General features: G+C 35.4%; 13 protein-coding genes and 4 long non-coding RNA genes across 43 annotated transcripts in view; 10 read left to right on the top strand and 7 right to left on the bottom strand.

Annotated features, from left to right (window-relative positions):
• Positions 1 to 5,807: 5,807 nt before the first annotated feature.
• Positions 5,808 to 28,686, bottom strand: LOC116175868 (KH domain-containing protein akap-1). The gene is made up of 7 exons (XM_031494218.1): positions 28,532 to 28,686; positions 14,753 to 15,570; positions 9,532 to 9,924; positions 9,304 to 9,481; positions 9,036 to 9,251; positions 8,847 to 8,986; positions 5,808 to 6,202 (listed from the first exon to the last, which is right to left on the bottom strand). Exons 2-7 carry the CDS (start codon positions 15,524 to 15,526, stop codon positions 6,116 to 6,118), a joined length of 1,788 nt encoding a protein of 595 aa, XP_031350078.1. The 5' UTR covers positions 15,527 to 15,570; positions 28,532 to 28,686; the 3' UTR covers positions 5,808 to 6,115.
• Positions 28,687 to 49,970: 21,284 nt separating this feature from the next.
• Positions 49,971 to 75,714, top strand: LOC116175865 (ecdysone-inducible protein E75). 5 transcript variants are annotated; one of them, XM_031494211.1, is made up of 5 exons: positions 49,971 to 50,408; positions 69,126 to 69,214; positions 71,152 to 71,296; positions 72,431 to 72,672; positions 73,058 to 75,714. In XM_031494211.1, exons 1-5 carry the CDS (start codon positions 50,195 to 50,197, stop codon positions 74,801 to 74,803), a joined length of 2,436 nt encoding a protein of 811 aa, XP_031350071.1. In that variant the 5' UTR covers positions 49,971 to 50,194; the 3' UTR covers positions 74,804 to 75,714. The 5 variants fall into 5 exon arrangements, with proteins under 5 accessions (XP_031350071.1, XP_031350072.1, XP_031350074.1 ...); XM_031494212.1 differs by lacking the exon at positions 49,971 to 50,408 and adding an exon at positions 57,975 to 58,128; XM_031494214.1 differs by lacking the exon at positions 49,971 to 50,408 and adding an exon at positions 64,616 to 64,673.
• A 12,019-nt stretch (positions 75,715 to 87,733) lies between these two features.
• On the top strand, positions 87,734 to 88,899 carry LOC116175869. Of its 4 annotated transcripts, none has more exons than XR_004146372.1 (4): positions 87,734 to 87,824; positions 87,951 to 88,018; positions 88,076 to 88,519; positions 88,591 to 88,899. It is a non-coding gene; the product is annotated as an uncharacterized LOC116175869 (long non-coding RNA). The 4 variants fall into 4 exon arrangements; XR_004146374.1 differs by having other exon boundaries at positions 87,762 to 87,901; XR_004146373.1 differs by lacking the exon at positions 87,734 to 87,824 and having other exon boundaries at positions 87,855 to 88,018; positions 88,076 to 88,236; positions 88,385 to 88,519.
• A 3,878-nt stretch (positions 88,900 to 92,777) lies between these two features.
• LOC116175870 lies at positions 92,778 to 102,828 on the top strand. The gene is made up of 2 exons (XR_004146375.1): positions 92,778 to 92,854; positions 102,730 to 102,828. It is a non-coding gene; the product is annotated as an uncharacterized LOC116175870 (long non-coding RNA).
• Positions 102,829 to 108,669: 5,841 nt separating this feature from the next.
• Positions 108,670 to 114,687, top strand: LOC116175867 (pre-rRNA 2'-O-ribose RNA methyltransferase FTSJ3). The gene is made up of 7 exons (XM_031494217.1): positions 108,670 to 109,105; positions 109,158 to 109,915; positions 109,966 to 110,208; positions 110,256 to 111,006; positions 113,942 to 114,123; positions 114,172 to 114,359; positions 114,410 to 114,687. The coding sequence occupies exons 1-7, from the start codon at positions 109,039 to 109,041 to the stop codon at positions 114,633 to 114,635; spliced, it is 2,415 nt and encodes an 804-aa protein (XP_031350077.1). The 5' UTR covers positions 108,670 to 109,038; the 3' UTR covers positions 114,636 to 114,687.
• Positions 114,688 to 122,921: 8,234 nt separating this feature from the next.
• On the bottom strand, positions 122,922 to 124,677 carry LOC116176914 (endoplasmic reticulum resident protein 44). The gene is made up of 4 exons (XM_031495752.1): positions 124,489 to 124,677; positions 124,256 to 124,331; positions 123,442 to 124,194; positions 122,922 to 123,382 (listed from the first exon to the last, which is right to left on the bottom strand). Exons 1-4 carry the CDS (start codon positions 124,543 to 124,545, stop codon positions 123,054 to 123,056), a joined length of 1,215 nt encoding a protein of 404 aa, XP_031351612.1. The 5' UTR covers positions 124,546 to 124,677; the 3' UTR covers positions 122,922 to 123,053.
• A 4,975-nt stretch (positions 124,678 to 129,652) lies between these two features.
• Positions 129,653 to 155,493, bottom strand: LOC116175421 (potassium voltage-gated channel subfamily H member 8). Of its 8 annotated transcripts, XM_031493534.1 has the most exons (18): positions 155,427 to 155,493; positions 155,031 to 155,364; positions 152,831 to 153,814; positions 152,427 to 152,779; positions 143,741 to 143,846; positions 138,722 to 138,955; positions 138,118 to 138,255; positions 136,930 to 137,111; positions 136,615 to 136,843; positions 136,105 to 136,262; positions 135,843 to 136,056; positions 134,411 to 134,590; positions 134,163 to 134,362; positions 133,859 to 134,108; positions 133,544 to 133,815; positions 133,333 to 133,493; positions 133,020 to 133,284; positions 129,653 to 131,195 (listed from the first exon to the last, which is right to left on the bottom strand). In XM_031493534.1, the coding sequence occupies exons 5-18, from the start codon at positions 143,814 to 143,816 to the stop codon at positions 130,620 to 130,622; spliced, it is 3,135 nt and encodes a 1,044-aa protein (XP_031349394.1). In that variant the 5' UTR covers positions 143,817 to 143,846; positions 152,427 to 152,779; positions 152,831 to 153,814; positions 155,031 to 155,364; positions 155,427 to 155,493; the 3' UTR covers positions 129,653 to 130,619. The 8 variants fall into 8 exon arrangements, with proteins under 8 accessions (XP_031349394.1, XP_031349391.1, XP_031349393.1 ...); XM_031493531.1 differs by lacking the exons at positions 152,427 to 152,779; positions 152,831 to 153,814 and having other exon boundaries at positions 143,741 to 143,844; XM_031493533.1 differs by lacking the exons at positions 152,427 to 152,779; positions 152,831 to 153,814 and having other exon boundaries at positions 136,930 to 137,060; positions 143,741 to 143,844.
• Positions 147,550 to 166,622, top strand: LOC116175424. Of its 2 annotated transcripts, none has more exons than XR_004146310.1 (3): positions 147,550 to 147,795; positions 165,610 to 165,697; positions 165,946 to 166,622. It is a non-coding gene; the product is annotated as an uncharacterized LOC116175424 (long non-coding RNA). The 2 variants fall into 2 exon arrangements; XR_004146311.1 differs by lacking the exon at positions 147,550 to 147,795 and adding an exon at positions 154,504 to 154,579.
• Positions 156,462 to 160,534, bottom strand: LOC116175423 (tetraspanin-33). The gene is made up of 5 exons (XM_031493541.1): positions 160,239 to 160,534; positions 159,981 to 160,184; positions 159,752 to 159,925; positions 159,106 to 159,285; positions 156,462 to 157,178 (listed from the first exon to the last, which is right to left on the bottom strand). The coding sequence occupies exons 1-5, from the start codon at positions 160,326 to 160,328 to the stop codon at positions 156,990 to 156,992; spliced, it is 837 nt and encodes a 278-aa protein (XP_031349401.1). The 5' UTR covers positions 160,329 to 160,534; the 3' UTR covers positions 156,462 to 156,989.
• Positions 161,328 to 163,150, top strand: LOC116175422. The gene is made up of 6 exons (XM_031493540.1): positions 161,328 to 161,564; positions 161,612 to 161,766; positions 162,165 to 162,293; positions 162,354 to 162,409; positions 162,459 to 162,666; positions 162,714 to 163,150. Exons 1-6 carry the CDS (start codon positions 161,483 to 161,485, stop codon positions 162,927 to 162,929), a joined length of 846 nt encoding a protein of 281 aa, XP_031349400.1. The 5' UTR covers positions 161,328 to 161,482; the 3' UTR covers positions 162,930 to 163,150.
• A 5,684-nt stretch (positions 166,623 to 172,306) lies between the features above and the next one.
• Positions 172,307 to 176,104, top strand: LOC116175746 (elongation factor Tu, mitochondrial). The gene is made up of 4 exons (XM_031494024.1): positions 172,307 to 172,543; positions 172,595 to 173,578; positions 173,627 to 173,828; positions 175,854 to 176,104. The coding sequence occupies exons 1-4, from the start codon at positions 172,507 to 172,509 to the stop codon at positions 176,044 to 176,046; spliced, it is 1,416 nt and encodes a 471-aa protein (XP_031349884.1). The 5' UTR covers positions 172,307 to 172,506; the 3' UTR covers positions 176,047 to 176,104.
• Positions 176,105 to 177,863: 1,759 nt separating this feature from the next.
• Positions 177,864 to 179,187, bottom strand: LOC116175749 (GTP-binding nuclear protein Ran). Its single transcript, XM_031494033.1, has 3 exons — positions 179,029 to 179,187; positions 178,374 to 178,819; positions 177,864 to 178,325 (listed from the first exon to the last, which is right to left on the bottom strand). Exons 2-3 carry the CDS (start codon positions 178,803 to 178,805, stop codon positions 178,110 to 178,112), a joined length of 648 nt encoding a protein of 215 aa, XP_031349893.1. The 5' UTR covers positions 178,806 to 178,819; positions 179,029 to 179,187; the 3' UTR covers positions 177,864 to 178,109.
• Positions 179,188 to 179,366: 179 nt separating this feature from the next.
• On the top strand, positions 179,367 to 192,780 carry LOC116175748 (syntaxin-1A). 7 transcript variants are annotated; one of them, XM_031494026.1, is made up of 10 exons: positions 179,367 to 179,536; positions 179,819 to 179,908; positions 179,964 to 180,063; positions 182,709 to 182,783; positions 182,844 to 183,026; positions 183,075 to 183,148; positions 183,234 to 183,371; positions 185,514 to 185,624; positions 190,533 to 190,616; positions 191,020 to 192,780. In XM_031494026.1, the coding sequence occupies exons 1-9, from the start codon at positions 179,504 to 179,506 to the stop codon at positions 190,608 to 190,610; spliced, it is 882 nt and encodes a 293-aa protein (XP_031349886.1). In that variant the 5' UTR covers positions 179,367 to 179,503; the 3' UTR covers positions 190,611 to 190,616; positions 191,020 to 192,780. The 7 variants fall into 7 exon arrangements, with proteins under 7 accessions (XP_031349886.1, XP_031349888.1, XP_031349890.1 ...); XM_031494028.1 differs by lacking the exons at positions 185,514 to 185,624; positions 190,533 to 190,616 and adding an exon at positions 185,953 to 186,063; XM_031494030.1 differs by lacking the exon at positions 190,533 to 190,616.
• Positions 192,781 to 220,244: 27,464 nt separating this feature from the next.
• The window catches only part of LOC116175745 (transcription factor Sp9), a 95,418-nt gene continuing 27,304 nt past the window's right edge, over positions 220,245 to 288,358 (top strand). The window contains exon 1 of the mRNA XM_031494023.1: positions 220,245 to 220,384. Within this exon, the coding sequence (XP_031349883.1) occupies positions 220,307 to 220,384 (78 nt within the window). The 5' untranslated portion in view covers positions 220,245 to 220,306. The remainder of the gene's footprint in view (positions 220,385 to 288,358) is intronic.
• On the bottom strand, positions 237,636 to 238,292 carry LOC116175751. The gene is made up of 2 exons (XR_004146347.1): positions 237,941 to 238,292; positions 237,636 to 237,884 (listed from the first exon to the last, which is right to left on the bottom strand). It is a non-coding gene; the product is annotated as an uncharacterized LOC116175751 (long non-coding RNA).
• On the top strand, positions 250,783 to 279,602 carry LOC116175750 (transcription factor IIIB 90 kDa subunit-like). The gene is made up of 4 exons (XM_031494034.1): positions 250,783 to 251,152; positions 251,199 to 251,423; positions 254,435 to 254,539; positions 279,341 to 279,602. The coding sequence occupies exons 1-4, from the start codon at positions 250,936 to 250,938 to the stop codon at positions 279,424 to 279,426; spliced, it is 633 nt and encodes a 210-aa protein (XP_031349894.1). The 5' UTR covers positions 250,783 to 250,935; the 3' UTR covers positions 279,427 to 279,602.
• On the bottom strand, positions 255,055 to 273,073 carry LOC116175744 (BTB/POZ domain-containing protein 6). 6 transcript variants are annotated; one of them, XM_031494019.1, is made up of 7 exons: positions 272,896 to 273,073; positions 263,969 to 264,248; positions 258,289 to 258,688; positions 258,020 to 258,236; positions 256,382 to 256,625; positions 256,260 to 256,318; positions 255,055 to 256,206 (listed from the first exon to the last, which is right to left on the bottom strand). In XM_031494019.1, the coding sequence occupies exons 2-7, from the start codon at positions 264,192 to 264,194 to the stop codon at positions 255,739 to 255,741; spliced, it is 1,614 nt and encodes a 537-aa protein (XP_031349879.1). In that variant the 5' UTR covers positions 264,195 to 264,248; positions 272,896 to 273,073; the 3' UTR covers positions 255,055 to 255,738. The 6 variants fall into 6 exon arrangements, with proteins under 6 accessions (XP_031349879.1, XP_031349876.1, XP_031349878.1 ...); XM_031494016.1 differs by having other exon boundaries at positions 256,260 to 256,625; XM_031494018.1 differs by having other exon boundaries at positions 256,260 to 256,625; positions 258,289 to 258,685.

The following is a 288,358-nucleotide window of genomic DNA, read 5'->3' as shown; positions in this document are numbered from 1 at the left end:
CTCTTGGCTCTAGTGAGCGTACTGACCATCCTACGTAAGTAGATGGATATTTTACGCTGATGCACATAAGCTGACTCCGAGCTTTTATAGAGCGCCATTCATATTATCTGTACGTCTCCTTGAATGAGGTAACTGCTCGCCTACATCATATTCAAAGAAGCGCACCCCTTTTGGTATTTGGCAGCTCTTATGTTATGACAGAGACTTCTTACTCTTGTGTTGAAATCTACTGTCATGTATTACAATAAGTTAGCCATGGTTTTATTCGCATCCTTTTTGAGGCGGCCATTTAAACCCTGTCGGTGAAATCTCGAGGGAACTAAAAAAGCGACGGTTGTGGCGCCACTTTAAGACCCTGGTGAGAAATCTCCGATTGAACATAAAAAGCGACGGTTGGCGCCATTTAAGACACCTGCGTGAAATCTCGCAGAACTAAAAGAGCCGGGGCGCCAATTTTTAAGCTCCTGGGTTGGAACTCGCACGAAAAAACTAGAAAATCGACGGTGGCGCCAATTTAAGCCCCCTGGGTTAAATCTCGATGAACTAAAGAAGCGACGGTGGCGCCATTTAAGCTACCTGCGTTGGAATGCTCGACAACTAAAAAAAAAGCGACGTTAGGCGCCATTATAAGCCCCTGGTTGAAATCTCGGATGAACTAAAGAGCGACCGGTGGCGCCCATTCTAACCCCTGGTGAAGAATCTCGACGAACTAAAAACCGACATGGCCGCCATTTAAGCTCCTGGTGGAATCTCGAGGAACTAAAAGAGCGGTGGCGCCATTTAAGCTCCTGGCTGGAATCCGGACGAACTAAAAATCGACGGTGCGCCATTTAAGCCCCTGGCTGATAATCTCGATACTAAAGAGGACCGGGTGGCGCCATTTAAGCTCCTGGCGTGGAATTCTCGGAACGAACTAAAAAGCGGACGGTGGCGCCATTTAAGCCCCTGGGGTTGAAAAATCCGAGAACTACCAGGAGCAGACGCTGGCCGCCATTTAAGGGCCTCGCTGGCGGATCTCGACGAACTAAAAAAAGCGACGGTGGCGCCATTTAAGACCCTGGTGAAATCTCGAGGAACTAAAGAGAGGACGGTGGCGCGCCATTTAAGCTCCTGGTGGAAATCTCGACGAACTAAAAATCGACCGGTGGGCGGCCATTTAAGCCCCTGGTAAAATCTCGATGAACTAAAACGAGCGACCGTGTTTTGGCCGCCATTAAGCACCTGGTGGAATCTCGAGGAACAAAAAGCGACGGTTGGCGCCATTTAAGCTCCTGGTGAAATTCTCGACGAACTTAAAAAAAGCGACGCGTGGCGCCATTTAAGACCCTGGTGAAAAATCTCCGAGACAAACTAAAGAAGACGGTGGCGCCATTTAATGCTCCTGGTGTGCGAATCTCGAACGAACTAAAAATCGACGTGGCGCCATTTAAGAACCCTGGTGAAAAATCTCGAGCGAACTAAAAAGGACCCCGGTGGCGCATTTAAGACGCCTGGTGAATTCCGCATGAACTAAAAGAGACGCTGCCCATTTAAGCTCACTGGTGGAATCTCGATAGAACTAAAAAAAAAGCGACGGTGGCGCCATTTAATTTAAGCTCCTGGTGGAATCTCGACGATACTAAATAGCGAACGGTGGCGCCATTTAAGGACCCTGGTGAAATCTCGAGGAAACTAGAAAGCCGACGGTTTGGCGCCATTTAAGACCACTCGCGCTGAAATCTCGAGGAACTAAAAAAGCGACGGTGGCGCCATTAAGGACCCTGGTGAAATTCTCGATGAACTAAAAAAGCGACGTGCGCCAAATTTAAGGACCCTGGTGAAACACGCAGGAAACTAAAAAGCGACGGTGGCGCCATTTAAGCTCCTGTGAATACCTCCGACGAAACTAAAAAAGCGACCTCGCCATTTTAAGTTCCTTGGTGAAATCTCGAGAACTAAAAGCCCGGGGACGTGCCCCCATTGAAGACCCTGAGGTGAAATCCCAGGAAACCTAAAAAGCAAACCCGTGCGCGCCCATATAAGACCGTGGTGAAAGCCCGAATGAAAACCCCTAAAAAAAAAGACGACGTGGCCGCCATTTAACACCTTGGTGGAAATCTCGAGGAACTAAAAAGCGACCGTGGCGCCATTTTTAAGCTCCTGTAGTTTTTTGGATCCAGAGTCTGCTGATTGTATCTTGAGGACAGAAGCGGCGGGTTTGGCTCACATCTTTAAGAAACCTGTGAACGATCCGAGGGAAATCCTTACAAGAGCGGCACTTTCGTGTACTCCACTCTCTACGACGGAAGTCGCGCCTGGATTGTACATGAATCCTCTTACGTGTAGTAATACAACTCGTATGAACTAAAATGCGCCGAAGCAAGGATGCTTGTAGCTCTTCATGGAGGTGTGCTCAATTTTTTAAAGAATCCTATCTCTACACCTTTTCTGTTTTTAGTTCATCGAGATTTCACCAGGGGCTTAAATGGCGCCACCGTCGCTTTTTAGTTCGTCGAGATTTCACCAGGGGCTTAAATGGCGCCACCGTCGCTTTTTAGTTCTTCGAGATTTCACCAGGGGCTTAAATGGCGCCACCGTCGCTTTTTAGTGCGTCGATTTTCCACCAGGAGCTTAAATGGCGCCACCGTCGCTTTTTAGTTCGTCGAGATTCCACCAGGAGCTTAAATGGCGCCACCGTCGCTTTTTAGTTCCTCGAGATTTCACCAGGGTCTTAAATGGCGCCACCGTCGCTTTTTAGTTCGTCGAGATTCCACCAGGAGCTTAAATGGCGCCACCGTCGCTCTTTAGTTCATCGAGATTTCACCAGGGGCTTAAATGGCGCCACCGTCGCTTTTTAGTTCGTCGAGATTCCACCAGGAGCTTAAATGGCGCCACCGTCGCTATTTAGTTCGTCGAGATTTTACCAGGGGCTTAAATGGCGCCACCGTCGATTTTTAGTTCGTCGAGATTTCACCAGGGTCTTAAATGGCGCCACCGTCGCTTTTTAGTTCATTGAGATTTCACAAGGGGCTTAAATGGCGCCACCGTCGCTTTTTAGTTCGTCGAGATTTCACCAGGGGCTTAAATGGCGCCGCCGTCGCTTTTTAATTCGTCGAGATTCCACCAGGAGCTTAAATGGCGCCACCGTCGCTTTTTAGTTCTTCGAGATTTCACCAGGGGCTTAAATGGCGCCACCGTCGCTTTTTAGTTCGTCGAGATTCCACCAGGAGCTTAAATGGCGCCACCGTCGCTTTTTAGTTCCTCGAGATTCCACCAGGAGCTTAAATGGCGCCACCGTCGCTTTTTAGTTCATCGAGATTTCACCAGGGGCTTAAATGGCGCCACCGTCGCTTTTTAGTTCGTCGAGATTCCACCAGGGGCTTAAATGGCGCCACCGTCGCTTTTTAGTTCGTCGAGATTCCACCAGGAGCTTAAATGGCGCCACCGTCGCTCTTTAGTTCATCGAGATTTCACCAGGGGCCTTAAATCGCGCCACCGTCGGTTTTTAGTTCATCGAAATTTCACCAGGGTCTTAAATGGCGCCACCGTCGGTTTTTAGTTCGTCGAGATTCCACCAGGAGCTTAAATGGCGCCACCGTCGCTTTTTAGTTCGTCGAGATTCCACCAGGAGCTTAAATGGCGCCACCGTCGCTCTTTAGTTCATCGAGATTTCACCAGGGTCTTAAATGGCGCCACCGTCGCTTTTTAGTTCATCGAGATTTCACCAGGGTCTTAAATGGCGCCACCGTCGCTTATTAGTTCGTCGAGATTCCACCAGGAGCTTAAATGGCGCCACCGTCGCTCTTTAGTTCATCGAGATTTTACCAGGGGCTTAAATGGCGCCACCGTCGATTTTTAGTTCGTCGAGATTCCACCAGGAGCTTAAATGGCGCCACCGTCTCTCTTTAGTTCATCGAGATTTCACCAGGGTCTTAAATGGCGCCACCGTCGCTTTTTAGTTCGTCAAGATTCCACCAGGAGCTTAAATGGCGCCACCGTCGCCTTTTAGTTCATCGAGATTCCACCAGGAGCTTAAATGGCGCCACCGTCGCTTTTTAGTTCCTCGAGATTTCACCAGGGTCTTAAATGGCGCCACCGTCGCTTTTTAGTTCCTCGAGATTTCACCAGGGTCTTAAATGGCGCCACCGTCGCTTTTTAGTTCGTCGAGATTCCACCAGGTGCTTAAATGGCGCCACCGTCGCTCTTTAGTTCATCGAGATTTTACCAGGGGCTTAAATGGCGCCAACGTCGATTTTTAGTTCGTCGAGATTCCACCAGGAGCTTAAATGGCGCCACCGTCTCTCTTTAGTTCCTCGAGATTTCACCAGGGTCTTAAATGGCGCCACCGTCGCTTTTTAGTCGTCGAGATTCAGGGCTTAAATGGCGCCACCGTCGCTTTAGTTCATCGAGATTTCACCAGGGGCTTAAATGGCGCCACCGTCGCTTTTTAGTTCGTCGAGATTCCACCAGGAGCTTAAATGGCGCCACCGTCGCTTTTTAGTTCCTCGAGATTTCACCAGGGTCTTAAATGGCGCCACCGTCGCTTTTTAGTTCATCGAGATTTCACCAGGGGCTTAAATGGCGCCACCGTCGCTCTTTAGTTCATCGAGATTTCACCAGGGGCTTAAATGGCGCCACCGTCGCTTTTTAGTTCGTCGAGATTCCACCAGGAGCTTAAATGGCGCCACCGTCGCTCTTTAGTTCATCGAGATTTCACCAGGGGCTTAAATGGCGCCACCGTCGATTTTTAGTTCGTCGAGATTCCACCAGGAGCTTAAATGGCGCCACCGTCGATTTTTAGTTCATCGAGATTCCACCAGGAGCTTAAATGGCGCCACCGTCGCTTTTTAGTTCCTCGAGATTTCACCAGGGTATTAAATGGCGCCACCGTCGCTTTTTAGTTCGTCGAGATTCCACCAGGAGCTTAAATGGCGCCACCGTCGCTTTTTAGTTCATCGAGATTCCACCAGGAGCCACCGTCTCTCTTTAGTTCATCGAGATTTCAACAGGGTCTTAAATGGCGCCACCGTCGCTTTTTAGTTCATCGAGATTCCACCAGGAGCTTAAATGGCGCCACCGTCTCTCTTTAGTTCATCGAGATTTCAACAGGGTCTTAAATGGCGCCACCGTCGCTTTTTAGTTCCTCGAGATTTCACCAGGGTCTTAAATGGCGCCACCGTCGCTTTTTAGTTCATCGAGATTTCACCAGGGTCTTAAATGGCGCCACCGTCGCTTTTTAGTTCCTCGAGATTTCACCAGGGTCTTAAATGGCGCCACTGTCGCTTTTTAGTTCATCGAGATTTCACCAGGGTCTTAAATGGCGCCACCGTCGTTTTTTAGTTCATCCGAGATTTCACCAGGGTCTTAAATGGCGCCACCGTCGCTTAAGACCCTAGTGAAATCTCGAACTAAAATGCGACGGTGGCGCCATTTAAGACCCTCGATTTTCGAGTTTTGGTTTAGATTTTACAGTTTGCAGTGGCACCATAAAAACTGAAATCTCACGAACTAGCACCATATTTCCTGGTGAAATCTCAAACCAAGAAAGAAAACATTGGGTATCTTCTGAGGGGTTTGCACAAATTGTAAAAATGAAACTTGAAAAATTTATATTTTACAAAAATGTATTTACAACAAAGCTACATTGGTTTTTTCAATACAGAACAACACTGCAAATTATAATACCTTTTTTTTACAGTTATAAACACTAACCAAAAACAAAACATAATATACACAAAATAACCAAATGCAAAAGTGATTCTTCAACATATATATTATTATATTCTAAAAATAAGTAATCTCAGTCACTTATATACAACCATAGTAGGTAAAATCAAGATGTCCCCTTCTTAAATGTAGACTTAAATTTACCGCTTCAAAAGTAATGGGTCAATTGAAGAAACCAGTCAACTAAAATAAATTATTCTCTTACATTTTAACAAAAAAAAAATTGGATACTCCACTAATAACTCGTAGCAAGATAAAAATTGTAATGATTTTATGTACACAAACCATGCAATTAACACACTCTCATTATCAAGGCAGTAAAATAAGTCTATACAACAATGAAATTTATATAGTCTTCATTTGGGAGCTGTAGATTCAGTCAGTTTTTTTATTTATCCAGTAGCGGGTGTTAAGACTGTTGCATTATATACGGTTCTGGAGACACCCATTCCGCATATCCTCTATTTACCAGTTCGCCATTTAAGAAAATAATTTGCTGAAACATAATTTATTATTAAATCAAGGCAAAACACATACTATATGCATATGCTCTTGTACACATCCGTAACACAAGCAAGCTCGACCGACCTTAATAGTTATTTACATACAGGGTGGCCATTTGAAAACGAAACAGAGCCTATTTTGGGGACCTCAAAACATTTACGAAAAAAATCCTCGGACCCGTCAATTTTTTATCGAAGGGGGGACCATTTTTTTGCTAGTTTCGCCCCCCGGGGGCAAAGCTATAACGGGGGTGACAAGTGCCCCCAAAATTTTAAATCGAATGGGGGGGGTCGAGTGATACCTTATTTTGAAGGTATTTTTATGTAGATTATAACTCTTAAGATTTAAATCAATTTTATTTTAAGTGCTTACAGCTAAACTCAATCAAGTAAATGTTGAAAATGTTGGCCTTCGACTTCCATACAATAATACAGGTTTTGTTCAAACCTTTCCCGTACTTTTGTAAAACTCCTGGGGTGATTTGACGACATTCATCAATTATTCTTTGTCGCAAGTTGTCTAACGATGTTGGCTGACTAGCATAAATTTTAGTTTTTAAATGCCCCCATAAAAAAAATCTAACGGACTTAAGTCCGGGGAACGAGGAGGCCATTCAATAGCTCCTCTTCTTCCAATCCATTCTTCTGGAAACGTTTGGTCCAAATATTGATGAACCCCTGCAGCATAGTGGGATGGCGCACCATCTTGCTGAAATACTAGACGATTTTCCAAGTACTCGTTGTTATTTTCTAGTATCTCCACTAATGCTGGATGAGTCGTATTTTCTAATAACTCCAGGTACATCTCTCCTGTTAGATTGCGAGGTAAATAGAAGGGGCCTAGGATATGGTTACCAAAAATGCCAGCCCAAACATTCAATTTTTCGGGATGTTGTGTATGCACCACACGAAATATTCTGGGATTTGAATCAGCCCAATAGAAAAAGGAACATTTATTTCAACTCTTTCAGGAAGTGGATAAACCATTATCACTGTTCAATGTACCGATTTTGCAACTAAATAACTTTAAAGTGCTATTTGTCACTACTATGATTTGACAACAATTGACAATCACTATTAAACTTCAAAATGTTAAAAATGTTAACGCTCTCAACAATAACCAAAATTTAACTAATTCATTTACATTTTTTTTCATAAGAAAATGTTGACAAGTTTTTATAACTTTTATTAGCCCCTGTATCGGCTAAGCAAATTAGTAGCGATTTAAAAGTTAAAGGTTATAATCCACATAAAAATACCTTCAAAATAAGGTATCACTCGACCCCCCATTCGATTTAAAATTTTGGGGGCGGTTGTCACCCCTGCTAGCGCTTTGCCCTTAGGGGGGCGAAACTAGCAAAAAAATGGTTCCCCCTTGAATCAAAAATTGACGGGTCCGAGGATTTTTTCGTAAATGTTTTGAGGTCCCCAAAATAGGCTCTGTTTCGTTTTCAAATGGCCACCCTGTATAGAGAGCCGGAGGTATAAGATTCCGCCCGTGGCCGAAGTTAGAGGCTAAGGTCGTAATCTTCCTCCGGTCCGAGGCATGTACAACGTTTTACGCACAACTGCAGAAAACCTACAAAATTTAATTAAACATGGTTAAAAACGATGAAAAAATATAGGTTACTTGTTTCTAAGGAAAAAACAAACATTGTAAAACAAAAATTTTCATAATTTCGGAATGGAAGTGAACGCTGAGCAAATTCCCTCCGAAACATTAGTGGAAGTTGATGAAGCTGTGTTGGGTTTGATCCCAAGCAAGTCTGAAGACCGATATGAAAAGGAGTTTTCATCTTGGGAATTCTGGATGAAGGAAAAATAGGTGACAGTTATCAATGAAACCGTCTTACTAGCCTATTTTAGCGAGAAGGTATGTTAAAATGATTTTTTATTATTTGTTATCCTCAGAGTTATCCTTTTTTATTAATTTTTAGTCGAAAACTTACCAGTGCAGTTCTTTGTGGGCTAAATCCATTGGTTATGAGTTCAAAAAAGCTAAGGTATTACCTAAAGAAAACGTGATCAAGTTTATGACGGAAGCTCCAGATGATACGTATTTATTAACAAAGGTAACATAAGGGCACAGTTTTCAGAGAACATCTGCTACGTTACTTGCCGACAGTGGACTCGATATTACGTCTATAAAAGAGGCATGGAGGATGGCGAAGCACATTCCTAGCGGAAGGCTATTTGGAAGATTCCGTTGATTCAAAAAATAAAATTTCGAGATCTCTACTGGGCGTGGAAGACAAAACGATGGACAAAGCTGGACCATCAACAGATTATTCAAGTTTAAATACTGTTCACATTTCGTCTTTTCCAGATTGCCCAATATCATTCAATAACTTGTCCAATTGTACATTTTATATCAATAAATTGACACAATAATGTTGTAATACAATAAATGTAGTTATTTTCTCCTAAGAGGTTTTCATGACAAATCTTAAAAATAAAATTGTAAGGAGACACATCATCGGTAGAGCAATAACAATTTAAAGTGTCCTTCATATTTTGAGAAACTATTATTAACACCCTGAATTATATGCATAAGGTACCTATTCGATAATGTGTAACAATCGATACAATGAAGTCTTCGAGACATCAAATTAGTTGGTAATCTTGAATGATATTTACCTGTGGTGGCACAGAGACATATATCAACACCAAAGGAGTCCCATCTTCAGTATATTCGGCAATTTGGGACAATATTATCGAACCCTTGGTAAGGCTAGCAACTAAACTAAAAGCTTCTTCCGCCCATTCTGCATCATCTCCTGCAACTCCAGAATGTAACACTTCTTTTGTGATATTAGCGACACTTACCCCCTGTCGGTTTTACATTTGCTAAGAAGCATTCGGCCGCTTGAAATGGTAGCATTAAAAAGTCCGCTCGAATTTGTCTGAGATCGGAGTTTTTAATCGTTGCGTAACCTCCGTAATCTAAAAATTTAATATACGACGCATCTGCATCATCATTCTTCGATATCACTAACGCTCTGTACCACGCGCCCAAAGAGTAAGCAGCACACACCGGATATTCTACGGTTTGATAACATTTTATAGGGTCAAAACATCTTGTATTTGTAACTACCTGGCAGAGGATTTGGCAACATCGGCGAATTTGCATCGGCATAACAAGCGTTCATGCAATTGCTTAAGATATTTAGATTAGGAAAACTCGGATGAGTTGGTTGTTGTAAAAATAGGTGATTCGGACTAACCATACAACTAACAATCGTGTCATTATTAATACCTTCTAACAGTTTTAGCTGTAAAATAATATGTGTATTTCAGTGAAAGATGCGAACGCTACACTTACACATAACTGTTCAGGTGCTAAAGATAAAGTAGGAACCGGAGGTTCAAATACAATTTTTTCTAAACTTAATTCTGGAAAACGTTTCAATGGGAATTTGTTTCTGATCATTTTTAGGGCATTTTCTATTTCAACTTGCATTCCTTCCATAACACAAATTTTTAACTGGTCGTTGTCCGGATGTTTTTTTATCACTATATGGGCATGAGCTTTGCTCATAATTTGATTTACGAACGTGCCATGGCGCCCTATTAGTTTCCCAACAAGATTTTGAGGAATTACGAACTGATAAATTGTAGGAAATACTGTATCGCTCGATACCGAGCCATCTCCGGCCGGCGTCCGCGATGGTGGCGTTGCAACTTCACTACATCCTTTACCGCTATCACTAGATCCCTACAAAATCATAGTATTAAAATACGATAATAAAAAATTTTGATTTAAAAATCACACAATTTCATGCCTGTAGATGAAAACATGGTAGTAGGTACATACCGCATTCTAATTGTGTCTTAATAGTCGACGTAAGTTTGCAGTAAAAATGGCATAGGTATAGAAAAAAAAATTATACAGTTTTGAAACAGTGGGTAGGAATTCCTTACAGACAAGTAAATACAGATGAAAAGAGTTCCCACCTCTCAGGGGAGCCTTCACCCCCTTTTTGTTCAAAAACCACCCTCCTAATACCACCTCACACTAGTGTTTTCAATTTTTCTCGAACTGCAACTCTGACTAGGCAATTGATAGAATCTATACGTTTTTTCCCTTTAACGAATCTTAAGCTCACAAATATGACGTTAATAAGAAAGCGCGTTATCATCAATGTTGCAAGCGCGTTTTGGAATGTGTCGATATCCAAGCACTTTCTGCCATAGACGATGCGGATTCTTTAATGGTCCAAACTGCCATTAAGAAAGCCCATAAAATTTCCACGGTAATTGTGGTAGGACCAGATGTTGATCTTCTTATTCTCAAAATTGCTCTTTCTCCTCTAGACAAAAATGTTTAAGAAAACATCAAGGCAAGGGCATCTAGTTCTCTCGATTTATAGAATTCGAAAATCCTTCATAACTGTAAAAATAATATACTTAGGTATTATTTGTTCACCCAATTAGTGAATGTGATACTAGTACAACATCGTACATCGTTGAACGCATTTAGATTCATTTCATTTAAACAATCTGTTGGTCAATCTAATCAAGACTACCACCAACATCAGCTGCTTTAGAACAGCATTCGTAAGAATGGGATTGGAAAACAATCAGTCAAATTTTGGTACAAATTTTTACAACAGATATACCAGCTCCTTCAATTGATATCGTCTAGTTTTAGAAAGGGTTGCGGAAAACGATGCAGTTGTGCTAAAGTGTTCGGTAACATGTTCCAGTTGTCATGGACAAGGATTTAATTCGGTGGTAGAGCAAGAATTACCTAAAGGGAAAACGCGTAGTGGTCTCTACGTTAAAGGTGGTGTAGCAAATGGGTCCAACACAAAAAACAAAACAGAAATTAAACATTTTTTTGTTTTTTGCATTACAGTAGTATTCTATCCATATTTGTGAGGTTTTTCTTATTTATTTTTATTTTATTTGAATTAGGGTACAATATAGGGATATTGGGAATATAGGGAAAAAAACTTATAGGACATAAAAGACACAAAATTTAATAAAGAATAATTTAGATACTATCCACTTTCTTCGTCAGGATAACAGTTTTCAAGAAAAATTGAAAACACCAGTGAGAGGTCACCCGAAGGAGTGGTTTTTGGACCAAAAGAGGATGAAGCGCCCTCCTGAGAGCGGGGAATTTTTTTGATATACAGGGTGTTTTTTTGGGAGCTTTAGTTAAAAGTTTCTGGGAAAGTAAAATAGGTAGGTTTTTGAAAATTTGTACTTAGGAGTTACTCTGAAGGCCGAATCGATGTAAAATATTTTCAAAATGGCCGCACTTCCGGAAACACCGGAAGTAGATAGTAACTTCGTTATTTTAAATGGCAACCCCTATTTTTTATTGCTTTTTTGGATTCTACGTGAAATTTCACTTCTTTTGATACCCATATGTCGATATCTACCATTTATGGTTTTTAAGTTATTTTGACTTTAAGAAAAAAAATGGCGGATGCAGATGGTACCTTGATAATTGATTACTTGCAAACGGTTGTAGTCATGGCAACCTATTTTTATCAGTGCATAGAGAATGAATAGGGCTTTCTTTTAGTGCACTTAAAAAAAAGTTAAGTTGCGTACGACCGCCCCTATGGATATCCAAATTTATGAAACTTCAAAGACTAAAAACTCAGTTTTTTTAAATGGAATGACCATGTTCTTACTATTCCATGAGATAGAGAATCGAAATGGGCATATTTTGACAATACATGTTCCTATAGCTATCTTTAACAGTTTCTGACTTATTCCCATTTTATTGAATTGACACTATTTTTTTAGGATTTTCTTTTTAGTAGTCGGCCATGATTCTATAACAATTGAATTTTAAACAAATCTAGTGACACTAATCCATCACCCACTGTTATAGGTTAACATAAGTTTTTCAAAAATCGAAAAATGACTCGCAGTGGTTTCACCTATTTTGGAATTTAATTGTTATTTATGGTGAAATGGGCAGAATCGCGGCGCGTGCTTTCCGTACATTCATTCGAAAACTAGAACGAAATTGTATGAATTTTTGAAATTTTGTACCCCTAATGCACTACAAACCGTTGAAGCACAAGTTATACAAAGCTCTACAAGAGAATATTTAAGAAAATGAATTGAATTGCAAATGCAAGATTAACAAAATAAATTCAATGCAAAATATAAAAAACTTTGTTGAAACATTTTTGGTATGGAATTGTTGCTAGAACAGATATCGCATTACCTCTCTTAATTTCCAGACTTATACGTTGTTTAAGAAATTCAGTTGAACGACTCTGTTTAGATTTTTCAAAAATTTTCTGTCCTATATCCTTATTAAATGAGTTATTTATTAAAGAATTATTTAGACTAGAACTAGAATCAGTGGTATTAAAGAATCCATTCCTTGATTTGTTTAAAATTCGATTGTTATAAAATCATGGCCAACTACTAAAAAGAAAATGCGAAAAAAAATGGCATCAATTCCGAGATCAATTCAATGAAATGGGAATAAATCAGAAACTGTTAAAGATAGCTATAGGAACATGTAATATCAAAATATGCCAATTTCGATTCTCTATCTCATGCAATATTAAGAACATGGTCATTCCATTTAAAAAAACTGAGTTTATAGACTTTGAAGTTTCTTAAATTTGGATCTCCATAGGTGCGGTTGTACGCAACTTAACTTTGTTTTAAGTACAGTAAAAGAAAGCCCTATTCATTCTCTATGCTGATAAAAATGGGTTGCCATGACTATAACCTTTTTCAAGTAATCAATTATCAAGGTACCATCTGCATCCGCCATTTTTTTTTCTTAAAGTCAAAATAACTTAAAAACCATAAATGGCAGATATCGACATATGGGTATCAAAAGAAGTGAAATTTCACGTAGAATCCAAAAATGCAATAAAAAATAGGGGTTGCCATTTAAAATAACGAAGTTACTATCTACTTCCGGTGTTTCCGGAAGTGCGGCCATTTTGAAAATATTTTACATCGATTCGGCCTTCAGAGTAACTCCTAAGTACAAATTTTCAAAATCCTACCTATTTTACTTTCCCAGAAACTTTTAACTAAAGCTCCCAAAAAAACACCCTGTATATTTACTTGTCTTTAAGGAGTCTGTATCCAAATTTTTAACACTTTATACATTTTTTCTCTCAAAAAATCTAATTTACGTCAACTATAAAAAACACAGTTTTTAGTTGAAAAGATAAGCTTTCAGTGAGTCTACAGCAAGTATGTCAAACTCATTTATCATCAAGGACCATTTTAAGGTTTCCACATATGGCTGCGGATCACATTATATCATATACACAATTAAGTATACAAAGTAATATAATAAATAAAACGAAAGAATACAAATAATCATTAGTATTCTACCCGCTTGAGAAAATGTACTGTGTATTTGGCAGCTATTTTTTTTTAAATAGGGACATGCTGTTTTCGCGACCCTGTGATATTTTTATTACCACAACCAGAATGAATCTACCTACCTTTTGTTTCAGAGATACAGGGTTAAAACAAAAGTTTGACTTTTGGGATGTTATTATATCTTACTGCTTACTACTTATGTACAATATTTACATTCCTTTTCCTGATTACATTGATGTATTGCAAACTACATTTTTTCCAAAATTTCCGTTTTCATCCTGTACCTCAGAAACCAACGTCGGTACATTGATTCTGCTTGTGGTATCAAAAGTATCACAGGGTCCCGAAAACCGCAACTCTATAAAAACAGCTGAGATACACTGCAGTCTCGACCAAAATAGGACACGCTGTACAATTAAATCTTATAATAAACAATGGGCCGCAGATTTTAATTAAGACGGTGGGCCGCGTGTGTGACATGCTTGGTCTACACTGCAGCAACTGCCGCAATTGGAAATGTCTACGTGACAATCTAAATAAGAGCATGTATAGTTGGTTCCCCAAGGGAAAAGTGAAATAAAAGAAAGTTTTGAATGTTAGTTCAGCAGCAGATGGTTGTGGCAATTTGCTATACACAGGCAACTATTACTTCAATATTGGTTTACATGACAATAAAAATGAATTCAAAAACCTACTTGAAAAAGTAGAAGAAAATTTCACATATCAAACAAAGTGAAAGAAAAAGATTACATTATATATTATTAAAATTATTAACAATGTTATTACATAAAAGGTTCCACTCAGCAAATCAATGGAAAAGTTAGGTAAACAGTCGCCAGTCGCAACATTTTCAATAAAACATTAAAACAGTTGCTTCAACAGGGAAGAGTGTGAAAACTTTTGGCAAAGGTCAAAGATAGTACCTAATGGGGATATACCAAAGTCGTGTGGTTTAAACCGTATTAGTTAAATAGCACACTGAAAAGGATTAAGGGTTAAAAACCACCAAAAAAGGCTGTAATCAAGAACATACGTACTGTACGTTCTATAAATCTGTCAAACGATTATTTCTTAATAAGGCGTTAAACTTTCTGCACAAACAATTGGCACCAAACTTGTCTCACATTTTTATTACAAATTATATCAGTATTGCTATTTGCTAGTTACTTCGATTGATTATTCAATCTGCATCAAAATAAAACTAAAAAATACGTTACCTCACTGTGACTGTCCGAAATGCAGCTCAATGACGGACTGGCCAACATAACATCCGCAGGGCTATGATTGGCAGAATCACGTTCACTACTTTGTTTATCAGTTTCTTGGTCTGCGTCTGCTCCACTAGTAGTGAATTTTTGGGTGACATTAGCTTCCACTTTAAGAGTATTAAACTTCTTCCTAAGAGTAGCGCCTACATCCTTTTGCGGCATCTTTCCCTTTTTATTTTTATTGAGCGGAGATTTTACGTTTTTATTTTCAATGGTTTCCATGGTTTTATTCGCATCCTTTTTGAGGTTTGTCGATTGTTTCTTTGGAGAAGCGGTGGCCATCAAATTCGTCGACCTTTCTGTACTCTCACTCTCTACGACGGAATTGGGTTGGTTGTCTTTTTTACTATTCAACCGTTCGACAGAAGGATTGCTTGTAGTCTTCATGGATTTAATTTTTTCAATTTCCAAATCTAAATCTTCATCCGATATCATAAGTTGACTAGATTTAGTAGACTTCAGTTCGGGAGGGAATACTATATCGATGGGAGAGGACTCTACACCCGAAATGGATCGTTTAAGGGTTTTGACAGAAGTGCACTCTACCTTTTCTACGTTTTCAACGGCAACTTGATTCTGTTCTTCTTGATTGACGAGTTCGGTAGACTTTTGAGGGTCACTTGTGGTTTCTGTTCTTTTCCTTTTGAACCATAAATAACTGAGCAAAATGGCAATTGGTAATGTAGTCCACACTAACAAGTGACGAGAATGAGACGGTGCCATATCTTGACAGATCCACGATTGAATATTTTACCAGAAATGTACGCCTGAAAATGAATACAATCAGTTACAATATGAAAGAGACATACGCTTGTTAAAAATATTGACAAATTTTACAAGTGGTACATACAAAACAAAGTAAAGAGAAAGATAACATAAAGATAACCCCTAATATTAATAAGATTGATAAAGATTGGCAATTAAAATTGCGTGTCAAGTTTTACGACTCAAAAACTTTTATATAAACTGTACTTTTTTGTTGAACCCGCCATCAATACAGAATGTATGGCAGCTACTTTCTTTGGTACATACGGTTCAAGTAAAGGGTGCGTAAGTGCGTAACTTCTAACATAAATAACAATTTGATCAAGGAAATAGAGAAAAGAGATAGTATATTATTCTGTTATACGGATCGCAAATTGTAGAATGGCAATGCCTTAGAGCAAAGTAGGTATATGATGTAATAAATCAAAATTTAGGTCAAATTGTAAAGCATGGCCTCAAAATGTCAAATGATATCGAAACGAATTTGCAATCATAACTAAAATCACTATTTTCACAAATTTGAAGATTTCTCGACCATTGTAAATAATCCACGGATTTCGGCTGATCGGCGCATCCGAGAGAAATGAAACTGGTTTGAAATTTCGCAATAAAAAAATCCAAGCAATTAATGGTTAAAAAGTTTATCGCAAATAAATAGGTAGGTACCTAACAGCGGGGAAAGTTTTAATTACCTAAAATATTTATAAATACCTTCGGAGTAAGAGTACATATATTGAGATTAATACAGGTTTTAGCATAGAATTTACAACAAATCGAATCTAAGTCACTTTTATAATAAATACTTGACTACAGTCAAACCGCCGACGTTACAGAAATTAGCTGAGCTATAACACCTCGGGATAGCTACATTGCACCCGTCCCTGTCCCTTATTAAACCAAGTAAAACATTCTAGTTTAAGATCTCAAGCAATGAAATATAATAAGAGTCTTTGAATTTTCGGCATTGGATTCGTATTATCATGGTGTGTTTTTATTCAACAGTAATATCCAAAGTGAATAAAAATAGCCGATTCAATTTTGACGTGTTGCTTAGAAGTACATTGAGTCAATTTGCCAATTAAGGAGACGAAGTACTTCTTCTTATAGTAAAACAATTTGACGAAAAACGACAAAATTTAATCAGGCTATTTTTTAGCACGCGGGATATTCGGCATGATAATGTCCCGGTTAATTATTCACGGCGGTTTCAACATTTGCGAAAGAATTTGCACCAAAACCGGACATCGTGCAAGAGATAAGTGCATTCGTAATTAGCGCATTAGGTAGACTTGTTGCCAGTGACAGTTTGGTATCTAAACAACAACAAGTTTGTGGTCGTCCAAGTATCTTGGATATTTGAAAGTAATAAAATCAGAAGCGATAAAATTTTGACACATTTTTAATCAAGAACTTGATTTTTAATCGGATAATTTTCATTTATAAATTGTTGCCTCCTGGAAAAAACTCTCGATCAAAAGCACATGGTAAAATCTCTCCAACTAAATCTGTCGCGATTTTATCACACTTTTGATGTCTAGTTTTTCCATTGCAACAAAACTTTCGTGTAAGAATAAAATTATATCCGATTAAAAATCAAGCTCTTGTGTATTTACCCCCGACAAATGGCACTACGTTCGCACTTCTAGATGCAATACGGGGTCTTAGGGACTTCAAAAATTCAGCTTTATAGCTGGAGCGATTTTATCTTATGCTTTTGATCGAGAATTTTTTCCAGCAAGCAACAAAATTTGCGTGAATTAAAAATAAAATTATCCTGATTTGAAACCAAGATCGAGTGGATTAAGGGAGATTAATAAAAGACACTAAATTTCACAACCACTATACAGGGTGGTGACTTGCGCCATTGTGTAAATAAAGTATTTAAACAATGACGGATTTCAATGTAAAATTCATAATATGCGATTATTGGCTCCCCAAATTATTTTAGAGCAAAAATGTATTAAGGTTTTTTGTAGAAAAAATTTTTTTACGTCAATCAACCGTATTAGTTTTCAATTTTTTTCATAATAAAGACGGAAAATTGGAAAAATAAAAACCGTATCTTAAAGTCACTAGATATAGAAAGTACCGCAATCATCCGCCATTTTTGGGCAAATTTGCTGCCAACTTAAAAAATTGACAAATAAAATCTGAATACCTGTCATTTTTTATAACCTAACTTCATAGTACTGTCATGTTTTATAAAAATATATACAGATATCTCCAAACAGGTGGAACAATTCTTAACATCAAAGTTACTAGAATCTGGTAACTTCCGCCATTTTTGGGCAAAAATCATACGTTCTCTCTCTAACACACGAGCCCAATGGATTGCGGTACTTTCTATATTTAGTGACTTTACCGTATCTTTTTCAATAATCTGTGATGCCATGGAATTTTATAAAACAAAACGTTAACCCTCTGTTATTATTGACATCGCACATTTATTACTTGTAATAGTAAATTCGTTTATTGTTAAATAAAATAAAAATGTATTCATTATCCCAGAAAATTGAAATGATGAAATGATTTTAAGCGCGAAATAGTGCCCTTCAAGTTAGCACTTTGTTTAGTGTAAAACGAGGTGTAAAATATCCAGAGTCAAACTACCATTACATGCTTGTTCGAAACAGAAATTTCACTGTACCCGAGAATGAGAAGTAAGGAACCATATCGTCGAAAAATGATCATTGACTAATATGTCAATGAAATGACATCCGCTTAATTATAAAATGCTTATAAGATTTGATTGACCTATCGAAATAAATGTTGCCGAATTCGGAATTCATGCAAACGGTAAGAAAATTTAAAAAAAACTTACATGACTAACGTGCCACTTCGTTCTAAGGGTTTTATGATAGACGCAGAAGTAACCCGTCTCATATCTACGACTATTGAGTAGGCGCATGACTTAGCTGTAACTTATTGCACCACAAATCGTAAGAGTTTCACATCTACTCCTTTATTGTTTTTAATGTTTATTAGCATTATTAGGATTTCATTTCGCTGCACAAATTGTTGAAAATGACGTTGCAGACCAATACCAAGTGAAATAATTACGGCGTGCGCGTTTTTACAATAGTTTCGATATCACTGAATAAATACGTCATCGATAAAGCATAATCAAGTATGTAAGATAAATAAATTGTCATGAGGTGAGATTGAAGTGTTGCGACATGATCTATAAGACTTGGAAATCCCATATTTTACTAAACACAGGGTTCTGAAAATTTAGCGCCTTCGCTGTTTCGAAAATTTAGCAATGCCGTACCGTAACTCCTATTTGCAACAATTTCTGAACAGTGTACGCCACCAAGCAATAGACCGACCATTTTCCTACTCGACACCTAGTCATGAATCGTACGAGAAATTTATGTTAGACGCACTCACTGCTTATTGTAGTGTATCGTAGAGATTTGTCTCATATTACGCCTGTAACAACAATTTAGATTGTCAGCGCCAGAAACGGCCTCTTCGAAAAGATTATAGTAATGCTAAGAAGGGAATGGCGTTGTTACTGGTTAAGTTTTTCACAAACACACCCTTTTTGGACAGCCGTTAGAGGAGATACTAAAAAAAACAAACAAAAACGTAGGTCCCTCTGCGATAATCATGACATCATATTACCATAATTATGACTGATAGTAAAGCGTTTCTCTTTCTTTATCAGTAGTTTTCACCCTAGTCCGACAGTTTTCCAAAACAAATTTTGCTTCTACCACTCTCTTGTAAAAGTTAACACTGTGGTACATACTTAATTATAAAAATGATTTATTCTACTCCATTTGCAAAGGCCATAAAAACAAATTACAGCGAGTAATTCAAAATTGAAGGTCGCCGATATCGGCGTAATTAACTAAAAATTACAATACCTACAAACAGAGAAGCGATAATATTAATTAAAAAGTAGGCGATTGTATACGATAATTTTAAAAAGAATAACAATCTGCTATAAAGTGGCAGGTATAACAACGCTTTTTTTTAATCGTCCGTACTTTTTATCGATAAAGTACAAGCTAAATAGCAAGTAATTCGAGTCTAATTTTTAGGTGCCACTGCTAAGTTTGAGATTCTACCAAGGAAACCTATTGGTTTACTAACCTAACTAATTAGTCGAATAAATACCAGATTTTTCAAACGATGGATTAAGATTAATCAATGATTAAAAATGTTTATTAATTAAATGCCACCTGCGATTAGAAGGTAAGATGCTTCCCATTCTGCAATTGTTAACCATCGATTAACTTTAATCATAGTTTGTGAAAACGACCATTAGATAAAGTAAGTACTTAACGAATAATTTAACAATAACGTTGAGGTAAATAATTTTCATCTATATAAATATGGGCATTGTTTAGCTCGTGCTACATATGTATACCTACTAGAATGAAAACATTGATTGGAAACCATAAACTAATTTCCTACAAAATGCTAAAAAAACAAGATTAATCTTTAAACATTTTAAAGTTAGAACAAACGGACTCGAAATCGTTCTATAAACTAAGTTCCCATTCCATTTCGAGTTCAGAATGGACTTCATGATACCAAATTTAAACATATTTCCCAACAATCTAAGGCAATTCAAAGAATCTGATCTAAAACATCTTGGTATATCTTTACTAGCATCTATTCGTTTTTTTGTTGAAATTGTCACTCGAAATTCTCTTCGCACCCTAAAATAATTTTACTAACATTGTACCTACTCCAATTCTTTACTTTAGGGAAAATGTCGGATGCTTGCGTAATGCGTAATTACATTTTTACGTAATCGCTGTAATATAATGACCCCGTGTCCTTCGAAGGTGGCGCGTCGCAAGAGCCAAAAGATCAATAAAGGGTTCTATCAAATTCAAGGACAGCCAAATACGCGGTAATAACTAATCCCCTTTATATTGAGACAAACGAAAAATCTAAATTACTTTGGAATTGAGGGTCAACCAGTGATCTTTAAAAAATAAACGTAACGTCGAATATTTATGCAAGTGGCATTTGTTTTTATTTATCAATTCGGCCGGATTTGGAAACTGAATTCACTGCTACTACTGTTCTGTGTTGTGTAAGTATCGAGTATCTAGTTGCACATTTTCCATTCGTAGACCAAAGGGGCCTAAGTAACGTGTTCGCGCTGCCATGATACTTTTAAACAATTTGTTTTCTAAACAAGCGAATCAGCACCTCTGTTTTGGGAAGTAGCGAAAGCTATCCCAACGAATCTTCAACCACACTTCAACTAAACTTTAAGTAATCGTCTAATCGCTTTAACGATTATTGTGTTTACGAAATAAATTTTATTCGTTTGAAATTATTACCCCACGAATAGATAACTTAAATAGTTATTTACGTAAAAGTCTGGAAAATGATACATTACTGGCGAGGAAATTCATTTTTATCACAAAGTTAAAAAACTCACTGAAATCTGGATAAACTTTCCGATCGAATTGACAGAACACAAATTAATTTTTTGACGGATATATGCTGATCGATGTAGCTGTTAAAACAATTGCTGCCACACCGTCAAACGCGCGATGTTTAAATAGTCGTTAAGTTTTCTCCAATTTTCCAATTTTCTGCGCGATTTTCATAGTTTTTCTTACCGTAAGAACCTTCTACACAGTATTAGAAAACTTTAAAAAAAAAGATGAACGAAATCGGTAAAGTCGTTCTCAAGTTATTGCGTGACCAGAAGAAACAGGGGTTCATTTTTATATATAGATTGTATTTAATTGTGTTAATAAAGTAATTTGTAGGTTGCCATTTAAAATTTTTTGCTTTTTTTAATATGACCAATAGTAACGGCTCCAGCATCAATGTTCCTTTCTTTTTATTCACCCTGTATATTCGTATTAAAGTGTATTACGTAGGCTTGACTAAAACTAGTCTTGTCCGAGGTCTTGTCGTAAACGTTTGTTAAGCACATTAGGAGTACCTACTCTATAAATAGGTAAGAAATATCAGGTCCACTATAGTCAAATCCGTTTCGCAGATCAAGTCGGATTCACGAGTCAACTGAGTTTCGGATTAGCAAGTCAAATCGGCTCTTAGGTCACTCGGCTGAATCGGGACTGCGAATGCCTTTCCAGATCTGCCAACGCGACTTACGTATCTGTTATCTCACTGTATAGAAAGCCCATGAACGATAAAAAAGACTCGACCATTCGCACATAAAAAACAGTAATTTTCATTCTTCAATTAAGTCATTATCAATTGCGTAAATAGATTATTCGACCTCGTCCGTAATAAATAAAACTTTACAATACAAGAAAAAAGTATAATAAACATTGCTTTTTTTTATATATTCATGGCATTTCCGTTGCAATTGTAATTTACACTTTGCTTCTTTCATAAAGCAAACGATCCAACGAAATGCAATTTGTCTCCCTCTCTAAACGAATTAGTTCCATGTCCGAGTAATTTTCAATGACTATGCACACTTTAACTAAGAGGTGTCAAGATCTTTAATAAAATGTTAATTAATAATTATAAACTTCTTAGATGCGGAAAACTATTTAGAACTATCAGATGAAGAATAATATTTGATGCAAACGTGCTTTACGTAAACCAGTTACAATTATATACATTCGAACATAGTTCATACATCAAAAATAGTTATTATTTTGTACAACTAGCTAACTAACTCTCGTTCAATTGACATGAGCGTTCTAGTTCAAAAACTCCACTTTCTTCTCAAGTTTTACACATAATTTTTTGTGAAACTTGTTTAGAAACAAATATACTTTGGTCTCTAAAAAAGGGCGAGGAAAATGTTTTTCCTCTCTAGTGAGGAAAGTAAAAAACGAGGTAAAAAAAATAATCAGCTTCGTAAAATTAAATGTAAATTTCGGAATTAAATTGCTTTATAATTCACACCAATTTGTCATTCATATAACATGATCAGGACCAATGAAATCCATTGGGTTTGGTACATTTTTGAAATAATAATCTATGATTTCCGCAACTCCCTGGTGCAAAAAGTTGATGGTCTTATTTTTTGGACAATATATATACGTAAATGTAACGTAAGCATTAATAAGTAAATGTTTAGGTACTACTTAACGTTCAATTTGTACGATATTATTTATTTTTTTCTTATAGCAATAAAGTGGCAATAACTTTTAGTGAGGCGAGCTGCCCTCGTAAAATAAAATTATGCCTACCTAATGAGAGAACTTATTACTCATATTAGGTATCTACCTATTTATTATTAGATTTATTCCCAACCGGATGTTAAATAACATTTACGATAATATGCTTTTTATGCGAATTACTTTGAATGTAAAATTATTAATCATTGGCATTTATTTATATAGTCACTTTCAAAATAAATTATGGTAAACGTTATATTTACATTTATAGCACGTGAATGTATCGGAAGAAAGGTAGATTAGCCACCTATGCTTTGTAGAATAAATCGACAGAAAGAAATATCATACGATCCTAAAAACTTATGATATCATATGATATAGTAGCCTACTGCGCAATGATAGCATTAATGGCTAGTATAACAAGGCAAACAACCCCATGAGATGTTGTTCCCGATATAGTTGAAGTAATTGTCAAATTCAAATCATGCTCATAATGAAACTTTCTCGGAATGAAAAGGTGTTCAAAAATAAACCGAAATGTCTTCCAAATAACGTCATCATCTCAGCATCTTGGTTAAAATTTCAAAGAAATATCTTCATAAATAAGAAAGTTGGCAGTTTGTGCATGTGCACATCCGATTTTTACCATATGCGATACGTTTGCCGAGTTTAAAATTTCAACAAAATATATTATTAATAAATTAGAAAGTTGATATTGTGCAGGCTGCGCATGCGCACATTAATCGGCAAGATTTTTCTGCCCTACGACTTTGTAATGCAAGATGATACAAAAATATGCTTACTTTACGAAATATGTATAAGTAAAAAACTGAAAAAAGGAACATTTTGGTGTTCTTGGACCCCCTCCAAGTTAGCACACCGTCCACAAGGTCGAAAACTTAGGATAGAAATCATGGTGTTCTTCTCAAAAGTTCCTGAATATTCGCAACGATAAACAAGGGAACTCGAGAGTGAACTTTTACAACAGTAATTCCTGGTGACCGAGTTCACCTTTTGTATCTAGATTTTGTAGGGGACATTTGTTTGTGTTTTAATTAGGTTTTTCCAATTAGTACTTGCAAACCAGGATGATCACTTGGACATTCTCATGCGAGACAGAAGTGATACTGAGTAGCTCCGAAAGTTGTCATTTTACCTTCACGAAGTGCGACTTAATAGCCATTTGCAACGTCAAAATTAAGTACCTATCACTTAATTAAAGTTAAAACCATAAGTTAAATGCCATAGCAACGATTGTCTTAATAATCGTTGCCTTAGATTTTAAGTTCGACTTAACTTTAAGCAAGGGTTAATTTTGATGGTGCAACTGGGCATTAGTGTCTTATTCAGGTGATTGGAGAAAAATAATTTTTCGCTTTGATCGATTAGCTCGAGATTATTGGAATTTTCTTGCCACCTGCACCTAGCTAGTCTGAAAATTGTTGCTTCGTAACTTTCGTTTAATCTTTAATGAAACATTAATTTTTGTAAATCGTTTGTAAAGAATTATTTTTGTAGTTTAGTAATTTAACGAGAAGTTCTCGTGGCGATACCATTCTATTTTAAAGTTGTTTATTGCTGATCAAGATTAGTCCTCGATAGACCAAAATTATGAAACACGCAATTTTAATTTTGGAATTACCGCGGCGAGGTTGGGTGCGACCTTGACGTCTAATTACACCTGTAGCATCCCGACAGGAAAATAAATTTTCGATTTTCGTTGCTAATGAAAATTATAGTCTTTAATTACACCAAAATGACATGACGGAATGAGAAAGGATAAGCTGAAAAAATAAAAAATCTTGTCAAATCCGAAAGGTTAGGTAATGCGATATGACCAAAATATTGATTGTGGTATATTTTCCTAGTTTTACTTTTTATTTTCCCAGTGCTTTATATATTTGAACTTGTTCCCAACAAAGGATCTAAAAAACAGCACAATATGCAGGTGACGTCTAATTGAAGTGAACAACTCCTCCCAAAAAAAAACGCTTTTTTTTCACACTTCCCGTAATCACGAAATGAAAGAAAGAACATTTTTGTTAAAACTTGCAATCACAGCAATTTAGTGATAAGCGCACGTGGCCAAATTCGTTGTGTAATTGATGTTTACTTGTTTGTTTACAAAAAAAAGTAACTACAAAGAATTTAGAAACCTTTACTCCAATTCTAGGGCTATTAGGCGAAGGTCGTACTTTTACTCACTTCTTAAAGTAAAATAATCGATCAATCTAAGACTAAAAAAATGTTATTAAGTGCAACAATTCACAAGACCTTGCTTTCGTCAACTTTCACGCGACATTTATTAATTAAATCGCTTCTGGTGTGGATTTTGTAAATTTTAATTCCGTTTGTATTTTACAACAAATACGCAAAAAACAATACCTCATTTAGAGCCACTTTTGCTTCGGTTAATTTTAACCACAACATAACGATGCTGGATACAATGGAAATTAACTACGGTTGTAACTTGGGCCCTTAGATCGTCATTTATTTACCTACGTAGCAGGTTTGAAATACCAGCTATCTATTTCTGATAATTTGTAATTATCAATATGTTGTGTTTTTTTGGTAAAAATACCACACATTCTCAAAACCACCTAATCTTAATTCTAATCTTATCAAACATTATTGACGAGTGTATATTTTACGTTTTACTTTTCGCTACCCTCAAAATCGTTACAAAAAATGTCCACTGTAGAGTTGAATAACCCTTAAGCGAACGGCAGGGTCCGTAATTGAGTTCGACATTCTTAAAAAACCTTTCTCGCGAAAATGATCGAAATCGATAGAATTGAATAATAAATACAATACGTACCATTGCGAAATTGATTAAAATCCGTTAAATTGCCGAAAAAATAACTTGACACAAACAAATTCACCGAATCGTTAAAAATAGTTCACAATATTGCAGTAAGGAAGGAGGAAAACATGCGAATGCGATATGTAGTAAGAGTAACCGGCTTGTTTCTCATATAATAATACCACGTGGCTATGGTGTTCACGCTGGCAATCGGCGATTTCTGAATTCGTCAGATATCGCGCGCAGGTCTGTACTAACTCAACTTCACGTGGCAATGTGTACCATACGGCGACATTTACGATCGAATCAACGTGTCAACCAAATTTTGGATTTAAAAAAAAGCATCGAGCCGATCCGTGAAACAAAGGTGAAAGATTGTCGGAAAAATGACGAAATTTAGTCATTTTAAATGTCAGGGATCACCGACGGGTCCGAAATGTCATCGGAATTCGATAACATTACATAAAATGGTACAAATCCCTATTACCCTAATAATGCACGTGTAAAACGGATAAGGTTAGCTTGCTTAGTGGATGGTGTTTATTGAAGCGGTCAAAAACTAGGAATAAGTAAATAATTGTTTCATCATGGGTACATAATTTGTAAGGTCAATCCGAATAATTCAAATAAAACATGAAGAAATACAAATAATTAATAAACTAGTGTTTGGAATTTGATACAATGAAAAACTAACTCGTATAATGGATCGAAATCATCGATTGATAAATGTTAACAATTGAACTTTGAGAAGACTACTCAGAATCGGTGTTACATACCATTACCGAGATCTCTTTATACCGGGTGAATACTTTCAAACCGACCATAGGGAATTGATATGGGAAAACAGTTTTTCGCAGCTTGTTGCTCCCCAAATTAACTTAGAGGGTTCATAATGGCATCACTGGAAAGAAGATCAAGTAGCCATGACCCGTAGATTTAAGCATCCGGAATTGTCAAATTGAAAAACTATCTGTCGAATTGTCGATATTGACGGAATGGAGGTCTGATTAAATTCCACGGAAAATAAATCTGCGGTAACTATTACCGCCGTAAACGTTTTTTTACAATAAACACTTTTTCCTCAATGGAATACATCGTAAGTTTTGTAGTAAGTACCAATTAAAATTATTGACAGTTATCGTACCTTGTTTTCATGACTACCGCGATTTTTTAAACCAAGTACACAGTTTGACTACCTAATTTCGCAAAATAATAATTAACCGTGCAACTAGACTTCTTTCCAATGGTGGCATTATGATTAATTTGAGGAGCAACAAGCTGCCAAAAACTGCTTTCCCATGTTAATTCCCTATGTTCGAAATACCCGTATTACTGAACAAATCTTTCCATAGAAATTTGAGAGTTTGGTTCGTTTTGTCAGCCAAGAGAATCTGTTCCGAGACCCAGGAATGAAAACGAGATTGAAATCAAAATCCTAATTTCCGTTCAAATATCATATTTACTGATGAGTGTAATATTACAAATGGTCATAATGAACACGTCTGATCCAATGAGAACCCTCATGAACATCAAGGGCGTCGACGGCTTACGAAAAAAAATGATTACCCTCGCGTAAAATTTGATAAAGACAACACATTCGTATACAGTAACCTCAGAACAATTGACGTTTCCATCAACCTACTTGTCAATTGAAATGTGTTTATATCATTCTTTTTGTTACTTATTGTTCCGTGCTCGGTTCCGTGTTTATTACATTGCTTTTGTTGTTCGAGTTTGCTCAAATAGTTTAATTGAAATCTAAGAAATAATTTAAAAATGGGATACACCTTAGCTGAAAGAAGTCCTACACATACTACAGAAATTTTTAAGAACAATTTGCATGGTTTTGATAATCATTTTATGCTTTTCGCCCACCTCACGTGTTAACTAACACCTGCTAAATTTAAAAAAAGCAGCTTTTTACGATTTCCGAGTGCCGAGATCTCAAACTCTCAGACTGAAGGACGAACGAACGGAATTCATTCATTTGGTGATTTTAAAAAAAAAGGCTTTTTAAATTTTATGACATCCAAAATTAAAAAATTTGTAATCCGTGACACACTTCTGCATGGCCAAGGAGAGGGGGCAGCAAGCTCTAAATCCGGTCGTGAGTAAGGAGGTTGAGTGAATTACTCAATGGTAAGTATGTATGTCTAATTGGGTAAACAAATGACAATAAGTAGATGCTCTGTTAACACAGAGGATTCCTGATCTAAGTTCATGCTTGGAAAAGCAAATTTTGGGAATTATATCAGGATGGTGTAGCAATCCCTGGTTTAAACACAAAAGGCATATAAAACATCTGAGCCACATTACTGTTGACCCTAACCGTGTTATGACATTATGTGTTCATGTGTACTGTTCTATCATATCAATTGGGCGATGAACTTTTAAGAATAAATAAAGCAAACCTACAACCATAATATTCAGTGAATTCTTGAGGGGTTGTAGCTTTTGTAGAGTGAATTCAGCTAAGAATATTATACGATCTGTAAACACTACATCAATCGCTAGTACTAATTACTATGCGATCAAAAATTGTGAAGTTACCTTTGGAATTTTTGTTTGTACTTCCAAACACAGACCATCACTTCCAAAGGCGACTCGACAATCGACATCAATCCTTTTTTGATCGCCCGATATAAATATGTATACTAGTACATAAGAGAATAATTTTATAAAAGTACATATTAGCAAATACACCCATGATAACCTCGCAGTTCACCAAATAATTTTCGAAACAGTTTGAGTATCATATTAGGAGCTGCAATAAGATAATAACGATTAAAGTTCGCACGGTTAGGTACCTACCTATTTAGACTAAACTCGCAAAGGAAATCTCAAACTAACCTTTAATATGGCATGATAATGAACATTTTGTGAGTACTCAGTAACAAGGAGTAGCTAAAAATCGCACGATAACAGAATGGGGTCCTCAGTTCAGAAAACTAAAATAAAATACAATTCCCACAAATTAACTAACATTACGAAAAAGCCGGATACATTTAACTATATAAATATAGGTACCTACTTACAGGAAATTATTTCAAGTAAAATTTTATCAGAAAGAAGACTTACCAATTTACTCTTTCGAACTATAAGGATAACAACTCCCAATCTCCAAACAAATAATTAAAAAACTTCAATGTTAATTTATTACAAGCAAACTTTTCCACGTGCTACAATGTTTTTAAGAAAGTACAACATGGCGGATCGGTTTGGAATATAAAATAAAACGCGTTTACGTTCGGTTCGGTTAAGGTCGCCAGTAAACGTCAAGTTACAAGGTCAAATCGCAATTACAGGAAGTCTACCTTACCTTGTTTGGCAATTTCGACTGGAAAACTATTTGCGCCATCTAACAACTTGTGGAAAAATTGCTAACAGAAATACTACCCATAAGCTGCGGTTCGTTAGTCTACCCGCCAACTAGATGGCGGAAGGATATATATATATATAAATACATTTTATGCTTTATGGCCACTACTAGCATTGTTTAAATAAAGTATTTAAACACTGCCACTACCTATCTATTTTTACTGTTTTATACCAAAAATGAGAAAAATGTTGAGTCGTTGACTCGTTGCTAATGATTTAACGGGTTTTAAATAAAAGATAATCGGAAGACTTTGACAATGTTTTGTGCGGAAAAGCATTCGCGCCGAAAAGTTCGCGAAAAATCGTTTTATGAGAATCCTATAGCCCTCATGGAAAATTCGCCCGTGTGTATTTCTGTGCCAAAATTCGTTATGACAAATTTGTCTCCAAAGTTGTCACCAGGCAAATTTACACCGTGAACAATTTCTCCGAAATATTCATGCCGGAAGGCCAAAACCAAAAAAATTTCCACTCCCTTAAGAACACTTATTTGAAATAATTACTATTCACTCAATTGTAGAACTCCATTTTGTTTCTTTGACAAAATCAGATTCCGAAACTTCACCCCTCAGTAAAACTGTTTAAACATTCGTTATTGCAGCACCCTCTCTCTACTGTTTGGCGGAATATTAAATGTTTACTGTGGACTTATGAACGACTAAACAATAATTAATTTTTAAGGTGGCTATTAAAATCAAAACCTACTTGATTGAAATGAAAAAAAACCATTAATTTTACTATAGGAATTTTTGTTTATACATCTTTGATAAAGGAATACAAAACTCTTGAATTACATTTTGAGTGTCTCGAAATGAGAAACTTTGATCACTTTTACCCATTTACCCTAGTTTCGTTTTTCTATAATAGAAAATACGATTGATAGCGAATTTCTTTTTGGACTATTATAGCAAAAGAGCGTTTTTTCTTGGAGGAGATTAGTAGGCGACAAGTTTTTTTAAGGATAAGTAGGTATATTTCGGTTCCGAAACATTTCAAGAGCGAATTTTCCGAGGCACATTTACCGGAGCAAAACTTAATCTTACGCTTACACAAAAAATAAGTAGGAAATCAACTGGATCAGCAATCCATTTCTGCATTTTCTTAATTAACTTTTTAGTTGCGTATTTTATCATAGGTACGCACTTCTAGTAATTTGTGTGGAGTCTGTTACCTTGTGTTATGAAATATAGCGCCTAGGCTAGGATTGCTAGGAGATACTTTTTTAGTGTCAAAAATTTCGAAAGTACAAATTTTTGCTTTTTCATTACTTCTAATTAAACCCTAGCCAAGGAGTTATTTTTTCATAAGATACCTAAGGATGGGATAGAGAAGTACGGTGTCGAAACGTCTATGGAAGCAACAACGTATATGCAGTGCATTCCTTATATTCTGCTCAAAAGAAAAATGCTTGTAGGTACATATTTAAAATGCAATTTCCACATGTGGAAAATAAACTCATACGCACGCAAGACCGCGATCAACATTTTATTGGTGTAATTCGCTTAAATAATATTACCTTGCAGACCACAGCTTCTTAAATATAAACTTACTTTAGTATTTTTGTTTAAACCCTGGTTTAAACAAATCAAAGTATCGCACGCCTTTCTAGTTTTTTAACAACATTGAAGTTATTTGAAAAAAAAATGTATCTATCTTTACTCGAGTAGAATTCCAAATATGTACAGTTCAAAAGTTTTTTTAGTACTGTTAAACTCAATTTTTTTCCATGAGTAACCTTATTTGCACAGATTGATTAGAACAACTTTCTATCTTTTAGGGAAGATTGTGCTTGAAATGGGGTGTGTGTGTGGGTGAAAGGGAAAGATTTCTTCTGCGATCTTATAATATTGAAACTATGAGGGTTGAAAAAAAGGCTATTTGGTGTTTCTTTGATTAGGCTCTGCAGCCTAAAAAAATAGATCATAAAAGACAATAGGCCGATTCAATTTAGCCTCAAAATACTGTATATTACTCACGGAAAAAACCGCCACCCTGTATAACGTGCACCGTTAACTAGACTGTCAGTGGATAAATACAAATACGCGAGGAAAATATTAATTGATCTTTTGTATGAACTTCTAGATTCGTGTTAACATGATGATGTTTTTATATATGTATTACTTTTACTAGAGTCGGTATTTAAACTTAGAATGAGATCAGTTATTTTAAAATGTCTATTAGTGGTGTAGGCATGCCCTCCATAGTTCATTCACTCGAAATTGAAAACAACGCAAGGTGACTTGCGTGCGCAACGCCATTTCTTCGTTTGCCTATTTATAATTTTCGTTTATTTTTTTTCCTCACTATAAAAGAAACTTAAATTTTCGTAGTCACTTTTAAAAATGTATAGTTTCTTAACCTCCTTATTTCCATCGTCCGTATCTAAATAACGCATTTAGTAAATTCGTGCCAAAAAGCACGCACATTTTAAGGCCCTTGACCCTCTACCCTTGAATGTTAACCTCAAAAACTAGAATTGCGCAACGGTATTTTGGGCGAGTGAGAGGAACAATTTGTCAATTTCATTAATGGGAATTGTTGCTAACAATAATGGGCATGCACATGTGTAAGACAATGAGAAGAAAATGATACACGTGCAATCTTTATTGCGGAAATGTTTTTGCAATGCTATACTTATAATAAAACGAACGCGTAGCGCGCACCGCACCGATCAATAAGCGACGTCTCGTTCAAGGTAGGGCGATGCCATGTACAACGCCACCCTCGACTCTCCTCCCAAGGTCAGCGCCCTGACCCGACGCTGCCGATTGACCTCGTTCCACACTCTACAGATGCGCACCGCCTTGTCTACGTGAATAGACCGAAAAGAATACGTTGCTATTTTCGCACAGCCATTAAGAATTAACCACTGTAAAGATAACGTGGTATTTGCACGAGAAATTAGCAATTATTAGTATTGGTATTGCCTCCATACCAAGAACCGGAATTTTGCAAAGCCTGCGTAGCATGCATTTGAAAATTCAGGATGGCTACCATTAAATAACATTTCCTAAATTTATGTTGCTCAATAACAGAGCCATAATGCCCATATAGTAGGAGGGGGATCTGCTCTTGAAAATTGGAAAATATAAACAAATCTTCATTATATGTTTAAATAACATAATTATTTCGGCCTTATCCGAATGTGACAGCCTTTTAATTTACTCCCGTGAAGGTAGTCGTGCAAAATATGAAGCGCGAAAATGAATGAATACAATATGTGTAGGAACCTAGTTCAACGCACCAAAATTAATTGTCATTGTACACGTCTTGCCGTTTTTGGAAAATACGATTCCAAAAAAATGACTACCAAGTTCACCCTATGCTTTACACAGTGCACTTTAAGTAAGAATCGCAGTATAGAATTTATTATAGATGAGTAAATTTACCTCTCTCCCATTATGCGTCGCTGCATTTTTGCATTCAACGTGAAATTTCAGTTCTTTTGATACCCACATGTCGATTTCTACAATTTGTGGTTTTTAAGTTACTTTGACTTTGAAAAAAATGACGGATGCAGGCGGGACTTACGGTTTGAAAATTGATTAGTTGAAAACGATTGTTGTTATGCCAACCCATTTATACCAGTGAACAGAGAAAGAATAGGACTTCTTTTTTAGTGTACCTACTTAAAAACAGTTAAGTTGCGTACGACCTATGGAGGTTCAAACTTAAAAAACTTCAAAGACTAAAAACTCAATTTTTGTAATGCTGCATGATAGAGAATCAAAATTAACATATTTTGATATTACATGTTCCTATAATAGCTATCTGACTGATTCCCATTTCATTCAATTGATGCCATTTTCTTTGGACTTTTTTTTAATAGTCTCCTATGATTTTATGTGAATTTTGTGAACAAAATGACCCATGTTTATTGAAAGGTCTTATATTGAATGTCAAGTTTTTAGTAGAAGCGGTTGTGCTTGTGTCCCTTTTGGAATTTTCAAAAGTCGGCGTCTAAGTAGCCATGGACTATGTTTTTCTTTTATCATAGTCCATGGCTACTTAGACTAAAAACTCGTGAAAACAGAATCTTTATAATTAATTTTTTCGCGTAAAAGAAGAGGTAGAATAATCGTTTCACACGATTTAGATGCCGAATTTATATCTCTATAACTTTTATTTGAAGTATTTTTGCGTAAAAAATTAGGAAACGTTTGCGCAAAGAAAAAGTCATTTCCCATGTTAAACGCCTATGTTCCACTTTTCGATTTACACCCTGTACTTTTCTTTTATATATGTAGATCATAAATGCAAAATAAAGCCAGGATGACAGGTGATAACAACATGCAATGAGGTACGTGGTGACCCAAACATTTTTGTTCGGTCGGGTGAGGGAATAGTAGATGTAGCGATACCGCAGCGTGGGAAAATTCCGGAGACCGGGGGAAAATATTTTGGCAATTGGCCCGGGGTAATTTTGACATTGACATTGGACCCATCAAAAATCAATCTTTGAACCCATATAAGATGGTGGGCCGCCATCTTGGACGCTGGACCCATATTGGATGTTCGACCCATTCTAGTTAGAGATTGAATTCAATAAGTAAAACGGTGTAAGAATTTCTGTGGCAGAGATGGGAATTTCCTGAGATCAATTTCGAACATTCTGCCGGCTACTCCGAATTAGGTTTTCCTGCAGTTTTCCCAATTCGTAAAGTAAATACCGGAGTTGTGATCTTCTGCTGGGGCACCTCTAAAAAGCTGCGGGTCACTCAGTCATTGGGCGCATGTTGAGGGCCCAGAACAAGAGAGGGATAATAAATAAATAAATAAATTACATATTACAGTACAAAATTTGACCCGGGCCAACTGCCGAAATATTTTCCCACGTTCCTCAGAATTTTTGCCAGGCCAAAATAGCCCTCCATCTATTAGTAATCACATCGAAACAAATTACAGTCCAAAATTTAGGAAAGGAATGGCTTCCCATATTCAAGTATTTTACGGAAATACATACATACCTCATTTTCTTTTTATTGAGCCACCCTGCAAATCGGTACCGGAAAGTTCACCAAATTCAGTTCACCGAACTCTTTTTGTCGAATTTATTGCAGTTTTATCCAAATATCAATTTCTCAAAAGGAAAATTCACCGAGCTTCAATTGATCGACCGAGATTTTCTGATAGGTTGGTAGATATTCATTAAAAGGTGTAATGTACGAACTTTCTTTTTAATATGCAATTATTTTCTATTTTGTAATGGCCCCGTAATTCTTAGTAACTAATTTCCTTTGTTAATTATGTAGGTATTCACCAACGTTAATCTCTCCTTACAAAAACGCCATTATTTCTCCGTAAATAATGTGGGTAATTAGCTATGGGTCTATTTTGATTAATCTACCCTATGAAATGCTCACTTCACAAAATCTAATATTATATTCTTCAAGAAAATTGTTATTACACAGTTTGGAAATTTGCAAATACGCTAAGAATATGGAACTGCAGTTTGTTGACAGTGGAAAAGGAAAAGAATTTTGTGAATGTGTTAATTTTAAAAAAAAGGAAGTGAAGGCAAAATTTGTTGAAAGTGGGAATATATCAAAAATTCAAGTAGCGATCACGAGCTATCATTATTGTGAATTTCACCTACTTATAATACTAATGTAATAACGGGCGATCAAAAATGAGTTGCTGTCGAGTCGCCTTTGGAAGTTCAAGTGAAGTACGATTTCCCATGTAAACAAAAATTCCAAAGGTAACCCGACAGCAACTCATTTTTGATCGCATAGTATAATATAAGGTATACGTATATTTACAGTAAAATTTTGATAACTGTTACGTTTATTTCAGTTGGTTAATAAATATTATTTCTCTTTTAATTTTTCATTACTGCATGACTACATCTCATGACAGTAATTCGGCGAATTATCTTCCGATCACCTGAAGTTCGGTGAATTTTTGTTTCGATGAGTCAACTCTTTCAGGAATTGTAATTCGGCAAAAAGATTTCGGTAAATTGAATTGGGTGAACTTCCCGTGACCCCTTGCATATACCGATCAGCAGATCGTAGCCCCGTAAAGTTTAAAGAAAATGCACGGTGGATTAAATTGAATGAAATTTGATATTCAGAGAAGAGAAAGTCAAAAAATATTTATTTAGTTATATACATAGTTGCTAACAGCAGCTATTGTTTTAAAACAAAAAAAGGTTTTCGCCGACTAGAAAAAGCGGTTTGAAAGACAACTTCATTTTGGAACGTAGACGTGATTCTTCCGGCCCACATTTCACAATCGCAGTTTATTGACGCAAATGCAACTGCGGTCAGTAAAGGTTTACGCAAAAGGTACTTAATATCACCGTTACTGTACTTACCATTAACGTGTACATTATATACAAGTAAATTAGCTTGGAAGAAACCATGCTGTACAACAAAAAGTACATTGACTTCAATGCAATGCGTTCAAGTTCAAGGTAAGTTTAGCAAATGCATCTTTCTGTTTATCTTTTCAATTGCAGTGAACCAACCAAGAAAGTCGTCAGTCCGTTGCCTGTTAAAACACAACTCGATAATAAGAAGTAAAACTAAAAGAAACGAGATGAGAACTCGACAAATGTAGGTACCTACGTATTTATAGAAAGGACAAATTTTTCTATTTTTAAATGAACATCACAGCATTTAGCCTTGGCCGTTAAAAACATTTATTTTTCTTCTCGCGTTTTTAATAAATAAATTGACAAGAATGTACAGTTTAAGTGCTAAAAATCAACGAACTTGTTTTTTTTCCTAATTAAAGAGATTTGTTGGGCGCCCTTGTGAGACGTTTGCAGAACTTGTTACGTCAAATATCAAGAGTAAAACAGGTGAATGCCCAACGGAATGTAAGTGGTAGCGAATTAAAGTAGCTTTTTCTAGCGCCTTCTTCGGCCATTGCCTTACCATCCTACGGGTCAAGGACATACAAGAATCTTGCACTGCACATTTGAAATTAGATCTGAATTGACAGGGTCAAATTAATCGTGTTACATTATTTGTGCGTTGACGTCACCGCCATTTTACGAACTACGATTTTGAAAAATTATAACTGTCCATGAAAAATGTTTCACTTGGTAGGTATAGGTAGGCCTATAATATGTAATTATAAACATGCGAACTCCTAATGCTTTTCCTAATGTCAACTATTGCCGACTTGGCTCGACAAGGGGATAGTTATTTGTGTAGGATTGATTAGGTTTGCCAAGAAAAAGATGCCAATGGAACTTTTAGAAGAAATTAAAAAAAACTTTTTGCGATCACGTTTGGCAATTAACAATATATGGTTCCTGCAACAGTCAAAATAAAGGGTTTCTGTTTTTTTTACTAAAAAAAAGTAAAATCCACTCACCGCGTATTTTTGGAACGGAATTGTTGTGTATTTTCCATTTGCCCATTATATGCCAATTATTGTACCTGTCATATGAGATATATAATTGACTTCCGAGTACGTAATGAGAGGGCATAATGGACTGTCATCTCATTATGCCCTCAGACGTCCTGTCAAATATATTGATGGAGGTATATTAATTATTAAGTATAAAAAAAGATGCTACTTGATTTGTACATCAGGGAACACTATACATAACACCAGAAATTACCAAAACCTAAAGTGATCATTTGATCAACAACTGTATCTTAAAATCACAAACTCAAGTTAACATTTTGTTTTTTTGGCTACGTAGGCTTACATACATATAAAGTCAGATGATATTTCCTAGGAATCTCTGATATTATCTGGTGTTCTTTCATTCTTTGATATTAGTCTATTTATATTTAGTGTAGGGCCTTCCATTCTCATCATTATCAAGTACTCAAAACTGAGAAGAATAAACTACCATAGTCATAGAATACCATCCAGTCGTTCAGTTTGTGTACGACAAATTCACGCCCATGAGAAATCAATTGATATTTTCCAATAGGGCATTGAAATTGCAAATGGCACTTTAAAGGATTTTCTATCGTTTATTCCGGACACCTACAAATACCTGTTTTCTATAATTTGAGCATTTTCTATCGCATCCAAAAAAAAAACTAATTTTACTAGTAATTGATCTGATATAATTGGAGCAGCCTTTGTGTATTATAGAAACTTTTGATTTTGATGACAAAATTTGTAATGACGTACATTAACAGTTAACAAGCATATTTAGAGCACGTTTATCTAGTTGATAACGATAACTTTAAATAGACAAGGCCAAGGTTATTCGGTTGTTTACTCTAAATACTCTGAACCGGCCGGATAAGGAAAAGTTCGGTTTAATAATTATAGTGCAAATAGTCCGGAGACAGGTTACAGAACTACAACTGTGATCGCCCCTAAAGATTGTAATTTTACATTCATGAAAATCGCCTTTCGTTCGATGTATTTTTAAACATGTTATCAACGTTCCTCTGTTTTTTTTTGTGAAGTTAAGTACATATATAATTATGTATTAATGTATTACTTCTTTCACTGTGCATTGAATAAAGTATTCGACCATTCATTGTTTTTATATACGGAGACGGACTCTAGAAAGCATTCACACTTCATTTTCTACATAAAAGCGAAAGTAGGTAAAGATCCCATAGTGAAAATAAAAGCGAAAGTGGTTAATGCCGCGCGTTAAGTAATTCTTTCTCTTTATATTATTATGTTCACGTGATCAAGTGATAATATCTTATATATGCAGTTGGCTTTGTTCACACTAATAACATAAAAACAAAGCAATTTGACCGCAAAAACGAATGTCATCATAACAAAAATTCGATTGTGATTGTGGCCGTTGTCACAGAACAAAAATTATTACCTACATGACTGTTTTTGTTTGATCGAGTTTATAAGACAATCCGTCTAGCTTCATTGGGAATTTTTGTATTAGTTTGTACATCAAAAAAAGTTAAACAAACAATCTGGAACCTACAAATAACTGAAAAAAGATGCATGTCTAACGTCACCGCAATCACTCTCTGTAGCCGCTCGTGTTTTTTGGTAACATTTACAGTTGACATCAAAGCATACGAACTTTTATTATCTACGACTCCACGTACATGCTAGAAAGACAAACTACAGCACAGCCAACTACAACAATTATTGAAAGCCCGTTACTTATTTTGATCCGTTAAATACAATGTAAAGTAATAGTACATTAGGTATATACGAAAGTAGAGAAATCTAGTACTATTGCCTGAGCAATAGTACGGGAAATCTTGGTGCTCAGGCAATAATAGACTTCTCTACCGTGGTATATACAGTGATATTCATTTAGACGTAGACATAGAGATTTATGTATATTGATTTTCCTTATGTCTACTTTCAAAAGACAAAAATCTCTTCTGAAGGGCGTCTAATTTTATGCATCCAAAATATCTTTTTAAAACAAATAAACATCTGGCTGTCTTATTAATTAGTGTGAATATTGTTGCTTTGACTTAACAGAAAATAAATCTCTTGCGCTCCTTAAACTGTTAAAAATTGCGTCTTTGGCTGTTGGTTGGCTTTGTGAACCTATTGCTTGCCTATTTTTGCTTAAATTGTTATGTCGATAGACGGGAATTACATTTGCCAATACCTCGAGTTCCATTCAAATTATAGGGACCCTCTTTGTTACAGACGAGTATCTATATCGCCATTCTACCCGTACTGTACCAATTAAGAAAATATCAACTTTTTCTTCAATTGAACGCACACGAACGAAAATAAAAATGCGGAAGTGAAAGCAACGATATTCAAATTAATTAACGTGACAGACAGATCCATATTTGTTTTAAGATGTTATTTCGGTTGCATACAATTAAGCGCCCTTCAGAAGAATTTTGTCATTTAAAAGTAGGCATAGGGAAAAAACAATACATGTAAATCCCTAAGTATATGCCTACTTAATAAATAGTGAAAAAACTAAATTGTCTAACACCTGTTTCTTGATTGGGGATCTAGGTATATTTATTCAGTAATCGGAAACCATAAGAAATACACAGTCGGTTAAATTAGAAAAAAGTTGCGTACTTTAGGGCTTAGTAAAATGATGTTTTAAAAATTGGAAAATTCCGATCAGTGCCGAAGATATTAAAAAAGACAGAAATTAACTATATTCGTTTTCATTTTTGAAATAATATCAAAAACAAATAACACCTCCTCATAGGCACTTTGAAGCTCTACAAGATGGTACCCACAGATTTTCACTGCTACGGTTCGTCTTTGAGAAATCATCATCAATTTTACATTTTTATCTGGACCGGAAAAAAGTACATACTGTACGAGTAGCATTTTTTAATACGAATACAATGATGTGGCACAATATGATTGTTTATTAGGTATGTCATTTAAAGAACCATCAAAGAATCATTTTGACATTTTGTCAACGCGTACTACGCCAAAATAATAAGCTTTCTGACTTAAATATTAAACTACCATGTGATGAAAAAGTTGCTGTCGAGTCACCTTTGGAATTTTTGTTTACATGGGAAGAACTTCCAAAGGCGACTTGACAGCAACTCATTTTTGTTCGCTCGTTATTTTGCCTTATTTTGCCTTTTCAATTAATTGGCGCGTAAGAAAATTGAACCGTGATTAATCGAAGTTTCAACATCTATGCGGAAATGCTTGTTAGTGAAGTTGCACTCGTATGTGATATATTTACATGTTATAAATTGTGTAGAAGTTAGTGACATATAATAATTAACTGTTATAAATTAATTGTAAATAAATAAATGAGGTAGGTACAACACTCCAGCGGTTCCCAACCTTTTGTGGCATATCGCCCCCTTATGGAGGTTGACTAACACCTAACGTCCATTTTTCATTTTCATTGTACCTATGTCTAATTTTAATTTTAGTAACGTGTGAACAGTAAATTATATAGTAGTTTTATTATTTTAAGTTCGTGAATGCAATTCCGCCACACTGGAACAAAATGGCTGGCGGACACTTTTATATGTTACAGCGGTTAAAGAAATCTACCTACATCTGATCGGCCGAACCGAAAGGGGTTTTATAATATACGTTGCGCTCACGGCTACTTATAACAATTGGGTTAATTTAAAAACCATTATCTAATGTAAAATTAGGGAAATAGCGTAGACAATTCTGGAAAGACGCAAAAACCCTCTAAAATCCATACCCAGAGTCTGTTAGGGGCTTTTTCCAAAGGTTAGGAACAACTTACAAAGGAATCGAATAATTCCCAATGCTCTTCTAAGCCCTTCTAAACCCTCGCTCGCCGGTTTTGGAAAGGAGACATTCTAGTAAAATGCCAAAAATTCTCGCTCGAGTTTTACACATAACACAAGCGATAATGCTTGACCTATTTAAAATTGCCTTAATTTTACAAATGTATGTCACACAAATTTACAGAATTGCACCAATGAAACTAAGTTTGTTGGATGAGCTCTAATGATTGTGATATATACAATTTGGACAATTTACACACATGCCTTGAACTCACATCTTATACACAAAAAAACTGTTTTCAAAAAAACTTAAAGTTTAAAAGTGGGCCGACAATAGCTAATTGTAGAACTAACGCGTGTACAGGCATATAATATAAATCTGAAGGAAATAGTTCAATGAACGACCGAATTCGCAGATGTTACGCGGTATGTTGTAAGTAATTGTCTCATAATATAGGTACCTTACGACAAAATTTATACACTTAAAGAACGACAGATGTTTTATAAATCCTTTTATTTTACTTATATTTAGGCACCTTGGCATAGTCTCATTACTAATTACTGATATTTTATTATTACTCCTGAAAAAGAAGGTAATCGGGCAATGTCCTGCACAACGTTCGACGACCTACAACTTCATAACACTTCTATTCGATTTCCATTTTCCATCCAACTCACAAACAAAATATACCTCCATACTCGTCTCGAGTATGGATCAATGCGACGGTAGAGGATTCCTAACCGAACCGACCGACGGCGGCGACGTCTGCCCCATTCCATGGAAATTTACCCCTATTACAGTTGCAGGTGTATTTACTGCAATTTTGTTTTCTATACGTCTCGGAAGTGTAAAATAATTTGGCGTTATGTGGAGTTACAGCCAGACGAATTCCTAACAAATTAAACAATTTTAATTTTGGTTTTATTGATCCGTACCTTTGTGGAATTCTCTACAGATACGATAGGTATACGTATTCGCTATGAAATTGCTAGTTACGGTGGCAGTCTTATTGCATAAACGCAAGAAGGATGATTTTACGAATCGAAAAAAGGTAGACTTAACTTGGAGGGTTGCTATAGGGATGCACCCGATATGGCTCGTCATGTCATGACCCCGACCTTATATAGAGAGAGTAGTGCAGGTGGTTGGCTTTTAACTTCTTCATTCGCGGGCGTGACCTGAAATATGACCGCGTATTAAACCCCATGATTCATATAATATATTTAGTATTCGAATGGACAGATGAGTTTACTACGTACTCGTTACTTTTAAAAAATACTTCAAAGTGCACTGTAACTAGCTAGTAATTAATTAATAATATTGGTTAATGACCTGAACTGGGGAGGGGGTGCAAAAATTAATGCATTTCTATTTTTTGCGCAGACAGGAGAGAGAAAATCACGAAGAAGGTGGGAGTCTAGACTGAAACGGCATTAGAGATGGTGTTCTTTTTAAAATTAGGACGCGTCGAAGTCACCCCATCAGTTACTGTAATGTTAGGGGACAATTGTCTGAGAGGGCTGGTAAACATCGGGAAATTTTAATTTTCCTTATCTCTCTCATGCTTGAAATACACTGGATGACTAAACTTTCAAATTCTAGACATTTGGATAACCATTACCTATTCATTACAAAGTTGACGATTGATGAAATGCGACAATCATTTTGACTTTATTGCAGTTTGGAAGGTAACACTATAATAAGCAATTGGAAAATTAGAACTAACCGCTAAAAGAACTCAAACTGAAATGCCACAAAAAAAAACAACCAGGTTTCGATAGTAAAGCTGTCATCATCAGCGAGCACAACAACTACAAGGCTTTTACTCTAAAAAGATCCACCAATTTTAATTTGATTTTGATTTAAAAAAAACAAAAATTGCAAAATACTTCCATTTATGATTGGGGTGAAGTATAATGGTTTTATTTTAGTGGAAGGTTTGCTTTGGTTTTAGCATTTACGCCCGCATCTCCAGCTAACAACCCTTCCTCTCTTCTTTAAATGAGGAAAACAATTTTTCATCGATAGTTTGAAATTAAATTAATTCCTATAAGGCAATCGTATTAATTGATTTACTTATGTGTCCTTTATTGCTATCTAACCTCCTTTTTCCTCTAACCTCATTTTCATCAAACCCCTTCCCGTTCTGTCTAGACGTTATTCAATCAGCAGTGGTAAAAACGTGGAAGCGAAATTTCCAACTTGCCAAGAGAGTAACTCGTAATTTAATTTACTGTGCGGTGCCTATTTTAATTGCATATTTTAGTTCACGTTATCAATTTATTGTGCGTTTGCGTATAACGCATACAGACCTATAAATTTTCTGCGGTTGCAGACGACGAAACTACTACACTTGGCCATTCACCCTAACACTCGGCCAAGGACGTCGCCCTCCGTGCTCCTGCGCCGCGGCGCTTACCATTTCCTTTCCCCAACAGAGCGACGCCAGCGTCTGCTGAAATAAAGGTCGCGTATAACTACGACAGAAAATTAACGTTAAAAAAAAGGCTAAAATTCTTGCTAATGTTATCAAATCGACTACAGACGTTTTAAATCCTTGTTTGCGACTGAAAATGAACTCATCGCAGTCGATAGGGCGCGTTCATTTTTAAATTTAATACAAATGGATTCTTGGAAAGAAATGAGGTTAAAAATTCAATGAATTCAGCGGTTACCGACCTTATGATATCACAAAATATTTACATTAGTCGTATCTACTTTTATCTCCCTTTATAAATAATGGGTTAGTGTGTTTTATGGCACAATATTCTGTCAACACCAACTGAAGATTGAAAAAAATATCAATGCACATAATAATTTCAGGGTCACTTGTTATATACCAGAATGGTTATTTTATTCATTCTACACCGAGATTTTCTATATGTGGTAACTTTCTCCTTCTTTTATATTTTAAATTGTTTATTACTATCTTTTAAGTAATAATCTGTTACGAAAACAAGGTCAAGATAACTTGGGATTTCAGCTGAAGGTCTTTTATTAGTTTAAACACATATACTTTAAATTGATGCCATACAATCACAAAATTCAAAACTGCCAATCCTAACATTTTTTTAAAATATGGGGATGATCATATCCAAAAATGACAAATGAACAATTATCCAACGAGGAAACCTGTAACATTCCGCCTTCAATGAGACGTACCGAAAGCTGTTAGGCCCAACGGAAGGCCGTAGGCGTAAATATGGACTCTTTTCTTTGAAAAAAATAATCTTCACAAAAATTTCATTCTGTTTTCACGCGAAGTATACAGTGAGTTTTTTTCGATTGTCAGTAGGCTAATTTTTCACCCCCCCCCCCTTCTGGTTACCTTTTATTTTTGGGAAAATTATAAATCCTAGCGCTGTTATTTCATTGAACTTTAACGTTTTCTATATAGCTAGATAATTACTTCATTTTGTGATACCTAAATTCATATAAAACGACATTTTGCAATGAAAATATGTAACTTCCTTTCCGTGTGAAAGTTTGTGGAACCGTTACAAATCAAAATTACGAATGACAGATGAAATTTCAGTCTACTAAAAGTTTAAAACTGAAGTAAAGAGAATAAAAAAAAAATCTTTTTGCTATAGTTTCCCACAACTTCATTACAATACTACAAAACGGGATTGAATATTTTCCTGAAGACGGCCATTTCGCTGTCTAAAAGCCCCCCCCCCCCCCCCATGAATGATTTCGTGAGGTGCTGTTTTTGAAAGTAAAACGTGCATAACTTTTACATACGACAACCAATTGGTCTCAGATTTTGCATACGCATGCCTTTAGTGGTGCCAAGTTAAACTGTAGGGGGGGGGGTAAACATATGTTCTACTTTCCCTTTGCGTACCTATCTGTCATCATGTTTACATATGTCAACTTAAACTTAAAACTTCTAAAGCACAGTTCGACTTCCATTTAAATGTTGGAAATCAGATACATAATTCAATCTGTAGATAACACAAAATTCTTAGATGACAATAGATGAAAATTTATCGTGGTCACTAATTCATGTCCAAAACTAGCAAAGGCCGTATACCAAATGAGGAGGATAAGAGACAGTATAGCAACAGCAATGGCGAAGATTGTATATTACTCTGCATTTGAAAGTATGCTTGCATATGGGTTAGAATTTTAGGGAAATAGTGTTCACGCTAACGCCGCGTTTAAGTTACAAAAACAAGCAATTAGAACTTTACTGTATATAGGCAAACGCGACACTTGATGCAGAAAAAGATTTAAATCGCTAAATATATTTTCCTTAACGAGCCTTTATGTCTATAAAATATCTATAATCATTTTCAAAAACAAACAATCCCTTAGGTCAAATACTCAATTAAGACTTCCAAGTTCCAAAAGTACACCTATCGCTTTTACAAAATTGTCCTTCCTATATAGGCATCAAAATCTTCAATCATCTGCCTGATTAAATAACAACTAAGCAATCATTAACCAAATTTAAACGCAGCCTGAAATTATGGTTAAAATCACAAGAATTTTACTCATTAAAAGCTTTCATGATACGAATCCTTAGTTCACATTTCCTCATCCATTCACAAATTCTAATTTTATGGCCATGGGTACAAATTAGCCTTTAATAATAATTAGTACCTACTAAATTTAATTCATATTCGGAACAAATGGAGATGGAAACATTATTAACGTATTTAAAATCTGTCTTGCATTCAAAAGCTATCAACTGCGAACCTTGTCGCAAATACCAACGGGCTATCAAATAAATAATTGTTCAAGTAATAATTGACTGTGGGTTTCTTTTTCTAGAATGAAAGGAGAGCCGTTGATAGGTTAACGTATAGTTTAATGTGAACTGTCAATAAATGTTTTTACAAAAATTCAACCGCAATACTGACTTATTTGTAAAAAAAACCGTAGAAATAGGAAAAAATGCAACAATGAAGTTAAAAAGAGAAAGATTGACAGTTGACTTCCTTTCCTTTTTCATACGCTTTTCGAATGTTGCCTTTGCGCTGGCCCCGTCCATAAACGATTGAGAACCAGATACCAAGGTTTCTTATTATTAATTTATTACTATTACTATTGTGTTACGCAATGTATACGCTTTTGTGACAGGTACAAGTACCAAACACATCAATGATCAGAACAAATTGTTGAACGGCCATATCAGAATTCTAAAAACTTGAAATGCACAGTTTTTGAGTACCTACGCGATTAGTTCATGCACATTGTAGATGAATTGATCGGCTAAAACAACAGAAATAGGTACGTTAAAGTTGTTGTGGCAATAAGGGCATTTTTCTACAGCCTTGATTTGATAGGTCAATTGGTGACTTTGTTTTTAGTAACTATAGATTGGTTGAGCAAGATATGAGTACATACAGAGAGAGATAGAGGGAGCAATGACCGGTTGTACCGTCTGACATTGAAACTGCCAGATTATTTTTTATTGCATACATATTTACAATACTCTCTATCTATAAATGTACGATTATTGTGTCAGTAGGTAAATATAAACCAAAGAACATTTACAGAAATAGGTACAAGTCATTTTCATAAAAATATCGAAAATTCAAAATATCTAATTTGAATAGGAGATGTGTTAAGTGTTTCATGGCCCTCTTTTATTTATTTGCAGTTAACGAACATCCTCAGTTACAACATTGAACTAAAAAAAAACAGTACATGGCATATCTTTTATCAATAAAAAGGTTAACTGGACCTTGTGCAAAATTCCAAACTGATAATTACTCAATAATCATGAGACCGATTCATTGTTATCTTAAGCAATGTCATTGAATATTCTGAAATTGCACGCATCTACAATGTCTCAACGCCCTTTGACTGTCCAACAGAATTATTTAATTCGAGGTACTGGAAGTGTCGGTTAATAAATTTAATCGATAGAGGAGTTGAATATTGTGGCTTAGTGCAAAAAGGTACCTACATTACAATATAATAAGCGCAGAAATTTGAAAAAGAAAATTGGGTTCATTCCAAATTCTTTATTAGCAAATACGGTTCACTAAAATGAATGTGGCAAAACAATTAGGAGCTTCAAATGGAATGTACTTCAGTTGAGAAAATGTATGGGACGTTACTTTTGTAGGTCAAATCAAGCGATGTGAAGCCCGGGCGAGAGCGAGAGTACTTGAGAGTTACTCAGGGTCAAGGTGAGATTTACATCCCTTCCATTTCGAAACCCACAGCGGCGTTCCTACGCATTTAATCATCCCACAAATATTGAACTTCTGCCTAATAAGCCAAATGTAGGCATAATAAGCTACAGGAGATTGTGAAACCTACGCCACGTTGTGCATTCTGTTGTCAGTTTTTATTCAAATTACTATAGGCGGATTACGAATAGTAAACTAATGCCGATTATATTTTTTGAATTGGGTCGCAAACATACTCACAATTGCGATGCTAAAATTTAAGAAACTTCATGATTTTAAATGTGAAACAATCTTTAGAGATTTCATAGAACAAACACAAGCATAAATCGAATTATAACGAACAGAATTGTCATTATTTTTTATCAAACCAAACTGAGCCTATGTAACACAGAGAGGAGTTGAGCTTTTAGCTGCTTCTATAATAAATTATTACTAAACCGTTTAAATTTTAACTTTTGCACTTAACAAACCAAATTGGTTCATTGGCACTAATTTAGGACTATTTTGACGTTTATTGTGTAGGGTGCAAATCAAAACGAGAATTTCGTTACAACTTCTTTATCTATCAAAATTTTAGTACCAAATTTCGGTCATTTTCAGAATCATTTCCATTAAAGAGCCACAAGCCCAAGTAATGTTTGTGTCATAATTGTCCCAGATTTTGTGCCATAATTTTGTACTCATTTTCTACTAATTTCTACTGCAAACATCAAAATTTGAACTATACTACATTTCAATGAATCATATTTTTGCCATATCTATTTGTCTTGTCATTTATCAATTTAGGAGCTCAGTTTTCGGTTGGAAGAGGGGAGGAGAAACTAAGCCTCCGCCCCACCCTTGCGCTTCCACGGAACTACATTTACCTTAATCTTATCTCTTTCTCCGTGTTCTCAAATACAGATTGGAAGATATGAATAAATGATTGAAATGAAAAACAAAACTTAATTGCAAATAATTGTATGATTTATCAAATTATTATTTAAAGATTTAAAATTGTTACCCACTAGATATAGGTATGGGGTGGTGCCTAGCGCGACGCAGCATGGGGATTTCAATGGTAATTTCTTTATAGTCAATTACTAGCTCCCCAAATTATTATAGAGCAAAAGTCTAAATACATTTTTTTAGAGAAAAAAATTCTGCATCTGTTCACACTATTACTTATAATTTTCCGTTTTTCAAAACCGTAGAAATCAACAAAATAAAAAGGTTAATTTTACAATAAATCAGATATGCCTTGGAATTACCTAAAAAAACAGCGATCACGTTTAATTACTTGCCTTTGACGTTTATTAAATTTAAAATTTATACTGGTTTACAAATTAGTTAAATAACAATTTCTGATTTATTTTTATTTTGTTTATGCCTTTATGTTTGAGTGGGCGGGATTTCAGCGAAGGCTGCTCTACCAACCCAAACCACTATACATTTACAAATATCAATGCCCGAACCAAGATTCGAACCACGGATCCGCAGGTATCGCAGTCCAGCTTCAACTGCGGGTACACTTACACGCAATATTTGTCAATTATGAGTTATGCCAATATTCCGCAACATAGGTACAAAAAATTACTAATTACTAATTATTAACCGGCAGTGCAAAGCAATTTCCAGCTTTATAGGAAAGTCGAAGGTGTCCGTCTGTCCGTGAACGTGAACACGATAAGTAACTGCCAAACACTTGAACTTATTCGGTTTAAACTTTGTACAGTTGAACTATACTGTGTGGCAAGTTAACGGCGCGACGTAGGGAACATGGGAAATTACATTTTCGGCAATGGGGTCATCCCGCCTTCATTTTTTATTTCTGATCCACAAAGTACATTAAAAATAAAAAGACCCGTGTGTCCTCAATTTTTATTTGCGAGTAAAATAAACCCAACATAAATTATTGAAAAGCTGTGTTTTTAGTCCGAATTTGAAACGCTTCAGACTAAATACGTCACAAACCTACAACCAATCACGAAGAAGTGAGCTGGCAACCTTACGCGAGGGTCTGACGTTTGTCACATTTGACGTTTTGAGAGGGATGTTTAACTGCATCTAGCACGAAAGTGACAAGTGCCTGTGACAGATGACGCAAGTTATAAATGCCATTCTCCTGCAATATTGCCAAGTCGTTATGTCATCTGAATGGTTCTAGGAGCTGATTGGTCGGGCTTATTACGTCACAGAGCCCGCCACAATCATATCGTTTTGAATAAACCTTTAAAACCGCACATGTTCATTATTTTTTTGCTAATCAGCCTCTATTTTTAAATAAACTTTTACTGTCCAAAAAAATGTTTTATGGTTTCACGTACACGCTTATTAAATTAGAACTGCGGAATTCAACTATACTGTAAACCCCCATTCCTGCTCCCCATTTCATCCTACAGGAAAAATGAAAACATCCTCGGATAGATAATTGAAATATCCCTCGGATGACAAAAAAGTAGGCAACTGTGATGTCTCGTGCAAGCCTAAAAATTAAATTAAAAATCCTAAAAATTGGTAAAAACTGGTTGGCCATGGAGTGACGTGTCTCACTTGCTAGGTACCTACTACAACAAATTGTTCCTTTGAGTATCATCTCACTTCAACCACGAAAGGGTGAAATAATTACACTATAAAGATTGGCCTGTCATAATCACGAACTCGCCGTGTTAAAACGATTTATAACTTTTATACTTTTAAAAAGGGCTTAAGGCACGCATTTTTTGTGACATCTAATGCCGATTTTAATTATCTATCCGAGGGTGGTTATATTTTTTCTTTAGGTTGCCACGCTATATATGCCAGATATAATACGGGTATTGAAAATGGGTCAAATCCAATGACCCCGTAGAGTCAAACCGAGATGCTTTTTTAGATCTGCTTTAGGGGTTTATTCCTTATGTAATGAAATATTCAAAAACTTCACCAAAATGTCGCGAAGTGACTTTGAATTACTTTCATAAAATTTGAAACTGGTAGGTACCTTAATTACCGAAAAACGTACCGTACTGCACAACAGACCCGTGTACCCCCCCCCCTCCCACTCCTCTATCAAATGACACAAACAGTACAAATTACTTCCATAGACCATAAGAAAAACCAAAGTTGATGATGGTTAAGTGAAGACGAAACGTCAAACGTAAAATTTAAAAGTAGATAGTTCCCGAAATCCCCATGGTGGCCCTCGAATTTGAATCAGCCTGTATAGATAGACACCCTCGTATATACCTATACAAGAAGCTGTGAAATTGTGACACCTGACACCCTGTAGGTTGGTTGAAGCGTTTGTGGACCTAATATGAGCTTTTATAGTTATAAATTATAAAATAAGCTAAAGACTTGGCTCCTTCCGTATTTACATCATATTTAGGAACACCCTGTAGGTATATGACATTACAGAAAATTTGCGTTTGTACTTAGAAATTAGTCTAATGAAAGAATGATTAGGTTTGCGTCCATAGGATTGATAGGATCGCATTAATTGAAAGGGAAACGAAGTGGAGTAAAGAAGCGCATTATTTATTGTATCGGCAAATTGACCTACTCGCGACGACTGTAAAAGGATTGTGATGGATGGAGGCAGGAATCTCGAATCTTTATTTACACTGTTTTAATCATTCCTGAATAGTTCATTCGGCGTGAAAACAGAGTTATAAATGCGACGTAAAGGGAGTGAGGACTGAAATCGATAAGCTGTCCGCGCTGCCCCGGGTTCAGAAGCCGATTTCAAGGACAAGGCCAACCGCGAGCACGGTGCGACGCAAGAGCCGAGCGCTCACATTCGCGCCAGCATTTGCTCGCATTACCTCACAGTCGCGTTCAGTGAAACATCCACATACGCAACGACGAATACTTACCCTTCTTCGGGGGTCGGTACTTTTAGTGCATGTGCCAGACAGACTAAAGGGCTCCAAGGGTGCAGCGCAAGCGCGCCATCCCTACACTTAACTGCATTTCAATTTCATTTCACTTTCATTCAACCCGCGAACGCATCACATACTGCATGGCAACCAATTTGACAGTTCTTTTATAAACATGAGACTTTGGGATTAACTTATTTTTGTACGAGTCGTTCAAAAGTGCAATATATCTAAAAAAAAAAGTGATAATGCAAACAACGACGCTGGTATTTAAAACGGAATTTTCCGACGTTAAGGAGTTTCGTGTTCCTAACACGACACCCCTTGTAACATCAACCTCGTTATCACCTGGTGCTTCGACGACCATGCGACCGCCCCCACCACCACCACCCCCAAAGCCAAAGACCGAAATCAAGGTCGAAAGAGTACACGAAGAACCGTCCAGCTCCATCCCAGATCTTGGTAAGTTGTTCTCATTTAATCGAATAGTAAATCACGTGATGTAAACAAATCCGAACTTATTTTTTCGTTCACGCTATTTTTATAATCCGTACTAATGGGAAACAGGTGCTTTATCTAATTCTACGAGCTATTTTACCAGTTTCAAGTTTGTCGCGTATTCACGAAGGAGTACGTGGAGAAATAAGGTGGATAACTGTTGGCAAGTCAAAATAAATAATCGGGCCTGACCTTCGCAATTAATTCTACATAAACCTCTTTAGTCCTTAACAGATAATTTTTATCTTACATAAAATGCCAACCTTTTTCAGGTACATATCTTCCGTCAAGGGTAGATAGGAAATATAATACTTGGCGCTGCAATACCGATCTCGATAATATATCCTGACATTTAATACCTTAAGTTGACTAAGTACGGTAACCGACACGCATTTTATTAATAATTCTATAATAACAGTTAAACCTGTTGGAGGAATTTTGAAATGAAACAGATTTTATACTTCCCGCAAATCATGCGTGTAGATTGCGTTGTCTACTCACTGTTGAGTACGATATTTATAAGCACCGCTTAACCCTGACCTATACTCCCTATGCGTAAAATTGCATAATAATATACCTACGAAGAGTGGACAGTAGGTACACTCGGATGATCGCGACAGGTGTGTCGATAAATTCGCCCTTTAATTCATAGATAACATTGAAAGTTGCAGCATTATCGACCGTGAAAAATATTTTCATTAAGGATAATTTCCTCTTTTTGTGAATAGGCGGCATACCTCGCATACACGTACTTGTCAATAAATGTAGACTAAAACCACAGTCCACAACCACACAAGGTCACCGTCTTGAAATTAACAATAACCCACAGGCTTTGCACGTAACAAGAGGGCAAAAACACCTTCGCTTCGCGAGCGATTAAAAAGGGCGAGGGTGAATTAAGTATTGAAATAGCTCGACAGCAGATGCTCGCCGGTTTTCTAAAAGAGGATTCCTCCCTTCTCATTTCGCACGCGTGCATATAATTTTTTTTTCGAAAGGCCCCGCATCGATTGTACTTTATGCACGCGGACCTTGAATCTTACCAGAGAAATTCGGGCGAGAGCACGAGCTAACCGCCCTCGCAAACCCGGGCCAAGGTTAACGGCACGCGTTCACCCCCCGATCCTATGGTAATAGCAGAAAGGTGAAATCATTCCTTCTTACTAAATCAACGAGATCTGTTTATTGTCGATCGGTTTTTCCCTTTACTTTAAAGGGCCTTTAAGTTGAGTCATCCGCCCCCTTTAATACGTGATTTCACCCTACACAGAAACCAATGCGTGTGTAATCTTGCTCGTTACGAACACCTCTTATGCTCTGTGAAGCTTACAGGTATCGAACTTTTATCTTTTACACTATCAAGTAATTAATAGAGTAAGTACAGAGATAGGTATAATGAAATAAAAGTTCAGGTAGAGACTATTGCAATAAAAATGGCGCGTTTTTGCTAGTTGGTAACTTTGTTCGCCCGTTTCAAAGACTAATTTTATTTTTACTAGAGATTTGTTATTGAAATTTGATAAAAGATACCTTATTATAATGAAATATCAACGTACCTATTACTTGTGTATAAAATTTTCCCATTCGGTCACCGCTCCGAGTAAATGTCGTGTGCGACTATTGTTGATCATGTCAATAAAGGGCAAAATTCGATCACTGATACTAAAATTGTTATTCCCGGTGTTCATCTAAATTTATTAACGAGCTCTTGATTTCTGTCCGTCCGTCTGTGTACATGATAACTCGCAACGGTTTCGAATTTTCAATTAAAATTAAAATTACAGCCACTTTTACATGGCACTTTTTTTCGGGTCATCAACATTACTTCATTTTATATCTTTGTTACACGACCATTTTTCCATTAGGGGCACTTTGTTCGCTTGCCCGTTCCCCAAAATTACTTTTTACTTTCATTCACTGCCGTCGAGATGTATAATATCTCCACGGCAGTGCTTCATCTGTCCAATCTTGGCCTGCTTTTCACTGAAGCAGCAGAACAGTCACTGTACATAGGTTTTATGTACCTACTTGATTTATACGAGGATTTAATTGTCATTTTATATTTATGAACCCGATGAGTCTTACCCAAGTAGTATAATACGACATCCATTTTCGATAATTGGATCCGTTTGATTTAAAACCCAGTAGATTATAACACACAAACTTTGATACTGTACATAGGTACTTACTTTTCGAAAATGTGATCATTTTGAAGTGTTTAGTAAATTATAAATAATATAAATGAAGTAGAGATTTTTTTACTGCCCTGTCTCGGAGGATTAACCTCCTTATTTTTGTACATTTTTATTTTTCTAGTTTGTCCCAACTAGTGTATTAAAATTTAAAGGGTTGGTAAACACCGGAAAATTTGGTTTTTTTCCCTTTTTTCTCAGGGTTAGGAATTGGCTTTTTTTTGGGAAAAAACTAGATGCGTCTATTCAGTAACATAACGGTATGTACTCGTGTTAGATGCAAAATGTGAGAGCATAATGTCTCTTTATTCTGCAGAATTGTTTCAGTAAAATGAACATTAGGAAGGATGGCCAGATATTAGTATAGGGAACTTCGATTACGTAACAAAAATTAAAAAATAGAAACGCCGTGTGAACTAATAAATTTGTACTATGGGGATTAAATTAATACAAGACTAATGAGTTCAGTAGCGTCCAGACGTCGAGGGCAAGTGTTGGCAGCGGATGAGTAGGGGATAGACAGAAGAGCAGGTCCCTGACCTCGTTAAGCTCCGCCCTTTACGCGGTGCGCGTGCATTCCTTCTGCATTTGCTACAACAGGGTGCGGTTTACCTCACCCCCTATGCGTCTAGCGCACTTGATCCCTTTTTATTTCACACCTTTAACGGATTTTCGTAAAAACTTTACAGTTTACACCTGTATCGGAATTAATCTAAATCTGCGGACAATGTATTCTTTGCGTTATATTTTTTCTACTCGAGGTAATTTTCCTTAAGTTAGAAGCGAGTAAATTGTGCTAAAAATACGATTACAAGTTTAAGGGCAAATTTCTGCTGTAGAAGAGTGCAGGGTGGTGAAAGTTGAGACCAGTGCAAGACGTCTGGATGCCTGCACTATTAGGGTGTTGTCATGGTGACTTCTGTTGGTTGAACCCTACATTGCATTCGCGTGCAATCGATATAAATGTGTAGGGGGTTGTTTTCATAAGGGGCGATCTTAAATTGGGGTGAAGAAAATGAGTCTTACGATTATTGTCTACCATATCGGTCATAAAGCCCGATCATTACTCTAAAAATGTTCATAATCTTGAATATGTTCATGTTATTTACACATTTTTTTCCCTGCGAATGTTAGTAGGTTACAGCAAAAGTTGATTTTGATTTGAACACGTGCATTGTTGGCATGGAAACATCCCGGGAATTTCTGGATGCACTACAAGTTCACGGACACGTATTCAAACGTTTACATCCATCTCCGTTATCTATGCATATTGTAGCAATTGAAATGACGCTTTTTTAATCTCAATCTTCCTGATTTAATAAAGGGCGACAAAACTTTCCAAAATCATAAAAGTCTCCCCAAGGTGATAGCCTTTCAAAGTAAATTGTCTATGTAACCGTAACGGATAAATAAGTTGGATGAAATGACTAAATGAGAGGAATTTACGTAGGTATTAAAATACCGAATAAGTTGCCCGTACAGTCATTAGCGGGAGGAAAAATTCTTACAGGGATCGCCATCTATCGCCGAAAATTGTAAGCAGAAAGCAGTCTGCGCGAATATATTATTTTGTTTTAATCGATAAAGCGCGCACTTGGCCTTCAAACATCCAGGAGGGTTGGCGCACGTGACAGCTGAGGGTTTTCACCCTGAGTTTCCCGGGCCTTCCGAGAACTTTCCTCAAAAGCAATTATTAGGCCAGTAACCCCCACGCGATAATAAAATTCTCCTACTCGAAATCATTATATTCGGTAAATTATTAGGAAAAAAATTCGTCATGCGAAAGTGTATACGTCATAGTTTTTACCTCAGAAGTTAGCAAGCAGTCCCAGTTTAAGTTAGTTGAACCGTTGCCGAAACTAGGCCGATGAAATCTACTTTATGTAAACAAGGATGGGATTATTGCATCGACATACGAAAGTGAGCGAGAGGCGAACGGTTAGGGAGATAAAAGTGACAGTGAAAAGAAATAATTTGTGTCAAATTAGAAACAAGTACCTTCGAATCATGCAAGCCGAGGGGTCGTCGACACCATTTCAATATTAAAACCAAATTGCTTTGATTTCTAAAGAGTAAGAGTTTTGTGAAATGGTAGACCGCCACTCGACACGCTTCTGAAACACTTTCATTTTTACAATGAAAAGTGAAAATAAATCTCACCGCACTAGAAGTTTATTATAAATTAATGCTAATGGGTTTACCGGTGAAATTGATTTCGCCATTAATGGAGCGTAACAATGCCAAAATGACCGAGATTATAGGGCGATCTTATCACTTTTCGCAAAGATTTTTGATGAAGATCCTAATAGCAAATGGTGCACAGTTCAGTGTTCGAAATGTATGTCAGCAGTTTGTTGTGTTATTTCATGTTACTTTTATTAAAAAAATGTTGCGACCTCAATTTTTGAGGTCAACCAGCTCCGGTCGTCGACCCGCCCATTACAATCAACCGTAATACCCTTTATCAAACGATAACGTTTTATCACTCTCAAGGTCTTGTGCTGGCAGTTATGTTAAGATTTGCTTTGTGGTTTGGTATAATGTTATGTACTCGTAACACATAAATCATTCTGCGTTCTCGGAAAGAACATTTCCAACCGCATCCTTTTTACTAGATACCTACATCCCAGGACCTGCTCAAAAGCCCTTGCGTCATTACTCGAATGTTAGGTTATCAACCTACAAAGATCTCGAAACTTATTTTAGACGGTCTTCAAATTTCTATTTGTATATCCTCGACTCTAATCGATAACTCATTTAGTGGATTATAAGGTTTATAGTCCAGGAAATAAATTCGTTGTGCCAAATTAATGAATTAGGATAAACTATACGTAATTTCCGTACACTATAAAGTACAATTGATTCGAATGCATTCGCTAACCCATTTACGCGCGCTACGTCCGTCATGTGTTTTAATAACAAATCTGTCATGTACATTTGAATTTGCTTAGTTAGCAACGCTCGGTTGTGTAAATAAGACCTTCAAAATTACTTAACCAATTTATACTATTTATTGCAAATAAAATTTTTTTTTTTCTAAATGGTAAGGTACAAAGACGCGGTTCTTTTCTTAGTTCAAACAAGGGCTCCGATTTTACAGTAACTTCCCCAACTGGTAAACAATGTATTAATGTCCCGAACCAATTGGTTTTTCTTTATTTGTCTTTTTGTTTAGGAAATAAATGGAAGATTCGAAATGTTTGTTTGAGAGCTACAACGTCCCGCAATCATATCCCAGTGGAGCGTTTAGGTTTTGGGATCCACTCTCTTCCCTACTTTGCAGAAAAAGTGTCAATGCGTTAATGACGTTTTTTACAGATAAGTTAACATGGGGACATTGAGTAATTTAAATATGAGATGGGGAGCAATTACTTATCAACAAAAAACCTTTTTCCCATGTTAATTCCCTGTGTTCGGTTTTGGAATATTCCACCCGGTATATGAAAATACCCATCATTACGTTCTATCCGAGGTTCTACTATTTGAGAAGTTGAGCGGGAAGGCTAAATTTACATAATCTTTCATTGATTCATTCAAAAAAGTAATGCGAACACAAAATTAACACTAACAGTATTTAAGTGGAATATCCCGAATTAATAGGTGGTTTTTATGAAATATTAATTTTTGATTGTATAGAGGCATTGTAAGTATACCTACGTCTAGGACTTTTGCATCTCTTTGTATATTTGGAAAAAAAAGTTTCGTCCTCTCTAGCTCTACTAACCCAGCATTAGCTTCTTTTTATCTGCGTATAACTTATTCTGTCCTTTCGAAAGTATTCGATGTCTCAGCAATGATACCCCTTAGAAAACTGCGTTTTTTATTTATGTAACACAGAGAAAAGTAGACGAAAAACTTCCTCGTCTATCTATAGCTATACGATACGCAAATGTTCCCCTTATTGTTTGTTAAAATAATTTCAATAAATTTTAAATTCTTATGGACGCCATATTGGATTTTTGTGTCACTTGATTTGATAGAGATAAAATTGCAAAACCATCGATGCCAAACACTTAGTAATTTTTCAATTTTTGCCTTTAAGTGAAGAATGCATTTCTTATAGCAATAATTCCATTCCATGGCTGATTGTGATTGAAACCAAATTCATTCGTTTATTGTCTCGCCTTATAGTCACCATCGACAAGGCCATGGAATTATTGTCACTTATAATTGCACAAGAGTTTGTATTTTACCGAGTAAATTTGAGTTGTTAAGGTAATGAAAATCTGTTGCCTAGCAATTAGACGAGAAAAACTGTCAACTAATAAAAATGCGACACCAAAGGTGGAGCATTTTTAGGTTGACAGTTTTTCGAGTTAAATTGCTAAAAGGAAACAGATTTGAGTTGCAACAACCCAAATTTACAAACCTCGAGTGTAATTCGGCAGGACAGTTTAACGAACAAGAAATTTACCAAACTAATCAATTATTGATAGACGTCTAACTAGTCATATGGGAAAGGATAATGCGATAATTGGTTCGAAAATGAATAAGTGAAAAAACCACTAGTGCATTTTGTCGCTGGAAACGTTGCAGGTAACTTTTGCCGCTGTCAAAGTGACAAATGCACTTGCGGCTTATGCGATTTTTTTATATAATTGTACAAGAGGTTTGTATTTTACCGAGTAAATTTGGGTTGTTAAGGAAATGAAAATCTGTTGCCTAGCAATTAGACGAGAAAAACTGTCAACTAATAAAAATGCGACACCGATCAAAAATGAGTTGCTGTCGAGTCGCCTTTGGAAGTTCAAGTGAAGTACGATTTCCCATGTAAGGAAAAATTCCAAAGGTGACTCGACAACAACTCATTTTTGATCGCATTGTACAAGGAGTATCTGTTATGTAACGAAATAAAAGCTTAAAATACACGTATCAATTTTAATTTTAATCGAGGTGTTAGACTCAGGTCGCGTGAATGGAATTACATACGTGATCAATTTGGTAGGTAATCGGTTCATAGGGAAAATACGCCAAATTTCCTGAAAATACTGAAAGCCTGCAGGTCGGTCGGTAGCGTCGACGTACATAATATAGCAATAAGGTAGCAGAGAGTGCGCTGACCGAAGGTGAATTAAGTTAGTGGGTCAGATTCAATAGCGCTTGCAGAACCACTCTCGCTCTTCAGTGTTGGCTGCGCGCGCGAGTCGCGGCGAAATAGGTATCTACTACCAGCAGTTACAAACAAACGCTGCTTGTTTAGTCTTCTCTTCGCGTGTCAAATTTCGATCATTAACGTAACAATTAAAAAATAAATTGAGAAGATCGTTCTCGCCGCAAACCTCATGATGTGTACGGCGTGTTTAATATCGTAATTGCATTGTGAGATTAGTGTTCCATTTGCATTTCCTCAACGATGACTGTTAACGATTATAAGGAAACTGCGTGTGCCACCGTTGGACAAGCTGAAGATATGGAAGTTGAAAATGATTCCGTTCTTCAAAAAGGACCCGCGCATCAGGATAACGAAAATCTTCTCGGTCAAGTACTTGCAGGTACCTATTAATAATATTTTTATTCGCTTTGGGGAATACGTGAAGGGGTGCAGTAGGTATCTCTACAAATTATATCCAACCGTAATTTTCACTTTTCAATGCTAAGACAATAAACTAGGACAATGAGTGCCTTTCGCGAGGCTAGTTCATTGCTCCTCGTCCTTCCTCTCAAGTTTGCTTCTTTGTTGAAATATAATTCCCTCTCACTTTTAATTCAACAAATAGCCCGAAGTTTAAAGATCCGTGTCAGCCAACATGGAATCTCTCCCCGAGGTACTAATAAAATAGGCAAAATGCTATTGGAACGAGTGGGATAGTAAACGAGGTCAAAGGGGTTCTGTATCGAGACTAGTTCGTTCACCTTTTTGCAGCAGCTATACCGTAAATCTGGGGCAAGATGAAATTAAATGGAAGAGGTTGAGTGCGAAAACAGCACATGTGCTACGTTTGCCCAATGAACGCCTCGCTTTCCCCACCAAAATACAAATCGACGAGGACGGGTTCAACGTTCTCGAGCTTTAAATGGGTTACCTGTCCCCCGCGTTCCTTGCGACATTTTCGATGCCCGCCGATTTCAAAATTATCAAACTGAGGCATTCTCCTAATTGTTTAATACTCAAAATGAGTCGACAAACGACAACAGCTTCATTTTGTGTTTATAACCTTCACCTAATAAGTTTTTATTTAGACGGGAGAACGTTCCTCCACCATTCTCATATTAAAATCGAAGTGATCCCCCGCTGAAGTTTTTAAGGTGACAATATTCGATGCGCTTGTCTTTTATACTGGATTCGTTACAATGACCTATCGCTGGGTAAAATTACCAAACAAAATTTATTTTTCAACTCCATTTAAAATTAATGATCGCGATACAAATAGCACAATCACTCGAAAGTTGACGTAAAAAAATCGAGCCAGCTCGATTTCTCATCTTGTGACGCCATAGGCTCGCACTATACTCGTTCATTTATTACGTAAGAAAGATAATTTAATGGTGTGCTCCTTTTTAAGCACAACAATAAAAGTAAAAGCTAACCACACGTATCATTTAGTACCATCAAGTATCGAGTGAAACTTCTTTAATTTTTTTTGTTTGGTACACTTTCTCTTGAAAGTAAAATAGCAGTTCTTTTTCGTCTCGGATAACTCGATAAAATTAAGATGTAAATCGCCAATAAAGTTACACGTAAATGTTTGATATTGGCAGGGTAGGTATCTGAAATTATAGTTTTACGGACGAGTGCCAATCATAATATCATAGGTACAATTAGAGCGAGATGACGCGTGAAAAGTCTATTCTGTCTGACCGTGGAAGAAGTGAAACAGGCATATAAGCTTACGATATTTTGTATGTCGACCTCAAAACCGAAAGGCAATGCCCTAGTCTCTTTAGAGGAACTTGTTGACCTCGATTTGAGCATTTGTGAGTCAAAATGGAATCGCCAAGAGACTACATTCGATGACCCCCAGAGTCGGTCAACGAACTAGTCTCGCAACGGGAGTCGAATGACCTGAATTTCTCTCTCTTCTCGAAGTTACTGAACGCTTTGAAGTTTAGAAAAATAACAGCGAACCCGAAATGAGGCTATCTCGCCTGTCCTACATATAGCGCAGTCAAGGTGAATGGCCGTTACGTGAACTATCTTCATCTTTGCACTCGGTCTTTTTTACGATTTCAATTTGGCTTTCCTAGCTGTAGTTCTTTTCCAATATATATTTCATTAATGAAGCTGAAAGTAAATTATCAGGTTTGTTCTTTTAATATAAATAAAAGTGAAAGCCGATGTGTGTTGTGTGTTGTGTGTGTGCGTGTGCTTCTCACCCAAGAAAGTGAATCTTTATTTTTTTACGTTAAACATCTTATTACCTAACGATCTTCAGTTTCCAAATAAAGCACGGAGCAACTTATTTCCCTCTCAACCAAGTATGTTCTGAAGCAAGTTCTCGACGACGAGATAAATATTTTTGAGTGGGGTTCATAATGAACAGCGTACTAAATATTCCATAAAAACGAAACAAAAAGCGCATTAAATGCAGCCCCTAAAATTAGTATTCGTTCCTCGTTCTATCTTTAAAAATAAAATGGCGCTTGAAATCGTGTGTGGGTTATTTGCAAACTTGGCGTTTGATTTCGATTGTTTTGGATAAAAATAAGATTATCTATATACAGGGTGGGATATCGATCTGGCAACAGGAAGCTTACGACTAGCCTATATAAAGACTGTGGGGTAAGGTACGCGGTAGGTTCTATCTGCAATATTGTAGAGAATTTGACGTACTTTGCATGTGTGTAAAGGAAAATGTGTGTTTCCATTTGTAAATATAGTAGAAAATTTCCAAGTTTGATATTTTATTACAATACAACCCTGAGTTTAATTCTAATCACATTATTTTAAACTGTAATGCGAAAGCTACATGCATGTAGAATACGTAAAAAAAGCACCAGCCGCCTTTGATAAATAGTTTTTGTGACCCAATCAAAACATAAGATCTTAGACCTCATGTTATGGCTTATTATGAGTTATGCCATTGAATAAAATGGTTATGCACTCATTTCGCACCTTATACACCTCGGCGCAAGCGCATCGGGATGTCCTTTTGCTGTTCGGACAATTATTGCATTAAATCTATAGGTACATCCTTATTTTGGTATATGATACATACCTACTGGGTGTCGACAAATCTATTAGACTAGCTATAATTTCCAGAGTATTAGATGTATCAAAATGAGATTTGGTACAGGTAAATGTTACGTGAAGAGGAGAGTTTTCTCATATTTTTCTCTTTCCGCTCACTCCCGGTTTCAACGAAAATTGTCCAGGTTTTGATTTTCTAAATGGAACACCCTGTATATTTTTACATTTTTGGATTTCAGAGACAATTCTAATTATAATGTGACCTTTTGAAAAGTTTTACGCCTACTTAATAACCATTTCCAGTGAAAGAGAAAAATATGTGAAAACTCTCAGATTCTTCACGTACCATTAATTACTTGTACCAAATCTTATTTTGATACACTTAATACTAATTATGGCTTGTCTAATAGATTCGTTGACACCCAGTATACAATTACTCTGTATAGCCATAGGTGTATAAATAGAATTCCTAATTCAGAGCAACAAAATTTACGTATCTGTATTAATTTTAAACATATGAAGTAATGACTAAGATAGTGAAATATCATTTTTTTTCCATGGATCTGTTGATTGTTTTCTTTTCAATCAATCACTTATGAAAACGTTATCACATGTTTCGCATTGCCACTAAGAGGGAGAGTCCTAATGTCCACGATATTTCATCAAGTATGATATATTTTGCAGCGCATTTCGGTAATAACAATAGCATTTTTGGATAAAGGATGAAGAGACCTTTCAAGCGATATATCACATTAAAAAAATTGGGGATTATATCGAAAAGGGGGTTGAAGGTAGAGAGATCACATTTTCACGGTGAAGAATGTGAAGTTGTTATTTAAATTTTACGTGTTTCGGGATTTTCTATAAATATGTACATTAACCAAAACAATGAATTTGTTCCATTTGGGTTTTCCACGGTGTATATTATGCTTTATGAATTGGACAAATTTCAAACGTTGATTGAAGTGCGTTTTTGCAATATAAAATTCGGATTGACGATTATCTCACATACGTAGTTGGTAAAATTATTATCATCACTGGTGGTGGATTGTATCGGTATCTAATTTTGTAGATTATGTTTTCGGTAACTATTTTCATCCCTGCGATGAGGATATCTTTGTAACCTTTTCATATGTAATACCTATGTAAAGCCGGAAATTTAAGAAGTGCGAGAGTTTCAACTTACTTATACGTGGTTTTTTATTATTGGGCCATGTACAGATATTCTACTCAACACACAGTCTTCCGTAGGAAACTAAAATTTATTGCAGGTTGCCTTTAATTTAATTAGAGGCAATTAATAAAAACAAATATCGTTTCGTTGGATTATCTAATTTGAACTTATAGTGACCTTTATTTTTTCCAAATGAATGACTTTTTTATGAATTACCTACAATAAGTTTTATAAGAGCTACTTGCAATTATTTACAATTGTTGAGCTCGAGCTTTAATCTTGAGCTGATTTAGAATGATTAGGAGTGGCCAGGAGGGGCTAAGTGTATTCAAATCATAAAATCCTTTTGTGTAATTCAATAATACTTACTACTGTGTGCTATCAAAAATGAGTTGCTGTCTAGTCACCTTTGGACCTCTTGTTTACATGGAAAATCGCATTTAACTTGAATTTCCAAAGGCGATTCGACAGTAACTCTTTTTTGATCGCCCGTTATTTCCTGTTAGAAAAGCTCCCAGTTATAGTTACCTATCACTGCAGCATTTTATTTTATGGCCGTTTGCACAGACAAATTTAAGCGGCGCTTAACTTAAGCGTTGCTTAAAATCCATGCCAACCATTGTCTCGATAATCGTTGTCATGGATTTTAAGCTAAGCTCCGCTTTAATTTGTCGGTGCAAACGGCCATTGGAGTCTTGATCTAAACGATGACTGTGTGCTCGTAAGATTGTCTAATTTCGAAGCCTACATCCTAAGTAAGTTTTCAATAATTGCATAGTTTTATTCGGCTTAGCAGAACCCGTTTACCCACCCTACGTAGTTTTCAGTTTGAAATCTCATCCAGTTGTTCCCCTGTCCGTAATTCGGCACTGAATATGCGCTTCTGAACGAAATTTTCTTGTGAAAATAAAAATGGTACCTAGTCAATTTTCCAGGATAAACCACTTCAAATTGTCTTGCGACACGATATAAACTACAACAACGATTAAATAACATTTGGTACAATACGATGTTTGGTCGAAAATCCATCGATATATGTTGTTAATGTTTTTAGCTAATCGTTATTTGGTTACAATCGCGTTCACAATCAATATAGGTTGTCGGGTACTAAGAAAATATTATCTTGCACGTGGTCATGGGGTTAAAATAAACGTTTCTTTACATCGTAAACTTGAGTAAGGAAATATGTACTCGATAGAAATAAATTTCCGGCGTTTAATTTTTCCTACATTTCTAGCATTTTTCACGAAAACTAAGGAACTGTCGTAAATAATAGACTGAAATTGCCCTCCTACGCAATCGAGTTCAACAACCGAAATAGGGGTGAAATTCCAAGTATCGCGGAGAGCTCGGTTGCTCGGTGGGTGAATCTGGAGCAGAGCGTAGGTGGCATACAATTTGCCCCGGCTTACAAAATCTAGGTAAGGCAAGAAGAGATTTTCCGACGTCCGCCTTGTACTTCTCGGTTATCGGAAAAAAAGAGCGAAAGACTGCAAGGTTTTAAAAAAGCTAATGGGGTGGTGAGAAGTTAGGTTGTTCACCTACCGTACCTCGAGGTCAAACAGATCTGGGTCACTTGCTTTGCATATAATAAAATTGTATTCGATATTTGATTACGCAATTGATGTGGCGTATTTATAGTTTCAGTTTTGTCGCGTTTCTCTCACACCGAGCTTTTGGTATTTCCCTTGGGGACTACGGGCAAGTGTAGGCGGCTTTTTCTTACAGGATTTTACGTCATTACGTCAAGCACGTTACTCGAATTAGTGGAACGTTCGGTACGGCCCTGGAGTTTGCGTAATGATGTAACTAATCGAGAGTGCGGCCCAGATCTTGCGGGTCGCCGACCGACAAAGCGGTCAAGACTCCCAACAATTCTCGGTCTTTTACAACATTCCTATCTTATCTTTTTTTATAATTTTATGTGCGCTGTTTGTTAGTACAATTATTTGCAATATACAAAAAACCGCAAATACGATTATGGCAATATAGGTCAGTCCACAATAAACGGCACGGAAAAACAAAAGGTAGAAGTCATAGTTTAAAACAAAAGAAAAAAAATTAAAGGTCGTCGATAGGCAAATCGCACGCACTTGCGGTTATGCTTTAAACGTTGACTACGCTCTCAAGGTCCTTAAAGCAATGCGCGCGTCCCACTTTTCTTCACCAATGGACCCATTCAATCTACAATTCTCAAATTCGTATCGAAAATTGTGGAAATTACGCACTCTTACTTTCGCGAAAAGTTAGCATTTTAATGAAAACGTTACTTCGAGCTTTATCGGTCAGGTTTAAAGGAAAACTAGATTGATTAAGAAAAACATGCTCTCGATATGTTTCAACATCGCGGTCGTTACCCCCATTAACAAACATACTGTTTTTTGTTGTATCTGATAATGTTTAGAAAGCTTAAAATCATGAGATAAAGTGCAGTATGAAGTAAATAAAAAAAATGATAGCAAAAATAAGCGGTTAGTTTTGGGTTGAACTTCGAAGAAGGCGACCGAACACGTGCATTGTGCGCTCAATTGATATCATTTAGTTTAATCTACAGGTGAAAAAGCGGCGTGTGCGCGCGTCGTGACGCCCACGTTCTGTTAACAACCCCGGACGCGGCCGCTGAACCCGTCAGTTTGGCACGTACTTTCAACCCTATTGGATATCATGTCATCGACTTACTGTGTATAAAATAATGAATCGATGTGAATTAGTGTATCACATGGAAAGTAATCCAGGTAATTAATAATGGTCGCGTTTTAATTGGTTTTTGTTTTTTTTTGGGGAACAAAATCCTAACGGCCCATATTAACGGGAAGCGATTGAAACTGACAAAACACGTGTACATTGACCCTGACAATATAGTTTATTTTTGCACAACAATATATTGCGTACGATCGCGACATCTATGTATTGAAATGTTAAACGAATTTACAGATTTCATGGAGAACGATGCGCGTATTTCACGTCTTGTTCATTCATAATTTAAAATAGTTTAGGGGCTGATCTCATTTTTAAGTTGTACACGGTGTTGTTGCCCTTGTTCGTCGGACGTTCTTAATTGTCCACGTGTAGATCACTAGCATATTATAATTATTGTATAGAAAAGGGAAAAACGGGTGACTGACCTACAAGGAGGGCGCTGGCCTGGCACTGCCACAATAATTTCTGCTGTTACGCGCGCGTGTTACGTAAGTGCGGCCCCTGTCGCAAGATCACCTATACCTACTACTTTATTTACTATATCAATCACTTGTGTCCTTTAGAAATTACTTCTTTTTCATAGCGTGTCATCGAAATTTGCTTTCTTTGACCTCAAAATTGTCAATTCACAACGTTTTTGTTCGTTTACTTTCGATATGTAAACAATATGGTGTAATAACCCTAATAGTAATGAAAATTGTGGTAACAATCCCCCGACCGGGAGGAATGATCTCCTGTGCAAATCTTAACGAGTTCATCCCAAAGAGTTCATCGTTCGCGAGGTCGTTGGTTGCATGGTGCACGCGAATGCGAACAATAACAACGATTGCAGATCTAGCCAGATCGCTACTGAGGTAAGGTAAAAGTAACGGTGTCCGAGTTCGACGCTCTTTTACTTGTAGGTATAGGCGCATGCCTGTTTAATTGAACTAAATTATAAATAAAGCAACTCGCCATTTGCATTTGGCGCCATCTATTTGAGAAAAAATTCATAATCGGTATACATATTCATGTAAAAACTAGACAGCAGCGAAAGGGTCACAAAAAAACAGGTGAAGTTTTTTTTATTTGAAGTTGATGAAGACGCTCTTCAAATTTCAGTATTTAAATCTGGGACAATAATAGTGATTTTTCTATTATGTACCTATACCTATTATAAAATATGTAGGTTGATTAACTCGAATGACCCTATCCTCTTCGCGGTTAACGAAACTAACTCGGATAAAATGTCGACTAGTAGTCTGGGTTGGCGAAAGTTTCAATAAGGAAACCACAAATAAAGTTTAGTGCGAAAAATCTTGCATAAATCAATGGTTGTTATCAATGAAACTTTATACCTATCGAATATTCGCCCGCTAGAAAAATGCGCGTTTAGACACAATTTCAAATTCCTTTGAATCTATACTTTTCTCTAAAGAATCACCCTTTAAGTCAGTCATGAACCTACTCAATTTTGACAACATTAGATACGGTAAATTATTATTGTTTTCTGTACCGATTGGGAGCAACATGTTTATTGACGATTGTGGATTTAGTTTCGTATAAACTATTTTCCATTTTTCAGTCTCAATTAGGTTTTGTATTTGTAACAGCTGACGATTGAATACCATCATAAAGTATCCATTAAATGCCGGATTCTTCCTGGGGACTAATTTACCCGGAGACAAGCGAATTTTGTAATAAAGATAGGTAGTAGAACTTTAAAATTGCATCGTTTGGGGGTGTAGGTTTCTTGAACGCGAATTTTTTTAACTAGTTCCTTGTAAGAATGGATTCCGACAGGTGCGATTTTTGTGACGAAATAGATACCTAAAGTTATACCACGACCCAAAATGTTGTGTACCGGTGGCTACAGGACAAGATAATGATACTGTATAGCCTCACGCATATTTTGGATGGTCTCGCTCTGTCATTTTCGGAATTGAAATACAATATTTATGGCAGTCTTGTAAAACCATTTGAAAGCAAGGCCGTAGTCAATGATCGGCACTTAACCGCCACGTACCCAAAGGCCTTTCGAAATAGCAACATCACTATCGTTACGGTAATTACGGGTCTTTGATCTCTTGAGTGTTAGTTTTCTAAAATTCTTAGAAGCGATAGCCTGAAACCGTACTCGATCGCAATTTTCCCAAATATTCTGAGTTTAATACATTCATGTCGGTCCTTTCACCTGTAGCACTGCCGATAACGCAAGCTCGGTCGATTACCTAAATAGTTGGATGCATTTTAGCTACGAATGTTAACAATTGTGGACAAAGAATTAAGGTTTACCGTGAAATCATTTACTTCCATCCACCATATCTAAAGTGACTAATTACGGTTTTACAGCGGTAGGCCAGTCACCTATTTCGTCTTCCTTCTTTTACCAAATACTAGAAATTTCTAAATCGTCGCAAAGTTCGATGGCCGGGCTTATGTCAATAACTCATTAACATTGATAATAGCGGAGGTCACGGAGAGGAGGAGGTGGTAGGTTCTTTCTTTAGTCGAAGAGCGTTACTCGTTGGATGAATGCATAGTAAACGCACTTATTATATTAACAAACGTAATCCGTTAGAAGTGTGTACACACCATCATTTTGTATGCGGTGCATATCGTCGTCGCACAGTCAACAACCTTTCCAAACCGGAAATGGAAATAATAATAGGAAAAAAAGTAAAATTTGCCACGGGCGGTTTCAATACCTACCATTAATGGGAAACAACATGTGGTGGCGCGTGCATCTCTCTGATTACAGCCCTTGTCCCTTGCGTAATTCAATGCTCGGAATAACTGTATAGAATGATTTTTTGCCACGCGCTGTCAGCTTTCATTTTCTTCCTGTAACCGAATATTTCGTCCTGTCACGGTGTTCTGGCCGGAAATCTTAAAATTCCGTATTAATTTTTAAATTGCGTAGGGAGAGCTGCAATAAAACACATTGTGTAATTGCACAATGTCTAACGGTGATTTTTTTTAAAACCGTAGGTCCGATCATAAACTAAATTTCCCGAAGAATGTACCTACGCATAGAATTGGTATTCTCTTTTCTCAAGTTCAATGTCAGTCAGTCGCATCTTTTTTCCTGGGTCGCCGACTGGCCATGGCCGTAGTAGCATTTCTTAATAATAGATTCACATGCAGCAAAAACTAACCCCTCTTACTGGTGACGCGCGAAATGTTCCGGTATAAACCGAGCGTGATGTGATGATACAGCAAAAGTTTGAGCGCGTTTCTGTACCACTGGGGTAAGTGACTTTATGTGACCTCAGATATATATATTGTATGTATTGGCGAATGTTCTCGAAAAATACCGAGTTGTTCGGTAGGTTACTGGCCCGAAGTGGCTTAAAAAATTTGTGTCGTCTTAGTTGAGCTTTGAAATTAAATAGCGATTACCGAATTAGGCTAGGGAAGTAACATCGGTCATTGTGAGCCGACTTTGTGTAAATGGTCATACACCTTTCAATTGTTTACATTTTCCTAGAGCTTCATAATAAATAAAGAAAGGGTCACGAACTTATTCCGTGTCGATCGATGTCAACACGATGATGAAGCAATTCACTAGATATTAATAGAACTGGTTCTCTATTTCAACATTTAAAGAAGAAGTTAACAGCCCAAACCAAATGAAACACACAAGTAGCGAAAGGGATTTTATTTACCTCAATTTCGATTAGTCGAGAGAGTGAGTGAGTGAGTGTGTGCGCAATCATTGCGGCCTTGGCCGCTACGCTGCACGCTTGTCTGTGTAATTCAGTCAAGGTTCGCGGACGTTGAACTTCCTTCCTCGACCGTGGAGTTGCCCCTCTACGTATTGCACGAGGTGGGGCTTGGTGCACGGAGACCAATCCTTAATTTCCACAAACAACCGGGATTGGCTTTACTTTGAGTATTGTAGTCAGTGACCTCCAACTTGAAAATCCGATGAACTCACAAGTTGGCAGCTTTTGATGCTAAAATATGAACCCAGACCCCCCACCCTTTACATAAGCTCTTGGCCGAGAATCGCGCGCTGCCCTTCAGGTAGTTGACGGTCTTATTTACTATACACTGAAGTCGTCGGTCCCAGTTGGTACCGGGACTTTCACTCTCGCTATTATAGTTAGTTCCTACGAAGCTAAAGTTGTTTGTGTCAGTGAAAGGTGTCTTATATTCTTCACGTGTCGTTTGCTTACGAGTGATGCAAACTTTTTACTTTTGTTGTTGTTAATGTGAATTTGTGTATTTGCGATGATTCTATCACCGGATAGCAGTGTACAGAATCTTGCCCAATTGCCAGAATCTACCACTCATTTCTGCGACATACCCGTCCACAAAGAACCGGCACTTAATTTAGGTAAACGTAAACATTGACTTTCTCTAGTATACCTACATACATATCGTTACATAATCAATATAGCAAAACGTCGAAGGAGAAAGTTTCCTTCCACTTTCTTTTCATAACGTGTGCGGTAATAATTTTTGGAGATTGCGTAAAAACTAATTTCTGTTTTTTCTTGCAGAATTTGACGGAACGACGGTGCTATGCCGGGTCTGCGGCGATAAGGCGTCCGGATTTCATTATGGTGTTCATTCCTGCGAAGGCTGCAAGGTAAGTTTTCGTTATACCCTTCAGTCAATTATTTGAAATTAATGGGCTCGTCGCAAGCGAAATCGAATCCCGCATCTCGCCCTTAGCCCACAAACTACCTGAGTTTATGGCGCAAAAAGTAGGTTGAAGGTCGGTTAACGTAATGTCAACGTCCGGTGCACGCGCTGTAAATGGCGTTGCGCGGGTGTCCTTTATGGAATAAAAATCTTGGCCAACTCGACTAAGCGATCGGCCTTCATAACCTTTCCAAAAAAAAACAAGATTCAAGGTTTTTATAAAAGTTCAAGTACAGTCTTTGTTCGGAGAAATACAACAGTCATGGGTTTCGCATCGTCAAAACCGCCCGCATTCGCACCTGCACGTCTCCCCTGACGTAAAGGTTTTGTTCGATAACAAAGAAGTATTGCAATCCTTTCCATTAAATTTTGGGGTCGGCAAAAAATTGCCTAGTGATTATTATTAAAATGGCAGATGGTAGAGGTAGAGGGTTGAGACTTGGAAAAATTACCTGACGCAATATACTTTCTGTTTACCTGCGCCTACGAAAAAAAATTAATGTCCGTGTTTTTGTTGTTGTACTTCACGCTCGTGGGTTTCCTCGCGAGATTAAAAAATTTCGTAGGGCAAATAATTTACCGGGCGAGTGCCATTGACCGCGCTCGGTGAACGACCGTTACTTTGCAGGCGCTAATGTCGTTCTTTCGGAATCCGGCAGTAGGTACTCATCTAACGGGTGTTGGCTACTCGTCTTTCTACGTAATGCACCTTCAATCAAATTGCACCATTCTAAAAAATTAGATCATAACGTTGACGGCAGATGGCGACGAAAAGTTATTATTAGGCGTAGTGCTTCCGTTTTTGTATTGATGTCGCTAGCTGCAAGGAAGCCTGGATGGACTTCGCGCAGTCCTTCAACTCCTAATGACCCACTTATATTTAGCGTTGCTCGCCGTTTTATTCCAGATCTTTTTTCCTTAATTGCGGGTACCCGATTCGTTATTTTTCGTAATTAGAAAGACATTGATTTGATCCGCATAGTAATCTGTAATACGAGGGATCTTAAATTACGGACGTTGAACCTATTTGCAAGGGTCCATGCGCACAGGACGTCACCGTTATCGTAACGATGCGAACCCCACCAAAGCGACCCAGATTTAGTACGTTCACCCAAAAGTATACTTCGCTCATCAAAAACAAAAGGGAAACATTTTTTTAAAATAAAGTCACTCCAGAAGAAATGTAAATGTTATCAACTCTTATGTGAAAAAATAAACCATCACAAAAATTCCCTACTTGCGTAATTCTTAATTGGGTACAAGAGTGCATTGACTTTGAGTTGTTGAGGTAGTACCGGGGTATTGTAATGACGTAAGTAGGATGGATGACGTACGTATTCGAGAAATTGGGTACAAAAAAAAGGTACATAGATAGATGTATTCTGGTAGTTCAATAAACTCGCGTGAATCATATACGTATTAGAATAGGAAAGTCATTGAACTTTGGGGGTATTTCCCGCGAGATTTTGAGAGCCGAGGCACTCCTCCTCAAAGACTGTAAGGTACCGTTCGTATTTGCATTGTCCATCGTTTCGAATTCGGGGAAGTTAAAGAGAGGAGTGTACTCTCACTTTCACGCAGTAAACTGGGCCCGTGAACAGGCATCTATGGGTTAACAACCGCGAACTAGGTCAGCAAGTTAACTGTGGCAAACTCGCAAGCCGCAAGCACTCAGTTTAATACTGGAAATTGTGATGTGAATACCATGCGCGTAAGACATCCGTCCGTAATTATTATTGTTCACTAAAGTTCTGTTGTGTAAAGGTGCTCGATTAATTTTTCAAAATGATGGCGGTGCTAACTCGCAACGAGTCCTTTAATGGGGATAACAGTTCGGGATGTGATAGTGACAATTGTATAACGTGCGATTGTTCTTCGCAGGGTTTCTTCAGGCGCAGCATTCAACAGAAAATTCAATACAGACCCTGCACCAAAAATCAACAATGCTCAATTCTTCGCATTAATCGGAATCGATGCCAGTACTGCAGACTGAAAAAGTGCATTGCAGTGGGAATGAGTCGAGATGGTAAGTAATTATTATTGTTATTTCGTTAGAGGTTAATGACACTAGTATATCATAACGGCCCGCTTACGAAAGTTCAATGAGGTGAATAACCCATTGACAATTTACTGGGTCAATTTAAGCTCGAGCGCGACATATTCGAAAGTTGTTCCCCGTTACCCAGCATCGCAATCGCAATACTTGCATAATGTCGGCGGCGCTTATAATCGGTGTTGAGGTCAGCCAGTGGAACTCCGGGATTTTAACCGTCGAAGTTGTGAAATTATAAAATTGGTGCTGTAACCTGGCGGCGTCGTCGCCTTGCACGGAAGGGTCATCGGAGCGCCGGCGTCGTGAACCCAAATCCCGGGCACGCGTGCTTGGGTCAACATCCTACGTAAAATCAACATAAATTCGGAAATCAATACCTACTACACCTCCACAACAAATAACTTGTAATTAAGCGCCGAATAGTTAGGCAGCACATAATACGTTTTCGAAAAAAAGTTTCCACCATAACACATTAGTATGTAATGTAGTAGTGATAAGATAGGATTAATTATTGGGAACCGACAGCCTTGGAGAACAACCCTTCGCGCGCGCGCTCAAGTTCAAGGGCGTAGGAGGGGAAGGTCTGGTGGGGAGCGCCGAGAGGGGATCGTGACCGTGGGCGCACGATGTGCTGCTCGTTCACGGCATCATTATACGTTAATACCGCCGTCGGGAATGCCAGCTTACGCGCTCCGTAGCCCGACAGTTCGTACACATGTGAAAGGTGAAAGTGTTATCTTAAGGTGTAATAATAACATGGGCGAAGAACTACCCATACTTAAAGGAATACTAAACGGTGTCGTCAACTATCACAATGCCCGTAGGTGTCTCAATTTTGTTCATTTATTTTTATTGTCGTGAAAAAAATCATCGCAAAATACTTTCTATTATATTTAATTCGGAACACTTTCAAACGTGTGAAAGCTGCTTCTCCCGCTATTGTTTAGATAAACTTTCTCCTTTTATTTTTTATCCCTTTGCGTGGACGAACGTATTTTTAATAACGGCCGGCAGATGTGTAGCAGCTGGCACGTGCCGTGCACCTGGTGGCCCTAAGGGCTGCCGACGTGCGTAAATATATCGCTAATAATTTTTTTTCCTTTGCAGCTGTGAGGTTCGGACGAGTACCAAAAAGAGAAAAGGCGCGGATCTTAGCGGCCATGCAGCAGAGTTCAAATTCGCGCTCGCTGGAGAAAGCCGTAGCCGCCGAACTGGAAGACGAGCAAAGGCTTTTATCGACAGTTGTGCGGGCACATCTCGATACTTGCGATTTCACAAGGGACAAGGTGGAGCCGATGTTGGCTCGTGCTCGAGAGCATCCCTCGTACACTGCGTGCCCTCCAACTTTGGTAAGTTTCCATTGTCTTAATAAAAAGAGAGTCAGTCAATGAACGGACTTTGTGTGAACCCCAAACAACAGATTTACGCACACCCAGACCGGGCGACCTTGCACGCAAAGAGCAAACGGAAACTTCCAAGGACTTTTATCATAGCGTCTTTGCCTATCAAGTTACATTGTGAAGGCTTCGCGATTTTGCTCTTTTGTTTCAAACATTCGTCATCAAACTAGGAAATGACCTACGACTACGCGCATACGATTTTGAACTTTCTGTTTTGCATTAGCAGTTTTGAGGAAAAAGCCTTCACATTCCTTTGGTAAACAAATCCTTGAATAGTGACCGTTGCTCAATCGTCTCGTTTCTCCCTATAATGTGTGTATTGTTTTTGTTACAGGCGTGCCCATTAAATCCAAACCCTCAACCGCTAACCGGCCAACAAGAACTTTTGCAAGATTTTTCGAAACGCTTTTCTCCCGCCATTCGGGGGGTTGTCGAATTCGCCAAGCGTATCCCAGGATTCTCCCTCCTCAGTCAAGACGATCAGGTTACTCTTCTGAAAGCGGGAGTTTTCGAAGTTCTTCTCGTACGTCTCGCGTGCATGTTTGACTCGCAAACGTCGAGTATGATTTGCTTAAATGGACAAGTGTTAAAACGGGAATCGATACACAATAGTTCTAACGCGAGGTTCCTTATGGACTCTATGTTTGATTTCGCGGATCGCATGAATTCGCTACGTTTGTCTGATGCCGAAATCGGTTTGTTTTGTTCGGTAGTGGTAATCGCGGCCGATCGTCCCGGTCTACGTAACACTGAACTGATCGAAAAAATGCATAATAAGTTAAAGGCGGCGTTGCAAATATTAGTTAAACAAAACCATCCCGGTCAGTCGGATGTTCTACACGAATTGATGAAGAAAGTACCAGATCTCCGCACCCTAAATACGCTGCATTCGGAAAAATTGTTGGCGTTTAAAATGACCGAACAACAACAACTGATGCAGCAGCAACAGCAAATGTGGACATCGGAAGAAGAAAGTAACAGCAAAAGTCCGGCCGCATCGTCGTGGTCATCGTCTTCTGACGTTGCCATGGAAGATGCCAAAAGTCCGTTGGGGTCCGTTTCCAGTACGGAATCGATGTGCTCGGGAGAGGTCGCATCAATGAACGACTATCACCATCCCGCGCCCCCGCACCACGTGAGTCCCAATGCTTCGAGCGCCCCCCTTTTGGCCGCAACGTTAGCGGGAGGCTTGTGCCCACAGAGGCATAGGGCAAATTCTGGTTCGACTTCTTCCGGAGACGACGAATTAACTGCAACTTCACATTTGATACATAATGGACTAACGATTACGCCAGTCTCTAGGCCGCAACCTCGCTTTAGGAAATTGGATTCGCCTAGCGATTCGGGCATCGAATCTGGCACGGAAAAGGTGGACAAAGCGAGCGCGCCCACGTCCGTGTGTTCGAGTCCTCGGTCGTCCATAGAAGATCATCACATTGTCGACGACATGCCCGTTCTCAAACGAGTGCTACAAGCACCACCCTTATATGACACAAACTCGTTAATGGACGAAGCGTATAAACCCCATAAGAAGTTCAGGGCGTTACGGAATAAAGATTCCGCGGAAGCGGAACCCGTAACGACTGTATCGCCTCAACCCCAACACAATCAAATACATTCTTCTTTATCCAGTACGCATTCTACTCTCGCAAAATCGTTAATGGAAGGCCCACGTATGACGGCAGAACAAATGAAACGCACCGACATAATTCACAATTACATAATGAGAGGCGACACAGTTACCACCGCTCCTCAGTCGTCATCTTCGCCGTCGTCCTGTCCCTTCAGCAAAAGTGGATCTCTATTACAGCCCGCTTGGGCGACTAGCGTCATAACGACAACGTCAAGGCAACCCTTCCTCCGCACCAGTACTCCACCTCCTCAACAAGATTACACGAGGGTATATTACCATCCACAGTCGCCGCATTCGACATCACCTGCGCCACCTCCGATCTCTACGACACCAAAAATAGTAGAGCTGCAGGTGGACATCGCGGATTCACAACAACCGCTAAACTTATCAAAAAAATCACCGTCCCCGTCGCCGCGGCCATTAAAAATAGTGACACTTGAAGTGTGAAGTTAGTACAAAGTGTAGTCCTAGTGTGGGGTTTTTTTTTAGACTGGAATGAAAGCGGCCCCTTCCAAACTGTAACCTGATGGTGCCACTTTAATCGTATTATAAACCAAATAATTTATTACATACTGAAAATCTATGTTTATGCGTGAAAAACCTATGTTTTAATGTCGTAGTTTGTAGTTGCGTTAGCGTAAATATATATTGTAAGTCGCGATTTTTTCCCATGTTCTCTCGTCTTACTTCCGCCATTACCAGCGGCGGCGGCGTCGTGTTCTTGTAAATAGCGGACCAACCCTTATAGCACTCGCCGCTTCCGCGCTTAGTTAAGGTTTTTCAACAATCATTAATTTAAATGGTTCCGTAATTGTAAAATAATGATGAAATTGGCATCATGCACCAATCCTATTGTAGATTTACGATTATAAATTAATATATATGTGATAAAATTTATTTGTAGAACAGTTTGTGTATAAATTTACGTTATATCTATCTCAGTTTGTAAAGAGATTCGTTATCATCTTCATTGTGCATGTTGGATCATCACCATTATTATCATTGTAGATAGTGAGTTGAGGTTGGGACAATGAGACTGAAGAGAGTATGCTAACTTACTCGTAATACGCAGCCAGTATCAACTTTTGGAGGTACAAACTAAAGAAAGTGCAACAGAGCGTGCTCTCTATTCAAAAGTTTCCTCACCTCGTCATCTCGGACGTGAAAGTTCTGTCGTCCCTCTGACGCTCTTGAAAATTTGTTCTCACTTAGTTAGTACCTAGAAAGTAACGCACGATCGATGTTCGATAATTAAATCTGAGTGCATCTATCGAGCGCAAAACAATCCATAGTAAAAATTTTGTAAAATTTGGAGTATGTTGAGGTTGTCAGAATAAATCATGTCTTGTAAAATTAAATCGTTTATTCTTTATCGCGAACCTTTGAACTTGTGTAAGCGGCCTTGGCGAAAAAAAGCGAATAACAAAATCAAGGTCGTCTTGTTTTAATGGACAGTTAGGAATAAACAGTCGAATGTTGCCTAGATCAGATAGGTCAAATCCAAGGTTTGCACTATTCAAGGTTTTTTTTATGGCCTGCATGTGCTTCGAAAAATTTGACCGCAGTGAATCACATTACATCCTCCGTTGTTGATTACTTTAAAGTATACGTAAATCGCAAAAACTTGCCCTTGAATAATAAAAATATTTGTGTAAAGCGGCATTACGTTTATAAAACGAAATTGTGGCATTGAAATATATTTACACATGATGATAGTCATTCTTATCTGAAAATATCTGGTTTATAACGGCGTATTCCGAAAATTCACTTCTCTAATAATTAGAAAAAGTGCGAATCGTATTTTACAGTGTCGAATGTTCTGTAGAAATTAACGGCTATTTAAATAGATTAGCAAATGACAGTATGGTAACACTCAAGGTCGAGTCCTATATATAATCATCGGCGGTTTCAAGGAACAAGGTCGACTAATCGGGAAACAAATAAGTCAACAATGATACACGCATTAACTTATTACGACTGACAAACAAAGCTATTAAAAGATTTCAAAACACGTAGCTACTACGTACATACAAATTGGAAGTGAGGGTGACTTTCGCCCGACTTAATTAAAACCTAAAATTCCATTGCGCTTAGGAAAGGGCCAAACAAATTTCGCAAAATTAAAAAGTACAATGTCAAGGTTTTATTGATTAGTAAGTAAGGAAGTTTTTATTGATTAATAAGTATTTCACCTCCGTCGGTTTTTAGAAATCAATTTCACGTGTCAGACGTTTGAATAATAACAAGGTCAAATTATAGTTATGTTTAAATAGGTATCTCCTAGCTCTGAATAGCCTCGATAGCAACTATAATAATCAAGGGCATTAAATCCTAGAAGTACTTATGGGTACGCAATTTCGATGCGAATTTTTTCTAAGGATCATCTAGTTGTTTTATTAGAAACGATTTAGAATGAGATTTTTAAATACACTGTTTACGACTCTCCATATTATGCGTTGTAGATTTCACGTAGGAATTGGGACTTTTCCAATTTTTATTATTTTTGATGTGGATATTGACAAAGTTTCAGGGTTAAACGTACATAATTCTGGTAAGGAATTTAGAAAAATACTAAAATGTATAAATCCCGGCGAGCAAGATTAAAAATAAATAAAATTTTGTTGTTTTCCAAGTATATAACTCTAAACTGCTTCAAAAAGTGTTCTGGTATAAATTTTATTTATAGTGTACACTGCCATGAGGAAACGGAGATTATAACGGTTAAAGCAATTGTTTCCTCCCTCCTCTTTCGTGGACCATGTAATACAGCAAGATGAGATTTCCATTGTGATAATCTACTGAGAAAGTAACTTTAATTAAAGCACTTAGGGGCGGTTTTTCATCATACCGGTAAATTTACGTGGAAGTTAATTTCCACGGAAACGGGTTTGAAACTTTAGTTTGACCCCCTTTTGAATACGCGCCCCTGGTCGAGAGTAAGGACTATATTATCAATCGATAAACGTCCCTGTTTTCTTAAAAGTTTGTGACGTTTATGAGTCATGAGAAATACGGTAACTTGGCGTATCAGTTACCCGAAAATATATCAATGAATATTGTGAAATTCCCAGTATCCTTAAGTGAACGTATGGGTATGACACTGGCAAATTTATTTTCATGATTCAAAGTTTGGATGATCTAATATCTAAATCACTTAAGTATTTCAAATGAAAATACCTACTAGGAGCATCCTAGTTACATTAGATACACGTTGAGTGAAGGAATCGAGTCACTCAACGGTTATACGTACTTACAGGGGTTTATTTTTATTACTATGTACTTAAATTTTCTGGGTCTCTATCTGTGGGTAAAAATATTGACGCGCAATTTTAATGAATTTTGAACGAAATGAGAATATTTCTCCCCGCTATTCGAAAATATGTGGATGTGAAAATTTTTAATCTTAAATAATCGGACCCATTCTAGTCTACAGTGGCCATATACAACAGTGGTTACCAAAGTGTAAAAATTAGTCGAGTATATTTCATGAAATAGAACAGTGTTTAAAAGTGGCAAAATCTGAATTTCCCATTTTCGCATAACCTTCACAACCTTATCTGCGGCGGTTTATTACAAACAATGACGTATAAATCGTTTACACGTGTAAAGACCTCCACCGAAATTTAAGCGTGCACGATAGGTACAGACGAAATTTTAATTACGCTTCACAATGTCCAGGGACGATTTATGTAAATATTGTTTAAACGGTAACACTTAAAGAAATAAGCTGTCAATTTAATGATCCCATAAAATCACTATTTACACGCCTTTCCTTCACGGAAATAAAAATTTGGTTTCGACATACGCGAAGGTCTTAACATCGTGCTATGTTTTTATCGATCAACAACAAGGAATTGAGAGCAATGTTGCTATAATAAATGGCAATTCCAACCCGAATCGTGGCACGAGTATTACAGAATTACGTATTTATTCGTGGCTTATTTTTGAAAAACTCGTTGAATAGGTATTATGAATAGAAGTAAAGTCATAACTTTATTCACAACCATTGAAAAAAAAACCTCGTTTATTCTAAATCAGTTCGTAATTCTAGTACCTAATACCGAGAAAAGAAAGAGCAGTTAATAAAATTAAATTATATCTGGGATAGTACCTATTGGATATACACGGTGTCCATTTTTCGAGTGTTACTATGGGGAAAATGTCTGATTTTCGTTTTTAATTTTTTTATGATAAACTAATCGTAGTACCCATTTCTAATTAACACATTATTCGGACACTTTGTAATGGATATTTCAAATATGACATCCGGTTTTTAATAACTTTCAAGATGACTGAGAAACACGTGGCAACTTTAGTTTTTCTTATGTGCGCCATTTTGAATTTTCACATTTCGAGATTACGTCTTTTTTTCTCTTTACAACGATAGTGGTTCAGTATCACATTTTTCCTTAAAATACAATTTTTAATTTTTTGAGAAGAGTGCTTTGGAAAAACAAAACGTTCTTTTGTTGTGAACAAAAGGTTGACTTATTTCATGTATTGTCATTTAGGTTTATGCTAGTTTTATTGCGAAAATGCCTTTTTCAAGTGCAGATCAAAGAGATGATGAAAATTTACTACACTTCTCATCGAAAGGCCCACATATGGCTGCTGCAACATACTTGCAGCGTTAAAGGTTGATTCTCACTATACGTAACGTTTCCATACCATATCCATTCCATAACCATTCCGTAAATTATTATACCTACGAAATTGACCTTTAAGTGATATGTGCGTAGACATTCATTCCCGCGCTAATACACATTCGCCTTCCATAGGTGAACGGAAAGGAGAATGTGTATTAGCGCGCGGCTAAATGTCTTACGCACATATCACAAGGTCAATTTCATAGGTATAATAATTTACGGAATGGTTATGGAAAGGATATGGTATGGAAACGTTATGTTAAGTGAGAATCAACCTTTATCCAGAGCGGCAACACCCTAGTTTGAGGTATTTTTCTTTGCTGCATAAAAACTTGGGCGAATATGGTTCTTTTAAAAGATGTAGACAGCAATATGGTGATAGACTCAATGAGTATGAGTAGGCAATTTTGCAAGCGGTAAAAATTTTACATAATTACAACTACTGATCCATTCATCATTTAATAATTGTTAATTAAGTGCAATAAAACAATCCATCTGTCTCCTAAAAAGAAGTTGCAGCCCAGCTGAATTTACAAAACATTGCCAGCCGACCTTGATGAACTTCGTCATAAAATTGTGAGCACTCTCAGGCACAAGAAGGGATGTGTCAAGAGCCATAGCAAATCTTAGGAAAAGAGTGGCACTGTGCGCAGAATTAGGAGGTGGGCAATTTGAACACATGTTGAGATGTATTATCTAATTTTAATTATAATTTTCTTGCAAAACGAAGGTTCAATTCTGTTCAGATGAAAATCGAATTTCTACTTCTCTGACAACGCTGCAACCAGACAGATGGATTAAACTGTCAAACTTTTGTTTACAACAAAAGAACGTTTTGTTTTTCCAAAGCACTCTTCTGAAAAAATTAAAAATTGTATTTTTAGGAAAAATGTGTTACTCAACCACCATGTGTGATACATCGTTGTAAAGAGAAAAAAAAGACGTTATCCCAAAATGTCAAAATTCAATATGGCGCCTATAAGAAAAACTAAAGTTGCCACGTGTTTCTCCGTCATCTTGAATGTTATTAAAAACAGAATGCCATATTTGAAATTTCCATTAAAAAGTGTCCGAATAATGTGTTAATTAGAAATGTCTACTACGATTAGTTTATCACAAAAAAATTAAAAACGAAAATCAGAAATTTTCGTTTTTTTGCGATATCTTCAAAACTATTGAAGATATTTCAAATTTCTTTTCAGATTCTTATTCAGCAACTTTGCTCCCATTTAACCAACTTTCTATCTCTTAAGAGAAGTGAGATCTCCATAGTGGCACTCGAAAAATGGACACCGTGTATAGAGACCGAGTTGAGAAATACAGAATTTTCTCATAGCGTTTTCCAAAGGTGTCTGCATATTTAACTTACGAGGATATCAGTCAATTTTTGGTATATTTACCATAATACAAAAGGAAAGACCCTAACGAAAGGAATACATTTCTACCAACTACAGCCGTTCTACCCGGCCCATTATCGCGAGCGGTAATAATACCTCATATCTCAAGAACAGAATGTTACCAAGGGCGAGTGGAATAGCTCTAAGCCGACACAAATATCTACTGGTGAGAGCAAAACCTCAAGAATAGGAATAGAGTATGGAAGAGAGTACGCAACGGCTGGAGGAGAAATAATACGGAGTGTCGGAAAAAGTCAAGGTCCATGCACTTCTGCGATTATGAACAATTTTGCGGAGAATTTCCCTAAGGACGGCCTTTACATTTTGATATCTAAAAATACCCCTTCTCTTCCTGTCTCCATTAATTATTTCGAGAAGCCTGTTTTAATATAAGTAAAACTTTCATAATTTATTACTGTGCTAATTTGCACAAGAGTTGTACAATTTATATTTAAATTAACTTTATTTTATTTTGTGATAATAATAATAATTTCATGCGAGGTTTAGACATTTTGTTAGACTTCAAACTTCAAAGCCGTTTTTTGTTTCCAAATCACTTTCTGAAAAAGCGAGTGTAAGAACCATATTTTTGGGTAGTCCTTAATAACGAAAAAGTAAAATGTCAACGCAACCCCTATTTGATAAATGTGGCAAACTGACTGGTCAAGTATGCGCGATTCTGCACATATGATGGGTGCAAGGGTCTTAAGGGATCGTGTTAAGGTAGTTGCGTACGCGCTCTAGTCACGATCGTATAAGGGATGCTAAGTAGAGCATCGGACGTATTAGTGAGTTTGGTGTAATAGCCCTTTAATGTGAGTGTCTCCCACGTGTAGGTGGTGAGTGTTTTGTGCAGGCCATCTTGCTGGTCGTGCTTTGTTGTTGGGCTATGGTAAAACCCCTGGCAGATATCTGGATATATTCCTAGGCTTTTAGAGTGCATTATGTGCATGTGCCTATGACGCGGTCCAGCGGGTGATCTACTCGCTCGAGTAGGTCATGGTGTCGACCCAATACGAAACATAAAGGCCTCATTGTTCACACAAACAGTTCGGGGGTGAGCTCGACCTGGATGTCGTTCCCAGGTAGGGCAATGAGTGACATAGATCTACGTTACTGATCTATTGGCCGAGGGTCCTAGTCAGAGGGCCAAGCCGGGATGTGTATCCTAAATAATACACGTGCGCGCGGCGTAAACCTTTCCCAAATAGGTATGAGCTCCATCTTAACCCTTCAGGAAGTCATTTCAAACGACGCATTCAACCCCAATCGCCAACCGGAGTGTTCGGAGATTCAGGGGAGCTTAGTTCCAGCTCGGGGTTAACGCCCCCCGGTGAGTTACTTAATTAATTGGCGAGGATCGCGGTTAAGCAGTCGCGATTTTTTTTACAAGACCCTCGAGCGCAAAAGACGACCAATCCTATCGAAGGGACGGTTCTAATGAAAGGTGAGTTTACGTATGATTTGTAATGCGCTCTGACCAACAATTAGCTCCTTCCCTTGTTAAAAATACCAACCCTTCCACGTCATTACATTTGTGTATTTCTCCTAATTTTATAATGTGGCACCTCCAGTGGCAACAGATGAAATTTTAATGTTGGCAGATAAGCAAAAAATGCTTTACTACACACACGTTTCCAAATGGGAAAGAACTCATAGAGCTCTTGCTACTAAGGAATTAGCCAAGCAAACGGTCACTTATCTGACCAATAATCAGTTCCCGACTCAACCTTACAAAATTATCTTTGCAAATGTTAATTATCTTATCAGTGCCGTCGTTTGTAAAGATCCGAATCAGGCTCGAACGAAAATATTCTTTCCACGTGGTGTTACGGCACGTGTAGACGACGAGAATGCTGTTGTTATTGCTCCTAATGTAACCTTGGTTGTTTTAAATAGGGTTCAGTGGCCCAATCACTCACAATTAACAAAACGACGATGGTCACTTTTAGTTTCATTATCTACTCTAATTCGTTCTATTAGCGTAAATTTCGTTGTCCTAACGACGGATTTATTTCAGATTTCGCATAGAACCGATCCGTGGCGACTATCGTTTATATGAGAACTATGGCCCTAGCGTATCAGAATCCTTGAACTTTGCTTTTTTAAAACAATACAAAATTATAAATACCCCACGCATGATTTTAAAAAGGAACGAGCGACATCGGTCATTCACCGCTCACGCTTGGAAAAAGAATCTGTTTTCTTGAAGTTCTCGTGAACAGCAATAAACCCATCCTACGCACATCGAGGGGAGGAGAGCAGACTAGAAAATAATTCGTTTTAGTTGGTCATTACAAAAATGTGCGTCAACGCAGCTTTCAGGTGATGAAAATTGATACATAAAGTTCAAAATAATAACCAAAAAACTTAATTAAATCGTCAAGTTATATTATGTCTGTTTTGGGTACCGTTCGCCAACAAAAACAATTTTCAATTATTAACCCTAAAATAAAAGAAATTGTTGGATATTTACACACTCGCGCGTAAAGGCAATTTTTTAAATATATTTAGAAATTTGATCAAATATCGCAAATCTTGACCAAGACCAGAGTTGGCAAGATATTATGTTTAAAAAATAAAAATAAGAATTTATTATCAAATCCGAGTCGGATAACTTTTAATAAAATGATAGTTAGCGTGTCAGCAAGCGTTCCGAGATGTCACATACAGAAGGTTGATAATTATTAAGCATTGTTTTATTTGCACTTACTGATTATGGAAATAATTAGCAGTTGGAATTCATACCCATTCTTCTTTAGGATATTTTAGTCAAGTTCAGACAATAAATGTTCAATTAATAATTCGAAGGTTGGATCATACTCGACAATAATTAGACCCAAATTCGTACTCAGCTTTCTTTATGTCTAGTGACGATCAGCATTCAAGGTCACTTACTCCCTTACGGACCTCAAAACATTTGTTAAAAAACAAACACATTTTAAAAGAGGATTTGTTTTGTACGAATAAGTAACGTGCGGTCGCTTAAAAACTGTAATAAAATCGGATTCTAATTTCCCGTCGAGCCATTTATGTCAACCACCCGCCTAAAATATGGGATTATGTGGCTGAGGCTAAATTTCAACTTGAAAACAATTTGAAAGAATGTAAAATTATGTGGAAGGTGCCCTTCTGTCACGACAGGTTTATAACATTGTAGTTTTTCAAATTACAGGTACCGATTGGTATTGTAGGAGTTTTTCTTTTAAACAAGAGCTAGGTATATTAATTGAATGAGAATCGGTTCAGTGTCCTTACAGTCAGGGTTGTGTTAAAATGTTCGAGGTCATCTCTTGGCGTCGCGTAACTAACAGTCCGATATGAAAAGAATGGGTAGGTATGTACTGTACTTTTAGTAGTTTTTGCTTTCTTCCTACGATGGTGATTTAATTGTACTCATATTTATTTTCAAAATTTCGTATTGGTGATGAGGGATGAGGGGACTTTCATGAGGTGTACAATTTAATTTTTTTTCTTACTGCACCAAGAAATTTTCAGTTTGTGCCATTTACTGCCACCGCACTGTACACAAACACACTGGAAGTCGAAAGACGCCGAGGAATTTAGGAATTTATAAGTTTAACAAAATGTTCCCCCGCAATTTCGTACACTCGATATTAATGGATATACAGGGCGATTCAAATTCGAGGGCCAACATGGGGATTTCGGGAACTGTAAAGGATAGATGGGTAGTTTAAATTTGGTAAAGTTGCGTCTTTTGATGCTTAACAAAATGCAGTTTTGAAACTTAAAAAATTCCAACTACTTTCGGAGATATCCGGTAAAAGCCGAAACCGTTTTTATTTTTTACTGAAGTTATTTAAAAAGATATTTCGAAATAAATGATACATTATTATGGCCACTTTTGTCCCTTTACAAGATGCTACTTTTAAATTTTAAGTTTGACGTTTCGTCTCCAGTCAACCGTCATCAACTTTGTTTTTTCTTCTGGAATTTTTTTTTACTTTTTGTGTCATTTGATGGAGAATTTTTTTCTGATTTCAAAAATGTAAACATCACTATCTTTTAATCATAAATAGCGCTATTAATTCGTAAAAACGCCACAAAGTTTTCTAGGCAAAAAAGAAAATATTTTAATAATTTAAAAAAATTGTGATGTTTATATTTTTTAACTCGCTTTTGAATTCTCTATCAAATGACACAAAAAGTAAAAATTACTTCCGTAAGAAAAAACAAAGTTGATGATGGTCAACCGGAGACGAAACGTCGGATTTAAAAAAAGTGGCCATAATAATTTATTTCGAAATATCTTTTTAAATCTTTTTAAATAACAGTAAAAAATAAAAACGATTTTGCAACATTTCGGTGTTTTCCAGATATCTCCGAAAATAGTGAGAATTTTTTAAGTTTCAAAACTGCATTTTATTAAGCATCAAAATACGCAACTTTGACAAATTTATACTACTTATCTATTTCTTACAGTTCCCGAGATCCCCATGATGGCCGTCGAATTTGAGTCAGCCTGTATAATAACGGGGAAACCCAGCGTTCATAATGTCAATGTGTAAACACATCGCCACGGTACGACGCAAGTGATTTGACGCATATGTCGATCGCGAAATAGCAGAGTGCGACATCAACGAAAAAAGAAGTTTTAAAAAGAAATCCTATAATATCATTTTAATCTAAACCGTCCGGGGACACACAGAGGCACATAAAAAAAGGTCATCCAAATCCGGGAGTTCAGTCACAATGCATGTGCAGAAGAATGTTATATAAATATAATGAAAATTAAAACATATATAACCATACTCTTGCGTTTTATTAAAACAATGCACACAAATAGGAATGCATCCGGCTAAACGAGTGCCGGCAAGTAGTAGGCCATAAATTCATGTAGATTTTATTTTGTTTATTGTATTCATGGAACCAATCAATAAAAATGGTTCCCAAAAAAATGGCAGAGCGTCGCAAAACCGCAAGTCTCTATCTTTAAAAACAGCTGAGATACACTGCAATCTGCGCGTATGATTTTATAATTATACAATTTTCTTAGTGTGGATTTTTATGATGCGACCCGCAGCATTCAATTGTTTTTATTTCAGAAAACAAATGAGTAACGAAAAACAATTGAATTTTTTTAAATGGCAGTACACCTTTTGATTAGGCTCATTTGATAAGAGATTTTTTTTTCTATTTTCGATGATATAACATGTTAATACCATTATTCAAGAAAATTTTTCAAAAAGACTTATTTATAATTACATCAACATACCATTAATCCAGATATCCTACATCAAAATAAAACAAATGAACGTGTGCGTTTCTTATTCCTTGAACAAAATTAGCAGTAAAATGGTTTTGGTTGGTGGAGAAGTAAGGAATTGAAATACGCCTATTTGGAGGTTTTGAGATCATTTTTTCTGATTTCTAAGATAGTTTACCTAGAAGCACCGACCACCCACACTTTTACACTATATCATCTTTACTTCCCCGAGAATTCCACACCACAAGAACGTGAAGGTAAATAACGGACAGTCAAAAATGAGTGGCGGTCAAGTCACCTTTGGAAGTTCAAGTTAAGTACGACTTCCCATGTAAACAAAAATTCCAAAGATGACTCGACGGCAACTCATTTTTGATCGCATGCGTTTGGCTCCGACCTTTTGAAACTGGTGAACATGCCTGATTTTATTACAAAATTTTGAATTGATCGCTAGCCGCTCTATTTCAACTTTAAAAATGCTTAGGTTACGAGATCGTAATATCTGTCCGTCCATGAGAATGTATGAGCACACAGCGAGATTGTCGCCAAAATTTAGTTTAAATTTTGTACATTGGAAGCTATGAGCATAATTTGATCCTTAGCCCATTAAACTGTGTAGATTTCATAATGCGAGTAATTTCTGTATGCGTCTTGCGATCTAGCTCCTCAACATAAAGACTGATGCCCTGTAAGATAATTGTGTTGGTCATACGTAACTATACAATTTAATTTCGGTGGCCGGTGTGGTAGGAGTTATTGCAAATCCAACAAAAGTAACTGGATTTTCGACATCTCGTGCAACTCTTATTAATAACTCATAAAAAAATTTACTGCCAATTCGTTTAATCTACCAATGAAATGATTGCCATTCTTATGCAACGCTTCTATTTAATGACAAAACAGTAACGCAACTGCATGTCGTTTAATAACATTTTAATCGCTGTTTAAAATCGGAAGCGAATTTAATTAAATGTTACGATACACTATCGTACAGGTAGTTGGCTGTAATCTTTTATGAAGTATCAAAGGGTGTTGGAACGTATAGGTATATGCATGCGAAATATTTATAGGTGGCGATGGCCTTCCCTACATGCATACTACCAAAAAAACCTTACGCCTACGTAAGACTGTAGACGACTTGTTATTCCTTAAAAATCTTTTACATTTACTGCCAACCATGATATTATGTATTTTTCGTACCTATAGGGTAAATTAAGTAGGTCAAGGTTTTACGTTTGCAACCCCATCTTCCACCGAGTGAGTTTTAACCTACCTACTGATAAGACTTGTGCGTGCAGTTGAACGAGGAAAAGCGATCATGATGTTTATACAGTTTGGCACAATTACACATCGCATACTAGACCTAATACAAAGACCTTCACCTAAAAAAACGAATTGTATGTCGAATTTGAGTTTTAGTTTAAGTGTGAAGCTAGAAATGTGTTGAGATTATGCAAATAATCGACCTTCCCATGTACAATCAGAAAATCTGTTATTTTAAATAAGGTCGTCGAAATAGAATTGAACGAATGGCGCGGACTTGGGGAAATGCAACAGCGTCGCATCGTGGACAAAGGTGAAGGGGACTCAAGAGGTAATTTTTTCTCCTGCCAAATTGTAATTTAACTTTGACTTTCGTACGTGGAAAGCACTTCCGCCTATTACTTAAATTTAATCTAATTTATTATACTCATAATAGAAAAGACGATTGAAATCGGAAAGAAAGAAGAAAATTGTCTGCAAAATCCACGTGAAGCCAAGGTACGGACTTTGCTGCACGTGGCTCTTAGTGCGCAATTTATTATTGGATATCAGTTTTCTCAATCATTTAGGACGTATTTTGCGGAACGTTCCCGAATATCAAATGAAATGTGCCGGCACTATTAACTACCGCTTATTTGCTTGTTAGTGTGTTTTATTAAAACCCAAACAAAAGCGTAATCACTCCGTTAAACACGGGATTTATAAATTTGCCGAAGGTTAAAGTTCAAGTTTAAACAAATTGTAAAATGGAGCGTCAGCGGACGTAGTCCTGGAAACAGCTCCCACCCTCTGACGTTAATGTGACGCACAGCGTCCCGACGCTACAACGTGACCTTGCCTCGAGGAAAACAGTCAATAGCATGTGACATTGACAATCAATTCGTTAATCATTTTTGCTTCAACAATGGCAAAACGTGCGCGATTTCATTTTGTAGGTAATCATCTTGTAATTAACGAAATGCGCAATTTGTTAATGTTATTGCATAATACGCGCAATTTAGTAGTGCAATATGTAGGTGTAGGTACCTCTGCAATTCTCAATTTTTGTTTTGCCGTTACAGAATCTTGAAAACGTGGTGTACCTACCAGGGAAAAACTTATTTTCTTTGTCCAGAACAAAGTATGAAAGGTATTCATTCTGTGCATAGGATTTTGCTAGATATTATGAAACCAATGCCAATTTTAGATTTGCAAAATATTCGTAGCTCCAGGTTACCGCAGAGAAAATAGCCTAATTCAAAATATATTGCTTGTTGTTCCTCTACACTTTTGTTGTTTGTTTGTATCCAAATTGGAAGTTTACATGCAGCTCTTGGGCCGAACTTGTCCACAGCTTCGACCTATAAGGTATGTACGTTAGCCAAATAACGCCATGTTCCTAATAACGCCAGACGTCCTCTTTTGGAAAACCACGTAAGCAATACAAAAAATTGCCAGTGTGGCATTGTAGGTTCATACCCAAGAAGACTGTCAGCCATTAAAACCTTCTTTATAGATGAAACAAGTGTCACCACATGAGATGCATGATTTTGGCGGCAATAACCACCATTCGTCATTGCATCTTTGATGCAAGATATTTGATGTTCAAACACTCTAATAATTAGATTTGTTCATACCCGCGTGGTGTTTGGTAAGTTTATGTTATATCTAGTTAATAGTTCCAATTAAAACAAAAACATTTTTGTAAAATCAGTAATGCAGATTTTAGGTTAAGTGCGCCTAATAACGCCAACAATCTTCTACTGGCGTGATTAGGAGCCAATCTGCAATTAAAGAGTGTTCTTGGTCTTCCAACCAAGTAAATCGGAAGAAAAAGAGAAAACCTGCAGCTAAGGAGAGTTTGGTATTGTTTTGTTTGCCAAAAAGGCCGGATCTGCGATATGCGCCTTTGTGTCTTTTGCAACCGTTAAGTACACGAGGAATGTGTAGGATTACCCAAAAAAGACAAATTTTCATATGTTTGTATTGATTTTGAACGTTAGTTAAATTTCAATAAATGTTTACCCTATATATTTTGTCCTCTTTTAAGAAATATCGCAGTTGGCGTTATTAGGAACAGGATGTTCTTATAATAACGCCAACTGCAGCTTGCTGGATAAAATGAAATTTTTTTAGTTTAAAAACTCAAAAAATAATTCCTCACAATTAATTTTGTTCTAATATGTTGGCAAGTATTAATTACCAAGATACAGAATATTTTGGAAAATATTTACAAAGCTGTGGTAGGTCGAACCTTAGTATGGCGTTATTTGGGTCACATACCTTACTCCAATTTGGGATAAAATTAATCCACTTCATCTTGCACTAGAAATAGTCTACAAAGTCCATAGACCAGCTAAGCGAATTACCAAATTAACCAACTTCAATTTCAAAAAAGCAGATTTTCTTAAAATGTACGTCCTTTTTCCTGATATTAATTGGAAGGAGTCTCTTATCCTGAAGTAGATCAGTCTTTATGCAAAACCAATTGTTGCCCCTCTGCTAATGGTTGCAACTCTCCACGAATTTTTAAGTGGGGCAAGGAGTCAAATGACCAAAAATGTATCTGTCTATGTGGTTGCAGAACTTCTAATGGGTATATGTTTCAATAGAAGGAGCCAATGTGGTAGGTCTTGGCGGGATGCCGATATTTGTCGAAATATGTCATTCATCAATAAATAATTTTTGCGATTTATATACAAATGCAGTTGAAACTCATATGAAATTGAGTACTATTATAAACTCCATTTTGTGACGTTCGCCATATTGGATTTAAAATGGCGACATTTAATTGTTTGTGCATCGCCACGAATAAAAGTTCCTTCTAATCGGTTGAGATTTAACAGGTTTTTACAAAAAAATGAATGCCAGCTGTCAACTAATATTAATTTCGACTTGAATATCGTTTGAATCTACTTTTTAGGGGAATTTTTTGAAAGAAAAAAATTCCCCTGATGTGTGTTTTGTCCGTCTGTCTGTCTGTTCCCCGTCTAATTCGAGAACGAAAAGAGATGGCAATGTCAAACCTTCGCCAATCGATTTCTACGAGTTCAAGGCTCAATGCTATTGAATATGAACCGGATCAAAAGTCTGGTTTCCGAATACGAGCCGAGTGGCAAAAAACTCCCCTACTGAAAATAGTATGCGATTCTTTGTATCTTGTCGCCTTACTAGGCATGGCTAAACATGATTTTGATAATTGGATTTATTGCCGAATTTTTGATAACATAATGGCTAATTCGTATATCATTAGATGAGAAGAAAAATCTAAAAAAAACCTTATTCCCATGTCAATTTCCCATTAAAACTGATGTGCGATTTAATATGTTAGGGATTTTGCATCATTCAATCGGGTTGGAAAAAATGACTATGAAAACATTTACACAACATAGTAGGTAAGTAAAAATCACTTGTATATATGTATATCGAGTAAGACGGAAGTCTGCAGTTTGCAGTGGCGTAACCAGGAATATTGGTTTGGGAGAGGCTGAGGTGCGAACGTTGTAGATGTAGAAGGCGGTGAATTGTTAAAGGGATTCACGATAGCGGCCCTCTTTCATGTCCACGAGAGCTAAAGCCCCAATAACCCCTCTCTCCTCCCGGCTGCTCCCCTGACAATTTGACATAAAAACTGAGCAACTCATGCTGTTGTTATTAGGGATATATGAGTAAGAAAATATGTTTTGAGGTACCCTGTTACTGCAGGAGTCCTCCCCCCTCTCAAATCGGCAACCTATCGATTTTGAAAAACGTTTGCAATGACAAAAGTTATTATCAATAGAAAAATTGTCCTTAAAACTTGAAGGCGTTATAAGAAATTCAGGCAATAGGAATTGGATTTGTTTAAATGTCTCCTATCACGCAGTCGATAAACTACATATTTTCCGAGTGTGTATATTTTGAAATCGTAGGAGAAATAGGTAATCAGACTCGTGCGCTATATTTTGTTGTTTTAATGATTGGAAAAAATTCCGTTGGTCCCTACAAACAGATTGGGTTTAAAAATAAGTTTATTATTATATATTGTACTGCCAAGGACTTGCGATAAATAATAATATTCCCGGTTACAGTTCAACTAATTTAATATTTTCCTTTGTGAATGATATTCCATCTTTTACTAATCAGGTAGGCATATAATTGTTATTCCTAAGTGATATCGCCCCTAATTTTATTCTAGAATTTATAGTTAACCAAAAGCTAAGTTGTAGTGTAGTTAGGCCGTTTGAACCGAAAAATTTAAGCGAAACTTAGCTTAAGTGCAGCTTAAAAGCTATGGTAACGATTATTGAGACAATGCTTGCCATGGATTTTAAGCTCCGCTTAAATTTGTCGGTGCAAAGGGCCATTAGTGTACTACAATAAAGATGTCGTACTTAATCATATTGTTTTGTAACGTCGCATTAACCTTGGCAGTTTTAAATTAAATACACAAATAATAGGTAAACATTTTTAAACAGTTTCATTAGGTGCAACCTTGGCGTTCCCCGAGTTAACCCACAATAACAAGTTGGCTAGGAAATATCACTCGCTTCACATATTAAAGGGAAAACCTAACACTTATTTCCACCTTTTTCATTTACATTCGTTCATCCGAAATGCAACCTTCGAATGCGCCGTTTTAATCCATGACTTCCGTATTCATCTTTCGCTAAAACACTCATAGTCGAAGAAAATCGCCGCGCTATACAGAGTGGCCCAACGAGAAGTATACAGAGGGCTTTTAGGGTATTAAATTTAGAAATTTCGAAAAATCCTCGAACACGTCAATTTTGTATTCGAGGGGGACAACTTTTGTAATACAAATCACGAACCCAAGTCTTCACCCCTCCACGTAGGGAGCTTAACCCCTAAAATTTTAAATGGAATCCTATGGCAAATGGCACATTATTTGAAAGCCAATTTAGTCGTGATTACTAATCTGCTTTGCTTTTTAATTGATTCGTTTCGGAGAACTGACAGGTTCACTTAAGTTTAACAAACAAATTGAAGCGTCAAAATTTTAATACAAGGTGACTTAGATCGCATTTGTTTTGGTTTTTTTAGAAAAAACCATTTCAAATGCGAATTATCTCCGAAACGAATCAATAGAATTTAAAAAGCAAAGCAGATTAGTAATCACGACTAAATTGGCTTTCAAATAATGTGCCATTTGCCATAGGATTCCATTTAAAATTTTAGGGGTTAAGCTCCCTACGTAGAGGGGGTTCATGATTTGTATTCCAAAAGTTATCCCCCTCGAATACAAAATTTATTTTTTTACACGTTTGACATTTTAAAGGATGATAGTTGTAAACAGTTCCAAATTAGACCTATCCTAAATTTTTACGGTTATTCGATTAATTTTCATTAGCACGTTGCTATTCTTGAAGCTTAAAAGTTATTTGATCATGCGGTTCGTTTAAATGAGAAACAAAGAATTGAAGTCCTGCAAGAATAGCTACGTACTAATGAAAATTAATCGTATAAAACGACAGAAATCTGACATTCGACAGCTAGGTCTAACGTGGAACTGTTTACGACTGTCATGTTTTAAAATGTCAAATGTTGACATTTTTTTGTGTCCCACTTTATACTAAAAAAATAAGAACACGACAGGATAAACGACGCTTTTTGCGTTACTTTTGAGACGCACTGTATGTATTACTGACAGGAAAACTTGTACCTATAGTGTTATGATCAGTGTCCGAATAACGCGGGTGACTATTTATGTTGAAAAATAGGATGATGTATCACTGAAAAGTAAAAAGGTTTTCCTCGTTTTAGTTTATTGCCCTAAATTGTGAATCAAGACGAAGATCTTTTGTGCAGGAAGAATGTGTCCTTTGGAGTTTTACCGTGCTCTAATTGTTTATTTTGTTTTCCTAAACCCCACCATGTAAAGTTGCGTGCGATTATTTGACGCAGTAAGTGTGATATTTCCATGAAGCAAATGGAAAAAGTAGGTAGCTCTAAACGGCACAATAAGTCTTACACTATGTCAGTATATGTGAGTAATTATTTAATTAATGTTGGCCTAAGAATTCATTACAAATGTACTAGGAACATGAAAAAAATATTCGTTTTCCTTGCAATGCCAAAATAAAAATAAATTATTCTTGGAACAATTGCTTCGTGACGTAACATTTGCGTTTCCTGGTATTAACATCGGAAATCGCGCGAATTTTTGCTAAAATTAAATGTACACGAAATTCAAGTGCAGTTGTTCTAGAGTGTTTCGTGAATTTTTAGATAATTTAACCTACTACTAATCTATTTATTATTTGTAGCTATATTTTAGCGATTGATTTAGATTTTCCGTCACCGTTTATCATAACAAACCTCATCACCCTGTCGTTTTCCCGGGCTCTGCGAAAATCCCGCTCGTGGACGGTCAAGGACAACCGAATTATATAGAAACGGGAAGGGTAGAATGCGCGCAAAGGGCGAGTGTGGGAGTACACCTACTCTACTTCTCAGAAGGTACTACGCAGACTTGTTCCGTTTTAATAAGAGACGGTTTATTTATTAGGGGATAAAATTATGAATAGTGGAGTACAACCTACGTGCCGTTCTACGGCAATCACGAATCTTGTATATAAAGCTCTTATCTCGTTGCAAAATTCCCCGATAAATTTCAATGTCAGTCCCACCATTATCAGTATAGATTATTCTCGGAAATCAAGTGTCGCAGTTACCTACCTTATTCGTCACAAATGCTTAATGACTGATAATGGAGTCTTAGGTGTAAGGTGTAATAATTCGCCAAGGTTACAATTACCATTTTAGTGACGCCCTTCCCTATAAATATATTCAATCCCTACTTATATTTAGTTACATGCAATGTTGGAATGAAAGGGAAAAATGAAAATCGTCCTTAACTGAAGCTTTTGGCAAAACAGGTTGGCGTATCGAAAATTAAACAGGGCTGATTTTGTTTCAGAACGCATCGCCCCAAAGCAATAAGGAGCTGACACGAATTGTTAATGAAAATGGCTTTTAGGTGTCTTATAGGTCATCTTATAATGCAGTTTCTAGTTTTTTATCTTCCCGTATCGTACCATTCTGTGGGAACTTCGACCTGAATATCTGACAGTAGGAGAGATCCTCTCGGTTATATTCTCCTCTGGGATAACCCAATTTTTACATTTTTATAAAAATCGAAAATGCTAAAACTTCAGGACGATGTTCGTTAAATTTAAAACGAAGAGGAAATAAGTATAAATTTAGTTACATGACTAGAGTATGGTTCAGGCCGTCCATTTTTAAAGAGTTCTTTAAGATATCAAAATTTTGAAAATATTTAGGAAGATTTATTTCGGGATTGTTTTACATTCATTTCTCAACAAAACATCCACGGATAACTAGATCTTGCTGAATCGTCATGATGTCTATGATGGAAATGCATTCAAATGAATTTCTGTTTTGTCCCCTATCTCATTCCATAAAAATCCAGGATGGGTGTCCATAACAAATACGAAAGTACAATGCGATCAAATATGAGTTGCTATCGAGTCACCTTTGGAATTTTTGTTTACATGGGAATTCATATTTAACTTGAACTTCCAAACGCGACTCGACAGCAACTCATTTTTGATCGCCCGTTAGTAGCATAGTGTAGTAGTAGCATGTAGCTTCTACATCTAGCGTGCTATGGAAATATTGATTACAGATTCAGATTTTCCTACAAAAAGTGCCCGTAAAAGGTGCTAATCGGAACCGTCCATTTTCGATCGTTAAAACTAATGTATAAAAATGAAAACGATATTTGACAATTTTAATAATTGTTTAGTCACAAAAATGGGCAACTTTGCCCCCATTTAACCTATACACTATATCTCTCACCGTTACGGAGGAAGACGATCGAAATTGAGAGCCATTGGATATTACAAAATTGCCGATGATTAATAAACGCCCATTTAAACTGTCCGGCGTTTTACGAATAATTCGCCCCGTTAACGCGTATTTCAATTGCAATGTTCGGGCCTATGACGAGCTGCGTAAAGCCGTACTCCACAAATGGATAGTTACCGGGCGTAGGTGTAGAATGGCTATTTATATCAAAATTGGAAATATGGATGAAGAAACCGCGTCTTACCATTAACCACGATAAACATTAAAACAAAGTAGCTATCGCAATTGGCAACTTGGAATAAAACAATTATTATTTGTAAGACCTTGAATCTTAATTTTATTATCTAACGCGATTATTTTTCAAGGTGCTTTCGAATGAAGGGTAAATATATGTTAATTTAGCACCCGTAAGTATGAGATACACGGATCTATGTTTTATGTAACCTGGGTGCCGCTTAAAAATACTTTGGCTCTCGGCATCCATGGCCAAGGCTATCTATCTAATTTAAATCTCTCGTTGTACATTTAATAATGAGGGCACATTTATTTGGCAAGTGAAATAACATCTATACACAAATTATTGCTCCTAACCTCTGTAAAAATAGAAAGAGGGCGTGTGTTAGAAGAGCGGAAATTGCAATCAAGGAATGGGTGACATCATGGTGCGTACACTTATGAACCCCATCATAATTTTTAAAATTGCAAGGGTATAACCTTGTTTTAATTAAAGCCGACCTTCTGACCAAAAATTTGACTTTAATGCAATGTAGGTACATATTTTATTACTTTATTTTCTTATTTAGATATCGTTCCTTGGGGTAATAAGGCAGTAACATAATCGTAATTGCCCACAGCCCAGATACAAGATCCTTTCAGTTTCACACGTTTAGTCAATTTTATATGACCTCCAATTGTACGGAAGTATTTGCAATTGAATTGCGGTATAAATTAGGGATCAAGGTCGTAACTAACTATCTGTACAATTGATTTAATAAGATCTTAGGTCACCCAATCCCTTGTCGCTTATACGCTTATCTGTTAGTACTGCTCGCGATTAATCACTCTAAAGACCAAGTTTATCTAATTAAAAGCTGATTTTGCAAATTACGCCCGTCATTATTAGGCAACGCATACATTATTGGATAATAAAACGCGTACAGCGCCCTTTTGACATTTCCCAATCCTTACCTACTTCGAAAGTACAACATTGTCAACTTGTGTAATAAGTCAATGAAAAGTTGGAAATTAAGAAATACGCTATTTTTCAAGGGTACTAATTATAACCGCTATAAATATTTTTACAGTTAGTTATTTCTGCCGGCGCCAAATTGTGTATTGTCTCTTTTTGCTTCATCAGAAGTCAAGCAGTAAACAGTGACAGGAGAACGATTACTCTTGTTGTTGACCTTGTCGGTTATAAGCAATAGAATTCCGTTACTTACGCTTGGGCAAGGTCATGTTTACCGTCGCCGCGCCGTCGCACGTCGCGCGGTAGTGTTTAACTTAAATAGCTTTATCTAAAGTATGGCCGCAAGTGAGACAATTATATTGTACCACGGTTGTGTTACAAAAATCTTGGGACCTTGACTAAATACCATTGCTTAGATATGAATCGGTTAAATTTAATAACGAAATGACAAACTATTGGAGGCGCTTACTCTTAACATTTTTGTTCTAATACTTTTTCCTTATAAAACCTCATGTCTATTATGAATTGGGACAATCACAAAAATTACCTTCTTAAAGGTGCGTATTCATATCTAAAATTTAAAAAAAAGCACTGTGGTCTGTGCCCATCTGTATATTGGTCTTGCAAAATATCTCTGTTTAGATCCACGAATTCACTTATTCCACTTATTCGGAAAAATGTGAATAAACCACTAAAACAGTTATAGTTAATGGAAACTACTAATTTTGATCACAGAAGGTTACATTTGTAATTACCTGATCATTCAAATATGTAGGTAAGTATTTATAATCAAGCACAATATCAAGTAAAAGTGAATTTTCCTAAATTCTGTGTATGTAAATCAGTGGCGGATTTACAAATTTGCCCCCAGTAGGCTATGCCATCTTTGCCCCCAGTAGGCTATGCCATCTTTGCCGTCCCTACTAAATGACTGAAATTCGATACCCTAGTTCTCAATCACATTAATTACATTTATTCTGACAATGAAATTGCAATTTTATGATTTGTGCTCTATCCTGTTCAGTACATCAGCTTTTTCTCGGAGTATTGTGAACTATAGGGGATCGTTTTGTCATTTTCTAGATTATTTTTACAACTCACGATTTAGTGAAAATTACCCTATACTTAAATAGTTTTTGGGAAACTTTTGAGCTAAAAAACCTCTATGTACTAATTATAAATTACAAATATACTATTGCAACGCTAGGTATTGGAATATTAAAAAAAAAATAGTTTTAAGGCTTCGATACCAGTTTCTGTAACTGTTTAGAAGTCTGAAATAAATTATTATAATATACAAAAGAATATTTTACAGAGCATTTAGTAATTTTTCATGGTACAAGCGTTCGAACTTCGAGTATTCACTATACTATAACAGTGGCTATTACGATTACCGTTTTTTGGACATGTCAAAATTTCATCAAATATCGACGCTTTAGATCATTTTAAGCTACTTTCAAAGAATAATTTTTTTCCCATCTGTATGTATGTAACGGGCGAATAAAAATGAGTTGCTGTCGAGTCGCCTTTGGAAGTTCCAAGTTAAATACGATTTTCCATGTAAACAAAAATTTCAAAGGTGACTCGACAGCAGCTCAGTTTTGATCGCATAGTACGTAAGTTGGCAATTCTCCGCGATAACGGCTCGACGGATTTATCGTTAAAATTTTGGGAGCGTACCTTGAAATTGTCAAAAATGTTTTTTAAATGTCTGGTTTATGCTAAGAAGCTGCTCTCTGTCAAGAATTTGGCTGCACCTGACTTTCATTTTTATTATGGGGATCTCGCGTAAACCGTATAAGAGATAAACAGTCGCTTACCTAAGTGGGCAAATTTATGCAGAATTTTATGCTGATTAAATTTTCCGTTTTAAAGTTTAACAAACATTAACAAACCTTAGTGATTTTTTATCATCTTTCTAATATAACATTTTTAGGACTTGTGGGTTTCGAGTAAATCACATCGTTTCTTATGGACGCCATATTGAATTTTTACGTTACTCGATAGAGAAAAAAACTACAAAATCAGCGAAACCAAATACTTAGTATTTCAATCGAAAATTAATCTTGAATTTTATTTCCATTATACAATGTGTATTTCTTATAGCAATAATTCCATGGCTTGTTTGAAATAATTTAACACTTTTCCTTTGTTGTCTTGCATTACCATCAACACGGCCATGGAATTATTGCCAAAAGAAATACTTTGTAAACTTCAATGCAAAAATTCAAGAGTAATTTCCAATTGAAATACTAAAGTATTATTTGATATCGCCCGCCGATTTTGTAATCTTTTTCTCTACTAGAGTGTAAGAATCCAATATATACCTACTTATATCCATGAGAAATAAGAAAGTTGATGGAATTTATTCAAAACCTACAAGTCATAAAAATTTTATTTTAGCACCATCAGAAAGACGACAAAATAGTTATTTGTGTACCAAGGCTGTGAAATGATTGGCGTAAGCGTAAGGCGTAAGTAAGTTTTTATAGGCTCGATTTTAGGTTTGCAATTCATTAATGGTTCTCCTAAGGATCGTCTTTTGTTTTTGAGATATGACGTAAGCGATGATTTTTTTAATTATAATGAATTTGGAAAGACTATAAAATTATAAGACCAAATACACTGAAAAAGCGTGATATTGTATTTTGAAATATTCGAGATCTTGTTCGAGATGGCTTTTAAATTCGCTCTTTTTCAGTCAAAGTCAAATATCGCACAACTTAATTACGGAAAAATCATATAATAAAAACAGACAAACAAGCTGATGAAGAAGTGTCATCATTTTAACCGCAATTGATACATGGTTACTTGATTTTTTTTTAATTAAAACTTGGAAGTTTGCTTTTGGTTCTATACCTTTAAAAGCAATTACCTATCTCGAATATTTTAAAATATAGTGTCATACTTTTTTTTAGCGTATTTGGTCTTAAAATTTCATGCTCTTCCTAAATTGAGCATAAAAAATAGGATTATACCAATAAAAAAAATAGCTTACGTCATATCTCTAAAACAAAAGACGGTAAAATATGGATAAAAATTTTCGCTAATTGATAGCTGCTATGGTCTATGTTTGCCCGTTACTCATCATTTACAGTTGTGTTACGCGGCAAATAGGTTTTTGAAACATTTTTTAGTCATTAGCCAGTATGATTTATATTAGAAAAAACCGTTTTTTTTCAAGAACGTATAAAACTCATCTCGAAAAACTGAAATTTATTTGGCTTAGTTTCCGAGATCACACCTTAAAAAGCTCTGTACACTCTGTAATCTGTATAGGTAACGCCGAGTGTTAACAGTGATAATAGCCATTGATATAAGACATTATAGCAGAGATCGATAGATTCAATTACTGGACACCAACGAAATGAAAGTTATACCTACACTTTAGACATTGTGTAATGGTGGAATTTATCAACGCGTTCGATAATATACACGACATTCTAGGCGAGTGTTTGTTATTGCTTAAAAATAAAAACGCGTAAACCTATTATAATGAGTTCCGCATTAGTTATGTAAATTTAGGGACAGCGGTACGGAGGTGGATAAATAGACAACCTCCACAAGATGCACTTGAGTTCACAATCCATAGAGCATGTAGGTAATTGCAAATCCAGGTCATGACTACACGGGTCAAGGTAAAAACTATCCGATTATTGCGGTCGGCTGTGTATTCAAGGCTTTTGCTTCCATTTATTACTTATGCCGGCAAATTCGATATTTCTCTTCAATTTTCATAAAGTAGATAATATTAATGCATTATTATATGGCCGGTCGCATCAATTCGCAACAGAGAAAGAGAAAGTGAGTAAAAGAATGTAACCTACAAACACAATTGAGAAAAAGTTTCAATGTAAAAAGTGAAAGCATTTTTAAACAACAAAAGTTAATGATGTGGAAGTTGGCCTTTGTTCTGAACAATCGTAGAAATTTAGCGATTGCGATGATATTTACGGACGGGTATTGACCTAAAAATTTGGATTTAGTGAAAAGCGGTTTAGACGCACAACGTTATCGCCGATGTGTTTTTCTTATCTGTTGTATGGAATTGATAGCCAATTCAATCCAACCTGCAGCGACTGGGACCTATATACGTAGGTACGCGTAGGGGATTTTTGTAGAAGTTCCTGTTAAAAATTCACATATAAGTATAATTGATATCAGTGATTACTTTTAGAGTGCTAAAAATCACGGTAATCGTTGTGGCAATGACCAACTGACAAATTCTTTTTGTGGGAATATATTCACATTTTTCCAACAATCAATGAAAACGTTATTAAATCAAGGACTATTGAACGTCACATAAAAAAACTTTTTAAATATAAATAAATTCAATGACATTTCCGTGTAGGGAATGTAACGTAAATTGACGTCAAAAATATTATCAATTGTAAATTAGATGAGGGCAACCACTGTAATCCTGCTGGTTGAAGGAAGAAGAAGCAAAAGAGATTACGTTGAAGAGGCACGCATAAACTAATTCGAGAAGTCGAAGTAGGTAGGTCACTGTTATATTATATAAAGAAGACAAGTTCTGCTATTCTTAGCTGCGACCGTACTTTCACTTCCCGACCCGATCGTATGGACAAGCAGGTCTAACGTAAGTTTAGTTTAGATCAAATGGTTTCAAGCGAAGTCCACTTGCGCTTTGGAAATTATTAACAAGTGCTTCCGCCGAATCAATTTGCTACCTATTTGACGAGAGCTACGGAAAAAAAAACAGTCCAATCAAGCTTTAGTCCTCGTTGATATCCGGGTACGAAGGGCAAATTCGAGTCGAGGGCAAATTGTTTAAGATTGAACTATATTTACATAACAGGGACGAACCAAGGTTTATTTTTCATCAAGGACGATTTAATGAAGTGTAATTGCAAATTAAACACAAATTACTAGAATGTTCATTTGTTCGCTCGACATTTTTTGAAAAATATTTATGTGATTTGAAAGTGAGATTGAATAAAGGAGAAAATGAGACTAAAAACAAATTCTCGTTCCACTGTACTCCTACTCCACTTTTTAGTGACAAAAGGTATCATACCTACTTTCACTAAATATACAACTTTCATTACTTTTCTTCCTAACCTCATATTATTAGCTTAGAAAGAGGTCACGAAGGTTGAAATGGATTTCTCTTCGATTATTAGTAAGTACTTTTTTAGAAATAGTCTTTGGAATAAAATCGTTAATAGGTTACAGAGATTTGCAAAAGGAAATCGCGAGTTTTAAGGTCGAAGTTGCAAGACAAGGTGAATTCACTTTCCCAAACCAGGAAGCTTAACGATACGTTTTCAATATATGAAAGATCTTGACATTTCTCAAATAACACCTACGGTATCCATTAATTTTATTTAAAGCGAATGGAGACAAGGAGCCTCCACTGATATCTGATTTCCATTCCGGAAAGATGCTTCTATTTGTTCCCATTAACTTCTACAATTAAAAATTAACGTGTCCCAGATCGAATGGGATTTCATGGGTCACATTTTTCTTCTTAAAAATTAAAAATTTGAAAATTCTCGTCCGGTTGACAGTTATTTAAAATTTTCGCATTTTGATATGATAACATTCTTTTTCTGAAACTACTTTAGAAACAACTACTTTCGCTTTAAAAAGGGCGAAGAAAATGTCATATTTCTCTCTAGCGAGGAAAGTAAAAAACAATGGCTGATTTGGTGCATTAATAATCTTAATGATGACATTGTATCTAGATTGCTGTGTGTCAAACCCATACGATAATTTTTCAATTTTGATTGTAGTTTCAGAAAAAATTATGTGTAAAACTTGAGAAGAAAGTGTTTTTCAACTCTCGTTCAATTGACAATGTGTCAAACTTTGAACTCGAGTTGAAAATCTCCAATTTCTTCTCTATACACAAATATCTATTAAGCAATTATTGGTCATATTACCTACATCGTTCAAAAGAGACTAAACAAATTTCTTTAACTTTGAGTTACGCCCCAGTTACTGAAAGGGCTAGAAACAAACGACTGACGGCATCGATTTCTACGTTAAAAAGTTCCAGCAAATTGAAGGAATCGATCTCTCGGGAAAAACAAAAGACGGCAGCTTGCTTATTTCTGAACACGGCAATGGAATAACCAGGAAAAGAGAGGTCACGAGTACCTAAACAGTTTTCGTTTATCTGCGCTAATAAGAAAGTTACCCATTTAATCCCATTGAAATTGAATCACTGTACACAACAAATTTTGCGGAATTCTCCTCGGAATTCTCTCCATTTTCGTTGCCCGGCCAAGAATTGCGGCGGATTTTTTTTCGAATTTTCAAAAACTAATTTCAGATTTTCACGATAAAAAATCTCCAAATACCAAATTTCGTCGAAATCAGAATTTTTTCGTACCCCCCATTCAGGGGTGCACATTTTCGTGGTAGCAATTATGAACACATTTTCTTAAAATCGGAAAGGGAATACCCCAAAACCTATTCATTATTCAAAGATGTGCCGCATGCTACAACATCAAGAGAAAGACACCTTAATGTACTTTGGTGCAGCCGAGATTAAAGTTTCGTTACAAGTAAAGCGGCAAAGTCTGTGATCATTTGTGCCGCATCCAGTCTTACTTGTTGAGAAAAAATTAAAGAAGAAATGAAAATTTCACCACTTTTATGGGGGTGGCTCCTAAACGAGATACGTTAGACGCTACTGCTTGTTTTGAGCCCCTCTGCCTCCCAATATTTTTTTACATAATTATGTACTTCTCAGTCGAATGACATTACGAATTTTTTTATAAATCCGAAATGTTATTGTAAAATTATGCTCTTGCGGTCTAAAATGTTTTATTGAGAGTTGTCGATTAATTTTAATTACGGAAACTTTTTTTTAGGCAACGGATTGGTGTGGGTGCCAACTTTTCTAATATGTTATATGTATCAGAAAAGACCACTTCAGCTTCATCAACGCCCTAAATAATCAAGCGGCGCATTAAAATAAAATAATAAAGCAACGATTGAAGAATCCTTTTGGAAATGCGCAGTAGTATGCAGGTCGCCTGATGTGTAATTCGTAAAGTACCTACATAAATATAAACCTTTAAAAAGCAACGACCTTGGGAACGACCTTTACCTACCGTATTGATCGATCTAACAAAAGAGCAATATGTAAATATGCTAGCAATTATTTGTGTGGGGTATAAATACGCGCCCGTTCAAAAATAAACTTTTATTAAAATATCTACTTCAGCTCATTTCATTTTTACAGGCATCGCCATATACCTACCAATAAATATGTACATTTTAATCACCTACCTATGTATAGGTATATCGCGCGTGTGAAGAAGGTTACTACTCGCACCAGTTTTAATACGCAATTGGGAAAACGTACTAAAATATTGATGGAAAATCAAGTGCGACGCGGAACGTTTGTTAAGGTCAAGGTTGTTGGCAGCTATCGATTAGGGCGGTGTCTTAAATAGTCCCCAATGCCAAGGTCGACACTGGTCACGGTTAACGTGGCCTGGGGTCCGCTATTATAATCCTCATGGCAGGTATTGTAAATAATTATACGAACAAAATGAATTTATTATAAATCAAGGTTGGTATGATATGATATTAACATGTCATTGTGATATCATTTGTTTATCAAAACCTTTTGCGTTGTAAAGTCGGCGATAAAAATATAATTTAATTGAAGGTTGGTTGCTATACCACCATTGATTAAGGAGCAAACTTAATGAGACGATTGAGCCCTATTAAACAAAATTCGCCAATAATTTATGATTGCTTTGTTTTGCTCAGTATATGCGCCTTTCATTGTTTTTGGCGACTACTATCTAAATTTCTTTCAAATGTTAGGTACGCAAATTGTATTTTGTAATAAACGACTAGAAGTAGAGACGTCCTCGACCTTGCAGCCTGCCTGGTGCAGCTGCATCGATTCGCACAAGAGGTGACCCATATGACCTAATTGAGAAAAGATCTACTCAATAGGGAATAGACACATTACTTGCTAGATGATAACTAGAAATTCAGTTCGTTAACGAACAAAAATCAAACACGATGCAACAGGTTCGATGCGGTAGGCCGGTATTAATTTTAGGGTTTTGTTTATTGCCCTAAAAAGTAGTTGTACTTTTACTAGCCCTCCTATTTATAGTAACGCGGTAAAAATTGCAACGCTACTACAGTGATGTAATAACTGAACTCGTGAACTAAATAGACTAAATTTATGTAGATAATGATAAGAGGGACATGTTTATGAAGTACATACCTATTGAGTAACATTGTCCAACTGATTTTAAATTTATGCTACAGGGAAGTACATAGGTATTGCCAAACGCTAATGTCAGGGTTATTGTAAATATGAGCAAAGTTAGAATTATGTAAAATGGCCAACTTAAATCAAGGTTCTGTGACAACCTTATAATTTTTTGCCGGACGACCTTGATGAATTTTGCGACCACAAATATATAATTGTAGACAAAAAGATGAGCGAGGTGCCGAGTTACGTATGTGATATTTTTACCTACCCACCTACGACCTTTATGTAACCTTTGTATCGTAGATCTATATATTTAACGCCAAAGTAGCGGTGTTTGGAAAATTCATTTCCATCGCGATAATGCCGCGGTTACTAACGGAACATAAAATATACCTATACTCGCGGTTGGTACATATTTCTTGATAGTAGATACGTATGTACGTCGGTAGAACACTTTTTTTAGATATAAAATCGGGTCAACTTGCACAGTTCCAAAATGTTCAAGGTCGCAGTCTGGAGTTACCCTGAACATTTTTCCACTGAATTTGAAATAAAATGAACACGCTTTCCTTTGTATCATACAAGGCCAAGTTCAAGGTTGATATGAAAAACTGTGGTTTGGCGATACGCAATAACTTTCAGATACCGACAATGCTCTTTGCAAAATAGTCAGGAATTACGTGACCATTAACCACTAATCTCATTCCCGAAATTCAAAAAGCTATCGTGCTTTTATCATAGGACATTAAAATAATTTTATTCTCGAGGACTCCATCGAATCACTCTTGAGCTTCGACAAACCAAATTGCTCGCTACGTTTGCAAAAGTATAATTAGTAAGTATATAGGCACAGGGTGGTGACTTGCGCAACGCATCATAGGAATTTCAATGTAAAATTTATAACATGCGATTATTGGCTCCCCAAAAATGTAGAAAAAAATCTTTTACGCCAATCGTATTAAATTTCAATTTTTTTATATAAAGACGGAAAATTGGAAAAATAAAACCCGCATCTTTTTCAATAATCTGCGGTGCCATTGAATTTTCTAAAACAAAAAGATATCCAGTTATCAATTAGCAGCAGTTCGAAATGGATTTTATGATGGACTTGGTTTTGCAGTTAATGGTGACTTATTCGCAAATTTATTGTAAATTGTTATATTAGGACACCGTTTTTAGTAATTTGGTCTTTCTTTATGTTATGAATTGGTTCTTCTAAATATAATACTTTTTGATAGAATTTGATTTGTTTTATAGCGGACATTCCATGGCATGACGGATATTGGCGTAGTTTTTGTATTATAAAATTCCATGGCATCGCAGATTATTGAAAAAGATGGGGGTTTTATTTTTCCAATTTTCCGTCTTTATTATGCAAAAAATTGAAAACTAATACGGTTGATTGACGTAAAAAATTTTTTTCTACAAAAAACCTTAATACATTTTTGCTCTAAAGTAAGCCAACAATCGCATGTTATGAATTTTAAATTGAAATCCCTATGATGCGTTACGCAAGTCACCACCCTGTATATGAAAACACCCTTTTATCTATGATAATTGATATAGGAACAATTTGAGTCACATTACACAATTTCGAAAATCCGGTCTTACGCAACAATCACACGTCTCTTAAAAACGCTAAAGAAGATACATTTTTATCACCCGCACGTTAATAAGGGAGATATTGCATTGGGGTAAAAAATGACGCCCCACTTTTTTCACGAGAATACGCGTTTTGAATCAAACATTTGGATAATGTCGATCGGCTAAACGGCTAAATTGATTTAAATCAAATTTGGTACACAAATTCTTTGACTCAAGAGGGCAGAATCGCAGGTGTGTAGGTGGTATCTGTGCTAGCCACAGCAAATTTTTTAATTAATTAATCGAGACTGCAGTGTATCTCAGCTGTTTTTAAAGATAAAGACTTGCGGTTTTCGCGGCCATTTGCCACTTTTTCGTGAAACGTATGGTACGACAAACAGAACCAATCTAGCTAAGTTTGTTTCTAACATACAGGGTGAAAACGAAAAGTTTTTGAGGTTGGTATTTAGTAAATGTAACATCCTGTATATCTTAGCGTAAATTGCTTTTCATTCTTTTTCCTGATTAAGTACATTGATGTATCACAGCCTATACTTTTTTTTTAATGTTAGCGATGAAAATCAATACAAACCTTACTTTTTACTTTTTTAAATAGTAGGTCATGGATTCAGGGAGATTAGATTTTGTTTGTTTACCTATTTTGTGCATTGTAACTAAGGCAGCCGATGCCAATCAATAAACATGGCCGAAGGTAGAAACACATAATTTCAAAATTTTGAAAAATGGCGACAAAAAATATAGGACGATACGTCAAAGTAATCACGAAAAAGAATGCAAAAAATTGACGTTAAAATACAGGGTGTTGCATTTAAAAAATACCAAGTTTGGGTCGAATCTCAGAAACGATTGTCCCATTTTTTAATATCACTGGATTCTACGTAAAAATACCTAAAATAGGCAGTTTTTACCTTTTCTCTATCTTACATGGGTAGTCAAATATGACAAAAAGTCAAGCTTTCGTTTTTACCCTATATCTCAGATTTCAGAAACGGAGTTATTGGATTGATTCTGATGTTTGGGGTATTAAGCTTCACAAATAAAGTGGTACAGGGTCGCGAAAACCGCAAGTCTCTTATCTTTAAAAACATCTGAAATACACTGCAGTATCAAACAAAATAGGTCACACGGTATGTTTTCTTGGGCGCGTACTAATGATTTTATGATTATTTGTATTTTTTCGTTTTTTTCTATTATTATGTAATAAAAATTTTTTTTCTTATGTGAACTTTTTTATGATGTGGCTCGAAGCTATGAGTGGAAATCTTAAAATGGCCTTTGATGATAGATGAGTTTGACATTCCTGCTCTACAGCGATATGCTGTGATAAAGAATAGGTGAAGACGAATGTGAACTTGGTGTTTTCGCCCGCAATTTGACTGACCTAACTTTTGTGGTAGGTAATCTTTTAATATTGCATTTTATAATCAAAGGTGCTAATTAAATTGGTGCAAAGCAAAGAGGAGGTAATTAAACCAAAAAAACGAGTTGTTGAAAGTAAATCAGGAACTTATTGATGAACTTAGATCTAAAATACGCTTTTGGAAAGTTTCAAAGACTTGCCTAAAATAAGAAAGGGAGATGGTGATCAACCAAAAAAAAAACTTGGTACTGCGGTAGTGCCCAGTACAAATATTAAACCATTGAATGAACGCGCAAGTAAAAGAAAAGTTCAAGACCAGCAAGATGATACGGTATCAAATTTCGAGGTCAATAAACAAAATTTAATTTCAAATCAACAAAGCAAGGCTATAGATTTGCATTTTGAGAAGCTTAAATTAAGAGGAAACTATCCTCAATCATATTTGGATGCAGCGAAAAATAAAGTCAAATTCCACATAAAATTCCCAAAAAGCGTGGGCGTTCGTGGGACGAATTTATTCGGTAAATAAGTGTCGAGACAATGATTATATTCACAAATTGTAACCATGAAATTTATTCGGTCAGTAAAGTTAAAAAAACCGGGCGTTAGTATCGCGGCATGGAATAAATGGCTGTAGGCAACCAATATTACACCCGACAAAATAGAGCTGTTTTTACAATTGACTGTTACCACCCCGATACCATATCGTCTTTGCTATACAACTTTTCGTTGACATGTGTCGCTAATCAGAAAAATAAAGAAAAATTTGAAAACAACTGAGATATCACCGACAAACTGAAAACGTAAAATTTCATTTTCTTTTTTCCTAGCTTGAACGGAATGGACGGTTCCTATTGGTGCATTCAATGGAGATTTTTTTTCGGAGAATCTGAATCTTGTTATCAAAAACATGCTAGATGTAGAAGCTACATGCTACTCTACTTTATTTCTTATCGACGCGACGTCACATTAGAAAAGAAATCATTTGAATGCATCGTAGATCTTTTGTTGTGAAATGAATGTAAAACATATGATTTTGAAATTTTCCTTTTAAATTCATTATAGAGTGGGACAAATCCAATATGGCTGCTTCACATTTTCAGTTTTTCGGTGATATCTCCGTTATCGTTAAAATTTCAAATGCGTTTTTTAGTCATAAAAAGAGACAACTTTGCCTCCATTCAACCAAAACTGTATTTCTCATCGCGAGTCACGAATATGAACCATCCTGTACATAAGGAATTATCATTTGTTTAGTACACATAGGGATTATTACTCTTACGAGACTCGGAGCTGGTAAACATTTTGAGTTCCCTATCGTTTATTAAAAAAAATGTTAATTTCCAATATTATTCTTGGTTTGAGTACTTTCAGAGCGAGTGATTGTTTAGAATGTTAGATATACCTTAATTCAAGTACTACTGTTCACCTGCTAGTAGACTATTAAGAGTGTAAATTACATAGTGCAGAAGTAATTTAAGTTTTGGAAAGGTGATCTGATGACTTTTAACACTTAATTAATTTTGTTAAATATTTCACAAGATTTTTTTGTTTCCTAGTTTTCTACTTTTAGTTGTTTTCAAAAGCGGCCCGGGATATTATTGGAAGGTACGACACTGTCGCCTGTAATAAAGTGCCACTCTGGGCCCCCGCTACGCTCCGCCACTGGATGAGATACGTCAAAAGTACACGAGCGATTTGTTTCATTAAAATAATTTGGACATTATTTACGTCTGCAATGAATATTTCTACATTTGCTATTTTTATTCCAATGATCACGTGACCAGCACCGAAACGGAAAATCGACCCAACCTCTTGAATGCGTCCAAAACTGTCCACGATCACGTGTACTCTATTGCTGTTCTATTCTATTATAAATCACATTATAACATAACCTAACATTATATTTCACGTTTTCCATCCTCATCATAAATAAAACACCTTATTTATGCATCTTTATTATTTGTAAAGATGGGTAAAAAAACGAAGATTGGTAAAAATCGCAAAGATAAATTTTATCACTTGGCGAAGGAAACAGGTAAATTAATAAATAAAATAATAATTAATTTGCACATCGTCCCCTTTTTTAGGATTTCGATCTCGTGCTGCCTTTAAATTAATTCAATTGAACAGGAAATTTGGTTTTTTACAAAAATCCAGAGTATGCGTCGATTTGTGTGCGGCACCCGGAGGATGGATGCAAGTGGCGCAGCAAAACATGCCAGTTTCGAGTATAATTATCGGCGTGGACTTGTACCCGATTAAACCCGTTCCTGGTTGCATAAGTCTCATTGAGGACATAACGACGGAAAAATGTAGACTGAATTTAGCAAAAGAATTACAAAATTGGAAGGCAGATATTGTTCTAAACGATGGTTCTCCAAACTTGGGCAAAAATTGGTTACACGACGCTTACCAACAGTCTTGTCTCACTTTAAGTGCGGTCAAATTGGCGACACAATTTCTGCGGCCTGGAGGATGGTTCGTCACCAAATTGTTTAGATCGAAAGATTACAATTCGATAATGTGGGTTTTTAAGCAGTTATTTAAGAGGGTCCGAGCGACAAAACCACAAGCGTCACGTCTAGAGTCGGCCGAAATATTCGTCGTATGCGAATATTATCTCGCTCCCGATAAAATTGATTCTCGTTTCTTTGATATTAAACATGTCTTTGAGGAACTCGAAAATGAAACTAAACGGGAATTGAACGTTTTCCATCCGGAAAAAAAGAAAAAGGTGCGTGCCGAGGGATATCCTGCAAATGACTATACCCTGTACCACAAAGTGTCTGTTCGAGATTTTATCTTAAATCCAAACGGGTTAGAAGTGTTGCAAACTATGACTGAGGTAGGTTGTGACAATTAATACAATAACGTACTTTAAAATTGTTCATTTAGATCGTCGTAGATGACAAAGAGATTGCAAACCATGAGAAAACTACAAATGAGATCGTCGAGTGCTGCAAAGATATTAAAGTACTAGGACGTAAAGACTTGAAACGTTTGTTGACTTGGTGGAAAGAACTTCACGAGGAGTTTACTAAAGTAAAAAATGAGGATGAAGTAAAACCTTTAATAAAAGACGAATCGCATGAAGTTGACGAACTGGACGAAATTGATAGACAGCTCGCAGACATACAGGTTGGTGTGTTTATTTGTTTCGCAATGTTAAAATGTTACTCTTACAGTGTGAAGAACGGAAAGAACTCAAACGTAAAAGAAAGAAGGTTTTGAAAGAACGTCAAAAATTAAATGAACGTTTAAATTTAAAAATGGTCCATAAAGGCGATGACGGGCCAGTTTTAGAAGGGGACGATACCTTTTCGTTAAAGCAAATAACAAGCGATCAACAAATGTCGACCATTGTTGATCAAAATCCTGATATTATCATTGAGGCAGATCAGGAAGTTGATAAACCCTTAAAGAGATATACAAAATATACAAAGGATCAGGGTCACCTTTCCAGTAAAACATTTAATTATACAGAGTCCGAGTCTGAATTAGAGATGGAGTCGGACGAGGAATACGAAGACGATAACAACGTAGATGGATTAGGTTTAGAGCAGTCGGATGAGGACGATCAATCTAATGACGAAATTGAAGATGATGAAGCGCATCCACTAATAACCGACTTAGATGAAAATACAAAAGAAGTAAAACGCGCACAGAAAGCTCAATTGTGGTTTAAAAGAGATGTGTTTAAAGATCTTATTAACGACGAAGAGGAAGATGCCGATTTGGATCTGATGGTTAAAAGATTTAAAAAGGAAGGGGTAGCAGTTGTAGGTGAAACTGATGAAGACCACACAAAGAAAAATATTAAAGTAGATACTGCATATGACAGTGATGATACTTCCGATAGTTCCAGTGACTACGATGTCGAAAAAGAAATGGAGCAAAGTGAGAAGAAAAATGTGCATAATGGTACTTCGCATTCAGGTAAATCCCTAAGCTTGATTGATGCTCGATTTTATTCTGAATTCAACACATTTGTAATTTCCTCCGTTCTGTCAATTTTTCTCTAAAAATTGAGATATGCAAAGGTCTGTTCAAAAATTCGTATCCTTTAAACCGTTCAAGGCAAGTGGGTGCTTTTTTTATAATCGAATTCTTAAAGTCTTGAGTGACGTCATTTTAGAGTAGGAATTCTGGAAAATTACACAGGAACCATTTTGTCCTCTTAAATGGATTTGTTTAATATATTCATGCAATAACAACACAGTCTCCAGGGCTGCTACGATTTTTCAAAAATGTCACAAACTTCATTTTTTGAAAGACATTTTGTTATTAGGTGTGGTAGGCTTTGGAAGCAATTGTTTCATTTGAAATGCCATTTGAATCAAATGTTTTAAAACAGTGTTATCTTAGTCAGGTCATGAACCCTCAACAAAAATTCTTAGCAAAAGTTGATTGAGGGGATTTGTAGCCTTATAAATTTAGAAAGATGCAACTTATGACAACAAAAACTTTTTTGTATCGAGGAATAAAATGTTCCCAAATCAGCAGATATCCATAATAAAAAAAATCTTTTTTCTATTTCGATGTGGAAACAATACAGAAACCGTACTTGATTGGCCCAGTTTGCGTGCGTTTCTAGACAGAAATGATGCTGAAAGAAATAGAAACGTATTATTTTTTTTATTTTGTTGGATTGGTACCCCTCGCTTTTCTGCCGTCAACGGTATCCGTCAAAACAAAACTAAACATAACCTGTAAAGTGTAAATAACGTACGAGGAACTTGACCGATTGTATTAATTCCGATTAATTTTGAATATATACTCCAAAGGGTAGAACTTTTTTTATTTTTACTTAGCGTAGTAAAATATGCCGCCAGTACATTCTTGCTTACTTTTTGAACTCCCTTCTCGGCCAGCCAGTTTTCAAAAATTTTGTACTCCTCGTACTTTACTTTCGATTTTACAGGCAGTAAATTTAACGTCGCTTCATTGGCAATCTCTTGGATCTCTGGTGGGGTACAAGAGACGTGTTTGTCATCCGTATTCATCATAATCATAACTGCCGCAAAATGGAATTATGACCAAATAATTAAAAGTTTGAAGTTTGAAAATACAGGAATCAGGTTAGCCAACGTGAAAATAAATGAACTGTGTCTATTACCAACCTACACTGAATGATAGTTTAAAATTACCTAACAACGCCTAAAGGCAATATTTATAATTTGTATAATTTATTATATAAAATAAAGTCGAAATAGAAAAAATAGTATAAAGCACACGTGTCATTTGTCTACTTGTCGCACTCGGCTTTTGCCGCATTCGCCGCTACGCGGCTTATGCGGCAAACTACCTCGTGCGACAATCTTCGTCAAATGACACTTGTACTTTAATATACTATTTTAATCTAAGAAATTTTCTTTTCGTCATTCTCAGGAAATATGTACCTATATTTCAAATTGAACGCGTTGCATGTTCAAGTGTTTTGTCATTGTTCTATTATTCTCACCATAAAGCTAAACAAATCAAAAACAACACAGTACGGATAATGATCCATAAAGAAAATTGGCCAAATATTTAATTCGAATGATATTTCAAATGAAAACCAAAGCCTACCACATATAATGAAAAAATAAGAATATTTCTTTCAAAAAATGGCAAAAACTACCGCGTGCAGGCCTTAAAATACAAATCTACGTTCATTTCTGGCATCAGAAATAGTAGTTGCAATTTGACAAATCGCAGCACCCTTGAAAACTTTTTCAAGACGTTCAGCGGTCACTCAAAAAATTCCTTTGACTTTAAAGATTCTAACGAATGGACTACCCGGTTACGTGAATTATCCTGTATAAAAAGTTTTTTTATACTGCTACATCCAAAAAAGTTACTGTAAGATGTAATGGAAACTAGTAGTTGCTATTAAAAAAAATACGCCCCCCTTGACCATGCAAGGGTACAAGTTAGATTGGTAGCAAATGTCCTATTTTGGTTTTGATCTTTAACTATCTTCATGGTTGAGTGTCAAAAGTTTAAAAGAACCATAACGGCTTGTAAAATTTTTTTTAAATTTTTTTCGCATACACTGGCCAAAATGGCTTAAAAAACTCTACAAGCAAGTTTATTACAATTTTTTAGTGAGTTCCTTTGTTGAGAAGTTTTGAATTGAAAAGTTAAACTATTTATTTTATTTTTTTAAATATGCATTTTTCTCTAAAAGTGAGCATCAGAGTCAAAAATGTTAATTACAAAAAAGCTGTGTTTTGATGAGATCTATAAAAAAAAGCTTCTACTCTTTTTGCGTCAGGTTCAAAATAAAGGCGCTAGAGGGCATTTTCTGGATGTTATACTTAAAGTCCTAGATTACTAAAGTAACGCGAATAGCAGCCATTTTGGCTCAGTTTGGGAACCGCGAAATTTGAAATTGAACAATAGTTGGAAAGTATGTCTTTTGCAGTCGCTCTTCGATTGTGCGGATACTTTTGGATAGGGCAAGTTTTGTGAGCATATCAAGCCTTTAACGTCACAAGAAAAATATAGTTGCACTTATTGGCAAACCCTTTAAGTAGTATTAAATAATAACTGTTAGACTACCTTGTCTCATTATGTAATTTTATTAGATTAGTAGATTTGATTTATTTATTTATTATGCCTCTCTTGTTCTGGGCCCTCAATATATTTGTAGATAAATTTAACAGGGGTGATCCCCACCCCCTGTTATGAATCACTGCAAATTTTATTTGTAATATTTTTACATTTTACATTTACATTATTAGATGAAAAAGTAATTGCCCTCTATGAAAAAATTGACATTTGCAAATAATGAGATTCTTACTTTTCGTTCTCTGAATATAACCCTTTTGAAATTACTGTTACATCTGTTACCAACCCTATCACTAATTAAATCTTCTTTTTTTAAAAGTGAAGCAAAAATTATCTGAAGAGGAGCTAGCCCTTGGTACAATGATGATTAATAGTGCAAAAACCAAAAGGGATCTTACTGATGCCGCATGGAATCGCTATACCTTTAATGATAAAAATTTACCCGACTGGTTTGTGGAAGATGAAAAACGACACATGCAGAGACCCTTGCCAGTACCTAAGGTGATAATACTAATGCGAACTACCAGGTTTTTTATTAATACATTATAGGAGTTGGTAGACGAATACAAGAATAAGTTGCAAGAAATCAATACTAGGCCAATTAAGAAGGTTATTGAAGCAAAGGCTCGAAAGAAGAAGCGTGCGCTTAAAAAAATGGAAAGGGCTAAGAAGAAAATGGAAGTTCTCATGGAAAACGCAGACATTGGTGACAAAGAGAAAGCGAGACAATTGGCTCAGTACTATTGCACGCGCTATGTGATAAACATGCTTACATATTTTTTTGTAGGTTATATAAAAAGGCGAAGAGTACACCAAAGAAGGAAGTAAAATACGTAGTTTCGAAGAAATACATGGCCGCAAAGAAACCAAGAAGACCTGCCGGTATTAAAGGTCCCTACAAAATTGTCGACCCTCGTATGAAGAAAGACACAAGGGGTATAATGCGAAAGAAAAGCAAAGAAAAAAAAGGACCTAAAGGAAAGGGAAACAAACCGAGAGGGAAAGGTAAATAAAAATTAATTATTCTGACTGTAATGCAAAAAATAAATTTATTATTTTTGGTTACGTGGTTATTGAGTACTGACCTAAGTATTTGTTAATATTGTTAAGTTTTTGCATGACCAGCTAGTGATCGTTCTTCTACTCTGAGACGGTTCCACAGAATATGCAAGTACAAGGTATCTCAAAGAGATTCGTTTAAAATTTTGTCGATAGTTAACTCAACTAACTGTATTTAGAACGTTTGTTAGAAATGGAAAATCAGTAATGATTTTATTATGACCTAACATAACAATTTTGTGTGTTTCACAATCATGTTTTCGTTTGCACAGTTACTTTAAGTTACGGGGACTAACGGTATTCATTTCTACGATTTTGTTTTGGTTTCAAAAATAAAGGAAAGTAAACTGATGGAATTCGCCATTTTTCAGTTTTTCTCTCTAGAGAAAAAACAAAAGACGATAGCTTATTTCTGGTAATGCTAATGGAATAAGCATGAAAAAAGAGTCATGTCATTCAGCTTAAGAACGGAAGAATGACCAAGACTTCTGGATAGTCCAGTTTGCTTAGCAAATCCGTTTACTGTACAAAACATGCTGAAACTTTTTGTAAAAGTCGAAATTCTGTTAGCCGAGGGCATGCGTGATAGGAGCCTTTCTTGAAAGTGAAATAACTTTCAACTTTTCGATTCGCGATTCGAATCGAAAGAGAAACATTTCACTTTCAGAGCTAAGATTGAACATATTATGTTTCGTGTCATTTGATGTTAATTCTAATTTGTGTTGATGGAGGGTAAAAGCAGATTATTGAGTGAAATATTTTCTCGTGAAATCTTACCAATAATTGTTGGTGCTGAAATTAATTAATTAAGCAAGTTATAAAAGGCGTCAACAACCTATATCTTTTTAGGTTGGTACCAGTAAAATTGAAGTAAAACTACAACATATAAAGAACATCTGCCACTTCAAAGTTTTCGACTTTCATGAAATAACTTTCAGCATGTGCATGTAAAACGGGCTTTAATGTTAATATGAAGGACACTGATAGATATTGCAAAAAAGACCATTCCAAGCATCTACAGTCAATCTTACGTTAATAAATTGAAAGACTGAGCTACATGAAGGTTACCTAAAATAACCTACATTTTATTCGTTATTTGCACTATTCACTCCCCCCTCTTATAACCGCTAAAGACACATAATAAAGTACACCATGCATAAAAGTAAAAATCCTACCTTGGTGCCCTTCAGGAATCTGTAACAAACAGGAAAATTTCGTAAAAAATATGATAAAAATGTCACATTAATTAAAATATTTTATGTTTAATCTCAAAATACATAGGGACTAGTTGAACATAGACAGGGTCTTTCTGATTAACATGATAACATTTAAGGGGGCTTCTTCTTTTGGGTCCATTTTAAGAAAAAAAAATTTCCATGAACGTATGTCTTAACTTTTGAAATACAGGGTGTTAAAGTTTTAAGAAAAAAATGCGAAAACTTACCCTTTGGGCTTGTTAATTCAGTCTCTCCTAGGAAGATCCATAACAAATGTAGAGAGGTGTTGAAGACTGCTCCCCGACCTTCTTGTATCCATTGCCATGAACTGAAAATTGAAATATAATCAAATAAAATCAAGTGTTGATTAAATGTGTATACTGTAGAAGTCAAAATATTGATATTTTTTTTAAATAAACTTGCGTGCGTACGTATAGTCTCCTTGCAAGCGGTTGCGAATATTATCGCCACTATAGCGAATTTTCTTACCATCTATTTTACGGTAGAATTAAAATATATAATTTTACCCTTTTTTGGGAGTACCCTGTATACATTCAAACAACTCATAGTAAGTCATTCTCTTCTACGCCACTGATCGCAGCTGGTAATTTATTGATTTTGTTATCGATTTTTGACAACATGCGCGCAGTTTAAATTGTTAATCAAGTAAGTACCACAGCTTGATAGTAAGTAAGCTGTGTAAGTACTTACTGTAGTTTGGGTGATGATGGTAGCGCAAAAATTACAGACAAGGCCGAAAGAATTGAGAGAAAAATCGAAAGGATTGTGATACAAAAGTGTCGTGAGAGTCTCCAGCAAATTTCCCACGACATATACAGTACCTGATGGGTATCACTACCAAAAAAACAAACCACAGCCTGCCAGCTTAGTACCTACCCCCCAAGGAATTTTTTGTCAATGTCCTACAATTTAATTAACAGGTGAAGTAAAGTAAATGTGCTTTTGGAGTATCAACTCTTATCATCAGATAAATTGAATTTTCGAATGGAATCGTAGCACATTCTACGACAAAGCTGTGATCGTTTCAACGTGTTAAACGGTGATGAGAATCATCCCTTTCATCTACAACAGGTAATTATGTAGGTCAATAACGAGGTCAACAATAAACATCTACCTCTCGATCTACGTCATATCCCAAAAGTGCACGACTTGGTTGATTTGATTAAGCGTAACCTGATTATAAATCCATAGAAAGTTGTGCATAGATCGATCGGCCACCCGCAAGCATCTCGGTAAGCTGCTCGGCAAATCCCCGTGTACAAAGCAAGCTGTTCACACGCATCTGAGCACAACTCAGAACAAGCTCACAACCAAACATGGCAGATGTAGATGTTATTGCAGCTGTTCTCTTCGGTTTGACATACCTACTTTTATTGGAAAAAACAACAACGACGAATTGAAAAGAGACGATGAAGAGCTCGGAGAAGGTGGTGGACGATAAAAATTTATAGAAATCGCACCAAGCCTGTCAACGCATGTAAACAGGTACACGAGCGCAAACAGATTCATCCTTTGAACTGTGTCGAAAAACCGACACTAGTCCGGATCGGTGACGAGCACAGGCAAGCAGAGGCGAGCAACCCATTTACATGCTCGTGCCCGTTGAATGTCGCTTTGAACGGAAGCGTGTAAACGTAGCATAATGACTGTTTGTACTGACAAATTTAAGTAGGTCTTAAAATCCATGGCAACGATTATTGCGACGATGGTTTTAAGTAAATTTGTCACTACAAAATGGCCATGAAAGATTTAAAAACTTACCCCAAGTCAATGTATCCATGGAATGTTAGGCGTCCTGAACGAAAAAGAGGCCACGCAATGGAAAAATGCGACTTCAGTTTCTACTTCCACTAAATTTGTTTAAATAACAAGTTATACACAGCTCCGAAGCGAACGATGTGCTTTTCCGAGGTCGGTTTATAACTTTTAAGAGTTGATTTTTAATATATCGCAAACAATTCGTAATTTGAAAAACCGAATGCAAGGAACATCGAAACAACACGCAATCGCGAGTTCAAATTCAAAGGGGACGCCATCTTGATTCAAATCTTTAAACGGTTAAAAACACCGATTTATTTAACGATCGACCGAAACTAGCGACGTGCCACAATTTTCCGCGTGCTTAATTTTACTTTTGCGGGATTTATTTTATTACAACCGTTCATAATTTCAAAGAAAACGTAGAAAAACTAGGTAGGTACGCGTGTACACCGCGCAAGCGACTGCAACGAACTACCAGGTCACGTGATGATAAGACATATGACGTCATGGCACGTGACCGATTTCAAAACGCGTTCACAGTGGTCTGGCTTATTATTTCGCTTAATTTAGGAAAATTTTATTGAATAGAACTCGTTCCAATAGCCGTGATTTTTTCGAGTCCTAGCGCCGAAAATTGCCAACTCGAAATACATGCCTCGTATAAAAACAAGTTTTGAACATAAGAGAGACCGACCTATTCGAGTGCCTTTTGGAAATATGATGGTGTATCTTTAGGGAATATCAGTTCTTCTTTACAGGCCAGAACATATTTTATCAATTCATACCAAGTCACACTTAGGGTACGGTCCAAAATTTACTCCAGTTACTGTTTTTACCGAAAGTAATTTTGAGGCGGTTATAAAATTGCTGACATTTACTGCGAATGCTTCTTTAAAATCTTGCAACAATCAATACGCATGCATGAGATTTACTGCAAAATGCTCATGTTGCTTCTACCAATTTGGTGGTAACAGCTGAGTAAAGGTTGTAATAAACATAAACAATGCGATTGACACTGTGAATCAGAATATAAATGCACTACATTTTTTAAATAATGCTGCATCCTGACTAAGGGAACTTTCCTTCTACGCAAATTTGTTACTGCAATAAACTCCTGCTTTCTAATATATTTTGGATAACGTTATGCAGAACAATAAATTCATTAATGGCCCCCATTTCCGAATAACAGTAAACAAAATTTCACACCTCAATAGTATAATCATTCATGGGCTGTTTATAAAGTAAACAAACAAATGCGAGGTTAGAATTTGCTCATGATCCTGATGTTGAGCTAAAGATTGGTTAAAAATAAAATTTTACTGTAAGCATTTGTAGTAAAATATAATTTTAAACCGAGTTACTTCAATTGCAATGCTCCAAATGCACGTAAATTGTAGAGTAGAGTAAATTTTCGACCGTACCCTTAATCTGATTCTTGAGTTTACTTTGAAAACAATCACCTGTTGAAATGCAAGTGATAAGGAAATCAAGAGAGATTGTGGAAGAAGTGCCGCAATGGCTGAACGAATTGGGATGCGAATCCTGGTACCCGATAAGGGCCCTCCCTGTGCCTGTCGCATTTTGTAAAATGTTTACAACGAGAGTGCCTTTTTACTTGGTTTGCTTATGACTAGCTATCCTTGTTCGTAAAGATGGCAGGTGTCAGAGAAGAGATGTCAACAACGAGGGTATTTACAGTGAAGATCGGTTCCCAATCCTTGGCAGCAAGCCAAATGGAAGTGGTAAAGTTGGTAAGGTTCGTTTTAATTTGAAATTTACGATTTGAAATTGGAATTGTGTAGGTGGCCTTGCTACGGGTAAAGGTTTCGTCAAACTGATGCAGTGGAACTGTTTGTACAGCTAAGAAACGTAGGTCTAGCGCACAGAATGAAGTTTAACGAAGTAACGCAGAATTGACACTCTTCCCGGAAGTACCAGGATATACAATTAAATCGTCATAATCGTAGTATGAATGTTCTGCAAGTCAGTGATCATTTCTCGGCATTAAATGTTGAATTGAACGCAGCTAACATAACCTACTTCAACGGGTTAATATGAAGGGTAGCAAAATAACAAGAGCCCTATCGTGCCTGATAAATAAATCGGAAACTAAATATACCGCAGCAAGTTGTTTTATTATAAACCGTCGATACAAGTCGCAAGCAGGTGCTTACGTTCACCAGACGAAGCGCTACCCAAAGACAGCTAAATACTCTAGCAAGGTTTTTCTCACGAGTTGCTGTGTCGAGGTGTAAATACCACCGTAAGTCGACTCACAGTGATGTGTAGACCTCGACAGTGCTATCAAACACCCGTCTTTAGGTAGCGCTAATGAAGCACTTCGTCTGGTGAACGTAAGCATTATCGTAACCGTTACCACGAACCTTTTAAAGGTCTACAAACTTACCCCACATCAACATATCAATGAAATCTTAGGCGTCTTGATTCCAAACACGAAAAAGATACACAAAACGTTAAGTTTTAAACCCAAACAAACGAATTTAAAATAGAACGCCATCTTCTTGTTCTCCCGATAACATTTAACACGACATCGAAAAGACCGATTTGCGAACACTTCCCCGCCGGTTTTTGTTACTTTAAGCGTTGAATTTAACAACAAAATCAAAATTTACTTGCTCGCGTCCCGAGATCCTACACGCAAACGCCGATTTAAATTCGTACGAAAAGGAGAAGGGACGCTATAACTTTTTGTAGCTTGATATTACGTTTAAACACCGATTTACGTATGATGAACCGAAACGAACTATGTGCCAGAATTGTTCCCGTCTTTTATTTGACTTTTTTTAAGTTTATTTTAATATCGCACTTCGTAAATTAGCAGCCAACCGAAAAAATACAACACGCTTGGAACGACAGCAACGACATGTTGGTCACGTGACGAAGATAGTGATCATGACGTCACAGCTGCAAGACTCGCTCCGATTCGCCCGTTTCAAAAAATGGTCCATTCAAATGCATCCGGTTTTCTGTTTACTAGTTATTCTCGGAATTCTAAAACGATGGCAAATTTACTTCCCAAGATCTAAAAACTGTTGTTATGCAAAACTTTTTCACACAGAAATGGCGAAAGTAACTTCTCTGCTTGGTATACATACATCCATCATATACGTAGGCGAATGTCCGTGTCATTTAATCCAAAACGTAAACAAAGCAATTTCATGGAACCAAAATACGACCCAAACAAACGAAAGTTGTCCTAAATCGTGAAATGTGGAACTTTCCCATATTCCCGTGACACCCGGGCGTAAGGAACCCCCCACCCCCCCGAAACAAATTCAGTACATCAATCGTTAGATTTTTGTGCACTTTTGTGACTCCCGGTACTGCGTTCTTGTTTAAAAATATTGAGCCCTAAGGGCACCCATGACAATTTATTATAAAAGACCATCAAACCTTCCTTTCCCTACCCGTACCCCCACAGACTTGCGGTGTTATGGTTCGTGGTCCTTGAAATGAAAATTCAGCGTTCCTTTCCCTACACCTAGCATAACATTTTCGTACACTAGTGATGAGAAGATTCGTTGCTCTCGTTTGGGATAAAATTATTAATAAATAAATCTACGATCTCCCCAATATTTGAATGAGGAGGAATGGGAAGATCGTGGATTTATTACTTAATAATAATCATAAGATGTTCGTGCGCTGTGACTCCCAGTCCTACGTTCTTGAGGCTCTCCCTCAAAACGTGCTGCGTTAAAAAGTTGAATTTCCCTTTTGTAATGCGAGTATTTTGTGGAGAAAAGGTCAGGGGAAAGCGACGTAAGTTCTGGAAAAAGCAGTCATGGTGCTTCCAATAACTTAGAGCGAAAAGCTCGGTATCGTTGGTCCCGACCACAACAACTTTCCTCAGTTTTTAGCGATACCTGACTAGCTGTCTGTCAACCTCCTAGTGGTGCCCCCTCTGGTAACGATCTCAACGCTCCTAACGGAACTCTGATGAGATTGCCGAATGACAGTATGGCGAACCAAATCCAAGTCAGGGTGGAAGAGCTGACGCCGAGAGGACTGCCTGGCCAAGGGGGAACTTGGTCATTGGACAGTGAATTCTGGGAACCGGGCGCATCCCTCTCTCCCCGAAGACTCCTAATTCTTGGGTAACGAAAGTCTCAGGGGAGACAAGTGAAGTAAACCATGCTGTGGAGGGTCCACCCCACAAGTACATCTTTGTGGAGCCCTTTGTAAGCAGTTCAAAAAACAGGTATAGGTAATAATAAGTAGTGTAATTTCAGCACGATAATTATTATGTCAGTGGCATTTGCAATGACGCAGGGGTAAAACGTAGGAATCTGGATCCTTTTCTTGAAAGCAATGGAAAAAAGTTATAGAGAAGACAGTATATCCATTATTTGGGAACAGGCATAGAAAAGAGTGAATCCTAAAAATGTGTTTACTTAAACTGTGTTATTTTAAGTCGCAAAAGGGACACCACATCAAAAGGTGCCAGATCAATTTCAGACTTTGCAATTTTGTTATACGAATTTTAATGAATACAGCATTGGTACCATTGAAAACGATTTTCAGGTCAGTTTAATTGTAGCTCACATGATTCTTTTTGTTTTCTTTCTTGCAATTTTTTCCCCACGTCCACGCTACGCAGTCGTGTACCACAGGACAAGTTTTAGTACCCGATACAGACAAAGGAGTTGTGCGAAATTGCTTCCCTCATCACAGCATCCTGCATTTCATGTCAGGACAAATTAGGTGGAGTCGTGGAATACCTTTTCAAAAGTTCTTTCATCCATCCCAATGTAGTTAAATCGAGATTCCCATTGCAATTAAATTCAAAATTTCTAAAACTATAAATTCCAGGGCTTCTAGATTTTTTTCTCTAGGTACATGTTACTTATAAGCACCTTATCTGTATCTAGATACCTACACTGAAACAAATGTATCTTAAATTTAAAACTTCGATTCTTTAATGGCCATATGCACCCACCAATTTAAGCTGAGTTTAACTTAAAATCTATGACAGTCATGAATTTTAAGTCACACTTCAGCTTACATTTCTCAATGCAAACGGCTATAAGTTGCCATTTGTTGGTAACTAATTACCAGATAAAACTTGTTTAAATCATGCAGATCCCTTTCAAATTATGAATCATCTGACCCTTCTGCACAAGGTTAAAGTTGCAAGAATTATTTCTACATAAATCGATATGAAAATTGACCAGTTTTTAGATTTTTGTCAGTTCTGGGTATGTAATATAAAAGTAAACAAAGTAATTTGATTACAGCCTTTGGGCTGGGAATTTATTTTTTAAAATCACTCGAGTGGAGACACCACACTATAAAGAAAGATGTTTGTGCTTATACTAAACTTAAATTAATTAACAACTTTTCATTAAAATCACTTTACAGCTCTTCTTTAAGCAACGTGTATCTATTTTTAGAGGGTGCTAGCTTTTTGAAACTACTTTCAAGTGGTACGGCGGGCTTGGTTACTTTTTCAGTGGACTCCGGATCGGGTCCGTTGTGGTACTCTCTGTGTAATTTGCCTGAATACAAGTCTGCGATAAACTGCTTTAATTTTCCAGGAGTTTCTATGTCTTGGTAGTTTGGAAATAGGTACATATGTTTAAAACTATCGATGGCAATTAAGGGTAAATCGCTTTCTCCTTTTCCAAGGTGATGTAGTGGATGTGCGAATTTGATTCCATCTGCCGTTAGATAATTGATCGATGCTAGAATAAAATCGTACGTTGAGTGCGTGTATACAAATTTTTAATTAGTAACTACTTACATTTTTCGTTCAATAACTGGGTTTGCACGATCTCATTGAAACGTTTAATACTGTCTTTGTCATTTGGATGGTGAAATAATATGAGAAATGGTAATCCTTCCTCGGTTAACTCCTCCGCATTCTCAAAAGTTATTTCACGAACTAATGGAAGACACCTTTCAGAACACCATGCGTATAATTCACTAAAGTTCGTCATCTGTCCCATGTATGTTTCGTCCAAATCATTTGTTCTCTCGACATCGGGCCGATATACAATTATAGGTTGCTGCGGAGGATGCATTTGTTGCGATACCTCTCCAAATCCGACGTGAAATTGGCAGTCTTCTTTAAGGTTGGTTGCTACTTTCCGAAATGTATCGTACTCGACTCTTTCTTTTACATCAAAATATCCGATGATTATTCGTTTATTTTTGTCCAAATTAACCAAGTCCGTCAGACTTTTAAACTCAATTATGGGATCTTCTAATTGAGTTTTCATGTAAGTTACAAAAGCATCCGTGGATCTTTGGCCTCGGTATTCTCGTTTTGCGACTTGCCCATTTCTGACGATCTTCAATGTCGGATATTTAGTTATGTGAAATTGTGACGCTACGTCCGTCTCTTTATCGCAATCCACTTTTGCCAAAACTACCTTACCCGCTTGCGGAAATAACGATTTAATCTGATCGGCCGTCTCATCAAACGTAGGCATTAGAATGTTACTAAACCTACACCATTCTGCATAAAAGTTGATGAACACTAACTCGTTACTCGCTAAAACATAATAAGACGTTACGCTAATACGTACGGTACACATATTTAGTATGCAATTAACCTAAAGTTGATGCCAGAGTTTGCTGAGTTATTTGCACTGCTCCGCTATCAGTTGGATTGTAAATAACATGGGAGACCTAAAAAGTAGGTTTTCAAGTAACGTATGTAATAATTATTTAGATAGATAGATAGATCTACGTACCCATAAAGGATACAATATTTATACTAGACCGATTTAATTAAACTTTGCAAATGAGTACGTGGATCATAATGAATGGAGTTTTCATAACTTACCCAAATGTATAGTAAAAATATGTACCTAACGTTAACGGCTACTCTAAAACTATCCATACCTATCAATAAATTATAATTAACTATTTACAATAATAATTTGCGTGAATCTGTTCCGGTTCAACGCAACTCGATATCCATCAGTCATTTAATCACAAGTTGTTGGCTGACGGCTGTCATTTTATAAGAACCAGCAAATTTTTCGACGAAAAACGTTACATCGAATTCGTATACCTACATATACCTACCCGCGTGACATCTGTATTCATTTTCATTAATTTATTGTACAGACGAAAAAGATTAGATTAGAACGGTATTTTATTTCTTACTGCTGACAGGCCCCTTTATTGCTTTTGCTTTTTTAATTAGTCAACGAACAACTTTGAATAATAGGTATATTTATGGCCAAAAAACCAATTTCAACAAAAAATTCAAAGGGCTGTAACTTTTGATGATTATGGATTCTACAGGCCACATTCTATAAGAAAATATTTTTTTCCGGGCAAAAAAGGCAGTTATTTACCTTCCTTTTTTTACCAAAAATCGACTGCACCAAAGTTTCTCGGGAAAAAACTTTTTCTTATTAATTTGGGTGCGTAGAATCCAAAACGATTCGTACTTTTTCGATTAGACGTCTCCATCAAAAGTTATGGGCAAAAAAAATTCCTGTTTTTAAAATTCTTATTTTCGTCATTTCGTGAAAGGCAGGACGCAGGTACCTCACCTCAGTAGCAGTACTAAGTACCTGATACCTATTTGTTATTTTGGGCATCAATGTAGCGAATTGCCGATCGATGCCGAATAGCCAAATCATTGACTGCCAACACTGATCACTCACTACTGAATAGTGAATACTACAGAATATTTAGCTTTAGTGACTTTAGACTTTAACCAAAACCAAAATTGCTCTCTATATACGGTATACCTATATATTATTGCCTTTATTTTAAAGTGGACGGAGCGGATAGCGGAGTATTACCTAAATACCTAATAGCTATGATGATAACTCAATTCTTCTGGGGGAGGGGGGAATATATCCCCTTCATCCCCCCCCGTAATACGCCACTGAGTCCCACTGATTCGTAGGTACTCTAAAAGTATTTCTGGGTTACCTCGTTTTGTCCCTCTTACATATTTCCAGGTCTCTATTATTTACGGCTTTTCCCAGATCCATCCCTCAGCACTCTCTTGTTTTGGTTAATTTCCATTGTCGTTAGCCTTCTCAGTTGGGTCATTTTCAATTTTTATTCTAGGGCCTCTTAATTTGTTTTTATTCTCTAGCATTTCCATCTTATCTTTCCATGTACCCCGTTTTACTATGTTGTCTTCTCGTTCCCTTCCTACTTCCTTTAATGAGGATTTTATTTTTAATTTCCATTCGATAAAATTTCCTACTTCTAGTATAATAAAAAAAGATACAGTGACAAAAAGAGAATTCTGACATTATGAGAAAGCAAAGAGGATGGAAGAATAAGTGTTGAAACAAAGGTATCTATCAAGAAGTAAAACAAAATCAGATAGCCAATAAAATGCTAGTGGCCACATAAGGAATGGGGGACGAAAAGTAAATCCTAAATGAGCGGAAAATCTACTTTCAAGAGGTTCTAAATGGAAAAGGAAAAGAACACAGAGGCGAAAACTTAGAAACAACAGACCCACGCAGGTTCCATACCAGTTTTTTCTATTTCTTCACATAGGAATCACTGAAACATAAAAACCGGCGCATGATTATGGTATTTTTTAAAAAAAAAACGAAACAATCTATAAAACATTACTGTATATTTACTTCCTTTTCTCTTAACAGTAGTGTTATTTAATTAAAAATACAAATATATTTCATTTTAGTTAAAAAACTTCATGTAGAATTTACAAGATAAGTAGTTATGAAGATGGAATATGTACAACATCGTTCTTTACAAAGAATATGAAATGCGAAAAGAGCCATCTATCGGGCAGCTACGTAAGGCGATGTTTATGCCCTTTGAATTATGATTAATTGATTTACTCTCACATCCAAATACATATACTACTCTCGCCGGGAAAGATTGCCGGTCACAGCACACCTTGTGTCGATCTACAATCTATGTTTTTCTTAAGATGAGAGCGACTTCCGAAATAGAATCGTGCCAATGTTGAACGAAAAGTCTTTTTGTTCAACATTGACACGACACTATCCCGGAAGTCGCTCACATCTTTAGAAAAATATAGATTGTAGATCGGGATCAAGTGTTCTGTGACCGGCAATCTTTCCTGGCGAGAGGTTTAAGTAAAAATATGTCACAGGTATCTGTTTAAGAAATACATAATACTATGCGATCAAAAATGAGTTGCTGTCGAGTCGCCTTTGGAATTTTTCATTACACGGGAAATCGTACTTAGCTTGAACTTCCAAAGGCGACTCGACAGCAACTCATTTTTGATCGCCCGTTAAATTTACTACAGTGAACAAAAAATAGCTCCGATGGATTGTGTATAGGTATTGCCTACTTATATAAAGATGTAGAATAAACGGAAATGCACCTGCAGATTGTTATAAACGAATAACAGGGTAGGTAGGTACTTGCACTAATTTTGGAAGTTGTAAAATTTTAATTTTGGTATCTGATGATTAACTAGGTGTGGCAGGTTATTTTTGGTGAGTCACTAACGTAAGGTTTTTACGAACGTGCTTGCATCCAGTCATCCTAAACCTGATAGGTACTGAAGACATCTTTTTTTACACATAAAATACTTACAATGTAATACTTATTGCAATTACAAGCAATTAGTGCAAGTACAATTATTAGTATACTCTAATCTTAATACAATTGGGTTTACCTATAGCGCTGTTTAAATACTTTTATTTAAAATTTTAAACAATGCTAGTTACAAAAATGGAACCTGCATTTGATAAAAATGCGTACAAATGCTTAAACCACATATTGTTGTATAAAACTTTAACATTCCGTCATCCATTACTTATCTAAACATCACTTTGATTGTTTTAATCGTATATTTACATTCAGGAAAATGAAAATTACAGGCACTACTTTTACAGATCATTATGATCACAGTGATATGCCTCGGTACTTAGGCCGATTGTGCAAAATTGATTGAATTGTACTTAACTGAACTTAAGTTAAACCAACATGGCACAATCGTACTTTATAAGGAAAGCAAAAAATCGCTGTTCGCCTACAACTACCGAATAAATTACCTTCCAGATAATCCGACTCAAATTGATCTAAAATACCAAACGGCAAGCTGTGCAAATTAGAAAAGAATGAATAGCGCACCACATTTAAAAAAAAGGAAGTGGTGTCTGAAGTCGTAGGGTGTAGTTAAACTGGAAATATTTCAGATGAATAAACCTTATATATACGACTTCTTAGAAACTTATTTGTATCTCATATATAAAAAATTATCTCTGCTCATCGTTGGACAACATGTATATCAATTGCATATATCATATTTAAATTCGAACTCCCATCCATCAGGTTTACCGCAATTGACCCTAAGTGACTTTTATCCATGGACGTGAGAAAACCCCATAATTTTGTTAACCGGAACAGGTTTAGTGCCATTTTCCCCCCTCCATGAATAAGATTCTATTTTAGTATGTAATTAAAATGTTGATTGTCAGTTCACAAACCCGCCCATCTGTGGAAAATTTAAAGAACTTTAGATTCTAGTGATAAAAAAAGTAATTTACTAGCTTACCATGAAAAACCAACTAAAAATAATACTGGGCGCCGGGGGAAGAGGGACGATGGTACTGTTAACGGGAAAAGATGGCATTATTGTGGGGATACTAAAAATAATTCGCCTTTGTGCATACAGGGTGATTCCTATAGTACCTGCCACCGTTTGGGAGCGTGTAGGTGGTGCGTAGGGGAGTATTTTGATATAGGACATTTGGGGTCGGAAATCTAAAATAAGGGTGCCAGAGCCAAATTTACCTTCTGGAATTTCGCGCCTGTAGGTAGGCAACCCAACCGGCCGGCGGTGCACACGGAGCGATCTCAGGCGGCGATGTGTGGCTGACACTTGTCAGAATTTTGTTTAATTTAAACCCACGAAATCCCGTCTGCAACGACGCGTATCAAGTGAATAAACACTATGGCACGTTTTACTAACACGGAATACGCGGACATGCACTTCATGTACGGATTGGCAAATAGTAACGCACGAGCTGCACGACGAGCGTACGCTGAGCGGTATCCAAACCGTCAGTTACCCTGCAGACAGGTCTTTCAAGAAGTTCACTTCCGACTGTGCGAGACAGGGTAATTGCAGGTAAGCTGACGGAGGCTTAACTTTACACACAGATTCGTGATGCACATCGATACTTGGGTCATTTAAGCACCCATTTCGAAAAGTTTGTTTGTTTACACCGATCTCCTCCTATTTCGCAGCCCACTAGCGCCCGTGATCGCGATCGCCCGTTGGTAAATGCCTTACCATTTGCCAATCCGTACATGAAGTGCATGTCCGCGTATTCCGTGTTAGTAAAACGTGCCATAGAGTTTATTCACTTGATACGCGTCGTTGCAGACGGGATTTCGTGGGTTTAAACAAAATTCTGATCAAGTGTCAGCCACACATCGCCGCCTGAGATCGCTCCGTGTGCATCGCCGGCCGGTTGGGTTGCCTACCTACAGGCGCGAAATTCCAGAAGTTAAATTTGGCTCTGGCACCCTTATTTTAGATTTCCGACCCCAAGTGTCCTATATCAAAATACTCCCCTACGCACCACCTACACGCTCCCAAACGGTGGCAGGTACTATAGGAATCACCCTGTATATGCATGCAGTATGTATATGCAAATTTCATAGATACCTACTAGCATAATATACTATATTATGGTACTAGCCTACTACAATGCGATCAAAAATGAGTTGCTGTCGAGTTACCTTTGGAATTTTTGTTTACATGGGAAATCATACTTAAATTGAACTTCCAAATAAGGCGACTAGACAGCAACTCATTTTTGATCGCCCGTTATTATATTTCAACTTGAAGGTTTTTTTCCTTAACGTGTTTGTTTTGAAGTATGTATGTATGTTGATAATTATACTTCTTATTTATTTTATATTTAAGTTCTCATAATTTATAGATACCTATATTTTCTATTTTTATTGAAAAGCCAGCGTAGGTACTTGTTAATAAGTACACGTTACAAGGTTCATTTTTGTTTACTACAAGATAGGGAAAAAATAAACAATACAAGTACCTATTCGAAAAAAATTATACATATTTAGAAGTATATTTTTCACTTTGTGATATGAATCAAACTGTAGGTATCCATTACAAAAATCTGTTTCTAAAGACGTAATCTTTGTTGTTCCCGCAGTTCTATTATTTTAAGATTTAAAGGTAATGATATGTCCAGATTTGTAATTTTTATCTTTACAAAAATCTACATACACTGATGTGTGAGAAAAAACAAAGAAATTTGTTCCGTACAACCATTCCTTCTTATATCCGATAAAAACGGTAAATTGTTTTACAAAGGATGGATTTTGAAACGGTCTTTACGCCATAACCAATTAAGCCCGCATAGCAGAGTATAGATATCTAATCTTATGTGTAAACAAAAGTTATCGGCATTAAAAATACTTGATTTGTTTATATTTTTCAAAGCAATTGCCTAGATCTGTAAGAAAAGGCAAAAATAAGCGAGATTTATTTTCTCTCACCAGCCTAAACCCGCCCTACAGTCTTCAAGTCGCACCATTTTATTGTTAAAATTCATAAACTGTTTATACATAATTAATCGATTTTTTAACATGATATGTTGGTATCGACAAATTATAAAGATCTTTAAAAATAAGTTCAGTTTTACAGAAATTATATGCGTGAATTCGGTCCTTCCGTCCGTTTGAGAATTTGAAATCTCAATATTGATATCACGAACAGTCTCTTTGTTACATTCCGAGACGGCCCATCCCCCAGATTAATTATCTAATTCACCGTTTGAAAAATAATGAACATATTCTTCTTACAATATACCTACCTACTATATATAATAATAATGCAACATTTACCTAATTAGAATTTTGTACCTATGATTAAACAAAAAGCTATACTCGGCGATAGATAATTGTTAGAATTTATTGAAATATTGACAATATTTTTTGATTTATTTACTTCGTTTACGAATTATTGTATTGCCGTAATTTTGAAACGTCGTCCACATTGGATTTTAATGGCGAATATGTATTGGTTGCATTCCAGAAAAAAGGGCAAGTTTTCTGAATTTTAACATTATTTATCACACCTACGCTTTTATCATCAGCCTTAGTACTTTTATCACCCGTACTTTCATTCCATACTTTCTTAAACATATCATTCGGAAACGTGTGACTTTTCTTAATGTTAGTTTTACATAGTAAAGCGTAACCTACCTTATCCGGATCTAAACCTAACATTACCAGTACTTTATATGGATTGTCAGTTATATACTGATACAGTAAAGTATCGGTATCGGTTTGGGTTGTCGCGTCGAAAAACGACGCGATATCTTGATGATGAGGCGACCTGCGTATTATCGGATCCTCCCAACAAAACATTTCAGGAGGATGGGATGAACTTCGTGCCAATGTTCCATTGGAATTGGTTTCGTTATGGGGAAATCTTGTAATATTTGGATTTGAGTGGGCGGGATAACATTTAAATGTTTCCGATGTCGGTGTTGTCATTTCTTGAAGTGCTTGAATAGCGTTCCGTACCTAAACATTAGGATATTCATGCGTTACTAGTTTTTAATGCAATCGTGTCATTAAATTAACTAAGCACTACAAATTTCTAGGAACGTTATCTTTGAATAATTTTATCATTGAACTAATGTCTTGGAGGCCGAAGCCCCATTGTGATTCGACATTTAGCAAAGTTATGAAATCTAACATACCCGTGTGGCCATTGTTACACAGAAAAGACCTAGCATGTTCAATGTTTCGTTTTTAAAATTTGCTTTTGCGCGATACCATCTTTCCATATATTCTGACATCGCACGGCATTCTAGATTTTCTAAGTTTTGTACATATTGAATCACGAATTTGTCCATTTTTTCGGTACACCACCCGTATGCATAGGTATCTATATAGTTATGTTGTTGTACAGCTAATCGATTGTTTTTTTCAAATATATTAAAACAACATAGGCCTTGCATTTGAAAAACAAAAGTTGCATCGATTTCCGGTTTAATAGGAAGTGAAACCGGAAGTTCCAATGTGCAATCGGATACTGGCACATATAAAATTATATTAGCCAAATGTCTCATATGCCGCCAAATAACAGAGATATTGAGGTGACCAAAAAACAAGGCGACAGGAAAGCCACATAGTAGCATAATTTCACATTTATTGGCAGCTTCACTTCTTATTCGCTACTACTCTAGTACTACTCTAACGATGTGTCTACACGGTGTCCATTTTTCGAGTGCCACGGGATCTCGCTTACCTGAAGAGATAGAGAGTTGGTTAAATGGGGGCAAAGTTGCGAATTTTCGTGCTGAATAATAATCTGAAAAGAAATTAAAAATATCTTTAGTAGTTTTGAAAATATCGCAAAAAAACGTTATTCAGACACTTTAATTTTTCGGGAAGAGTGCTTTGGAAAAACAAAACGTTCTTTTATCGTGAACAAAAGTATGACAGTTTGATCCATCTGTCTGGTTAGAGCGTTGACAGGGAACTAGTTGAGTTGAGATTTTCATCTGAATATAATTGAACCTTCGTTTTGCAAGAAAATTATAATTCAAATTAGAACAAAATACCTACATAAGAATAAATAATATTTTCCCAATAAAACTAGCACAAACGTAAATGACACTAATTGAAATAAGTCAACCTTTTGTTCACAACAAAAGAACGTTTTGTTTTTCCAAAGCACTCTTCGCAGAAAATTAAAATTGTAATTTTAGGAAAAATGTGTTACTGAACCACCATGTGTGATATATCGTTGTAAAGAGAAAAAAAGACGTAATCTCAAAATGTCAAAATCGAAAACGGCGCCCATAAGAAAAATTAAAGTTGCCACCTGTTTCTCCGTCATCTTAAAAGTTATTGAAAACGGGATGCCATATTCGAAATCTCCATTAAAAAGTGTCTTAATAATGTGTTAATTAGAAATGTTTAAAACGATTAGTTTACTATGAAAAAATTAAAAACGAAAATCAGAAATTTTCTTTTTTTTGCGATATTTTCAAAACTATTGAAGATATTTTAAATTTATTTTCAGATTATTATTCAACACGAAAATTCGCAACTTTGCCCTCATTTAACCAAATGTTTATCTCTTAAGATAAGCGAGATCCCCATAGTGGCACTCGAAAAATGGACACCTGTATACTCTAACGATGTGTCTATAATATAAAAAAAACTCCTTTTATTCACTCCTAAACTATTAAACGTGTATAGGTATTAGTTAAAGACGATCAAGTATGTTATACTTGAAGCATCTCGTGACGGATGAGATGAATTTTATCCCGTGCAAAATATACAGTAATACCGAGCGGTAAGAAGTAGTTCCTTCAACAATGGTTTCGTGCATACCTCAGCGCTTAAAGCAGCAACATCTTGGTGCAAGGATATCACTTGGTTATCTAATCTCTCCACACTACTGCGTGTATTTTCTACATCGCTTCGTAATTCGCAGTTAAGCCCCTCCAAAGAATCGGATGTGATGCTACTGTTATGATTAGAAACAACTACACTCCTTTGTCTTTCTACTCTTTCTCTTAAAAACGCAAGGTGATTTGTTGCAACGCCTCCCATTCGTGGACGGTTTTTTATTGTGTTTTCATGATATTCTTGCAACCTGTTATCACAAAAAGTAAGATCGATAGTTGACCGATTTACCTACTACCTCAAGTTTAATTTGCCATGGCGAGGACTACTGTTGATCATATGTAAAGGAGAACGATTTGGAGACAAGGGAGAGGTTTCACTATCTTCGTGCATATTTTCATCATCTTCACTTATGGATGGTAACGTTAACGATGGGACGCCGTTAACGTCCGACTCTTGCTAAAAAAAACCGAGAAAAATATAGACCGATTTTCTAAGGCACTTCTTACCTCGGCTTCGTATCCTTCTCTTACATTAAAGGTGAGATCATGTTGGATGTCATTAGCAAATTCCTGCTGATACTCAGGATACAAACGTAACACTTCAATAAGGCCAGGCGTGTGTACGCATTTTAAATCACAATAGGTAAGAGCGCGAACATCGCTGCTAGATTTTATTATACAATCACTAGGAACCGAAGCACCACCGACATTTGCTCCAGGATTATTTGTACAAAATTGTAACTGAATACTGATATCACTTCCCACCAGATCTCCTTTTCCTAAAGTTACTGCTTAGTTTAAATGACATCAAATCGCACTCACCTAAAATTGCAACGACCATGTTGTTTTGAACAACCTCCATCGATCCATTGCAAATATAGTATATATAGTTAAGTGCGTCTCCTCGATGTATTAAATATTCCCCCGGCGCGCAAAAGTTCGTTCTGATATGAAGCGAAAGAAGTTTTAAACAGCCCTGAGAAGCACCCTCAAATATCGGGAGTTGCAATATTTCCCTGTGGAGATGCATAGACACGTCGCCGCGTAGTTCTTCAGGAAATTCCCTTAACGTCTACAATCAAACGGTATTATAGTTACCTTTAGATATACCTACACTCTTTCGTACATCTTGTATATCAATTCCATGGTTTAAAGACCACATTGTTTGAAAGTAATCTTGAATGCGTTGCTTTAATTCCTTTGGAATTTGGTGCAATGTTAAAAAGTCCTTTAAATCCCTCCATTTCGTTTGGTACAGTGAACGTCGCGAATACATTCGTTGTATTATAGCCGTCACATTCCCAAAAACTACCGCATGCATGAGCGCTAAATATAAAAATGTTACCATTGAACGGTCCAATTTTTTGCTAGTACCTCCAATCAGCATCGTGCATATGCTGAAAATTTTTTCGTTCGTTGTATTCGCACTAACATTACCAAAACCGACGCTGGTTAAACTTGAACATGTGAAATAAAGAGCGGTAACATAGGAATCAGCGTGGGAGACGTTTTCCACCGAGATTTTTAGTTTTTCGGCCAAATTGTGGATCCAACCTAAAAAATATGTATTTAAACATTTAATCTTTCTAGTTAGAAGTATGGGATTTAAGGATTGGGGCCAGAGTTTTAACTCGAGAACGAAAAGAGACACCTATGTCAAATCTTCGCCAATCGATTTCTACGGGGACCCAGTCAACTCGCCAAGGGCGACTCGCCACCGGACCACTCGCCACCGACCGACTCGCCAACGGGACAACTGCCCAACGCGACAACTCGCCAACGGGACAACTCGCCAATGCGACAACTCGCCAACGGACGACTCGCCACTGCGACGACTCGCCACTGCCACAACTCGCCAACGAAATATTTTTCCCTGTTTAATATGTCATACAAATGCATCCCACAAATGCAATAGTCAATTTCCCTAATTTTGTAAACAAAGTTTATCGAAAAATTGTAGTCAATATTTGAATGAAGACTCAACCGACTATATCTGTTTCTATTACTGCCATTTGATATAACGATGTCTTCTGCAAATTATTATTTGAACAGAAAATTTGACAATCACATCGTTATTTGAACGACACATTAAACAGGGAAAATATTTCGTTGGCGAAATGTCGCAGTGGCGAGTCGTCCGTTGGCGAGTTGTCGCATTGGCGAGTTGTCGCATTGGCGAGTTGCCGCGTTGGCGAGTTGTCCCGTTGGCGAGTCAGTCGGTGGCGAGTCGCCCTTGGCGAGTTGACGCGTACCGATTTCCACGAGTTCAAGGATCAGTGCTATTGAACATAAACCGAAATCGAGTTGATAGGCAAAAAAATTCAATGAGTAAGGCTCACAATCGATCACTTATGAACAATATTTTTTGATGACGTTTGTGGCGACGCGCCGGTTGCACATCCGGCAGCAAACTAAAGCGTGATGCACCCTCATTGGTCAAAACGGCCAACCCATGCGAGCGAAGCGTTCCTGACCGCAAGTCTTTAAAAGCGGAGCTCCGAACTCTACAAAGGGCAAAGGCATTTCCTGTTTGGGTGGTGCTTCAAGAAACAACCAGCTCTCCGCCTGCAGAAGCTGTTCGCCCTACCGGCTTCGCGTCGGGCCATGCTCCACCAACCAGAAGCTACGCATCCGCGCTCACTCCGACGACAGCGCCGGCCGCGTGCACTTTGGGTACCATTTTATACATAATATATGTCGCCTGATAAAACGTTATTCCACCAAAAGTTGTTAATGAAAAACTATTTACAGAATAGAGGATGTACACTACTTAGGCTATGCGTTTGAAAAAAAAACACAGTCTTACCCAAATCCCAATTGTTGTCATTTCTTTCTTTCTCTTTGTCGGCGATAACATACCATAAGCACGCTAACCAATGTGCAACTAACGTAAATGACAACATCAATAAAGTTAAAATCATTGCACTATACTGCGAATACCTATCCATCTTTTGCAACAAGCGAGCTAATCGCAATAATCTTGTTAACTTTATCAAATGCGTATGCGACGGCCCGCTCTTCTGTAATAAAAAAAAGGCTAACGTAAATAAAGCGTAAACGATGTATACCTCTCCGCCGTAGAGTGCGTACAGGAGATCGAATGGAAGCGCCGCAAATAAATCAACGATGAACCAGGTTCGCAAGTAATTAAGGGAAATCGCCTTCCAGTTTGATACAACTTCGCCTTTACTACTTACAAAAGTTGTTCGAAAATTTAAAAGTATGTCTGCAAACACAATTTTAATTATTGTTACAGGCCGTGTGTGTATATAAGCATTTGATGGGTGAACTAGCATAGCAGTACTCGTATGTGTCATTATAAACGTGCAAAATTTGAAGAGCTTTTTGAGTTGAAATTAAGTACATTCGGAGCAAGTTGTGTTGTAATAAAATCTATTCTCCACATCAATCTCCTAAAACTTATTCACGTCATAATCGTTACGCACCTCTACTCTATTTATGAACAACTTCTCTTTTTTTTATTGATCCAAGCCCTGCCACAGATATTATAAAGTACTTATAGGAATCCTTTTTTGTTATAAGTCTAGTACTGACTACAGATATAAATAGCATCTTACCTAAGAAAAATAATCCTTCAACCACGACATCCATAATGACCGAAGGTCTTCCAGAATTAACGAAACTTGCGTTATAGGGCACGACGACGGCAACATAAAAAGTTGCCATTAAAATTAACCAATCCCAGCAGGTTTTAAACGTTCCATAATGCGATAAAATAAACCTACTTTTTTTCGCAGATGTCGTTTTATATTCGGGAAGTGGAGCGGCGGTCGAACTCAGGAGATTCTGAAGTACATATTGAGAAAAGTTATAGAATAAAATATTCAAGCCGTTTGTTTGGGCGAGTAAAGATAAAGAAAGGACTTACTTACGTTATTAAGCTTAAGTTTGGTTTTAATTTTGTCTTGCTTGTAATGACCAGATAACTGATACAGAACGGCTCGAGATCTTCTTCGTCCATAATTTGAAGGAGGTGCTTCCGGATCCAAATCCCCATTTGCGTCTGCAAGGAGGCAAGAGTCAGCACCACGGAATCGTGCTCCAAGTACAGCAGCTGCACATAATTTCATAACTCGCGCACCAATTTTATTTAAAAGTACTATATATAATAACAAAGCAAATTAAAACTTTAATAAACACTATAAGTAGAAAGTCTGAAACTGTCCTTCGCATGTGTCGATAAATTTGAAATAATAAAAATCGTTTCCGAACTGTTTTTTTTTTTGGAAACTTTGTAGTGATACCAAATTTGTAGAAGATTTGCATAAAATAAGAATAATAACTTTTGTGTACGTGATACAAGGAGTGAAAACGTGTGATACATATAACGGGCTATCAAAAAAAGATTGACGTCGAGTCGCCTTTGGAAGTTCAAGTCAAATATGATTTCCTAAGTAAACAAAAATTCCAAAGGTGACTCGACAGCTTTTATTATGTTTTTTCTGTGATTTTTGGTGTCTGTTTCACAATTGTTTTGATATATTTAGACGTCAGGGCCACGCGACTTACGCACGGTGGGATGCGGCGCGGTTTTTTCGCTCACTTGAGTGAAGCTCGGCGCGGCGTATGAAACGAATGTGAGCGAAAAAGGCGATTCGCCGCGCCGCGTTTGTAAGTGCGCGTGGGCCTTAATACGTACTCAGAGCAAGTCATGCAATTTCTGTAGCACTGGAGATAATAATGTTGCAGTTTTAAATGAACACTGCAGGGAAGAATGCATGAAAAACACAAACAATAGCAGTATTAATCTGTCTTATAGATATCGACACCCATATACTGAATCTTTAACATTTTTAGTTGTATAACATCATTTAGATCGATTTATAGTGTAGGGAATAATAGTATCCAGAGTTTCCCTTAGGTAGGTACCATAAATATTAATAAAATTATTAAACATTGTACTTTGTATAACAATAACATATTCATATTGTTGCATCTTTAGTGTTTTGTGAATATAATTGGCGCTGATAATCAAATGAGATATAGATGTAAAGTTAAACATTAATGTAGAAAATAATGGAATCTACTATGAAAAAATAAGCTAATGGACTACATCGTACCGCTATCGTAAAGTTCGCTCTCGGATAATTCTGCCATTTTTGTATGAGTGATGTCTTTATGGGATGCCAAATATAACACCACTTCTCTCTTCTCATTTTTGATGGGGACAACGTCAAGCAAACACCAGAATGGAGTACCTACATCAAAAATTTATGCTTTAATTCTAGATAGGGATGGCGCATTGACAACAATCAAAGGTGAGTTTCTCAAAAAACCTTGGGACGTCTTTCGACTCATTTTATCCAATAACAATATACAAAACAGAAAAATGTTCTCTTCGCGAAGAGTTTTCACTATATAAAATATATGGCCCGCTCGAGCCCAAAATTGGCATGTCCGAATGATGTTTTCTCTGATTTATTTTCAATGCGCCAATCTGTATTGTAAGCACTTATTGACTATTGTAATGAGTAGCAATGGCCTGCGGCATCTGAAAAAGCATGAATTGACAGAAGGTTAAAATAATAGGTACCTAACTAAAAATATACGCTCCCGCCTTGGGCCCTAAGTACCTAAAAGTCCTTTCAATGTATGAAATATATTGTTGCAGTAAGCGCATACGCAAATTAAACGTTACTAAATATGAAATACCTACCCACTTACCATTTCGTTTATAAAATATAACTTCCAATTTTAGTTCATTTTTTGATTCTAAAGCTAGGTCTATTTGGGACTTGTGCTCTTCTTTTGTCTCCGGTCCGTGTAAAAACTTGCACGCGCATCCTTTTTGCATAATCTGAGCCCTCGTAAATCCAGTAAGTTCGCAAAATCCATCGGAACAATACACAATCGGATATAGTGTCGGTACTTGCGCATTACCAAGAACAAAGTTGCTATCTGAAGAGAGAAAAAAATTATAATAGCCTACCTAGATGTATTTGTTTCTAGGTATGAGAAATGGTAAACATCCACAACAAAAACAATAAAATAGTCCTAAAAAGGGCAACTTTCTGTCTTGTGTTTTAGAGTTTGTAGACAAAGGGGAACAGATCGTTGTAAATAATATTAAGTAAGTATTCAAATTATCTATGCTGATAATTCAAGGATGGCATAAATGGACAGCGTATTCTTTTATCAAAAGAGAAAAAAGAAGGAGAAAATGAAATGGTTATAAAATATGTAGTGCAACATATGTATATGTCAAACACAGGGTCAAAAATTGTTATTGATGGCAAAGCAATAAATCAAGGCTTGTATGCCAACCAATCCATTTCTGTTAATCATGACGAATTATAATGTAGGCCCATGTCTAAAATAGATGTTACATTTTTCCTGTACCCGTCGCCCCATAATTTTATCTGGATTCTTAGATTAAAAAGGCGCTACTTATCGATATTAGATAGAGCGTTTACTTTTATTTTACGAAAGTGTTTGCAATTTCCACGTTATAATTACATTAATTTGTAAAAAATTATGCGGGCACGAGATGATGAGTAATTTTAACATTTTAGTAAAGTTGCGATGTTCTAATTTCATTACAGTAACGAAGTAAATTCGTCATGGAAAGTAATTATGCCCATACCAACGGCGTTAAATGGAAATAAAAATTGAATCCTTATCATAACATTTTATCTGTCACTTACGCTAGGGGTGACCCTAGGAACAGTCTATTCGACAGCCACCGAGGTAATTTAAAAAGGATCTCGTATCATTAAAAAATAATAATTTTCAACTGTTTGTCTATACTACATTCTTTACAAGACGAGAAATCTGAGCGCAGTTAGGTGTAAATACTACCCATAGTTCGTAGTCTTTACTTAGCATAGTAACATGAAAGTCAAAATATTCTTTTAGTAGTTGAAGGCGAAATTTTTGCGATCAATAACTTCATTTTAAGCTAAAGTGATGGGTAACAAATTGTAATGTATTATTTACTCTTGCTTTTCGCCTAATGTGGCATAGGTCGGAAACGCGGACCTGAAATTTGTCGGCATTGGCGCATGATCGTCAGGAAACACATGGTAAGCTCGACGTGAGTAGGTACAACATCGAGAGATTCTCTAATTGGAATGGTCCAGAACATCGATTTTCTATACGCGGCAATTCATAGGTAATGCTTTCTAGAATTATAATTCGATTCGGATTAGAGTTGTCTTCGTGCGCAATAAACACTTTTGAATGCTGATGTCTTAGCTCAAGCTGATGATAAACGCTCAATAAGCACCCGCACTCGGAAAGTCATCACAAAACATTTATTCGTAGATAATGTGCAAGCACCGATGGTCGATGAGTAAGTACTTCGTTCGCCCTTACATTTTACCAACACGACTAAATGCTCATATCTATAAAGGGCGGTCCAACAGACAGTTGTTTTTTCAAGTGCCTTCATAATAACGAACGCACGGTCATTTGTCCGAACAGTTTTTTTTATTAGAAAAGTACATGCATGGGGTTTTTCGGAATACAATTTCATTCTTGCGTTTCGAACTCGGTGGTCAAAAGAGCGATTGTTTCGCGACTGGTGTGCAACCTTACTTATTAATTAGCAGTTTAAAAATCTAGTACGTCGTGTATCGAAATTCGTAAGAAAAACAGTTGACAGTTTTAGAAAAAGATGATTTTTTGATTTAAAAAAAATCGGGTCCTCCTCCAAACGTGCGTCAGCCCACTCCGAGAACTTTATGCGCCTCGAACGGTCAGTTGGCTTGATCTCTTGAATTGGACTTTTTAGGCCTTCAATGCAAAATGAGAGTGGTGCGACAAAGGTGGGCACGATGGCGAATCGAGGTGCCCGAATTGCCGGACGCATACCTACTAGAATATCATGGTTTACAATCCATCATCCATCCACTTTCACGCACTTTCTTCAGCTACTTGATTAGAACTTATCAAGAAGGCACATTACGTTGACCGTGTTTTGTTTTAATTTTCGCACTGTAGGTATACCTATCAGCAATCTCTTGTAAAGTTGCCATTATTTTCGTTTTTGTTTTGTTTTATCTTTCAATGTGCGTTATTTTTCCATCTTACAATTGCACATTTTTCATGAATTATTACCTACAGTTACCGTTAAAAAAATGTAGCTCTGAATTTATGTCGTAATTGGTGTACAGGTGGTTGGAGTAAATTGCTGGATGTGTTTCCTGACATAGGAAAATGCTTATTGTGGCCTCAACAAGTCAACGCACCCCAGGCATTACCTACAATTTAAGGGGCTCAGAACGGTTTATGTGATTATTCGCTCTCATATTGTACCACGTAGTGTACTTATTACATATAGAACTTGAGCTAGTATTGATTTTATCATGGTTACCTGCTGGAAATACTCTACAAAGTTTGTCAGAATTGGACCAACATTGGAATAGCAGTTCAGGATTTTCGGGGAAAGAACCCTATTGAGCCCTATTGAGTTTGAAATCGATCCGTCAAACCTTGACCAGACATAGTTGTTGGGAGTTGAACTTCTTGTTATGTGTTTATTTAGTTTTAAAATTACAGGCTCGTTTGCTATAAATAAAATATTGGAAGGGTGAAAAATTTTTCTACCTATACTATATTCCAAAAGTTTTATTCAAAATTAAATTTAACTTTTGCATGTGGAGGAGTATAGTATTAGCTGAGTGTTGTATCGTTTTACCTTTAAACAAACGAATTTATTCATTTTTGAATGCATAGTACTTATTTATATGCTCTTGTAATCACGAATCTGTGTCCCTGCGTCTTGATTTGTATAGATTTTTCACACTTGCTATATGTTGCAGTGTTCGAGCATACTTACATCTTGTAGGTTTTTTTCGAAATTGATTCACAAATCAATGACACGACTACAATTATACGTATTCGGACATTCGAGCGATTTGTTTAGCAGATTCTGTAAAATGGTTTTATCGTGTTTTTTCAGTTACTGGAATTTTACTCATTTGCTCTGAATTGCATTACCGAATACGGACATTTGTGTGAAATTTTAAATTCTCTAGCTAAATTACGAACATATGTGATTGGATTTTCATCTACGTACACTTCATTTCCTCAATCAAAACATGGCAAGTTATTTTATGAAAGTGAAATGACCAGTAACAATACTATGCGATCAAAAATGAGTTGCTGTCTAGTGACCTTTGGAATTTTTCATTTTTGTTTACAGTTTACATGGGAAATCGTATTGTGAACTTTCAAAGGTGACTCGACAGTAACTCATTTTTGATCGCCCATTACAACTATCAACATGACATTTTTTTGTGTTGTGAATTGCGCCTGTAATTAATGGAATTGGCTTATCAGGAATAAATGCCGCACACGTCCATTTCTTCTCTTTTATATTAATCTTAATTTTATAACTAATGCAGATAAGGACATTTATTGAAAAACAATTGAAAAATTTCAAATTCAAATTTTTGTTGTATGGCGTTCACGATTGTTTTAAACACGCAGTAGGCTAAGTCTTTTTGTTCTTGGTTTTGCTTCAAGTGCTGTCATTTGACATTATATTTTTAAATGGTTCATTATCTAAACAATCCAAATTTACTCGTCAAAATACAAACCTCTTGTGCTATTATAAGTGACAAATTACACTACTGCCTACTACAATGTCAAATTTTCATAGATAATCCAAATTTGAAACAAACGTGAACGGTATATAAAGTAGGTAAGGTTGGTTGCATATTTTAAGGGGCATTTAACGTGTAAATTTTAGAATTATTTTAAAATTTACACGTTAAATTTAACGGCATTTAACGTGTAAATTTTAGAATTATTTTAAAATTTACACGTTAAATGCCCCTTAAAATATGCAACCAACCTTACCTACTTTAGTTTATTTATACCGTTCACGTTTGTTTCAATTATTCAATGTTTCAATTATTGAAGTACAGGAGATTTGTATGTTCAGAATTGTATCAGTAAATCTTCAAGAAAAGGTTGACGGGCTTTACTTGCGTAAAACAGATCGCATTTCCACTGTATCAGCGTTGAAAAAAAGTGACGTTTTATACAGATGTACCTGTACACTCCTTAAACTTAGTAGCCGAATGAACTCCGCCAAACGCGTTCACTGTTGTAGGTAGCGTTATTAAATCTTAATTAATTAAGTGTCAAAGTTCATAACCGAAGATGTTCATTAAAGTTGCTATTAAGTTTGGTAGTGAAGCGTGGAATTATTCTACGATTTTCCCTAATTTGTAAATCCTTCATAAGTCCATTCATTCACATTTAAATTATATTATATTAGACACCCAAAATTTGAAATATGGGAAGCGTGCAGAGAAACGCCGAGCTATCATCGATTCATCAAAAACGTAACGTTCTCAATCAATTAATAATTATACATGGAAGCCCATATTATAATTATTACAATAAATCTACATCTTTAAAACTTTAAACTCAGTACACTGATAAGACGGATCGTGTATAGACAGTACACTCAAAAGCAAATATTATTAGCGGTAGATTCGATGGCTGATTTGTACAATGTACATTTTTAATGCTGACTACTTGATTTAATGGCCGATCCCCAATTTTAAAAGTAATGTAATATTGAACTGCGGAATTTTTTTTTAAAATTGAGAATTAGCACTACTTAGAGACAAATCGATGTGTCAATTAGCTCTAATTTACTGATAAATTGCCCTTCTATGATTTCTCCCAACCACTTACTTGTAAACTGACTTTTAACTTAGAACTTACGTGTTCCATCAAATCGAGTCGCAATCGTATCCAAGAATGTGTTTTGGGGCGCTAGAAGCCCCCTTCGAGCAGGCATGAGGCTTATGTCAAGGCGGAATCCACTTCTATAAAAAAAAGTTTAATTAACTTGTGATTTTTGAGATGCTTCACTTCAGAAAACAACTATCAACAAATCGCCAAAGTAAATAAATTTATGTAAGCTTTGTTTTAGCCGCTAGGTATATTATCAACATATTAATTTCACTGCCACATGAATTACTTAGTCCTAATTTTCTTGTTTAAGTCCTTCCCTCAGTACACATATCCTTTTTGTTTTTTTAGGTGTAGGTACCTAAACATTGTTGAATACATTATAATATTCACAAAGTAATATTAATTACTTTTTGGTAATAAACTAATAAAATTTCTGAGGATTTAGTAAAATTTCCCATCTGTATTCTTTTACTCTCCCCTTGTTGGTTTGTTACGACCCTATAGAAAGGGGATAGGTTCGCAAAAATTGTAATTTTTTCTAAATCATCGCATATTTCGATTTGTTTTACTTTTTCTAATACCTGAGTTTGTTATTTACGTAACGATTTGTTATCGCAATAAATCAATATGATAATATGAATACGCATACATTCATGTGATCTATAACGAAAGTTATAGGTATCTGAATGTATATATTAGACTGGCGCTTTTGTTTATTCAATACAATTTATTGCTATACAATTTGCAGTTATTTTCAGACGGGTGTGAGAAGAGAGTAGGTACAACATATACACAAATTTTTAGTTTATTATGATTTGCCGAAAATTTACGACTGCATAGTGTATAGGTGTAAAGGTCGTCTATTTCACCCTTCAATCGCTTAGGTCACAACTTTCTAATTCATTTTCAATTTAGTCGGTCAGTAGGCGCCCCGATTTGTCTTCAGCAAGCATCTAATATAGTAAGCGCGCAACAGGTAAAACGTACCCGATTATTGAATGATACGTGATGTCACTTACAAAGATATTAAACATAATAATCAGCATGATGTTCAGCTAAATCTCCCTCGTGCATTATTAATCACCAAGCCAAATGTGCTTCAATTTTTAATCACAACCACCTGTTAGTCGATAGTTCCGCACCACAACTCGCTACGTTACTTCATTAATTTTTTTCAGTTCTTCCGTTGCAGAAATAAATTAGTAACACCCTCGGAGACATGTTCCGGAAACGAACACAAATATTGTGTATAAACAACGTCGCGATCTATTATCAACCGTTCAAGTTATCACGACAAGTGAGGCTGGAAGTACCCGGGAATGCGTCCCGAGGGATGCGCTTGCGCTGGCGTTAGACGTGCCCTCATTCCCGGTTTCGCTGCAATGCAATCCTACAAGTTAGATAAAAAAAATGCTCCATAAATCTTACTAGCAGGCATTGAACCGATTTTCAGATTCACGATTGTAGAGAGAAAGGTTATTAATTATAATCTTACCTGAGGCAGAGTTCGCCAAACGATCCCGTCGCTTCTAATTGTTTCTTTGTAAACCAACAAATAGATCGTATAAGAGAGTGATACAGTTTTTCACTCAAATTATTGCAGCACGGCGTGCAAGAATACGACCCTTGCAGCTTCGACGAGGGTGCCCGTGTTTCGTATAGGGGTGCGATTATGCTGATCACAACTCCTCATTTTATGGTCTATTAACTTCCATGATTTCTAATCGTTTCAAAAGAGAAACGTTAAGTATCTAACTTTGTATTCAATTTAATAAAAACTAATAACAAAATTACAGAATTTATGTAAAAACCAAGCTTCTTATTCAACGTCGAAACGTAACAAAAGACAAAGACTGGCATTTTACAACTTGTCCCGTATAGGGTACCGAACTACCGACTGACTAGTGAGTACTGACACCACGATACACTCACATCGTGATTGACACCCACAGACCATGAAGAACAACCTACCACCGTCAGCTATCAGAGCTGTTGATGACCTTCTTTTTTGTATAGGTGCGCAGATGTGACTCATGCTGTTGTTTACTTGCAGTCGGTCAAGCTACAGTGGTCCACGCCTCCTTGGTAGGTACATGCCGCCCTATACCTAATACAGTACAAATTGGTATACAAATCATAATATTGTATCTATAAAGACCTTCATGTTATCAAGAAACACGATGCCCTGCGATTGAGAGGATCCTGGCAAGTCTTCGACCGCAAACCTATCATGGGCCAAGACATACGTGATCACGTATGGGCCACTATACTTTGCCAATCACTTTTTGATCTGACCCTCATTGCTGGTTATTTTCTTGATCACCCAACTTAAATGGCTCACCGACCAAAGTTTACCTCAATGTTTGCTTCCTCTCGAATCGTATCAAGATCAGCACGTTTAGCAGCTTTTACCGCTTTTCGTTATTTAGAACTGCATTTGCAACACCCACTGGAACGTACCCAAAAGAAGTAGTTCATGTGGGGATTTCATTGTAGCTGAATTCCTCGTGGAATTCGGACCCCATTGACACATGTTCGTCCCCCATGTACTCATTCTCCGTAGCATGCTAGTTGAGTAAGTAGGTATCGTGCTATCCTTTTCGTGTTGCCGTTCCGTTTACACATGTTTAAACGTTCTTGAAATCGTTTACGAGTACCCACCCCTTGTTCTTGACAATACTTTCGTAAATTGCACTGATGCTTTTAAAAAGACACATTTCGTGAAAGCGTGACTCACTACAATCAAATGCTGATTTCGTAAAGAGGCCCAAATGGTCGACATGTAACGTATCGAACGGCTCTTCAACTTTCTCAAATAAGTGAATTAATCCTGGACGTTTTCCGCCTGGTTCCTTTTTATAAAGGCATCGATAAACAACATTGGATGTACCTATTTTTCAAATACCGTCGCAACTCAGAAAACCGACAAAGTTTGGAAATTGCTGCCAAGAATTTTTCCACAGATCATCATCATGAAAATGCACAAGTCTGCATTTCAAAAAAAAGTTTAAAAAAATGTCCTAAACCTACAAATAACCTGATATGAAATCCGGTCGGCGTTGTGGGCATTCGGCGATGTGTCCCTGTTGTAGATACGTTTCGTTCCCGGATCGGAGTCGATTTTCTGTTCGGCACCAAAGCTTCGCGTGTTCAATATGCTAATTACTTAAATTGTTTCAATTTTGAGAATGTGTTGAGAGACAATTCGTTTTCGTGACGGAAATTAACGTGTGTGATTCGCAGTGTACGTGAGATGTGGAGTAGAGTAATATACGGTTTATTCATTAAATAAACAAAGCTATGGCTTAATAAAATTGGTAAAATATGTTCTGGCCTGTAAAGAAAGTTCGCCATCATATACCCAAAATCCACTCAAGTACGGTCCCTTATGTACAAAACACTCTTTTTATACGGAGCATGTATTTTCCCATTTTCGGGAAAATCATGGCTATTGGAACGAGTTCTATTCGTTAGAATTTTCCTATAATATTCACCTATATTAAGCGAAATGCATAGGTAACAAAAATAATGTCACATTTTAATGCGAGTGGACCATGTTTTGCAATCGTCACGTGCCATGACGTCATATGTCTTATCATCACGTGACCTAGTAGTGTCGTTGCAGTCGCTTGCGCGGTGTACACGCGTACCTACCGAGTTTTTCTACGTTTTCTTTGAAATTATGAACGGTTGTAATAAAATAAATCCCGCAAAAGTAAAATTAAGCACGCGGAAAATTGTGGCACGTCGCTAGTTTCGGTCGATCGTTAAATAAATCGGTGTTTTTAACCGTTTAAAGATTTGAATCAAGATGGCGTCCCCTTTGAATTTGAACTCGCGATTGCGTGTTGTTTCGGTGCACGGCCCGTGGTGTCGGCGTTACTTGCATTCAGTTTTTCAAATTACGAATTGTTTGCGATATCAAAAATCAACTCTTAAAGTTATAAACCGACTTCGGAAAGCATATCACTCGTTTCGGTGCGATGCATAATTTGTTATTTAAACATTATTAAACGAAAGTGGCGTGGTGCTTCTTTTTTGTTTTGGATCAAGGCAAGATTTCATGGATATATTGATTTTGGGTAAGTTTATAAAGCTTTTAAAGTTCCATCGTAGTTGTTACAAATAGCGTTAACTTTGAATATCTACCTGCCGAAATACCATCAGTTGATGCTTGATGATTTGAAAGTGTTGAGTATATTTAGTTTTCATTTCGGTACATCCGATTAATCGAAGTAATTATATCCGATTGTAAATAAGCTGAAGGTACATAAAGGTATAACGTAATTTGCACACAACACGATCGGGCATATCTATTTCGCTAACATCTACACTAATCGGATGGAATTTGATGGTACAAAGACACAAACTGCGAGCCAGTCAGTTACAGATTTGAAATTTCAATTCCTACAAGGTACTGGCTTTACTATACTTTCATTGGGTTGGGTCCCGAGCAATATGCAACACAGCCAAACTGTATTTTCGTTGTTCATGTGATTCTCGGTACCACAAGCGCACCCTTTACAAATTTTCTCCTAAAAATGAAGATCAAGACAGGAAATAATCAAGTAAAAATATCTGACTATAAAGTACAAATGTCATGTAACAATAATTTTTGCAAGAAAGACAGTGGCCAGGTTGCTTCGATAATATTTCCACTTCATGTCTCAATCTGCTTGTAATCATCTTTGAATTTTTCTCCCAAATCATTGCTGTACCTATTTGTTGCACCTCCGTCATTGGTATTTGATAAAATCATTGAATGATTCCGAAGTCAAAAGTGCTATCAACAAGTGGTTGAATTGCCGCAAATAAATAATAAACAAAACAATTGGGTTAGAAGCAAATGATCAGTAATCACCTGATCATATCGCGGTTCTTTTAATCATAGACGTTCTCCTTTTATTTATGATTTTGTTGGTCATCAGTGGCGTACGTGATTCTAGTAGAAAAATCTTTGACGCACACGCGATGTGCCAGTTGGACTATTCAAAGTATACAAAAATACCAGTTTCTTTAAGCTAAACCACAGCGAGTTCTTAGACTTGCAGATGTGTTGCACATTGACTCCCTCCATTGACTCCAGTTTCTTGTATCGCCTTTGGCATATTCTAGGAATTCCTCCAGGAATTCAGAGCCATGTACCTACTTGAAATGTTGATAACAACAAAATTCATCTTGATGGCATTAACAATTAACGTATACCTACTACACGACTACACCTACTTACAACAATGGTAATCAAATCAGGTACCTAAGCTAAATTTAAATTATCTTCAATTACTTATAACGTTTGAAGGTTATGTTTATTGCATATTTTGATGCTTAACAAAATGCAGTTTTGAAACTGAACAAAATCCGACTACTTTCGGAGATATCTCGAAAAAACTGAAATTTTGCAAAATCATTTTTATTTTTACCATTTTTATGGCCACTTTTCCCCTCTTCCTTTGCTAGGTATTCCTTAGGGCTGAACGTTTTTAGAGAGGATAGAGGATGTAACACCAGGGAATCTAGGGGGTTTGGAATACCCTCCAGTCATCTCCAGCGTACGAAAACGTTATGATAGATATGTAGAAAATCGAGTATGAAAAGGAATTCTGAATCTTTCCAGTATTCCATATCTCCCAGACCCCCCCGGTTCTACATTCTCCCCCAAAATATTTGGTGCTTTTAGCAGATATACTGAGGCTACTATTACTTTAGCTTTACCCTGTATGTCACAACTTAACTGTACAGTCAGATATCACGAGCACACAGGTGCACCAGCAGAAGAGCTTTAAGGTGACTATAGGAACACAAATTCTTAAGTACATGTTCTAGGTTTTTCTTGTCGTATATCAAAATAACGGTTTTGTGCCGCCAAGACCAGAAACCTTTGATTTAACAACCCAAGGTTCTTGAATGAGGGCAATGTCCTGCTTTACAGTGAAGTGTCTGCCTAAGGTCTATGGCTAGGATCAGACTCCATATTCACAAACTCCTCAAAATTTGAAGTAAGCTCGGGTGAACTGGCCACAAATTGCCTCAACTGTGATGCTTAACCGTAGCTTCTTGCATTTGCCCCTGTAGCAGCTGCTAGTGCTGTTGTGGTGATTGTACTTCAGGTTCGGAAGGTTTTTTTTTGGAGCTGTGGAAGCACCTCCATGGCTTGAGAAGTAATGGAACGATTTTTTGAGGGTATTATTTGCGCTCGAGATATAACTGCCCTGCTCCCTTTTTTGGGCTTCTCGCTTTGAACTTGCCAGCGCTCCTGAGGGTACCGTTTGATTTTTCAGCTTCGTTTGGATTATACCCAGCAGCCTATGAGTTTTTTGAACCGCTTACAAAGGGCTCTACAAAGATTTACTTGTGGGGTGGGCCCTTCACAGCATTGTTTAGTTCACTTGTCTCCCCTGAGGCTTTGTTATCCAAGAATTAGGAGTCTTCAGGGAGAGAGGGATGTGGTAACACTGTCTAAACTAGTGGTCTTCGTCAGAGGCCAATAAGGCCCTCTCGATGTCGGACAATCCTTGGTCAGTAATGGTTGGAGGTAGCGAGTCCTCCGTTACAGCTAGAGTGGTTTTTATATTAAGTCCAATACAACGCTCCCACGAGTATTAGGCTTTTCCACGGTCCCTGGCAGCTTCCCCTTGCAATCAGAAGGCTACTTGAAATTGAGAGGCGCCCAGTACCCAGAATTCACTGTCCAATGACCAAGTTCCCCCTTGGCCAGGTAGTCCTCTCGGCGTCAGCTCTTCCACCCTGACTTGGATTTGGTTCGCCATACTGTCATTCGGTAATCTCATCAGAGTTCCGTTAGGAGCATTGAGATCGTTACCAGGGGGGGCACCACTAGGAGGTTGACAGACGGCTAGTCAGGTATCGCTAAAAACTGAGGAAAGTTTTCGTGGTCGAGACCAACGATATCGTGCTTTTTGCTCTAAGTTACTGGAAGCATCATGACTGCTTCTTCCAGAACTTACGTCACTTTCCCCTGACCTTTACCCCCCAAAATACTCGCATTACAAAAGGAAAATTCAACTTTTTAAGGGAGCACGTTTTGAGGGAGAGCCTCAAGGACGTAGCACTGGGAGTCACAGCGCACGAACATCTTATGATTATTATTAAGTAATTAATCCACGATCTTCCCATTCATAAAAATATTGGGGAGATCGTAGATTTATTTATTAATAATTTTATCCCAAACGAGAGCAACGAATCTTCTCATCAAAATATCCATGAAAATATCTTATGGTAATTGTAGGAACAGTGAGCCATCCCCTCTAACGTACGAAAATGTTATGCTAGGTGTAGGGAAAGGAACGCTGAATTTTCATTTCCTGGGTAGGTATCCCAGACACCCCCCCCTTCTGCATTCTCCCCCAAAATATTTAACGGTTTTAGCACTTACACCGTAACGTTTAAGAAAGGACCACGAGCCATAACACCGCAAGTCTGTGGGGGTATGGGTAGGGAAAGGTCTTTTATATTAAAGTGTCATGGGTGCCCTTAGGACTGAATGTTTTTAAACAAGAACGCAGTACCGGGAGTCACAAAAATGCACAAAAATCTAACGATTGATGTACTGAATTTGTTTCAGGAGGGTGGGGGGTTCCTTACGCCCGGGTGTCACGGGAATATGGGAAAGTTCCACATTTCACGATTTAGGACAACTTTCGTTTGTTTGGGTCGTATTTTGGTTCCATGAAATTGCTTTGTTTACGTTTTGGATTAAATGACACGGACATTCGCCTACGTATATGATGGATGTATGTATACCAAGCAGAGAAGTTACTTTCGCCATTTCCGTGTGAAAACGTTTTGCATAGCAACCGTTTTTAGATCTTGGGAAGTAAATTTGCCATCGTTTTAGAATTCCGAGAATTACTAGTAAACAGAAAGCCGGATGCATTTGATTGGACCATTTTTTGAAACGGGCGAATCGTAGCGAGTCTTGCAGCTGTGACGTCATGATCACTATCTTCGTCACGTGATCAACTATGTCGCTGCTGTCGTTCCAAGCGTGTTGTATTTTTTCGGTTTGCTGCTAATTTACGAAGTGCGATATTAAAATAAACTTAAAAAAGGTCAAATAAAAGACGGGAACAATTCTGGAACATAGTTCGTTTCGGTTCATCATACGTAAATCGGTGTTTAAACGTAATATTAAACTACAAAAAGTTATAGCGTCCCTTCTCCTTTTCGTACGAATTTAAATCGGCGTTTGCGTGTAGGATCTCGAGACGCGAGCACGTAAATTTTGATTTTGTTGTTAAATTCAACGCTTAAAGTAACAAAAACCGGCGGGGAAGTGTTCGCAAATCGGTCTTTTCGATGTCGTGTTAAATGTTATCGGGAGAACAAGAAGATGGCGTTCTATTTTAAATTCGTTTGTTTGGGTTTAAAACTTAACGTTTTGTGTATCTTTTTCGTGTTTGGAATCAAGACGCCTAAGATTTCATTGATATGTTGATGTGGGGTAAGTTTGTAGACCTTTAAAAGGTTCGTGGTAACGGTTACGATAATGCTTACGTTCACCAGACGAAGTGCTTCATTAGCGCTACCTAAAGACGGGTGTTTGATAGCACTGTCGAGGTCTACACATCACTGTGAGTCGACTTACGGTGGTATTTACACCTCGACACAGCAACTCGTGAGAAAAACCTTGCTAGAGTATTTAGCTGTCTTTGGGTAGCGCTTCGTCTGGTGAACGTAAGCACCTGCTTGCGACTTGTATCGACGGTTTATAATAAAACAACTTGCTGCGGTATATTTAGTTTCCGATTTATTTATCAGGCACGATAGGGCTCTTGTTATTTTGCTACCCTTCATATTAACCCGTTGAAGTAGGTTATGTTAGCTGCGTTCAATTCAACATTTAATGCCGAGAAATGATCACTGACTTGCAGAACATTCATACTACGATTATGACGATTTAATTGTATATCCTGGTACTTCCGGGAAGAGTGTCAATTCTGCGTTACTTCGTTAAACTTCATTCTGTGCGCTAGACCTACGTTTCTTAGCTGTACAAACAGTTCCACTGCATCAGTTTGACGAAACCTTTACCCGTAGCAAGGCCACCTACACAATTCCAATTTCAAATCGTAAATTTCAAATTAAAACGAACCTTACCAACTTTACCACTTCCATTTGGCTTGCTGCCAAGGATTGGGAACCGATCTTCACTGTAAATACCCTCGTTGTTGACATCTCTTCTCTGACACCTGCCATCTTTACGAACAAGGATAGCTAGTCATAAGCAAACCAAGTAAAAAGGCACTCTCGTTGTAAACATTTTACAAAATGCGACAGGCACAGGGAGGGCCCTTATCGGGTACCAGGATTCGCATCCCAATTCGTTCAGCCATTGCGGCACTTCTTCCACAATCTCTCTTGATTTCCTTATCACTTGCATTTCAACAGGTGATTGTTTTCAAAGTAAACTCAAGAATCAGATTAAGGGTACGGTCGAAAATTTACTCTACTCTACAATTTACGTGCATTTGGAGCATTGCAATTGAAGTAACTCGGTTTAAAATTATATTTTACTACAAATGCTTACAGTAAAATTTTATTTTTAACCAATCTTTAGCTCAACATCAGGATCATGAGCAAATTCTAACCTCGCATTTGTTTGTTTACTTTATAAACAGCCCATGAATGATTATACTATTGAGGTGTGAAATTTTGTTTACTGTTATTCCGAAATGGGGGCCATTAATGAATTTATTGTTCTGCATAACGTTATCCAAAATATATTAGAAAGCAGTAGCTCCGATGATGAAGAGTTTATTGCAGTAACAAATTTGCGTAGAAGGAAAGTTCCCTTAGTCATGGATGCAGCATTATTTAGTGTCAGTCGCATTGTTTATGTTTACTACAACCTTTACTCAGTTTACTCAGCTTTTACCACCAAATTGGTAGAAGCAACATGAGCATTTTGCAGTAAATCTCATGCATGCGTATTGATTGTTGCAAGATTTTAAAGAAGCATTCGCAGTAAATGTCAGCAATTTTATAACCGCCACAAAATTACTTTCGGTAAAAACAGTAACTGGAGTAAATTTTGGACCGTACCCTAAGTGTGACTTATTAATTGATAAAATATGTTCTGGGCTGTAAAGAAGAAGATATTATGATACTGATATTGCCTAAAGATATGCCATTATATTTCCAAAAGGCACTCGAATAGGTTGGTCTCTCTTATGTTCAAAACTTGTTTTTATACGAGGCATGTATTTCGAGTTGGCAATTTTCGGCGCTAGGACTCGAAAAAATCACGGCTATTGGAACGAGTTCTATTCAATAAAATTTTCCTAAATTAAGCGAAATAATAAGCCAGACCACTGTGAACGCGTTTTGAAATCGGTCACGTGCCATGACGTCATGTCTTATCATCACGTGACCTGGTAGTTCGTTGCAGTCGCTTGCGCGGTGTACACGCGTACCTACCTAGTTTTTCTACGTTTTCTTTGAAATTATGAACGGTTGTAATAAAATAAATCCCGCAAAAGTAAAATTAAGCACGCGGAAAATTGTGGCACGTCGCTAGTTTCGGTCGATCGTTAAATAAATCGGTGTTTTTAACCGTTTAAAGATTTGAATCAAGATGGCGTCCCCTTTGAATTTGAACTCGCGATTGCGTGTTGTTTCGATGTTCCTTGCATTCGGTTTTTCAAATTACGAATTGTTTGCGATATATTAAAAATCAACTCTTAAAAGTTATAAACCGACCTCGGAAAAGCACATCGTTCGTTTCGGAGCTTATAAGTTGTTAGTTAAACAAATTTAGTGGAAGTAGAAACTGAAGTCGCATTTTTCAATTGCGTGGCCTCTTTTTCGATCAAGACGCCTAACATTCCATGGATACATTGACTTGGGGTAAGTTTTTAAATCTTTCATGGCCATTTTGTAGTGACAAATTTAAGCGGAGCTTAGCTTAAAACCATCGTCGCAATAATCGTTGCCATGGATTTTAAGTCCTACTTAAATTTGTCAGTACAAACAGTCATTACAGTTGCATCATGCTTGTTATATCGTATCGATAGGGTTAGTTTCGAAATGCTACGTAGGTACCATTGGGCTTATTAGTATTATGATGCCTTATGACACGTTTAAAACGATTGATTGATTTATTTACGTTTCATTTTCGTATGCATGCATGATAGGTACAACATAGGGTGGCCGATCGATCTATGCACAACTTTCTATGGATTTATAATCAGGTTACCCTTCGCTTAATCAAATCAATCAAGTCGTGCACTTTTGGGATATGAGGTAGATCGAGAGGTAGATGTTTATTATTGACCTCGTTATTGACCTACATAATTACCTGTTGTAGATGAAAGGGATGATTCTCATCGCCGTTTAAGACGTTGAAACGATCACAGCTTTGTCGTAGAATGTGCTGCGATTCCATTCGAATCCAATTTATCCGATGATAAGAGTTGATACTCCAAAAGCACATTTACTTTACTTCGCCTGTTACTTAAATTGTAGGACAAATTCCTTGGCGGGGGGGTAGGTACTAGGCAGGCTCGTGGTTTGTCTTTTTGGTAGTGATACCCATCAGGTACTGTATAGGTCGTGGGAAATTTGCTGGAGACTCTCACGACACTTTTGTATCCCAATCTTTTCGATTTTTCTCTCAATTCTTTCGGCCTTGTCTGTAATTTTTCCGCTGCCATCATCACCGTTTGTTACAATTCAAACTACAGTAAGTACTTACTTGATTAACAATTTAAACCGGTGCGCGCATGTTGTCAAAAATCGATAATAAAATCAATAAACCAGCTGCGATCAGTGGCGTAGAAGAGACTTACTATGAGTTGTGAATGTATACAGGGTACTCCCCAAAAAGGGTAAAATTATTTTAATTCTACCAGGATTTGCATCCCAATTCCTTCAGTCATTGTGGCACTTCTTCCACAATCTCTCTTGATTTCCTTATCACTTGCATTTCAACAGGTGATTGTTTTCAAAGTAGGTAAACTCATGCATCAAAAATCAGATTAATGGTATAAACAATGAACTGTATGTTAGACTTGCAGATGTGTTGCATATTGACTCCCTCGAACTGCGCAAACACAAGCGCGCTAAAATTTGAATTTGCGTACAACTGTGTAAAGATGTAAATAATTACACATAACCTGCAAACGTTATAATTGAACCTAAACTAAGTGTTTCAGAGTTAGAGTTGATTTTGTGGCTTAATTTAAATATTTTTGTTTTCCTACATTTGATTCAAGGAGCAGAATTGTCTGGGCGTAAGTGGAAGTATGGCACATAGAGCATCTTTACGTATTAAGAAACATCACTGTTCATTTGTTTTTAATAATGTAATACCAAATCAACTGTATCTCTTCGACAAAGTACATAAAAAAAATCATAGTTAAACTTTGTGGTGCAACTTACCTTAAATTTTATACTTACCCTTGCAAACAGACTAAAGAGCTCTCCCAAAACAAAGGTTCTCAATTCAAAATGATAAGATATAATGTGATGTTCTTTAAAAAAAAGGTACAACATTTTGAAATTTATATGCTACTTACTTAATTACCACACTGTATGTAAAATGTTAGATTAGGACACAAAAAGTCATTTTACACCTTACATTGCAAATAAAGTCATACAAATGCTCTCAATTATTATATGACAATTATAGTAGGTAAGGCCGGTTTCAGCTCACTTTTCATCTTGATTCAAGGTCATTCGATTCGGTTCTGTTTGTTTTAGTGGCCACGAAACAACATAATGAGGCAAATAAATTATTGGGTGTTTATTATTGAATATTACCACAGGAAAATTAATTGTTCCATGAAATAATTTACACAAAATTTATACAAAGTCAATGGGAATAAAAAAAAGATGCGGCACAAAATTGACATTTAAAATAATATCGACGAGTATATTTACAATCATAACGGTACTATTAATCATTATTTTATTTTCCATTCATGGATTCCTGCAGTCACATACTGTGCGAGATCAAAGCGTCAGAAATGTAGGGTCTCAATATGAAGTTCCATAGTGAACCGCAGAGTGGAGAACGCGAAACAATTTCTGGCTTTGAACCCCCACAATTACATTCACGTTAGACCCATCCACTCATTATTCTATGTTAGTACAAAACTTTATATAAAAGAAGTTTTTCGGTACAAATAGTTATATAGTAATATATAACATACAGACTAAAGTATTATTATACCATCGAGAATATGCTGGCAAACATACATATAATTAATAAATCTCACAAATGCACTGTAGATCCTATTCTCTTAAAAATCATATTTCAACTAACCCATCTTGATTTTTGCAAATCTATTTGTCCTTCTAGGGTTTTAGCTAGGTATATTACAAACAGCTGAGACAGGGCAATACCTAAAGCGACCCCGGCGATAAAATAAAGGTTGCGTTCAGTCCAAGATCTAACAATTTCGATACAGCCGGACGTCCATACTTTCTTACTCGCTTCTGCAACCTTAAAAAAAAATTAATTCTTCTGGACACAATATTCGGGGCAGTTTAAACCCCCCAACTTTTGACAGGAGGGAGTAGAATATATCGAAGAAAGGGTGCAAAGGTAATATTTTTTTCATACTCCACCTGCCACCCTTAATAATCCCTCCAGGCAAAAGTTAGCGGGTTTGAATCAGCAAGCTAAATCCAATCAAATCACAGTATGTTAAAAATATCCATGCATCTGGAGCTAATCAGGGGCAACTACTAACTTTTTATACTCGAGCATAACTATAATGATTACCAAATTTTTTTGTTTACCATTACTACTGGTTTTACTTGCTTTGACAGATACTGTATATTATACAGTCTGTTTTAACAAGATTTCAATTTAAGTTGGCACTATTGCTAACTTTCTTACTTGTAGAGTTAGGGAGAGAGTTAAATTACTACTGAATCCAAATCTGTCAATGAAGAAAACAAACCAAAATCGCATATTTCAGATAACAAAAATGTGACCTTTTAATATGGAACGCTCTGTATATTATTACATCATATGACAGCTTATTAAATTCTCTACAAAAGTTTTTAATGCGCTAGAGCCAAAATACTTTAAACAACCAGATTTTTCAATTACTTTCATTTTGATCTAGTTATCCATGAAAATGGTAAAAACCTCGGTAAAAACACACAATAACTAGTATTTAAAACCATAACCGGAACTAGGACTTATTGTATGTAGTAGGTTGTTAACAAAACAAGAATAACAGGTGACATTAAGTAATACCTCGAGTAATACATAACTTATAAGTTACAATGGTCCATATGAATAAAAAGTAGCTCAAGCATAAGGCTTGCACAATTCAAAGTAAATACTCGAAAGTGCCCCTCCACACTGGGCTGCTCAGTAGCGCTGCACTGCCTCCCGTCCCGCAGCGCTGCTAAGTCGCCAAGTGTGAAGGAGCTCTTACGAGTATAAGCATGTGCTCCCTTTTATTCATATGGGCCATTACCTACCCATGTTAAAGGTGTTCAAAAATATTTCCATTTTCTTCCGTGTAGGGCACATGCCACGCATATTTTCTAGGATATAAAACCTAAACAGCACTATGTAATAAATTTTAAAGTTAGTTGTCATATACTTTACAACAAACAAGGTTATTTTGCCAATCTTCATGGATAACTAGATCGAAATGAAAATAATTGAAAAAATCGTGATTATGTGAAGTATTTTGGCTACGGTGCAAGAACTCTTGTAGAGAATTTAATAAAATGCCATATGATGTAATAATATGTAGTGTTCCATATAAAAAAATTACATTTTCGTTATTATCTGGAAAACACGATCTTGTTTTGTTTTTTTAAATTACAGATTTGGTTTCAGTACATAAAAATTTTAGTAATTTAACCGTCTTTCTAACTTTGCAACTAAGAAAGTTAGATCCAAGTAATTGTAATAAAGAATTTTTTTGAAAAATGTTCTGTAAGGGGACTAATGTCAAGGAAGAGAGAAAAAAATCTCTATCATATGATCCTAATGAGAGGGTACATCGCTATTAAAAAAATTCAATTGTTTTTCGTTACTCATGGGCGTCCTGTATTATTAGTTTCCAGTTGTCCATCTTAAGTTCGTTGAAAAAAATTAGTTTACCGAAAACTAATGTTTATTGTCTTAACCAAGCTACTAAATGGAATAACAATATTAGCTAAATTAACCGATTGTCATTTCTCTCTGATGTCTTTTGTTTAAAATAATATGGCATTCCAACTAACAACACACATTTTATTTTCTTTGTGCCCAGATTTATTACCAAAACAAGTTTTACACTACATATTTGGCAATTGAATGTGGAATTTTTTGGGATTAAAAAATTATCTAGAATCATTGAAATTTTTAAAATACTGTGATTCATTTGGGCTTCACATGCATTGCGCACGATATAACTTACAGAAAGCGTTTGAACTCCATATCCACACATAATGTTAACAAGTCCCGAACTAATACTGGTTGCATTCATGCAACAAGAGTACGGAACACCGCATCTTTCACCGCTTGGCGATGAACAATTGAAGTACTCATTTTTGGCCCAATCTTTATATCCTTCCGAGCTGAGACCACAGCAACGAAACTAAAATAACATCTCATTAGAACCACACTATAATATGATACACAATCAATCTGTATTAGACGATCATAATGATGGACACTGTTTAGATATTAAGTTTTCAACATTTTGAAGATAGTTTAAAACACGATAAAGAAACGGTTATATGGATTTGTAGAAGTTAACATTTAGAACGGTCAGAGAAAAAATTTTGTTTTATACAAGGGACTTAATAGTTACTTATTTTTGTGATTATCTTTCTCAAAACAATGGCATTCAATTTTTATATTCATTTTAAAACAACTGAATTGATTAAATTGCTTGGAAAAAGGGAATGAGGAAGTATAACTGAAGCTATAACCGAAGGGTTGATCGTGATAAAACTTCTTGTTTATTGTACTTAAACAAAATTATGACTGGGAAAGGTGTACCCATCGTTATGTTGTACATTTAAGTAGTATATTGGAAGACGAGCAAATGAGTATCTTACCTCCTGTTGAGCAAAATCTACAAAATTTTGTAAATCAGGATCATCTCGATATGTGTGAATTATTTTGTCTGTAAAATTTTCTTCTAACATGGACTGCATTGTATGAGGAAAAACAAAGCCGATAATGGCAACAGCCATTTCTAATAAAAAGAAGATGAGCAAACATAAGGAATACTAAAAACAGAGAAATTATTAAACAAAATTGTACACCTACTTCCTATAAACTTACAAACTTCAGGAGACATGTGTTTTCACGAAGGGCACCTACACATCCCGCAAAGCTAACAACAAAGACTACGCCTCCCATCATTACCATTACCAGCGAGATATTTAAAATAACATCGTAAATATTTTCTAGCTTTACCCATCCTGTTAACTGCCACTTATCAACAAAGGCGTACAAGCCAATTCCTATTAATAATCCTCCAAATAACTAAAAACAACAGAACGAAGATTACGCACATCTAACTTAACGCACTCTATCTACCCAAAAAATAAAGTTGAGAATAAAAATTAGATACTTCACACAGGAGCTGACATAGCTAAAATTACTATGATGTGGACGACGGCGATGCATTGCTCCTCCAGTCCTTCCTTAATGCTTAATCACCATTTAATTAATACACCTACATTTACATGAAATCACGAAATTTGTCAACAGTCTCTTTGTGTAACTTTAAGGGAGTTGTAATAGGGAACAATAGAGTTTGTAATAACCATAATAAACAAAAGTATGACGCACTGAAACAAATGACACAATTAAACGACTAAAACCAGTAACCACCCTTTGTCTATGAGGTAACCACAGACCATCAGAGGTAACTGGTGAATATGACAGACGTCATGTAAAGACAACAAACACAAACATCACACAGGATATACAGGGTAATTCACTAAAACCGTCTGAGCAACCATTTGAGCAACACGACACAAATTCAATGAATATAGCACAATTGAGGCACAGCTAGTGTAGACAAAAAAATGAGTTTATTTTTGGGCTAATGGGTCAAATGAATGGCTAAGTGAACGGACCGTTTGGATCTTTTCCTACAGATTCATAGCTCACCCGACTGCCAGCCTACATATATGTGACCCGTTGTCCCGGATAACCAGAAAAGCGTCTGTAAAAATGCGACGTGGCAATAGATTTAAAAAATATTGCAACACATGAAGTGAGATGTCCTTTATTTTTACCAAATGAGGGCGTACACATTTTTGAGTTTCGATTACAACCTGATGAGACGTCGGATTGAATATTGATGTTTATTTTATGAATTCTAGAAGAACACTGAACATTTGCAGTTTTTAACAGCGAAACCATTGAATGGCTAACCCAATAAAATTAGCAGACGTCCCGTTCTGGGACAAAAAAATGGTCAGGTTATTATTAGTATTATGCAACAATTTCGCCATCTGTCATCAGTAAATTGTAAACCCTGTTTTGGAACTAAGTCACTTTATCCAACTCGCCCCCTGGACTCTACCCAAAGTATTAATGGTCGGTGGAAAAACAAAAGATGATAGGCTGTAACAGTGTAACACCACTTTGCTTTTTGTAACGCTTACAGTATGGGAAACACCTCCGTGTCTACCGTAACTAACCATGATTAAAGTCGAGATTTCCAGAATCCACAATCTTTAATCACAATCAGTGACTTGAGGGTCTGTGCAGCAGTGAATCATATGAATAGATTAAGAAGAGACCCTTTGAAAAAGATTGTGTAATTTAACATGATTCATGGAGCTGTTTTGTTTGTACTTACTTTGTGCATTAATTCCAAAGATGGTTTAGGGCTCAAGTCCCCTATCTTGGGTAACTAAGCAATAGTTTCGATTGGTTTATATCTCTTTTGCTGCTAGGGGTCCCATTCTCAGAACCAAATGAAAAGTGGAATGGGAAATGGTTTCCTTATTCTCCTATGGACGATGGTAACAATGTTATCCCGTCTAATATTGAAATGACTCAGAAACATATTCAAATGGGAGTTATTTCTGATGACTGTGATAATGGTAAAGTACGTAACGAGGTGGTAACTTGGTAATTAGGTTGTACTAGGGTAGTGCCAAAAACTTCCTGGTTCGACATAGATCGCAGCCAACCAAAATCCCAGTCTTATTAGCCTTGGAAAAACAAAACATGAAATTTATGTCAATTAGTATAATTTACCATATTTAATTTAATTGTTTGTGCCATTCTTTTCGTAGTCAGGCCGTGAATACTTGCCACTGCTCTTGTATCGTCAGCACACGAATTTATAGATTTGAGCTTGAGTTAAAACCACTGACCATTTTTTACGTAACTTTATTGCTTTCCCTTGGCAAATTTATTAAAATAAATTAATTATTACACTTAAACCAAGTTCATTTAATTCTGCACAATTGAAATAAAATAGAATCAACAAATATTTTGTAGGACAATATCACAGTAGACTGGAACGACTCTCCGATTAACTATACTTGTTTCGACAAGAAGTCTTTATACCTTCCCAACATAGACGTACAACCAATAGAAGTTGCGTACAACATACCTAAGGAATATGCTGTATGTTACATAGCATTACTGTACCTAATGAAAACATATTTATCTGTTTCGTTATTTTAGGCCATGCACGAATGTATGAACACCACCATTAAGTACAATTACCCAATACCCACCTTGTATGTACTATCATCACATCAGTCGATAGATTACAATGGGATTTTTTAGCGGACCACACAGGCCACTGTGGCCAAAGTACGGCGAATATTTATTTGTTCCCGTACAAAGATGGTTACATAATTTAGAACATGGCGCGATTGTAATGTTATATCATCCGTGTGCTAATGTTTGTGAGACCGAATATTTGAAAGAAATCGTGAAGAACTGTTTATATAGACACATTATCACTCCATACACATTGTTGACTATGGATCGTGTAAGTACTCTTGTACGATGTGTACTTTATACTTACATTTTTCCTAGCCTCTAGCTTTGTTAGCATGGGGCCATTCACTAGAAATGTCTAAAGTTGATACTGCTACAGTTATAAATTTTATCAGAAGAAGGGCTCTTCAGGGACCCGAAAGAATTTCGAGAGATGGTGATTATGATCACAAATTGGTAAATCCCGCCAAGGTAGTGTCAGACCAGGAAGACAGTGATCTGTGTATTGGTATACGAAGCAAAGAATGGTTTTAGTGTATTGCGACTGAGCTACGATAAAAAAATTTATACTGTTAAGGATTATTATTTAAGCTTTTCTTTTAAATTTCGGCAGAAACATTTCTTTTTATTCCAGTTAGACGCTTGGTTGTATGTTATTATATAGCAAAATTTGTTTGTAAATGAGATTTTAATTGATACTGCCTGTTCAAGCTGTATAAGTTGTAACTCAAAATAAATAATCCCGATGATTTTGATACTTTAGTTTAATATTTAAAGCCAAGAATGTCACAGGATAAAAATTGTATTTAGGGCGCCACTTAATTTGAAAAAGAAACTAAAAAAAAACAAGTTCAAGTAATTAAAATTTCATTACTGTATAGTACTACATGTTCAGGTGTTATTTTAAACTCGACTCACGTAACAATTTCCCAGCAAATCTTGATATTATTTTACATTTTCAATTTCATTCCGCAACGAATTAAAAAAATGAAGACTCCGTATGTAAATATACAGTGGAAGAATCACTTAATGTCTATTCTATTCTTTCTTTTCTTCTCGTTTAGACCATTCACATTCTGTAATGGGGGGACTTACATATACCACCTGTTTTAGAGGAAGAGCCTTATTTTTTTAGCCACACTGCCCTGGGTATTTAGATACTGCTTTTAAAATATTTTCAGGACCTTTCTTTACACGAAGTATTTCAAAATGGCGACTTTAACTTTTTTTTAAAAATTGGAATGCCATCATTTTTTTATTGTAGTATTTTATTTGTTTTGAAAATTCTAAATCAAATTCGCTATCAAAAAGTAAACGAACATTTTAATTAATTCCTAGTTAAAAAATTGATGTATCACAACTTATATTTTTTTAAATGAATCACAAATTAAAACCTTATTTCTTACGGTTTTTAAATAGTAGGCCATGGATTCACGGAGATTTTGTTTTTTATTGTATTCATGGCAGTCACTAGCAATCAATAAAAATGGCTGCAGGCTGATGGTAGAAACATGTCATTTCAAAATTTTGAAAATATGATTTAATAATTAATACATCTCTAATTGTGTACAAAAAATAGGTTGTGCTACATCAATGTAATTTGGAAAACAAATATAAAACAATTGGCTATATAGTGTTGCATTTAAAAAGTAGCAAGTACTAAGTAGTAACACTATCCTGTGTCAAATCACAGAAACAGTTGGGCAAACAATTTTTTTACTACCCCACTGGATTCTAGGTCAAAATATCTGATAAAGAATGGGTTTTTATCTTTTCTACCTTAAATCAAGGTTTTCGCGAGACGAAGGCGCTGAACGTGGGGTAAAGGCCCTGGGATTTTCCAAGACCATTACTCCGGAATTTCCTAAAGTCATGGTCCCGGGATTTCCCAAGCCAGGACCTTGGACTTTGACCTCGGTTTTTCTCCTAGGTCGTCGGGGTGTTTGATTTGGGAGTAAATTTAATGTTTTAATTTAGAATTCATCCTTTAAACCCTGAAACTGAATTCAGAAATTTAACGTTCAGTTTGAAGTTTAATTTTTGGTAGTTTTAGAAAATTTCGTGAATGAGTTTTCTACGCTTGATAGGAATTTAGATCCTCTCCAATGGTTTGTAGGTCACCTGTTCGGAGATTTCTGTAGGCTATCGTCGAGCTCTGAAAAGGGCGTGGAAGTGCTTTACTGGTTTAAGATAATCCAAGTTCATGGATGTGCTACTATAATGATCTCGTAAAGTCTTTATCAATTTGCTAATGATCTCCAGACACTTTTTCAAACCCATGGAAAGCACTTGAAAGAGTCTGTCCGTAAAACGCTAGAAACCCATCTGAGTGATTTTTAGCTGAAATAACGCTTAAGCCTAATTTACATTTGGCAAGTTTACTGCCGGAAAGTACTTTCCGCCAGTAAACTTGCCAAATGTAAATTAGAGGCTTTAGTTCGGGTTTTCGCTAATTAATTTATAATTGTGTTACGCGGCAAAACCAAGTTTTGAAACATTTTTAAAACAGCGTTTTCATAAAGCTTTTTACGCTTCTACCATCAGAGTTCTATAGACCCTTTCAAGGACTATGTTCACAAAAAAATTTGAAAAGGTTTCACATTTCACAAAAGGGAATAGGTATATTAGCGATAAAAAATGAGTGACCGTCGAGTCACCCTTGGAATTTTTGTTTACATATATGGGAAATCGAACTTTAACTCGAAATTCCAAAGGCCACTCGACAGTCACTCATTTTTGACATTTGTCGCAAACATGCAAGCCTGTTTCTAAGCCAATTTTCCGAGAGGCAACGCTAACAAACTATAACAGATGCTTCTGTTAGGGGGCGCTATAACATATCTCACATTGTAAACCTTACATGTGCGCATGCGCAGTGCCAACTTCCTTACTTATGAAGATATTTCTTTGTAATTTTAACCATAGATCCCTCTGTTAAAGAAAACCATATCGCATAAAACTACAAATGTCATTAGCAAAGGCAAACAGAACACACACAGTAAAAATCAAATGCGCAAACTGCACAATGTTAACTTTCTTTTACTTGTGAAGATTTTTACCACAGACGCTTCTAGTAAAAACAAGCATATCGCATATAGCATAAATTAACTGTGAATAAATTGTTTATTTTAATTCAAAACTATGGGAACATTTTAATCTATTAGCTAGTACCTAAACGATTGTTACTTTTATTTAAATGTATTTCTTTTTTCAGTTCTTCAAGGAGATTGGAGTGTGAGTGTTCCAGCCCTACTTTGGATTAATGGTTCTTCGTAGGAGAGATTGATTTATAAGGCTAAACGGTAAGTTTGTGTTCATAGACCGATTTCTTTCGGAAAACGATTAAACAATAGTGCCGATCTTTTATATATAACCGTGAATAGACGCTTCACTTTGTCTTGGCCATTCTAAGGTCAATAATTAAAATTTTAATCCTTTGCATTTACTGTGGTAGACCACAGACGTATTAACTGGCCCTCAAGATTCTAATTTTAAATAAATATATTTGTCAATTTCACCTTTTTTAACGTAAACTTTCTTTTTGTTACAGATCCAAGAAGGGCAGCCTTACCAAGGTAGGATTTTTCCTTTTTTGCATGTTGTATTGCATGTTATATTATGTGTCTTTAGCTGTGAACAGTGGGGGGGGATTACAACCAAAAGGATTATGTAGCTAACCTTCGTGTTTATAGTACAATACAAGTTGCAACAATCTCTTCAGTCTTTCAGCTGGGTAATGTAAGGTTGACCAACGATTCTTTAAGTATCTTTCGCAGTATCCTTTAGTTTCTCTTCATATTGAGGAGTATGTCTATGAATTCACAGTCATACTAGCTTTGTGAAAAAAATTGAGTTTATTTGCGAAGCAGACTACAAAGAAGTATTGTATAGTCATTTCTTGCGTTTCCAATCTGAGTAAACTGTTGCACCTTGATTTATTATTACACGAAGATTAGCTCAGAGTAAGGTAAGTGCGTGTTTGTTATCAATTAGTAATTCAGCCTTATACGGAGAATACATCGCACCAGGAAAGAATGTCGGTCACAGCACACCTGATGTTGGTCTACAATCGTATGGTTTACTATGAAAAATATTAGTTTCATAGTTTATTTTTCATAGTAAAAACCATACGATTGTAGACCGGTATCTCGTGTTCTGTGGCCGGAATTGTTTCCTGGTGAGACTATACAGAGTGGCCCAACGAGAAGGATACAGAAGGGGTGAAGACTTGGGTTCGTGATTTGTATTCCAAAAGTTGTCCCCCTCGAATACAAAATTGACGTGTTCGAGGATTTTTCGAGATTTCTAAATTTAATACCCTAAAAGCCCTCTGTATACTTTTCGTTGGGCTACTCTGTATTTAAAATTGCCCTATGTACATTTCTTAAATCACCAGATTTTGGTATCAATTCAACGCTTGTTGTTTCTTTGCTTATTTTATTGTAATATTGCACTCAAAATGACAAACTTAAAATTTCCATTATTTGTTAAAAGCTATTACTTATTTAAGCTGCCTCTAAATCATGTAATTTTGATCGTTTTAAATGATGCATAGAGTATTCTCTTAAAATCATATTTTCATATAATTGTTCGTAAGGAGCCGGTTGGCCTAACAGGCCTACTTACTAATCTCGTTGATTTTTACAGCGCGAGCTGCATCACCGACGAGGATTACATCACCCGCCCCCATGCGATGGACGAAAGCTTCAACCGAATGCTACTCATCTCGTCTTTGCTGTATCTTCATCATGGACGGAGATAGGGGAGGATTTAAGGGAGCTAAGCACCCCCAAAAAGATTAGCCCTATACCCAAGTAAACGGGTTGATTCAAATTCCAGGGCCACCATGGGGATCTCGGGGACTGTAAGAGATAGGTAGGTAGTTTAAGTTTGGCAAAGTTGCGTATTTTGATGCTTCACAAAATGCAGTTTTGAAACTGAAAAAATTCCACTTTCGGAGATATCTGGAAAAAAGCTAAATTTTGCACAATATAGTATTTATTTTTTACTGAAGTTATTTAAAAAAATTTTTCAAAATAAATGACACATTATTATGGCCAGTTCTTTCCCTCTACAAAAGATGCTACTTTTAAGTTTGACGTTTCGTCTCCAGTCAACCATCATCAACTTTCTTTTTACTTTTTATGGTATTTGATTTCTGATTTCAAAAATGTAAACATCACTATCTTTTAATCAGAAATAGCGCTATTAATTCGTAAAAACGCAAGAAACTACGTACGTACACTAACAAAGACAAACGTTTCTAGGCAAAAAAGAAGATATTTTAACAAATTTGTGATATTTTCTTCCGCATATCTCCGAAAGTAGTCGGAATTTTTTCAGTTTCAATTATGGTAAGCATCAAAATGCGCAACTTTGCCAAATTTAAACTACCTACCTATATCTTACAGTTCCCGATGGTGGCTCTCAATTTGAATCAGCCTGTATAACTCAAACATTCAGACAAAAGTACATTACAAAGCAAAGATAGCTATATTTTTCGGTTCTTTCTACAAATACTGCAACATTTTATTAATGTACTGCTGTCTGAACCACCTGGTCGCCCACTATGATCTACCCAAAATACAAAATACGGAAATGTGAGGCAGAGTTTTAGGTAGTACCTTACTCTCCCCTCAGCCCTAATTTCAAAAATAAGTATAACGTTAACAAAGGTAAAAAATTAATCATCATTATCAGAGAATCAAGGAACATTTTTGGCACTTATTAATTTTAATTTAAACTGGACATAATGTTTAAAAGGCCTCTAAATTCATTTAGCCCTCCCGGTTTTAGCTCCCCTAATAATGATCCATAACTTCGTCCATGACAATCATATAGGCGGTTCAGTACAAGGTGAGTATTCAATAGCATACCTATTATCGGAAAATCCCCACCAGATCTTAGTACATACCGTATTGTAAAGATCAAAAGAAGTAATTTTTGACCATATACCGTGAGGGTGCGGGTTTTCCAAAAAGTAGTTTTAAATTCTAATGATTTATTCAATACAAAAATTACGAGTTTTCGGTAATATATGCGTATATTCCTTTCAGTTGGGGAAGATGGAATTGGAGCAGAGTTACTTCAAGCAGCCCAGGGACGGACCTAGACAAAAAAATTGGGGGGGGGGGGGGCGGGGGGCAGCCATGACATTTTGCCAACTCAACTGTAAAAATTTCCAACTCAAACGGGTAGTATCTATTAAGTATTAAGTATCAGTCGTGTCAGCAGTATGCACTGGGAAGTGTTCTGTGTTATTTGAGCTCTTATCAGATTCCTTTAAAAAATTAACATTCCTGTCCAGTATATCTAATTCTTATTCTAAATAGATACAAGCATATTTTTAGCTTCCTAGAAAGCAGTTCTGTCAAGAATTTTTCACCTGGTTTTTTGTAAAACCTTTTCGTTGTCATTCCTCATTCCTTCAATAGTCGATTTATTACATTTACGATTTACCTACTTTCCCGGCATTCGCCAACTGGTAATGAAAATTATCAACTCTTGTCAAAATTGCCAACTAGTTAAGTATTGGAGGGACAGCCTACCCCCCCCCCCCATTGCTCACCCATAGGTCCGTCGCTGAAGCAGCCTGCGGTCCAGAAGTCCCGATTCTTGCGATGGAGAGATTGAACGAAATATATAAGCTATAGAAGGTAAATTTTTATTTTTTTTTTAATTGGAGCGTGTACAGGGCGTCCATTATGTATGGAATATGGTATATATCTCTGTAAATAACGACTGTAAGTACCTATACAACATTTTTCTATAAAATTGTTCATTATTTTATTATCCGCAATAAAGCAGTATTCATTTGTTTTTATTTCAGAAACCAAATGAGTAACGGAAAACAATTGAATTTTTTTAAATAGTAAATCCAACAACGGAAGCCTGCCTTATTACAGGAAACAACTTTTATATAGAAATATTTTGTATACACTAGTTATTTATCGAGATATATATTATATTCCACACATAATGCGGTCACCCTGTATAACCTCGAAAGGTTCTAATCTGCTTTCAGTTTCACAAATTTTTTTGTCACCTTTTTAACGCAGATTTGTTTTTCATTGCAGATTCCAGAAGGGCAGTCTTATAAAGGTAGGATTTTTTCTTTTCTATGCATGTTTTTTTCAGCAGTGGGGGCAAAGTGAAGTGCATAGTGTAACTAATAAGAAGATCGCGATTTATTTTAACCGTCGTACTGTAGGTCGCGCCAATCAGTTTGCTTGATACTAATCCAGTATGACTACGAATTCGTAGCCATACGTACCGGTTGTAAAAAGCGAACAGATTTCTTCTGCGAATCGGACTGTAGAGATGCAAATGTATTGGGGCATTTTTTGATTTCCAAGGCGAGCTACACAAAGATCAGCTTAAGTGGTTTTTCAGAAAAATGGGCGTGTTCGTTCTATAATAAAAATTTCTTCATCAAAACTCCTGTCTGCAGTTCAATCGATAAGCAAATCAACTTAAGAAACGATTCGGTCTCATCTGAGAATTTTTTTGCAAGTCGGAAATGGCTATGGATTTCGAATTGGTGTCTTAATCTCACTTTTTATTGGCTTTAGTGTCTTTCTCCCAATTCACCATTGCACTACTTCTCGACTTCTCGTTCTTTCCACTTTGTTAAAACTAAAATGCTATTAACTGGTTAAAATGATCACATTGAATTTAACGAGTAGGTAAGGTTGAAGTTGGTATAAATAATGAACTATATGAATAAACGATTTTTTTCTCAACAGTGGCGTACCTGTTTCAGTGCAATTGGATACGTTCCTCAGGGTCTTCACGTTACTTTTTATGCGTAGGTAGGTACTTGGATTCAGCACTCTGTTCTCCAAGATCTTATAAAATTTGGAGTTGTTACATTCTATTCCAATTTCGTTCTATTATTATTCCTTTCCGACACCTCGTTTTCTTGATATTCGTCTTTTGATGACTTCACCGATCGATTTCTGCTTTCAATTTTGCTAAATTGCATCTCTATCGGCTATCCTCTCTCACTTCCGCTTTGTTTCTACTGTCTGATGAAAAAACAGTATAATTATAAAGACCATTAATCATTATGACTTAACTGCAGACATTGTGCTCAATGTAATTTTAATTCCATTGACTAAAGTAATAAATTCTTGCATTCGGGAATCAATTTTACATTGACAAATTATCAAAAGTTATTCTTTTATACAAAAAAGGAAATAGAGATGAAGTGAACAATATTTTTGAAAAATTATTTAAAAAACAAATCATAGATTGACAGGGATTAATATGATTTTTAATAAACACGTTTATTTATGATGTTTTCTATTGCGGCTATCGATTTCGACCAGTGGTCATCTTCAGGTGATATACTGGTCGAAATCGATAGCCACAATAGAAAAAATCATATATAAACGTGTTTATTAAAAATCTTATTAATCGCTGTCATTATACAACACGTTTCACAGATGGAACAATACATCCTACGAATAAATCATAGATTATTTTGAAACAACTAATCTATTTTCTAATACTGCAACAACTTACAGATTATGTTTTGGATGCTTGCTGGCAAAGCTATCAAAGTATAATCACAGATAAACGGAGCTTTAAGCTTTATCTGTGGTATAATTTTGTAAACAAATCAATTGTTTTATTAGAGTCGTACCTAAGTAATCGCACACAATATGTTTATTTTAATCATTCTGAATCTAATCTTAAAGAAATTAATACGGGAGTGCCGCAAGGTTCGGTACTTGTCCCTGTAGTATTTTTGATATATTTTAATATTACAAATGTTAGTTATGAGAAAGAATTAATTTTGTATGTATGCAGATGGTGCTACCTTTTTAAGTAGATGTAAGAATCTTTGTGATTACACAACCACTTTACTTGATAATATTAAACGCTAAACGACAACAAATTGAACATAAATACAGAAAAATGTACCTTCCGCTTAAAAGAAATAAATCATTATTTCAATAACCCAACCAGCATACATTTTTTAGGAGTCCTATATTGACTCAAAACTGAATTGGAATGATCACTACTGTAATTGTAATACAATCGCTTCTCTGTTATAAATCTTTAAAGCACGCGCAACGAGTTTAATAAAAACTACTTCACCCCTTTCCACCCTCTGCCCCCAGGGTTATTCTCTTAAAAATTTTAAATAACAAGTGGTCTTTCGAAGTCCTTTATTTCGACGTTTGATTTTTTTAAATCCGTCGTTTTGTTTTCGAGAAAATGAGAAAAATCTTTATTTATTTAATCGACCTATTTTAATTTGTTTAGATAGAAAACAAAAACAAACGAAAGTATCACTTATTTGTTGCTATATGGGAAAGAAAGAATTTAATTTGCTGTCAGTTACATTTGTAGCAATCTTGGGGTAGTGAAAATGGTTCGGCTAGTGGGTAAACCATTTTGGAAGTAAAATTAGAATCAATAAATTAATTTTCACTATCCCAAGATTGTTACCGAGGTAACTGCCAGCAAATTAAATTCTTTCTTTCCCATATAGCAACAAATAAGTGATACTTTCGTTTGTTTTTGTTTTCTATCTGACCAAATAAAGATAGGTCGATTAAATAAATTAAGTAACGATTTTTCTAATTTTCTCGAAAACGAATCGACTGATTTTAAAATATCAAACAAGCTATTATTCGATACCACTTGCCATTTAAATTTTTTAAGGGAATGACCCTTAGTAGCAGAGGCTGAAAGGGGGCGAACAAATTGTAAAATATTTTTACATGTCATTTTAAGGACAAGAGAGGTATTGCCTTAATATTAATGCCATTCTCTTTTTTCTTTTACATAATAAATTGCAAAATCAAATATTAAGTATGCAATATTTTAATTTACATAAGTTAGTGTCGGCTAAAGAGAGAAAAACCAGTGCCATGTAGTAAAAAAAAAGGTTTATGGCCAAAAGTGTTATTTTGTCTCTGCCCACCTCCTAGTGGCGCTACTGGAAAACCGTACACGTAAAGGTTAGGTTATATCATCATAACCTAAAATTCTAACTCTCGGCGAGTGGAAATTTGCATCGCATTTCTCTATTTATTATTCTTTGAACGGAAAAGTACATACGTGGGCCATAAGAAGAGAAGCGCTTGTAACATACATCATGGCGTTTTTATTTTATGGAAAACTTTCCAATATCTGTAAGATCTTTTATGGTTCCCTACTCCGAAGTTAGGTAATTTTGTTTGTAGCTTTGTTGAAAACATTTAGTTATCTTTCCAACACGGAATTGATCTTAAATGGGAAACGATCGGGGATATTGCAATTTGCCGCACTAACAAACACTGGAAAGCGTTTTTATGCAACCGAAAAAAAGGTATATCAAAGGACAAAACCTCACTGTAACGTTGGAACTATTGGACATGTTGATCATGGTAAAACGACACTTACGGCTGCCATCACCAAAGTTCTTTCTGATCAGAAATTGGCAGAAGCGAAAAAATATTCGGATATCGACAATGCGCCTGAGGAAAAAGCGAGAGGCATTACAATCAATGTTGCGCACGTCGAATATCAAACTTCGGCACGGCATTATGGCCACACAGACTGTCCCGGTCACGCGGATTACATTAAAAATATGATAACCGGAGCTGCTCAGATGGACGGTGCCATCTTAGTAGTGGCGGCTACGGATGGAGTAATGCCTCAAACACGAGAACATTTATTATTAGCGAAACAGATCGGTGTCAATCACATAGTAGTTTTTATAAACAAAGTAGACGCAGCTGACGCCGAAATGGTTGAATTGGTAGAAATGGAAATAAGGGAATTAATGTCCGAAATGGGATTTGATGGTGATAATGTACCCGTTATTAGCGGCTCTGCACTTTATGCATTAGATGGAAAAGAACCGGAGGTGGGCTCAAAAGCGATTTTAAAATTACTAGACGAAGTCGATAAATATATACCCACACCGACACGTGAGTTGGACAAACCATTCCTGTTGCCAGTCGAGCATGTGTACTCCATTCCCGGCAGAGGTACAGTTGTTACTGGCCGATTAGAACGTGGTGTCGTAAAAAAAGGGGCAGATTGTGAATTCGTGGGTTACAGTAAAACATTTAAAAGCACCATTTCCGGAATTGAAATGTTTCACCAGATTCTCGAGGAGGCTCAAGCCGGAGATCAATTGGGTGCGTTGGTAAGGGGGGTAAAACGTGATGATGTTCGTAGAGGTAATTAACGTATTTATGAGTAAGCGCAAGACGAAAATAGCATTTTAGGTATGGTAATGTGCAAACCTGGTTCTGTTAAAAGCAATGATCATGTTGAGGCGCAAGTGTACATCCTTAATAAAGAAGAGGGTGGTCGTTCTAAACCGTTTACATCATTCATTCAATTACAAATGTTCTGTCGAACGTGGGATTGCTCTTGCCAAGTATTCATTCCTGATAAAGAAATGGTAATGCCAGGTGAAGATTCAAAGTAAGTTTTGCCAATAAAGAGATCGGAGAGTGACTATACACCACTGATGACTTGGTAAATGTCGGCTTAAATCCTGCTCACGGTTTTGATCTTGCCTAAGTAGCCAATAGTGCTGAAGAGTATTTATTTCTCAAACATAATTGAAAAGAGAAACTTTAAAGCAAAAAAATCATTCATTTGTTTGTTTTCTTTTCGTATTTTACATCTGAATGTTTCTTGGTTATGTGATTGAAGAATATGCAGAATACACTTCTTTATAATTGAAGCTACAAAGATGGGTAAATAATTATATACAGCATTTTTTCTCATGAAATTTATGGCCAGTCTGCAAACTGAATTTACGCATGATAAAAAATATAACTGAACAATACTCACTTCTTCTAAATCTACATTCTAATTACAGACCAGACCAGACTTTTTTTTACACAAATCTAGAGACAAAAGCATTAGAATAAACTCACTTTCAGAGTTCGCGGTTATTATTTTATTCTGTTACGACACTATTGCAACGATAAGAACCCTTTCTTTTTCTATTCTTTAGGCACCATCAGTTTTACTACTTTTTAGTCGCGTGAATTCTTTTTTGTCATGTATCTCACATGTAACCGAGAACTTTATCTCTTTATTAAATTTCTTCAGGCACCCCGAAATTTCTCTTCTGCAATCCGCATTACTCTTTCCATAATGTAGAAAACGCTAATTAATTATTAATAACTTTCTATGGCTACTACAAACATCCGTTACTTAAGGGTGGCTGTAGTAGAGATTTTCATTTTTTATTTTGAATATGTAATAATATACAAGATGTTCCATTTAAAAAAGGTTCTTTAAGGTCACTTTCCGATCACTCCATACGTATAGAAATATGCACAATGTCCCACAATGAGTGAGATTGCACGAGTTATTCCTATATTACTAAAGGTGAAGGTTTGGTTAAATTAGCTAAATTTTGTCGATTTATGAACTGATTAGAAAAAAATTTTTAATTTCGGTTCGATTAGAAGTAAATATTTGGCTTTGGCATTTTAATTTATTTCAATATTTTAAGTTCCCAACAATGCAGGTTCAAATTTGTGGCTCACTATTGAGAACTCTGTAACTGTGAAAGATACAGTGTATGTTAAATGGAGGCAAAGTTGCCATTTCTGTGACTAAAAAAAATATGAAATGAACGGTTCCTGTGAGCACCTTCTATGAGCCCGTTTTTCGGAGAATCTGAATTTGTTATCAGCATTTTCATAGCACGCTAGATGTAGCAGCTACAGGATAAAAAAAATAATGACGTATCATTCCATACTTTTACATAAATTTCCAAGAAAAACTTCAAAATCAAATGTTTTACATTCATCCATGGGTAGCTAGATTAAATTTTGAAATTTTTCTTGTAAATTTATGTAAAAGTATGGAGTGTGTCATGTCATTATTTTTCTTTTTTTGTTCTTTATCTCATTCCGTAAAAACCAATATGACACCCATAAGAAATAAGAAAGTAGTAGCCTGTAGCGTTTATCTAGTGTGTTATGGAAATGCTTATAGTAGATTTATCAATACTCCTAAAAAAAAGTGCTCATAGAAGGTGCTGTCGGGAACCGTCCATTTCTGACCATTTTAGTTAAACTAGGGCAAATGAAAACAAAATTTGGCATTTTCAGTTTTTCGGTGATATCTAAGTTATTTGCAGATTTTTTCAAATCCCTTTTATTAGTCAAAGAAAGGGACAACTTCACCCCATTTAACGTCACTGTATCTCTTACCGTTGTGGAGATCTCAATAGTAAGCCAAAAATTTGAACCACCCTGTACAGTACTCTCACACCAGCATTGACTACTCAAGATTCACAAAAAAGCATATAAAAGTTAGTGTCCTGCATTATTTGTGCACATTTTAACACTAAATAGCTGCTTTTATCCCATATAATAATCTTTATGCCTAGAAATCCGAACTCTATTCGGTAAAAAAGTTAACTCGTGCAGTTCTACTCCATCTGGGACACCGTATAAAGACTTTCTATGAATAATTTTGCAGATTAATATTGAAAATGATTCGACCAATGGTTCTTGAACAGGGACAAAGGTTTACTTTAAGAGATGGATCGTTAACATTAGGTACAGGAGTCGTCACAAACGTTTTACCGCAACTTTCTGAGCAAGAAAGACAAACAATTACGGAAGGAAAGAAAGCACGTGAAAAACGAATGGCAACTCAAAATACGAAATAATTTTTAAGGTTGTAGTTGTCGTACTATGCTTGCATGTAATAAATACATACATAAATTCCGCTTAACTTTCTTATATACAATTACCTTTGTTTTTATGCCATATTAGTTTCCAAGATTTACTTCTCAATGTTCAGCAACTAGCAAGATGATGGAATTTACGGCTGCGCAAAGTCAATAATCAAACTAAACAAGTACTATACCTACTCTGTGTCAAAGATAAGAATGTCTATCATGGGGATCTCAGAAACCATAGATGGCTCTATAGGGTCCGTAAAAAAGTACATACTGTATTGAGTAGCATTTTTTATTACTAATACGATGTATCGCACACAAAAAAATAACAGTTGGAAACTGTTGATTTCAACAGGATGGTGCACCCGCTCACAAACGCCCTAATTGTCTGAGAATACCTATCGAACAAATTTTCTGGAAAATGAAAAATTTTTTCAATAGATATCCTTACATGATTAGGGCGTTGCGCACAGGTGCACCATTCTGTTGAAAGAAACGGTTTCCAAATTTTGTTTTTTTTTGTGTGCCGTGTCACACCTTGAAACGTTTTTTTTGAAAATATCTCAACGATGCCTTGTAGAAAAAGTGATGAGAAAATTTTCTTGATTTCTTTGTATCTGTTTTGTAACATCAGTAAAAAATAGAGACGCAAATTTCGGTTGTTTTGGCATATCTTCGGAAGTAATCGGAATTTTCTAGTTTTTCTTTAAGCATGATAAATAAAGAAATCTTTAATTGCGCATTTTGACCGTCGTATCTTCTGTGGTTTGCAAGACCCCCATGATAGACATCTTCGAGGACATCTTTATCTGGGACACAGTGTATATAAGTTTGAATTCAGAGTTTATACAGAGTTACAAGGGTCTCAAACAAAACAAATAACGTTGCCTACCTGAATTATCTATTTTTAATTATGTAAATTTATCATTAAATGACTTTCATAATTTAACCGCATTTTGAAATGTTTCCGAAACAGAGATATGGCGAAAATACCCGTATTCACAAATTTAAATTGCAATATTTATATTCATCCAAGTTGGCTTTCAAACAAAAGAACACACAACAAGCGATAATTAAAATTAACACTCGATATAAGTTTTGAAACTATGAGCAACAAATAAATTATTCAAATTTTAAATCAATAAATTAAATAATAAAATAGAACTAATGTTCAAACTGTCTGCCATCACTTCCGATACAAAGCCGAAGTCCTTGCCGGGTCGTTTATTGCGTGTCTTTTGTTTGAAAGCCAAGTTGGATGTAAGATCTAACATTGCTATTTAAATTTGTGTATTTTCGCCATATCTCTGCCTGGAAAACAGACATCAACGTGCGGTTTTTACTGAAATTTTCACTTTTTAATTTTATTTGATAATATATAATAATTATATCGTTCCATTTGAAATTTCCAAGAAAACCTGGAAAGTGTAGGTTAATGTGCAAACAAAAATTCCAAAGGTGACTTGACAGCAACTCATTTTTGATCGCATAGTACAGTTCAGCGGAACTAGTACTCGTGCTACACCAGTGAAAATGTTCAAGTGCATCTGATGTCCAGAAATTTCACTTACGCCAGACTCACCATAATGGGTGTATGACGAGAATAAGTTTGGGTGGTAGAGGGGATCGATCAGATAGTGCTTCATTTGCACTTGTTTTCATCACAGCAGAATGAAACCACGCTACTTTTGATACTGTATTGGCCTGTATCCACAACCATTTAAAATAACACCCTGTACACACATAAGCAAAAAACTGTCACAATGGGCAGTTATTTTTACTTAAAAAACGCCAATCCTTAATTATAGTTATTTATTGAATTGCAACATAAACGGATCAATACATAAATTTCAAAACGGCCAAAGTCATATAAAAGTGAAAAATTGAGGAATTCCATTTAATAAGCTGACACAACTTATGATTTAATAAAGAGAATTTCTAAATAAGTTACACGAACGTAAGATTACGGTCTGAAAATGGTTTATCCTAAAAATGGCACAAAACAATGTGTGAAACCAAAAAAGGAACCATATTATAATAGAGTACAAAGTCTATAAATCATCATCATCTTCTGGTAAAGCAGTTTCTTGAGCTTCTTTAAGATCTTTTTCGATTTGTTGTTGCCAAGTGGGATCCATTTGGACTTCTGGCGGTACCAATGCGACCATAGCTACAAATTCCAGATTGGGATCGCCTATTAGCTTACGGGCCAGCCACAAGAACGGTTTTTCAAAATTATAATTACTCTTTGCCGATACATCGTAATACTAAAAAGAGAAATTAATTTAAAGATTCTAAACGTCAATAATACGTACTTGTAAATTTTTTTTTCTGTGGAATACGATGCTTTTTGCCTTAACCTTTCTATCTTTAATATCAACCTTGTTGCCACATAAAACTATTGGAATATTTTCACAGACTCTAACAAGATCACGATGCCAGTTGGGTACATTTTTGTACGTAACACGTGAAGTAACATCAAACATAATAATTGCGCATTGACCCTGAATGTAGTAACCATCGCGAAGACCGCCAAATTTTTCTTGTCCCGCCGTATCCCACACGTTGAAACGAATTGGTCCTCGGTTCGTATGGAACACTAAGGGATGAACCTCCACTCCCAAGGTGGCAACGTATTTCTTCTCGAACTCGCCGGTTAAATGTCGTTTCACGAATGTTGTTTTTCCTGTACCTCCGTCTCCCACTAGTACACATTTGAATGTGGGCATATCGGGTTCTTGTGTCATTTTATTATAAATACCTAAAAATGAGAAAATGTTTAAAAACCCGTTATAAACTACAAGCACGTTTCTTTAAATTTTAATTTGTAGGCGGACTGACGCTAAACGAAATCGTATCAAAGGATTTTCGTATTCGGGAACGCACTTTAATATAATTTATTCGAGTTAGTACGCTGTATGGAACAAAACTGTAAACAATGAAAGGAAATAAATAAAAAAATGCGCTTACCTTACGATTAAAAATACTGAAAAAACACAGATGGATGCGATATTCTTCGATGACACCTTTTACGTTGCGAAGTCGTTAGAGCTCACAATGGCGTTCCTTGCTGCTAAAGGGCATGATTCATACACTTAATTGAAAATTTACTTTCGATTCCAAATGAAGTCAAATTTCCTTAAAATTGACTAAATAAATTAGAATCAAAGTGATTTTCTGCAAGTACCACGAATTTAGCTATCAGATAACGGAGAAATAAATGATTTTATTAAAAAATTATTTATGACGTCACAGAAAACGTTGACGTAAATTGAACATGCGCAACAAGCGGAAGGCACTGCGGAGCACCAGTTGGAAAGATGTATCGATTTTTGCGGTTGTAGTTTTCGTTCCTTAGGTTTAGTGGCGATCCACGTAAATCCTTTTGAATGGGATTACTATTAAAATTTAATTTTTTGGAGGTCCGTTATTGTAGCTGTTGAAAATGACCAAGGATAGATTAGCGGCTCTAGTCGCGGTAAGGAATTTTTTGGAAAATTGTATCCCGTAGAAAATATTATCACACTTCACTTTAATTGTGCACCTTCCCGTTTAAATTAATTTGCGTCGATTCTTCATTTTAAAAGTGCGAAATTCGTATTAGATTTGTGTAGGAGTTTTAAGATTTTTTGAACAGAAGATTAGGTTAGGTAAGTTTAATAAGTCATTCAATTGCCCCACCCCTTTTATATCTGTCAAAGTACCTAATTCTGAATGATAATAATCTAACGATATTAATTGCCATTGCATTTGGTGTTAGGCTCAAAGTGACGATGATGATGTGGGACCTGACGATGTATCCGTCAACGTGGAAGGTCGAGATGGCTTTATGGATGCATTTTTTGCCGAGGTAAATTGAAATACCTATATCGTATTGTTCTGATTTAAATATTCGTGGTCTACAGGTGGAAGAAATTCGTGAGATGATAGATAAAATTCAAGCAAATGTGGAGGAAGTTAAGAAAAAACATAGTGCAATTTTATCTGCACCTCAAAGTGATGAAAGTAAGTTCCTTATAGAGATATTACTATCATTACCATAATCATAATCACATAAACTAGGCAATGCAGATCGCAGACACATAGTTCTTTCATTGAATTTATAATTTTATTATCAGAAGTGTAGGTGTAAGTATATGGCAAAAATTGTGATGGTTTTCATAAGGTTACATTGTAAAACGTAGATGTCTCTACCATCAAGCTACTAGTCAATATTTTACCTTTTACTACATGCAATTTTTTTCCATACAGAATTTTAAAAACTTTCCGTAATTCATTTGGCACACAAAATACATAAATATTCTCCATTTTATGACCTACATTCCTTAATGACAGATATTAAATTACATATGAACATGAAGCAGAAAACTATGTACGGATCCCTGATGAATGCAATAATACAGTTATTAAACAAATAAAATGTTAAATTAAAAACATAATTGGGAATTCGAATTTTGTTTTCTCAATCTTTTGTACATTCAAAAACTTTGTGGTTGTTGTAAGAATGGTTTTTTTTTCAAAAGAAAACGTAGCTATATATAATCTTGGTTTGGCACTTGTATGTTTAATTCGCGGCAGCCTGATTATTATTTTTTGTTTTTTTACAGTTCGTATAAAAATTTTTTTTTTAAGTATAAAAATTTATTGCTAAGTTAAGTGATAAATACATAATACTTTCATCATCTACAACTACACGTTTCTATAACAATAAACGTTCAATAAATTTACTTCTATGATAGAAGGCTTTAGGTATAACACCTTAAGATATAAAGATAAGATAGTAAAGATATGAAGATAAGATAGTAAAGATATGAAGGATGAAGGAAAATACTTTTTTTAAGTTTATTTCTAAACAACACAAAAACATTTACATCAAAAGTTATTATTATAAAATATGAAGGAATCTGGCAATAAAATGTGAATTTTTTCTGTTGGTATTATGCCATGTTTTTAAAAGACATACCTTCCTCTCATTCTCTCTAATATTTCTCTTCTTTGTTTGAAGTACTACATGGGAAATTTAAGGCAATTTTTAAAAAATTTCATATGCGTTTTTTTAGTTACAAAAAGGGGCAACTATGCCCCAATTTAACCTACACTGTATCTCTCGTTACGTAGATCCCAATGGTAAGCCACGAATTTGAACCACTCTGTACATACAGAAGGGGCTAATTTAAGGCAGTGCTAGAAATGTTGGGAAAATGAAGGGAAATGGTGGCCATTTTTAGACAATAAAGGAAATCTTTGTCCTCTAAAATAAGTAGTCGTCAATAAAATAGTTGGGAAATATGTAGGAAATGGACGAAATTAGAGGCAATTCGGGGGAAATTTTGGGGAAATAGGAGGACATTTAAAAAGAATGAGGAAATTCTGGGAAAATATTAGAGAATTTTGATGAAATTCTGAGGATATCTAGAGGAAATTTTAAGGAAATAGAAGGCAGGTGTGTTCTGTGTGTTTTCTTTTTTTGTGTTCATTGAAGTCTCATGGCGACACATTGATATTCTAGTGTGCATGTCTGGTTCAGGAAACTTGTGTGTGTCTTTAGGGCAACAGCATTTGTTATGATTTTTTGATTCAGTTACAAAACATTGATATGGTGCACTCTCATAATTTTTGCCATCTTTGCAAATTTAATTTTTTGTGAATTACTGCCACTCACAATGATTTGTAGTTTTAGTAATTTCAATGAAACAAAACACTAGTGTTCTGTAAAAACAAAACAATTCTGTTGCGGATTAAAACAAACCACACTTTATTCTACATACAAAACGGTTTTAAAAATTCAAAGAATTATCTTCATAAATATGAAAGTTGCCATCACGCGCTACACACTACGGAGTGACTGCATAATGCTTTTTAGAGGTGCCCCTACAAAAGGTCTTAACATCTGTGAGATTGCACAATCAGTTTTGCCAGTGTTGCCTATGCTCCTCTATTTTGGTATTTTTCGATGAATTTTTTTAATGTAATTTGTCGAGTTTTCTGTTTTTTGATTATTTTATTTGCTGAGGTTTTTTTGCGTTTTAAGTCTGTTTTTGTGTACGGCCAAAATTTAAAAAGAATTTATACAAATCTTACAAAATCTACAGCTTTTAATTATAAAATGAGTAGGCTAAATACACCTGAAAAGAATGAATGCTACCAAGATAGAATTGGTTAATGTTCTTATGTTATCCTGACTACTTAGAAATGTAGGCATATAAACATGAAAAATAATCCTTTGGATCATCTATGCCTTACAAATTTGTTTAATTTATTCAAAGAATTAAAAGACTGTATTACCACATATTGGAAAAAGATTTATCTTCTAATATCTGTCAAATGAATCGCCTTTCCCAAATTTAGACGCGTCAATTTTAATAAATGTAGATGTTACAAGTGCGTAAGTGTTGAGTAGGAGTGCAAGTTAGTACATTGAAAAAAAAGTATTTGAGGACTGAGTACTAAGTACTATAAAAGTACTTGAGTACTTGTACACAGTACAGATGTAGTAAATAATGTAGTTTTAAAATTTATGTCCAATCTAGAAGAACATACTCGACAGTTTTTCCTGTTGCATTAATCTCCACATTCGTTTCTCCTTCATAACATAGCTTTATAATTTTATTCAGAATTGTGCACGTTAATAGGCAACTGACTTTTTTTAGAAACTAAACAAGAGCTGGAAGATCTTATGGCCGATATAAAAAAAACTGCCAATAAAGTCCGTGCCAAGTTAAAAGGTAGGTACATAACAAGAAAATTGGAATAATTATGGGCAATATAATATTGATTTTTTTTAGTAATAGAACAAAGCATAGAACAAGAAGAACAGACTAATAAATCATCCGCGGATCTGCGAATAAGAAAGACTCAACACTCGACTTTATCCCGAAAATTTGTAGAAGTTATGACTGAATACAATCGAACACAAACGGATTATCGGGAACGTTGTAAAGGAAGGATACAAAGGCAATTGGAAATAAGTATGGCGGCGTAGTTTTATTTAAGTATTTTACAATTAATTGTTACAGCTGGTAGGCAAACTACAAATGAGGAACTTGAAGAGATGTTGGAGCAAGGGAATCCTGCAGTTTTTACTCAAGGGGTTAGTTATTATATTTAGTTACAAATATGTGTTAAAGAATTGTTTTTCATCATCTTAATTTTAATTTAACGCTAACCTGTTTTAGATAATTATGGAAACGCAACAAGCGAAGCAGACATTAGCGGATATAGAAGCACGACATGCTGATATAATCAAATTAGAAAATTCTATTAGGGAACTTCACGATATGTTTATGGATATGGCAATGCTAGTTGAAAATCAGGTATTATTACATGCAATTTATTTCAACAGCAACCGCATAAACTGTTCACTAGTTAAAAATATATTGGCAGTTATCGTGCAACTGTTTTGCATTAAGAGTATAGGAGTGGAAAATCTATGTCAGTTGTGAAAAAAAATTCACTGTAATCAATATTCTTGTTCGGAGAAGAGCCCTTTTTGGGTAGAAGTTTGGGAAAATTTTTTATAAAATCTAAAATCGCCAGTGATACACTGTTTTATCTCTATTATGGGGATCTCGGAAACCATAGATCGTCAAATTACTGAAAAGTTTCGTTTCGTTTCAGAGAAATCATCAACTTTATTTTTCTATATAGCTTATTAAAAAAGTACATACTGCATTGAATGAATTCAACAGGATGGTGCACCCGCGCACAATGCTGTAATCATGCCAGAATACCCATCTGATAACTTTTTCATTTCGAGGAAGTTTATCCAATAGGTATTCTCGCACTAGTGCACAATCCTGTTGAAACCAACAGTTTCCAACTTTTGTTTTTTTATGTGTGACGTATATTGTTGGATTCATAATAAAAAATACTCAATACAACTTTTCCCTAATTTGACTATCGTCATATCTGCTATGGTTTCGGAGATCACCATGATGGACATCTTTATCTTGGACACAAGTGAATTTTAAAAATGAATCATTTTGGAAATGTTTCTTTGGGTTCACTAATTTTTGGTCTATTTCCATGGAAATTAACTGTCTAATATTTTTAGTATGTGAACAATATTGATTTTTATGCAAATGTAGAATGTCATGTATAAATTCAAGTGTTCTTTATAACTGTAAACTAAAATACTAAATAAAATTAATCGGAACTCATACTAAAACTAATTTCTCTTTCTCTTCAAATGATATAATTATGAACGTATTTAAATTAAAACCATAAATTCATGCGTGCTCACTTACGAATTTTTAGAATGTATGTCTAACCATGCATATTTACTCTATAGGAAAGGGCCAGTGTCCCATACAGTGTGAAATAACAAGTTTTTAAAACTGGACCATCTGTTGGAAAATTATTATGGCATTTGAATTTTTATAAATGGGTTTATTTAACCACTACACAAACAATTAAGAAAATTGAGAGTACATAAATGAACCCGTTTATACAATTGTTTTATCAATCTGGATTAATACAATACAACAAAATTAATTGGCGCATTTTCTTTAATAGTTACGATAATAGTTGTAAGCAGAACCCTACTATAACTGCGAGCCATCGCCTGCAATTGCTGACATTACAAAAGGAGGATAAACAAACAAGCATTTAGTTATTTATTTTTTATATTTATTCAATTTTCTCATTTTAATTATAATGTAATACCTATCCGATTCTACTTTGCTATAATTATTTAGTAAAATATGAGACATTATAGTTGATATTAACACCTCACAAAGCGTCTTCTTGCAAACAAAACACGTTTTACAAAGTAACTCATTGTGCATTATTCATCGTTGTAACTTTGTAAAAGAAGTGCTGCGTTTATGAAAGATTACAACTTCGAATTATGCCCAAATAAATTTTCAGAGAATTATTTAAATAATTATAGCTAAATAGAATCGGATAGGTGTTACTTTACAAATAAGAAAATTGAATAAATTTAAAAAATAAATAACTAAATGCTTGTGTGTTTATATACCTGCACACATATAAGACTACAGAAAGTAATCGGTGGCTTTCGTGACGTCAGCAACCGCAGACAACGGCTCGTAAATATAGAAGGTGCTGTTGTAAGGCATTAAGTGAAGCCTATTTGGAAAGTCGTTTAGGGGGAAATCTGTCTCTCTTGTGTATACACTTGAATTTTTATGTGCTAATTCTACTTTACTAATTATACAGGCAAATTGTACGTGCGCAATGGGATCTTTATTGTGTTTTATTTATTTACGGATATGATAGCGAATTGCCCAGCAGGATGCTTTATTTGATTCTTAAGCATCTGTTGCCATTAACATCAATAACTTGGGATAAATAGTCATAATACGGTTTAAGATGCATGTTACATGTAGTTTAATAATAACATTAGAATGATCATCCTGTATGTGCCTTTAAGCTTCTGCTCACGTTCTTTTCACTGTCTTAACAAATAATTCCATTCCTGCTGGGACACATAGGGTGAAATGATAGATCGCATTGAGTACCATGTAGAACACGCAGTGGATTATGTTCAAACAGCTACGCAAGATACAAAAAAAGCTTTGAAGTATCAAAGTAAAGCCAGACGGGTGAGTTGTTCCATAAACTATATTTATAGCACAGTGTTTTTCTTGCTTTTAATTTTGTTTTGTTTCTTTTTCCTACAAAATGTATCCGTTTACCCTTTATCCCTATTGTTTGCTTATACGCAATACCTTTTGCATTTTTGGCACTATTTAACATACTAATTTATAATCTAACTCTATGTGCCTTTTGTCACTTTTTACACTAACTGTTTAATGTTGTACGTTGTACATATATATCGCTACCTGCATTGGTGTTTGGTATACCTTGGCATTTTCCGTTATTTACCACCCTTATCATCCATTCCTTCTGTCCCGTCCCAACTTACCTTAGGGAGAAATGGTAGATCGTGTAGAATATCATGTTTCACAAACAACCACTGCGGTGCAAGCGGGGCGAGTGGAAATGAAAAAAGCGCAAGCATACCAAAGTAAAGCTCGTCAGGTAGGTTTTGTAGGCATCCATTCTTAACCGTATCATCCTTTAAATCTTTATCACTTCCGATAATGCCATTACTTTACCCACATTTTTGTTTAGGTAACTATATTTATAATTTATCCATTGATGATGTACATCTCAATACATGCAGTTGTTTAGTATGCTATAGGCAACGAAACCTAATATGTGTTTCCTTTTTGCATGGCAAGTTGTGGCAAACACACTATACAGAAAAATAATATTTAGCAAAGCCAATACATTTCAGAAGAAATTTTATCATCAATGAATAGTACATTTTAAAGTCTAGGTAAGAAAAAAACGGAGATAGCGGCAGAGATTATAGGAAAAGAAAATAGGAACATAAGAATAATTTGACAAAAGCGTATTTATTTTTAATAACTCGAAAGACAAAATGTTTGTGGAGAGCGAAGTGGTAAATTTTGAATTGAAATTAATAAAAATTTCATTTCTAATAATTCTATTATATTTCATAACTGAATAGATCCTTTTTTTCATCCATATTATACAGGACTACACATACAAAAGGTATAATAAATGCTTGATTCAACACAAAAACAAAAAATTGAGTACATAAATTTCCTTGATGTAAATTGACAATACACTCATTTTAGCGAGTGGGTTCTTTAAGAAAATTTATAACTACTTGTATCACAATAGTTCAATCTCGGTTTAGTTAACTAAATGAGACAATTTTATTGGTTAAAATTAAAAAATTATCCCAATCAGATTTCTTAATGATCAGTGAACTTAATTGACGTTGAACTATTGTATAACCAACTTTTAGTCTCAACTTTTGTATCAATTCACTATGGACATTATAAAATTTATGAATATCAATTGTGATGTCAAACTCTAAATAAAGTTTTGACTATTTATTGATGAGTATCTCTGTATATTTTCATACAATGTTTTACTTTAAGCACATTTTAAAGGACTTTCTTGCAATTCAGAAAATGTAAATGAAAGGAGACAAAGGTACACTAGCAGTTTTCCAAGAGAAATTGTTGAACATTATTCAAATTTCCTCTTTCTGTGTTTGGCACTCCCATTTCAGTTTTTTTTTACTTGTAAAGAAAACAACATGTTTGGGATACATGAAATCATATAGGTTATAGAACACATTTATTATTGTTGGTGACTGGTTGATAATCGGTTCTAGTCCTGAAATCGCTGGTCCGTCCAAATGTTCAAGTGCAGTATGGGCTCTTTTTGACCAATTGTTTCTTTTATTGTGTTTTCATTTACAAATAACATCTTCATTGTAAAAGTCTGTTCCAAATGAAATTCTTATTGGGTTTGTAAAACTGTTTTTTGACAAATTCACTAAATACATTATTTCTGTGGGTAATATCTTTACTTCTGTGTACACCTTTTTTACGCTTTCATCATTTTGGAAATGCAGGTCACCTAAGTCCTTTTTTTTTCAAAAAAGGTGGTAATTAGGATAGTACATTGTTTATCTTGTTACATTCCCACGTTGGGGATGCGCGATATCGTAATAATATTATTCTTTAATAACGGAAATGTGCCCAGTGTGATTCTGCTTCTAACTGTAAATCCCATATAAAAAAACATTTGATCACACAGAGACTTCTAAAGATTTCAAATGAGCCCAGTGTGATTACTTAACCAATAATGAATTCTATTTAAAAAGACGTCTACTAGTATACAAGACTTCCAAGGATTTTAAATGTGTCCAGTGTGATTATACGAGAGTTTTAAAACTTTATATCGCGAGCAAAATCCCGATATAAAACACACTTAAAAAGTATTATTTTATTTGTTTACTAATGATAACGTAGTTCGCCCACCCGCGCGATATATCTTCTTTTAATTGTATCATTCTTTTATTTTACCAAAGGTCTTGTACGTACTGTCAAATTACTCATATTATTTCTGTTTTAGTTGGGCAAGTATGCACTGTATCCCCATACTGCCCAATTTTACGCTTGGACAGAGTATAGTAGCCAAATCCTTTTCATTAATTTAAATTCAAATTTACCACTTGTTCGAATGGAAGTATATTGAGATTTATGCAATTAGGCCTCAAGGATGTAGTTGTACCTTGAACAGTATTTTCTAACCAGTCAGATTTGCCTTCCAGTAATATACCCAATATGAACTTTAGTAGGTCGGAGAGGAAGGAGCAATTTGGGCAGTGAAGAAAAAAAATCACTACCAAGGTGATGGCAACTACTTATAAATATTATCTTGGACTACCTATATTTGGGAAAAAGGACACAAGGAGAACAAGAATTACGCGTTGTTGTATTGAACCTAAATTCATATCAAACGTAAGGTATAGGATATATTAATTCTTTTTTTTGTCAATGCCAAACTGAGACGTGATAAATGGAGTTCAAAAGTACAATTTTTCATTGACTTCTTGACAACTATCTCCTAAAATTATCATATCCACTTGTAAAATGTAAATAAATTGTAAGATTATTACTATTTATTATTTGCACTCGCTTGGAAATAAATTAAAGTTACAAATTTTTTTTAAATGAGCATTTTTTACTTTGGAAGTATTTATTGCACACATCAATTTGAGTTTATTTATGGTCGTTTGTGTTTTACAATTTGTAATTTAATAGAAATGGCAACGTAGTGTACATGCAAACTCCTTGTGTTCAGTCTTCTAAGTGTACATACATATTGTTCTCTTGCGGCAATATGGACAGTTTTTAATCAATCACAATAATATATACAGCACATGATGCTGGTAGTGCTCAATTTGCATGATATTTAATTTTATTTAGCTTTCTCCGTGCATGTTTCAGTAAAGGTTAAAACAACTTTAAGGTTTTCGATATCCTGTGTGTTGTGTTTGTGTAATGCAACAGTGTCATGTGCTTACATTAATATTACATTTTGTTGTGTAAATGTTTTATTTATTTATTTTGATACTTCGAATTTACTATGTTTATTAACTTGCCTTTTTTATTTTTGTTTTCAGAAAAAGATATTGATTATTATCTGCCTCATAGTAGCAATCGTCATTTTAGTTATTATTTTGGGCTTCGCCTTAGGTTAATTGAAGACAAAAGTAAAATGAGTGTTCATAGCAAATAATTCAAAGATGTATTTAGCTAAAATGATTGCCCATTTACAATCGCATGTAAAAAGTGTGCGCAGCAGTTACATGTTAATTTTTATATGCCAGAATTGTATCTAAATTTTTTATTTAATTAGAATATGATACTCTCGGTATGGTTACTACAAGTGAAAGAAAGTGTGATACATGTCAAACGATAAAATTATATAATGATGTAATAAAGAATCGTATAGAAGAAATGATAGAACGTTGACGGTATAAATTGTAATAATCCACGCTACTCTCTCTTAATTGTATAACAAAACATATTTTGTATTCTGAAAGATTTTGATGGTACTCATAAAAATGTACCCAGCTATTATTGCATATAATGTAAAAAAAAAAGTTTACAAATTTAGGACCACGATTTAATTATTGGAATCGAAGCAAAAGTAAATCCTTATGTTGTAACTTTTATTGTTACAAATATGTTTAATAGCTACTTACTCCATCTGTAAGTACATCTTTTTTGTGTGGTTAATGATATCATGTTAGTATGAAAAGGGGTGGTTGGAATGACCATAGTTGGTGTGAGTCGATTCTTAATGGGTTAGAAGTTACAAGTTATTGGATTTTCTTTCATCCATGTTTAGAGGGATTACAATGTGTCTTTTCATCGCCAAAACCATTGCTTTAAAAAAAACTTTCATAATAAATTACAAGCGCCTGTAACTTCAAAAACATTTGGAAAATCTAAATTTAGTTCTAACGGAAAGTCCCTAAGTTTTATTGGCATTGATGTATTATTAAAAACAACGTGCGATTGCATTCATTCAAGTGTGTAAATATAAAACAATCGAATTGATTGGCACTATCCCAGTTCACTCATTAGACATGACTGATATTTGTAACTACACTGTCTCTTTTTTGGAGTTTTGTAAATGTTCTGCTAGTCCACAGATATAAATATTGATGGGTTAGTTTATATAAAAACGTTGTAATCAAAGAAGTTTTGTTATACATTTTGATCAACATTTTTTGAATTTGGTAAATTTGAATTAGGTATTATTTTTATTTAACTTGCTTTATTTGTTTAGTTTATAAACCATTATTTTATATATTTTGTTAAAAATTAACACCATTACATGCCAAAGACATAGGTCAGAAGTGCATAATAAAATGTGAAATGGCAGTCAGGCAGGCTAAGTGTCGTTTAGTATTATATAATTCATTGGTTCTTAATGTTATACTGTAAGTGATATTTATAATGTTATTAAATTGTTATTTTTCTATCATTTTATTTTTTTTTGTTACTTATTTATCCTTGAATTAAGAAGTGACAAATGGCCTTAGAAGATGAGTTGACAGTAGTCATATCATGTGAATTTTCTGTTTTAACCATTTCTTTCATCTACAGAAGAAAATAATGATATTAATCTGCGTTTCCATTCTGATCGTCATACTCATCAGCACAGTCGCAGGATACTTAGTCTAAGTTTAGGTATGAATAGTGTACATTAGTATAAATGATTTGGTTTCAGAAAATAATACAATCCTTTAAATTTGAAAGTGTGAAATTTTATTGAGTAAAAGTTACTGTCATTATTATATGTTTAGCTGGCATCGTAATTTTAACACCGCTTTCAACTAACATTGTACAGTAACTGTTTGCTCTATCCACGTTGCAATCTGTATAGATATGAGAAATTGTTTTTAATTAAATCGTACAGCTTATATTCTCTTATAACGTTATAACAATTTTACACCGTCTTGTTAATTACCTACTTTACAATTGATTAATTTCTGAAACCGTATCTACAATATGAACGGGCAAGGTCTCTTACTTTACTTGAAGTATAGTTTATATAGTAATTTTCTCGTATTATAAAATATTTTTTCTTTAGGTACAAACACAGCAGAAGTTCAGCAGGCCGAATTTGATTGTCGCTTTTTTTACTTCAACAGTAATCACCTAAATAGTCTTTCGATATTTATTTAAAAATCTACGCAGTTTCGTATTATTTTTCATAGTATGTAGATGGTATAGCTGAATTGACAAAATATAGCTTTATTTACATAATGTAGCAATAATGTAATGGAGTTGGGTTCCGAAATGTGTGATATATATATATTGTTATCTTTTATTTATTTATTCAATGTGTGTCATATATTAAAACATAAATACTAGTGTACAATTATTAGCTACAGTAACATTAGGATAGGATTTCATCGATTATTTATATTCTTCAAACTATCTTGGTGTATTTTATAATGGTCTGTTTATTTTTTATGCGTAAGATTGCAATATGTACTTAGTTACCAGAGTGAACAAATACATATAACGAACGTAATTAAATTAGTTTAAAGTAGAACATAACAGTAGCAGAAATATAGGCAATAATTAGTATCATTTTTGATGGAGAGGTGCACAATCAGTAGGTTTCATATGATTTTTCTGTATGTACGTATCTTCGGTATCTATTTTCCTTATACGCGAGAGTCATAAAATTTAGATTTGTTTACTAAAACGATAAATTGTCTATAAAGTAAATATTTTACTAATGCCTACCTGTCTTCCGTTCAGTGTATTAATAACTGTGCGTAAAACAAATTATTATTTCTTAATATTTTGTTAACGATTACGTAGGCTTTCTAAGATCTCATAAAGTGAGTATAAATATAAAAGTCTTTCGTCATAAATATATTTTAAGTATGTCTGTAGATAATTTTGTACTGTACTTGAATGTAGATTAGTTCCAGTAAACTGATGTCTGGATTACTGCACCGATAACTTTCAAATAACTTATACATGTCAATTCAATTTGAACCATTAATTATAATGTGTACCTAATTATACTTCTTGCATCACCGAATGCTGATGTAACAAAGTGAGATTTACTGTTATAATGTAGTTAAATTTTGTAATTACAAAAATATTGAAGTTGTAGAAAATTAGGCTGTTATACTTAGTGGTGTTACACATTGTGGTCAAAATTGTTACTTCTCGATGATCTTTTAGGTATAATCGTTACAAAATATAAATTACCGAATATTGGAACATGTACGCCATTTGTTAAATTGAAATAATATAATTTGGTACGACATGAATAAAGAAGGTCATCGCGTAACTAATTCTTGACCATAATTACAGTTGTAAATGTTGTTTCAAACTAGGAATAAGTAATCTAATTGAATAATTGTACACTAACAAAAATGGTACCGACCATTAGTTCACTTTGTAATCCTCAATGTTGGTCATATTTTACTAATATTGTGTATTACAAAATTTCCTCACTCATATGTTGTGAAGACCTTGTTAGCTAGCTGCACCCCTGTGTCATGTTTGCCCCCTCCTTATATGTAAAAATTTAAATGTTCACCAACTCTGTAAGATTATATTTCTAATCATTAGGCCTCTTGTAAATACAATGTGTAATCAAACCTCTTCATACCTAGGTGTGCATCGAGATGTTAGACAATAATTCAGTAATACTTATATAAAATTTTATTTGTAAACTTGAATTCCAAAAAACTAATTCCTTTCGAGCGAACATAAGCAATCTTACAGAGTTTGTATTTATTGTAAATTAGAAAACTCCTGAAAACAAATTCTATATAGTGTACATTTGAAACCGGAAGGTGAAATATAAACCTCTTGCCAGAACCTTCTTTTCTTTAACTCGATAAAGTGAATTAATTGAAGGTGTATCCATTGAATAAGCACTTGCTTTTTCAATGGTGTATCTTAATTTTATATGCGATGCGATTTTTTTTGGTTTAATAAGTATGAATGCGCCAAGGTGGATGAAAGAGAATTTTCTTGAAAGATACACCGCATTGTTGAACTTTCTTTTCAAAGAAATTTTAAATGTAGCACCAGGAATAGGACAATATCTGTCGGTTGAGTGTCTGTCTATATTCTTATTTATTTCCTGCAGAATTGATTGGAACCAAATTTGGTAAACATATTCTTAGACGTGCAAAACTGTAAAAGTAAATTGTGCGAGTTTACAAGATCTTTATGACGACATCGATTTGAAAACAGTCGAACCAAAACTGTAGAAAAAAAATCACCACGTCAGTATAAACGCTCGGGGATGACGGCGATGACGCCAAGATTTCGCCAAGACGCCAACCCCGTTGCCCCAATTACGGTTCCTTTACAAAATACAAATCTACCCAACTCAACACATCACATACTTGTTCATTGAAACAAAAATATTCTATGTACCCACAGTATACAAATCGTTATGAGTTCGTGTATAAATCACCAACAGATTTTATGAACATTCTGAAATCGGTTTCATATTGTTTTAACTTGAGATATAAGTTACAAATTGACAGTTAGTGTATTTCATACGGGAAAACACTGCGTCGTCTGAACTTGGCTTTAAATTAAGTAGATACTCGACAGTCGACAAATTGTAATAGAACAGAAAGTTACAGTAATGCTTGTAACAATAATGAAGTTTAAATCTTGTTGATCGTAATCGATTACAAAGTTTGTGATTTGCCAAACTTTCTATTTATTGAATAGAATGGTAATTTTGTCGCCACTGCGAGTGATTGTGCGTCCAGCAGGTGCTTCCATCTCGTGATAGTCAATTAAACTATGACGATGACGTACCTTCTTGTAGAGGGCAGCATAATATTCAAATTAAGGGTGCAATTAACTGGGCGGGCTTTATGGATGCATGGCCGCTTTAACAGAGGAGGGCGGCAAAATAAGTAAAAATAAAAAACCAAAATTACAGTGTAATATTATTTACGTTTGCGGTGGGGTTACAAAGAGGGGATTAGCAAGGTGGCGTTTGATGAATTAAAGTCAGTTTCAATCAAATCATAAATATATCTACTAGTTTCTATAAGCACAGAAAACTGCGTTTTCACGTTTTTGAAATTTGTCGAATTATAACATACGGCGTAGGTACGTGTGTGTGGTGTGATAGTGGGCGAATGTTTGGTTAAAAAGAATGTTTTCCTATACTAGTGGTGTGTGAGACTGAAAAACTGGAGGAACGGCCTGACCGGGATAAGGGGCATGGATCCCCTGACATTTCTGTAAGTCGTGATACGGCCGGTATCATTAATCATTAGCTTTGAGGATCTTTAAATTTATTTGTTATTATACACATCGTCATTTAGGTATCTATATTCTGCATAGGTACTTCGGCACCAAAAAATATACTCGTACATTTCCTACATTTGGAACCCCTGGTCGATTTTTCAAGTTTCAATTAAATCTGCCTGAAGGATAATCTTCTATACCTACCTATGAATGCATTTGACTCCATGTAAATTAACTGTCCGATAAAAGACCGGATCTTGAGGTGCGTATTCCTACACCAATTTACCTATTCATGGTAGGTAAATCGTCATATAGGCACCTACACTTTTCGCAAAAAGCGCGCGACAAATTTTGTATAGGTAAGACGTAGATGGTTTATGCAATTCCCTTCGGTCATATACTTAGGTCCATAGGAAACGACATTCAACGAATTAATTTTAGATTTCAATATTTACTAAGTATACCGACACTCGTACTATAATAGTACGTTAGTACCTATACCATGTAGGTAAACGTTTGTATGGTGGGTACCGATATACTTGTTTATGTAGGTACATCGAATTAGAAGGTTTTATGTCTACCGGGCGCGACGCGGCATGGATTTATAATGCTATAACTCCGTAATTGTTCAAACATTTGCTTTACTAATTTAGACGTATATATGCAGTGTGGGGAAAAAAGTTATAAACACATGGTTTTCACTAACTGGAAAAATCCGAAAATAATAATTAGGTATACCTAAGTTTTCTCCAAATGTCAGTCTTGCCGGCGCGAAAAAATATTGCGGCGTCATAACGCATAGGTATACGTAATAATTGGTCATTATCGTGCGATTTGAGTAACCGCATTAAGTAGAATGTCTCTCTAACGGTTGTTTTTAATATTTTGGATCCCCAGCACCAATTGTAAATTATTTTCCTACATTACACACAATTTATTATTTTCATTTATTGCACATAGGCATAAGTACATATTATTTTCTTACATTGGTAAGGTATATACTATATAAGTATGCGATCAACAATGAGTTGCTGTCAAGTCACCCTTGGAATTTTTGTTTACATGGGAAAGTACCTACGATTTCCCATGTAAACAAAAATTCCAAAGGTCACTTGATAGCAACTCATCTTTGATTGCCCGGCGTTTAGGTACTTATATAGGTACCGATACCTTACATACGTAACATTCTAATTTAGGTAACTACCTTTGGCATAATTTCCCTATACAATTAACACCACAATTCATGCAGATGCAATTGTGATTTTTACCAATCCGACTAATCTGGTAGAATAATCGCGCTTTTTTGTACAGCGAATATGCTTGCTTAGACATATGAAATGAAATTATTCTTCTTTGTTGTGTTATAATCCATGCATACATACCTAGGTACTTCTGACACATGTGTGCAAAAAATAAGTATTCTACCAGGTGTTATCGAGACATACAAACTGCTTTAAGCATGCAAAGCACTTAGGTTAATGTAGCTTGACTACCTTATTTATCAAAAAAAATCATCGAAGGATAACGGAAGTTTGGTAACAATATACTTATTTAAAAAACCTAAATAAAGTTAAATATAGCCTAGATATAAAGTCACGAGTCAGATCTGTCGAACCATTAACTTTAACAAGTCAATGCTAGAACCCACAATCTTTTTGAACCGACGTTTTCGATATTCATACGAGGTTGATAAAAAAAAATTATACCTAATCATCGCATTTGCTATAATATGTAAAACCAGAAATGATTGGACTGACGTTTTTAGTCATCACCCACCAAAACGTTATATTCCTGTACCAATTCTGTCAAAATTAGGCATACGGGGGTGAACTTGTCTGGTTTACACAGTATACCACAAGGCGAAGGTGATTCTTAATCCTACACCTATCCCTATGTGTGACTGTTTCTTTCAACTTTATTGTTGGTAACAAATTGCGCTCTCGGAACACAAATTTCAGTTACGTAGTAAAAAATTGAATAAATTTTAACCTTTAAACAAATAATAATAATATACAGGGTGGTGACTTGCGTAACGCATCATAGGAATGTCAATGTAAAATTCATAACATGCGATTATTGGCTCCCCAAATTATTTTAGAGCAAAAATGTATTAGTTTTTTGTAGAAAAATTTTTTTTACGCCAATGAAGCGTATTAGTATTCAATTTTTTTCATATAAAGACGGAAAATTGGAAAAAATAAAACCCGCATCTTTTTCAATAATCTGCGATGCCATGGAATTTTCTAAAACAAAAAGATATCCAGTTATCAATTAGCAGCAGCTCGAAATGGATTTTATGATCGACTTGGTTACTGTATTGCAGTTAATGATGACTTATTCGAACATTTATTGCAAATTGTTATATATTAGGAAACCGTTTTTAGTAATTTGGTCTTTCTTTATGTTGAATTCGCTGTTCTAAATATACTTTTTGATAGAATTTGATTTGTTTTATAGCAGACATTCCATGGCATGACGGATATGGGCGTAGTTTTTGTATTATAAAATTCCATGGCACCACAGATTATTGAAAAAGATGGGGGTTTTATTTTTTCAATTTTCCGTCTTTATTATGCAAAAAATTGAAAACTAATACGGTCGATTGACGTAAAACATTTTTTTCTACAAAAAACCTTAATACATTTTTGCTCTAAAATAATTTGGGGAGCCAATAAACGCATGCTATGAATTTTACATTGAAATCCCTATGATGCGTTACGCAAGTCACCACCCTGTATATAGTTCTTTTATTATTGGAGATAGGGAAAAAGTGTAAGAAGCAAAAACACTCTGCTTTTAATTTGAAATAAAGCTACATATTCAAAAAACAAGTGATGTACCTAAAACAAAAGAGCATCGGAAAACAATTTTTTTTAAATATGGAACGGTTTCTTTTGTTTGCAATATTCGTAAACAGCTTGAAATTTTCTTTACATTGATATCAAATGTGTTATAATAACCTTATAAATTAAAGCTACGCAGTAATGTGAACAAATCGCAGTAGCTGTCAAAATCAAAATCAACAGGAAGCGAAGAAAACAAATGAAAAGCAGTTACAGAAATATACTATTTGCACTTGCATCCTAATGTATTAATATTACATCGAATAACAACCCTTAACATTTTTTTATCATTTGTGTAATTATTATTTTGTCGCATTGTGATTCTTATAAGTTATATTGTTCACTAAACTAGTTTTGTGACAGCATTGACAAGTGAAAAACTCTCTTTTGTTTTTGTTTAAATTTCCACAGTTACTGCGATTGGTTTTAAAAGCATTAATACTGTAGCTTTAATTTCTAAGGTGAATAAAACCCATTTGATATCATTATAGAGAATTTCAAGCACTTTAAGAATATTGCAGGAAAAAGTATTAAAGAAAAATATTTTGTTTCCTGACGCTCTTTTGTTTTTTTTTAATCTACAGCTATTTATCAGAATTTAAAAGTAAGAGTATTTTTGTTTTTTACACTTTTTTCCTATCTTCAATAATTGGACACGCAAAATCAATAACGCACAAAAAATCGAACAAAAATGAAGGTATAGTACCTATACTTGGTGTGGTTTTGTATATGACCAAACAATCCCTGCGTGAAAATATTGTGAATGAATGGGTTTGATATTGATTATATGAATGAAGTGCCCACACAAATTATGTGATTTTTTTTCAAAGAAATGTAACGCGTAATCTTTAACGTGATTATTGTCGTTGAACAAAAGCGCACATAACGTCTGTCGCTTGCCATTGAATTTAATACGAAAGTTTAGGGGCAATTTGATTATAGCAGTTACGTTTGATTAAATTTTGTTAGGGTAACCAAAAGACCGAGGGAATAGCAGTAAATCTCCCACACTTAAACATCAGAGCACTGATTAGTTTTTCATTAAGTATTCATTGAGAATGATTAAATTCCATATGCGATTCTTAAACCTCATCCCCTGTGTCCTAGCGTCCTTTTGCGCTAATAATATGGTAAAATAAGTACATATGTTCTATCGTAATCGTTCTAGCTTTTCTATATTCAAAGGCCTCAAGTAAACGCATTGAGTCACTGCCAGAGATATTCATTATGAATATTGTCAAATTCAATTTACTTATCATGAAGGATATGCTTTTGTTAAGGCCATACTCGTAGATGTTATCAATTATGCATCCACTATTTATAAATGGTAAAATGTCCACAAATGAGGAAAACTGCTGTTGGTGAATTCAATGTTCTGGAAAATGGTTTAAGGAATGTATACCTTACAGAATTTCTCATTATATCTTTAACTCACAACACAAAAAAATTGAGGTAATAGTTTAAAGTATTTATCTGTACCGTTTAAAAATGTAATAACAGTAGTTCTTATTTCAGAAAACAAAACCCTCAGTATTTTTATAGAATTGGGTCATATTTATCTTCAAATTCTTAAATCTAAAAGACTTTGGATTGATTTATATTAATTACAGAGTCTAACTTCTAACATACTGATAACTATATACATTTTTCTAATTAGAAAAAGAATAAGGAATTTATTGGTGCAAAAAAAAACATTCCATTTGAAAAACAAACTTTGGTACTGTATCTCAAAAAGTAAGCAAGCTATGGAAAATATGAAAATGCCTTCCTAGTAAGAGATTTTTTTCATACTTAGTTATAAAGCAATTTTTATTGCATTTTTGGACATTTGCGCTATTGCCACGTTCGCACGAGTCATACGTTGCAATTAAAATCGTCGATCTATGCAGCTTTGAAAAGCCAATACTCTCTGCTCTGCTTTTGCTTATTGTAGAGCGCGAATAAGTTTTTATTAACTTTTCGAGTAGCGCCCCCAGAAGTGACGGCGCCCTACCTTTACGCCGCCACTGATTGTATAACATTAGTTTAATTCATCCTTAATGACTTCTTGCACTATTAACGGATAACACATAGTTGGCTATGCAACAGACCTTTCAGAATGAAACAATTTAGTTTCTTATATTATTATACATAGCGATAAAAAATGAGTGACCGTCGAGTCACCTTTGGAATTTTTGTTTACATGGGAAATCGTACTTAACTTGAAATTCCAAAGGCGACTCGACGGTCACTCATTTTTGTTCGCCCGATACGTACACTACGTATAGGTCTAGGTATAGATGGCATTACATAACTTCATTCTTTTGGATACCTACCCCTTATAAAGGTCATTAGAAATGAAAATAATAATAATCAATTGGCGAAGGAAATACACATACGCAGTTGGTGTTATTTAAATCGGCATTCTTTCATCAGTCAGTATCACTTATAGGCAGGATAGGTACCTATATTTAAAATTGAAATACAACTCATTTTGTTTATCCACCTTTTCATTGGACATGGGACAAAAGACATATTACTTACGCTAAACAAGTGAGAGAAGTAGCTAATATGCAGAAAAAGTTCTTTGTTTCAGATGCTTCATACTTAGAGCATGACTATTTCATCTTTATATGCATGCAAAGTCATCCATAATCTGATCCAACGCCCAGCTATCAATAACTTTAGTAATCCGCCCACCAAGCTTTCATTTGTCTTTTGATATCAAGCTCCATTGTGTTTCTGTTTATTAAAAAATTCTCCCCTCGATTTGATGTTTGCGTGCTTTATCTGTGTAAAATTCATTCTAATTCTTAAATTGCGCTTGTGGTAATAGATGGGATAGATGCGGATATAACCCACACGTCGATAAACACGCCAGAGGAGGTATCTTTTATTATTCGGAAAAAAATTATACGCAACCCCTGACTAATTAGACGGCAATATGCATAATGTACCTACCTACATGCGGGCCAACGCACCGATGGACAAATCAATTTAGGAATAATTTTGATGGTCATATATGAACGCATGCAGGACATAATCCCGAAGTCTTATAATAAGGAGTAGGTATATAGGTATAATCACAATAATCAATTGGGGTATGTACACAGTTTATATAGCGTTTATATCAAAAATTGATTAGTCAAATGATTGATGGATCGACCTGCGAAGAAAAGAGAGAAGCCTTTCTGATCACAGTAATTTTCCCATCACTTGAACTGTTTAGTTTGCACAAAGTGACGGCGCTATCTCGATAATCTGTACGACGAATACCTACCTATTATTATTAATATTTATCGCTGTGCCACATTTTACCGTTTTTAATTAGGTACGTACCTAATTTTTTGCCCTGTTTTAATCGTGCATCAAATAATTCAATCACTATCCGCGAAAAATGCGCAACAATAATTACATGTGTGTAGGTACCTATTCCTTGTAATTCCTATAAGAAAAGGTATCTACTGTATAACATTTATAACTACAAATATTAAATAATTATCATCTATCTGCTTACAATAGGTACAATAACAACGAAAGCATTTATTTAGGTATCTTATAACAATACACTTATAAACACGGTAGACCCAGAAATTGAAAACGCGTGCTGCCTTGTCGTAGGTTTCGGTTCAGATTACATTATGTCAACGACTGTTGACCACAATAGAGCTGATCGAATTGAGTGTTCATTAGATCGTTATGACGATGGTATACTTTCGCATCACAAGTCACTTTGGGTTCCCGTACGTATACAAATCGAATGGCAAATGTTACCTATGATGACGCTTTGGGCCGTCTCCATCACCAACAGGGAAGTGCTTCAGCTAGTGTAGTCTTAAGGTGCTTTGTTACGAAAATCCCGACCGCAGGCTCAAAATGCAGAGCCAACCGAAACTCGATTTTTGAATAATTAACATTAAAATGAGAGGGTTTAGTGTCTTGACGTCTACAATTATTATAATCTCCTATTTATTCTTTCACATTTATTTCGCGTTGTCCTGAGTTTTGAAAGATTCAAAAATGCGCGCGTTCCTGATTTTCGTAAGAAAACAGTCCATTAGCTTATAAAGTAATTAATAGATTAACATGAATGTTATTTTTCCTCTCTTTTATACAACTGGAATCACTTCGTATTTATACTAAAGATACACGTATAACCTACATCATGCCTGCATCTTCTATAACAAGAAGTTAGCCATGCCATCCCTCCTGATCTGGAAACACCCCCATATCACAGCGTTTAAATTCAAAGGTGGCACTCAAAGGTACATGTGATAGAAAAGAAATAGAAGATGGTATCATACCATATAATCAGAGTAAGAAACAAAGCTGCAGCTATACCAAGACGCGATGTGTGCAATGCTTAAGATTTCTTATCACCTTAAAATGTGTATAAGAGGACAATGTCGAAAAAAGACACAAACAGTTTAATATTTTAATGAAAAAGTAATTTATCTTGTATTTTATATCCGTTCATAATACTAATTGTAAGGCGTTGTTAATAATAAATCTGAAGAAACTCGAATGTGGATAAGTAACAATTAAATAACCAATTAATATTTTCCCACAGACTAAGTTGCCCGAACCACCTTTTTAATAACAGAGGTCGGTTAAGACAATGTATTTCTATTTTATTTAGATTACCTATATTGCAGGTAATTCCATCTTTTCTAATTAAGGGACGAGCGAAGATGAATTTAGGTATACCCATATTAGCTAGGGACTCGCCGGCGGCCCGGCGCCTCACCGCTACCGATTTGCCTCAACGTCCACAACCAATCGATTTCACACATTGTCTAGATTTTATAAACGTCTTAAGTTAATACCTCTTAAGTTTATAAACTGCCTATTCGCAAAAAATTGGTACCGTATATGATTTTATTTGTATACTTATACCTACATCTTTTATTCAGATATAATTTGATTTTGATTTATTTACCAATATTTTCTTACAATATACCAACGGATTCATTTTTAGCGCATTTCCACAAAAATAAAAAAAAATGCGCTATTGTGGCCACTTTGTCCGTCCGTCCGTCCGCTCGTTTTGCGACGCTACTAGTTCTTTATCTTAAGAGATATTGTTCTACTTTTTCCGCTATTTGGTTCGTTATGGTTTCGAGTCTTGTACCAAGGAAGGAATTTTTTCTGTGCCGCTTACAAAAAAAGTTATTGTAAAAAAAACAAAAAACCGTTTCTTACATGTTCCATAATTTTACACTTTTGCCGTTTATTAACGATCCTAGATATCGTTTATAATTTTGCATTGCTATCTGTCGTCTGCCTGTTGGTCTGTCCGTCTGTTGCTTTGTCTGTCTGTCCATCTATCTGTCCGTGTGAACGATAACTTTGTTTAGAAATGTTCGATCGCTTTTACATCTCCGTTAGTTATGAACTGAATTGCATGAAATTCGATATGGGCATAGCTTTAGCCATATAATACGCAATGCCAAAAGTTGAATCGAATCGATTCAAAATTCACAGTGCCCTTTTCGCATCTCGACCATTTATAAACCGAATTGCAAACTTTTTTTACTTATAAAAGTATTTGAATGAAATTTGATACATAGGCACTTGGAATAAAGGAAAATCAAACGCCAATTTCAAAATTTGGTTTTGCGCATGCGCAGTGGCAACTTTTTTATTTATGGAAGAATTTAAACGAAATTTGATACAGAAGCACTTCGAATAAAGGAAAATCAAACGCCAATTTCAAAATTTGGTTTTGCGCATGCGCAGTGCCAACTTTTTTATTTATGGAAAAATTTTAACGAAATTTGATACAGAAGCACTTCGAATAAAGGAAAATCAAACGCCAATTTCAAAATTTGGTTTTGCGCATGCGCAGTGCCAACTTTTTATTTATGGAAGAATTTAAATGAAATTTGATACATAGGCACTTGGAATAAAGGAAAATCTAGCGCCAGTTTCAAAATTTTATTTTGCGCATGCGCAGTGCCAACTTTTTTATCTATGGAAGCATTTAAGTGAAATTTGATACTTAGGCGCTTGGAACAAAGGAAAATCTAATATTAGTTTCTAAATTTAGGTTTGCGCATGCGCAGTTCCAACTTTCTTATTTAGAAAAGCATTGAAATAAAATTCTTGTCATAAACTGAAATTGAAGTAGCACGTCAAAAATGGATTGCCCATGTGCAACGTTATCTTTCATATTTGTGGCCGGATTTTTACGATTTTAACAATGGGAAATGAATGCAAGTGGAAATGCGCTTTATGTAAATCGTTTACGATTACTTTTTAACTTGTATTCTTTGTGCTACACGGGTTTACTGAATACAGGCTGTTTAACGACAACCATTACCTAAAGGTATTCAGGCTCTCATTGATAATTTAAATCTGAAAATTTGCATACCAACATCGTTTTTTATGATCTATCGAAAGAAAGTAGGTATTGTTATGATCGTTGCACTTCCGGTTTTAGGGGAAGCGAATAACAACTTTCATATTTTAAGTAGAACACCCTGTATTTTATTGATATTGATTATGGGCATTTTATAGAAGGGCAAGAGATATAAATTCGGTTAAATGGGAGACATATTGCGCATTAAAAGGTCTAAGAAGATAGCGATTAGAAATCCAAATTGTTGTAAAATTGTATTTCTCATTATTTTATCAAAAATTCGGCAATATATCCAATTAGGAAAATCATGTTAAGCCATGGAAATTTCCTAAAAAATTGAAATAGGTTTTCACACAGACGGAATGGGACGCTCATTAAAATGCACGGAAAGCAAATATCGCGTACTAGAGTAAATATTACCACTGTAAAAGTTGTTTATTATAAATACTTTTTCCTGAGTGAACCGCATTTTACAAAAAAATTAATGCCAGTTATCATAAACTGATATTGATTTGGACGTTTGAATCTGCTTTTTGTCTTACTAGTCATTGCTTAACGTGATTTTGGTAAGTGGATTTATTGCCGAATTTTTATTGAAATATTGAGAAATACACCTGAAAATGAACTAATTCGTATATCATTAGACGAGGAAAAAAATCTTCTTTCGATTGGTGTCAGTATAAACATTAACATGGGGAGCAACTATCTACAAAAAACCATTTTCCCATGTTAATTCCCTATGTTCGGTTTGGGAATATTCCCCCGGTATAGTGGTTCAGTTTCACATTTTTCCTAAAACATTTCCTAGAGTGCTTTGGAAAAACAAAACGTTCTTTTATTGTGAACTAATTTCAAGTAGTTTCATTCACGGTTTTTCTAGTTGTATTGCGCAAATATATTATTAAATTTAATATATTATTTTCTTCTAATTTTAATTATAATTTTCTTGCAAAACGAAGGTTTAATTATGTGCAGATGAAAACTGAATTTTCTCAACACAACTATAGTTCCCTACCAACGATGCAACCATCAGACAGACGGATCAAACTGTTAAACTTTTGTTCACAATAAAAGAACGTTTTGTTTTTCCAAAGCCCTCTTCCCAAAAAATATATTAGATATATATTTATTATTTCACTTCCCATGTTCTCAAAGACTTTATGGTGAGTGGTGACCTATATCAGTCTCAATACGGAATACTCTCAAACAAAATAGGAGTTTGTGACTCTTCTTCAAAGTAATTCCTGGAAAATCGGTTGCTTGAACTGAAATCAACTGTTTTTGACTTACTTGATTTTATGAAAAAATCTATTTAATTTAATATAGGAATATTTCATAAACAATTTAATTTCAACATGCATTTTTTCCGGGAGCGAATTGTCCGGGTGCGAATTGTCTGGGAGCGAATTATGCAGGCGCGAATTGTTCAGGAGCGAATTATCAGACCGTGAATTGTCAGGGAGCGAATTGTGCGGGCGCCAATTGTCCTACAATCCGGAGCCACAAGAGACTTTTGGGAGTTCCAGGTCCCAAATCTTTGATTTCTTTGCTTAGCACAAATCGTTTGTCTGGCTAAGGAAAAAGGGAATTATTTGACACTATACGGCCCACATAACCAGTGGCGGATTTATACTTTTGCCGCCCAGGGGCTTTGGGAAACTTGCCGCCCCTAGATCATTCTTACCACAAAAATAGCCCACAACTTCATAAATCCTATGGCTAAAAAATAAAATCGCAATCTAAGGGAGTTTATTGGTTCGTGGACTATTCGACTACAGAACAAAATGCTTATAAGGAATAAGTATTTTTATTTGATTATGCAACAATTTATTGGATTAATCAAAACAATTTTCTCCGTGAACTTTCTTCAGAAAATGAACGTATCACATCATCGAAATCTAATTTTCTGGTTATTTCCGATTCGATCGTTAGGATTGCCAGGTAATTTGCCGCCCTGGGCTCGTGCCCTTAGTGCCCCCCTCTAAATCCGCCTCTGCACATAACGCAGATTTCTCATTAGTATCCCTCCTATTTTTAAAAAGACTTGCATTTAGCGAAAGGTTTCAAAAGGATTTCATGATCGCGGTTTTGTATTTAAGACAAGTTTTACCTAACTGCTACATAATATGCCATGCCTTTACCTGGAATTTGAAATTAGAACCCTTGAAACTGAAATCAAAGAGGGGTTATTCAAGAGACCTCGAAACTGGTTTGCGAAAAGTTTCTAATAAAATTTCTAAAAATATTTTTTTATTATACCTGAATCACAATCTCCGTTTTAAACACTCAAATGCGTGCGAAAAAGGGCCTTTAAAACACACGTGCTTTAAAGTTGCTAAGTAACGATACTTCAAGTATGACTTTTAAAACTGTCATCTGGATGAAATAAAAAATCCTCTTAGGTCGCTTTCTGTAAATGCAGAACATTTCTTTGGCTTTTGTACCTATCCTTTGGTTGAAGGTTTCACAAACGCGCGTAATTTAGGGTATGCTTCCAAATCTGTTCCACTTTTTGATCGCAGCATTGCTTTAAAGTTTTGAATGAATGCACCAAAATATAGAAGATTTAAATACCTTTGACATTTCCTTCATATATCCCAGCATTATCGATGCATTTAAGACTTTTTATTCGTAAGTAACTTCCTATCCATCCATGGAAACAACTTTTCATATTCTTAATAATAGGCTTTACTGGATTTGGATTTTACACCTACCAACGTTTGTTTAGATTTTAGAACAATCGATTTAATGGACGGTGTATTATCTTTTTGAACGGAAATCGTTTAATTCACAAAGACGATGATTTTTATAAGCAAACGTCAAGTGACATTTCCATGGCAATCGTGAAATGACGAACACCCAGCCCACTTAATTAGACATGTATTCGAGTATAACGGCAATATGATTTCATTGTATTTCCTATTTTTAAATTATACTGCAGGTATAATAAAAAATACTATAAGATACACGTGTATAATTGGTCTTTAAAGCACTTGCAACGTTAAAGGCACTCCGCTTTGCGTCGTGCCCTTAAACTCGTTGCGCGTGCTTTAAAGACTTGATTATATACACTTGTATCTTAATATACTATTCTTAAACTTCCCTGACATTATTTACATTCTAAGAGGTTTTCCCCGGAATATTTCTTACAAAAATGTATGAATACATCCACGAAAGTTTTGCAACAACTTTTAATGTTTTCCGGACCCCAAGACGATATCTTTAAAAAGCTCTCTAGGAAGAGCTTTAGTATGATTGTGAAAAATTTAAGATTTGACTTTCGAAAGGTGTTTCCTGGAAGATGTATGAAAAATGTATGTGACCTACGCACTGGTTAAACAAATTTTAATGAAAATTCAGGAATAAAAGAGTCATTTCTATACTTTCTTAAAAAATCTTCGGAAACATTTGTAGTTAATTTCTTAGGAAGAGATCCAAAAAGGTTCCTAACGAGATTTCAGACTCAAAACTATACGAGAAAGCTTTACTAATTTCCGGAAAGATTTCTAGGAAGTTCTTTAGTTTTCGAGACATCTTTATAAGGATTGTCAATAGAATTTTAAGAAAATTTCCTTGGAGACTTATAGAAATGTTCCTAGTGAGGTTTTTAATAACTAACTTCCAAAAATCTGATTTCCTAAAAAACCGAAACGTCTAATAAGTAGTGCCAACTTGTACCTACAGAAGAAAAAGTTGCAAAACGAAACAGTCATTTGTTTTCCTAAATCTATTTAAATAAACTATAAACAAATGAAAAAGAAAATGGCAAAATTTCGGTTTTTTCTTGATATTCTCTAAAATATTTGCATTTTCATCGGCGGTCCGCGGTAAATTCGGCACCAAAATGTGCAACTTTGTCTTCGTTTAGTGGACTAATGTGGCTCAAGACTTCATACCTTTTCGCCTCACAATGACTTAGGGAGCAAATATTGCACTAAAATCCTTATGCGTGGTACGTTGCTTGAATATTCTATAGATACGTACAACCAATTATGTATTGTCATTTTTAAGACAAGGTGACTTAAAAAATTCGTCTGTACTATTATTGATTAGTATGATCAATGTACCAGCTATAGGTCAACAAAAGCAAGAAGGTTGATATAACGCAGTAAATTTTATTCATGCGCTCATGCAATCGAGAGTTAGTATCAAGCTTTGGTCATAGGGTAAGGGAAAACCGAGCTCGTGAAGAACGCTCTTGTGTTGTGGTTTCTGATTTATTTGCTGCGACACGCCTACACTCCAGTTCTTTTGCGGGAGTTAGTATACACTGCATATCTCCGCACCCTTAAATACACGCGTCCCTCATTTATGTGAGAAACGGATGGCAAGCTCAAGCTGTTATTAAACGTGCTATTATACAATAATCTTTGTACAGTAAAATAAAAGGAGAAGATACGCATTAGTGCCTCAAAGACGGGATAGGTACGTCAACCCCTCACCTAAACTGCGATTTTCAATTACTTATTACCATAGATCGGTACATTTCGAGGCTAATCCTTAAATCTATCCACATATAACCTCTCCCTCTTTTCCTTTTGACCAGTGACCGCCTTGACTGCAGACACATGTATCCAAGAACTCAATAATGAAGTGTTTCGCTTATGCGAGATAACACGTAGCCCGTATTGCTGCAGTTAACTTTGAAAGAACGAATAATTATACAAATCAGTGCGGATATTGTATTTGCACCTACACAGGGTGGTGACTTGCGTAGCGCATCATAGGGATTTCAATGTAAAATTCATAACATGCGATTATTGGCTCCCCAAATTATTTTAGATCAAAAATGCATTAAGGTTTTTTGTAGAAAAAAATTTTTTACGTCAATCAACCGTATTAGTTTTCAATTTTTTGCATAATAAAGACGGAAAATTGGAAAAATAAAACCCCTATCTTTTTCAATAATCTGTGGTGCCATGGAATTTTATAATACAAAAACTACGCCAATATCTGTCATGCCATGGAATGTCTGCTATAAAACAAATCAAATTCTATCAAAAAGTATTATATATTTAGAACCGCGAATTCAACGTAAAAAAAGGCCAAATTACTACAAACGGTTTTCTAATATAACAATTTACAATAAATGTTCGAATAAGTCACCATTAACTGATGCAAGACAGTAACCAAGTCGATCATAAAATCCATTTCGAACTGCATGCTAATTGATAACTGGATATCTTTTTGTTTTAGAAAATTCAATGGCATCGCAGATTATTGAAAAAGATGCGGGTTTTATTTTTCCAATTTTCCGTCTTTATATGAAAAAAATTGAAAAGTAATACGGTTGATTGGCGTAAAAAATTTTTTCTACAAAAACCTTACTTTGGGGAGCCAATAATAGCATGTTATTTTACATTTACATTGAAACCCTGTATACTTATAGATAATATACAGGGTTGTGATGTAATAACTGATAAAAGATGATGACATGGCAAAAAAAGTATGTTTTCCCGTATATTATTACATTTTCGGATTGTCTAGAAAATTCTAGACATGTTTCATGAACCTGTACCTAACTATCTTCAAGAGTCCATTAATAAGGACAAATAGATTTTCGTATTTTCAATGCCGACGTCTTTGTTTTTATTTCTTGGTCATCCTGTATACATTTTCTGGAAACTTAGGCAGAATATACTTAATATCTTAGATATTATTTCCGCCAACCATACAAAATAATTACACTTGCATCTAAAAATATCGAAAGGACCTCAACTTCTATACTAATTGGGAAAGAATCTATGCGTCCCTCGCGTTCTCTTCAATTCAGAAAGTAATTCGATACAAATTAAGCTCCGATTTTTAAAAAAATCAATTAAATTTCTCCCTTTTATAAAAGCGAAATGTTCCGAGAAATATCTTCGCATTAGTTTCTTAATTAATAATGGGTTCGATTGTCCCTTGAACACTCTGTATATCTACATTGTTGTGTAGTTCAATTATTACGTTATATTGGCATGCTCCGTATATATCTGATTATGGCTAAGGCGTTGAGAAAAGATAATTTTTATAAATGGCATGTAATACAGGTGTGTATTCTACGCCCACAATTACCCCTAGAAATACAAATTTAGGTAGGGGTGTGTCACATTCGCATCACCCGTGCTCTCAAACAAACAAGGGTTTTTATTAAAACCGCCAGTTCTTGTGCGAAGCTCATTAATTTTGATAAACATGTGTCATAGCACGTGCTTTCACCCCAACGAACCTACACATTCACACATTTTGGTTATGATAGGATACCTTAGCACAAAGACCGAGTATTTATTTACCTAAAGACGCAAGAAATTGTAGCGAGACCATACGTAATTATTTATACTTCATTTTTACGAGAGCTGAACTTGTACGAGTATTACGCTCATGTTGAGGGTGGGCATTACTATTTCGGAAACCGTAAGATACCTATACAGAGTCGATTAAATTAAGGCCAAGTTGTGCATTTTGGCTGCTTTGAAAGTGGAGGAATTCCGAATAGGTACTTTCAGAAAAAAACCGAAATTATTCGCTGATTTCTTTTTATTTTATGTGGTTCTATTTAAAGAGAATATTGAAAACAACTTTTTCTGGCATAATTAGTTTTTAAGTTTGACGTTTCGCTTATTTGGGACCATCATCACTTTTTTTTTAATATTTCGAAAGTACTCACTTTGAAATTACTAAATTCATGGCAAACTTCCTTGAATGCAAAATATTACAATTTCAATTAGATACTTTTACTGTTGGATCTAATTATACAGGGTGTCAATTTTAAAACTTGCAGTCGGCCATATTTTGCAAACTAAAGAAGATATTGAAAATCGCGCATATTCCGATGTGATGTTTTGAAAAAAATAATTCGTTTCGTTGATAATTGGAAAAAAGTGAAAATCGCCATTTTTAAAAAGTTCAAATATGTATTTTAATAACAAAGAGAGCTATCGATAAAAGTATTGCAAGATTCGATGAGATAAATCGAGGGATAAATATTTTTAGGTTGAAGCCTAAGAATCCTTTAGCATCCCCCGACAATGAATTTTAAATATGTGCGTTAATAAATCCATAATCTTCCACCCACACACTAATTTTGAGAAAGAAGGTTATAACAGCACGTTCGAAATCTGCAATAAATAAGATGGGGTTGGTAAATAAAATCGAATTTGTTATAACGTTTATTTTATATTTTGTGTGGCGATCGATTTCGGCGAATCATCAGGACTAGCTATAATATATCCTGTGTTATTAATGATAAACCTAGGACACGGGATATACCTATTATAGCTAGGCCTGATGATGGCATTTCGCCGAAATCGATCGCCACAGAAAATATAAAATAAACGTTATAACAAATTCGATTTTATTTACCAGTCTTATCATAACGTTTCGACAATAGAGATTTTCATAAAAAAAATATGGGGTATATTAAGAAAACAGCGACTGGAATACGGCACGCTATATACTGGCGATTAAACAGTTTTAGAGAAATGGCGACGGCAAATTGTTTACAATTTTGCTCCAACATTTTTTTCGGCATCTTTTACGGTAAAGGATCCGAGGAGTCTTATAATGCTACACTCTGTATAATGACTCACTCAAGAATTTGTACAAGTCTGCTAGATTTGGCACGAAAATGCGTCGATTTGATTAACCGGCTTCCCATCTCTTACGCCTTGGTTTCCCAGATCCCAATGACCACCGCCAAATTTGGGGCACTCTATGTAGTGTGTACAGTGGTTCCGAGCAGAAAGATTGATAGAGCTGAAATGCTTTCCGCTAAATAAACACCTATAATTAATTTACGTTTATGAAAACTTGTTTTAAAATCTTTATACACATAAAATGTAAGAAATCTGTCGTGGGCTGGTGCGTAAGTTATTTTAAAGTTGATATGTTCACTTATAGGTAGGTACCTACTCTTCCTCTATAATGTAGGTAGGTAGGTATATACTGGGAAAAAATATTCGACATAAAAATCTAATATTTGTATCCACAGTTAATCTTGACTCGAGTATCCTCTTTTTTTATTCGGTTTGAAGAGATGGGACTAGAAGATCGGACTTGATCATGCTAGGCCCCCGCATTCTGAAATTTACTGACCATAATTACAGGGTTGGCGATATTTAATTACAGATGTTCGGCCCGCGGCTGGCGGCTTGTGCTCTTAGTTTCGACTTTACAAGGGAGAGTAAGGCTGAATTTAAATTTTCGTATAGTTAAACTTTTTCTTTTCATAACAAGTCCTCTATTTAATATCACCAATTTCTAGTTTCAAAGCTTGTTTTACGGCCTTTTGTTTTATAATGTACCGACAATAGTGGGCATTAAGTTGAATGTAATTTCGTCTAGAAACTTTTGCACGTTTCATATAGGTATAGGTATAATGTATAAGCACCTACATACATTGTTGCAGCTGGAAATGTGATTGAATAAGATGTGAACGGTTTAGGTACTCGCCTATAGATATACAGGGTGAGTTTTCTCTCATTTTAAATATTGGGATCTCGGATACCATTAGACATAGGGATTTGGTTAACTGAGGAAACAATTGTCATTTTAAGATATGCTTTTGTTTTCTAAAAAAATCCACAGTTTACTAGATATGAGCGCAAAACAGATTTAGTGATTTTTATTTTAAATGTTATTAGAAATACAGAAATATGCAAAAACAGAAATTGAAGATCATTTTCGCTTAATAAGATACATTTGTTAATTTCAATTCTTCTTTATAATCTTTTGAGTTAGAACGCAAACTTACATTTTATTAAATAGCCACCATAGTTGGCTTTGAAATTGTAAAACAAACATGCTTCAGGACTGATGTTTAAATTATTGAGAGTAGTAAAAACAGAGTTTGCCATGCGTAATATTTTTGTCCGTTAATTATTACTTATAATATTTCTCTTAATCGTACTTAGGGCCACAATAGAACAACAACGCAAAGGAATTACGAATTATTACATTTAAATTTCTACTTTAAACTAATTACAAGTAAAAAATTAATCTAGCAAATGTGCAAAATGCGTCCACCATTATTATTTACACATAAACGGCATTTTTTCGTGATAGAATTTACAGCTTTCGTATTATCCAACCATCTAAAGTGCGAAAGGCATTTACCACCATCACGTCGTTTTTTGTGGCATACGTTCGCTGATTAAATCCTTTAGAACACCGAAAAGAAAAAAATCTAAAATTGAAAGATCTGGCGGTCTTGGTGACCAAGGGACCGGCCCGTTCTTAATACCTATCCAAGAATTGAGAAATACACGGAGAAAAATGGAATGTTAATCCATAATTTCAAACAGTTCCAAGATTGGGCTAGGTACTAGTTCAAAAGTTACAGCCCTTTGAATTTTCTTTCGAAATTGGTTTCTAGTCTATAACTTTTGATTGAGAAGTCTAATCGAAAAAGTACGAATTGTTTTGGTTTCTACGCACCAAAATTAATAAGAAAAAGTGTTTTCCCGAGAAATTTTGGTGCAGTGGATTTTTGGCAGGGTGTGTATATTAGTTGCAATAATCTAAGTTACTTATTAAATATTAATACAAAGCAGAGATGTTAATTCAACTACTCCCGTATTACAAAAGCATGCATATGAGATGGTTGCCGTTACATACAGTTTTTTTGTATGATTTAAAACAATATACAGGGTGGTGACTTGCGTAACGCATCATAGGGATTTCAATGTAAAATCCATAACGTGCGATTATTGGCTCCCCAAATTATTTTAGAGCAAAAATGTATGAAGGTTTTTTGTTGAAAAAAATTTTTTACGTCAATCAAGCGTATTAGTTTTCAATTTTTTGCATAATAAAGACGGAAAATTGGAAAAATAAAACCCTTATCTTTTTCAATAATCTATGATGCCATGGAATGTTATAATACAAAAACTACGCCAATATCCGTCATGCCATGGAATGTCCGCTATAAAACAAATCAAATTCTATCAAAAAGTATTATATTTAGAACAGCGAATTTAACATAAAGAAAGACCAAATTACTAAAAACGGTTTCCTAATATAACAATTTACAATAAATGTTCGAATAATTCACCATTAACTGCAAGACAGTAACCAAGTCGATCATAAAATCCATTTTGAACAGCTGCTAATTGATAACTGGATATCTTTTTGTTTTAGAAAATTCCATGGCATCCCAGATTATTGAAAAAGATGCGGGTTTTATTTTTCCAATTTTCCGTCTTTATATCAAAAAAATTTAAAACTAATACGGTTGATTGACGCAAAAAAAAGTTTTCTACAAAAAACTTAAATACATTTTTGCTCTAAAATACGTTGGGAAGCCAATAATCGCAAGTTATGAATTTTACATTGAAATCCCTATGATGCGTTACGCAAGTCACCACCCTGTATAGTAAAACTAGCTATACACTTGCAACAATAATGTATATGATAACTTTTATAATTCTTTATAGCTATCCCTATACGTATTATATTTTTTGATAGCTATTATTATATTTTTAATTACCTTTAACATACGTGTAGTTGGTGTAGGTGCTCTCGTACTTAGTTGTGCGGCGGAGCACCGTCGTGTTGAAACCAGCGTCAATTACTTCGTGTTTTCAAATCTAACCCATTCAACATGTCCTAAAATTCATTTTGTAGAAAATGAAGATAACGCTGACCTGTCGAATTTACTCACGAAAGTGAGTTATTACGTTGGGAACCAAAATTTAAGATCGAGGGCTGAAAATCTGTACGAAAAGCTAGATCATTTTTTAAATAGGCACTTTGGTAGAAGCATAGGCATATAATTAAACGCAGATGTGGTAGGTACATTTGTGCATGTACCTTAAAATTGTAAATAATTATGACAAATGACAAATTAACACGCTTTTGAAACAACCAGTTTTAATAGGTAGGTATATACTTTGTCTTCAACAATGCCTCTGATAAAACATCGATCAAAGAAGGCTATAATTATGTTATAACTCTGCCTTAAGCAATTGTCCGAACAGGGGGTTATGGCTTTCGCAAATACAGATAAACATTATAAATTACAGAAACTCATGTGAGGGGTTGTTAACGCATATCAGCTCTTATGGACTACATGTCAGTCGTGGCATTTTGAATCATTTCTATACCTTTTCTTCATTATGTATCTTAAATGACCTTAACGATTTGGATACTAAAAGTACTTTTTTCTGAACATTTTTCTTGATGGTAGTTAGTAAAGGTAACTTCACGTACGCACTTCTCTTCGAGCTTTGCATGAGCAATGGCCAACGTAGGCCAATATACATTTATTTGGATATCCTCGTTAATAACGCGTTCAGCACTTTTTGGTTTCGAAAAGGAACCAAACTGCCGCAAATTTCGGTAGATATAAAATGTTGAACGTCGGTATAGAGATGGTTGACGTCGATTTTCATAAAATTGTCGGTGCCGTACATGAACACTATTTCTATTACAAACAATAAAACATTCTACCATATTAAGTTTTTCGCGATTAGAAAACATCATTGTAATTGACAGAACTGTCATCTTTCAACTAAAACAATGAACAGCAGTATTTTGTTTATTTATTGTTTTCCATAGCATGATGCGATCTACTTTTAATAGTGTATTGAATATGATTATTAATTTAACTTAACTTTCATAGTTAATTTTCGAAAAGGGCCTTTAAATATGTTAAATGTGCCACAGTTAAATGTCATTAGATATTGTTTTCCATGGCAAACTCTGTTTGTTTACCTCTCAATAATACGAAAATTACTGGAGCGCGTTTATTTATTAAAATACAATTAGCAAGCCTTATATCGTTATAAAAAGAATAACGTATCCTTTTTAAAAATGTTAAAGCCAACTATGGCTACCACTTAAAACATGAAATTTTGCGTTATAACTCAAAAACGATAAAATCGAGAAGGAAATTGGTACCTATGTTCACATTAAAATGTCAAAAACTGTTATTCGTGTCATTTTGTTGTATTTGTAATAATAACAATTCTACAACATTTAAAAGAAAAATCGCTAAATCCGTTTTTCGTTCATATAGCTAGTAAACTGGTGCGGATTTTTAAAAAAACAAAACGACAACTCTTTTTCATTTAACCGAATCTTTATATCTTACAGTTTCCGAGTTCCCAATGCTTAAAATGATAATAATATAAAGAAAACTGAAAATAAGCAACATATTTTAGGAAGATGAGACGCAATTTCTTAGACTATCGCACTTATTTCATATCTTGAATTATACTTTCGACAGTGTTGTAGTAAGGTAGTAGGAATTTGATGTGTATAAGTAGGTATACAGGGTGGTGACTTGTGTAACGCATCATAGGGATTTCAATGTAAAATTCACAACATGCGATTATTGGCTCCCCAAATTATTTTAGAGCAAAAATGTAGTAAGGTTTTTTGTAGATTGCAAAAGGAACCCTTCAGAACTACGCAAAGGCAAAAATTTTTAACCAACCGCATGTTCGACCAGTGCAGAATGCACTAGACGAACACATCGTAAATTCAATAAGTGTGAACCAATTTTGGCTATATTTAAGGTATTTTGACTGTTAGTGCATTAAGAACTTTTGTAATGAATCTAATAAGCTGTCATATGATTTAAAATTATACAAGGTGTTCCATATAAAAGAGTCACATTTTGGCTATTACCTATTTGAAAAATGCGATGTTGCTTTGTTTTTTTCAATTACAAATTTGGATTCAGTACTCCGTGTAAAATTTTATTACATAAAAGAGAACGAAGTTTAAAATTCTAATCGACGGGTCTGAACATATTCCCGATAAAAAAATCTTTGATTGACTGAATTTATTCCAAGTTATATAGACTCGCGGCCTGTATATACATGTATACTTAATTATTAGATATATAAGTGTACTTATATAATGTGCACTTTTCTTTCAAATTTTACTCGACTATCGTCAGTTATATATCTAGAATAAATTAAGTAAATACTGGTGTTAAATGTTAATATCCGCTTTCAATAAACATCTCTCAATATTTTACGTATTCACACTACTGATTGGGCAATAATACTGAGACAGGGGTGAAAAGCGGAAAGTTCATAAATGTTTTGCCTCGCAGGAGCGGAAGTTATTTAGAACGAATTTTATTTTAAAATTATCAATTGACTGTCGCCCCTGGTAATTAGATTTATCATTTTCTATCTGACAGATACACAAATCCGAGCTTCCTCTATTGCGCGGACTGTATATTTGCGTATACGTGACGTGACCCTATATAAATTAAGAAGAGACTGTGAGTGTACATTATGAATGACCAACTTCATTCAATTTCAATCACACGCACGTCATCGATTTCAAAATACGAGTAGGTACATATGGCGTTAAATCAGAATTCTTTCTGGATGCGGTGCCCAAACAACGTGCGTGCTAGACGTGGTGTGACACTTGTAAAAATGATCGCGTCATGATCTTTTATCATTTTATAGGTATGAGGTTTAGCGTCGAAGAATTGCAAATGATATTAATTTTGGTTCTCCTTCAATCACTGTTTTCTTATAATTTTCCAAAAACTTATCAAGAGGTGCAAATTTTTACTCCCCCGGGAACGGTTTGAATATTATCGAAATTGCTATTAGATAGGCGTATACGATTTTAATAAATACAAATGCTGTCCATACAAAATACCTATAAAAATATTGTTAACATGGAAACGAGCTAATGGTATAACAAATTATTCGTCAAAATCCACCATAACAAGTAGGTACCTAAGTTTTCAAACTTGGAAACTTATTAAATGACAACTTGGGAAACCTATAGTAAAAATACCTACTATCGAATAACGAAATAAAATAGTGATGGATTCAGTTGAAAAAAAAAGTGATGGCACATTGAAATTATGAAGTTTTACCATTTTATTGTAGGTATCACTCGAATAACACGAAAGTGTTCTCTTCAACTTTTATGTACCTAAGGGATGCGCTGTGTCTAAACCTCGTAGTTTTTATAGGTTATTCAATATTTTTCACCATACCTATTAATTACTTAACCCGGTAGTAGTAGGCTGTGATAATAAAAAACAAAAGAATCCCCGAAAGTAAACAAGTACAGTTACAAATGAATTATTTACTGCAATAGGTAGGTATACTCCCTATTTTGTAGTAAAATCAGAAAGAGTAGTCCTTTTTAAATTCACTTCTACTTAAAAAAATCAGTTATTTATTTACACCGTAAAAATGGGACACCTCACACCCTGTACATCCAAAATAATTTGTATAGATGAGCAAGCATCTTATACAGTTGACGTTTGCACAAATGTTTTTTTTTCGTTTTTTTACGAGGTAGGCACCTATGATCTAGGAAACAATTGTGGATAGGGGCTGTGTGATAAAACAAATGATAACAATCCTGTAACCTCACACGTGACCAAATACAGCACACATATAGCAATTCTTGATGAAATTTAGTAAAATAAGTACAATGTCAAGCTTTTTATAACCAAGATGTATTATTTTTAGTAGGTAGCGAGATTTGTCGTGACTGTTTTGAGTACCTAGGTACTTATTATTATATTATGTAAATACAAATTGAATGAAATATGGTGAACGAGATTCACTGTCAGACCAAACGTAGTTCTTCATTACCTTTGAATCAGTCACACGTTTTTCTGTTTATACGCGATGTATACCTATAGGTACGTAAAATACAATTTGCGCATCAGCGAAATTTGTCGCTTAATGTTCGCCGACATTAGGTTGTAAATGAATTCCGTATCAACTTTCACCCTCTTCTATTGATTGTTGGATCGTCTGTATATACTTCGTTCGTCCCTTAAATCAGGGATACGTATAGATAGACGTCCAGTTTTATGTACTCGTATATCTATACGTTAGCGATATGCGATATCTACGGGAGTTTCGGTGTAAAAAATAGTACCGGGTGGTCACATACGAACGACTGTGGCGGCTATATTTCGGAAGGCTACTTTATAAAGCAGTCGGCAGTCGCAAACGCTCTACTAGCGTAGATTATAAATTATAAGAAAGCGCCTTGTGTTCGTATATACATACAGAATCACAAACCATTCTAATTTCTCGCGTTTGAGGGTGAGGGGGAGGGGGTATTTTTTCATTACAGGGATCTGAGATAGAAAGTTGGTTAAATGGTGACAAACGAATTTCCATGCTGAATAACAATCTGATAAGAAATTTAAAATATCAATAGTTCTGAAAATATCGCAAAAAAACGAATAATTTTCGTTTTTAATTTTTTCATGATAAGTTAATCGTACTAGACATTTCTAATTAACACATTATTCGGACACTTTTTAATGGAGATTTCGAAAATGACATCCCGTTTTTAATAACTTTTAAGATGACTGAGAAACACGTAGTAACTCTAGTTTTCCTTATAGGCGCCATTTTGAATTTTGATTTTTTCTCTTTACAATGATATATCACACATGGTGGTTCAGTTACAGTTTTCCTAAAAATACAATTTTTAATTTTTTTTGGAAGAGTGCTTTGGAAAAACAAAACGTTCTTTTATTGTGAACAATGTGAACAAATTTTGACAGTTTGGTCAATCTGTCTGGTTGCAACGTTGTGTTGAGATAATTCGCTTTTCATCTGAACATAATTGGACCTTCGTTTTGCAAGAAAATTATAATTCAAATTAGAACAAAATACATACTAAGAATACTTAAATAATATTTTCGCAATAAAACCAGCACAACCGTAAATGACACCACTTGAAATAAGTCAACCTTGTGTTCATAACAAAAGAACGTTTTGTTTTTGCAAAGCAGAAAACACTCTTCGCAGAAAATGAAAATGGTATACTTTTAGGAAAAATGTGATACTGAACCACCCATGTGTGATATATCGTTATAAAGAGGAAAAAAGACGTAATCTCAAAATGTGAAATTCCAAAAACGGAGAACTGAAAATTAAATTAGAAAATTCAAGTTCAAATTGCGTCCCCATAAACTTAAGCAGGTAAAACATATGCTGTATTTAATACAAAGAGTTGGGAAAGGTATTAGATGTGTTTCAGAGATAGGCGGTTGTAGTATAGGTACATCGATAGTGAATTTCTTATTTCTTTATGTTCTTAAAAAGACCAACCGGAAAAGCGCGATCGCTTACAAGAAAATTTCGTTGCCTGGATTAACTACTGTTTAGGGTTTAGTGTAAAGAAACATCATAAATGAATAGAGCATTATAGCTGTTAGTATAGACATACAATAGGAAGAATTTGAATAAAATTGTGAAGTTTGAAAAGGACTGTCTTTCGAAACATGATCTACGGATGGAACCGGGTAGAGAGGATCTTATAATATACTTAAATGTAGCACGTGTGAGAATAGAACGAGAACATCAGCATAGGTACATGGTTAAAATGTTAGGGGTGCCCAAACTTTATCCCTTACTACAAATTAAATTGTTGTATTGATAAATACTAGCATTTAGAAATGTGGGATGTCGGTGCAATTTAAGGTGATAAAGGGAGCTATATAACTTAGCATTTGACGGATAAGTTAATGAAACGTTAAAAAAAGGATATTTTTATTCGAAATGCAATAGAATTGCAATTGCATTTGGGCGTTCGCAGGTGCTCCACCAATGGAAAATCCCTGCATTCGCGGGGGCGTATCTCCACACGCAATAAACCCGCCACCACCACGTCGGCTCCATACGCAGTATGATGCCCGTGTCGTTCCGGTTCATCTCTATCTTTAAGGGACGACGTAAATTACTACATTGCCAGTCATCACAAAATGTTTAGTTAAACCAGAGCTGTAAACGTACCTAAATGATCCATTTAAACCGCGATTATTATAGGTTACCTACTGGTAATTAATTTGTGACTGAGGTGTTTTATGGGAATTACATCAGCAACCTTCAACTTTATCCTTAGTACATTTCCAAATGTGGAAACTGTTGCCATTTTGGGGCGTTTACTGTAGATAATTCGTATTTATAGTGAACCTAATTTTTCTTAAAAAATCTTGTGACATGAATTGCACCTACTATCCAGTACATCATCAGACGTGCGCTCCCATTGATCCCGGTGCAGAAGTAGAGTACTTAGAGGTTCGTTTTTATATCGTATATTATAATTAATTGTTGACTTGATGCACGTATATAACCACAGGTTAATAACTTAAATGAATAAATCGTATAAAACTAAATACCAAAGAGCATATGAAATCAGCGGACATAGCTCTATAATACTTATAAGTTATAAGTATGTAGAAAAATCGCGTTAGCCTGTAAAATGAGGTAGGTACGTATAGATAATGTTCCATTCATAATTTCAATTCATAGGTGTACTTGCTAATTATTTCCCAGAATAATTTAATGACAAATTTACTATACATCTAATACGTCTTTCTTAAGAGTCTTCTTTATCTAAGGGCAACTTTTTTACATTATGGTGTATAGATGATTATAGTTGCAAGAAACAAGATGATCTTCTTGCTCAGTCAACTCCTATTTTGGTCCTGAGTTAGTTCCCGCCGACACTGTGCAGCGGCGCTACTTAATGCTACACTCAAATTGTTGATTTACCGCCCGCCAAGATAAAGACTTTATTTACAAAAAATATGATTTCATTTTTGGGGTAATGTTTAGAAGTAACTTATCTAGAAAACTGTCGATTTACTTTTTCCATAAACCGTTTTGATCGAGAATAAAAAAATAAAACACATTAGCTCAATAATCGGTGCAGAACATCTAATCTTTAAACAATCGGTATATTCAGTTGCTAAGTATAAACTTTTTTAAAAAAATAGTCGGAATATTTTGTAGATAAAGGTCTAAATTTACACTGAGAAAAACGTTTCTTTTAACTTAAGAAATTTACTTTTACTTAAAGAAATCATTCTTTTAAATAGTGGCAAATAAATGTTTGTTTGGCGCAAAATCATTAATTATTTAACATCAGGCTTTCATTACAAAGAATACTTATTTAGACCAAAGAAACATTTCTTGATCTGTAGAGGTATAATTTCTTCTTACAAATAAATAATTTATTTTAAATAAAGTAAAATTTGTTTAACTCAAAGAACTAAAATTTTTTATCTAAAGCAAGAAATTCTTTATTCGAAAGGAGCAGTATTTTACTTCAAATATTTCTTATTTTTGAAATAAAAAAATATATTTTTTGAAACAAACGTAAGCATTTACGTGAAATGAATAGATAATTTAAAAATAAAGAAATCTTTTTTTAATCCAAAGATATTTTGAAAGAAATTCGGCGATGGAATAAAATTAAAGACAGTATGTATAAAGTAAGGTTTGTTTAATTATTTAATAACTGTAATACATATAACGGTTACAGTAAATGTAACAAAAAAAAAAACATTATGTGACACAATGTGATACATACATTTTACCATCAGGTGTGGTAATAGCAATAGAAGGTACAACAGTATGTAAATCTTGAACTTCATAAACTTTGTAAATATTTAAGACTTCAAATATTCTATACGCATGAAAATGATACACATATTCACATGATAATAACTTACAAATAAAAATTGTTTCGCAGTTATGCATTAAAATAAAAAATATCTTATAAAATGAAACAGTCTCACTATTAGACACACAAACAATTTGATTGGGTTTATAAGTAATGCCATGAAGATTAAACCAACTAATTACACAACAAGTCTTGCCAATATATGACGGCAATAGATGTTGAAACGCTAAATAATCATTTAAATCGGACATGGATACATCATTCTCAGGTGCATGTGCATTTTGTTAAAGTACTTCAGAAGTATACTGAAAAAAAGCAAAGATGATCAAGTAGGATTAGCCTGTTAACCGTATACCGTATGCTTAGGTATATAATTCTATATACGAATATCAAAGTTTGTTTACGTACCTTTAAAAATATCTATTAGTGATTCAAAGCCCCAGTCTTTTAGCAGCTCGGATACATCCATAATTATTGAAATCAATCAAAATTACACCCAAACTTTTACACGTATAAGCCACAGTCGACTCGGCACTAAGAATGTAGGTTTACAGCGTACTTGCACCTCAAGTAACTTGTCTTGTTTTCAATAAAATAACCAACTTCGCAGTTTTATTTGTGGAACAGTGTTCATTCAAAGAAATTCTTTTGAAGCAAACAAAGGTATATTATTCCAAAGATGATTTATTTAAATGGAAGAAATGCATTCCCTAACATTTAAACGCACCGGATTATATTATTAAAGAAAACATATCTTTGGTCTAAATGCCGCGGATATACGTTTCTTTGAAATAAATAGATGTTTGTTTGAGCTGAAAATAATAACCAAAGGATTGAACATTTCTGGGGAAATAACATGATTCTTTTACACAAAATGCATGTTACTTACACCAAACAAAATACTTTGGTAATAAAGAAATAAGTTGGAAGAAATATTTTTATTAATTTAAAAGAAACGTTTCTCTCAGTGTATAAAATAGTTTTTAAAACAACTTGCGCTCTTATGGAAATTTACATTGGGTGCAGTGGGTACAGGAACCATATAGGTATGCCTGTATCATTGTTTAAATACTTACTTTAAAACAATGCCCGTATCTATAGTTTAGTTAAGATGCGTAATTCATATTTGATTATTTTGACCGAAAGATGGCAAGACTCACTCAAATATTATTTTAAAGATATTTTGATTGCATTCATTAGAGACCCTAGAAATAAATTTTTGGGAATCACCCCATGTGTTTTGACCCAAATACAGGGCGGTCCATTTATCTTGAGAGGGTTGCTGAAACTATATGATATTAAAAAATAAAATATTCTTCATATGGAGGAGTCTATTTACAATGATGCTATATGCACATTTTTCTTCTAATGCTTCTGTAATAGCATCCAACATTATAGGCACATCATTATCATCTAGTAGGCGACAATAACAAGTGTGGTTGTGAGTACCTAGATCTTGATGGCTATAACTTTGTACTCAGTACGTACGTAGGTATACCTACCTATTGTTTATATACAAATTACAGTAAATGATGTGATCTTAATTTTTTTTTAAATTAGAAAAAAATGGTTTATACAAAGAAAATTAATTTTGATATGATGTAGAATAAGGAAACGGAATCAAAGTTTCTATTTGAATGAAGGTACCCTGCACCTGTCATATAAAAATGCGTTCCATCATATGTACTTAGAATATAATCGTTATGAGAAAATATTTATACCTTCCCCATATATTCTTTAATAGGTATTATCAAAATTTAACATACCTATAGGTACCTACTACATGTTTTGACATAACCATGTTATCATCAGGTAACTGAAATCGTAGAGTAAAATCAAGCAATAAAACAAAATACTTACCTACAAGAAATAGTTATCACAAAGAGGTTAAATTTAACAAGATAATCAAATTTCAAAAGTTATAATGCACATTATCTAAGGTACCTATAGTTACTTTGGTTAGGTAGGTATAGGTATCTAATTATAGGAAACTTGAAATTATCATATTAATCATATTATAAATCGTTATTGTAACTTTATGGTTGAGTATACCAACAGCGTTATATACGCACCATCAGGTTTTAAATAAAAGAGTTTGGAACCTTTAGCTACGTGGTATTGAAGGTATATGACAAATTTTCAAAATTTATACCTACAATTACTTTTTATTATAATACCTAATAGGTATAGGTACCTACCTGTGATGACATACCTACGAGTATATTTTTACTTATTATAAATAGGTACGTCCTTGCTATTTAGAATTAGAACAATTGGTAGGTAGGTATAGATATTTCGTAACTATTTCATTCGCCAACTTATTTTAGACTAATTGGAATTAACACAAAATATATAAATTCAATTTTGCCGTCGAATATATACCCACTTTTTCCATTTAAAACAGAAATTTAACATTGAGAAGGAATTTATGGATGTTGATGTTGATGTTGATAATGATGATGACTTTTATATAATGACGATAATGCAGGTCGGTAAGGCATCAGGCGCCGCTAATGCGACTTCAGATGGAGCATAATTACAGACCCAGTCTGAACTCAGCTGCGCAGCATTGCCTTAGATACCATTCCTTAGATCGAATTTATATAACGGACTTACTTATATAGCGGTTGCCAGAATTGAAAATGTAAAATGACCCGAGTAATAACCTATCTACTTATATATACCTACTTTACAGAATATGGAATTTCTAATATACCTAATACCTATAAAGTGTCTCACTACAGGCTTATCTTCACTTTTTAGATTTTTTTGTTTGTTATTGGTAGGTACGAATGTAAAAAACATGAACATCTGCTGAATATCTTTCATTTGCGGTTTATTCTAAGTATATACGAATATATTATTTAAAACGAAATTAGGGTACGTAGGTATACCTACGAAGCGTATCAAAATAAAATTGGCGTTTATTACATATAATTTTATAATTGCAACAAGCTAATTAAAACTCTTCTATAAAGAAAACGTTTGGAGTTAGTTATAAGGTGCGCACTACCCAAAGGACAGCCATTTGAGCTTTTTTATAGGGAAGAATTTTTGCGCTAAATCTAAGAATTTATTTTCATGTCACTATAAATAAATAAACCGGGCCAAATTTACAGGGGTTCGTATAAATCGGGGGTAGTAAAAATTAACTACCTAATCCATACCTATATAATTATCTTAATAATAATAATCACTTTATATTTACCCATATAGAATATAACTGCAATTTAAAAAAGACAACTAACGCATGCAACATATTCTGAATAAATAAATATACCTACCTATCCTAATTGTTTAATATAATTACCTATTGAACAAAAATAAGAAAGAACAAATAGGCATGCAAAGAAAAAACTCACAGAAAGATAAATTAAACTTGTTGTATCCACTTATAGAGTCTACAGGGTCTTTTTTGGGAACTGTAGTTTAACGTTTTTGTCGGAAAATGAAATAGGTAGGTTTTGAAAATTTTTACCTAGGAGTAACGCCGAAGGCCGAATCGATGTAAAATATTTTCAAAATGGTAGCACTTCCCGAAATACCGAAAGTAGATAGTAAACTTCGTTATTTTAAATGACAAGCCTCTATTTTTTCATGTATTTTTGGATTCTACGCGAAATTTCAGGTACCTTGAAAATTGATTACCTACCTACTTCGGTTGTAGTTATGGCAACCCATTTTTACCAGTATGTACATAGAGAAAGAATAGGATTTTTTAGTGTAGATATATATACTTAAAAAAAGTCATAGTTGCGTGCGATTATGCGTGGAGATCCAAATTTAACAAATTTCAAAGACTAAAAACTCAATTTTTTAAATGAAATGACCCTTTTCTTTACTATTGCATTTGATAGAGAATTAAAATTGACATGTGCCTATATGTAGGTATATCTTTAACAGTTTCTGATTTATTTCCATTTCGTTGAATTGATACCATTTTTTCGGATTTTCTTTTTAGTATCGGCCATGCCATGACAATCGAAATTTAAATAAATCAAGGAAAGGATTTTTTTATCATTGATTCTTATCTAAATAATTAACTAATAAAAAAGGCAACAAAGGGAATTGAAAAACACAAACTTATAGGTATACAGTGTGTAAAGCGATGGAGTAAGTAGGTATACAAGAGGGAATTTTTTTTAAATATTGATTTATGAAAAAAATGTATTCTTCATAATATTTTTTGCTTGCTTCGAAAGTACCAATAACGTTTCGATTGTTTGTGGTTTGATAGCAATACGCTATAGCGCTTTAGCCAAAATACTTCAAATAGGTAACCAATATTTTTCCATTATTTTCATTTCGATTTAGTTATATCCATAGACCATGAAAATGATACAAATATACATAATGGTATTTAAAACAATAAGTAGGTACACACTTATTATAGTAGGTTGTTAACAAAACAAGAATAACATGTGAAATTGAGTAAGTACATAGGTATAAAAACATATAAAAATCACTTAACTTAATAATTACAATATATTATACCTCTGTTAAAGAAGGTGTTCAAAAACGTTTCCATTTTTTCAGTAGGTATAGGGCGCGTAAAAAGAATATTTTTTACGAAACGGCAAGCATTAGGTATAGGTAATAAACGTCAAAGTTAGCTGTCAAATACGTATACAACAAACCAAGGCCATTTTACCATTTTCATGGATAGGTAACTAGATCGAAATGAAAATAATTGAAAAATATTTGAAATTTTCCGGCGATGGTTCATTAAGAACTTTTTAATAAGCTGTCATACGATGTCGCATAATATACCTAGGAGGTGTTCCATATAAAAAAGTTAAATTTTTGTCATTACCTGATGGACAGTGCGATGTTGTTTTGTTTTTTAATTACAAGTTTGGATTCAGTAGACAAAAATAGGTACACAATTTGGTGAATTTAACCGTCTTTCTAACTCTAATAGATACAACTAAGAAAGTTAGCAATATAGTGCCGACTTAATTTAAAACAGACTGTATATATGGCCTAGGTACTTTAATTTAGGAAAATTGTTGTAATTTGTCAGTTATGAAATAATTTTTTTTTAATTGCAGAACGCACGCTTTATAAATAGCAATATCGATAGCAAACTATGCATATTTTTGACAAAAAAAGAGTGTTCCGACTTTTGAGTAAGGCACATCCCTATCTAATCTATCATAGGACTATTTACAAAAAAGCTCATTTTTATATCGTGTACAGAATATACCCATACACTCTATCCGTGTATATAGGTATAGTATAGGATTATCTCAGTAAAAACATCCACCCCCTAAATTTCGCCAGTCCAAGTGTTTCATTTTAACTATAGTACATCAACTCTGGCATGTGTATATGAATCAGTAAGTAGGTACCTACTATGCGATCAAAAAAGAGTTGCTGTCGAGTTACCTTTGGAATTTTCGTTTACATGGAAAATCATACAATGCGATCAAATATGAGTTGCTGTCGAGTCACCTTTGGAATTTTTGTTTACATGGGAATTCGTATTTAACTTGAATTTCCAAAGGCGACTAGACAGCAACTCATTTTTGATCGCCCGTTATTTAACATGAATTTCCAAAGGCGACCGATCCTACGTCAATCCTTTTTTGACAGCCCGTTATTTTTATTCCTTTAAGAAGCTTTCAGAAGCGACGGGAATAAACGAATGGATGATGCCCAGTAAGATACTAATGTCTAGGTATAGTAATGTATATCTATACGTAAATAAACATGCATGTTTGAGTGGTTAGACGGATTAGGTATAGGTACTCTTAGGTATATATACATATACATTATAACTACTTATCTACCTATATGTAGGTATACCGGGTGATCAGAAATGATTGCGGGGGTAGTTTAAATTTCCCGCAAAACAAAACATTTATAAGGTTGCGGTATAACATGCCAAATGTCATTTATTTAAAAGCAGTAGGTGTAGTGGATCAATTAAATGAGTTACTGAATAATCACCACAATTAATTAATTAAATTAATTTTTACTTTGCCCGTGGGGAATTCGTGCTATGATTACCTAAACGACCACCGTAAAACTGTATTCAGTTGCCCATTGTGCGATACTTTTGACTATCAACATATAGGTATATCCTGATAAATGAACACCCGTCACTCATAAAAGATTTCCGACTTCGCGTTGCGTCTACTTTATTGTCATCGTAATGTATAGTTGTTGGACAGTTAAAACTACCTATAGGTATTATATGTAAACGTTCCCATACCTATATAAGTATATCTTCGTGCAAACTGTTATACCCCGTATCTGCATAAGCCTGATGTATAATAATAACAACTATTATTAAGGGGTGTTATCGTTCGTATTGTTTCACCCACTAGCTTGATTAGATTTCTTGTGGCTATATCTTCGACAACTTCCGAAGGTTTGGCAACTAATTAACATATGATTGGTAGGATATTCTTACATTACATTACTGAAAGCATGGAACCGAATCTTCATGAACGTGTTGTACGACGATAGTCATTTTCTTATGGGCTTAAACAGTAAGGTTAAGTGCACCTTATGCAGTTATTATACATGACTTTACAAAATGTTGCCACTTGCAAGGAACTTGGAAAAGAACTGTTTGATTTAAAATGCAAGGATCGCGGTATAAAGAGACAAGAAAATAAAAATACACATCGTCGTAAATGGATGGCGATTACTGTTGGGGGAATACAATGATGGCCAACATTAAAAATTTTAAGTGCCAAATTCAAATTGTCTGCAGTCATTTTGGATCATCTTATGTAACGTAGGCACGTTTACATTAGAACTGCATTGCTGATGAAAATTTTAAACTTTCCTTAAAAGTTTCTATTAGGTATACTTAGGCATGTTGTATATTCTTATCATAAGAATTTTTAGTCACTTCCTTACATTGAAATTTTAGGTAGGTATACCTACATCTCAGCATTTAGGTATATCTTGACTAATAAAGACATACCTTTACAGAGAAACAAATTCAAATTGATAATAGTAGGTAAGTAGGTATGTATTATAAATTATAGGATAGCTATACGGTACCTATGGAAGCTTTTGATTATTGTATCGATAAGTCATTACTAAATGCACGTGTATAGGTAGGTACATACGGAGTAAGTAGAAAATAATATGGTTTACTGAAAACTACCTGCCAACCTACATGAGTAGGTACTTATCTAAGTATTATCAATACACTATCAAACTGCTTGTTTTGAATAAAATAGATAACGAGTAACTTTTGTTAGCAATCATTTGTTTGAAGTAGGGCTCGAGTGTAGAGAGTGAAGGGTGTGAAAATAAGTTGCCCTTCTATAAGATGCACATAGGGTTGAAATGCGCTTGCGTGCTTAAAGGATGGTGGAAGATAAAATCTGGGGCGTTTCGTGATAATCAATGGCAAGAACGAGGATTGGTTCTGAAATTCTCGGTACGCCTATGAAACTGATAGAAGAGGGTAGGGGAACATATGATTTCATCTAATCCCAATTTCCCCTACCGAAGAACAGTCAGTAAACGGAATTCATGTATAGTGGATATAAAACCTATGTGTTTAAGTGTTTCTATTTTTTATTAGGCCTAATGTGTTTATTATCTTTTAAATTTGTGAAATACTTTTTTAATTAAAATGTTAACCGACATGACCGCCGCCGCTGGACAATTTTACGGTTCACAAATTCCTGCCATAACTATGAATGTTAAAGCCGGTGTTGGACTTACAGTAAGTAAGAATCGTCGCTTTTATTTTACTCATCATGTATAGGTATAATTTTATCTCAAAACGGGCCACAATTTTCGTAGATATATCTACAATTCACCCCTCTCGTACTTAGGCAGTATCACAGTAATTACATGAGACCTACAGGTAACGCCCGTCGCTCAAAATCTTAAGGTGACCTATCTAATGGTATCATATAGAAAGAAATTTGAAACGAGGGACGTTACTATTAAATATCATAAACCCATGGAATATTAAAAGTTCTGATGGTGCTTTTTACCTGTAATAGGAGAGGGTAATACCGCAAACGTTACTCTAGTCTTTGTCAAAAAAATATTAGGCGCTTACACCTATAATTTAAATAATAAAGTACAGCATAAGCGATAATTGAACCTAACAAAATGAGTCCCGCAGCGTTAAATCCGTCGACAAAAGCCTCGACAATTCATGATGTATAGAGCTTGCTCTTTTTGTCATCCCGTCATCCGTGTATAAAATTATAGCGGAAAATCCTCTTAATCCTTGTATATCCGATGGATTGTAGTAAAACACGGCGTCAATTTTTAGTATTTACTGCCCTAATAAAGTTCCTGACGCGGGGTGGGTATAAGCATATATCATATATTATATTTATTGAGATTTAAATTTGTAGAGAGTATAGTGCCTTGAGGTTTTTAGCGATTCATTAATTTTAATTGAAACGCGCTGCTTCCTTTCTCGATACGCCTAATTATGTTCCCGGTATAAGATATATGGTAGGTGGGTAGGTATAGTACGCGAACCTTTTTCACTCCCGAGCTGTTCTACAACATCTATAGATCAATGGAAAAAATGGGCCTTTTGAATATAAAATTTTATTCATTTTACTATTTTTATCTCACGGGGTTATGACCCATCGCATAAGCTGTTGTTAGTTAAGGTTCCACTGCAAGGTTTTTAAGGGAGCAGTTATCTTACGATATTTAGGCGACGAATTTTGCTAATACTGAGCCAAAATTGGAACCCTGTGGTACTCCAGCCATAAATTGTTCAATTGTATATTACCTATAATATAATTAGGTATAGACGTGTCTTTTGCATGTTTCAGCAGTACACTGAAATCGGTTACTAATAATAATAATATGGCACTTTAAATTGGTGATAAGAATTACGTTAATAATTTTTCCTGCCATGACTGGTCAATTAAAGAACCAATCCACCGTTGTTGTCATGACATTTGCATTTTATTTATGTTTTTTCATTTTGATGAACAACTTTGATAGTTGATGCACTGAAATATGTTACCAACGTGCCATAGGTATACCTAATACTGTATCTAGTATCAATTTATATATAGTAAAGAAGCAACATTTGTAAATTAATAATTATGTGAATGCATGATGTTGATGACATACCTAGGTACCACATTGTATAATTAGGTCCATAAATAAATGATCGACACGTAGCTAGTACCTATATATACCAACTTCATACATTTTTTGTTTACGCGGGGAAATTCAAACGATCGTTATAGTTCTAAAAATCGCCCGGTATAAAGAATAATAACTGATGGTTGATAGTGGTGAAATAGGCACTTTAGAATAATCGAGAGTGACGTAATCGCAATTGTCACTTGAGGTGTTTATCATTGACAACATCGAGCATTTGTATACCTACCTACTATTTAGGTATAGGTATACCAGACATCACGGATGTAAATAAAAGTACCAATATGGCTATATACCTATACTGTAGGTTTAGGTACATCAGATTTGTGCTACAATATTGCCATTATAGGTACTATAAAAAATGGAAATTTCAAGTAAATGCCTATGACAATTGTTTCATGTGTAGGTAGGTACCTACTAAGAGAAATTTTATATACATGTTCAGTCTAGAATTTGAATCGCATTATGTGTATGTATAATTAATCCCGAACAAAGTTTAAATGCGATCATAGGTATATGATTATAATACCTACCTAATAATGATTTGAATTTATTATAAAATATATATTGGAATATAATCACAATAAAACTTTCAGAAAACGTTTTTGAAAAAAATCCTCGAACATGTCAATTTTGATTTTTAATGAGACATACCTATTTTACTGTATAAGAAATTGGTGCCGTTTCCAGGATCGTGTTTTGTTTTGGAGATATAGCGTATCTACGCGATAATTTTTTGCTGAATTTGGAAAACTCTGTGACCAAATACCTATGCTAATAAGGTATCATAGGTATACTGTATTTCGAAATATTCGAGATAATTGCTTTGCTTGTAAATTCGCTCTTTTTCAGTCAAAGTCAAATATCGCACCACTTAATTACGTATAAAAACCACACAATAAAAACAGCTGATAAACAAGCTGATGAGAACTGTCGTCATTTTAACGGCAATTGTTACATGGCCACTTGATTTTTTCTTGATTCTTATTAGACGTTTGGTTTTAAAATTTTAAACGCACTTATCTCTCGAATATTCTAAAATACAATATCATACACCTACTTTTAGCATAGGTACCTATTTGGTCTTAGAATTTTTTGCTCTTTTCAAATTCAACATAAAGCATGGAAAGATAGGTAGGAAGTTACTTAAAGCTACATTTTTATACGTAGAAATTAGAGCAATAGTTTCATAGGTACAACAGTACTTATTTGAGAAATACCGGTTCAAATTCGGGGCCCATCAGTGGGATCTCCGTAATCGCGAGAGATACAGTGTATACCTAGGTGAAGTGGGGCGATTTGAAATTTTTGAAAAATCTTTGAAAATAACTGAGATCACCGAAAAACTGAAAATGTCAAATTTATAGTTTCCATTTTCCGTATTTTAAACGGTCGAAAATCGACGGTTCCCTCGTGAGCACTTTTTTTCGGAGAATTTGAATCTGTTATAGAATTTCCATAACACGCTAGATGTAGAAGGTATACAGGCTTTATACTTTCTTATTTCTTATGGACACCATATTGGATTTTTACGGAATGAGATAGAGGCAAAAAAATAGTGACGTGTCACACTGTACATAAATTTACAAAAAAAATTGAAAATCAGAAATTTTACATTCGCATTTCTCAAAACATATACCCGCGGGTAAATAGATCTTGCTGAATCAACATGCTATATGATAACGATGCATTCAAATAAATTTCTTTTTGGTCCTCTATCTCATTCCATAAAAATCCAACATGAGCGTCCACAAGAAATAAGAAATCTAGAGTGTTATCGAAACTTTGACAACCAAACTCCGATTCAACGAAATAAAAGTGCCCATAGAAGATGTGTCCATTTCCGACCGTTTCAGCTAGGGCAAATGAAAACAAAATTTGACATTTTCACGTTTTTCAGTGATTTAACCTAATAGGTACACTGTACATCTCACCGTTACAGAGATCCCAACGGTGAGCCACGAATTTCAACCATCCCTGTATAATACAAAGGTTTTTTCATTTTCATTTGTTCTCATGGCACACTATACCTCATTTATTATATACCTACATACGTATCTAAAATTCATTTTTGGTCAAATGTCTCCATAATTTTAAAGATTTCTGTACATAGGTATTAACTCCTATTTCGTTGGTAAGAACGAAAAATACGCTATTTAGCAACGGTGATGTAAACATTGTTTGTCCATTAAGAAAACGTGCCATTTTTTAAAGGATAGCGCGTGATTTTGGAAATTATTATCTCTTGTAGATGATTTCCACGTAAGAATGAACAAAACTGGCTTTTTTTGCAATTTTTTATATTTCTCATAATAATAATACAATGGAACTATAGTTATTCGGCTCTTGAAGAAAAAAGTCGATTTCGTGGACTATCCAAACAAAACAATAGCATGATTCAATTCTCCTTCGAATTTATAGACACATTTTCTCTCTTTTAACCGACATTGTATAACTACGACAAATAAATCACCATGTACCGACTGTTTTTCTACATAGCGGCGGCCGATTTGAACTTTCTTTTGGATACTCCAACGACTCACTCAAAACGAACTTTTGAAACAACAATTTCTGCCCTTTATCTTTACACCTTTAGTATTACATATCTTTTAAATTGAACTCTTTCTCTCTATATTCCGCGTATTCATCAAATACATTCAAGCTGAGAGAAACAACTATACTTTCGTCTCTAAAAAGGGTGAAGAAAATGTGATTTGCCTCTCTAATGCGGAAAGTAAAAAACAATTGCTAGCTTAACAATGACATTTAAAATTAAAACATACCGCTATCTAGATTGCTATGTGTCAAACTTTATCATTGCATACGATAATTTTTCAATTGTGATTGTAGTTTCAGAAAACATTACCTATATGTGTAAAACTTGTTCAGTTGATAAACTTACTACGCCTACGTGTCAAACTTTGAACTCGAGTTAAAAAACTCCACTTCCTTACTCTAGTTGTATAAGTAACTATTTCATAAAATTCTTGACAAAAGATCTGCTCCGATTAGGTAATACAAATATAGGTCCAAATTACATAACATTTTATATAGGTACAGAACCATCAGCTCATGTACCTACAATCTTCAAGTTAAACATGAGACACTTGGGATAAATCACGCATAAGTAATCATGTACTTACAGAATTATCGCGTAGAATATTCGTCTATGTTTTAAGAAAAATGTGATTAGTTCGAATGTTAAAAACAAATAGCCATTCCTTTAGTAATTATTGGATAATTTTGCTTGAGGATAAACATTATCTAAATTTGTGGATATAACAAGCAACTGCACGCAACTAATACCTAGTTAATTGCATCAAGGACAAGCAAACATTTAGAAGTGTATATAGCTATACCTAATATGTGTAGGTAGATATATGTTTTTCTTTTTTCACTTTTTTATTAAGTTTACCACGCACATTATATTGTGCCTACGTACTTCAAGACAACGCTACAAAAGTCACAAACTTGTTGAAACGAACCAGATTCCATCCTCTACATTTCTAGATAATTGCGAATGCGGGCGGAAGAAAATACCTATACAAAACGAAGTTGAAAATCGTACTTTCTGTCTGCCCGTCATTGTTAATGCAATACCTATAACGCAACTTGGACGAGTTTATAAAGAAAATTTTGGAATTTAAGTATATTAAATACAAATTATGAGTTTTATAACATATTATACTATAACTTCCTTTAAAAAACCACCTAAAAATAGTAGAAGCATGTTATTGAAATTTTCAGTAACGAATATACCTATAGGTATTATGTCATAAATAAATAATTAAATTTAAAAACAATAGAACAAAAACAATTATTAATGGGTTTCAGCCTGTATAGTGTATAGGTATCATACCGCAAGCTTCATGTGAATTCGCAGCCGAAGATAGTGACGCAAATTGTTTGATAAGTGTGGGAAACTAGTGACCCGCTTACCTAATAGATGCCCAAATACCTGACAAATCTGGCGACCGAGTAGGCCATGGACGAATGTCAATGTTAGCTTCTTGCAAAAAACCGTGTTGTATATAGCTCTTGCCGTATGAGAGCGCCCAATTGATCTTGTTGGAACATGACTCGAAGTATGGAAGTGCAAAAGGCTCTAGCACATTGGCGAATATGATAGCATACGATTTTGCACCTCATCTCATCTGCACCATATGTAGGAAGTTTTTGTTCTTCTCGCATCCGCCTTACCCTTCCACGGCCCTCATCCAAAATCGAACCCGCCAAATACTTATAATTACTAACCTAAATGTAATGCTATTTGGTATGGTTGGAAAGCATTTTTCAGAGCTTTCCAACGACGTATCACACATGGGGGAGGGGGGGTCACTATTTAAGATTTAATAGTTGGGGTGGCTCGGGTGCAGGGGTTTGGAGGGAGTGCGTCGCCAACTATGTCATTGTGATTCCCGCTCCGCATTACGGATTTTGATTTTTTAAAATATCTCGTTTATTTACTAAGACATGGGGGGTGGTAAATTTTCAAATTGTCACCCTGTATAGAGCAATATGTCATTAGAAAAATTCATTACGTTTTCGCTTTACCTCTCGATTCGCCACCCAGACATTTTAATTGCAAATTCGTGGCGTTTCGCCATTACTCAGACATTTTTGGCATAATTTACAATTACAAATCATCTCGGTTGGCCACCTAGAATATTGAATCATTAAAAAAAATTATGATTATAGTATACGATGCATTGTTGCAATTTTTGATCGATGAAAACTGAATCGATTTTTACACAAAGTGCTTACTTGACGAGTGAGTGCTATTTTCCGCGTAAAACCAATCCCACTTCTTTTTGGATGATGAATATACGCATATTTGTCATACCAATTTATACTATCATAAACAATAAATTTGGTGTCAAAGGTTTACTTTTTGTTTTATGAAATTCCGTGGCATCACAGATCATTGGTAAAAGTGTGGGTTTTAAGAGACAGAAAAACACTTTAAATACAAGAGTTGTAAGGTTTATCCGAGGGTTTACCTATCATTAATCGCTAGAAAATGTACCTTAAAAAAACAGATGAATATCGCAAAGTTAATAGGCACCTATATTTTTCAAAAATTGAATATTTTGTTCTTTCTAATTTCATAAATATATAATATGTCGCTTTAACCGTTTTTGAAATATTTGCAATTATAGTAGGTATATTATTAACTTGTTTTACACAATCGCAGTTGCCCTAACAAACCAAATGTCCATTTCTCACCCTTGGAAATCTTAATCTAGATCAACAAATCACTCTTACTTCCAATACATTTTCTGTAGTCTGTATCCAATTTAAGCAAAGTGTTGTTAGTAAACGCAGGATGTTCATTCAAAAACGGCTAAAGCAAATTGTCAACATAAAATAGAGGGAGATCTTGTATATGTCGCAGCCGTTTAATGAAATTGGACATTTCATGAAAAGTCTAGTCATTTATATGAAACTGTGGAACAGTTTACTTTCCAAGACCAAGCGATTGGTTTCCCTTCCCATTAGAGATCGATAAATGGTATCCTTATCGATCTAGAAGGGGAAGGGAAAATACCCCACACGTACAAATTTTCAGCGTTTCACTAAATGACTAGGCCTCGGACTAGGCGTTTCGTGAAATGACTGATTTCACTAAAAGACTACGACATATACATTTATTAGCCGTAAGAGATAATGGGCAAAGTTATACAGATGCTCATTAATTATCTCATGAAAATTTTCGTGTATAGCTCCACAAATATAGCTAAGTATGGATATGACCCAAAAACCAAAAAATGCCATTCTCGAATTTTATTATTTTTTGGCCATATTTCGCCATTTGTGGAAAAATGAAACATCTGCATAACTTTGCCAATTTTTTTTAGTGAGATTAAACAAACACTTATTCCAGCATATAGGTACATACAGTGAGTTTATCTTAGACTGGAACATACGATTATGCATACAATGCTATTTCCCTATGTTCCATTTTAAAAAAAACGCATCAACCTGAAGGAGTAGTTCAAATGGGTAGTAGGCGCAATGTACTACTGTCACCTTTAAATCTACCGCCCTGCAATAAATTCAAAAATGCTGCCTAAAGAAATGAAAATTGCAATTATAAATTTATACAAAGGCCTAAACAGTACAAGACAAGTCCGCGATTTACTTGCAGTCCAGTATCCTGACGAACAAATACCATCCATTTCAACGATCCACAGAGTTATAGCAAAATTTGATAGGGATGGCTGTGTTGCAAATCTTCACACAAAAAAGGCAAAAATTAACCATGTCCTTAATGAAGAATTGGAATTAGAAATTTTGTGCTATGCTGAAGAAAACCCAACAGCATCACTAAGTTTAATGGCCAAGGAATTTGAAATTTCTAGAACTTCCGTGTTTAAAACGCTAAAGAAATTTAAATACAAGTCGTACAAATTTCAAAATCACCAACAACTGTTTGATGATGATAAAATAAAACGCACAGACTTTTGCGAAACAATATTTAATTTGTTAAACAATAATGAGGAAATATTGCACAAAATAATGTTTACAGATGAAGCATCTTTGTCTCTGAACGGTACAGTAAATTCTCAAAACTATCGGTAGGTACCTATCTCCATATTAAATCTTACTGATACCGTTTTCTTCATTAGATATTGGTCACAAACTAATAATCATGTACACAACATAACGCATACGCAATATAATATTAAAATTAACGTTTGGGCCGGGATAATAAACAATATTCTAATCGGACCGTTCTTCATCGATGGAACTCTAAATTCAACAAAGTTTCTCGAATTACTTAGATCGCGCATTATTCCACGGTTACAGGAGTTGAATATAAACAACCCATGGTTTCAAATGGACGGGGCTCCACCACATTCTACGAGACCAGTGACAAGTTTCCTCAATGAAACATTCCCGGGCCGTTGGATCGGTAGATTTGGTCCAATATCTTGGCCAGCACGATCTCCCGATCTGTCGCCAAATGACTTTTTCCTTTGGGGATATCTAAAATCGAAAATTTATAATCATGTTCCCATTCAGAATGTGCAAGAGTTACAAACCCGAATACTAACAGCATGTGATCAAATGAATCCTACGTTTTTACGAAATAGTATTCAGGAATTTCGCAATCGGTTAGGGTACTGCTTGGAATGTGAAGGAGGGCACTTTGAACATTTGTTATAACTTATAATTAAATTCATTTTATTTATTATTAAACAATTTTTCTTCGACTTTCGACCGTACACGTACATAACCTAAAAATAAAGGCTGGTTCAAATGTGACTCGCAAATTTCTAATACGTTTGTTTTAGTTGTGAACCGCGCATATCCTTCAGGTTGATGCGTTTTTTTTAAAATGGAACATAGGGAAATAACATTGCATGCAAAATCGTATGTTCCAATCTAAGATAAACGCACTGTACAATTAATTGGTACTAATAAATCACATCATTAATAGGTGGAAGTCCAATATCAAAACACGACTCAAGCGGCGGGGAGTGCGACAGTGATGAAAAGAATCCCGATATTATACCACAACCTGTAGATGTCGACGATGGTAGTGATTATGCGAGAAAACGACAACACGTTTCTACGATAGAAACGTCGCCTAGTAGAAGTTTATTACACGCAACCCCCACATCGGGGGGTTATATAGGATACTGTACATTACGCAATGGACTTCCGTTGCATGAAATACCAGCTCAACAAAAAATGGTAAGTTTGAGATAACTTAAAACCAACAGTAAATGTTTATTGTTTATTTAATTTATTTTTACTTTTAATTAAGCATACTGTACTGGATGTTACAATTACTTCTGATTCGTCCCACCTCTGGTTAATCTTAATACGTCTCAATTAAATTGGGGTGGTTCTTCTTATGTAATTATTACTCTCAATGCTCGTGCACTGTAGAATGAAATTGGTTCAACCTCCTGCACGCCGATAAGGCCTAACGGCACGGATCGGTCACAGAATCCTAGCAGGCGTGGCTTCGCGGAAAATGTTCAACGCCATCGTTTTTTCTTGGAAATGCTGCGAAAATTTCCGTCCACAACGCGAAGATGGCTTGATGATTCACTTTATCACTTTATTCAGTCAAAACGGCATAACTTCGATGACCGTTGATGGTTTGACCGTGCTGCCTCTAACAGCTAACTCGTCGCTTTCTGGACCCCATCTGCGGCACTCGAAAAAGAAGTGCATCCCTCCCCACAGTTCTCGCATGTGTCAGTGTCCTTTTTTTAAATTTTCTTTACATACCACCATAACTCCCCGTATCCCGTTAGATACTGTGTGAGAACATAACCCGGTTCCCCATGTGATTTCCTTACCCAGGGAATCAGTATGTGAATGAACTAGTCTCGAAGTGCCCATTCCAGAAATCTCTAGACTCAAAGCTTCACCTATAATGAATATGGCCCCCTGTTCAATATTAGAGCCAGGTAGTAATACCCCCTTCCCCACCCAGCCCGCGTCTGTCTGGTCTCCCCATTAAGCACCTAACCGCCACTCCGAGATTCCTCGTCCAAACGATTAGGTTTAAGTCGTCAGCGAACGCGATCACTTCGACCCCCAAATTTCCTTTTTTTTGTCTTAGCCCCTAGTTCCAGAATATGGGACCCGAGACCGAACCTTGCGAAACCCCACCGTCACGGCCGCCAGCGGTTTCGTACGAACTTTCCAATCCGGCTTCCCTTTCTCCCCTGAATATACGTTTCTTACCTTCTGTTTTGGGAAGTTCATGATATTAATGATACCTTCCCCTCCTTTCCAGATATTCTGAGTCGGGGACGCTCCTGGTCAGACCACCCAACGTGCTGATTTTTTGTATGCAGCTTAGTAAATGTACAGTGAAATGTTCATATATCCCCAGTCCTGCGCGTGAAAGTTTTTAACACCTGCGCAGACCATTAGCTACCTCCATCGAGAATTTTCAGAGGAAAAGCTGGCCGTCTCGTGACACGCAACCTATACTCACGAAGATTCAGCCTGTTATTAATCAGTGAAAAAAATAAAGGCGTTGGCTACTATTTTGTTATTTGAAAAAATAGTAAATAATTATAAATACAAATGTTTTAGAGAGGCGAAAGCCTAAATTCTTGTTTTTTTCAATCGTCCTAAAAATTAGCTAGGGGAGATCACGATTGTTCGAAAAAACAAAAGAACGCCAATAACTTCTAACTGGGGCACCAAATCAAAAATTGGAATTAAAAATGACAATGGTTTGTTTTAATGAGTTCTATCTGCCGTTTTCTGGTGTAACGAGCTAACGACAATAAAATTACGCGCTTGTCAATTTTTCGTTACCAATTTGTAGAACCCAAATTACATTTTATTACCTACATCATTCAATATATTTAATAATTTTCGAACTTTAATTTAAGAATTCCTTCATTGATCCTGTCAACGGGTGAAATATTATAGCTACGCCGTACCGTGTAAATAGCTTGAGTAAAGGATAAAAGAAAAGTCTTTTCTATAGTTTGTCATCACCAACGCATCCAACAACAGAAAAATAATTAATTTGGATTACCTATATTTATGGATTTACAAAAATCTATAACTAATTTTAAGTTGAATGCAAAATCCATATTAGGTTGGTAGCATTGATAAAGCCCAAAGGTTATGTTCGTGAGGTCATGCGAGTCAGATCAATCTCAATATGTATGGCAAATGCAAATTCAGAATATCTAAGAACCAAGCACGCGAAAATCTCGCAACTTTCGCAAGATGATCAATAACGCCTCTTTCACGTGGTCACAGTGTGTGAAAATCGGACTCTCTCTTCAGCCACCCCCACCATAATCTATCTGGAAGGGTAACTGTTGCTTGGGATACCAAGATATATATTAATGTTAAATCCATCAGGTGGAAAACTAATATGTCCCTTGTCAAAACTTAAATATATTATGAAGAGCCTTTATACTTAACCGAGCACAATTTTTTTGCATTATTGAAAAAGGGGAGATTTTTATTTAGTGACTTCCTTTGCCTTCAAGCCTCGAAATCTTTTCTATGATTTAATTTATATTCATCTTTTTGTTTAGTGACCGACGGGCCGTTGTGATGGATGAATTATTTAAATTATTGTCCACTCTATAACTTGCTTGATACACTGTATGAAGTGATTATTTTACCTCGTCAAATTGTATCTTTACTTGAGAAGTTGTGGGTGAATTTTAATTTAATTCATTCAATTTGTTTACCCAAAATCGTCCTGAAACCTTCATTTTCATGCTTACTTTCTGTCAGAAAATTTTAGTTTCCATGACAGAGGCAGAGCAGACTACGTTTCCTGCCGCTTGTCACTTTCCCGGCTGCATTTTTGACATTTCCAAATATCTATAATGACTCCTGTCATCATTTACAGAAAATTGACATTTTATATTAAAATACGCTTTCGGGTAAAATTTAATACAAAACTCGTCAGTAAAATGACATTACCTGCCTCGGAAATTAAAGTACTCGGCCCCAAAGGGGCCTCTCGCCGGCAAACTATATTTTCCCGACTTTTATGTAAATAACTATTTCAGAGTGGTGCATCCGAATATGAGATTTGTTACAACACTTTTACGATTGTCAATTAGGCAGGTTCGAACCCAACCCCACGCTTTTTTTTCTAAAATACAGCGCGGCAAAAAGAAGGAGCGAAGAATTGCGGGAGAGGAAGAAGTAGTTACTTCTGTCGGCACTCACCAATCACAAATTATTTTCGCGTTCACATTTTCATTTTTTCTTTCATCTGAAGCTCCTTCTTTCCAATTTCCTTTCAAGTCATCGTAAAGTCTTACAATAGTTCGTCTCTAGATTCTCTAAACAGTTTCTGAACTCTCAAGATTCTCTCAATTTCCTCTCACAGTTCTACCTATCGAATTATTTTCACCTTTTGCTTGTGCTCTCTTCATGTATCGTTCAGTTTCCCATTAAGTTTACCTCAAATTTTTAAGCTTCTATTCAATCTTTCACAAGTTCTCCTCAAATTCCATTTTTGTTTCTCTCCAATTTCTGCCAATTTATTTATAAGCCGTCCTCAACCTCTCTCAAGTAGTCTCAAATTCTTCTCTAAAATTAGCAATGGTTCAACCTGGGGGTTTGAACCTTTGAATATAGACTATACAGGGTGGTGACTTGCGTAACGCATCATAGGGATTTCAATGTAAAATTCACAACATGCGATTATTGGCTCCCCAAATTATTTTAGAGCAAAAATATATTAAGGTTTTTTGTAGAAAAAATTTTTTTACGTCAATCAACCGTATTAGTTTTCAATTTTTTGCATAATAAAGACGGAAAATTGGAAAAATAGGAAAATATCTTTTTCAATAATCTGTGATGCCATAGAATTTTATAATACAAAAAGAACGCCAATATCCGTCATGCCATGGAATGTCTGCTATAAAACAAATCAAATTCTATCAAAAAGTATTATATTTAGAACAGCGAATTCAATATAAAGAAAGACCAAATTACTAAAAACGGTTTCCTAATATAACAATTTACAATAAGTGTTCGAATATGTCACCATTAACTGCAAAGACAGTAACCAAGTCGATCATAAAATCCATTTCGAACTGCTGCTAATTGATAACTGGATATCTTTTTGTTTTAGAAAATTCCATGGCATCGCAGATTATTGAAAAAGATGGGGGTTTTATTGTTCCAATTAAAAAAATTTTTTTCTACAAAAAACCTTAATACAATTTGGCTAAAATACTTTGGGGAGCCAATAATCGCTTGTTATAAATTTTACATTGAAATTCCTATGATGCGTTACGCAAGTCACCACCCTGTATAATCAAAGGTTTGAACTAAGGAACGGTTTACCAAAATTAAGGAAAAATAGTGTGATTTGTAGACATGGAAAACATGTTTGGATTTCCGGATGGATATACGGTGTGTTCGAAATATGCGGGTCAACTCATTATCTCTTTCATCTGGCGAGAGTAAACAATTTAATGGTCAACTATAATCTTTGTATGCGACATCCAGATCTATCGATTGAAATTTCTGGTATCAGTTCCGGTTAAACCGGAAATCGATGCAAGTTTTTCTTTTTAAGACCTTTGTAAAGGGTAATCAATTTGCTGTATGACGCCATAAAATGTGCATACCTATGGTTGATGTAAGTATAAAAGAAGAAATAAATTGGTACTTTGTTGTTTTGCTTTCGGCCGCATTCCTCTAGAAAATAACGAAAAGCTTAATTTTCATACCTGTTAGGCGTAATTTTCGAAGACCATACGAAAATATTTTTGTCAGTTTTCGATTTAAATAGATTTCCTTTCCTATAAGAAGTGCTGCATGTAACCACGTTGAGCCGCATTTTTAAGCAAACATTGTATGAAAATAGTGTATGCGGGTTCAACGTTTAATATTTTCCATTAGGGGCAATATGGAAAGTAAGTAACAGCTATTGAAATACGAGTATATGTAGGAATTGTTTTTTATGGCAAAATGTAAAAAATTAATCTCTAAAATTAACAGTTTGTTATTACCAAGTAAAATTCATCCCATCTTTTTGAAAATCCGTATTTAGTAACTTCTTTTGATAACAAAACAATATAACAATATAACAAACCGGAACACACTAAACAACTAAAAAAAGGGATGCTTTGTCTTTCAAACTGGGGGACTACAAGAGCGTTCCAAATTTTGTTATGCATAGTTTAACCCTAAAACAATCTTTTCCAAAAATTGACCCGATAATTTTTGCGAATCAACGGACTGTGGAATTTCTTTAATTAACTAACAAATGAAATAGCTTCCGAGATATAACAAGAAAGTTAACTGTATAATCGGCCCTTGGCACTCGAAGTAATAAAAATCATTCATTTTGGTGAAATAGAAGCATAAAAAAATCCACACTTTAAAAAATCGATCTGTGCGACCCGATTTGCAAAATCATTTTTGGTTGTTTCGAAAACTGACATCAAAGTCAAAAGCTGATTTCTCGTGAACTATTAATCGGATTTGGACGTATTTTTTTTAAGGTACGTCTTTCCGAGAGCTTTCCATTCGCCTATTATGGAGTTATATTTTTTGTTATATTGCGGGAGTTATTCCATTTGTTAACTAAGAAAATTCTTCGAATTCCGAAAGAAATTCTACAGTCCGTCGATTTGCAAGAATCATCGAGACAATTATTGGAAAAGATTATTTTAGGGTTAAACTATATATAAAAAAATTGAGAACGCTCTTGTAGTCCCCCAGTTTGAAACACAAAGAAAGCATCCCTTTTTTAAATTGTTTATTTAATTAATCAATTACTATGAAACCTACGGTGATCGGGTTTGTCACATTGTTTTGTTATCATAAGAAGTTACTAAATACGGATTTTCAAAAAGATCGGATGAATTTTACTTGATAATAACAAACTGTTAATTTTAGAGATTAATTTTTCACATTTTTTCGTAAAAAACAATAACAATTGATTCTTTCCCTCAGAGCAATAGTCAACGAGATATTCGAAGTCAAATGCGAAAAAACACGACATTTTCTCATTTTTTCTTCGTTTTTTGTTAATAACAATATGTTCCGGGCGTTTCCGACCATCAGGGGGCCTATGATTTTCCGATTCACCGGATTTTTTTACATAGGATACGCTTGGTTTCGTTGAGTGAAATCACAATATCCAGTTTAAACTACTTTTAAAGCTAATTAGACTGGACTATAAACATATTATGTCGATGCATTAAACTAAAACAACTTGTTTTGTCGATCAAAACTGATTAAATTTTGTTGTTTCAGGCACCTATGATGGGTCCGTATCCTCAGTGCACACTGCCTCGTCAAGCACCCCAACAATGGCAGTACGGACCTGTTGCACATTTACCTCCAAACATTTACCCCGTACCCCAATATCGTGGTCCTCATCCTCAGCCAAGGCCTCGGCCGACGCCCAGAGAACCTCCTATACCTCTACAACCCTTAAACGGAGCCGATGAAGAAACGTCTGTAGAAACTCCCTTAATGGTTAATAAACGTGAAAGTACTGTTTGACAAGTAACTTCGTTGTAATTTAAGGAGTGTAAAATTTTTTAACGCGGATTTGTACAATATTTATGATATTTAGTCATCTAGAGAAGGTGTGGGTAATACAGTTTCGATGACTGTATTTGCTTCCTTTCTCTATTTATTGTAGTTTTATGAGATTTTTGTACTTTTTGTATTATGCGATCTTTTTTATCTATATTTTATAGTTCACAACGAGAAGGGTAATTGATTTAAACTAATACGTACTGATAAGTATACCTTTCAATTTACCTATCGATATCATAAAAAGTGAAATACTAAAAGAGCGATTAAAGTGGTATCTCCTCAATAAACCGGTCATTTTCCGTTTTTGGTCGCATGAGAATAAAAAAAATGCAAAAGCGATATAAGTGGCCTCCTTAGAAGCTTGCCAAAGATAGCAATTTTCTTCAAGATGATAATTAAAACAGTGCTCACACACGTTTATCTCCATAACCAAAAAAGGTATGTTGTACCTAGTATTTAACGTACTTGGGTATATATCATTGTTAAAAATTTAATTTTTTTTAAATTTAATTTTCAATCTTCGTTTGTACTTTGATACTAGCACTATTTGGTTGATATAAATCTAAGATCTTGACTTTATGAGTATCCAATCCACTTAAATCGCTCTTTAAAACCTATATGATACGTCAATTTACAGTAACCATACGTTGCTACATCCAAAGGACAATTGAGACAGGGCTGTTTATTTCTTCCATTAATAAAAGCGCACTCGCAACAACAATCCAAATAAAAATGTTAAGTTACTACTATAGATTTAAAATGTAGCAACATATCTCTTCATCATAGTTTCATTTTTATTGAGACTATATCGGAGTGAAAACGTGAGTACTGCGTTTGATAGTAAATCATACATGTGGTACCTACTCACTCTGCTACTATTTAAGGATGATTCTCAGTTACGACATTTGTTAGTATAGGCAACTTGTCAAAACTACTATAAAGTCGTTAAACGTATTAACATCCCATGCCAGTGCGTTGTTTAAAATTTATTCCGTGCAGGACTTCGAGGTCTCAAATCGCTTATTGGCCATGGTATAATAAATTATTGGCGGTCAGAGACTATCTTATACTCATTTGTTGCGCTTCCGATCGTATGCGCCATGACAGCGCCTTTTTTGTTACGGTACCTTTGACAGTATGACACCTACCTACCGCGATAGCACTTCTTTCCAAACAGTCGACAAATTGCCTATTCATTCAGATTGGGAACGTTAATTCGTATACATTTTTGTATTATTTAATAATTTGGTTTCATACTTCACAAATCATCCTTAAAAGTGAAATAAATAAATTATAGATAGTGGTGTAAATCGAAAATTTAACGTTAAATAAATGAATGTGATATTCATCTATCATAAAATAGATTCTCATTTAAGTAAATCAATTTATTGACTTGACTCAAGTAAGAAAAAGGTTCGCGGTTATTTCTAGTCGTTAAATATCGGTATCAAAGAGTTTATGTATATTTGTAAATATTGTAAATACTATTTCTGCCTTTGTAAATATAATCAAAGAAGAGTGTTTTGTAACTATTAATTAAATGACATCAAATGGTTAATTCGTTATGCAATCAAATTCATCTGTGAATATTATTTATAAATATAAATGTATTTGAAATTTAGTATTATTATGGGTACTATCATTATTATTTTAATTGTTTCACGTTCGAAACCAACTTGATAACCTCTCACCAGGTATTGTGTCTTATTTAAGAGTAATTATGTTGTTATATGATTAATTAAAGAAGATATTATGACATCAAGGTTAGAATGGTCTATTTCAGGAACTGTTCATCGAACAGTTTATTGCAGTTTTTCAGGCTCTACTGTTTCCATGAAGGAAAACAATGGTTTTAGGAGAGCAATTGCGATTTTTACATCTAGGGTAAGGGATACAGATTTCTAATTAGGTTTCAAAAACCATAGAATCGTGTAGAATACACTTTACCCTTTATCGCCTTATACAGGGTGGTGACTTTACGTAACGCATCAGATTTCAATGTAAAATTCCTAACATGCGATTATGGGCTCCCCAAATTATGTTAGAGCAAAAATGTATTAAGGTTTTTCGTAGAAAAAAATTTTTACACCAATCAACCGTACCTACTTATTAGTTTCCAATTTTTTTCATTTAAAGACGGAAAATTGGAAAAATACAACCCGCATCTGTATAATAAATAACTATTATTCAATGCTAGTATGATATTTGATTCGATATTCAAAGTTAAGGACTTTCGACACCTCGTGTTACCGTTGCCATATATGCGTACACGTAACTTAAATGACAGAATAGAACGAGTGAGAAAGGGATTCCACCGTCCACTCATAGAGGCCGGGTTCAGATAACTTTTAAAATCTTGTAAGTTTCTAATTGTATAAACTCTTACAGGACCCTACACCCTAGCGAAACCGGCGCACATACCTTTATTTTATTGATTTACTTTACTTTAACACGTTTAATGTTTTCAGGTCCAGTGACAAAAGGTGATTGCAGGTACAGATCATTCCTGTAGGTAAGAATACGGGTTTCGAGTCGATTATAGTCGAAGATCAGTCAAGCGGCATATCTGCAAGAACTTTATGCTAACCAATACCGCAACTTTATCATAGTCTATGCTACTATCCACAATATGCAATAGAAAAATAATTATTTTTTGCAAATTGGTTGTACTCCTGCACCAATGTCGTTTATGATAGCCTTCATTATTACATTTGCCACAAACATCAACACTAAGGTTTCTATTAAAACAAGTTTTAGGCATTTCAAGACACAACTTGGTTTTTACTTCTCACACTATGCGTGTTGCAACTACTTACTTATATACAACGAATATACTCATTTCTGTGGGTAGTCCGATGTTTCCCGGGAAAACCGATTTGTAACGCTGCTCAGACAGTAAACCGATAAGGTGATATTCCCAAGACAGATGCTCTTGTTGGTATCACTTAATACCTCTCATTACAGAGAGACCGGAGAGTGTCACCGTACCTCTCAAAGCTACCGTGGAATCGACTATGGCTACCTTTTTTTACAACCTACATTAATTATTGTTAGAGCCGTAGGTGTTTCTAGTTTTTGTATACCTTATAGAGTCTGGACAATTATTCATCTCGATTATTTTGAACCAATCAAATAATGTTACTTTTTTTTAATCGATCAATCAAAAGCTGAATTAAAAAATGAATTTTTGTACAGAAAAGTTGTCATTGTCATTTTTTAATACGTAACAAATATGACAATATTCAATTCAATGCGTAAATTGAAAATTAAACAGCGTTTCAAATTCGGACTAAAAACACAGCTTTTCAATAATTCATTTTGGGTTTATTTTACTCGCAATTAAAAATTGAGGACACACGGGTCTTTTTATTTTTAATGTACTTTGTGGATCAGAAATAAAAAATGAAGGCGGGATGACCCCATTACAATTATAAAATGTACAATTCTTAAAACTAGTTCTTGGGCTGGACTCATTTCCGGGTTTAGAACTATTTCCTGGCAAAGCTAGACTGAACTCATTTTCGGGTGGGGTTCGAATTCGACGTTTTACAATACTTAATGTTAATTTTGGCAGTTGCCCCCCTCTGACGACGTCCTTGTGACCGTGCCCTTGCAGTTGTTTTACTTCTTTGAAACATACGCCCCTCTTCTTCTAAACCAAGACTTGTACCTTGTTTTGTCTTTTTAACTTTTTTTCACTCATGAATTTTTCCCGATTTCTATTGTTGCAAACTGCAGTGAAAGCGCTAATAACCTGACGACGGGTCAAACACACGTTAATACTTCGGGGATTAAAAGGACATTGCAACAATACTCTAGATTCTATGTCCAATAGAAGATTCCAACTGAGAGTAGGAGACGCGCTGATGAAATGGGTTCACGACATTTATTTGAGTATGCCAAAAACCGAAGGAGAATTTGTAAACATGTAGACGATGAATGACAAGTGTTTCTAATTTAAATACCTACCTACAACATCTATTTGGACGTATTAGAGCCCCTTCTAACCAGGCGTTTTTTTTAAGCGGCTGGGTAGCGTCGTTTTTTTAAAATGTGATTTACCTTAGTAGACTGGTTCACTTTTCGAAGATTCTCTGTCCTAGGGGCATTCGAGGGGGCATTTCAGACAACATTTGGCCAAATAGACTTTTCTTACTAATTGGTACCTGCTGAACACGAATATCGATGTTGGCACCTCGAAATCTGAACAGGAAGTCCAGAATTCAAGATGGCGGCCAATTTCCGAAAATGTTGATCTTTTCACTAATGCGACCGACTTTTTCGATCTAAAAACGGATTATAACGTTATTCCTGACGGAGGTACGGCACGATAATAATCGTGACCAAATGTTTAAACAATGATTTCATAGTTTTTCTAACCTGAAAGTGCGTAAAAGTGGAAACCTTTTTTTCTACTGTTTAAATTTTTTCACATCGTGAAAGTATTAAATTATTTCTGTTTTGGCAAGCATTTTAGTTACTGTGCGTCGTGTGATTGCTGGAGGCTTCAATGATTAAAGAAACGTTTTCTGTAACCGTCAGACGACACAGATTTCCTCGTTAGAAACGACCCATTTTTTCGATCTAAAAACAGATTATAATGTTATTCCTGAGGTACTTCACGATAATAATAGTTAACTATTGTTTTAACAATAATGTAATAGGAGGATGCAGGATGCGTAAAATTAAGAATTTCGAAATTCCCAGTTCCCCTTGCTAAAAGGAGGGCTTGCAAAACGATTGTTTCCAGTAATCCTGACACATATATAAGTATTCCCGACATGCGTTTATATTGCAAATTCTCCTTATAAAGTTTGGATAACTACAATCTTTCGAATTTTGCGTTAATTTTTAAATGAAAAAAATGAAGGGAGTCCAACTATTCTGCGGTGTTTCGGATGATTCTTATTTTGCTAGGTATTAATTACCGTTCCTCAGGATATATTATTATTATTAAAGGATGAAAGCCTATAGAAAAGTGAATACAAATTACAATACAAAAAAAGTACATCTTGAGATTTACATTTGATATGCCGTAATGATGGAAATGGATGAAATGGTAGAGAAGATTAGATGGAATCGCAAGAGAATGGAGTTCAGAATTGTTAGATCTAAAGCTTCGCAGCTCCTGAAACCTCGAAGTGATGAAGAAGCAACAGGAATGCATCTGTATCTGTAGCGTTTTTCTAGTATCCGCTTCCTTGATGTGAAAAGCTTCTAAGGAGGAAATCTGTGTCGTCTGACGGTTACAGAAAACTTTTCTTTCATTATTGAAGCCTCTCGCAATCACGCCGTCAAATGAGGCCTCTTCAAGGTGACGCGACAAGATTTTTTTTGTTTTCCTCTAATAAAAGGAAATTCTTCCATATGAGGTCATGCGCGGAAAGTGCCAGTTAAATAGAAATAGGGTAGCAAGTTTACTGGCAGAAAGTACTTTCCGCCAGTAAACTTGCCAAATGTAAATTAAGCTTTAGAAAAACTATGAAATCATTGTTTAAACATTTGTTCACTATTATTATCGTGCCATACCTCCGTCAGGAATAACATTGTAATCCGTTTTTAGATCGAAAAAATCGGTCGCATGAGTGAAAATATCAACATTTTCGGAAATTGGCCGCCATCTCGAATTCTGGACTTCCTGTTCAGATTTCGAGGTGCCAACATCGATATTCGTGTTCAGCAGGTCCAAATTAGTAAAAAACGCTTATTTGGCCAAATGTTATGTGAAATGCCCCTAGAACCTGTTAAAACGCTGTTTTTTATAAAAGTGAACCAGTCTATAACTCATTGGTCCTACGTCAGTTTAGCCACGTGTTTTTGTCATTCAGGTATACGGTGCAATAATCACTGCCATTATTTACATTTTTGAGGTTAATTGTGTGATATTAAATATTAAACTGCAAACAAAATATTGAATACCTACTGCCTACGCTACGGATAAGTTTTGCGTGTACCGTTTGTATAAGGCGTTTTAATAACTTAATAATATTAAAGTGGTTCTCATATTTCACTGACAATGTCTTCGGGTCGGAAGTGTAAGAACTGTGGAAGCCTCGATATCGAGGTAGATCCAGCACGAGGCGATGCAGTGTGCACAAATTGTGGTTCGGTTTTGGAAGATAACATAATTGTCGCTGAAGTGCAATTTGAGGAAAATGCTCATGGCGGTAGTAACGCACTTGGACAGTTTGTGTCGGCAGACTCTAAAGGAGGGCCAACTAATTTTGGTGCATGTAAGTGAATCTGTTTTTGTCGAATTTTTCTATTGGGCTGTTGCAGCATTTCATATTGGAATGGGTATCGAATCACGAGAGGTTACATTAAAGAAGGCACGAAATGGAATAACCAACTTGTGTAACCAGTTACGGTTAAATCAGCACTGTGTAGATACTGCGTGTAATTTTTTTAAAATGGCATTGGCCCGTAATTTGACACGTGGAAGAAAGAACACTCATATGTTTGCAGCATGTGTCTATATGACTTGCAGAACAGAAGGCACACCACGTATCCTTTATGTAAAGCCCATTTATGAAAATACATTGCCCAATTTCTGTTATTCAACTGAATCAACTGCATAGTTTAGTAGAAATTGAATTGTAAATAATTTTGAAGTTTAATGGGAATGCTAAATAAGTAGCCGTTTTTGGATGTGTATACAGGGTCATTCTTGACGAGCGTCAGTTAGAAAGATATGGAAAACCTTTGAAAATTAAGCTAAACTGATAAGTCCTTTAAGGGTTTTGGCACATGATGAATTGAACTAAAATATTTTCAAAATGGCGCCACTTCCGGAAATACCGGAAGTAGCCATCAACTTTGTTATTTTAAATAGGGACCCCCTATTTTTTCTACATTTTCGGATTATACGTCGAATTTGGAGTACAACGATACCCCATAGTTGACCCTTTGCTCCAAGGTCTTCGCCGATATTCAAGTTTTTGTGTCAAAAATTGAATTTGCAGGGGTGATTTTAAAAATTTATTATTAGAAAACGGTGAGAGATATTGCAAAACAGTTTTCAATGCTTTATTAAGGAAAGATCGAATTTTCTTATGGTATGCGTAACAGTCTAAAAAAGTGAGACTACGTCACTTTTTCAAAGCTCTCAACTTTTAAACTTTTAAATTTCCGTAACTCCATTTTTTCAAATGGCACCCCCTATTTTGTTCTTCGCCCTTGTTTTCCTTTTTCCCAGACCTTTAATTTGATGCAAAATGTCAAAAGCTGCTTCAAACGGTTTCCGAGATATTCCATGTTTTAGTTGCTTCTTGTGGAAAATTGATAAAAAAATTAAGTCGCTGGATGTTATTCTTTTGTTTTTATTCGCAATTCGCAAATTACTACAACATTTCACGAATAACAGTATCTTTCAAACAAAAATACAAAAAAAGGAAGCCTGTGGTAGGCTCTGAAGAACAGGAAATAACTGTACTGGTGTATTTTGCCGCAAATCCAACTGCATCGCTTAATGATATCCAAAGAGAAATTGACATATCAGACACGAGTGCACAAAGAATGGCGCCACTTCCGCAAATACCGGAAGTAGCCATCAACTTTGTTATTCTAAATAGGGACCTCCTATTTTTTTTAATTTTTCGGATTCTACGTCGAATTTGGAGTACAACTGTACCGTTATTCCTCAAATTTTGTAGTAATTTGCGAATTGTAGCCTATGTGGGTTGCGCCTTGTCAGGGTATCTTTCGGAAAAAAGACGACAAGTCCTGGCAGCTATTCGATTACAATCATCATCTATTAATATTAAATTCACAAAATCTTCATTAGTGTAACCCAAACGAGCCATTATTGACCAGAAGTATAAGTTCAAACAGCGAAAAATTTGACGTTTAAACATTATCATAATAAAAACAAAAGAATAACATCAAGCGACTTAATTTTTTTATGAATTTTCCACAAGAAGCAACTAAAACATGGAATATCTCGGAAACCGTTTGAAGCAGCTTTTGACATTTTGCATCAAATTAAAGGTCTGGGAAAAAAGAAAACAAGGGTGAAGAACAAAATGGGGGGTGCCATTTGAAAAAATGGAGTTACGGATATTTAAAAGTTTAAAAGTTGAGAGCTTTGAAAAAGTGACGTAGTCTCACTTTTTTAGACTGTTACGCATACCATAAGAAAATTCGATCTTTCCTTAATAAAGCATTAAAAACTGTTTTGCAATATCTCTCACCGTTTTCGAATAATAAATTTTTAAAATTACCCCTGCAAATTCAATTTTTGACACAAAAACTTGAATATCGGCGAAGCCCTTGGAGCAAAGGGTCAACTATGGGTATCGTTGTACTCCAAATTCGACGTAGAATCCGAAAATGTAGAAAAAATAGGGGGTCCCTATTTAAAATAACAAAGTTGATCGCTACTTCCGGTATTTCCGGAAGTGACGCCATTTTGAAAATATTTTAGCTCAATTCATCATGTGCCAAAACCCTTAAAGAACTTATCAGTTTATCTTCATTTTCAAAGGTTTTCCATATCTTTCTAACTGACGCTCGTCAAGAATGACCCTGTATAGGTAAAAGTAGGCAATACATTATTGCGTGCATGTAGGCAACACACAATGCACCCGTGATTGAAATACCGAAACGAATTTATTTATTTTGCCTTTATTTGTGAGTGGGCGGGTGGGAGTGCATTTCAAAAATGATATTAAATGTGAAATTATATGATGAGGGTAATATTTTGAAATTAGGGAAATATTGCACGTTAGCATGAATAGGGGTGTTTGGATTTTTAATGGTAATGAAACACCTCATTATACTTATGGGCTCCTATATATCCATAGGCATATATAACTTATGTCATTATGGGCTTATTGAAACACTGCTCAGTATTATAATGGTAATGGTGTTTATAGCATGAAGTAGATCAGCTGTAGGAAGGGATATTTGTATATAATTGCTAGTATTTTGATGGTTTTTTTAGCCAATTCTGTAAACCCTTTGTTAAAGTTTACGCATTTACTATTAGGAACATTTTTGACGCGTTTAAATCTTCTAACGAACTACCTCGGCAAGAACTTACATTTTTTCAAATACACGTATTTTCATAATTCTATAAAAAAGTACTTGTGAAGTCAATAATGTAAAATAGGCCTTGGATTTTTAATGTGCACCCTACTTGATTTTGGGAGTGTGGCTTATCTCTCGGTAACAAAAAAGATTCGTTTTTTACACAAATAAGTATAATTTTAAGTGGCAAAATAGACATATCTTTCTGTTTTTGTGAAGAAATGAGCCTAATAATGCGCCATTGAACGTTTGACCTATTTCTATTTCCAAAATTCCAATTTTTTTGAATTTGATGACCCTAGGGATGGATCTTGCATGTCAGATTTATTAATATTAAAATTTATCAACAACTTCACTGTAAGAAATAGGCTACTTATAATACCCTAAGACCTAAGTAATAAAATGTTGCATAAACCCACCTTCATTATTTATTTATAAGTTTATTAGTATTTCTGTATCATTCAAGTTTTTCTTAACTCATGTATTAGACATGTTAATCGACATCAGCGATGTACTACAAATTTGTTGTTATGAATTGGGAAGGACATACCTACGAATATCACAGGCATTGTGCATTAACATTCCCTCATTAGGTAAGTGGTTTTATCATATTTTTCTCATATTACTATGAAACCTATCCATGAGTGTGCATTGGTCAACCACAACCGTCCTGATCAACATGCATTTGAAATTGTCCAATATCAAAAATTGTGTGAAAGGTTTGAGAAGGGGGCCCTGGGTAAATATCCAATGTGTACTGTCTTCCAAGCATGCAATACAATGCGATTGTCAAAAAAATTAGTAGGGAAACAGTACAATGTATGAAAAAGTGTAAGAGCAACATTGTGTAGAGTTAAAACGTGATTTTCACTGGGTCCTACCATCAAGGTCGGGCAAATGTTAAAAATTGCTGCGCCGCCTCGCCTCGTTAAGAGTTGCTTAGGTTTCAACACCTATCTTCTGGCAAAATAGTTCAACTTGCGTCAACACTTTGAATTGCTCAACACCCTTCATCACAACTTCATTTAATAAGTACGGAATGTTTTCCCTTGCCCCATAAGAAAAACGAAAACCGAGCAAATGTAGCACTTGTAATCACATCGCCAACAATAATAAAAAACGCTATGCTGCTTTTAATATCAAGTCAAGTATATCACAAGATTAATATAAGTATTATACAGTTTTTTGTCGATAGATGAACAATTACATAAAGACAACTAATGTATTGCAAATTTTAGTTTTGGTAAAATGGAAAGTTTTAAAATAGAGTTTGTAAGCCATTAAAAATCTTTGTCTTTCGTCTTGTTCACCCTGTATCGTTTTGGACATCCAAAATATTTAAATGATGACATTTTTACATTAATGAATTATTAAAGTAATAATCTTACAAACTATCTTATTTACAAATAGAGTACATATCACTTGTATGCAACTTTAAAAATGCTTACAGCTTTTAAAATTGGAGCAATGTATATGTATATAAGACATTTCGAAAAATATCTTTCATGCAGCTATTTTTATGAAGGAAGATTCTAAAATTTTACTCTTTGCTTATAGTGTCATACAATTTCTATAACTTTTGAACACAATATTTCATATTTATAATCTAATATCTTCTTCACAAGCGATAATCTGGAATTGTATAATGCGTAACGAACAAAATAAACAAGTCGTACCCAAACCAAAAAATAAAGGGCAAATGATGTCAGATCATTTGTTCACAGCACTTTACGAAAAATAATCCCCCACATAAATATTTAACAACCAAACGTACACATTGAAACAAAAACCCTCAATGCTCATCTGGTGAAGGTCCATAGAAAATAAGCTCTGGAATTTGTCCACCTTGGACACCTGTACCGTTAGTACTCTCAGAGGAGCATTGAAATTGAAACGTAACAGTCCCGACGGAAACTTCACTCATACCCTCCTGACCGAAGTAACTCAGCTCGCCGCCATCTAAAACTGCAGATGCTGTATAAAAAGATTCTGGCTCAATTTGTATTGGATTATCAAAGTACACATGAAACGTATTGCTAGATCCGTCAGAAAAGAATTTTGTGCTATTGTCCGCTAAAACGCGACCTAATCTTTTAAGCTCAATTTTAACATTATAATCTGCAGCGCCGTTTGACGAACCGTAAAGTCCAAAACCGACAACAAATATTCTTTTGTCGACAGAAAACTGAATACTGTCACAACGTCCTCGATATCTCCACTGATTTGAACGATAGGCACATGATTGAAAACGATGACATACCTAAAAAAAGAACAATTTTGGCGTTATGTTTTTTGAATACGCAACGGGCTCACCTGAGATTTCAACCCTGTTCGTGATTTAGTAGGATACACAAGGCTTGGCTTGTTGTTAGCTGTGAAATGGAAAAAAATATCAATAGTTTCTTGCTGCGTTAAAATTCCCATTTGAGCAGCACCATTTGCAAACTCCTCCAATGTCATTGTCGGAATACGGACTAGATATAGGGCATTTCCTAATACGTAACGCTTATTCGACGGGGTCGGATCTAAATCTCGTCTTAAACATTCAGCCGTTGCCCAATTGAGCGCTGCTTCTAGTAACACCATTTCTTTACAATTTAGAGTTTCTCTTCCTAATACGGATTCTAATGTCGACATATCTATATCTACAAATCCTTCTGATTTTAATGCCATTTCTGCCTACAATAATAAACAAAACTTTAGATTTGTGTATGTAAACGGTAGACCAAAACCCGACCAAGCAAAGTTTTCGAGTTGGTGGCCATTAGACTTTAATGGTAAAAGTTTAAATTAAAAAAAACAAAACGCATCCATCGAACAGCTGTTAGTATTACATCAGCGGTTGAATGCCCAATATTCTATATTGTAGTAACTGGACTGTTAGGGAGGTATGAAATGAAATTCGACATGTTAATAATCCATATATTGACAACACATGAAACACTACATTAATTATTACAATTACCAACATCAATGCTGTAAATATTTGGATTAAAAGAAAGGAATGTATGCGACTTACGGTAATTGGCAAACTCAAGTACAACTTATTTGCCGATCACCTGTTATAATAAAAGCTATTTAATATTATAGAGTAAAGAATAAGATAGTGAGAGAACCTCCTTGTACTTTTTGCGAAAGAAACACTATAGGAATTAGCCCACTAAAGCAATGGCCACATAACATCGCGTTAGTATAAGATTACACTTTATATAACTATTTTCTTTTGACAGTTCTCTTCCAGTTTAAGTTCTTTTAATGCAGTCTTTCGTTCATATGACGCGAAAACGTTTAGTAAGATTTTTTTATTGTATAAACGGGTTTTGCTAGAATGTAGGTGAAACCGAATCACTGGATAAGCAAATATTATGGCAATAAAATATCACGTGGAAAGTAAGAGGCCGAACTGTTGGTTTGCTATGCGTAAGAAAGCAGGAACGTTAATCAATATTCAGTCTTATCAATACAGTAAGAGATATGAGATTCTCTGAACTTTGGAAAATGTCATTTGTGAATTTACAGTCAAAAATGTGATTTTTTAAAAATTTTTAGATATACAGGGTGTAACAGTGGTAAAAGGGATGAAAACAATCATTTTGGAGTTATGTATGTTAGTTAGTTATAAAACTTAAACAAAATTGACATGTAGGGGCGGAGCGGAAGGCAAGAGTGGGGGATGCTCCTAAGTATACTTCAAATTATCAAAAGCGCCACCTTTATTCTTGTAGTATAAGGTGGCAATTAATAAAAAATCAGCTACAGCCTCTGCGTGGTTGTCTCACTATCTCATTATTTACACTATGTCAATACTTAAGATATGTATATAAAATATTGAGCATTTTTAGGTAATCACACAAACTAGACACATCGACAATAACATTAAATAGGTACAAAGTTTCCATAAATCATTAAAAAGTGGCAGTCGTTAGCTTGATGGGTGTGTTAAAATACATTCAAAACAAGGAAGGAACACTAGATTGAATTCTGGCCGTACTAAAACTCAGATGCCTTTTCTGGGGTTTATTGCAGTGGTCATTTGTTAGGTCGAGGCATGACAATGAATGTGGGAGGCTTACCTGGGCGTCGATTACTTCCCAGCATCGTTGCATTAAATCGGGCTCTTCGAATAATCGCGACTGGCTTAATAACAAACAGGCATTTTTGGCGGTAAGACTAGTTTCTAAATAATTTACGCAAGCTCTAGCTAGATGCGGGACTATGTACTTTTTCGCTACGTATAACGTCGCTAATACTGTGTCCGCCTCTAGTTGAATTTCATCACAATATAGGTACCTAAAAAGAGGGGTGGTAAATTCCCACGTGCGAATCGTAATAAGTGACTTACTTTAGTAGTGTAAGGAAAGCGGAAGGTTCGACGTCAGGAACTTCGATTTCTTCTTTGCATTCGGCTAAACCCCCGTGGAACATCGCGTAGAATACCGAACTGCTCGTCGCAAGCACGTACTTATGTGCCGGTATCACTTGCGTCGCACCCGAGCTTCCGACTATGAACTTAACATCTGCCATAAGTTCATTGTTGAACATGGCTGCGTTTCGTTCCCTAACCGTCGTTTTCGTTGCTTGCCAGTTGGGATCTTCTGTTCCAGTTGGTCCCAAAGGTGAGGCGCAAGGACTGGAGGGAGGAGAGCCCGGGGCGCTTGCAGGTTGCATTATCTGCACGCTTTCGCGTTGGGATATAACGTGCGGAGGAGATAAACTAAGAGCGCCATTATTTAGTGTTTCTGCTGTAAACAAAATTAAACGGTATGAAACGAGACTGTTAACTTCAATTAATTAACGGAGTGTATGTCAAGTAGTTTCAAGGATAACATAATGAAATCTATTTTATGTTAAAGAATCAAGAGACCTTCACATCATTTGCTTATCCCTGTTATTCCAGGTTGGGTGGATAAGGATAATATGGTAAAAGTGATAAGATACAGTTTTTTTGCGTAAGGATGTTTTGTGGTAAACAAAGTATTGCCCTCCCCACCTCCAATGGACTATCTAATTTTAAACCAATCATAATTGATTAATTACGAATTTATTTGTTTTCAAATTGCACAAAGATAGTATTTCATAGTTCCCGCCTAAAGTGATTCTGCGCAGAAATTTACTGCAACGCCCGAAAGCGAAGCAAGCAAAATAAAAACAATTGACCTACCGTTCATCCATGCATTCGTTTGCGACACCGAAATCGTATCCTGTATTCGTTTCATCGGTTTAGGTGCAATTTTAGAATATAAATTCGACATAGCCATAATTTCTAATTTTTTTTACGTCGATCGCCAAATAACGGAACGGTAAATTACACGCACGCCATTAGGATTGTTTCCCCTCTCGCACTACTAGCACGGCGCGTTTGTAGAAAAGCGGTCGATCAACGGTGCAAGGCAAGGAAAGGAAGAGTTTATAAAGCGCATAATCACAAGATTCTGTTATATTTTGTCATGTCATCATCGATTTTTTGGGGTTTCCGTTAAAGGAAATTTTGTAATTTGTTCCACAAAACTAAATTGAAGTCAAATTGAGACCATTGTTATTGGTTTCAACCATTTATTTATCGATAACTAATCTAAATGCCAATCTAATTTTATCTTGTGTTTCGGGTCACTCCTAAATTGCATCCTTGCAAAACGAAAGAGCTGCATTTTAATGAACGCACGTGTAAAGTTTGTTGCCTATGCAGGTGCAATGCATGCACATGTTCATATGACTTGCATCGCGCTAGTGAGTCAATTCGCCACATAGGGCCTTTATTTCAAAACGATCGATTGCAATTTTGTTAAAAATAAAAAATTCCAAAAACATATTCATTTAGGGGGAAATGAAGAAAAAATAACTGAGGTGAAGTACAAAATCTGCTGAATTACATATCTAAAAATGGACTTCCGACAAACATCGCGAATGTTGTAAATTTTATTTAGAACGATAACGATTGATTACGCCAAAGCGTCAGCTGATTTGCGTTGATCGAAAGACAACTGAACGCTCATTGGTTCATTTAAATGTATTCCGAAGCGCGACCTGCGACCTCAAATCGAAGCGGGGTATGAATTATGATGCATCAAGCTGACGCTTAATGGCGTATTCAGCGTTGGAAAGTGTCCACAACATAAAAAATAGCGACTGTAATACGTAGGTTCCCACATCAAATTTAAAGACAATTACTTTCTCCACAAAATGGTATTTTTTTCCCTGAATGGTTCAAGTCGAGATTAAAGTGCAACTGTCAGAGTAGCGTATGTCTCAATCTTTTTAGCTCATTTTGTGGGAAAAAAAAATACGCGATTATATTCGTTATGGCTGGCTGGCTGGCTGTCCGACTGAGATCTCAGCAATTACAATAGCTAGAGACCAAATTTTCACTAAAAGCTTTCTGATGTAGTGTAGATGTGCAGGCTTTAGTCTATTTTGAGTTAGATTACTCGTGAGATCGATAATTTTAAACTTTGCTAATGAAATACTGATCTGCATTACCAAAAATGCGCTTTCATCATGTATATGCTGATTTACAACTTGTTTAATAAATTAACAATATTGGCCGTCATTTTCATTTTTTGATATGTTAATCAGCAGAATTCCTACTTTAACTTTCTATGGCCATGGAAAAATGGGATAGATGGACTGGAGTCTGGACTGTTAGTTTTGTAATAAAATTAAGGTCAAATCTTCCATTAAACTTCCCCCTAAAACTGGTAGTATTCATTTCCACACCCTCATCCACACCCACAATACCCACAAATTCGAAGGGTCAGGTTATAAATTAATTTTAAAAAACCTGTACAAGTACAAGATAAATTAATTTTAACTGTTTTAATTTTATAATTTTGAGTGATTTTTAGATTTGCTTGTTCGACCTGATCATATTGTTGTTTTGTAAGTTATAATTGTGGATATCTATCTGCATTTGTTTTTAATTATAATTAAGTTTACCAGTTTACATACAAGTAGGTATTGCTACGTGCCCCACGTTGGACGCCAAATAAAAATGCTATTAAAGGCATTAGGAACACGCAAAAATTCGGTACAATTCTAATTTAAATTCGTGTTAGGGGAAGTTGGTCGTAGAGCAACATTTTCTTTTACTACCCAGACGTTTATACAGGCAAAGGAAATTTGTACTGATTGAATTTAGTGGAGTTATAGGCGCAGAAGAGTTTGTTAAAATCCGTAGAAAAAAATTGAAAGGTCATTTCAACTGAATTATGGTTTTCTTACGGCATTAATTTCAGCTGTAAGTGTAACGATAGAAAGTTACTTTAATAAACAAGAAACAAGAGATGTCTACAATGAGGATGAAGACCGAAGAACAATGGATCGCTGCGATCTTGAAGGAAATAAGAGGAATGAATGTATCAATGTCGGAAATGAAGGCGATAAAAACGTTGAAGAGATCGATAAACAAATAGCTGAAATCATAGAACACATACGAAGCCTATATCCAGACGACGTCCGACAAGTTTAGTCGGAAGGCGTTGATCGAGACTTTTTAGTTAAAGCTCTTTTGGTCGTGGACGTTTGAAACGTAGCCGTTTGTTTTGGTGTATTGCCGTATTTGAGTGTATTTAAAAAGAAGAAAAGAAAGCGGAAGCCTGTTTAGAAGTTTAGTCCGAGTGCTTTAGTTGTCGATGAAGAGAAACCTGTCTTTAAGGTCTTCAAGCTATCAGTTAAAAGGAGTTCTTCTGCCATCAAAGGGCCAATACTATCTTTGTACTTACAACCAAATCAGTGAGGTTCCGAAGCATCATTCAATTTGGTGTTTGTGTTATATTTAGTACGCCTGTTTATTGTTGTTACCGGTAAGGATTATTTAACTAGGTAATTAAACCTTTATTTAAATTTAGTTTGTTTAATCCATCGCTTGTTGCGTGGTATTTGCTTTTCTAACCCTGAGTGCCTATTTTTCTTTCAGCTTATTTGATTGATTTATGTGGAATAAATTTGTTTCATTTGTAAATGGTTCGTTGTGTTGTTAATCGAGTCCAAGTGACGACCTAGATAAGAGTGTTACTGTTAATTTTTTTCGTACCGAAATTACATCAGGTATTAATTAAAAATTTCCTAATTCATTCTTTGGGCTATAACAAGCGATTAAGATGCTGAATTTTTCAAATTAATAACTTACGTCAATATCGAAATTTTCATTTTGGCGGAGGCTGGTCGTGCCCTAGAAAAATTATATTTATTTCTTTTAAAGGTTTTATCAGAACCTGAGTTCAAATTGAGCTTTAGTGATCATTTGCCATTTAAATAGATTTTTACTCAAAACTAAAATAGTTTTACGCAATTATCTACACGGAAATAACGCTTTAAGTGGATACGCACTGGGATCCTGACTGGGATGAATACCTACGCATCTTAGTTATAGACCTCTCAACCGTTGTATTCTTTCCGTACAATTTTTCGGTAATTAACCTTCATAGAAACCTTGTCCTGATAATAAGCATAACAAATTATCTAATTTGGTGCAGTCGTTTTGAAGTTATGTGCGTACATACATTTCGGCGATTCAGTTTTATTTATATAGATCTTCTATTAAGTACCTACATATTAAGGAAATCTTTAATTTTTTATAAATCGGCGCGTTGCAGATGATTTTTACAACTTTTTAAGTGGAATTTTGGTCATCACAGAAAGGTGCAAAAATTGACTCATTTAACCTAATCTCTACCTTCAATAATAACAAAGTTACCCATGCAATCTCGCCGGATCTGGAACAAAGGTGCTCATTGAATATTAGAGCGCAATTTTTCAGATATTTGAAACTTTCCTTTTCCTATACCGATACCTATTTAAACATGGCGACCATGTGAAATAATGATAACGGCCATTTTGAATCCTTAGAGATGAATCGTCTGATACTTAGGGTGAAATTGATTCTGTGGTGGTTTCATACTCGCTTGCTTTCATAATAAAATGCGGTATGCGCGAAACAATTTCGGCCAGTCGCAGCCATAAACATTGGTTTTGTTGAGTTGATGTTATTACTCGTGTTATTATTATTGTTGACTGTTCCACGTCACGATAAACAAGTTAGCGCCATATAATGAAATAATGTAAAGGAAGGTCGTGTTTCATGTAAATAGTGCTATAAGAATGGAATCTCCTCCTGCATTTTCAAATTATTGCCACATCAATAAATGAACTGACGTAGCTATAAACAAAAGTTATCGACTTGAGACCCCCAAAACAATTCCGCCTTTAAACTTTTCCGCCCAGTCGATACCAATTAGATTTCCCATTCATCAATTTTACGACTACATCAATTTGGAAATTCGATGGAAAACAATTTAGAAATTATCAAGTAAGACGTAATTTAAACGCACCCATTAACCTCTATTGTATTGTAATAAAACAATAACAATTCAGAATAATATTATAAATATGTTTAAAATTTTTAATTAATTACGATAATTTAACCGGTAAATTTGATTGCACTGATAAAAAGGCAATAAAAGTCAGAGACGTATGAAATAGTACATGGAAAGGGTGACCATTGCTCAATTAATTATATGGCAAACAATAAAGTTAGGAAATGTAGGTATGGTAATTCAAAACAAATTGTTACTTTTAATGAGTCGCTCAGTATGTAGACCGTTGCATTTTGCATTTACAAAAGTGCAATTTATTCAGTTAGTATTAATGATCAATTTTAAATTACACTTGTGCAACAAGTTTACACTCTCACACTGCATGCCTAAACCTGGGATCGTGCTCTTTTTCATTTTTCACGTTGCTATGTTGCTGTGTAAATAAATTCTTTCTTGCTAGTGAACATCTCTTGGTATTTTGTGGTATGAAGGCTATTGAAAAAGAAAAACGTTGCCAGTCATGCATTGGTTGCAGTTGCCATTTTGCATTATATGCAAATTATTTTATTTTAATCGTTTTCCGATGGATTATTAAAACTTGCCTTGAATTACTACGTAAATGCATTATTAGATCTACGCAACTTGCATATTTTGTGGTCTATAGAGGTATTATTAACTCACTTTGTAATTACGATTTATTGTTTAACCTACCAAATCTTTCTAGTGGATTGCTAGGATTGTCGCAATCATTAACATCCACATTTTCCTCATCCAAGGTAAAGAGGTTATCCAGAACGGAAACGCTACTAGTTGCTCCCTGATTTTTTCCGACGTAATGCGCGCAGCGATACAGTAAATACCAGACGTCGGTTTGGCTCAGAACCCAGGCTAGAAGATGCCTGCCTTTGCTAAGGCTTGCATACTCTGCGCCTAACATAGCATTTGAAATCTTCGCAAGGTCCCCGGTGATGTGAAGTCCTCTTCAGTAGTTCTGAAAGCAAAAACGAAATTGATAGTGTAATAAAATGTTAATGGACTTTCGTTTTGAGAAATACCGCTTTTATTGCATGCAATAATAATAATTCATTCGCGTAATCAGACTCATAGCATAGGTAACGTTTAGTAATGTGTGATACAGTGATTCCCCTGCCATTATTTATCCATTGACAGTATAGAATCTCTCACAGCAGAAAGTCACTAGTTCCTATTTGACAATAGCAATGTCGGTGTCGTAACTAAGGTTCCCCAGGTTGAAAATTAAATGTTTCACATTCATTTCTCAACAAAACATCCATGGGTAACTAGATCTTGCATCTAGAATCAACAATATTTTTTATTTGATGTTCCTTTATATTGTCCTCTCTGGCCATTAGCTGGTCCACTACAGATTTACTGCATTTTACCAGCACCAACATTGTCGTCTATCTGATGCTGGCGTTATGCGCATAATATGCGCGCACAGGGCCAGCTATGCGCACAGGACCAGTAGACTGCACCCTTAAATTAACCATATCCAATGATCATTTCCAATAAAATGCTTAAACAAAATATTTTTCCCCAAGCTGCGCAATTAACTGTTTCATAGATATGGCCTGTGACCCTTATTAATAGGACACCCTGTACAAAACATCCACCAAACAATTTAACATTGGAAATGCTTATGGTGTCGTATATGGGTACATAGTTATGAGTTTCGTTCAAGGCCAAAAAGGCAACGGTGTTGCAGTGACGATTGTACCGTACTCGACCGTAATCGGCAGGTGAAGGAATAGTCGCGGATAATGTCGAATGTCGATACGATACTTAGTTATTGCTCAATTGTTTTGTTAATTACGAGCATGTTTTTTAATACTATGCAGTCCATATAGAGAGGCATAACGCATGCACACTGCGGTGTAATGTAGTGTTAGATCCATCTGTTGTTTGTACCTACTTGTCCTTCCCATATTTGGAACAAATGCACAAAAGCAAACACTTTACTGTTTGTCAAAATTTAGATAAAATGTTGCCAATAATATTTCTTGTGGATCCGTAACTGTTTTGGTTATAATTTTGTATTCAATTTACACTTCATGAACAATTATGTGGATGTACGAAGCACCGATTTTGACCGCTGGGTTGTTCTAAGGATTGGTTTAGAAGCATTTCTATTTTTTTTATAGGAGGTGCGAATTTGATTTCCATCAATCACTCACCATTTGTTCACTACTCCACTTTCACATAGTTCCAACCCCAGACGTGTAATAATTCGTACATTTTACACTCGTTGTATTGTAACACTTTACCATGATATCTATTGTTATACTCGACTGATTAAATAAATGATAATATACCTAGAAGTCTCTTGCACAATAATTGATAAAGTAATAAATTATTGTTATTAAAGCACCTACGTCGAATTTCACACTCGGTAGCTCACTATACAGAGAAATTCGGCGAAGGAATACAACAATGGGTCACTTACTCCAGTCTCAGGAGTGGTTCAACCCTAGATCGCGTCAAATATATTTTTTCGGGAGTAAATACATAAGAGGTTGATTTTTAATCGGATAATTTTATTTTTACACGAAAGTTTTGTTGCAACGGAAAAAACTAGAGATCAAAAATGGGATAAAGTCGCGACAGCTTTAGCTGGAGCGATTTTATCATGTGCTTTTGATCGAGAGTTTTCCAAGAATCGAGTGTATTTTAAGAAGATTAATAAAAGACAGTAAATTTTACAACCACTATATATTTTACGTATTCCTACGCGCAGTTTTATCGCTGATAAAAAGCTACCTAGCGTTTATTCAGATAAAAAATCATCTAATTGGTTAGAATTTGAAACAATCACTAAGCTGATTGGTCGTATAGTAATCGTTTTAAATTCCCTACCCCTCTGCTTCGTCCACTGTCATGAAAAAATGCACTTCTTCATCTTCAGTTTGCCACTCTCTAAAATTTCACTTTTGTCCATTCTGATAGCCTAAACACCATACACAATTGAATTTTTGGCCTTTTATCCTACACCTAAGTGCCACTTTTCCTTCCCTATAGAGAGTGATTTACTCATAGTTTCATCTGTGAAGTTTTAAATAATTATTCCTGCGCAGTGGTTTTGTACAAGAATGTTAAATAGTTATACTGAAATTTATTATATTATTATATGTACTTTAACAATCGTAACATTACAAGATAGGTATCGAGGTATGTATGTGTCTACAATTCAACCATTTTTTAAATTTAAATTTGGACTAATATTGCAATAATTGTTGTAAACTGATTATCGGAATACAAGAAAATACCCATCAACCAAATTTATGTGATAGATATTCTCGCACGATTAGGGCATTGTACACGGGTGTATTGTATTCGTAACGTAACACTGAATACAGTGTGCTTTATTTACGGGTCATATATAAAAAAGTTGATGAGTATTTTTCCGAAACAAAACGTTATATCCACATCGCTCAACGGTGTCTTGTCGCGCTTAAAAAGTGGCAATGAGAAAGTGTTTTTTTTTATTTTTTGTATTTGTTCAAGTACATCCTTATATTTTTGATTGAGAGCAGAAACATTTTTTTCGTAGGAAAATGGTTTGTTTTTTGGATCACTACTACAAAAATATGGCATATAAAATATACGAATTGCACTGTAGGTATATACATAGTTAATAACGATACAAGTTCGATATGAACATCATAATGAAACGCGTGTAACGTCAAAACCACGAGGAGTAGCGTGAAGAAAAAACCTTTGAAATCTGTGGTACAGCGTGGAACAAAATAAACATAATCAACTTAAGATAATAATTCTTACATGTTATCATCGATCACTATACCGAAATTTTAACATCTTTTGTAGCAAGTTGCGTTGCAGGTTGTACTAGATTATGTATATTTTTACACAACTATTCACTTCATTTTGCTAGGGGATATTAATGTCGATCCCACTAGAGAATACGGTATTTTTAGTAAAATAAGTCAGCTACTGATCTCTTACAATATGATAAGAACCATAAACGCGTCTACTAGGAAAAGTAAGCTTTTAGATAGTTAGTTTTGGTAAATTTAAATTTAATGTTTTTGAAAACTTTATTTTTTATATTTAATTTTTTAATTTTATATTTAAGAATTAATGCACTACCACAACATGACAAATATACGGGGTGTCAATTTTAAAACTTGCAGTCGGCCATATTTTCCAAACTAAAGAAGATATTGAAAATCGCGCAAAACCGTTTCGGGGGTATCGAGGAGGAACCAGAATGACGTTATGAGTGACACCCCCCCCCCTTAACCCCCGAGCCCCCTCGTCAAAAATCCTAAATGGTAACCCCATACTTATGACACATCGTTGGAAATCTACTGAAAAATGCTTCCCATTGGTACCAATAAAGTCAATATTCATTAAGACAATTTAACAAAAATTTAATAATTAACAAAAAAAAATATTGACTGATGGATTTATGGCAAATTGGCCAAGAACTCCAACCTGAGCTGCTTCATTAAGCAATCTTGGTTGCTTTCTATTTTTATTGATAACAGATCCCGTTTCTTCGAATTTAGCGACCAAATCTTGAACATAGGCATGGCTTACATGGCTCCCTGGATGTCTCTCATTAAACGTTCTAGCTGTTCTGAAAGATGATCGATTTTCGGAGCCGTAAATGAATATTATTTCCACACGTTCAGCTGTACTGTAAGTCAATAAAAAAGAAAGCAACCAAGATTGCTTAATGAAGCAGCTCAGGTTGAAGTTCTTGACCAATCTACCGTTGACTGCGATACGCCAAAAGCCTCGTTTAACGCCCGATCCGCTAGTGTGTCTTCGAGTAAATTAAACACTTGTGTTCAGTACGATGAAAAAACATCTGCGATAACACGGGCTTATCTTAAAACTAATTAGCCTATGCTGTGATAACGCTCTTATTGCAATGACCGGAGCTAACATGAGACAACCCTACAAAACATTACATTCCAATCTATCTGAATTAGATAAACATATTAGCAGGCGATTATTTACACATCATTAAATAAATAATTCTACTTAAAATCAACAAAGACTTTCAATTCAAATAACATGATCGAAATTGTGTTCATTCCGAATTAGCGACCAACGTTTAACGTAAAAGTAAAAATGAAAATAACCGTTGTCCGTCATCCAACGTGGCTGTAGTTGCTGATACCAAATAACCGCATAATATATTGCTGTGTGTAATGGCAAACGGTCACTAAGCCACCCACAAAAACATTTCCAGCTAACTTAATTAAATAAGCTTGATTATAAATTATCGACACGCCCGCCTTTGCTACAATGAAACAAAAATCTCGATACATGACTTGATTTTATTAATCTAGGAATCTCAGCACCTTTGATCAGTTTCACCAGCTCCAAGGAATTATTTAAACAAATTTTGAATAACACCTAGCATAAGTCTGGGGACGAATATCCAATTTAACATGAAAACTCCAATCCTCCGAATTTAGGTTTCGATTAAACACAAAATTGTTGATTGATAAATAAAATAACATTTATTCGGGCTAAATTCAATACGAAGCCAGTGGCACCAAACAAAATAACGAATACAACACTTTCATGATATATCTAGTTATTCATGCATTTCTTATCAAAAACAGCGGAAATTTACTACAATTCTTTCCCCATTTACATTTTCTCTATCTGTGGTAGTTTTCGAGATCTACATACTAAATATCGGAAAAAAACTCACTCTGTATATGAAAATAAAGTGGTATTCCGTGGCATACTTTCTGCATCCCTATGCACTACAGAAGCCATAAAAGTGATGCATGGGTTATCTAAATGCACATTTTTACGCATGTTAATTGCATACTATAAACCGTACAAAACAATGACAAATGTTTTAAGTCAGCGTCTAAAATGCTCGTTTGGAAATTAGATTACAAAAATTCGTTCTCCAAAATGTGATCTGGACGGAATTGGATACATGGGGATCTTTGAACATGAAAATTTGAATTTGAACTCTAGAAGGACGACCAAAAATCGTAAAGTTTTAAATATTGCGAACACATTCCATAAAAAAACTGAAATAAAAACTTTTTTGCAGCCTTGCGTAGGGTGAGCCGTCTTAATGAAGAATTTTGCACAGCTGCAAGTATTTAGAGTTCGGTGGGGAGTTCCTAAATGAAATATTTTCTGCGCGGGCTTTATTTGGAAAAAAAATGTTACGGTTCCTTCAACCATTCATTTTTATCTCTGAACGCGTTGTACTTGTTCTACATAGATATATCACACCCTCCGCACAAATTGCTATTATGGCACTGCTACAAATAAAATTCTTGCCATAATTCAGTTGTGAACTTTCATATACCGTTGGGGAGCTATCGTTCTAAACTAGATAATAATAATAAAATAGATAATAATAGGCGTCGCCCATTACATTGGGGCGCAAAACAAAGGTGCCACAAAAATCAGTACAACACAAGCATAATTCAGATGCGAATTTTAGCTAGAAACTTTCGTTCTTAGCACTAAAAGGTTCGGACCCAAATGGCCACTGAACTTGATTGGGAAATTCGATATCTCTATCCATATTGACACACAAAAAGTGGGGGTTGGCGCTCAAATTAATCGATCCAGAGCTTTTCGATTCTGTAATGTTAGGGGGAACAAGTTAATGAACGGATTGTCCCCTATTAAAATTGTATCCATTTTTTGAAAGAATGGAGGAAAGTTGGAGATGGACGCACATAATAATATACATCCTGAGTATGAAAAGGGGTAATAATCCTTTACAGAAATTTCGAATTTCTTCAAAACTGAAGACCCAAAAATTACGTAGGTAGGTATATAATTATGTATGAACGCACAAATTTGACCAGGTTGGGCAAAGTGGATGCCATAACTTAAATTAACGTATACCTTATAAAATTCCGATGCATTAAGCAAGGAATAAGACCCAACAAATGGTGCTTATAATTAATCATTAATTAATTAGGAGCGCTTTATCTGCTAACTTTTCTGTGCGTTTTTAGACGCGACCATTGAAAATGTAGCCGATATTAATTTAGTTTTCGTGCGCTAACTGTGTAAAACCTCCTACACAGAATTCCCAGTTGAGGGAAAGTAAAAGCGTTATTTTTTCATTAAAAAACCAGTTCCAAAGAATACTACACTGAAATGGGAAAAATACGATTCCTGCCAATCCTCACAGAGTTGTATATAAGTAAATAGAGAGACAGTCTTGTAGCGAAAAATTGACTCCAATTGAACCTTGCGCAGGCCGTTGGTGAGTGTGCGCAGTAATCGACAACAGAACCGGCTTCAAATTAAATGATCCTTAAAGCAGGTTCGGCTTGAGAATAATATGGTTTCTCATTGCAACAAAAATTGAAAAGAAATTCAGTGTGTGGTGAATGATGTTGTTAACACTGTGTCTTGAATAAATAAGAAACATTACAATCGTTAAGAACTTTTAATACAGTAGACTACACTACAATACAAAGCTGGTAAGGGGCTTACAACATACAACATCAGAATCGAGAAAAGATTTTTTGAGATTCTGGTATAAAGGAAATCGTATATTTGTCGTGCGACCGAGTTTAAAGATCTATTTATGCACTCAGTGAGTATAAAAATAAGCAATGAAAGAATAAAATAAGTTGAAATTTTATTTTGGTGCGGGACAAAATTTCAGGTGTGCAATGCCGAAAACACAGTTTGAATACAGGTAGCCACAAAGACAAACTGCAAATGCCAATAACTCAAATATCTCAAAAATGGAGCATCGGCAGAGGGTATGTACAGTGGCACCACACTCAGAAGGTCCCTGACAGGGCGTGTCCGAGGACGTTGGAAATTTAGACTGTACATTCTCATGCAAAATTTGACTCTACTAAATATAAATAAGTGGGCACGCGATATGAGTTGCATTACTTCAAGGGGAAACAGTAAAATTAATAATTTTATTTCTACAAAACGTAAACACATTTAAAATTGTTAGATGTTCATGTTCAACACAATTTACAATTCTGATGCACTTCTGCTGTGTAAATAAATATGGACAGTTATTGAAACAATCACATTGAAATTAATATTATAATACTCGCGACTAAATTAACACACAACCTTTAACTTTTTTCATTCATTATCGTCACTTGACCACTAATCATCATCGGAACTGCCGGTGTTCACAATAAATTGTAGATTGTCAATAAATTCATTTCTCGTAGGAATGTTATTTGCTTCTAACTAAGAACGTATCACTTCCTTACGATTATTCATTGTTGGTGGCTTATTTATTTGAACACTGACGAGGTGCGTGAGTTTGCTGGTAAATTTGGTATAAGCTGCTTCTCTAACCACTGCATAAAGTTGGTATGATTCATATCATCGTAATAATCCCCCGATTTACTGTGCGACATCCTCTACAAAACCAGAACGACTACCAGCATCATACATAAGACAAAAATATGTATGACCAGCATACTACGATGTACCTCTGACCAGCCCTATTATAAACTTCCGATACTTCATCTGATTGTTAGCATTTACTCACTCCGTACGATGGGTGAATATAGGTTTCGTCCAAGTATATCACGGGTTTCTCGTCACATTCAGGTTGTTCATTTTCTTTTAATCTTCTTAAATAACGAGATGCCATACTACAATGTCACTTCTTTCCATTACCAACCTACGTTTGTCCCGACACTTCTTGTATCGAAAACCAAGTTTCAACAATTGCTTGCGAAGAGTTTTCCTTCCACCCATATATTTGATCTTTTCTTGCACTTTTCTAGGAGCATTTTAAAATATCCTTTATTTATGTACAGATCGTCACCTACTAAACATTGAAATGGCGGTAAAGAGTATAATGTAATGGGCATGCTTAAATTATTGCTCCAAAGCGTTTGTTTATTTACAAATGAATCTGAAGCATCTGAAAAGTTATTGCTGTTTTGTTTTGTGATTATGTAACTGAATGCACCGAAAAATCGTGCTAATTCCCTTTCACGCACTGCGCATGAGTCCCAACGGCTCCGCCATTAAAAGTCGGCCACTGTAGTTGGAGTTATTTTTCCACGCGCAGGTCGTATGTACTGCCTCTCTATTTACTTATATACAACTCTGTGCCAATCCTTCACTTTCTATACTATTGAGATTTGACAGCTCGAGTGCATCCTGTTAATCTAACTAAAATTAGTGGTAATTAACCGCCGCTCGATGGATATAATCGCAAATGAATGAGTTTCAAAATGATGGACGTAACTTTGAAAACTAATTAGCACGTAATTACCTTCAAAACGTGGTGACAAACACAGCCGGAATTTATCTATATTGCACGATAAACAAGGTAAAGGTAATTGGTAGAATCATAAGAAGTTAGCGCAACTACTTGCAATTCTTTAAAAAATGACACCCCAATTTGGTCTATACTTTAGTGTTTCGGAAAAGTAAATTTTCACTTACACCTCGGAATTTTCCGATTGGTTTCTAATGATGCTGCACTAATTAAAATAATTACCGCACGAGCATCTCAACAATAAACCAGGTGTAAACTGCAATGCATAAATTCTAGAAAATATCAGCCTTGGCCCAATGTAACATATACCATACACGATCTAACTCTACTTGAACCATATTATTTTTTATAAACAATATCGGTTACTCTTACTTACTTTATCTATAATGAATTATCTGGTAATCCTGATTCTCACAAATCGCCCGCACCTAAACTAATCCAGCCGCGCCAATTACAGATTCAAACTGAAGACACCGATCAACGAGCACGAAAAAGGAGTACGCGGCGAGAATAGGTAGGTAGGTGTTGTTTACTCTACCGGCACATTGATAGTGTTCGATTATATTTGATGGGTAGTACTGGCCACTGCTTTCTTTAACCTTTTACGATCAAGGCTGTATATACGAGGATAACGAGTAATTCGGCCGAAATGGACTCCAATAGACCGTCGATGGCAGTGCGTGATGAAAATGAAGTTGCACCTTCATGCAAAAAATCAATGGACATGAATTTATTTTTTCGATTCTCATACCTGCAGCTTGCAGGTTTTAAAAAATTGCACTATTTCCGGAATGTGTACAATTAAAATTGCACTACCTGTTTCATTGTTTTCAAGGAGTACGTGTTTCATTAAATTGCGTCGACCTTCTTCAATTTTTTGAAAAATACCATGTATATGGATTGTACATTAAAGGCAGTCTAGTTCTAAACGAAGATTGTTCGAATAGTTCGTTTGTCACTATTAAAGGGAAAACTGTTACGCAAGGGTCTTCAGTCAAAAAGTGGTGCCCAAATGCGTTATGACCCTTGAGGGAGCGTGATTTTGCAATTTATTCAACTTTGCACCAGAAAATAGTAAAACAGCTTCCCAACAAAAGCTGCGATTTTTTACAATTGTCTTGTCCCAAAAAAAAATGGACATACAATCCACTTTCGAGCGATATATTAGCAGTGCCTACTCAAAGTACAAAGTTTAATTGCACTCCCCTTGAATAATTGATTATTTTCCTGTACTATAACAAAACTATAAATGGAGTTCCGCTTTCATTGATTGATGTTGGGCACAGCCCATACATTAAAATCTCCTTACTCTGATCAATTGACTTATTGTAGGTTATCGCAAATCATTATTTTAGGGATTTGCTGGTATTTCCTACAGAAACGATCCTCTTTCCATCCTCAGGGTCTGCATCAGAACGCATGACCATCTAAAACCATTGAATTTAGGTTTTATATCATTTTTTATACTACGCGCGCGGAAGTGTAACTTTTTCTCTCGGAGAGGGATTAAAGGAAAATGAAGTACGAAAAGTGACAGTAAACCTTACATTCAAATGTATGTGCATTCGGGGTTTATAGTCCTTGCACCGTATTTCAAATATTTATTTAGATTTTGTACCTAGTAATTGCAGCAGCCTTTTGAATGGTAATTTTTGCTCAGTCGTTTTTTACGAGGGTATTAAAATCAAAGCAGCTTTAGATAAAGATCTTAAATAAAATGACCTCCAAAGCCAGTGATTGTGACTAGGGATGGGCGATAACTGTTTTCACCTATCGATAAGTATCGGGTACTTACCTATCGATATATTTTACTTATCGATATGCCGATAATTATCGAAATATCGATAGTTATCGATAGTTATCGATATATCGATAGTTATCGATATATCGAGTTATCGATATATCGATATTTCGATAGTTATCGATATTTCGATATTATCGATAGTTATCGATAGTTATCGATATATCGATAGTTATCGATAGTTATCGATAGTTATCGATATTTCGATAGTTATCGATATTTCGATAGTTATCGATATTTCGATATTTCGATAGTTATCGATATATCGATATTATCGATAGTTATCGATAGTTATCGATATTTCGATAGTTATCGATATATCGATAGTTATCGATATATGATTACTATCGATAGGTATCGATAGTTATCGATATGTCGATAGTTATCGCTAGGGATGGGCGATAACTGTTTTCACCTATCGATATAAGTATCGGGTACTTACCTATCGATATATTTTACTTATCGATATGCCGATAACTATCGAAAGATCGATAACTACCGCTATATCGATAAGTATCGGTATCGATAGTTCTCGTTATGGCGATAGTTTTTAATATATAGGTATCGATATAATATTACCGGTAATTTTTTTGAAAGCGTGTCTAAAAACTGCATGAGTTTACTTTTATATTTTGGCGAAAGAGCCCGACAAGACAAGAGTGCTCTTTTAACAAAATATGAAAATAACCGAATGCAGTTCTTGTAACTTTATTGGAGTTACCATTATTAACTGTGCAATTATCGCAGGGCTCTTTAGCTTTCTACAATGCAATTACCGCTGTAATTAAGCGGTAATTGCACGTCTCATTTGAGAGAAATATTCGACGTATCGATAGTTATCGACAGGGATAGTTATCTTATCGAGTTTTATTAATAAAATCCATTTTCCGGTTTATTCTCGTGTAAAGTGACTAAATAGTTACTCGTTACTCGACGTTTCTTTGCTACCTTTATCAAGAGTTTTTTATTAGATTTCGTAAATGTCAATCAATTGAAACTGTATATCTAAATTTGAAGTGTTCTTAGCTTTTCCTGTTTTTTTGTGACTGGTCCTCTGTAACCATCAGTCAGATACCGATACATAGGCCATAATTACACCCTTTGATTGTCTTCTTTATTTTATCTAAAAAGTAGCCATTTTGATGCAACATTTTGTTCAAGTTTTTGAAGTGCTTCTTTTTTTGAGCAATCGTCAGTAAGACGAAAAGATCTATTTTCTAAAGATTTTATTACTGCGTTTATTTGGCATGGATGATGATGTGACGTAGCGCTTCTCTTGAGGAAGGGAGCAAAGTTAAGTTTGCGAAACGTCGAGCGACTAAAAATAGTAAATTCACACGAGAGTAAACCCGAAAATGGATTTTATTAATAAAAATAGTAGCGCTCGTTGAAATCTCAACAATAACATAATTTAATCGTACAGTTATCGACATATCGATATATCAATAGTTATCGACATATCGATATATCGATAGTTATCGACATATCGATAGTTATCGACATATCGATATATCGATAGTTATCGACATAGCGATATATCGATAGTTATCGACATATCGATATATCCATAGTTATCGACATATCGATAGTTATCGACATATCGATAGTTATCGACATATCGATAGTTATCGACATATCGATATATCGATAGTTATCGACATATCGATATATCGATAGTTATCGACATATCGATAGTTATCGACATATCGATAGGTATCGATATATCGATACTTATCAATAAGTATCGATATATCGATAGTTATCGATATATCGATTTTTTTAGCTCTACCTATTGTTATTCGATATATCGATAACTATCGATACCTATCGATATATCGAAAAAAATTCCCATGCCTAATTGTGACGGAATAAATATGGGAGTTATTTGTGTTTTGCCTCATATAGTGCACATAGCAATTAGTGCATTGAATATTCAATATTTTCTACTGTGTGGGAAGAAGGATGGGTCGCATCTATTCCAAAAAAAAGCACACGTTGACAATTGATCCATCACTATACTACCAAGTTTATCTAAAGTGCTAGGGAAGGTGTCGGAAAGCCAATTAGCATAATTTTGGAATTCACGTAGCATATTGGCCGTTTTTCAGTCATGTTTTCGTGAGGCACTGCATTGAGTAACGTAGGTACTCGATGATATCATTGCGGAAAGTGATTGTGGAAACATCACAGTATTGGTAGTACTTGACTACTCAAAATCTGAGCCCTGGGGTGGGTAATTAAGGCCATATTGAGGTTTGTGGGACTGGACGATGGTGCTGTAGCGCTTATTCAAAGCTATCTCGTTGGTAGATGCCAGAGCGCATTCTGATTGTGCAGAGGTGTCTCTCAGGAATCCATCCATGGACCCCTGTTATTAACTCTCTACACCCTCAACTTGATATCTCGAGGGATATCTGGTTTAAAATATTTAACATCTCGATGCTGATGATTGACAGCTACATTATTCATTTTCCTTTAGCGAATTAAATTCCTCTGTGCCAAGTGTCAATGAAGATCTTGCAAGGAATCGGGCAATAATAAATGCAACTTAATCATGCTTTATCGTATTTTGTAACGACAAACACAAAATAATTAAATTGGTAAGGAGCTTGTCCTAATAACTGATTCTGTAAAAAATCTGGGCGTTTCTGCTGATACTAAATTATTAGAGTTTACTAAACACATAGACAACCTTATTGAATCGGCTTATCAGTTATTAAGATGCTTGTATTCTAGTCGTCACATTCTGGATATCAAGTAAAAGGCTGTTCTTTGTGGTCCGCTGGTTCTATCGTGGTACCGGGTCGATACTTAAATATATTCACATATAACCCACTGAAGGGGTAAAATAGTTATCAATTAAGGCGATAAAGAGTTGCGGAAGTTCCATATGAGGGTCGACCCTCGATGTTAATATCTCCTTTGTGGCCCAAGGCTAAAAACGAAAGCGACGGTGGGGATGATTTTTTGGGGGAAAACTGATAATTGTAGTGGGACGCGTATCAGCTACCATATGTTCCACCACATGTGATAAGTGTTCGTTTTATACTTGTGTGTGTTTTACTAAAAACCCTGTTCGAGCTCAAAATTTAAAAGTTGAACTAAATGATGCTATTGTTTAGTTTAGATATCGACTGTTTCTTCAAAAGCTGATAGTAATATAGGAGTTGACTAAGTCGTGAAGAAACACGTGTTCCAATCTTTGTGCCACTTCTTCAAACCTGTAGTAGATACAAAATTTATAAAATTACACATTGCAGATCCAGATACAGTCTTGTTTTCCATAAGTATACGTTACTTCCGGTTTATCTCTTCTGGTAGGGCCGCAATGGAAAAATTTGAGGTGGCTCCATATCTAAAATTGAACGCCATGGTCTGGGTTACATCTCTACAAATTTCATGTATGCTCCTAAAAGCTTAGAATAATCATATTTTATGCACTTGATTTTATTAAAACAAAATTGCGATCGAAATTCATTTTTATTTCGATTAGGGAAGTTCATGAATTAGAACAGTTGGACAGTTTTCTTGTAGTGATATTTTGTTTTCACGTTCAAGAAGCATACGCTAGGTTCTACCTCACTTTCGCTACTGTTTAGGTCTAATGTCTGCAAAGAAGCGGTTTGTTGTAATGTAATAATTCTGCACTTAGTTTGCTGTACCTACCTATATCATTAATTGTAACTTGTAACTATTTAATCATGCAAATCAAACTGTTGATTAAATCTAAAGTACTCGTACTATGTTTTGCTTTTTTTACTTTCGATAGTACGCAGTTAAGATTAGTTGTCCTTCGGACGGTTTAGTCGCAGAAAATGTTCCTTAAGTGTCAGTGGTAGGTATATACCTACTTTATTTTTCCGCATAATTATTAAATCGTTAGAAATGTTAACAGATTTCTACTAAACTTATGGAATATTTTTGGAATTCCTGTAGAATAAACCGCATAATTGCTACGGCCTTAATTGGACCTATTTCCTGTAATTTACCTCAAAATCATTGTATTTGTTTAAAGGACATCCGAAGATAATCTATGATTCGTAGGTTAGTGTCATTATTATTTTAAAAAAATGACATTTGAAGAATAAACAGTACAGATCAAGTTGCTGATATTTTAACAAAAGGAAAACAAGCAATTTTGAACACCCCAACGAAGTAATAGCTTGTTGAAAGTTGGTTCTTATTCGGTCGCCAAAATTGAAAGCTTCAACTTGAAATAGCCAAAAAATAAAGCATTTTTCGGGAAACACTTTACAAAAACGGGTTACGGCGGATCAAATGTCGGTTCCTATTTCTTCGGTGACAAAAAATGTTAAAATTACCGCCTAAATCTCACCCAAGGAAAATAATCGTTACAACTTTGAATTTCACTTTATTTATGTGCCTACTTTTTAATGCGCAACAACTTTATCCTGTCCTGAACGAATTTGAGCTTGTAATTTTACAAAAATCTATTTTCTTCATAATAAGAAAAAAACTTATAATACGCGAAATGGCCCTTGAACCAGCGATAGATACTACTAGAGGATATTACAAATCCATCAATAAAAGTGGTACCGATTATTTCCAATTGGGATGGTAATTAGGGGGCGATTTTCACATTACACCGAGAGGAAGTGGCATTCACTTCCAGGGTAAAATCAACGCCCGGTACAGTCAACTTTGAATATACAGAACTTGCATAACGAACTTTATTTAGTTTTGGGCATGTGCAATGACTTTATAATTGGGTGACTAATTTGAATTTCTAATATTGTATATTAGTACCAATTCAATCGTGAAATTAAACGGATAGACACCTAAAATTTCTTTCAAACCGCTTCATTTGTGAAATGTTAATTTGTGATTGCTAGTTTGTACTGTTGACTGGTAATTAACCATTTAACACCTTTTTAATTGCCGCTTTATAGGATCATCATTATACCTTCATTAAATTGTTATAAACCATTAAACGCAAGGATAGGTCCACTGTTTTGGAACAACGGTTACGTTAAGAAACAATTAGGAAATTTTGTTTTAGTTCCACCTTTTCGTAATCGAGATTCATTAATTGCAGATCAACGTAGAATTGATTTATCTACTAGCATGGTGAGGATTGAAGACTGAAATGGAAATATGTCGTTTCCATAATTACTTTATGACACTTCACTTTCGTTTTTAGTGCCCAATAAAGCTAAGATCATACTAAAATGATGTTATAAGAGTTGGCATTATTTTTCTATTCCAATGTGAATTTCGATTTTATTATTTCCGTATAGGTAATATGGCATTTGTTGTATTTTTGGTGTAATTCTGTATTACGCGAATAAAACAATCTAGACAGACAGAAACGTATTTAAATTAATGTGAGGATCATTAACAGAACAGAATTACTTAAGCGTAGCTTAATGCTGGGAACTGAAAAACTTATTCAATAATGGTACAGATAGTGTAAGGATGGTGATGATAAGAATAATTTCTCGTTAAAAAACACTACATTGAGTTACTAAGAGTAAAGGGTATCCTACGACGAATGCTGTCTATCCATATCTCGAAAAGGAGATCTCGGAATATTTTGAAAATTTGACAGTGATAAGAGGAATCAGGCTAACCTATTTTCAAATGGGTGGCACAACTTGCTTATTTTAAACAGAACACCCTATACATGCTGATTCAAAGTCGAGAGCCACCATGGGGATTTCGGAAACTGTAAGAGATAAAGTAACGTGGCGTATATTGATATTACAAAATAAATGACACATTATTATGACCATTTTTTTCCCTCTACAAGATGCTAGTTTTAAATTTTAAGTCTGACGTTTTATCTCCGGTTAACGATCATTAACTTTGTTTTTTTTTATGGAAGTCATTTTTACTTTTTGTGTTATTTGAGTGCATTTTTTTCTAATTTCAAACATGTAAATGGCACTATTTTCTAATAAAAATGGCGGTATTAATTCGTAAAAACTACGAAGGTACACAACCCAAGACAATGTTTGCCAGACAAAAAAGAAGATATGATGTTTATATTTTTGAATTAAAAAAATACTCTATATTCAAATGACATGATATTTTTTTGGAATTTTTTTTGGCCTGGGTTCCGGCCAAAAAGGACCATACACAAAAAGTGCAATGCAATGGCCCACGTTGGTTGATTTTATAAACCTCGGAGAGTGCAATTTAATTCACCTTTCCTGCACTCACAAGATGTCCTGCATCCTGTTTTTGCGTTTTTGCATGTGCAAAATGGTATAATCAAGTCTTTCAAGCACGCGCAACGAGTTTAATGGCACGACGCGCAGCGGAGGGCCTTTAAATCTTACGGTACTTTTAATTTGCAGTTCAGCAATTTCCTTTTTTAGGCTTCATCAAGCTTCTCCCGGTAGCGAACAGAAGATATTATCGCTGGCGGATTGTGGAATTTGTCTTTGGCCATCTAGCTGGCGTCACATTTTTGAGTACACAAGATTAATATTAATCGAACAAATTTTACAAATCAGGGTATAGTTAAAATAAGTTTAAATTTTTGGCTATTAAAAAAGATTGTAAACAATTTCGTCGACCTTGGGTTATTTACACACATTTCATACCTACAATTGTATATGTATTCCAAGGACCAAGTTTTACGTACGAGGTGCCGAGTACGGACATTCCGACGTGTCACTGGTGAACACTAAGTTTTTTAATTAGTATGCTACAATAAAGTTTGTGGTTGTAGTATATAAACGGGCCAAAAATCAAAAGAAGCAGAGAAACGGAAAAGAGGAAGTGAAGTGAAATTTTGTATACTTCTCTGCTCCTAGCAGTGAAACAACACTTCGCGGTTTGAAAATGATCAGCGAAATGGAACATTTGATGTACGTATAAAAAATATTGTAGCGTACGTACGTTATCAGGTCCGTAGGAGTTAATACTGCACTTCACAATTTCTTAGTTTTAATGAATAAACCCGTCTCGTTATGATTTTAGCACAAACACAAAGTTTTGGTCCTAGAATTATATTTAAAACAAACAGTTTATAAATTAAAGATAAACTCTATTCACACAGAATTTATAATAAAAATACCGAAATAATGTAAACACGTCCAATTCCAATATGTCTTATACGGAAAGACCACTTTATACAAACTACTCAATAAGACGCTGTTATAAAAATATGTGGTTTCCATTAAAAAAACAAACTTAGTTCATGAACCCCCTGCATTTATTTATAATCAAATTAAATGATTAAAGGAAACTTGTCCCAATTAAATAAATATTATATTAATTGAATAATAATAGCTCTCATATAGAAAAAAATGTTCAATTATGATTAAAAATAAAAATAAAATATACAGGTTGTTTTGTTTAAAATAAGCAAGTTTGCATCAATTTCCGGTAAAACCGAACGTGTCGCACAAAAAATAGTTTAGATGAATTCCTCTTAATATATGCTATTAGGTAAAAAAATTTTACATTTTCAAAATAGTTGGAAGTCTCGTATTCGAGATATGGATAGGGCGCATTCGTCGTGGGACACCCTGTATGTTAAACGTTATTTATTGTGCTATTTTGTATCACTCCTATTGTTATGAAACTTTTTGCAATTGAAAACCAACACCTTGAGTGTGTGCCAGGTAGTCTCCTAATTTTTACCCGGGTGTCCCCCCCCCCCCCCCTATAAGTTATTCCCTCTGATGCCAAGTAAAACGTCAATAACTTTCAATGGGTTCTAAGTAAAGTGCAATCATATTTTTGTATGCGGGGATGAAAGGACTTGTTTTCTATCAACGATCAGCGATGCCATTCCAGTTACGAGTATCTAGTTCAATGCATGAAATTTGGAATTTCCGAGTTCGGGCGAAAGGTCTCTTATCAAACTGATACCGCCATATGGTCTTGCATTTTTAAATTACCATATAGGAAACTAAAACTGGTTAATAATGACTTAACAGAGCTGAAATTCTAAAATATTAATTTGCCGTCATCTTGTAAATGACACGAGCTTTCGAACGCAACAAAGATTGTTGAAATAACTTGATGGGAACAGTTGCAAACGGCGAATTAATTACAGCTTTTGTTTACAGTAACGGTGGCGGAAATACAACTTTAAAAATTGAATCAATTACCTATACCTACCTACTATCTTCAACTCCTAGAACCAACACAAATATTTTCGACATGACACTTTTCGTAACGAAGCGCCTCTAGATACTGGGCGTTTACGTACCGGGTGGTCATCACAGTAGGTAAACTTCAAGCCGGAAAATTTGTAAACACCCCCTTGAAATTGTAATTGAAATTATTTTAGTAAAATATCAATTGTAAATTATGTAACTTTTTCCAGTCAAACAGTTTTTGAAACAGATTTCAAGTCATTGTTCTGGTTTATAATCCAACAGAATTTTGGATAAGGAAACCATCCCTTCAAAAGAAGTTTCATGTTGATTTTGCCACAGATAATTAGTGAACTTTGAACATTCTGATTTAGTAAACTTCCCTTCCTTTCATTAGAATAAATCCCTTCCGTAATTTTACTTAGGTACATATAAATGGCTCAACTAAAAACCAGAATGCGCTAGAAGTGCAATCGAGGTTGGTTATACAATGTCCGTCCTAATTTCGGAACGCATTATAATAAATTACAACTAACGTCGCGATGGACTAACAACCATGCCTTTTGTATTGCAACATCCTTAACAGACGGGGTGGTACCAATTACAACCAAAAAAGACGAAGCATTTTTATTTCTGTTGGTGAATTTTTTGGAACCGTTTTACATTTCTATAGCCGGATAGCATTTTACAAAATTAAAAGATGGGATACATCCTTTTTCCGAGATGTCCTTTTTACAGTAGAACAGAGAAATCTATTTATCTTGTTCGACAAAACAAGCTCTCTTCTTTGAGACAACGAAAGTGATTCGTAATTTAAGAAGAAAGTTCATTGCTTCTGCTTCAGATGCAGCACAAGTACCATTTCTTTGACCTTAAAGTGTGTATAACAGTTATCTCCATGTAGGTTACCGTGTGAACGGCACTTGATTTAAGATTTTTAATTCTAGGTCACTATTGTAGCATCCTGCGAACAGTATCTTTCAAGCTGCCATTATTCCGCGACCGTTTGTGGTATACTTTTTCACCGCAAATGTTTAATAAATTAATTATTGTTGCGATGATTTGCTCAGATGGGCCTGTAAATGCAATTACACAGATAATTATAGCGGTGTTAACGTAATTACATACCTATCAATCAACAAAATCATCATTTTACATGCCTGCTTTATTCAAGTTTCATTGTAATAGGTAGCTAACCTTTACTGGCACGATTCTAATTAGTGTCATGTTTTTTGGTATAGGAAGTTCTTTTTATCTCTTTTAAGGCCCATCTTAACCCCATTTTCTGGCTAATCTTTCTTATACGCAACAGTAGTTCCTTCCGAGGTTCCTTCTTCAATATACCTAACCAATTTATTGCACCTTTTCAGATGTTTCTATTTATGCATTCATATTAAGGAAATTTATATATTTCTATGGTATTTGGATGGTGTGAAATTAAAAATTCATCATGTAAGTGTGATTTTGACGAATATGAATATACCTTTTTGGCGTAGTAATAGCACTGTGAAAAAATTTAGATACATCAATTTCAATAGTATTTGATCATCGAATAATCCGAATTTTCTGTTAGTGACCAATTTTGTCGTGAAAATGGTAAAACCAACTGCTTTGATGCACATTTTGTGCCTCTTCTGTCACAATAACCGCAACCCTGAACCAACCACAATAGAAAAAATTGCCGTGCGGTTTTGTCTCTGACATTTATTAAGCGATTTCAGCAAATCAATCATATATGACTATTAAATTGTAGAATAATTGATTGGGACAGCTTGGGGGGCTAATTTATATCTCTCTCAGTTAAATACAGGTACCTATGTTAGTATGTACAGGTACACAAATAGAGATCTGAGAAAGTGTGTCTACTGCACTAATCGCGTATATTTTCTCGGTAATCTTGTGTAAATATTACCATCTTCTTTTCCAATACAAAGATGAAATTTAAACAAGTCCAATGGAAATTTGTTTAAATATATTGTGCTACGTGTGTTTTATAGATATACGTTTTGTTTATATATACCCAATTCACCATACATGATTGTATTAGCTAACACCTAATTTTCATCAAGGTTTATTACACCTCGTACTGTAATTATTAGACAAGCATTTACGCCATATCTATTAATTGGCGTGACTTATTGTTTATCCATTTGTACAAATGTGCACACTCCTGCATTTAATTTGTATGCAACTTGGGGTGCAGTTATGGAGAAAATCGCTTCCGCGGTTACAAGCGACGTCGTTAGTCAATGTGACGAGACAAGGATATTATTCCAAAACCAAGGAAGGACAAAAAAGTGAAACTCTGACCCGATTGGCATCCTGTGTAATACAAAAGCTGAGCTGTCAACGAAATTTTAATTGTAACCTGGTCGCGTTTTTAGCAATTCTTACGCAGTTCAAAAGTTAGTAACCGTATAATTGTATGCAATTCTCGTGGAGAAATAACCGCTTTAAAATTGAATATTTTCGTTCTACTTAGTGCGCATTCCTTGTTTCAATTAACACCGGTCGTACCTTTTGCGGTAGGTACGCGATTACTTCTGAATGAATTGTAACTAAGTGCTTGCTGGTTAGATCATTGGATCGTATAAAGATAAACATATTAAACTATTATTACGACTAATCGTCCGCGAATTGCTTCACTTTCTTTACTACAGGTAATTTGCTATTAAATCATCTTCAGATGCGTTTATGGCCAAGCATACGTGCCTATATTATAACAGTTTATGAATGAGATTGTGATGACGCGGCAGGTGTATTTCCCGTATTCATCTACAAATTATCTTTCTCAAAAAATTGTATTTTTACGGAGTTACTCGCCTAAAGTGGTCCTCGCCATTATAACCAGGTGTCAAATTTTTGACAGAATAGCTTCCTAGCTGAAACCAAAAATTGCCAACATATGTACGCACTTACAGACGGGAAAAATTTATTTTTTAAAAGTTGCTTAAAATGATCTAAAACGTCAACATTTGATGAAATTTCGCATTGTACCTAGCTCATGCTATGAAGAGAAAACCGTCAATTCGTGGAATTGTATGCACGCATGCATTTTGTTTGCTTTTATTAGAGGGACCTACCATCCAAATTTCGTTAAAATTGCTCCATAATTAAGTAAGTTGGATGTTGCACATGCGCAACACTATTTTTTGCGCATGCATTTTGTTAGCTTTTATTAAAAGGACCTACCATCTAAATTTCGTTAAAATTGTTCCATAAATAAGAAAATTGCATTTCTGCGCATGCGCAACACGATTTTTGCGCATGAATTTTGTTTGCTTTTATTAAAGGGACTTACCATAGACATTTCGTTTAAATTGCTTCAGAAACAAGATCGTTGCGTTTTGCACATATGCAACACAATTTTTTGACTTTGACAATTTTTTTCTCCGTTTTTTGATAATATAACCCGGCCCAATTTTTGGTAGGTTGTACACAGGAAAATAAGGTCTTCCAAATAATAGAATAAAAATTTTAGGTTGCTATTTGAAAAAAAAAGTTCGATGCCGTTACGGCGCTCCAAATTTTTTTTTCAAAAATCCGGCCCGTTATTTTTCTGTTCGGTATGCCTAAAACATATATACAAAATTTCAACAAAATCCGTCGAGCCGTTTTCTCAGAAAATTGCCAACAAACGTACGTACATACGTACGTACATACAGACGGAAAAAAATTTTATTCTTTAAAAGTTGCTTAAAATGGTCTAAAACGTCGGCATTTGATGAAATTTTGAAATGTTCAAAAAAGGGCTATCGCAATAGCTACCTAGCACATGCTAAGAAGCTAATAATACCTACTCGTAGGAGAGCTGGTCGACATTTTTGGCGGCCATAGTATACATTCTTTCAAACTTTGAAGGCACCTGTAAGGGCCCACTAAATGATCTGGCTTATTGATTTTCTATGCTCTTTAGTAGGTATACAAATTTGGAAATGCTTCAAGAACATTGCAATTTACAATGGGTGTTTATTGAACAGTAATTGCCACTCCCTAACCAAATTATTATTATTAGCGCATTTTTGATTCTTAAAAAGAAGCTTATTGTTTTACTAACTGTTGGTTCGGGCGCCTTTTATTTATTTATTTCAATTTCAATTCTCCACAGGACAAGCCCAATTACGGAGAACACAAAGTGACATACTCAAACTTAAACTTACTAATATCGTTATACCTACATCAACTAAATTAACTTAATCTTAAAAAAAAGAAATAATAAAAAATAAATCGATCGTGATCTATGCAACGAAATATCGTGGAACTTTCGGTTTTCGGTATTATAGTCGTACTATCGTGTTATTCCTGCATCGCTAACCCATTCCTGAAGTTGTGTTAAGATAAGGAAATAGAATGTGTGTATGAATGTCAGATTTTTCGGTTAATTTAATAAAATAGTTGTACGATCTTATCTAATTGACGAGTACGAAATCATTTACTTTGCTCACAGGCTAAGATTAAGTAAATTGAATTCTCTGAATAGACATTGTTATGTAAGTTTTACATAATTCGTTGTTGAATCTCAAAATGTCATCGCTGTAAAATCGAATTGATAAATTGAAGGGTCTACCTAAACCGGGTTGTGATTTTGCAATTTCTTGCTTCTCAAATCATCATTTATACATAGAATGTGGTTCGTTTTGAAATAAAATCTCTGCACTCGATAGAAACATTGTGGTAGCCAGATTTATTCGAGTGTAGCGCTTCTGTAGCGATTATTGTAGAAATCTATTATCCATGGACATCAGGTTGCTACCAGGCGCCATCAAGTCTATCAAGATGAGTGACTGGCGATAAGGATGTGGCGTGTTCTGTCCCGTAAATGTGATGCGTGTTCGGGAATTATCGAGAATGATCCGTGATTTTCGGAAAGCTTTTTGTTTGATATATAATCCAATTGAATTGCAGAAATTCCAACATCAACACTGAATTGATGGGTAGTGATTTCGTGCTCGTTTTTGTTGTAAAATCTACATGTTATAGTACAATTGAGTGTTAAGTAATAATGTTATGAATCAAGTTATTTAAGGACTCTGTTATAATTCATTATTATCGATTGTAAATAAATAAATCACGTTACAATTTTATGTACAAATAATGCAATTTTTGTGAGGAAAAGAGATACATAGTTATTCGGCCAGTTCCATTTAGACGTACTCTTACCGCTGGTAACTGTTCAGAGTTTCGGAAACTACCAGATGCAGAGAGACGATTAAATGGTGAAATAATCGTTTTTGTGAGATATTAAAAAAGAAAAATTATTTTTTATTTTTACTTTTCGACAAGTTAGTTGCGGAAAAGTATTGATTTATGCCAAAAAATGTCTATAAAAAATTCTCCCATTTTAGAAAGACAGGTGCGAAGTTGCCAAGTTGGTCTAAAAGGCTGCGCTATATCGTGGACTGACGTACGGACAAGAAGCGCATAAGCGTTACCGATTCGTAAGCTGCGCTAAAAATGCAAAAAAATGAAACAGAAAATTGATTTCATAATTTATTTAATATAATCCTGGATGTGCGAAATGTCGCAAGAACATTAATTATTATTTAACACAAGCATTGACTATCTTCATTCCTAAGTGCTAATAAATAATCTTCTCTTCGACCTATCCAATTTACTGTTAATAATATTTACTGTAATAAATTTTACCTATATTTGCTTATTTTCAATAAAACTCATTTTCGTAACCTAAAAAAGTAAATTAATTGTGGGTATACAGCATCCAGCGATCCATGGAGACGGAAAAGTATGTTTTAGGCGATAAAACAGTCGATTTACATTTTTCTTGGTTTGTAGTTTGTACCCTCTTTTACGTCTGTATAAGTTGAACATTCATGAGTAGGTATTATATTCCCCATTTATGGTAAATCGACCAAAAAAAACAATAATTTTATTTTATGTCTTACTAACCTATCATAGCACATTTTATATCTGTGATACGCGGGCATAAAGTACCACTTTATGCC

The sequence above is a fragment of the Photinus pyralis genome, unplaced genomic scaffold (assembly GCF_008802855.1).
Source record: "Photinus pyralis isolate 1611_PpyrPB1 unplaced genomic scaffold, Ppyr1.3 Ppyr1.4_LG7, whole genome shotgun sequence".
NCBI classification, from domain to species: domain Eukaryota; kingdom Metazoa; phylum Arthropoda; class Insecta; order Coleoptera; family Lampyridae; genus Photinus; species Photinus pyralis.
This window is presented reverse-complemented; position numbering and strand designations above follow the sequence as displayed.

Bases quoted from the DNA above. Each gene is read 5' to 3' on its own strand.
- LOC116175868 (XM_031494218.1), bottom strand. From the start codon at position 15,526: ATGGCACCGTCTCATTCTCGTCACTTGTTAGTGTGGACTACATTACCA. The intron at 9,925-14,752 runs GTAACGTATTTT...ATGATTTTGTAG, and splicing joins TTTCGGACAGTCACAGTGAG to GGATCTAGTGATAGCGGTAA. The intron at 6,203-8,846 runs GTAAATATCATT...ATTATGTTTCAG, and splicing joins ATGTCTCTGTGCCACCACAG to CAAATTATTTTCTTAAATGG.
- LOC116175865 (XM_031494211.1), top strand. From the start codon at position 50,195: ATGCAAACAACGACGCTGGTATTTAAAACGGAATTTTCCGACGTTAAG. The intron at 69,215-71,151 runs GTAAGTTTTCGT...TGTTCTTCGCAG, and splicing joins ATTCCTGCGAAGGCTGCAAG to GGTTTCTTCAGGCGCAGCAT. The intron at 72,673-73,057 runs GTAAGTTTCCAT...TTTTTGTTACAG, and splicing joins CTGCGTGCCCTCCAACTTTG to GCGTGCCCATTAAATCCAAA.
- LOC116175867 (XM_031494217.1), top strand. From the start codon at position 109,039: ATGGGTAAAAAAACGAAGATTGGTAAAAATCGCAAAGATAAATTTTAT. The intron at 109,106-109,157 runs GTAAATTAATAA...CCCCTTTTTTAG, and splicing joins TCACTTGGCGAAGGAAACAG to GATTTCGATCTCGTGCTGCC. The intron at 114,360-114,409 runs GTACTATTGCAC...ATTTTTTTGTAG, and splicing joins AAAGCGAGACAATTGGCTCA to GTTATATAAAAAGGCGAAGA.
- LOC116176914 (XM_031495752.1), bottom strand. From the start codon at position 124,545: ATGGATAGTTTTAGAGTAGCCGTTAACGTTAGGTACATATTTTTACTA. The intron at 124,332-124,488 runs GTAAGTTATGAA...CCTACTTTTTAG, and splicing joins TATTTTTACTATACATTTGG to GTCTCCCATGTTATTTACAA. The intron at 124,195-124,255 runs GTTAATTGCATA...ATTATGTTTTAG, and splicing joins AACTCTGGCATCAACTTTAG to CGAGTAACGAGTTAGTGTTC.
- LOC116175421 (XM_031493531.1), bottom strand. From the start codon at position 155,059: ATGAGAATCATCCCTTTCATCTACAACAG. The intron at 137,112-138,117 runs GTACGATGTAGT...AATTATGTGCAG, and splicing joins GAGCGAACTTTACGATAGCG to CTGCTGTACTTGGAGCACGA. The intron at 133,816-133,858 runs GTGAGTGCGATT...CAGTAACTTTAG, and splicing joins CATGGTCGTTGCAATTTTAG to GAAAAGGAGATCTGGTGGGA.
- LOC116175423 (XM_031493541.1), bottom strand. From the start codon at position 160,328: ATGCATCGCCGTCGTCCACATCATAGTAATTTTAGCTATGTCAGCTCC. The intron at 160,185-160,238 runs GTAGATAGAGTG...TGTTGTTTTTAG, and splicing joins TTCTCAACTTTATTTTTTGG to TTATTTGGAGGATTATTAAT. The intron at 157,179-159,105 runs GTAAGTTATATC...TTTTTTTTTAAG, and splicing joins ATGGAGTTCAAACGCTTTCT to GTTGCAGAAGCGAGTAAGAA.
- LOC116175422 (XM_031493540.1), top strand. From the start codon at position 161,483: ATGATTCATGGAGCTGTTTTGTTTGTACTTACTTTGTGCATTAATTCC. The intron at 161,767-162,164 runs GTACGTAACGAG...AATATTTTGTAG, and splicing joins ATGACTGTGATAATGGTAAA to GACAATATCACAGTAGACTG. The intron at 162,410-162,458 runs GTATGTACTATC...GGGATTTTTTAG, and splicing joins AATTACCCAATACCCACCTT to CGGACCACACAGGCCACTGT.
- LOC116175746 (XM_031494024.1), top strand. From the start codon at position 172,507: ATGGCGTTTTTATTTTATGGAAAACTTTCCAATATCT. The intron at 172,544-172,594 runs GTAAGATCTTTT...TTTTGTTTGTAG, and splicing joins TGGAAAACTTTCCAATATCT to CTTTGTTGAAAACATTTAGT. The intron at 173,579-173,626 runs GTAATTAACGTA...ATAGCATTTTAG, and splicing joins ACGTGATGATGTTCGTAGAG to GTATGGTAATGTGCAAACCT.
- LOC116175749 (XM_031494033.1), bottom strand. From the start codon at position 178,805: ATGACACAAGAACCCGATATGCCCACATTCAAATGTGTACTAGTGGGA. The intron at 178,326-178,373 runs GTACGTATTATT...TTCTCTTTTTAG, and splicing joins ACAGAAAAAAAAATTTACAA to TATTACGATGTATCGGCAAA.
- LOC116175748 (XM_031494026.1), top strand. From the start codon at position 179,504: ATGACCAAGGATAGATTAGCGGCTCTAGTCGCG. The intron at 183,027-183,074 runs GTATGGCGGCGT...TAATTGTTACAG, and splicing joins ACAAAGGCAATTGGAAATAA to CTGGTAGGCAAACTACAAAT. The intron at 183,149-183,233 runs GTTAGTTATTAT...AACCTGTTTTAG, and splicing joins CTGCAGTTTTTACTCAAGGG to ATAATTATGGAAACGCAACA.
- LOC116175750 (XM_031494034.1), top strand. From the start codon at position 250,936: ATGTCTTCGGGTCGGAAGTGTAAGAACTGTGGAAGCCTCGATATCGAG. The intron at 251,153-251,198 runs GTAAGTGAATCT...GGGCTGTTGCAG, and splicing joins GCCAACTAATTTTGGTGCAT to CATTTCATATTGGAATGGGT. The intron at 251,424-254,434 runs GTATCCTTTATG...CTCATGTATTAG, and splicing joins CAGAACAGAAGGCACACCAC to ACATGTTAATCGACATCAGC.
- LOC116175744 (XM_031494016.1), bottom strand. From the start codon at position 264,194: ATGTTAGGCGCAGAGTATGCAAGCCTTAGCAAAGGCAGGCATCTTCTA. The intron at 258,689-263,968 runs GTAGGTTAAACA...TTTTGTTTACAG, and splicing joins CAATCCACTAGAAAGATTTG to CAGAAACACTAAATAATGGC. The intron at 258,237-258,288 runs GTAAGTCACTTA...CCCTCTTTTTAG, and splicing joins GCTTTCCTTACACTACTAAA to GTACCTATATTGTGATGAAA.